The sequence below is a fragment of the Rhipicephalus sanguineus genome, chromosome 5, assembly GCF_013339695.2.
Source record: "Rhipicephalus sanguineus isolate Rsan-2018 chromosome 5, BIME_Rsan_1.4, whole genome shotgun sequence".
NCBI lineage: Eukaryota > Metazoa > Arthropoda > Arachnida > Ixodida > Ixodidae > Rhipicephalus > Rhipicephalus sanguineus.
In genome coordinates, this window is record NC_051180.1 from 31,817,443 (window position 1) to 32,098,451 (window position 281,009).

At 46.3% G+C, this 281,009-nt stretch overlaps 3 protein-coding genes across 11 annotated transcripts in view; all 3 read right to left on the bottom strand.

The window, feature by feature from the left end:
* The window catches only part of LOC119393431 (zinc transporter ZIP10), a 103,735-nt gene extending 63,095 nt beyond the window's left edge, over positions 1-40,640 (bottom strand). The window contains exon 1 of the mRNA XM_037660444.2: positions 40,539-40,640. The gene's annotated coding sequence lies outside the window, so the exon portion shown is untranslated. The remainder of the gene's footprint in view (positions 1-40,538) is intronic.
* A 22,284-nt stretch (positions 40,641-62,924) lies between these two features.
* On the bottom strand, positions 62,925-75,845 carry LOC119393432 (uncharacterized). The gene is made up of 4 exons (XM_037660445.2): positions 75,543-75,845; positions 69,168-69,330; positions 67,852-67,973; positions 62,925-63,094 (listed from the first exon to the last, which is right to left on the bottom strand). The coding sequence occupies exons 1-3, from the start codon at positions 75,828-75,830 to the stop codon at positions 67,876-67,878; spliced, it is 549 nt and encodes a 182-aa protein (XP_037516373.1). The 5' UTR covers positions 75,831-75,845; the 3' UTR covers positions 62,925-63,094; positions 67,852-67,875.
* Positions 75,846-91,116: 15,271 nt separating this feature from the next.
* LOC119393433 (protein couch potato) lies at positions 91,117-238,663 on the bottom strand. Of its 9 annotated transcripts, none has more exons than XM_037660447.2 (12): positions 238,126-238,663; positions 146,096-146,149; positions 117,650-117,727; positions 116,861-116,914; positions 115,115-115,177; positions 112,045-112,186; positions 106,815-106,948; positions 105,101-105,178; positions 104,102-104,337; positions 99,225-99,294; positions 96,278-96,385; positions 91,117-92,399 (listed from the first exon to the last, which is right to left on the bottom strand). In XM_037660447.2, the coding sequence occupies exons 1-12, from the start codon at positions 238,201-238,203 to the stop codon at positions 92,385-92,387; spliced, it is 1,110 nt and encodes a 369-aa protein (XP_037516375.1). In that variant the 5' UTR covers positions 238,204-238,663; the 3' UTR covers positions 91,117-92,384. The 9 variants fall into 9 exon arrangements, 7 of the variants coding, with proteins under 7 accessions (XP_037516375.1, XP_037516374.1, XP_037516378.1 ...); XM_037660446.2 differs by having other exon boundaries at positions 106,815-106,951; positions 238,126-238,661; XR_005183904.2 differs by lacking the exon at positions 99,225-99,294 and having other exon boundaries at positions 106,815-106,951; positions 238,126-238,662.
* Positions 238,664-281,009: the final 42,346 nt, after the last annotated feature.

Consider the following 281,009-nt stretch of genomic DNA (forward strand, 5'->3'; position numbering starts at 1 on the left):
GTAGGTGCACCGGGGTCTGGTGGGTGGAGCTTGTACTAAGTTCTTAGGTTGTCGCCGAGCATAGTATTGGATTGATCTAGTCACATCTGAAGGCATGAACATATCTACAGCCACATACATATTTCCTTATACGCGCGCAGCTTTGCGAAAGTCAATTCGCGGCAACATAACCAAAGGACCAATAAAAAAGCACGCTAAACATACCGATGACTCAGGAAGCAGGCAAAATTGATTGCAGGCGGGCCAGTTGGTACATATCTGAGCCTCATCGCGCGCTTTTTCCTCGCTCAAAGCATGCAAAGCTGCAAGTCGCAGGGAAAATATTGTAAATGGATTTCACGAACCTTCAGCTGAGCACGGCTGATCGGGTGTACTTCGAAGAGGGTCTCGTCCACAGTAGCAGGTGCCAACGGCTCAGTTCTGCTATGACAGACGCGGTATTTGGATTCCTGCTGTGTTGACGTCAGAAACGGAGTAAAATCTCCTTCGTTCCACCCCTTCCGGTCGAAAAGGTGATCGTATTGTCCAAACGGAAGCCAACTAGACCGGCGTCCCAAATTTCACCTGCAATGTGCAAGAAGCAATGTTCGATAGAGCGGCAGCTGGAGCGTCTGTCGCTCCTTCAGAGTTATATCTCAACTGTATAGAGTGTCGCCGAACAGCGGCGGTCGCCAAAAGAAAAAAAGTCACAACGGTGTGAAGAGAAAGAAAGAGAAGGTGGAGGCAAAATCCTATATTTGCTCCCGCTGTCAATAGCCGAAGCCGTGCCACATTATGTCGCAATCGCCGAGCCCTTGTCAAGGGTCTGGTATCAACCTCGTATCAGAGCGAGGATAGATCCGTTTGGCAACGAGCACTATCCTGAAAGAAGAAGTGACCTTTCCCTTTCTGCCCGTGTCCCATCTCTTCTAGCGGCATCAGCAGCAGCAGCTGCAGCATCGAGGCCCTCTGCTCACTTTCTCTGCTCACGCACGAAGCAAAGAAGAGCGTCGTGCCGGTCCGGCATGAGCCCCCCCCCCCCCCCCCCTCAAGCCGGAAAGCGCTTGGTTCCTGATGGAGAGCGCGACACGACAAACCGAAGGCGGTGGAGGCCGGTTTCTTTAAACGTAAACATGGCTCACTCACTATACTCATTCGACGCTGTTGATGAAGCTGAGAAATTTGGCGGGTACTAAATATAGCCTGCGGTGGATATAAGGCGCACGTCTCCAGGCAGCCTTGAAAGAAAAGGCGCCGGCCCGCTCTTCCTCTTCTTCAAGGTGCCTGCTGCTTTCCTGGTCGCTGCCAGAACGATAGACGATCGTGTAAATTATTTCTAGAACTTTCTGTGGCTCTGAAATTGATGTTTTGCAGAAGGCATTCGAGCGTACGTGCTCAAATCGTCAAACAATTATCGAAACTTCACGTTTGCTAGTGCAAGACCAGGTACTGGTTATGGACAAAAGGAACCAAAGATGCTTGGACCGAAGAAAGCTAGCCCAACTACTTACCCCTTCTGCACCGTATTCTTTGAAGCAGTAAATTCTTATTCAACCACTGTTGCACTATGTAAGTAGTACAGGCAGATTAAACGCTTGGCGGATACTGTCTTTCTTTGGTATTCAGCAAGTCCGCCTCGGTGGTACAACGGTTACAGTGCTCGGCTGCTCACCCGAAGGTCGCGAATTCGATCCCTGTCTCGGCGGTCGCATTTGGATGGAGGTGAAATGCTAGAGGCCTGTGTGTCGTGCTATGTCAGCGCACGTTAAAGAACACCGTATGGTAAAAATTTCCGGAGCCCTCCACTACGATGTGCCTCATAATCATCTGGTGTTTTGGCACGTGAAACCCGGATACTATTATTATTGGTATTCAACAAGTTAGCGGCTGCAGCAGGCTGCTATCATCAGGTCGCTATCAGCTTTTGTCGCGCGTGGACCTATAGTTTCACATAGCGCTTTGTCCTTGAAAGGCTTCCATCCCACTGCATGCGTATTTTTTTCCCAATTTCTTGCTTTATGGAGTTCACTGCTATTACCACAATTATTTTTATTGCGATAGCAATTATATGGACAGTCTCGGCTGGATTTTGCCGTCGCCGTCGCCGCCGTCATGCACCGTATATGTATAAGTATGTATATTTATATAAAGGCCCCAAAGAAAAATAACTCAGAAAAATGCTTCCGAAGCGCGGAATCGAACCAGGGACTTCTTGCTCCGCAGCGAGCGGCGCTATCCACTACGCCACGAAACGCAGATCCTCCACGTAGCTAACGGCGAGCGTTATATACACACCATTTAGCGCTGGACAGACTCAGAGACAGAAGGCGATAATAAGCGTTTCTTCATTACCAGCGAGGTGGCGCTATGAGCCCGACGGGCGCATTTAAAAGTCGTCGGCGAGCTCGCTCGCTTCTTCTTATATTTGCGCATGGGAGAAGCTTGTCCTTCCGCTGTCTGCTCGCGCGGTTTTCTCGTGGCGCGGGGTAGAGGAATGTTTCACGCTTTCACCGTGATGTCCGCGCTCATGTTACGGCGCGTACGAATGTCACTCGAGCTCAGGGACGCCGCTAAACGAACAAACAGAAGATGAGCGCGAACTATCAAGTGTCACAGCTCGACACTTGAAGCACGCTAGTTTCCTTCGCTGCTTCGGCCGCCTTTGCAACAGAAGCGCTGTTCAAACTGAGAGTATCCATTGGCGAGCCTCACTTCGTATAGCATTAGTTCCTTGCTATCGCATTCATTGCTTCGCCCTTGCGGCGAAACTGTGACTTTTTTAAGTATCTCGCCAGTTTCACTGCCTAGTTTAGTTGAAAGTATTTCTTCGCGTGCGCTCTTGCTAGGTAACAGATCGCTCGAATGCCGAAAAACTCACGGTGCGTAGGCTTAGATAACTTCACTACAAGGTCAACTGAAGTGTAAACAAATAAAAGTAAACCGTCAAATCTTTAACGACTCAAGAAAGAATGTGTTTTCGCGCTAATTTGTACGTCGTTAAAGCGAAAGCGTTCTACTAGGCAGATATCTTTTGGCAGACGGCGGACACATTAAATGGCCGCTTATTTGTCGATCTGCCGTAGCTGCTTGAAAGTGCGTGCGCCCTTGAAGCTGCTGCAACCATTATAAAAAGGCCGAAGCAATGAATGCGATAGCAAGAAACTAATGCTATATGAAGTGAGGCTCGCCAATGGATACTCTCAGTTTGAATAGCGCTCCTGTTGCAAAGGCGGCCGAAGCAGCGAAGGAAACTAGCGTGCTTCAAGTGTCGAGCTGTGACACTTGATAGTTCGCGCTCATCTTCTGTTTGTTCGTTTAGCGGCGTCCCTTGAGCTCGAGTGGCTTTCGTACGCTCCGTAACATGAGCGCGGACATCACGGTGAAAGCGTGAAACATCCCTCTTCCCCTCAGCACAAGAAAACCGCGCGAGCAGACAGCGGAAGGGCAAAGTTCTCCCCTGCGCAAGTATAAGAAGAAGCGAGCGAGCTCGCCGACGAGTTTTAAATGCGCCTGTCGCGCTCCTAACGCCATCTCGCTGGTAATGAAGAAACGCTTATAAGCGCAGCCGTCTCTGAGTCCGTCCAGCTGTAAACGGTGTGTATATAACGCTCGCCGTTACCTACTTGGAGGATCTGCGTTTCGTGGCGTAGTGGCTAGCGCCGCTCGCTGCGAAGGAAGAGGTCCGTGGTTCGATTCCGCGCTTCGGAAGCATTTTTCTGAATTATTTTTCTTTGCGGCTTTTGTATATATATACATACTTATACATATACGGTGCATGACGGCGGCGACGGCGACGGCAAAATCCAGCCGAGTCTGTCCATATAATTGCTATCGCAATAATAGTATAGACGTACAGGCGATAACGTTATGCGGATGTAAGAAATCTGTCACGGTGTATTCGAAAAAAATATTTGTATTTCAGAATTTGATAAGCTGATAGGCCAACGGAGATCATAATAATTGTTGTGGTTGGTTTCACGTCCCAAAACCACCATATGATTATGAGAGAAAGGCTTATGGTGATTGGGGGGGAGGGGGGCGGGGGGGAGCTGCTCCGACAAATTTAGACCATCCGGGGTTCTTTAACGTGCACGTAAATCCAAGCACACCGGCCTCTATCATTTTGCCTCCATCAAAATGCGGCCGCCGCGGCCGGCATTCGATCCCGCGACCTTCGGGACAACTGTTGAGCACCCTAAGCGCTAGACCACCGTGGCTGGTGTCAACGGAAATAGAGCCGGTGATCATTTTAATGGCAACGCAGCATTGTAATCAGGGTTATTTGTAGAAATCGTGTTATCATATTGAAGTAAATGAAAAAGAATGAGCTGATTTATATTCACATAAGCAGAGAGGTTGTCTTAAGCTCTAGATGAGAAGGTTCCTTAGTGTACTGCAGTACACTACGTGGCATCGGTAACGTAGAGGACAAACACGCGATCTAAGCATGCTTTTTAGAGCCGATAGCGTTGGTAAAGTCGGTCATACGAGCAATGCACGGGAGCACATTCCCCTGAAAGGTGCCGTGCAGCTCACTTGTTTGTCAAAGTCGCTTTGTTCTCTGCGACACAACGATGCCCCGGCGCTTATCCTTTGACTTTGTGCAAGACATACACGCTGCGGTTCGTTTCCCCTGTCCTCCTCACCACATACGCAGCCTAGATTTCGTGACCATTCAGCCGAGCGATCCTGCTACCCACGTATCTGACGCTGGCGCGTGACGCTCGCGCACACCGTCGCACAGTGTCAAGGTTCAGTGAACGCTGAGACCAGCATTGTCGATTGCGTCTCCCGTGCGACGGTACAGAGGTAAGAGTGTCGCCATCGCGACAAGGCGGTACACCGTCTTAGACGGTGACTCACTCGGCGGATGAGCACGCGTATCTTGATTGTCTTCCGATATAAAGATGACAGACACAAGATGTAAACGGGCTGTGCATGAAAAGTCGTATAGGCAGGGATAAGGTATCAAGGCACGTTGCTGAGCTATAGACAAGTACAAGCTCCCTCCACAGCCACCACTGTCCCACCTACAGAGAACTTTCGCAGACGATCCATCCAATCCCATATGCTCATTTTTTGTGACGTCAAGCGCTTTTATCGTGTTTCAGATGGCTTGTGTTCCCATACAGACACATGTTCGTGTCGTTGGTTTTAAGTCGAAAACTTGAACTTCCTGCGAAATTTCAACAAATATTCCGACATCATTGCTTAGCCAAGCGTAATATTTCAATTAAGGAAGACGGACATTTAATCCATAATAAGCGTATAGTGTTTATATTAGCAGCGAAAAATACTTGAAGTTACCACCTAGCACGCCTCTCTTGCACAGATGAATAACAGGCGCACCACAGTTCTGGGGGCGCAGCTTGTATTTATTCTCAGGCTATAACCGACTATAGTTTATTTTTTTTTACTTGAGGACTATAGCTATGGCGCTAAAAGGACGGGGACGAAGCGAAGACGGGAACCGACAAACACGGGCGCTCGTGTGAGCAATGGGTAAGCATTACCAAGCTCAGTCAGATTCACTTGCAAAGGAAACGAAAATGTTCGCAAGTGCGCCTCAAGTACGTGCTTTCCAGTATCCCTTCATTTACTACAATTTGATTTCTACCGTTTCGCTCGCTTCTCCTCCTTCTTCCACCGGCACCAAAAACCTAATCCTAGAAACTCGGTTGTCAGGCGCCAGCCTGGATGAACAGCATAGTCTGATCCACCAGGTTCGGGGAGATGGCTAAGGCACTCGTCTTCCTGGATTGAGGATACACCTTGGGCAAAGACGCTTCACCTGCTTTAATTAAATGTATCTCTCTCTCTCTCTTTCTCGCTTAAGTGGCTGGTCTACTATCGTCTCGTGCATCGTAGCACGCACGCGCCCTCTTCTCGGTCAAACGTACTGCTTAGAGCAGTCGCAAATGATATTAATCAGCGGCACACAATTGATACAAGAAGATCCTTGACTCGAAGTTCTAGTTTAGAGCATAATTTGTTTTCAAGCTGAGCTCCTTCCTGCAAGGAAACTACAAGGAAAGCATTTTTCCTGGTAGTTTGCATGATGGCATGGTTATTATAATCGCTGTTACGACAGTTATGCCGGACACTCAGCGAGTACTGATGGAAAGTCCCTACGGAGTCTAATCGATCTAGAAAACAATAAAAAAAAGAAAAAACCTCTCACACCTACCTCGTTTCTTTGGACACTCGCTATCGAACAGAGAAGTTTGTTTAGCTCAGAATCCGCGAGTGGCGGCCCTGTCCTACATTTCCAACGTTGCCTGCAATCGGCTGCTCAGGCAACCAACCGCTGTGCCACCTTCCCAGGCTTTGGTAAATGAAAGAAGAAATACTTCGATTCGACGAGCTGTAACAGCGGGTTCGGCTGGTTTGTTTCCACTTCAGGTCGTTTGATTACTTTCGCCGTCTTTATTTGCACGGACACTTTGCAAAGGCAGGCACTAGCGAGTGGTGTTTGTCTCTCGCCAATGCGCGCGTGTCTGCGAAAAATTCACTTGGCGGGGGCCGAACACGCGCGTCCTTGACTGCATTTTTGTTGAGCAAGAACGTCCCGCTCCACTGCTGTAAAAACTGGTTCACGTTGTGGAAATCTTAGTGGGTAAACAATCTGGACGTATAACTAGATGGCACAGCTCTTTTTGCTGATTCACCTGTTGTTGCACATTTATTCATTTGCCTAGTTCCTGACATATATATATGACATATATATATATATATATATATATATATATTTATTTATTTATTTATTTATTTATTTATACATACTGTCAATCCCAGAGGGATTATAACAGGTGAATAATCAAAGACAGTGATTTAGTACAGTCAATAAAAAAATAAAAGTAAAAATAATAATAAGAAATTAAAAAAAACAAAAAAAAACATACAAGAACATTTTTTCAAAGTACAAACACATTGGCACTTTACTTAAACAAGAACAAAAAGTTCACGTAACACCATATTAAGTTTGCGAGGCTATCAAGTCGCCTTCTACTAGTTTTGAGAAAGTGGCTAGGATGTGCTACTGGTAATGGAAGGGGACAGGCTATTCCATTCTCTGATCGCAAGCGGGAAGAACGAGAATTTGAAAGCATCTGTGTGATATTTGTAAGGGGCAAGGGTATGAGAGTATTTGTGGCGGGTAGTTCTAGCTGCGGATAGCTTGATGTAGCGGGACTTGTCTATGTTTAGCTGACTGTGTAACAGTTGGTACATTAGCTTTAAGCGTGCCAATGTCGCCCGGTTTTTTATGGTTAGTAGTCCAGCCTTCTTAAGCAGTTCTGTAGGCGAATCTGTTCGATTAAATTTGTTAAAATAACCCTAAGCGCTTTTCGTTGGACACCTTCGAGCTTGCTGGTTAGTTTTTTTGTGTACGGGAACCAGGCAGCGTTTCCGTACTCCAGGATGGGTCGAATAAGTGTATTATACGCCAGTAACTTTGTGTGTGGTGGTGCTTGCTGTAATCGCCTTTTTATAAATAACAGTCTTTTAGCGCAGATGATGTGATGTAGTGAATATGAGCGTCCCATCGTAGGTCATGTGACAGAATGACCCCTAGATACTTATGTTTAGTGACTTTAGAAAGGGTAGCTGAATTGATGACGTAGTTGAATTCGGATGAATGCTTTTTTCTAGTTATAGATAAGAGCGCGGACTTTTTTCGTTAGTGTTCATTTGCCACTGACTGCACCAAGCTGAAACCGCTTCTAAGGCCATATTTAAGGCGATATGGTCCTCGTGTGAGTTTATTTCTTTGTACAGGATGCAGTCATCTGCAAATAACCTGCATCCAACACTAACAGATGAAGGCAGATCGTTTACAAAAAGTAAGAATAATACCGGCGCCAAAACGCTGCCTTGCGGTACGCCAGAGGTCACCGGTACAACTGACGATTGGACGTGGTTTATTTCCACGAACTGCGACCTGTCTGTGAGAAAGTTAGTAATCCAGTCAAGAATTTGGCCCTTGCCCAGAGTAAGTTGGAGTTTCAAGATGAGTTTGCTATGTGACACCCGATCAAATGCTTTCGAGAAATCCAGCAGAATAAGATCAATTTGTTTTTGATGATCGATGCTTAATGAGGCGTCATGGACCATTTCAATGAGTTGTGTTACTGTAGACATGCCCTGACGAAAGCCGTGTTGGGACATATATATATATATATGTCCCAACTATCTTTAGCCAAGGGTTAAACAATACATTAGAGGCAGGCGAGTGGAATCAGTTGCAAATTGCTGACAGCCACCTTGCGCACTTCAGACAATTTTTTGTTTTGTAATTAACTAATTTGTTAATTAGGACGATTTAACTAAATTGCTAAATATTGACTTTAGGCAAGAAATGCTGCTTGCAAAGTTCGAGAGCGTCTTCAGAAACCCCAGTTGCATTATTTGCGATAAAGATAGTCTCACGTATATCATTTTCTCCAAGCTGCAAAGAAAGCCCGCGAAATACAAAAAGAACCACGTGACTAGCGCACTCGCGCGCCGCGAGAATGCTGCCCTCAGCCGTCGTTTGAGCAAACGAAATCAGCTGCGGCCGCGACTCGCCGTCTCCGTTCCAGCGGTAGGCCGATAAGTTAAAGGTGGTTTTAGGGGCGAAGCTCCTTATAGCGGCACCCGTTCGTCCCTCGTAGCGTAGTATGTAACCAGTCTTACGCTTTGACCTGCAAGGTGGTGCGGGATATTTTTCCTGTGCGTTGTTGAACAATAAAAAATTCGCAGCGTTAGCTAAAAGCCGACTTCTTCTGTCTCTCATTCCCATTAGCAGCCATTCTTTACCTCCAAGGTAGTGCCTGGTGAGATTTCTCCTGTGCGTGATTAAACAATAAAAATTTTGTTCAAAACGCCGTTGATTGGTGAAATAAACCAACGAAAGACGCCAGATGTTTTGTAAAAGCAAAACGAAAGAACGCCAGATGTTTCTAAAGCAAAACGAAAAGACGCCAGCTGCTTAACGAAAGACGCCAGATGTTTTCTAAGCAATGGTTTTCTAAACAATGAAAATTCGCAGCGTACATGTAAAATTAAAGTGCGCTGCAAGTCGTCATAACTCATCGAACGTTTAGTATAAACGCGCCCGATCTCACGTCGGTGATGATGTATTGGGCAGAATTCACGGAAGATTCACGGTTTACCGATGAACCTCCGCAGCTTCGCCCACTCATCATCATTCACTCCGTGGATATGCTGTGATTTTCTTGGCCCGCGCTCGCTACAACTTGCACCGTCACGTGCGCCAACTGGCTGGCAACGGCCCAAGAAACCACCGCCCACTTACCGGCCTACCGCTGCAACGGAGCCGGCGAGTCGCGGCCGCAGCTGATTTTGTTTGCTCAAACCACGGCTGAGGGCAGCATTCTCGCGGCGCGCGAGTGCGCCAGTCACGTGGTTCTTTTAGGGGCGAAGCTGCTTAAAGCGGCACCCGTTCGTCCCTCGTAGTGCGTAACCAGTCGTAACGCTAGTACCAGATCTTGACCTCCAAGGTGGTGCCGGTGGGAGGTTTCTCCTGTGCGTTGTTGAGCAATAAAAAATTCGCAGCGTGCACGTTAACTAAAAACCGAATTCTTCTGTCTCTCATTCCCCATTAGCAGCCATTGGCATGTTCCAGCAGGAAACGTTAGTAGAAGTAGAAGATTAAGTGTTAGCTAAAAGCCGACTCATTCCCATTAGCAGCCATTGTTTACCTCCAAGGTAGTGTCTGGTGAGATTTCTCCTGTGCATGATTAAACAATAAAAATTTTGTTCAAAACGCCGTTGATTGATGAAATAAACCAACGAAAGACGCCAGATGTTTTCTAAAAGCAAAACGAAAAGACGCCAGATGTTTCTAAAGCAAAACGAAAAGACGTCAGATGCTTAACAAAAGACGCCAGATGTTTTCTAAAGCAATGGTTTTCTAAACAATGAAAATTCACAGCGTACATGTAAAATTAAAGTGAGCTGCAAGTCGTCATAACTCTCATCGAACCTTTAGTATAAACGCGCCCGATCTCTCGTCGGTGATGATGTACTGGGCAGAATTCACGGAAGATTCACGGTTTACCGATGAACCTGCGCAGCTTCGCCCACTCATCATCATTCACTCCGTGGATATGCTGTGATTTTTTTTTAATTTCGCGGGCTTCCTTTACAGCTTGAAAAAAGTGGTATACGTGAGACTTTCTTTATCGCAAATAATGCAGTTGGAGTTTCTGAAGACGCTCTCGAAATTTGCAAGCAGCATTTCTTGCCTAAAGTCACTATTTAGCAATTTTGTTAAATCGTCCTAATTAACAAATTAGTTAATTACAAAACAAAAAAATTGTCTGTAGTGCGCAAGGTGGCTGTCAGCAATTTGCAACTGATTTCACTCGCCTGCCTCTAATATTGTATTTTTTAACCCTTGGCTAAGGATAGCTGGGACACCCGGTATATGACGGCGGTATTCTGTGTTGATTTTTAAGAATGTTTTTGTCTGATTCTACTTTCTTCTTATGCACTCCAAGTGTCCGTTCTCATATCGATATCTGTGGCGCGACATCGTACGATCCAAAGTCGAGGAACAGGAAAAAGGAGATGAAAAATATTGCAAGCTGCTGACGAAAAGAAGAAAATGGCCGCATGACGTGACTGGTGGCCCAAATAGTTCTCGCAATATATATGTAACTTTCATCGAACTTCATTGCAAGTATATAAATCTCAGGATTTTTTTTATTTACTTAGCTTAAAAACGTGCACATGCTACGTCAGAACTGGCTGCCGACCCAAAGCTCGGATATTTCGTTGTCGTCGTCGTCATTATTGCAGTTGCTAAGCCAAACTTTCTCATCAACCATCTATTCTCAGTGTTCTCGCTGAAACACGCATGATTGGCTAAGTTCGTTACGCCGAATTATCGCACAGAGGACGTTTAACCGACACCAGAAATTTTCTTTCTTACATACACGTAGGGCCGCTACGTGCGTAGATCTTTCCACCGAAAGCCACAAGAATTTTAAGTTCTATGTACTATTCAGCTGTAACGAAAGTGTACTCATTCGTCTTTGTTCAATGAATTAATGAAAACACTTTATAAAGTCCAGCGAAGTTGATTCGGGGCGGGAATCAGCCTTGTATATTTTAGAGTGCAGCTCTTAGGTGCCCGTTCCTGTGTTGAGCGGCGTCGTCGTTGGCGTCAGTGGCATAATCGACAGAGCGAACGAAGACGAAAGACAGTGAACGCGGAGTCTATCGATATCACGTGCCTCTGGCCTCTAACCTCGCTTTCTTCCTCCGTCACGCGCACTAACCCCTCGGTCGGAGCTCGTGCGCGTGCAGGACTGGCACGTGCACCTCGGCTGGCTTCTAGCATAGCGCCGAAACAAACGAGGACAAAGAAGAAATACAGGACGAACACAAGCGCTAGTACAGGACGAACAGAAGTGGCTGCTTCGCTTGTCGTGACGGGGCTGTCGGCGTGTCGCTTGGTTCGCGGCGCCTGCAATGCACAGAGTGGTGTGCGTGTAGCACTCGGACGCTAGCAGTTTCTGTGGCAATACGTAACGAATGTTACATTGCTACAACTGTGGATAGCCAAAACTTCAAACACAGTTGGCGTTGCCCGAACATGAAGCTGCGCTCAGAATTCGCGTTAGGCTATATCGTAATCGTCGGTGAATTTTTTAAATGCGAATCAACTTCCACGCTCTAACAGATACATATTGACAATTTCAAATCCCCCCCTCCTCATCCCACGCCTCGAGTTTGATATGTCCAATACACAGTTGTTTATGACCAAGTTTTTTTTTTTTACTTGAGTGTCGGAAAATGCGTTTCTCGATTTTGGTTTACTTGGCGCGGATAACGCTGTATTAGGATTCGAATGTATTTTCAGTCCTTTGATCGGGCAATTGAACTATGTCTCATAAGCCGGTTTGATAGAAACCAGGCGACGCCTACGAACAATCGAAGCTCGCTTCTCAATGACACGGGCGCGATGATGGCGGGCATTCGAGGAAGTAGTAATAAAACAACCGGAAGTAAGATAGCTACATCACTATACCATGCCTCCGGCGAGGTGACTGCTAATGCGGAAGAAAAGAATTCCGAGTACCGCTGCAGTATTGATGGGTGTGGTCGGGTAGCAAGCACGCTGCTGTGTTTACGATTGATGGAGTCGGACGCGCCGCACGTGGAGACGTTGCCGTCGGAATATATTAATGCAGGAACGCTAGAGGACGCCGCATACGCCCTTCCGGGATGAAGCCCTCCTTCTATAAACCCTCGCACTCAAGGTGCCATGCATGCCGTAATCAAAACCATGCGGTCCCCTCTGTATACGCTTCGGAGAACGAAAGTTTGCGTCATTCACAAGCCTGATGCATTCATCTCCTGATTTCTTATATTTCTCATCGGGCCTGGTTTTACCAGTGCTCCCGTTTTCTTATAATGTCGAGCACGGGTTTCGTAGTAGCGCTGATTGCTGTGCGTGAGTGTAACTATACAAGGACCCACAACGTCATATATTTTTGTGCGACGTCGGTGAATAGCCATTTGTAAAGCACGCGTGTGGTTTAACTGAAAGTGCATGCTTTATTCACATACATACATACATACATACCAGGCCCGTAGCCGGAGGGGGGGGAGCCCGGGGGGCCCGCCCCCCCCCCTCCTTGAGATTTTTATGATACATGGTGTTTTACCGAAAATAAATAATGAAAATAGGCGTTTTTCTCAAATAGTCAAGGCTTTCAGCAAGTGCCCCCCCCCCCCCCGAAAAAAATTCCTGGCTACGGGCCTGATACATACATACATACATACATACATACATACATACATACATACATACATACATACATACATACATACATACATACATACATACATACATACATACATACACATACATACATACATACATACATACATACATACATACATACATACATACATACATACATACATACATACATACATACATACATACATACATACATACATACATACATACATACATACATACATACATACATACATAGTTCACAGAAATAAAGGAGCTCCTGCTAAGATTCCTTGGCTAAAAGCTATTGCAAACAACCTGATTAGGCCGGAGGTTTACACCAAAATGTCCAAGCTTGTCCGGGACTCGAACGCCTGGCCTCGCCTTTCAGCAGCCGCATTCATTCACCGCCGTGCGCGTCCTGCTGTCACATAGCCGAAACTCAATCAAAGGGTCTGGGAGGGGACATCATAATTGTATTCTCCCGATCACACTTGTTCGCGGTGCTGTCCTGAATTTTCTGCCGCACCGACAGTCATGGCCCTGCCCTCGTATAAACAATCGTTCTTTTGAGAAAAGCTGCAGATCAAGCGTCCCTCTGGGCAATGTCCGTGCCAGCGAGGCCACCGTATTCGTGAGCCTTTCCTCTGCGCATATAGCGAAGGCACACGCCCAGTGAGCCCTTCAATGCCGTCTCAAGGCGAGCCGCCTCCACGCTTGGCGGCACACGCTGGAGAGGCAGCGGAAAGCCGCTCTCCGTGCCGAGACAGGTCAGTAACGCGGCCAAGCGAACCATAACAAGTTCAAGGAGTAGTTGGCGCATCGAAACACCCGATGGATTCGAACTGCATAGGAGAACGACAAAGATCGCTTCGACGATTTTGCCGTTCTGGTTTGGCTCCCCTACGCAGTGCATTATTGACGCAACGCCAGTGCATTGAACGAAATTGCTTTAGGAGAGTGTGTGCATTGCTTGCAATGGATTGGTAGATATAAAAACTTCTGTACAAGCACAAAAGCACAAAATATGTAGAAACGACGCCAAATCAAAGCGTAAATCCGAAGGAGACAGATGATGCCTGTCATGCCTTTATTGGAAATTACATTATACGTTTCTTTTATTCTTATTTTTATAGAATGCATAGTTGGCGATGTATATCAATGTCATGTTTCATTTATATTGTTTATGAGATCTTCTGGCTCTTCTTTTTCTTCTTCTTTCTCCTTAAAAATTATAAGCTGCAAATAATTGATTCCGGTACAATCGGTTTTCCCTTAGCTGTATTGAAAGGCAAATTTACCTGTACAATATTTAACTGAAAAAACTAGGTAGCTTAATTAAAATGTTTGAAGAACTGTAATAATTTATCATTCTAGCATTTACCAAGCTAAAGATAGTTCAGATGCGTTATACCCTCGGTATTAAGTTTGCTACGTTTATAAGAACTTATAACTTGAAAGGTTTTAGTAAATGATATCCAGAACGTAAAGAAATTGAATTAGGTTGCATCAGGCGTACAGCGAACGAGCATGTTTTGCTAGTCTAACCTAATATACAGCTAAACATAATATTTAACCGCAGAAGTACAAACTGCAATGCTTTCATGGCTTCTGTCTTGCATATCTGGAGGCTGAAAGCAGCACTTGCTAAAAATGTCTCCCGCTGTGGTTCGATTCGTCATTCCCACAAATGCGTACATTTTTCTCAAAGACACAACAGGTGTTGCGTGCTCTTCATGTACAGAGATTTACCTTAGGGCGGAAAGAAATAACCTGCATCAACGGCTTCTCGTAGAATATTTGCAGGTGCAGTTGCGAACACTTGGGGCAAACCATACGATACAAAAATAATTGTTGGGATTTTACGTCCCAGAACTACGATATGATTTTATAGACTCTGCTCATTCTTTATACACCACAAATCGTATATTGTGACGCCGCAGTTGCCATCGATCGTGACCTTTATTAGGCCCCCAAGGCACGGCAAGACGACCACACCCAGGGCACAGATCACAGTCCAGCTGAGTCCCCACAATAGATGACGAAGAGGAATGCCACATGATGATTAATATGTATGAAGAACGAAGGTGTGCGTAATAAACGCCCACAGTACGTTTGCTTTCCTTTCTTTTTTTTGTTCTTTTAGTTTTCCCTTGTTTTTGTGTGTTTCTTCAATACCGCAGTCATGTTGATGGGATAGGCGGCTCTAACGTAGCCTACCTTTCAATTTTTTTATATATGTATAAATGTAAAACGAGATAGAGACGCCGTATAGTGGAGGTTTCCGGAGATTTCGACCCCTTGGGGTTCTTTAATGTGCCCTGACATCGGACAGTGCACGGGCCTTTAGCATTTTGCGTTCATCGAAATGCGGCCGCCGTGGCCATAAATCATATCAATTTGTTTCGAGTGCCGAAAGAAGCGTTATACTTGAAAGCTTCAGTAGCTGTTGAACATTTCGACCTAGTCCAGCGAACACGCGCAAAGCGTCGGCGAAACGAAAAGGGCAAGCCTGGGTGATGCGAGCCGAACAAGCATCATACGAGCACAGCCTACATACAACTGTACGTCAAAAGCTGTGGAACCATTTACGTGCCGCGTCTTCTTTTGTTCGGTGAAAATGAGAACTTGGCGGTCACGTCGGCAACTGGGAATCATCTTGCGTCTGTTCGCACTGAAGCCAGACCGTAGGGCACATGCCAATAGCTGAGCTACATTCTTCAGCTGCAGCGAACAGCTAGCGGAGCTGCCGGCAAAAAGAACATGTTCGCTCTACAAACGTGACTCAGCTCCTCAAAGGCCTCACGGTGGAAATAGAATAGAAAGACCAGTTTTTGCGCTCTTTTTCCACGTAGATGGGAAGCATACAGTGCCAAAAAGAAAAGCAAGTCGGCTGGAGCTGTCTGCGATGTTTGGGAAGGCCGTTGAGCCAAATGACCCTTAACTCTCTGATTGTTCACAGACGTGCAAACAGTAAGGCATGATCTTTCGTTCCAACGCGTTCTTACGTCCTCACGTAATGACGACTCTTTTTCTTGTTCATGTCAGGAGATAACAAACTGATACTCGCTGACGCACTCAAGCCAGCTCGTTAATAACAAGAAACATTGTAGTTAATGTAACCAGTGCCTACACGAGAATGCGACTCTTTATATAAGGAATGCGTCGGTGAAGTAACTAAAAAAAAAGGAGATTGTCGTGTATTACTGGCCGAGTAACCTGGTCTGACTTGTTGACGCAGAAACAGGGCATTGCCCTGTTCTGAGTGTTTCTTTTTTTTTTTCAGAGTGTTTGCGCCGCATGAGTAAATGGATGCAAATGTCACTTAATGCGCAATCTTCCTTTATATTAAAGCAATTATATGCCTACTCTGGTTAGTAATAAAAGGGTAAATGGCATGTCTATCCGTGCCGCAGAACGATAATAAACATCAACTGAATTGAGGCTATTCCGCCTTTCATATGTTGCAAGCTTTATAACCTCGCGAACCTCGCCTGGTATTGTCACATGGTTTCGAACGGTGGTCATTAACTCCCGAAAAACAGTTATGGGAGTTACCTACTTGAAAGACTGCAGTCACACGCCGAAGCCCAGTGTCGCTGTGTGCCAGTAGCTTTGTGTCATTCACCCGCATTGTCACTTCACAGTCGCCTTTCTACCGTACACAACGCCACGTGTACGGACGACCCACGCCATGACGACATCCGGGCACAGACGTCAGAACTTCCAGTATACGCTTTACACGAAGGCGTCATCGCACTCATTGCACCCATGCATCTACTCAAGGACAATTTCTTTCTTGCGCGGCTCACTCTGCCCGCCCTATCATTGCGACACGGCAAATTAGGTACGCACAGCACCGTGGGCAAAGCCCGCTCGCGCGTGAAAAATCTTCGGACCGAAGGTTCGACGACTGTGCTTGAAAGGCGCAAATCTTCCCGAGCTCCTCGCTTCCCGAGCTCCTCGCTTCGTCAACGTCCATTTCCTACCTGCCGGTCTCGCCGAGGCTAATTTAGATAATGCCTGCAGCTATCGCCTGGCGAGCAACGTCTTCTTTTCGTGCTTTGACCTGCGCGAGAAGCCTACGAATAAATAGTGAAAAGGAAGAAGAAATGAATCGTCGGTGCTAGGCGGGTGAAGCGCCAACTCGCCCTGGTGCCATTATGCAAACCGGATGAGCCAAAGCGCCCTTCGGCTTGCAACATGCGCAGCGACAGCGAGCCAGCCAGCTAGGCGGCCTGCACGGGTACAGAAATGCGTACGCGTGACGGAACGCCGAAACAGCCCCGGGGTGCACTCAACGGCGCGCTTTGCAACCATGTTTCTGCCTCTGAGACGACGTGCCATTCAAATTCGAGTTGCAGCAATACGTTCCGTGACGCTCGCACATCTCGAACATGGCGAGGTTGCGCGCTAGAGGCAATGGCTGATCACGTCATAGGGCGCGGGCGAAAGGTCATTGATTTGTATTACCGGATGCCCCATGGTAAAAACCAATCCCTTGAAGATAAACGGTACTACAACTGCATTTCTTTTCAGCTGATACAGTGCAGAAAAGTCCTGTCAATAAGCGATAACTTCGTGATGGGTCTCCACTCTCCCGATCAGTGTAACAATTTCGCCGAGGAAGGTTGCCAGACCTGACCGTATATAAGACAACTTTGACATAAAAGACAATAAAAATGGTATTGGTGTTTATAAAAGTGCTTGCCGGATTAACTGAACAGGCACGTCGCTTACACCTCGTCACGGTGAACTTGGTAAAGCAATTTTTTTGCAGTTTACTGAAGCTCAATGCTGTCATCCTGTAATTCGTTTAGGGGTTATGCCCTTGCAGACCCAAGAAAGAAACCGCAACAGCTGACAATATATGGTCGTTGAAGCAATATCCATAGACGGGAAACTGCTATTCGCCTATTGACACTGGATGTTCGAAAGTTCGCTTGCCGTGTCAGCGAGGAATTTTGATTACTATAGCCGCGGTAACTGAATACAGGATCGCTGGTGCAACTGTCACATGCAGCTGTAGTCACTTTAAAGGAAACACACTTTCCCATCACCCCCCTCCCCCGCCCCTACTTCCCGCCGAAGCTGAGAATCACGCCAGCCTGTCTATACTTCACTTGGTGCATGTTTATGAGGAGAAAGGACCTTCGTGCAGATTGCCGAACTGGGCACCTAAAGCAGGAAATTTGTTACTTTATCGCGAATACACGCTATCGTACTCGATACTGCGACGTTCGCAGTGTCCAATATATAGAGTCAGCGCAGCATAAGCACGTCAAGTTATTGCGATAAGGTATAAATTCCTAAGGTGCACAGCACTTTTGCCATCGATCATGCCCGTAGTGCTCTGTTCGCGTGACAGGATAAGAAAAAAAGTTTCAGGTTTGTTAACTCACCTAAATGTTCGGGAAAACTGACCCACCTGTGTCCAAACTTCTGAAATTGCACAGCGAATAACAGTAAAAGATTTTTTGAGTGGCGCCATTGGCCTCGAAAATGGGTGCGTTCACTCGCGCGCCGACTTCAGCGTTTGTTTCGAGATATTCCCGGAGAATGTTCAACCGTGTTTCAAGCATGCTGGGATAGTGACACGGTTGCGACAGCGCCATCCCTTCGCCCCTGATGTGCGACGCCTTTTGCGTCACGAAGCGGCGACGGGTGGAGGTTCTGCACTCCGTGACAGCGGTGGGAGAGACTCCGTCGAAAACAAGGGACCAGGGACGACGCTATTGGGCGTCGCGGAGGCAACCGGAATTTCTCTTGTCAACGTTCGTTAAAAGGTTTTGAGCCCGTTCCCCCACCGCAGTGCTCCGAAAAAGAAGCTGCCATCGATACATTGGCCACGAGAACACAGCTTTTAAGGTCATGTTTGGAGAAAAAGTGCCTCCATTTAGAAAATACAACAGATGCGATATTTAGTCTACGAAAAGACAGCTGAATGGCTTTTTTACGCAGTCGGGTGCATTAACAGCAAAACTAAATATAGTAGTAGTCACTGTTGGGAATATATGTTATGAACTAAAACATCAGTTGACGTCATGGCTCATAAAACATTTACGCTTACCGCGTCATTGCGGTGCAATCCTTATCGCTCCCGCCCACAAGCCTTCGGAAACAGTGGCGTCATTCCCTTTAGCGTGTTTGATAATTTCCACGAATCTCTAAGTACTTATTCGTGCATTCCTTATGCTCATATTGTGCTGTAGTTTGAATAAAACTTGTATAGTTACCACAAAATGTACACACGTTGAGAGCTTTACCGCAAGAGCTAACGCGCAACCTTTATTAACCGTGGCACTTGACAACATATTCTGTCGTCGTCATCATAATCTTCATCATCATCAGCAGCAGCAGCAGGCTGTTGTATATGCACTGCAGGGCGAAGGCGTCTTCCAATGATCTCCAATTTACGCTTTCTTACGTGAGCTGATTCCATTTTTTTTTTCTGCGAATTTCTTGTTATAATCACCCTAGCCCGACCCTCTTCCGACCTCGACTGCGTCTCCCCTCTTTGACATAATTTTCAAAAATATCCAAGAGCGCGTGACAAGACTCCGCTCATAGCTTTCCACAGAGATCTTCACGGCATCTGTAACAAAAGATTGCGGTCATGCACCACAAGGTCTTCTAAGGAACAGTCGTCGATGTTATTGTTCCGCTGATGACGCCATGCCATTAAAATTTCCTGATGCGGACTCCACGCAGTGCTTTCGGCTCCCAGTCGACGCCCACAGATGCGCCGCTTCTTTCTTTCCTCTTCAGCTCTCACGTATTAGCTCTCATGTTGCGAAAGAAGCTCTTCCGGTCTGTTTTCATTCTTTGTCCAGCGATTTCGTTTCAGACGCCGAAAGCAAACGTTGGACCGTAAGAGGGGCGACAAGGCTTTCGTCATTATTTGCAGATGCGTCAGCTTGTTCTCTCTCTTACAGCACTAATTATACTTCGTTTCAGAACGAAGAATATATCATTTAGCCAAAAATAAATACATTCTTAGCAAGGCAATGTGTATTGCACAACTGCAAAGTAGGGTTATGCACGCATATTACAGCCTTCACCTTCCAAGCTCGCTTTTTTGTTCGAAAAGCCTCGTTTCCTTCAGCCATATTATCTTCTACTATATTACAACGTATTGCAGGTGATTTCAAGTTGCATTCAATGCTTTTCTCAAATAAAACCACGGAAAACAGACGCCCGCGCTGTTTTTCAATGATATTGGTCCCATACGGGACTGGGCGTTAGGCCGGTGAGTAGAGATGAGCACACGCAGGCAGCCGTCTCTGTTCCTCTCTCTTCCTGAATGCAATACCCCAATGTTTATACGTATATGTACTTCTTGAGGCACGTTGTGCTTGTTGGACTGCATGTACTTCTTACACACCTTATTATTGCGATGCGCCGTCCTAGCTTCCTCGCACGTAACAAACATCAATACGATGCGATTCCTTATTTGTCACATTCATGTCACCGCCGCTGCTGCAACGCCTCTTGCATATACATGGTGTGTATGCGCGTCGAATTGGCCCAGTGTTGTTCTGAGCCATATGCGGCACGTCATGATAAGCTTTCCAACCCATCAAGCTGGGTGAATAACAAAGACTGCTTAATCAACTTTTAAAATAGTAACTGTAGCGAAAGATCTCCAGCCTAAAAGTTGTAGCGCTTGTTCAGAAACGTCGGATTATTTCATCTATGCTGACTGCCTAGTTTTTTTTTTTTCATCTTTCTCTAAAGTGCGCGAAGTTAAAACAAAAAATACTTGGCACAAGTCAGCTGGAACGCCCTGTATAGATAGGAATAAAATTCTCTTTAACACGACAGCCGGTCATCGTAGCGGGGACATGATAACGTGCAAGTCGAAATATTTTCTTGCCGCCTTTTCTTTCTGGGCCCAGTCGACTTTGAGTTATCGGGGTAGGCAATCTTGCGTGAGAACGGCCAGCTTACTCGCGCGTGAGAGCCGCTTCAGCGCGGGGCCGCGACAGCACATGCCGTAACCGGTGGGCGCGCACTCGCGATGCGCTCGGCCGCCGCCGTTGCTGACCGCGTGGTCCGGGTGTAGCAGCGACGGGGCGGCCCACAAAATGCGCGCGCGCGGCCGAAGCAGCCACGGCTGTGCGTCCCACTTTCGCAACCAGAGAAATTACGGCGCGAATGAAAATGAACGGGCTGTCTCGGCGTTGACAGAAGTGTGAGCTTGCGTCAGCGCTTCAAGTATGAAACAATGGAGCGTAACATTTCACCACCCCCTTGGTCCATTTGTTTTGGTAGCGTTCCGAATGACTGGAAGGTGACATTAGCGCTCAAAGGGTCATGAACATAGGTCTGAAAAAAAAGTGAAGTTTACTCAGACTCACTCAATCACTCAGACTCACTGCGCTAAGGGCTCACTCGGACTCAGACTCAATAAAATTTTCCTCAACCAGACTCACGCGTACTCAGACTCAAGGCTCGATCTGAGTCTGAATGAATCTGAGTCGACAGGTGAATGAGTTTTCCGACCTATGGTCATGGATGCCTTAATCTAAAGAGCTGTTACGCTGACTCTCGTGAGTGATACACGTGTCATACTAATGAAGCCGATGATTAGTACCATGCCCGTATAGAAGTCGCCATATGATATCACGTGCGACTATCATTCACTTGACTCGGCCTGTCTCGTCTCTCCGTGCTGCCAGGTTGTGGCCAAGATGAGCTTGTGGCTCGTTCGAGCCTCATGCTGTGTCCTGCACGTGCAAAGGGTATACGCAAGGCTGAAGTCTGACATACAGCTAACATATGTAGCTTTCGACATTGCCTTCACGAAGCCGCGACCCATTTTCCTTTCTTCTGCCTTGTTCATCTGTCTAAATCTGTACGCTGTAGGCAGGTGATCGGCCACTTGGTTCCTCCAAATGAGAACTCCGGAAAACCGAAGCAGTGTCGTAAAAAGCTCTTGTCCGAAATGTGCAGCTTATCGCGAACTCGCTGCAAACCACCTCTAAGCTCGTCTAAAGCGGTCGTCGCTTGGGTTTCAGTTACGACCCGCAAACCCGCTTAACGACCAAACGTGAGCACCCAAAGCCACGCAAGCCTTTCTGTGCTCAATTGTAAGTATACCTAAAGTTTTGTTTCTCTTATATATACATACACACGAAGAGATGAAAACTTCTTGAACACGGGCTGTCGCTGCAGTCAACCTTTCGACAGTCGGATTTGTCTTCGTCCAGGCAGCAACTCAAGCTCTGACGAAGGCTCCCTGTGTTGAAATTTTTTTCGTTTCCTCCAGCTTCCATGTTCCTCTGAACTTCTGCCCTTTCTGGTCTTCCATGCGAAGTTATACGAGATATTAGGTTACTACCTTCAATTCACAATATTTTCTTGTTTTTTTTTTTTAATTGCCCGTCGCTTATGCCGGAATGTGCAGAGAGCGGTTCTGGTAAAGCACCTTTTCTTTTTTTTATTGCTTGTTTGTTTGTTTTAGTTAAGCAGCAGTGGTTAAGGTACCACGAAAAAGGTTTTAACTTATTTATAAACCCCTTTCCGGCAGTGGAAACTAGGGAAGGGCGGGGAAGCAATTCTAAAACGAAGACACGAGGTTCAATCTCAGAGGAGTGCAGATTGGTCTCGTTGGTGCGTCATTGCGGAAGGAAAACACAGCAAACACAAGAACAGCGACGAGGGCAAAGACGACACAGAGATGAAAGCAGTGACTAAGCATCCTCTTTACCTTCGTTCTTGTTCTTTTGCGTGCGTCATTTTCTTTGCGCAAGGTTGAATCCATCCAAGCGTGCGAAAGCGTATTCCACGTTAACGTCAACGGTGGAATATAATACATCATGCTCACCGCTGTCGCCAGGAAGCTTTCTGACGTACTTGTATTTTAGTTAGATACATCTTCCCAAGGAAAATGCCCCGCTGTATGATTTATTTACGTGTGAAAATATGACTACCTGCTTCCGTTTACTCAAATATTCGTGCTAAGAAACCGTGCTGCTTCTCATTATAGTAAGCACCTACAGCGTAATGTATTATATCAGACCGTTTATTTTCCCGCATCCTGCATATAACTACTTATTTTCGGCACACACCACAATCCGAGAGATAAGGGTCTTTTTTTGTTTTTGTTTTTTTGCCCCTTTCATTTGCACAGCAGCTGCACTTTTACGCTTCCTATTCACCCACGGCCGAGAAATGACAGCTCAAATCTATATTGCACGCATTCTCTTTCACATTGTTGCGACACCCATGGTACTTATACAAACGTGTATCCGAGGTTCTCTTGCTTGCATTAATTATATGGCATTCGAATGCTCAAGGGCCACGTCTAATAACTTTCGTTTTTACAAAAGTGACCTCCAATTCCCCAACACCGAAGGGCTGATTGTATACACAACACCAAAGAATGTGCAGCGCTCGGCGAAGGGTCGTCCAGTGCGTCCTAGGCGGTTATGTACTGTTGCAATAAATAACACCCGCGCAGACATGCAGTCCCCACAACTGACGTTATTCCCGTAGAGTAGCGTTCTGGCTCTTTGTCCAGCTGGCTCTGCGCATTCCTGGCGGCATCATTTCGCTTCGCGCCATTTCTCATCCCGTACACACAGAAAGGCTTCGAAAACAACAGGAGGTCATGGCTTCTTTCGCTACGCTACTGTAACCAAAGTCAACAAGAACTTCTTGCGTCAGCACCTATAGCACGTTTCCTCGGGCATATAGAACTGAGGTATGAGTATTTGATGGCAGCATTATGCCAGTAACGATGGAAACGCAGCAGCTATAAGGGTTAGAACGAAGTCATTAGCACGTAATGAAAGATTGCGAGTAAACCAAGCGGGTATAACTAATGCGAAGCCATCAGTGTCATGGCCGTTCTACTGGTTTCTTGCTGCATGGTCCAAATTGAGGCCTCGTATTAGTTTCACTTTGTTGTTGTTGTTGTTGTTGTTGTTGTTGTTGTTGTTGTTGTTGTTGTTGTTGTTGTTGTTGTTGTTGTTGTTGTTGTTGTTGTTGTTGTTGTTGTTGTTGTTGTTGTTGTTGTTGTTGTTGTTGTTGTTGTTGTTGTTGTTGTTGTTGTTGTTTATGGGAAACGTAACGCGGGGCAATAGCTGATGGCAACGAACAGCATTATTTTTTTTCAGCAGTTTGTTGTGCCGAGTTTATCTCCAAGTTTATTTGCTAGCCTGTTTTCCGACATCACAGGTTGTAGCCTGCCACACTGACCATATGGCCTGGCGCATTCTAATCTGCCATGGAGACTAAGTGCAAATAACACCATGTGCTTAGGTTTAGGTACACATTAAAGAAGCACGGGTGTTCTAAATTAATCTGGTGTACCCCACTATAGCGTGCCTCATAATCGTATCGTGGTTTTGGCTTGTGAAACCACAGCAATCATTACTGCATTATAATTGGCTACAGTACAGCCCATCACACAGTAGTAGCACTTCGTAATAATCCCAGCATTTCGCAAGATGTAGTCTCGCTTGGTATTGTGAAGCTTGTGAATGTCGAAACTCAGCTTGGTATGTAAAAAAAATTATTCATAACGAGGTCCGACAATAACGTGTCAATTTTTTTAGGGTTTTTTTTTTTTAATACGCGGCCGCATAACCTTAGCATTCTTTTCGCCGCACAGATTGATAGTCAGTTGTGGCAAACTAACTTGTTACTATCCATGAATGAGTGTTGCTTCATTATGTCACTTGGAGAGGTATCCAGGATGTATGGTGCCAGGAACGTGCTGTCATGCATGCCTACGTCACAGCTGAAATTGCCGAAAGAGCTTCGCCCGATGCGGCCAGGTGTTTACGGACCTTTGCAGGAATATTGGCAGTGATATCATTACCAAATGTGCATCGTTTTCAGATAGGCCACGCACTGCCTTGCGGTGTTCAGCCCGGCTACTGGCTTAAAATAAAACCTCCGTACCCCCAGTAAGCACGGCATGAGCACTTAATTGGGCTTCATATTCGTTCCGACCGAAGAGTAGTTCCGGCAAACGCAAGCGCCGATTATGCGGTCACCGATTTCCTGCGCAATTACCTTGCCATGGCCCCGCGGTTGCCAACTGACGGCGCACTGGAGGAAGTCCGCAACAAAGTTGACGCTATCAGCCACAGTCATTATGTAATTCTGCCACCGCTTGCTGACTATATATAAAGAAGCGTCATGTATACACGTGATTAATGGTTCGCGCTAAGTTAGCTTCAACGCAGGTCTCTACTATACGTCCTTACTTCTCATCACAGCTTTCCGGCTTCCTTAACTATGACATAAGTAACTCCGCACGTTGTTTCTTGTTTCTTTTCCACTAGTAAATTATCAACTAATGCAAAAACGCGTGTACTTAGATTTAGGCACACGTTAAAGAATGCCACGCCGTCAAAATAATTCCGGTGTCCTCCACTACGGCGTGCTTCATAATCTTGTTGTTTTGCCACATATGACACATTGGTACCGCATCCTTCTTTCAATACGCTTTAAACGATGCACAACATTGCCTGTTAGATGGGACATGACACATTTGCCCAGTGAAGCTTTTGTTTGCCTTTCTTTATAAAGAATACTTGGTCAATTTTGTCTAATCGCATTTGTATGTTGTGTCCTAAATATTAGCAGTGCATCTTGGCTCGTAGCTCTCTTTCCCATCCCGCTGTAGCTTTTTGTTATATTTTGTTTTACCCTACACCGTCTTTCCTTCACATCTGCCGCGATCTCTATCAGAGCTTGTAAGTGATTAAAGAGCTGTAAATTAGCATATCCCCCAACTCTCCAAAGAAGTGTAGCATTTGTTACACTGCGCAAGCGCGGAACCAATACTTTGGGGTACTTGTGTGCCACTGGCGTAGCCACGGAGGGGGTTCAAACATCCCCCTGAATTTTTTCAGTTTTGCATCTGTATATATATAGAGTCCAGTTGACCCCCCCCCCCCCCCCCCCCAGGGAAACAACTTCTGGCTACGCCCCTGTTGGGTGCGCGACGGTTAGGGTCCAGCTTGCATTTAGATCGTGATTTGTAAGTCTTCCAATGTGCCGTTAGGCACGTGTCCCGTATTTTAGATAATTCATGTCTTCAAACAGGTAGCTCTAAATTGTCACGAATTGCGGCTCGCCCGCAACAAGGCCATTAAAGAAGGTTGGTAAGCAACGTTGACGTGGGCCTCCCGCTGCTGCCCCCCTGCTGCTCTACGTTCAGTGACCTGAGATCACTGGGGACCGGAAGCGGAGAAAGGGATCAGAGATGTGGGGCGCAGAGGTCGATGAGGCAGGGCGTATGGAAGCAGGTATCGGTTGCCGCTTCGGCTGATAAGGCAGCCGGCTGGAAAGGACGTGTAGTACGCGACTGCGCTGCGTGGCCGATACGGTGCAGTCTGCAGGTCAGGAGAAGCAAAGAGACATAAGGTTGCAACAACGTCGACGACGAAGCGATGCCAACACGGAATATCTGCGGTTCTTGTCAGGCCGCTGCCGCAGCTGGAAGTTCCAAGAAGTCGCCTCCCCGCTATTCGCGATTATCAGCAGACTGCGGGGCAGCTGCTTGTATGCTCGCCACGTAACACTCGCCCACGAGACAGCCTCTAACGGCGCGAGATGTGGTAAAACCTTGAAGAAAGTACAAAATAGACTGTAAAGAGGGTAACTTAGCTCTTACAAGGCGAAAGTGTATAAAACTGTAAATATGGTTTTGTTTTTGTTTTGTTTCCTTCTCAACGCAGATATACCGTCGGGCTCGCAGAATGCGTACCTCTTTGGTTGATTGCAGTTAAGTGCAGCTTTAGTGCCGAAATACACTAAAAAAATTACAATATGAAGAATAGATGCGCTGAAGAATCGATGCTATGGAGTAAGAGAGACAGCGATGAGGGATGAGAGATAAACGAGATGCGAAAGGCAGGAAGGTTAAGTGTAAGGTAAATATACAGTTCGCAGTGTACACACATCGCATGGCCAAATTCCCAGGACTCTGTGGGGAGGCAGAAAAGCCTTGTTATACGGTATGCAATTGGGCGTGTTGGTACGAACCCCTAATGAAACGTCAGCACGAGGAAGTGACACCGGGAAACAGTCAAGAGAGGACATCTTGTCTATTTCGCCGTGTCATTTCCGTGTGCTGAAGTTTCATTATAGAAAAGACTTGAGAAAGCCTTCGCGAGATCTAAATTAGTTAAGCTGGTTTTGACGAAAGCCAGCCATCATTACGTTTATTTATAGTTCGAGCTCATATTCCTTCCATATTTTGAGTCCATGGACAGAACAGCATTGTATGGCAATAATTATTGTAGTGCGTTTAATCGCGAGATTTGATCCGCTTCTTTCTCTACCTTTTTTTTTTATTGCGATAGCAATTATATGGACAGTCTCGGCTGGATTTTGCCGTCGCCGTCGCCGTCGCCGCCGTCATGCACCGTATATGTATAAGTATGTATATATATATATATATATATAAAGGCCCCAAAGAAAAATGACTCAGAAAAATGCTTCCGAAGCGCGGATTCGAACCAGGGACTTCTTGCTCCGCAGCGAGCGGCGCTATCCACTACGCCACGAAACGCAGATCCTCCACGTAGCTAACGGCGAGCGTTATATACACACCATTTAGCGCTGGACGGACTCAGAGACAGAAGGCGATAATAAGCGTTTCTTCATTACCAGCGAGGTGGCGCTAGGAGCCCCACGGGCGCATTTAAAAGTCGTTGGCGAGCTCGCTCGCTTCTTCTTATATTTGCGCATGGGAGAAGCTTGCCCTTCCGCTGTCTGCTCGCGCGGTTTTCTCGTGGCGAAGGGTAGAGGAATGTTTCACGCCTTCACCGTGATGTCCGCGCTCATGTTACGGCGCGTACGAATGTCACTCGAGCTCAGGGACGCCGCTAAACGAACAAACAGAAGATGAGCGCGAACGCGTCGTCGGTTTGCGATGAAAGCTTCAAGCGGACATCTAAATCTTTTCACTCTGACTGCAGCTCTCGTGTTTCTTTTCTTCAGTGGCACTCGTGCGCGCTTATTTGCATAAGTGCACGCCTCGGCGCTTTCCTCCGCGGAACTTTCCTTCACCTTCACTTCGTTCTATGCATCCAGTAGTCGCGGTTTCTGACTCGCAAAACGACTCCTGGCGGTTTACGCGGAAAACGCGAGACGCTTGGCGCTTCGCGCCGTTGGAACCGCACGTAGGTCACTAAACCCTAAAGGCAGACAGCCTATGTCGGAACACATACCGCTGGGGGCAAGAACCTTCGATTAGAGCCGCTAAACGTGTTTAGCCCATTCCGCAGGACGAGTTTTGGGTGATCATTTGAACTTCGCCCCACACGTGGCTAAATTAGAATTCGCGTTTGGCCAACACAAAATTTACCGCCAACACAAAATTTATCACTGGGTTAATCCAGACGTTTCGTTAAAATATTTCTCAATTATCGATTAGGTCTGTCCAGAAAACTGAATTGGCGTTTGCCGCCCCTGCGTTGCAGTCATTTTTAGTCGGCCAGTCGTGAGTAATGGGGCTTGCGCAATTTCTGTGTGCACATACGAGCCATGAGTTTTGGTATACATATGACTAACGAATTTTAGTTTCGCCTAGCAAAATACATCTTCGCTGTAATTTAAGCCCCATTTAGCATGTGTTTCGTATGATATCAGCACGTCAGTCAAAGTAATTTCGCGGCTCTGTGCCGCTGCTCACTTCCTAAAAAAAAAAGAAAGAAAAGAACGCGACTCGTACAATTACCCGTCAAAGTGAGCCAAACTTCTGCCCCCTTCCGCGCAACAGCCCCGGCCTCCGTACAGTATAAAAACGGTTACACCATTTAGAGAGTCTTTTTGCCGTGCAACAGTAATCATCTGGCTTGCTTGCGTGCGTTTCCTTTATTGAAAACCCTGCACTCGCGATATTCATATCGAGAATGCTCCGTCACGAAAACGGCACGCACGCCGTTCGTGACCTGGAAGTGCCAGGCACGCGGCGTTGAATCAAAGGAAGGCACGAAAGATAGATGACAACTATTGTTGTGTAACAAAAGGAGAGGCCCAAAGAGGGCGCAGCTGTTTTTTAGTACACTCAAGCTACAAGCCATTGCGAGTGCCACTATCACGTCGTAGCAGTTGTAGCTGCTCATGTTGTGCCACAAGGAAAGAAATAACTTCCGTACGTGCGTAACATACGTGTTGCCGCTTAGTGCATTCCTACGCATGTTGTCGAAAAATACCCCGTCGTTTATTCCTAACTTCATTCTTCGATCGCGAGATCGCCAAACTGAAAAGAAGCCCCGTAAACACGCCACCGCATTTAAGATTCCATAATCTCGTCAAGAGAATCACATAATATTTACGCGAGTTACAAGACTGCAAACATCCGGCTCCTGCATGTCACAGCACGGGCGTAAGTGGATGTCTCCAGCGCTCGCTTCCCAGTCGGCACGTTTTCTGACGCTACGTTGAATAACAAAAGGGCGAAAGAAAGAATCGCGACTCTTGCCAAGGCGGTCCGTTCAAATCTCATCGCTCGCGTGCCCGATCGCCATTAATATGTACGGCAGAGGCGCGCCGCTCCCTTTCGATTATGCTCGCAACTTGCACGGCAGGTTTACCCTGTTTCTTGATCTTCGATCCTTAAGCGACGCGTACCAAGCGGAGCGAAACTACAGCTCAAACAATCTACTCTCCCCGCCGGTCAATAAAAAGGAGGACTAAATATATAACTTTTACCCACATCTGCTGCGCGCAATCGCCAAAACAAATTCTCAGCCCATCCCATCTAAACAACCTATAAACCAATACAGGCCCGCAGAGTAAGTAAGCTTCCTTCTTCACTGCATGGTCGAGGAACGCTGAAGCAAGAAAAAAAAAACAGAAGGAACAGGCATAGCAAGTCCACAGTAGTTGGGGCACTGGCTTCCGGTAGCAGCCCGAGGCAAACACCCGTTGCGTTTTCGCTGTTTTTGTTTCGTAGGAGTGTACGCACAACGCCCTACTGGCGTGGTAGGGAGTGTGCCGAAAAAGAAAAAAAAAAGATATCAAGACCGAAGCAAAAAACAAAGGAGTAAAGCAATAGATTCCACTCGCTATGCGCTTGAGGAAACGTAGGCGCAGCTGGCCGGACGCCGCGTGTTACGGTGCTTGCTGTCAGCGCGCCGGCTTCGCTTTTTTTTTCAAGAGAAACAGTTTTAGGAAAATGCAGAGGCCGGCGAAGGAGAGTTGCTCGCACTCTCACCGTTTTTCGGCATACCTTTGCTCGTGCGTCCGTTTCCTCTCTCCTCTATTGCGAAAGATAGAAGACGTAGAACGACGTGACCGTTAGTCTTATAGCTATGTTTACTGACGTGGCATTGAAAGGGAAGTTCAATTATGGGGCTCGCTGCTCCTCTCGTATCGCCGGAATTCGTAACCAGTGTACGTGGGTAATAAATATGAGAGAGAAAGAGAGAGAAGTGGAAAGGGGGATGTAGGAAAGGATGGGGTATATATATATTGGTCAGAAAAAAGGCCGGTTTGCTAACCCGCACGGAAGGAAGCGAAAGATATATTTAAAGTGATAAAAGGGAACAAAACCATGAAAAACGAACTGAAAATCAACGCATAACATTCTGAGGTCGTATATCTAAGACTGAAGACTGGACGTGGTGTTACAGCATAGATGAAGTTAGAAAGCGCCACAGTTTGACGGAATACACGGAATAAGTGCACAAAATGGAGAGAGAGAAACTTTTAATGATATTCCAGAAGAGTTGCACAGTGTGTGCTGCTGTGTGTGTCCGCTATAGTGTGTCCCAACACATCTTTGCGCTATCCAACTTCAGTTATGGCCCAACCAGTTGGTGTTCTTGAGGAACACTGGACTAAACCAAAGTTTGTGAACGACTCTTTTGTGTATGTGACTTTATGCGTATGTGACTGTACGTACCATGTGTGTGTATGTGATTCATTGTATATACCATAGTCATCACCCGACACCCGGAGTAGCAAGCCAGGCGACAAATCAGGCTAACCTCTCCGGGATTTTCATTAAAGATTATTATCTCTCTAACCTTTTGTAAAAGCACAGCTTAGACCAGACGAAGGTAAATAACGCTCTAAAGTTGTAACCACAGGCCTATAATTTTTTTTAGTCACAAATGCCGGTCGGACATATCAGCCCAGGTTGCCGCGAGGAGTCAGCAAATCGGGTGCTCAACATTTCCTACTCCGTATCTAACATGCTAGCAGGTACGCAGAAGGACCACAAGGACTCATGCCGTGGGTACGAATGTACCGTTCAACTACACACGAGCATGACTTGGTGAATTAGACACCAAGATGCAGCGGGTACAACCGTACCCTCGTTACACAAGTGAGGCCTTTACTCCCGTACCTCCTTCGGACAGCATTCAATAATTCAATCAATGGCCATTGCATGGCTAATGCATGGACTGATGCATGGATGATGCATGGATGATGGCGAAGACGGCAACAAAGCGCAAAGCCCTGAGATGTACTTGCCATGTCAGATATTCTCTCTAATTACTACAAACTGAAAACATCGTAGGCAAGTATGTGCCTGAAATATGGGCAACGAGTAGAGTGATAGAGATCGTTCCCTTCTTTATGTGCATGAACGGTGCCATGGCCTATCACAATACCAGTTATATTTAACTGGTGATAGTAGATGGATGCAACACCCGTGAGCCAATTTCATATATATCTCTCGGGGCCAAAAGAGGGAGGGAAGGCAGGGCAGACGGGTTTACGAGAGGCAAGTCTCTCCAGTTTCAGGCGCTGAGCCATGTTCCTTAATGGGTTGCACAACATAGCGCCCAGTCCTTCCTGAATAAACGACTTCTCTCCTGTTTGCTGCACCGCTCGCTGATGAGCGACACGCTGGGGTTAAAAATAATGAAGGAGAAGAGATAAAAGCGCTTGCACATATAGCTCTCCGAGCCTGTTGGGCGCCATGAAATAAATAAATAAATAAATAAATAAATAAATAAATAAATAAATAAATAAATAAATAAATAAACCATACTATGCCACACGTATGGAGCGTGCGCGTCATGCCACCGAGCCTAACAGTTTAAAGTGTACGCGCGCAGGTCATACAACGGCGTAACATGTGCGAGCAACAAGCATCGATATCGATTCCGATAGCAGCAGCAGCAGTTGCAGGGTCGCCTGTCGAGGCAATGCAATTCCGAGACAACGTCGTCCATTCGTGGAACCAGGGAGCGCCGCGTGTTCCGGTCTCCCGGAATCGATGGCCCGCTTCCTGGTTGGTCGGTGGCTTCCGGTCGTGCCTTTGTCCGTTCGCACTGACCTCTTTTACCGCGCTGGACGCCGGGAGAAAGCAGTGCGCTGCCGCAGGAGCCCCACTGATTTGCGCCGTCGTGCCTTAAGGCGGCTCGTGCCACCGGCGAGTCGTGCCACGTGAGAGAAAGGCCGCCTAATTTCATCTTGCCGGGGGCTTCATCGTTCCTTAAGCTGCAGTCCGCCGCGCAGCCGTAACCGATGCACGGAAAGCAATGATGCAAGCGGCGAGGAAGCGGTGGAGTTACTTCGATTAAGCCGCCGTGTGAAAACGGAAACTCCGGAAGACGTTCGTGTACATTATAACAAAGAAAAAACGACAGCTGCTTCGTTTCAACTGCGGAAGAGTCATCTTCACAAGTTGAGTTTTCAGTTTCAATTGATTCGTACTGAAGCGGTTATCGTGTTAGACGCACGAACGCCTTCCAAGAAGACAGTTAGGAATGCGCTGGCATGGGTGAACTGCAATACCAACGGGAGTATGAGTATCATGCTAGTATACTATTAAATATTATCCGGCCCGAACTTTGTACTATAAATTGGTGATGCCAAGCGCTTTATACGCCGCACCTTAGCGTCAAGCTTCCCAATAGACGGATGTGGACTAGATAGCTGTTGGTCTCACACCTACTGACACTGGTGGTTTGTGTGACTCCATGCGTGATGTGCAGCAGCCATTCCGTCTGCAAAAAATTAATCAGGCACTCCTCTATTTCAATAGAATGAACTATGGGCTTCCTTCTAGAAAAAATTGTTCTTGCCTTCTCAGTATGCTGAGGACTACCCCCTTCCCTACACGCACACACACACACGCACGCCATCCGTCATCTTCAAAACGCTTGTCAGCTACTTAATGTTAAAAGAGCCGAGCAGAAGGTTGAAGTTGGTCATTTTGTGGCATGTCACGAATAATGTCGGGGTGAATATTACCAAAAATGTTCGAGAGGTCAGTATAGATTTTCTATGTAGCTTTTTGCAACCTAACAAGTAGATGGTGATTTCTCTTTTTCGTGAACTTTTCTCCACCTTACAAGCATTCATGAAACTGATTTGCTATATGTAGGCGGGTTATTCAAATTTCGTTGCAGTGACGCATTTGCACACGTACGTTTCGACGTAGTTTGCGATTAAACTCGCTCGTCTGCAACAGCTTGCTCGAGAACCATAGCAACTAAATATCCGGGTGCAACCCTCTAGCCATGACAGACCTCGCGTGATTATAGAGCACGTCTGGCATATCTCCCAATGCCTCAAGGTCTCGCCAAGTTTCCCTACCTGCTGCCCAAGTTACGCCTTCATTCTGTTTGCTCTTCCGATAGTTGCGCCTATTTGTCCACGTTCTCTGTAGTAGTTGTACGTCCGCGTCGAGCTATTTTTGGTTCGTCTACAACCCTCGAAACGAGGGTTCGATAAGCATCTTTCAGGTGAAGCTTCTTCTATAAAGGAGTAGCTTTCATCGCTTCTATAGGAAATGATCTGCTTGAACGTCGGGCTGCTCACTGGCTTCTCAGTGAGAATTGCGATGTATTGTGACGGAAGCGCATGTATAACGACTCCTGTGCACCCTTTTAACGTCTACGCACACAACATTGCCAAGAGGGTTCCGGTATCCCTCTATAGAACAGCCAGCTAAATTTGGTAGGTAGCAGAAGGGTAGCAAGTCACTATAGCTGGTTAATATTTACATGACTCTCTATCATGAACGTTGCTCCGCAGCCAACAACTACATCGCGAAAAATTTTGTCCAGGCACAACGATATTTTCCTGTGCTTTAACATAATAATAATAATAATAATAATAATAATAATAATAATAATAATAATAATAATAATAATAATAATAATAATAATAATAATAATAATAATAATAATAATATCTGGGGTTTAACGTCCCAAAACCACGATATGATTATGAGAGACGCTGTAGTGGAGGGCTCCGGAAATTTCGACCACCTGGGGTTTTTTAACGTGCACCTAAATCTAAGTACACGGGCCTCAAACATTTTCGCCTCCATCGAAAATAGCAGCCGCCGCGGCCGGGATTCGATCCCGCGACCTTCGGGTCAGCAGTCGAGCGCCATAACCACTAGAGCCACCGTGGCGGGGCCCTGTGCTTTAACATCCAAAGGGCTTATGCCAATAGAGGATTATAGAACGCAATACTGTTTTACTTTCTGAACAACTTTGAGGACCATTTGCACTTGCGACCGCGAGCATGTTTCTTAGCCGCCGCGGTGGTCTAATGGTTATACGGTGCTCGGCTGCTGACCCGAAATACGCGGGTTCGATCCTGGTCGCCGTGGTCGCATTTCGATATAGGCGAAATACTAAAGTCCCTTATACTGTGCGATTTGAGTGCACGTTAAAGATGAAACCCAGGAAGTCTAAGTTATCCGGAGCCCCCCACTACGGCGTTTCCTCGTAGCCAGAGTCGATTTGGGACGTTAAAGCCCACAAACCAGCTAACCAGCACATTGCTACCACATTGTGGAAAAACTACATCGGCTGCCTCCACGGACTGCCTCAAGTCATCCTATATCCGATTTGTACTATATCCGGTGGCAGTTTGCGTGGTGTCAGGTAACTATCCCAGGTACAGGCCAGTCGTGCAGTATAGATGTAACAACATTCCTTTTCGCAGCGCTACGATTTCGGCTGTTTCGGTGACTCGAATTTCAGCAGGTAAGAACTGCGCCGGAGAATGTAGAAATGTAGACACAACAGTGACGTATGTGTTATGTCTGCCTTTTTTTTTTCTGTCTGTCTTTTCGTTCCGCCGTTGACGCTGCCTTAGCTGCTGCGGTAATCTGAAGTGCCTACTTCCCCGTTGCTCGAGAACGCATTTTCCTGGCTCTCTCGCCGTCTCCCTCACGCTCACTTTGTCGCCGCGTTTTGTTTATGAGAAGTTCTCGACGGCATGCTGGCAACCGTTTCCGCGTAGACTAGCTCGGAACAATTTTCCCGTCAACATCCCAGATGGTGATGCAGCTCGAAGACGCACCTCATTGGCTTGCACGTAAAACGCACAATGTCTCTGTACGAGGAAAGACTAAGAAGAGAAAGTGAGCTACGTTGGCTGTTGAAAGAGCCTTGTCAACGTTATATTGCGCCGATCATTTATTGCTACGGAGCAGTCTGTGCCTTCTGAGAAGTTAAGGACGTAAACAACAATAAATTTCTCGTGAGCTGCTAACGAGACTGACTTAGTGTATGTTCGGCAACCGATTTAACGGTACGAAAGCCATGTAATTACTCACTGAAACTATTGAGTGCTGTTGTAATGTTTTCGTCTTCCCAGGATGTTCCTCGTCTTATTGTACGTAGAAGAGTAGCCGGCGCTTCTACGTGTAGCTAACATCTGTCTACATATATTTAAAGAGCGGAGTGCCCGTCTGGGAAAGCAGCTCGGCGACATGCTTTGTCATTGACACATTGGCCTATGTTTAGAGCAATATTGGGTTATTTGCTTGAAACGCGTTATACTTAAATTGAAGGGCATGTTTAGTATCTCTATGAGGAATATGATAGAGCCAAAATTGGTTGTTGTTGCCTGAGCCGTTGAAATAAAAATAAAAGTAGCTGTCTGAATGTGTGATGAGAATACATCGAAATATTTAATAAAAAACAAACGTAATTTTGACAAAATGGTCCTAGGCTGCAAAAGCCAAAGTCGCGTCAGGCAGCATCAAATCCGAAAATTCCATTTGGGAAACTTGACCTTGTCAGCTTAATGAATATCGAGTAAAGTGGGCCGCTCGACCAGCGTTCATTGTCCAACAAGTATCTTGTCCCAGAAGCGATGCGGTGCCCGACACAGCATATATCAAGGGAAATATGTTAAGCGACGTCAGGGTTAATGAAAGAGTGTACGGAAGAGTGACAAGTGAGTCTCGGGATTATTCAAAGTGATTCTTCTCTTGTCATTAGCGAATAACTGATGTAAATGATACTGCATGGATTGATATCAGCTTTACTGCAGTATACACTCGTTATTGTTGTCGCTGTAGCTCATACTTTCATTCAAAGCGTACTTATTTTTATTACATGTCCAGTTGTCTGCTGTTTGATGCCCGGTGACCTTCCTAGGTTCTAGATTTGTCTATGCTTACTCATTCGCCAGTCATACCCTCGATGTCCCTGTCTGTGCGGCTATAGACGATAGCGAAACAGTGTCCATGCACAGGTGAATACAGGCAGGTAACATGCCCTTATTACGTATAGAATTCAATCTCATTGTTTTACTCATGCGCGCATGCGGGATATTTCGAAAAAAATGTTTTCTGGGGGTTGTAATACTCATAGTTCACGGTAGATTCTGTGTCGGAGTGCTGCATTCTTAATGCAAAACTTGGTTGGCCACGGCAAATGAGTATCAGATTTTCACTACCACAAGGCAGAATACAACGAGTAACTGTAAAATAAATATAAACAAGACACGCCAACGTATCATTTTGACAAAGAAAAGACAAACCTTAATTTGTAGTTTTACTGTAATGTCATCACGAAATTTGGGTTGAACAAACTAAATACAGAGCAGTACCAGATCGTCAGAAACCCATCACAGAATGTGAAACTACAATACAATAAATGAAAATAAGAAGCGGAACTAGCTGGCTCTCGATTAAGCACCATATTCCTTATAGTCTAGAAATTACTGTAATGTGTATGGGGAGGTTTTTATATGGCGTACCAATACGTTCGTATGAGCTTATTAGATAGAGCTTGCAAGTACGTTCCCCTCTCTCTTTTTTTGTTTTTTACTGCCATGCAGGTGGCTGGCGTAGTCATATTTGTACACAGACTTCCGGGGCTAATTCTGTCTTGCAATCCTCTTCTTGTGGCTAATGGCTTCATGGATCTTTCCTGGTACATATCTATCAGCAATTTAAGCTCAGAGGTTGGTCAGAAAATGCATATTTACCCGCAACCCCATGACTGCATTGAGGATGTACAAAAATACACATCTTTTTCGCTTAGGAGGCAACAAAACCAGGAGGCAACATTTGAAGTTTGCACTGTACATGAGCCTAACCTACCCTTTCGCGTTAATCAAATCATCATAGGTCGTAGATGCGGCTAGTGCTACGGAATGCCAAAGGAATGTTAGGATTGTCATTACACGCACAAACGACGCGTATTGTAAAACCCGACACTTATGGTAAAACCAACGCACACACTCGAAGAACTTCTAAACCACATCACTGGTCTGGCATTTAAGTTTAATTAGAAAAGCAACGAATAAAATCATGAGAGATCGTGAGGTGCACGCTTCGGTGTGCGCCATTTACGCGTCAGGATATCCCCGGCAGCAAAGCCACGTGACAATAACCCATGTCATCTGAGTCAAACAAAAACATCTAGTTTTGCTGTACGCGTGAATTGCGCACATCTTGCGATTTTCAAATCCTTGCGAGTCCGTATAAAAAGTGTGTTGCTAGTACAGACAAGTGTCTTCTTCTTTTCATGTTCCTTGTGTTTGTGCTCTGGTTTCATTGTAGAGAGGTACCAAATTGTCAATATTAATGTGCTCCTTATATGTAGTTCTGTTTACCCACGCGTACTGTGTGAAGCATTAAGCTCGTTTATTGGTCATAAATTCAAGCCGTCGCCGGTGCTGATAACAACGTCACACCAAAAGATTCAAGATTCATCCGAGGACGATGAGGCTAACGGAGCACTTTCACTCAAGAGCAACCTTTTCTGTTTTTTTTTCCGTTTTTTATATAAATGTATTCCTGTTTCTAACATATGACGTTTGTCGCAGCGAAAACGGCGCGATCTTCTCTGATAAAGAAACCGGTTTCACAATGTCCCAACGGTAATAAATTCTACAATATCATTCATTAGCTTTTTTTTTCTTTAGTTGTAAGAATTAACTTATGCGTTTCAGACCGATAATTATCGCAAGCGAAACTTCGCTCTTGTTGCCAGGAGAGTGTTCTACATGTAGTAAAGATTGCGTCACTAATTCGCGCAAAATTGGCGGTCACTTCCGGTGCCATCGATACGCTTATGCTAATAGAACTCGATTAGAAGACATCGGTTGTCGTCTCGTGTTGTGAAACAACTTTCCATTTTCCGAGAACGCGTTCCTGGGGGGTACAAAGTGGTGTAGGTGTTTTTCGATTGAGCAACCGACAAGCTTTGTCAGTTCGGTTAAGAGATCTACCTGTCTTACCACATCTTTTAGTCTTTGTTTCGCACTGCGTTAGTGCGTAATGCGTTGGATCGGTGCCAAGAAAATTCCACTTGCGGCAGCTAGTCTTATAATGAAATAGACGTGTACCGCAATCTCTGAGTAATCTATGAAGTTTCCGAAGTCGCCTGGCTCCACGTATTGCAGTTTTCTTTCCTCGGAGATAACTCTGTAAGCTATGTGCCCTTGAAAACTTTTTCTTGCTAGGCTTATTACCTTCTCAGTCATGAGCGAAAACAAAACGAGCGCTTCAGAACACTGTAGAAGTAGCTTCACAACGATTAACCTAAGCTGGCCTTGGGGGAATGGTGCGGGAAGACAAATGGGCACTGTTTTGCTAGAACCAAGGAGATAAAGATTACGCGACTGGAAACATTCGAGTACTTCAAGCTTCACTTCTTTATTATTGCTCATCAACCCTCCGAAACGTGGCAGTTTGAGGCGGAAAAATATGAAGCACGTACGTTCGGCAGTATGGGTCTTGCGTGACTTTTACTCAACATCAGTGCGAACTGAGTATGAGAGAACGAAAACGAGAAAAAACAACGAGCAACAAGGCAGTGCCGGCGCCAGACGTAAATTTGTTTATTACGTGACATATGTCCACTGCTTTTATACTCGGTACGAAAACGTCTGTAGTGTCACGCTAACCTCAAGAAAACATCATCAAACAGATACTCGCGGAAACCGCCACTTCTGTCAACATAGACCTTTGGCTTTGCTGTTCCTTGTCAATAGTAACGTATACTAAATCCCGACGAACTTTGATGTTCACACAGCAAGCACGAGGTTCAACACCACAATCACGACTGCACCCTTTCATTTGGCAATGCATCTCACCTCCTGAATAATAGCAGGATCAGGTACGTACCTTTGGTGCGTAATAAAAGCAAGATCGTCTTCCTAACGCAAAGCGTGTTTTAACCATTGGCACAAATTGTACTCTCCAGTCCGTAGCGTAAACCTGATGATAATTTAGTTATCAACGCGATAATGATCACCTTCGGATTAACTTTGTCATCGCACCGAGGACACAAGAAACAGGTACACTGACAGAACACATTAACCAAAATGTAAAAGCTGATTTCATAAACGAAACATCTCTTTCTCTTTCAAGAGCACATACACAAATAAGGCAACAACGAATCACTTAGGCACTCCTTATGTTGTATACTATAGCAGGCAACACGTGTCTTGCGTAAGCGCACGTGTTTGTCAAGGCTAAACTGCACTTGACTCGAAAGTGGGAGTCATCGTCGGTTCATAGCCATGCCGTATTCGCAACATTCCCGCACTCCAAAAAAGAACATGCGTCAAGACATGAATGTTACATGAGGCAGTGACAGCGCCGTCGAGGCTCAACGTATACGAACAAACGTAAGTGCCAAGAACCATCGCATGTCAAGTAGCTCATATAAGGTCCTCGTCAAAACGCCTCGTAAACCGAGTGAATGACGGAAAAGCACGTGGTTTCATTTATTCGCCTCGTTTACGGCGCCGCGATAACCTAACCGGGAGCGCCAGCGCCTCGGCTCCTTTCTAAACGCGTTGGGTAAGAATCTATATGAAGTACGGCGCCCGCAGTCGAGGTCAAAGACACTTTGAAGGCGCACTTCCGCACGTGGTGTAGCAACTAAACTTTCCACCGGTACGTCGCATGCTGCATATTTCACTTTCTCGAACGCACACAGCTTGGTACCACGTTCAGTTTCTCGCTATTCGTCCACGCCGTGTGTATCTAGGGATCGCAATCTAACGCCGGGCGAACGGTACCACTCTTCGTAATACGTGCAAACCGAGAAGATAGGCTGCTTTAGAGCCGGGAATACCAGAAATGATGAGATTAATGCTCAATTATCCAATAACCGGGAAAACGCACAAAACAGAAAGAATCAAAAGTGCAACGCGGTGCGCACAAATTTAATTGCAAGGGTACAAAGAATGAATTCATGGGCAAAGTTCAAAATAAATGAGGTGGTCACCCATAACACCGTGGATACTGTCCGTACAAGTATTTCCAATGGAATTAAAGACAAGAGGGCCATGATATTGGTCCGTCAAACAAACATAGTGTAATCAAGACAAACAGTGCTGTCAGCTATAAGCAGTCCCTAAGGCTTGTGTCCACTAAAAAATTACGTAGAACACTCGCTGCACGTCTCTACTTCTCAGGGCTCACGGAATCAATGGCCTGCTCAGCTGCCACGCCAAGCAAAGAAACACGTGCGAACTTTTCCATACATCTCGCATACTGGACGCACGCACACACACACACACGACACGGGAGCGCCTTCGCAGCAGCAGCGGCATTAGAGTCGCGTACTGCGTGCGGTCCGCTGCAGGGAGCGCGACTCACCGGTGACGGGCGTGTGTATCCGAAACAGCTCGGCCTCCGTCCTTGCGGGGGCAAACGGGGACAGGGCCTTCGGCCGGCTCCACCGGCGCAGCAGCAATGGCACCGCGTGTCTCGCGCGACGCCAGACTCGAGTGGAGAGGGTGAGGCGGGAGAGAGGCGCCGCGAACCGGCTTTGATGTGATGATGCTGGTGGTGGCGAGACGCCGACAGGGGCTGGGCGGGAGTTCCCAGGCTGGACGCGTGGAAAGCCTGGACGCTTGGCCATAGACGCTGGAGCCATCGTCTTGCCGCTAAACAGCATGTTTCAATCGCTCGTTTTCCCCGCATCGTTATCTTTTGCCGCATTATGGTGCCTGAGTGCTGCACTACACACCTACGTAGTCGCGTGTTTTCACGTCCACGCTATAATAAAAAGCAATCGTTCTTGCATTCTTTTTCTTTCTTTCTTTCTTTCTTTCTTTCTTTCTTTTTCTAGTATAGCTCCGCAACATGGGCTTCCTACAGGGTATTGTAGTGGTCGGAGTTACACATAGAGAGAAAGGAGTCAGTCAGTCCTTTGTAATACGCGACGTCACTCACTATTAGTCTATGACCTTCTGTGCAAGTCTGTTGTCTTCATGGATTTTTAAGTCCCTTAAACTCGCCCATCCCTTTACCGATTGTTCTGAACTGGTCAACCTTCCTGCCTTTCCCTCTCTCCTGTTTCTTTTCTTCATTTCTTGCAGTGGTCGAACACGCTCACGTATAGTATAGTACTTCAACCGGCTCGCTCAGCCTGCCAGCAAACAGAAAATGTCGTAGAAATGGTATTTAAATGTGCCACTGTCGTGATAGCAGTGTAAACGGAGGTCCCTGCAGCCTCTAAGTTATGTCGTGAAAAAGCACAACACGTAAAATGTAGGTATCGTTCATTAAACTGCATGATAAACGTCCGCGTCACGCTCTTAAACAAACGTCATAACAAAAAAATCACAAGAAAAAATTTTGTGTGTGTGCGTGGGTGGGTAGGTGGGTAGGTGGGTGGGTGAATGTGGGTGGAAGCGAGGTGGGGGCGAAGGGGGGTTGAGCAGGATCTTGTCGAGTGCTAACTGCGACACGCTTTTTGAAATTATATAGATTTTAGGGAAGAGCGGAAATACGTGCACTCGAGCATTACTAGAAGCTCCAGAAGCTTTTCATATACAAAAAGTGACTCTGTATTACGATTCTGTCTGTTTCAGTTCACAAAAACGAAGTTGATTTTTTTTTAGATTCTGTATGCTGATAGCTGCTCTTTCTTGTGATAACTTTTCTTGACCTCTCAGAGTAGCTTGCTAGCTTTCCTGCGCGTGTGGCGATTGTAATTCTTGTGTGCGTGTATTTTGAGCTCTTACATAGTGGGGGTTTCCTGGAACAAAATTAGACTCGAGTTGGCAGTGGTAATAAGGCCGGGAAAACTCTCCGCACTAAATGTGGATAAGAGTTTCCTATTTTTACAGCAGTGCATTTTATAACCGTGCTTTTTCATTTCCTATAAACTAATTTAAAAACTATTTCCTATAAACCGTTTCCCATTTCCAGATTTTTATGTATTTTATAACCGTGCTGTTTCATTTACTACAAACTTCGTACGCATTCCCGCGAAGCGGGCATGACTTCAATACGTCTCGGCTCACAATTCTCATTTTCAACACGAGTCCCAAACTTGGTCATGAAAAGCCAGATAATTAGGGATTGCTAATCAAGCAACTGAATATCGCAATTTGTTCTGCAAGTAATGCCCGTTTTATCAGGTAATTTACACGAACAGGCGAAACTTTCCCGTACCCCTCCAGGTGCACATCTAAACGTCTCTCGAAACCACGAAACTTTTTACAAACGCTATACGCTTACTACTTCAGCTCTAATTCGTACCATGTGACCTCCCATAGCTTGGGAGCTGCCGTGAGATTGCGGCTGCCGGCTCGTAATTTTTGTTGCGAATTTTCTGTCTCTTTCTCTCGCATTCTTAAGAGCACCCCGTTAATACGCCGGTGTTGCGAGGCGCGCCAATTTGCGCAACGCCCGGGAGGGAGAATGTGTTTCACCGGCATATAATTTTCGTTCCCTCGAGCCTTCACGGTTTGGGTGAAGCTGCGCAGGGTGCCATGCCAATGCGGGCCACGCCTGGGATGGGGCATTTATGTTTGAAGCGGCCCTTGGTAGTTACGAGCTGGTTTCGGGAGGGTCGGGTTTTTACCGCCAGTATATTGACTACAGTGCGCTGTCGCAATGGCAGTGCTAAGCTGTACTCGAAGTATTCCTGCTACACTTCGCTATGTGTATGTCCATGATCCAGGTGAACGAGGAACGATGACACGGAACTACCACTGCAATGCATTAATATTTATGATAATAATAATAATATCTGGGGTTTAACGTCCCAAAACCACGATATGATTATGAGAGACGCCGTAGTGGAGGGCTCCGGAAATTTCGACCACCTGGGGTTCTTTAACGTGCACCTAAATCTATGTACACGGGCCTCAAACATTTTCGCCTCCATCGAAAATGCAGCCGCCGCGGCCGGGATTCGATCCCGCGACCTTCGGGTCAGCAGTCGAGCGCCATAACCACTAGACCACCGTGGCGGGGCGCATTAATATTTATGATGTGCAATGATGGTCTTTTGCTTGTCCTGTCATTATCGGAGGCTCCACTTGAGGCGGCCCTCATATTCTGTCTTCTAAAGGCGATCGGTTCGGTGTGTGTGTGTGTGTGTGTGTGTGTGTGTGTGTGTGTGTGTGTGTGTGTGTGTGTGTGTGTGTGTGTGTGTGTGCAGGCACGTAGGCAAGGGGGGGGGGGCGGGGGGCCCGGCCCCCCCCCCCGAAATTCGTCCAACCTTCTATATTTCCGGGTAACTTTTTTTTCTTTTTGCCATGGAAAGACTTCCTTTCGAACAATTAGGCCTCGGCCCCCCCCCCCCGAAAAAAATTTCTGGCTACGTGCCTGTGTGTGTGTGTGTGTGTGTGTGCGTGTGCGTGTGCGTGCGTGTGTGTGTGTGCGTGTGCGTGTGCGTGCGTGTGTGTGTGTGTGTGTGTGTGTGTGTGTGTGTGTGTGTGTGTGTGTGTGTGTGTGTGTGTGTGTGTGTGTGTGTGTGTGTGTGTGTGTGTGTGTGTGTGTGTGTGCGCGCGCGCTGACAGGTTTTCTTATTTGCTCCCATCTGCTTGCATATACGCTTCCTCCGTCCCTCAGCGCAGAGTGACCAATCGAAGAGATGCTCTGATTAACCAATTCGATTTATTTATTTATTTATTTATTTATTTATTTATTTATTTATTTATTTATTTATTTATTTATTTATTTATTTATTTTCGCCCTCTCATATCTTACCTCTTTGTGTAATCTACCTAGTGTGGTGTTTTCTCTGCTTAGGTACGCATCAATGAACTCATAATTTGTAATCTCAGGGCAAAACGTTTACTTACTTTAAACGCAGCACGCATAGGAAATCATGCCGATGTACGCATGGTCGTCAAGTTTTGTTAACATATCATCAAGATATCCCGCCAGAAAACACCAGAAATATGTTGGCACGAGTCTTATATCGATGCTCAAGTAAATACGAATAGCTGAAATTGCTGCATTGCAGACAAAATTATTTCGTCACGTCTTATTATTCTTGTCATCCAAATTTTACTGCTGTTCAGGTGTGGGGACAACATGGCTCGAATCACTCATTAAAAGGATGACGTTGATGACGATTTATGTAGTTTAAATGATGCAAAGGTCTACAATCGCCAAAGAGCGTCAACCACGTAGAAATAATAGCATTTGATTAAAATCCTTCCAGCATACCGGCCTAGGTTTTTCTCTCAACGTTCTTCCCCTAATGCCACAGAACTATTTTTATTCATTTATGCTAGGATTCATCCACTGGAGCCCACACAACGTGCATGAAGGCACGTGTTACTCCCTCTTCGTTTTGGCTCTATGCTGATATTGTGGATATTGGTATTCCGTCCGCACAGTTCTGTCCCGTTCCTTCTCGACAAAAGCAGACGTGGCACGTGTCGCGGAACCACTGCGTGAAGCGAAGGTGCCTTCGATGCTGGCTGAAAGAGCGACTCTGCCAACTCTTTTTTTTTTTTTTGCTACCTAAACGCGACTACGGTACGAAGCGTATTCATCATTAACTAATAGTGCGAAGAAGATACTTCAAGGTCATGCATTTCCAGCGGAAAGGCAAGACGGCTGCACCGGACCTGATCCTGAAAGCGTGCACTCTCAACAACCTTTTAATTAATTCACACACTGCGCCGTTACCCTAAGGATTGCAAATTAACAAACGACCCTGCATTTCGGTCACATAGGAGGTTATGTTGAGCAGCTGATCAACAACACCGATACTAATCAGCGATGTCGAAGGGTAATTGCCTGCCCTGTTTCCCGTCCTTGCACATTATCCCGTCAGGCTTGTTTCCCCGCGGCACACGGCAATGAAGAGAAAGAGAGAAAAATAGAGGAAAGTTGTGTGAAGTAAGCACTACACGCCTCTTCGTTTTCGATAGTGGAACAACCGGTAGCAGCGTGTGGTTTACCGCTCCCTTCGTTTGGTCGCGTCAGTGCCAGTGTCACTTGCGCGTCGCGCAGGTCCCGGTGTAGCTGCAAACTGGACGTTGCGATCGTGGCCTTTCAGGACTCCCCGAGTGTCGTCTGTCAAGCGAAAGCGAAATCTGTGGCATGCTTCCTTTTTCACACGGCACGCAGCGTGCCGTATCTACCTTTCCCTCGTGCTGCTGTTGTTTTAACACCTGTGAAGAGAATGGTCCGTAAACAATGTCATCCTCTTTGCAAACAAGACAGCTGTTTAGCAGCCACTGTGAGGAGAACGGCGTAAGATCGTGCGTTAAGTTCGTGTAAGTAGGGCGCCAGTACGACGTTGATTTCTCGGCTTTATTTCTTTGGCTGCATCGCACCTGGCACGACATGGTTCGTTGATAACAATGGTTTCACGTTCTCGGCGTCTCGTAGTTTCACTGACCTCTATGCGTACTGGACTACTCGGCCGCGACGCTTTCGCTTGGGCGGACGCAAGTAGTGTGACGGCCAGCGTCTGATATTGTTTTCAGCGTTAATCATGTTGTTGCTGTGGATCTGCTGGCGCCTACACTGTTGTATCCGAGCACATCTTCCTGGAGGTTTTGCATGTACTCTTGCGCGTGCTTTTATAGCATTAGAAATTTGTTCACATTCGACGCACGTGCTGGAATGTATGTGCAGCAGAGATTTCGTAAAGTATGCGTTTTTACTGTTGCATTTTTCTCCTTAGATGGCTTTCCTCTTGTCTTTCAATGGAGATTATCAGCGTTTTAGCACTATTGCAGTACATGCATAACACGACTCTATTATTAAGGCGAAAGCCTTATATGCCTCATCGTTCGGTCGACCTTGAAAAGACCTTCAAAAAAACTCTGTCGACATCGACGCGAATGGTTGAACTTGATGCTGACAGAGTTGTACTGCTCATTTTACTACGTGTGTCGATGTGTTCTATTTATTTATTTATTTATTTATTTATTTATTTATTTATTTATTTATTTATTTATTTATTCTTAACTTTTTGTATCACTTCTGTGCTAAATTTTGTTGCATTTTTTCTTGGGGTACTTTTAGCTCAGTTAAATGCCACTGCTAAGGACCCTCTATGCATCCCATGAATCTCATTCCTTTCTTTCAACACGCCCCGTTAATAAGCTAAAAAAGAAGAAACTAGTCAGTTTTGTATTAGTTAAACGCGGTAGGGGACAAGCGTACGTGCTTACGCCAAGGAAACTTTCATGCACATTCAGCGCACCCGTAGCCCCAGGCCCGAAGCATCCTGCTGAATAATTCATGCACCACACTGTCCACAACAAATGTGCACGTTCTGTTCACGTGTGTCTCCCTATTTGGACCTAAAGGTGACTTCAAACAGGGTTTTTTATCGGGATCTTAATTCTCGTCGCATCCTGTTGCCGCCATTTCTAAGACCTTGCTTCTATCTTTTTACGTCTTTCCGCTATCGCGTAGGAGAAAGCCACGAATGCGCTCCTGTCTGCTCGCGCCGCTTTCACAAATAGTACGATTCGCACGTGATCACGTCCCTTGCACGCATTCGTAGCGTGCCTTCCAGGAAGTAAGAAAATGTGACGGAAAGAAAAGAAAAGCATCAAATCACACTTCAGCTCGTGCCGCACGTCGCTTCAGCGCTGTGATTGTGTCCCGTCACCCTTGACGTAATAAAGATTGCGTCGCATTTTATAGCCGTACTGACTGTCGGTGAATTTTTATTTGAAGTTCATATAAGGGGACAATATTCTTTGAGTTTTGAGGCTTCACATTTGAGTGTTATTCAAACTGTATACTGTATGTGCTGTGTATTTTCATTCTCTGGTGTTACTGAGAGAACGCTCTTTTATATGTAATTTTTGGACCCTTTAGGTTCTATGTTCCGCCCATTAAAGAGCTAAATAGTAGCCGATGCCTTATTTGAATATTTGAGCGCCAACATCTCCTTATATCATGTCGATAAACAAAATACTCGATTCGTGTGGCAATTAGTTTTGTAAGGACCAATTAAAATTGGTTTATCTGAGTAGGCTTGCATTATATTTTTCTAAGACGTCGTGTAAGTATCTCCAAAACAGATAATATCTGGGGTTTAACGTCCCAAAACCACGATTTGATTATGAGAGACGCCGTAGTGGAGGGCTCCGGAAATTTCGACCACCTGGGGTTCTTTAACGTGCACCTAAATCTAAGTTCACGGGCCTCAAACATTTTCGCCTCCATCGAAATGCGGCCGCCGCGGCCGGGATTCGATCCCGCGACCTTTGGGTCAGCAGTCGAGCGCCATAACCACTAGACCACCGCGGCGGGGCATCTCCAAAACAGAAGCCAATTACGAAGCAAAACATGTCAGAAATATTCAGTGTCCAGAAAGCGCAGTTCGCAATTGTCACGTCTGCTGTTATTTTCCTATATCACTGCACGAAAAAAAAAAGTACTAATGCATACTCTGCACGTTCAAAATACTGTCATACTTTTGCAGTCAATGGAATTAAAAAGGTGAAGAGAGTGTAACGACACTTCGAGCAACTTTATCGGTGTAGTTTACAGATATCGTTAAACATTTAACCATTCTACATTGTATTCTTATATGTTTTATGAAAAACTAAATAGCATTGAAACTACAAAAAGGTGTAAAAGGACGATATGCGCGTAAAGAACCTTCGGACATAAGTGTACCGTGTTAGCGAAGCTATCGTGATGGCGCGAACTTCAGAAATTTAAATTTTGACCTTCAGTTTTTATGAACTGATCAGCGCTTCTCCGTGCGATGAACAAGAGGGTATTTTCAAATAGCTCTTTGCAGCCTAGATTAATGTAGTGTTCCTTCTTTGCATCTACATTGTAAAAATCCCCGAAGCATTGAATCCCAGTAGTGACGTGATCGTTGGTTGTTTACTCGTTTTATATTTTTTTATTGAAATTATATAGACCTACAATTTCTGTGTTGAGGGGACTAAAGGCAGATTAACTCTGCCTCGCTAAGGTCCGTCCACCCATACATAAGCTCATGAGCAGTAACAGAGACCATAGCAAAAATAGCAAAAATAATAGTAAATAACAGCAAAAAAAAAGGCAGACAAGCAAAACAATAGCAAAAACAGTGCAAAAGTTGTTCTAAAACAGAGACCATATCGCCAACAGGCTTCTTTATTTTGTCGATCAAACACATCGTAATCCTACGACGATTTTTGAACGGCGGCCGTAGGAATTGGACGCCTTAATAATAATATCTGGGGTTTAACGTCCCAAAACCACGATATGATTATGAGAGACGCCGTAGTGGAGGGCTCCGGAAATTTCGACCACCTGGGTTTCTTTAACGTGCACCTAAATCTAAGTACACGGGCCTCAAACATTTTCGCCTCCATCGAAAATGCAGCCGCCGCGGCCGGGATTCGATCCCGCGACCTTCGGGTAATTGGACGCCTTCTAAGAACCTGTTCTTTCCGCTACAGGTTGGTTTTTCATACAACTATTTTCGCTCATGTTGCGTACTCACCTGCGGCTGCTGCTCATAAGTGTTGCCTTGTGGTTTATTTACTTGCACAACATGCCTACTAACACCGAGCTTGATAAGAAAATTGAGCACCTTGAGTCGCTTCTTCATGCCAAACTAGATCATCTTGTTGATTATCTTGTGTCTAAAATATCCAAAAAGTTAGAAGATCAAGGACTTGGCAATCTTTCTTCACCTGACAGCGTACGTTACATCAGTGACCAATATGATTCAGTGCGCGCGTCTGTAGATGAGCTAGTAAAGTCAAAGAAAGCACTGAGAGCGGAAAATGACCAGCTAACCAAGAAGATTGCAGATATGGAGCAATAAAGCAGGCTCAATAACATCGAAATCAAAGGTGTCCCGTGTACACAAGGTGAGGATTGCGCAGTTGTTTTGAAACCTATTGATTGAATGCCCTATTTCATCGACAGACATCGATGCAGTTCACCGCGTGACCAGCAAAACAGCTGGAAAGGGCATGATCCCACGCTTTTGTTCACGCGAAAAGAAAAATGAATTAATTCGCAAAGCACGTAAGGCGCGCCTGCGTACCTCCCAGATAGGACTATCTGGAAGTAATGATAGTGCAGTTTTTGTCGATGAACATCTTACCATTGCCAACAAGAGGCTGTTTAGTAAAGCGCTTGCCCTCAAAAAGGAAAAGAAATGGCGGTTTCTCTGGACAGAGAATTGTCATGTCACGGCCCGTAAGTCTGATGACAGCAGGGTCTTTTGGATAAATGCGGAATCTGATCTCAGCATATTCACGTGACGCTGATGACTTCAGTTCATTTTTTCCATCCTATAACTTTCGTCTTATATCATGCTGTCATTGATTCCACTCGAGGAAACAAAATCACTGCTTGCCAGTTCTGCTTGTTCTGTGCTGCACATCAGTGCGCGTAGTTTGTCCAAAAACTACAACATTAATGCATTTACTGACTCGCTCTGTTATTCCTTACCATTTCGATGTATTACTGAAACGTGGCTAGGATCTTGTGACGGCAATCTGTATGGATTTCGATCGTACAACTCTGAATAGTGTCACCGCGATTCTGGTCGCTACGGTGGCTCGGCTATATTTATATCATCCGAGATTAAGTACAAACGCAGGTTTAACCTATCTTTAAATGTTTTGAACCGTGAATCCGTGTGGATCGAGGCTGACTTTCCCTCTTCCGGTAATCTGAATAAACTGATCATTGCATGCACTTACCGTTTCCCATCTTCATTTATACCGAATTTTCTACACAATCCAGCTGCAGTGTTCAACATTATCTCTGCTGAAAATAAGAAAGCTGCACTGCTTGGTGACATCGACATTAACTTAATGGATACGGATAATAACAGCACCAGAGCATATAGTGATTTTTTTCTTGGTTTCGGGCTTGAATCTCTAATCTCTTCCCCTACTCAATTTTCACCCAGTAGGACCCTCATTGACCACGTTTAAGGTAATATCACACCAACGCCAAGCGCAGGAGCATTTGCTGTGCTTATCACTGATCATCTTTCCGTATTTGTAACTTTCACCGCAAATATACCTCGCTATAAAACGTGCCATTTCACCACCTCAACCTTCAGTCAGGATAACTTTATCAAGACAATTCATGGCACTGACTGGACTTCCATTGGCAATTTGCGAAATCCTGAAGAAGCACTAGACAATTTCCGCTCCTTATTTCTTAAAGCTGTGTATGGAAATACTAAAACTGTCAAATGCAAGAAAATATTTAAATTTTCCCGTTCTCCCTGGTTAACTCAAGGTTTATTAACTACTATGCGAAAAAAAGATAATTTCTAAAGGAAAACTAAAAAAACAACCATTTAATATAAGTCTGAGACTTCGGTATAAAAGATATAGTAACACGTTGAATAACCTTCCTAAAAAGTCAAAACGACTTTGTTATGAAGAACTCTGTAAGGTGAGAAATGACCCCAAGAAAAGATAGAAACTTTTCAATTACTTTTTTAAACAGACCTCAGGCTAGTGATATAATTTGTGAAATTAAGTATAAGCAGCAAATATGTACTGAGTCATCCGAAAAAGGTGAGTCGTTTAGTGATTACTTCTATGAAATATACAATAGGCCCAAAGTATTGTCGTACTCTCTCACCCGCTGTACTCATTCATTTTTTCTCTTTCCTGTAACCCCTGATGAAGTCTATTCTACAATCCTAAATCTGAGAAACTGTAGCGCCGGACTAGATAATATATCGGCGTTTCATTTAAAGCTTGCTGCTCCATACATTGCAGAAATATTAAGCAATATAATTAATGTCCATTTCGAACGTGGTGCCTTTCCTAGCTCACTTAAAAAAGCTAAGTTATTCCAAATGCACAAAAAAGGCAATACGAAAGATGTCCTTAACTATCGCCCTATTTCTATTTTGTCTTCCATTAGTAAAATTATTGAAAAATTATTTCTCAAACGTATTAACCAATACCTCAACAAATTTAACTAGCTAACGCCTTGCCAATTCGGTTTTCGTGCAGGGAGTTCCACGAATTTAGCATTACTCTCATTAACCGATTTCTTAAAGTATTCCATCGACAGCGGTAATTTTGTCGGTTCTGTATTTCTTGATTTCACCAAAGTCTTTGACACCGTTAGTCATAATGTTTTATTTACCAAATTAAAATCTTTGGCTATCACTGGTCCATCCTTAACCTTCATCAAAAATTATCTACTTGATTGCGAACAATCAGTCTGCATAAGGGGCGCTCATTCTAATGTTAAGGTCATTAATCAAGGGGTACCACAGGGTTCTATGCATGGGCTCTTACTGTTTTGTATCTACATTAATGATTTACCTAATTGCCTTAATGATTCTAAAGTTATCCTATACGCTGACGATACGACGATTTCCATGTCACATAAGTCATTATCTGAACAACGAACTGACAAATGTTGTTAAATGGTATCACTTAAACAATTTAATTTTAAACCCACCTAAAACTCAATTCATGGTTTTCAAAACTTCTCAAAGAGTGCTCCCTTTTATGCCACAAGTGTCCATTGACCATCATTTCATTCCTGCAGCTGTCTGTGTATGTTATCTTGGCATAAAATTACACTCATTTGAAGTTTACAAATCATATTGCTTACGTTAACAGAAAACTGCCTTTGATATAACAGCCCTCATTAAATCACGTCCATTTTTCTGACTTGATGCCTTGTTGTCTTTGTATTTTGCCTTCATACATAGTCACATCACCTATGGTATTACTTCATGGGGAAATACATATAACACTCATCTTTCACCCATAAAGCACGTTCAGAATCAGGCCATTCGCATTATTACCAACACTTCTTTTTATTCGAATGCTACTCCACTCCTTCAGGTTAACTACGTTCTACCTGTGTCTGGCTTGTTTAATTTTCACTTAATCATAACTTTATTTACCAGCTTAACAAAGCTTGTGTGTGAATTAATCGATTCTAGATTGCTCATAAACTCCAACAGCGCTAGGTTTGCCCATAATCACCACTTCCTTTTACCTAAATGTAACACAAACTATGGCAAAATGACATCCTCCTTCGCAGCGATTAACTTGTGGAATAACGTACCCTACACACTAAAATCATCATCACTGCATGCATTTAAACATGAACTTCAACTTTTCATCTTGTATAATTAGGTTTATATTTTATGGTGTGCTCATTTACTTGTATAACTCGTTCTTATGTAATCTTTATATTGCATTGAATGTGTGTCTTCACTAGTATGTTCACTATTCACTCACGTTTGTATTGTATAATTTTAACATTCTGTAATGATTAATCATTTCAACGTTATTGTTAACCGAGGGTCCCACTGCAGTGACTTGAGTTTGGGACCCTCGTCTGCATACTACTAACCATGTACCTTTGTACTTGAAAGAAATAATAAACCGAAAAAAAAAACTCAGAAAAATAACCCACAACAACAAGTCATTAAGTCAGTTTCGTACTAGTCGCACCAAGCTTGAAGGAACTGCGGAGATGTCCGGCCTGCCTTGTTTCTCTTTCTTTCCCTTCTTCTCTTTCTCTCTTTTTTTCTATATATTTTCTGACTCTATTTTTATTTCTCTCTTTCTCTTTTTCGCTCTTTCTATCTTTCTTTCTTTTTCGTCCCTTTCTCTCTCTCTCTATTTTCCGCTTCCCATTTATTTCGATCTCTTTCTCTCTTTCTATTCATCTCGCTCTCTTTGTTTCTCTTTCTCTCTCGCTCTCTCTTCTTTTGTCTGTTTCTTTCGATATCTTCCTCTCTCTGTCTATCTCTTTCTCTGTCTTTCTTGCCTTTATTTCTCTCTCTATCTCTCTGTCTCTACTCGTTCTCTCGCTCATCAGAGTTATTGCGTCCCACGGCGGACAAATCATCGCGCACGTGTTCTGGTAGCGAAGCAGAAGATGAAGAGGAGGAAGAGAGCCCGTACCGGTTCATGATGATGGCGGTTATATATATATATATATATATATATATATATATATATATATATATATATATATATATATATATATATATATATATATATATATATATATATATATATATATATGAATTGTCGCTGTTGCTTCCTTTGTTATTTCTCTCTTTTTTTTCTTCTTTTCTTTCTTTTTTTGTTTTTTTGGAATGGTCGTTTGGCCCCCAAACTGGGTGGGTAGCCCTTGTGCTGCGGGTTGGACTATGTTATTTCAATTACATCCTACGAAGAAGGCTAGACCGGCAACCGAAACTGTCAGGATAAATAAATATTTGTTTTGTTCCCTGTAGTGTAGTACGAAAATTTTAACTATATATATATATATATATATATATATATATATATATATATATATATATATATATATATATACCGGATAATGCAGGTGCTATACAGAGTATAACGAACCATTCGTAAGGATCACTGAACTCAAAATTTATTTAGGGCTCAGTACCAGGGAGTAAGCCCATTGTAACTTTTCTTTTTTGAAACTCACCACATTGTTCAATAAGTTCTTGTGCATGACTGTTGTTATACAGACTATGTTATGTCTTTGTACCGAAATCCATGATTGTGTTATGGTTTTCGGTGCAAAAACTGTTTCGATTGTTACAAATAGTGATTTATAGCACTTCGCTAGAAGACCATGGGGCGTCAGTTGTGATCGCGACAGCCTGAAAGCTGGCATGCGTTCACGTGGCGGCATTTTGCAGGTTCGGAGTCTGGTGCCGCCTTCAGGTGGACGTGGAGTGAAACACCGGTGAGTATCGTTTGCAGATTTGCCGTTGGATGGCGGGCTCCGTCCTGTCAGTAAAGGCTTCCACCTGAGCACGGCACGGCTCCCCCTTCCCTACTCTTCTATATAGTTTATTTCCTCCGCGTCCTTCGAAGTGGTAGGAAGATTTGAATCAAAATTCAGCTTTATCCGCCAAAGCGACAATGCTGAACTTCACAGTTCGGCTGTCGAGTGCACTCGCTGAGGCACTGTGTAAGCTGGGCAGAGTTGAACGTCTTCTCGAGATTTTCGCATTGCGTAAGAGCACGCGCAAAATTCAAAATAATGTTTGTACGAATCGCAGATTGTCACTAAAGGCGTGTGGAACGGGTCATACGCGTTAACTTTATGATGAGCGAGACTAGACGCTCAAAAATTTTGATGAGGTCTGTATACCTTAACGCAGGATTTCTACGCATTTGGCAAGCAGCAAAATCCATCGAGACGTTATTCTCCTCGAAATTGAGCAGCCGTAACCTTAGATAATGTGATGCTTATCGTTCTTGTGTTTCTCGTATAACCCCTGCAATGTCATATATTTTCTGCGGGGACGCAGTAAATTAGACTACTGTGCGACATTTTCTACCCGTCTTCTACTTAATAAATGTCAAGCATTTCTTAGAGAAACCAAGGCGCTTTGAGCGTTTCTATCTGTCTGTCTATCTATCTATCTATCTATCTATCTATCTATCTATCTATCTATCTATCTATCTATCTATCTATCTATCTATCTATCTATCTATCTATCTATCTATCTATCTATCTATCTATCTATCTATCTATCTAGCCGCCTGCGCCTGGGTATTCTAGTGATCGCCTCCTTAGCTTGGTGCAGATCAAAATGGGCAGGGGAAGGTAACAGGGTTTGACGAATATGACTCTCTGGTCATCACATGAATAACGGGAAAATCTTGTCGCGTACGTCGTCAGGCCCTTTCCTCCAGACACGTGTGGCACATATCCGTATACCACGGGCCTCGATAAGCGTGTATGCGCCACAGGTCAGATAAGGTCAATTAACTTTATTGATTGCCCTGCGAATTGGTGTGATGGGCCTGAATCCCGCCTGGGCTTCGACCAAAGGTTGCTGGCCCTTGTCGGCTTCCTCGGCTCGCTGGACGGCTCAGAGTTGGTGCTCCAGGTCCGAGCTGAGCAACGCAGACTCCCAGCGCGCGCGGAGGCTGTCGCTTTTTAAGGCTGCCTCACGTCTATTGTTTATTATATCTGGACAATCCCATAATATATGCTCTAGGAGGCTCTAGAGTGATTGACAGTTTATATCTTCCCAGCTACGGCGAGAATAGACGGTGGTAATTTAAATGCGAGAGCATAAAGGAAAACCGATATCGGCAGCGTTGACCTGACGAAAGCAAACATTAAAAATCAGGATCCGAGCAGGAATCGAACCCAAGCTTCCTGCATGGCATTCAGGCATTCTACCCCAGAGGCGTGCCACGTGTTGTAAATGTTTTGGAAAAAGACCCTACGCATTGCAGGTGTAATGTTTGTGCAGCGTCAGTTGTCGCTGCGGTGCTGGCTATCTAATTTAATAACAAAGCAATAAACATTACATACGTACTCCTATGATACAGGCGTCATGCCGGGTTAACGTCAATTGTGGTTCCAGTGTTGCCTCCACTTTTATAGAAGCCTACTAAACAGTACATTTGTATTCCTATGATTCAGCAAGCTATATTCAAGCGTTGCTCGACCCCGCAGGAATACGTTAACGAAAGTAACGTATGATATTCACATAATCGCATCGTAAAGTGCACTTCGTTTCGATAATACTGATGTCTGTGCTCTAAAGTGAGTGCTGACTTTGCGTCAGACCATAAGTTACCCTTTAAACGCCAGGGTAGTCGACGTGCCTGGTAAAGCCACGATGTGCTCACAACTACTACGTTTACAAAAACACGTTGATCCAACTTGTAACTCTTGGCTCAAAGCCAAAAACGCCAGGCCTGCGCTGAAACCGCAGCACAGTCACAGCGAAAGCTGGAAGAGCGGCGTTTCTAGTGCCCGTTAAGCTCTCTTGGTGGTATACAATACAAGTACATTAGAAAGGTACCCACTACGCCATAAATCACAATTTATGTGAAGTTGGGAAGCACCTACTAAGCCATTATTCGTCATTCTGCGGAGAAGCGAGGCACCAGCTACAGATCTGTAAGGCATTATGTGCACTTTGTTGACGCGACGACTGATGACGATGAAGAATTATGGCTGAGCCCTTTGTAATGGGTTGGAATCTTTAAACGGCCCACCAGTTATGTAATTTCCATTGGGTGACGCCCGGGCACTATTTCCCTCTCCCGTCATGCTGTATAACATACGTTGACGTGGGAGAGAGACGGGCCGGGGGGCGAAGAACTTTACTGAGACCCCGAGGAAATGGATCATGCGCTTATGGGCTTCCTTGGCAACCAATACAAGTGCACTTGCGAGGAACCCACTACGCTATAAATCAGTGTAATTTTACTGAGACCCCGAGGAAGTAGATCATGCGCCTATGGGCTTCCTTGGCAACCAATACAAGTGCACTTGTGAGGAACCCACTACGCTATGTATCATTGTAATTTTTGAGAAGTAGGGCAGCAGGCACTGTGCCATTTTTCGTCATTCTACGGAGAGCGTTGGTACCTGCTATACGCATGCAGGCATTATGCGCACTTTGTTGATGCTGTGCCTGGTGAAGATGAAGAATTATGGCAGAGTCCTTTGTAATGGGTTGGAAGCATTCAACAACGTACTCGTTGCGCAATTCGCATTGTGTGACGCCTGGTTACAGAATTCGCGTTGTGCGACGCTTGGTGCTTATTTTACTCTTCTACCACGCTAGATTGCATAGGCTAATGTGGTTTCTTCCCGACATGAAGCCTGTATAGGACCTTTTTGCGGAGCAGTTTCAAGCACCGGCATGGCTCAGAGGTTGAATACTGGGCTCCCACGCAGAGGGCTCAGGTTCGAACCTCGTTCCATCCTGGAATTTTTTTCTTATTTCGTTTTTTTTTTCTTATTTCGAGTGATACTGGTTACGGACACCGGCGGCGGCGGCGGCGGCGGACAACTACGGCGCCAAAAACGGCCGGTGAAATGATCTCATAACAGCTTTCGCTGTAAAAAAAAATGAAGCATAGAACTACTCGCTGACTGCTTCGTATGAAACCGATTCCCACAAGGCGTGGGATCTACCGCATATTTTTAGCTTGTTAAATGCTAAAATGATAAGTTATTACAGTTTTGCCGAACATTTTTATCAAGCTGCTTAATTTTTTTAATTCTATATTTCGTCTGCTGAGCACAAGGAGCAGTCGGTGCCGTCATGAAGGCGTCAACCTCTCCTATTCAGCATTTTAATAAAGGAATTCAAAAACAGCTAATTAATTCTCGTCTGCAATTCTATGCACATGACTGCGATTCAGGTGGTTGGTGCACTTTTATGCTATGCCGTTTGATATTTGTGGCTTACCGTTTCTATTTCTCTTCGTTGTTTGTTGGTTGGCTTGTTCGTTTGTTGCAGTAAGTGCTCGAACCTGCCTTAAATATCTAAGAAAGGGCAGGGGCGAGTCTTGGATGGTCCCAGAAAGATCCATATGATACCTTTTTTAACGCACCGCTTTCAGTTTCACCCGTGCGAAGCTGGATACGTCATGTCTTCAAGACACATGGTCCTGCTCTATCTCTACGGTCATTACGTCCAAAGTGTTAGATAGACTTGACAATCGTCCATTGTCGGAGGAAAAGCTCTTAGGACACTGGCCGAAACCGTCCTCGGCACGGAAAGCTTTGAGAGCGTTGTTGCGCTTTTTGCGCACAACTAGTCCCAGAGAGAGAGACTCTAAGCAGTGTCGTTTATCTTATTATTGTTCTTTTTTATCTTTTTTTAACATCTCTTTTCTATTATCTTTCATTTTCCTGACCCCTTTCCCCATCACAGGGTAGCCAGCCGGTCTGAGAACTGGCTAACCTCCCTGTCCTTCCGTTTTTCTTTTCCTCCTCCTCCTACGGTTTTCACACGTGATCACTGTGGTTTCCAGCGCTCGAGCTGCCCTCTTGGCCTGAAGCAATGAATAAATTATTGAGGCAATAACAACAGCTGTGTGCTTTCTTTACAGTGTAGTTTGACCAGTGCCAATCAGTCACTGACGATTAAGTGCTCCCCGTAACGTGTGCCAAGGAATCCGGTGCGGAATAGGTCCCAGGTTGTTAGAATGGGCTCTCGTTTTTCGTACCAGGACCTTGCACCATATTCAAGGGCGAAATAGACGTGGACGAACGAAGCAGTCGGCTTGTTAAAGACTAAACCTTTTATTTCGGCGAACCTGTGCTCGATAAATGAGAAGTCAAACTACAAGCAATACACGCTTGCACTAATAGCGGCGAACAGGGCGTCGGTCGTCGATAATCTGATCTCTGGTAAGGCGCGTCGGCATTTATACATGCGGCATCAAACATTCGAGCATTATCGCTGGTGGCCGCGATAGCTCCAGAATAATCTCAACTGTTCGCGTTTGCGCGCTCAAGCCTATAAGAAGATTCTATAATTATCTGGAAGGTTCCCAGGCATTAGGGCGCGGCATGCACAAGGCAGCGGCTGCGCTTGCATTGCCCCCCTCTAAGAAAGCATCGTCCCGATGCTTGTAACAGAACATGGGAGGGGGAAAAAAGTGATGAAACGTCTGTAATGGGTGCACAGACCGAGAAATCGACGCACGGCCTTCTCGTCAGCGGATGGCGGGAATGCAGCGATGGCGGCTGTCTTCTGCGGGTCGGGGCGTATTCCGGACTTGCGTGGCCCAAGAACAAGAGCTCCTCCTATGCAAAGCGGCGCTTTTCTGGCTTCAGGGTGAGTCCGGAGCTCTTGATTGCTTGAAGTACAGCTTCAAGGCGCCGGAGGTGTTCGTCGAAGTTTGAGGCAAACACAACGACGTCGTCTAAGTACACGAGGCAAGTCTGTCACTTCAAGCTAGCCGGTACTGTATCCATGACAAGTTGGCGATGATGTGAATATCATACGTAACTCTTTCGTTAACGTATTCCTCCGGGGTCGAGCAACGCTTCAGTATAGCTTGCTGAATCATAGGAACACAAATGTAATGTTTATTAGACTGCTATAAAAGCGGAGCCAACACTGGAACCACAGACGTTAATCTGATATGACGTCGGTATCGTAGGAGTATCATGTAGTGTTTATTGCTTTCTTGCAAAATTAGATAGCCAGCACCATAACCACAATTGACGTTGCAACGAAATTACGCCTGCATAGGCCGTTTTTCCAAACCAGTTTATAGACCTGGCATGGCTCCGTGGTAGAATACCTGATTGCCACGCAGAATGCTTGGGTTCGATTCCTGCTGGGATCCTAATTTTCATTTTTTCCATTCGTCCGGCCAACGCTGCTGACGTCGGTTTTTCTTAACGCTCTCGCATTTAGGTTACCAAGGTCTGTTCTTGCCGTTCCTGGGTAGATATAAACTGTCAATCACCTGTGGCGCATACCCGTACACCGCGGCCCGTGGTAAACGGGTATGTGCCACACGTGTCTGGAGAAAGGGGTTTGACGACGTACGCGACAGGACTTTCAAGTTATTCATGTCATGACCCGACAGTCATATTCGTCAAATTCTCTTGCCCTCCCATGCCAGTTTTGGTCAACACCAACTTAAGGAGGCGATCATGAGAGCACCCAGATGTAGGCGGATAGATAGATAGATAGATAGATAGATAGAAACGCTCAAAGTGCCAAAGCTTCGCTAAGAAATGCTTCGCATTTAATATCTAAGAGCGTCTGATTCTCCATTGTCGACACGCAGTCTTGGCCAATCCCCCAGAGTGGGTATGTGCCATAATTTTGAGGAAACAAACAAGCAAACAAACAAACATTGTCGACGCCTGCAGTGCATTGCTCAAGCCCAAAGACGTAACAACTGCGACAGTTGTTAGTTCACGCTTGCCCTGTGCATGCCTGTGCGTTCATTTCGGGCGTCCTTCTTTGTGCTTCAGCGGCGCGCTGCAAGTATCGAGCTGCTTTTCGTTCGAGGGGCAAATCGCCCCTCGAACTCGCCTCATACCGCCCAATTGCACTAGCCAGCTGCGTAGGAAAGATGATGGAAAGAATGATCCTTGGCCGCCTTGAGTGGTATCTTGAACACTACAAGATTTACCCGAATTCCATGGCTGGTTTCCGACGTGACCGCTCTTCCATCGACAATGTAGTTGATCTCGTTTCGTATGTTCAGCACGAAAAGTCCCGTAAGCGACTATCTGCAGCTTTGTTCCTAGATGTGAAAGGTGCATACGATAACGTATTACATGAGGCCATTCTCGATGCACTTGCGGCGGTTGGCCTCGGTGGTCGAAGTTTTTCGTGGATTGCAAGTTACCCGGCTGCAAGGTCATTCTTTGTGTTAACAGACGATGGCCCAACTACACGACGCTATACCTCCAGGGGCGTTCCTCAAGGCGGAGTTCTCAGCCCGACGCTATTCAACCTCGCACTTATTGGGCTTGCTGACTACTTGCCAACTACCATCAAGGTTTCAATATACGCAGACGACATCTGTGTCTGGACTTCGGCAGTCACACGTCCTCAGATGCGTGCGCGGCTTCAAAGAGCAGCAACTTTGACAGCTAGCTACTTGTGTAAACAAGGTCTCAGCATATCACCAGAAAAATGCGCACTGGTGGCATTCACTCGGAAACTAATGAAACCTTATGTCATCTCAATCAACGGGCGGCCCATTCCTTATGCCAGAACTCACAGGTTTCTTGGCGTAATCATCGACAGGGACCTATGTTGGAGCCCGCACGTGGCCTACCTGAAGCAGCGCCTGACAGCAATTTCCCAGTTATTCAAGTTCTTGGCAGGAAAGACGTGGGGGATGTCAGTAGACGCAATGCTGGAACTTTACAGAGCGCCCTTTCTCGGTTTTCTTAGATATAGCCTGCCCGTGCTGAGTAATACTTGTAAGACCAATATTCGTGTTCTGCAGGCAGTACAAGCTCAAGCACTCAGAGCGTGCCTTGGTTTGCCCAGATGTACGTCAATAGAGGCAACTATTGCGATTGCTCGTGACCATCCAATGCAAACTCACATTACGGTGGAAGTCCTGAGAACGCACATCAGACATTTTGCACGTGCTCCCTGTCATCACCTTGCAACACTGCCATCAGAGAGGCGCCACGCATCATTTTCTAAAACTATCGTCAAGTACAACGACAAACTTCCCTCGGGCTTCACCACTGCATCTAAACCACCGATGCCCCCTTGGTGTTTTATTCGACCCACAGTTCAACTCAGTGTACCAGGGATCCGGAAAAAATCTGAGCTGTCGTCACCTGTGTTGAAACAACTGTCTCTGCTTCTTTTGTACGAGAAGTATGCGGACAGTGTACATATATATACAGATGGTTCCACAAACATCCAGTGTTCGTCCGGTGCGGTGGTTGTCCCAGCAAGAGCTATTACCATCAGCTTTAGGACCGACCACTCCACGACGTCGACAGCTGCGGAACTAGCTGCTCTGCGCGCTGCACTTTGTTTGGTTAATCGGGAACCACCTCAACATTGGTCTATCTTCAGCGACTCAAAGGCAGCCCTACAATCTGTGCTATCTGCTCTGCGTCGCGGGCCATATGAACAGCTCGTATTTGAAATTCGAGGTCTTCTCCACACTTCATATGAGAAAGGGCACCACGTGACGTTTCAGTGGCTGCCAAGTCACTGCGGCGTCATAGGGAACGAACAGGCCGATAATGCCGCTCGGACAGCTCATGAAAGCACACAGGAAGATACCATCCCACTTTCAAGGTCTGACGCTGCCAGCAGTCTTCGAGGCCTTGCACAGGAGATCACGCTCGCTCTATGGTGCCAACCAAGCAGCCAAACCAACCGGACTAATCGTCAACGCCACCTGTCCTCTTCGATGCATATCTGTATGCCAACTGGACTCCGCCGAAGGGAGGCCACACTGCTTTATCGCTTGTGGCTAGGGGTGGCATTTACGAAATCCTATTCCTTTCGAATTGGAATGGCCGACAACGCTCTCTGCGATGCCTGTCGATGCGAGGAGACGCTACACCACGTCCTGTGGGACTGTCCGGTATATAATGCTCAGAGACAGTCATTGGCGTCCGTTCTAGCGCGCCTTGATAGTAGACCAATGTCTGTTCAAACAATACTTGCATGTTGTCAACAGAAGACATCACAACTGAAGGCGACGAAGGCACTGCTGAGGTTTTTGAGAGCGACGAACTTGGCCAAGCGCCTGTGACAGAAATGTCGCGTACCACGCAGAAGTGACCAACTACCACGCAAGAGTGACCGACTGTTTCTATGTGTGCTATGCTACCACGCAAGAGTGACCGACTGATTCTATGTGTGCTGTGTCATGTGCTATCTTTCTATCTTTCTCTCTCTCTCTCTCTTTCCTCTCCATCTTGAAATCTCCCCCACGCTGTCCCCATGTGTAGGGTAGCAAACCGGTTGTCCTATACTGGTTAACCTCCCTGCCTTTCCTTCTCTACTATTTCTTCTCTCTCTCTTTTCGTTCTTCATGTGAAATTCCAATCTGCTTCGCCCTTACGGCAAAACTTCTGACTTCTTTTTACGCCTACAAGGTAATATTCAGTACGTTAAAGGTACCATTATAAGTAAGTGCATGTACGGCCCACACCATAGCTATTTTATACTTCATGCAAAAGACTGACCTGCGCAATCATGCGTGACGTGTTCGGGAGCCGTAGTGCAATCTAACGCAATAAACAAAAAAAGAAAGAAAACGTGACACGTGTGCAGCCCCAGGGCAATATCGATTCTAACCTTTCCCAAAGAGCAGGTCTCGGATGAAAAACTTTGCCTTTATTGGTGTCCCTCGCGTTTCCTGAAGTTCACTTCAAAAACTTCCTAGATTTTCTCTGCATCGTGTCCTACGCAGCTTTCTTTTGTTTTCGCTATTGTTTCGTTGTTTCTTTGGAGAAATAACCGTGTCTTCCTCGTCTACAAGAGCAAACCTTATACGTGGAGTTGCAGTCGAGCTCGAAATTAAGGATATCCAAATACCGTGACGCTGCTTCAACAAATCATGCGTTTATTTCATTCTACTCTACAATGCGCAGGCGACCTGACGCACATTGTGCGGTGATGGCTGCAAATCTTTTACATCAGATTGTCGGAGGTTTCTTCGGTTCTGGATGGAGGTATTGGCTTCGAGTTCTCCGTTGTCAAGAAACACGTCCAGCTGCAACAGAGCAAAAAGTGTCTCAGTCACAGAGTGCGCACCTGTCCCATTCAAATAGTTCGGTAGGCTTTGTAACAAATAAAACAATCGGTACGAAATTGAGCTTGTATACTGTGCGCAAACTACAGAAGAATAGGTATGTGCGGATCAAACGGGATTTTATTGGTGAAATGACCCGAAAAGCCGAAACGCGCCAAAATGTTTTGTTTCTGTACAAAACGCGACATGCCTTTTATTCATTATTCGTTCATTGAAAACTTCAATTGCGTAAAGGGTTGGCTGTCTTGGAAGGCTTAAAGCGAAACATAACAAAACAAGAACACAAAAAAAAACTTGAGAAATCAAATCCATGGATCAAGAAAAACGGAGAGATAAAAGAAGACGGCTTGGGGAGTAGAAATAACAGCGCGTGTGAGCAAACAAAAAACAACACAAACGTTACAGTTCGCAAGGAGTTCATCAAGTTGCCGGCCCCCGAGAAAATCCTGCCTAGCTTTTTCAAAGTCAATCCCTGTTTGCAGAAGTGAAACCAGTAGCCGAAAATTTTCAGCACGCGTGAAGAAAGTCTGACAGTAAAGCACTGAGACGCCTTCAAAGAATCCCTCGCTGGAAGTCTTCCTCTGCGTATTCAATAAGACAGTGCTCCACAAATGCTTCCGTGGTCCCATATATTTCGTGCACTCAGATGTCGGTTTTGCAGCGGGATGCAAGAAGCAGGCCGTGTAAGCGGGGTAGCATTGTGTCAAGTGCTGTATCGATTTTTCAGGTGGATAGCGGGCGAACGAAGCAGCGCGTCAATGCTATAAAACAGGGTAGCCTTCTTTCATTAAAATCTCATCGGCCGGCAAACTTGTACTGCAGGTGTCGGACTTGCACTGTAGATTTTAATGTATAAGCACCACCAGTCTACTTCGTTTTACGGCCATGTTAAGGAATACCAGATTGTCAGAACTGCTCAGAACACCACCCCCCCCCTCCTGCGCGCATCATACGTCTAAAAGAGGGGTCTTGTGCACATAAAATACCAGAATTTAGTACTAATATTTAATTACTTGGTCGTGCATTATACTTCTTCTGTGTACGAGCGCTTGTCGGCTCAATCTCTTACATAATGTGACCAACTGTACAGTTTTTTCTCGAATTGAAGGCCCCCTATCCGCATCTGCTTTCTATACTTACGTTGCCTATATTTTTTAGTTGTTTTTTTACAATTACCAGTTTCTGCTACATTGTCTACATCATGGTTCCGTAGCTTCCGTACAAATACTGTTCTCATTTACTAGCTCTAGGCTGCAATTCCCTCCATCATCTATATGAGTTGTAAAAAAAAATAGTAACGTTCATGTACATTATTTGTGATTTTTCCTAAGCAATAACCGGTAATTACAACACCGAACACGAAAAGTTCAGGGTTACTGTAGTCGATGTGAGACACGGCTGTAACCCGTACCAAGAACTATGTGCTCATTTCGACGTATTTACGGTGTTACACATTAGCACAAACTGGGCTGAGATCAAAGAGCTGCAATCACGCTGACGTGGCGCCCTGTCGCACGTGTTTTCTCTTTACGTTTGTCTCTTTTTTTTCTTTCATTCTTTGTTTCCTTACTTCTTCCTGCTGATGTCCCGGGAATACCTCAGTAAAGGCTCTTCCTGCTTTACCTCTTCGAACGTCATCGCGATGGCGTGTTTCTTTACTCGTGACGTCGTTTGCCCGAGTGCAAGCCTTCTTCCGATGGGCGTACTGTATCTCTGATGATTACCAAGAAGGCTTCGACAGAGAGTGCATAAGTACGCAGCTCGGAGAGTATTTCCGATAGGCACGTTTTCTCAACCAGACGTGGAAATGAGCCCAAAAATAGTAACGTAATCATAAAACTCAAAGATTGAGTGAAAATGAGTGAAAAGACGAGCTCGAGTGTTTTCCTGACATATTTTGCACAACGTCTCCTTTCGCTTAGGCTTTTGTGGTGCGGACAGGCTGTTCCGGGCTTTCCTGTATATTTGCAAGTTCATCGATTGGTTAAGACGAAAAGAGTGTAGATAGGTCTGGTTCGGGAGCTACCGGAAAAATTTCCGCCCTAAAAGAAAACCTCAGACAGTCAGAATTTCCGGAGATCTTACGCATTCTTCTTGATGGAATGTTTCTGTGCACCCTATGCACCTATTTCGATGTACGTTTGATGTTTAGAAAAACATTTGATCAATTTGCTAACCACAAATGTTTCTCTATTACCGGTTCGCACAACGTAGTTTTGGAAAGTATGTATGTGCTATTGCTTTGCTGCATGAAAAAAAATTTAATATTTTGACTGCGCTTCAGAAGCTGCCAAAGTAATGCTGGAAAGGTTCAAATTAAAACATTTTGATTAGGTTGCCTCGTTATATGGTACAAAGGGGATAATGACACAGATTAAAGATAATTAAAGGTTGAAATTAAGCATATTAAATACTATTAAATGTGGAAACGTAAACAAAGTAACTATAAGAACAGTCACAATAGAAATGTTTTTAAAATGCAGCTGTCAACTACATGCATGGTAATGTACACGTAAAAACTACAAATAATTTTTTTTTTCGCCATAAAGCGTGGGTTAGGAGCACTCTATGTTCTTGGTCCTTCGTCACTTTATGACGGGCACAAACGATTACTAACACTGCGCTCCCAGATAACAACTAATTCACGCTCTTCAAGGAATCGACAACACTGGCGGGAGGCAGCGCTGTTTTCAGAGTGGCCTTTTCAAATGCCTATTCGTTTATTATTGGAATGGCTGAGAGCCCGTCTTGTGAAGTCTGCGGGTGCAGCGAAACAGTCGCGCACCTTCTCTGTGAGTGCACCCGCTTCAACTCCGAAAGAGCGGCCCTCTCAGCCGCACTAGGCCAGCTGGACAACCGCCCTCTCACGGAGAACAAAATCCTAGGGCCCTGGCCTACACCGTCTTCAACCCTAGCCGCTCTGAGGGTGTTGTGGCGGTTTCTTCAAGCAACCGGACTCAATGACAAACTGTGACTGCTCCCAGAAAATGTTGCTGTGTAGTGCTTGGACTACGGTCATGACTTTGTTTTTTGTTGTATTTTTTTTGTCGCGTGATGTCGACACAAACTCTTCTTCTTCTCTTTCATTCTTTTACATCCCATTTCCCCTTCCCACGTGAAGGGTAGTAAACCGGAGACTTCATCTGGTTAACCTCCCTGTCTTTCCTCCGTCTCCCTCTCTTCAAAGTGAGCTTACAGATTCTGCACTAAACTCAATCTCCACGCGCGTGCTGTCGCTAAAATCGCTATTTCACTTTCATACTAAGACATCGGGAGAAAAATATGCAAAATGTAAAACCGTCGGTATAAACGGAAGCTCAATTTACGCGTACAGTTTATCTGTGCGCCATACTGACAGCTGCCGCTCCCGCTGCTGCTGTTCAGTCAAACGTTGCGTGGCTTCACTGAACATCACACCGTGATAAAAGACAGAGGGAAAGAGCAGAAATCCGTTTATAGATATGGGACACATGGAGAGGTGGAAGGAAGAGGGGTTCAGCTCAGTACGCCATATTATAGGCGTCATGCATGCAAACGCACACAGCGTGACAATAACCTATTTCAGATTTAAGACGGCGTCGCGGCGTGTCGTGATGTGGACAGTCTATGAGAAGGAGACATACGTCTTCATCTATAAATCCACATTAGCGTTAACACGTTTCTTACAAGACAGCGGCATTGCTGACAAGTACTAAGAAATAACGAACTTTCATTTGTATAACACATGTCGTACTTATTATGCGCAGTCTCATATGACACCCATCATATGTGTGTGCTGAAGTGAATAACGTATCGACTGTTATGTACACACGAGCGAATACATCTTCTTAAAGACCAGACGTGTGCTCTGCTGTTCTCTTGCTGGTCGGACCAAATATTAACGACGGACATTATCAGAGACTTCTTTCGCTGACTTTGGAGCATTTCTTTATCATTTTGTTGTGATATGTGCCTATAAGTGCGTTTTTGCATATGTGTGCCCGAGTGTTCTATTTTCCATGATCTGCCTTGTATGTTTTACTTTAAGATATGTGTTCAAGTTTCACTCAAGGGCTAAGGAGTAGCCGGCGTCATAATTGTGCGCGAACATCTCCTTATATATCATATCAATAAAAAAAAAACCTATTTCAGACATACTTCACTGCAATACAAAGCTATGGCAGTGAAGCCCGATTTCAAGGCAAAGTATGCATATATTTTCAAGTCCTTCACGTGATGCACTTTTCGTTTTACCAGTGGAGCTGTTTAGGCCAGCTGGGAAAACTTTGATGTACGCAACCGAAAACTCTGCTCGGCGAAGTAGAGCACGTAAAACACGTGATGGAGAGATAGATAGAAAGAAAAAGAAATAGAGAAAGAGAGAGAAAAATAGATAGAAATAAAGCGAATAAAGACTTAAAAAGATAGAAAGACAAAGAAATAGAAAGAGTAAGAAAGAAATAGAAAGAAAAAAAAGAAAGCAACAGACACAAAAACGAGATACAGGAAACAAAGAGAAAGAAAGAGAAAAAAGGCAGAAAAAAAAATAAAGGGAAACAAGGAAGGCCACCCAGCGCCGCTCTTCCTTCAGGCTTGGTACCGCCAGTGCGACTTTTTTTATTTTCAGTATACAATGTAGGTTTGCCTTTAAAAAGCACCGTATTTACTAAGTTCATAAAATTTGATTTAATCTAGTTCATTCAATAATGAGATCAGCGTGGATAAACTTTCCATCTCACCTGGCTTTTGGGGCGAAGGTCGTCCTACTGTGTTCCATCCTGAGGAAGCGGAAACCACTGCGTGCAGGTGTCCCAGACAGCTTCACACATGGCATACTTTATGTCCGCGTTGTTCAGGTCCCCTGGGTGCACGAAAGAAGAAGCTTCATTTTATACAAAAAAGAAATAGAATAACGGGCAATACCGCGCAGCTTCCGGCAATGGTCACCGTGAATGCGCGAAGACATCCATTGATTCTGATTAATGGAAAAATATGCGCCATCATGGTTACGATCTGTAATCATATTCCGGCAAAAGGAAATGTCACAACTGCGGAAAAATGCATCGTGTACGGGTTTTCTTTCCGTTGTAACGGCCGCGTAATCATTTTTATATTCGCGTACTTTCTGCACTCGATTCGAAGGTTGTTCTGGGAGGAGAGTATAAAAGAGCGCTGCTTCGTTCATTGCGCACTGTGAAAAGTGATTTAATCAGCCGCTTTCTTCGTTGGTCGCATAGTTTCGTGAAGCACTACTAGCAACTATACTGACTCTTCGTCTGGTGCATGCTGCGACAACGATAGCAAGGGCCAGAACTACTGTGACCGCAGTAAATCCATTCGTGCACGGAAACATTTTGACTCTGATTAGCTAGATGTGGCGTGCAGCACACGTTTTGGTTGCGCGCGGTTAAACAAACACATTGCTCTTGCGCTAAAGAGCCACAACGACAGGCGTACCCGTACGCCTAATAGTGTACAGGCTCGCTCTGTCATGTCTTTCTTCTTTTTTTTTGTGTGGTTGTGCAGCATATTACTAATTCAGTGCCACCGGAGCTACGGTAACTGTAATGCAAGACTTCATTCTGAAGCTCCATCTCGGCGTTGTTTGGTGTTTTCCAGCGCGTTTGGCTGCCTAGGGCATTTGGTACGCCTCGCACATTTCTTTGAACATAATTTTGGCCTATACGGCTGCCCACCATTTATCGAAGGCAAACACGACACTTTGTCATCGAGATTTTAGCGCTTCGCTTTATTGCTCCAACAAATAATGAAGAATTGTTCAGTATCGTTTCTTAAGAGCTTTCCGTGCGTCTGATCAGATACGCCGAACAGCCACGTCAGGGTGCAGCTAAATGGGCGATTGCCTCTAATAAGCGCGCAACGCTTCCCGCTGGAGACAATCACGGATACTGATTAGGCAATTTATTTAATTGTCTTTCTTTTATCTTGCATAAGGCTTAGAAGCGGGCCTCTCGTGATACAAGTAACTATTTTCACATTTTTCAATATCATGTCACACAGCTGAACAACAAGAAAGAAAGTTGGCCCAGCTGACCTCTGGACCGCTTTCCGAAGATGCTGCCGTTGAAAGGCGGCTTGCGGTAGGCGGCGCATGCCATGTTAGCCATCACCGCCAGCAACAAAAGCGTGCCCAGCACTAGGAAGGCTCTCCAAGACTGCATGGTGGCTCGCCTGGACGTGCTTTGAGGTACACTGCACTGGAACCAAGAGCACAAGCATTTCTCACGTACACGTTTAACGAGTCAATGAATGCCCACTGTGCGTCGCCTCTCAATGGCCAATGGTCAAGGACCACGCAGAGCCGCATTTTCTGATGCATGAATCGCCTGACATAAGCGCATGCCGTGGCGCCTGCCGTACGTACGAGGCAACAGAGTCACGTACAAAGATTGTTAGACAGAGAAATGCATTAAAGACCAGCTGTTCTTTGACGTCTACACCATCATGTTTTCGTGCTACCTGACACTGTTATATGTACCTTTAACTGAGAGATTAAGCGCAGATCAAAACATTTTCTTTCTGCTTCTTCATTCTCTTTCAGATTATACTTATAAATTAAACGTCTAACTAAAGAAGTCCGTAGAGTGGCTAATATTCTTTAGGTTTAAGTTCAGGCTTCCTATAAGATACTCAATAATAAATAAAAGATTGCGGGCGGATGGTCATACAACCTTAAACTAAAAACGCAAAAAATAAATACGGTTCACAAACATCCAAGAGTATGGCACAATCAGCCGGACTTCAGAACGTTAAGAGGCCGCACTTAGGGGAGTAAATTACTTCGCATGCTCAGTACCGAAAGCTGTCTTACAAAATCATATTTCCTTTCTTTATCAACCAACTGATGAGCTATAGAAGACGCGAGCCTTTTGTAGAAGCAAACCTAATGTTGTATATGATATAATATCTGGGGTTTAACGTCCCAAAACCACGATATGATTATGAGAGACGCCTTAGTGGAGGGCTCCGGAAATTTCGACCACCTGGGGTTCTTTAACGTGCACCTAAATCTTAGTACATGGGCCTCAGACATTTTCGCCTCCATCGAAAATGCAGCCGCCGCGAATGTTGTATATGAAAGAAGATGAGGATGGTCACGTGGGGACATGAAATAAAGAAGATTTACGCGGCGTGATATCCGTGTCGCCGTGACAGACTATTTGGGTGTCTACCGCTGCACACCTCATGCCACAACGGGAGTTGCACCCGCTGTTTTGCTGCACGGACGACTGCCACGAACACGCTTAAGCATTGTTGGATTACCGGATTCTTCATTTCAAGAAAATCCAGCACGGGCGATGAAATGGCTGCGTCAGCGTGTCGGACAAAACCAAGCTTCTTCCAAACTTTACACAGACTGCCGTCGCGGAGCCCGGACAAGACACTTTGCCGTCGGCGACTACGTCCACGTGAGAAAGTCGTCAGTTCACGGGAAAATATCTTCGCGCTTTTCGGTAACCGAAGAAGATTATTGAGCAACGAGGGCCAGCTTTATTTCTTTTGGATGACGGGCGAGTGTGGAACGCCTCCAAATTTCAAGCGATACACCCAAAAGCTGCGGAGAAGTGCACAGGCAATCGACCTGGTATTCTAGAGGAGAGACTACCGCTTCCTGACGAGTCTCTTCAAGGTGGTGCATTTCCTGCGAGTGAACAACATGCTGACTGTCCATCTACGTCACGGCAAGAAATAGCAGCACAAGCCAGCAGTGAATCAAGCACTCAGCCGTCTTCACTGCAGGACAAAATGACCAGCCAACCACCACGGAAGAGCGCACGAGTTCAAAAAAACTCCGTTGAAGCTCAGGGACTATGCGTTACGCAAGCGATAGTTTTTTGTTTTTGTTTTTTATCAACCGGGGAAATGTTGTATATGAAAGAAGATGAGGATGGTCGCGTGGGGACATGAAATAAAGAAGATCATGTTCGGGCATCGGATGCATCGTTTCTCTCTGTTCTAAATACAACACCTGTCTTCTGCCGAACAGCGATATCGTGAAGTCCCATTTCTTTTTACTTTCCCGACCTCCTTTTTATCTGCCTCTTTCTCCCTCACTTAGTCAAACACTAAAGGCACCGTCACCTACTGATCCATTATGGGAGATATGACGTAATTCTGTGGTTGATAAGAGTACAGAGCAGAATTCCAGCGCGTTAGCAAATGCTGTAACGGTGCGAAGATCTCGCAGCAGTTCAGCGCAGTGTTCATTCTTCATTTTCCCGTAACACTAGCGTAGTCAATTAACAGGATGATATTCGCGGCAACCCGGCATGATGAAGACTGAAACCAGTGCAAGCGTATGGGCCTTCCGTCAGAAATGAGCCGCCAGTGGCTTATCCTCTTTGCGTCACTGCTCTTTGTGGTAAATTGCGAGGATTGCGCCGCTTGTGTATGGGGATCAATGTAATCTCAAGTTGAGAATATCCCAGTATTAGCATTGCCTTAACAGTCAGTAACTCAAAAGTCGGCCACGTACGTAACGGTAAGTTGTTATTTTTATCATAATTTCTATTTAGAAAAAGACATCGCTAGCACACTAAAGCGAAAAATGGACTTGCAAAACCTCAAGAAAAGGACATAGCGATGAGGGCTCCCAGGTCGAAACAACTGAAATAGCCAAGAAATCAAGAAAACTAGCCGAGACGTAGCCGACTTGAGCCATGGGCAGTCAAAGTAGCCAAAAGTAGCCACGTGTGTGCGAAAAAAACTGCGACTCTGCTATTGAAGTGACTAAATTGAAAACCATTTTGATGGAAATGTAAATAAGTACAGCAAGAACTCTTCAAGATCGTAATTTCTGAGAATAAAGCATAAATTGTTGACTTTAGCGATTATTTCGTGCAGGATGAAGAAGTTTCTTGCGCTGTTGCAGAAATGACATTCTCTTCTCGCGCCCTGCGTGACATTTCTTAAAAGGACTAGCAGCACCAGCGACAATAAAAATGTGTACTGCATGAGTGTGCTTAAAATCACAGTTTCTGGGATTGGAGCATAATTTGTAGTCACTTTCGCAATCGTTTCTCGCGTAATGACGAGGTCCAAGCAATTCATATTATCGAGTCGCACTCCATACCTAACCCTAAGAAACGACACTAGCAGTTCGTCAGATATCCGACTTCCAATGTCAATGAGTGCAGATCGTCCTGGATGCGGAGCGCTTTCGGTTGTCCTGTTCACTTTGAATTAGTGTTTAAAGTCCCCTTCAGCAATAGTTGGTCTGCGAAATGAAGCGCCATGCAAAAGGTTCCCCCAAGTCCCAGCCACTTAGCCAAAAGTCTTTCCTTTTGTGTTCTGACGCCGCATGCTCGAACGCCAGCGGCGTCACATGATATTAATCATCATCATCACCATCATCATCGTCGGCTTGTCTACGCCCACTGCAGGGCAAAGGCCTCTCCCATGTTCCGCCAATCAACCCGGTCCTGTGCTTTCTGCTGCCACGTTATACCTACAAACTTCTTAATCTCATCTACCCACCTAATTTTCTGTCTCCCCCTCACGCGTTTGCCATCTCCTGGAATCCAGTCAGTTACCCTTAATGACCACCGGTTATCCTGCCGACGTGCTACGTGCCCGGCCCATATATTGATAACTTGGTTCAAATCAAAGCAACAAGAGACTAGCCCAAAAGTAAACAAGTAGCCAAGGGGTTTTTTTTTCTGCCGCCACCGGCCTAAAAGAGTAACCAAATTGGTGCGAAGTAGCCAAACCTGGCAACCCTGAATTCACGATTACCACATTGATGGTAATTTCGATATGAACCTATTCGATATGAACCAGGTCGTCCACAAAAAGTACGTCATCCAAGAAACCTGATGGACATCTCATTTTCCTCTGCTTGAAAAGCTTTCCGAATGAAACAACAGTTAGGCCTTCGCCGCAGACAGATTGCGAAGCTTCTCTGAGTGTCCAATTCTGTGCGCGAATCTTCAATTGCTTTGAGATGACTAACCAAGATTGTTATTTTAACAAACTATCAAACAACCATTGACATTTATTACGCTTTCCGGCGTCCATATATGTTGAATAACGGTGATGCTCGTTAACGTTATCATACCTAGGACTGTAAGTGAATCCGTAAACAATGCCGGTGCGATTAAAAGCCTTTGAAATCTAACACGAAGTGCCGACAAGTGTCAAAAAGGCCTAGCCACCAGTTTCAAAGTGGCGTCAACTATCTGTGAATTATTTGTGTACAGTTAGCGGTGCATAAGAAGTGAATATTTGCTCGTCTGGAACCACAAGATGTGATCATGGACCAACCAACCAGCGAAACACTGCTCTAGAAGCCTGTGGCTTTTATGTAGAAGGGCACTAAAAAATGCATTATCTTTCTATGCACAAGTCTCATGCAAGATGCAGAAATGTGTACTTCTTACATTACCGTTAGTGAGAAGATAAGCTTCTGTTGCTTAATCGGAATGATCCTTTGAGAGCGCGGCAACGAATACCCAGTCAAAGGAGTCGCCTAATGGGTTATGTGACGATTGCAAAAGAGACCATGCGAACGTTGTCTGCAGGCCTAACGGAGTATATAAATAGGGGCAAGCAACGTACATAATGAACAGATAGTGCACACTCGCTGTCATGCATGATTCATTCGTATGGCATTAGAAAACTTGTTAGGTAAGGACCACCTCATATAAATATTCTTAGTGTATACATGTGACGGCCAGCTATGCTGTATCAGGAAAGTCCTTCGCACAATAATTTCTATCATTCTTCTCATCGAACATTTCTACGGGAATAGTAGTAGCAGCACATATATATAGCTGTTAACTCATTCTTATGGTTCTAGAGAGACCGCATGCATATTCATGCTATAGCTTCGACATCACCTATTGAGTAGTTCAGCAGCCGCTGTTGTAATTACATCTGCTTTAGCTTAAGCTCATATGAGCAGATGTCTGAAATCGCAAGAGATAACAATTGTACCATGGAAAATAGGCACGATATTATCTTTCAGTTGTTTTCAGGTCATCGTTGCATTACCGGTAACGACAAGGCTATCCAGATCTGCTCACAGAGCAGCAGGAAAACTATCTCAATGCAACTGGCGCGGACAGACGCTGCAAGTACTTGCTTGCTCGCACAATGGAAAACGCTCTGTGGAGCTCTTCAAATGCTTCTAGTTGCCTGCAGCTATCTATTCAGAAGATTCCTTATGAGCCACAAATGTCAACTAGGATATCCAGAGATAATGCCACACTCCTCTACTGGCTAAAAGCTTGGTGTTGTATTAAGACTCCATATTATTTCAGTCTTGTAATTACCGACACACCAATGTGCGACGCGTGCCCTCTCTGTTCAAACTATCAAGCCTAGGTTTCGCATCAGTCTCGATACGACATCAAGTTCATCTCTCTGCAGACCGCGCCAAGCCGACTGCTAGTAGAACATTTTTAAAATGAAATTTCTTGGACACTCGATACACTCGTACATGAAACGGAAAGCTATTCCCAAGCTACTGCAGTTCTTGAGCTATTACCATACCCGTTGTAGTACTCCTGTGCGGCCTACTATGCGCATGCAATGTTCATTCTCTCCCTTTTCCATTTTATATTCCATAATTACTTGTCCCCAGAGCTGCCCGGATGCTCCTCTGGTTATTCGCCTCTTCGCATTTGCTTTCCTTCCTTTGGCTCTCTCTCTTTGAAAGAAGCCGCGGTAGACTTCGTCAATCTGATGCTGATCAACACATCGGCGGCATGAGATCTACATCTCTGCACAACTTTTGTGTGAAAAAGAAATATTTTCAGAAAAACTAGTTTACCGCTGGCATAGCAGAGTTATATGACTTCACGGCAGAGGCCGGCACAAATTGACCTGTTATGCACGTGCTTGTCGAAGGACATTTCCTCAAAAAAATACGGTTACCTTAGATTACCACAATATTTTCGGAGACATTCCAAGAATTTGGACCGCACATCAATACACACCATAAAAGATAGATGGCTTCATTTAAACGTGAGCGTTACCTTCTACAGCTGGCATATTAAGTACGTAATCTTTTCTTTTTTTCTTCTCTCTCTTGAAACATGTACTTCTAACACTTCATGGCTGTAATTTCGACAACCGACTCCATGCCAGCGGTGGGCTTTCTTTTCTTCGCAAGCCCTTGCCGAAGGACAAGGGCTTTTTCATTTTTGCATCGCAGACACAGGCCCTGACCATAAACAGTTGATGTTAAACTACACATCGTGATTACTCATCGTGTTGATTACTCATACGTTGTTGGAATACTCTAAACCCATTACCACAGGTATGCCACACTAAATCGCCCAAACGCGCGCAATGCTCTTAAAGTGCTTATTAAAAGTCGAAATCATGCCGTTCACTGCCTCCTAAGCACATGTCAGTGCATGGCGGGAACACTTCCCGTTCTCCAGGAGCAGCCACGAACACTCACCGGACTCGGTGGGCCCTTGTCTTCCGGGGAACTCTGAGGCAAACCAAAGTGTCCGGACCCGTTGCGTCCGCCGGCTCTTATAGGGTGCGCGTGGGTGCCATCGTGGGGGAGGAGTCGGCGCCGGTGGGGGAAGCACAGCCCGGAGGCCCGCGAATTAGGGAAGCCGGCCAGCGCGCCGGGCCACTCGGGACGGCCGGCGACAATTTGCGATGCAGCGGCAGCGGATTGAGCGGCGGCGTGGCCGGCAGCAAACAGCGTGCCAGGGCTCAAGGAGGGCTGCCCGTTCATTAGGCGCGCGCTGCCTCAAGACCGCCCTCGGTCCGGCAATGAAGTGGCGCTCGACGCCTTTTCTCCGAAGCTCCATCCTTGTGGCACAGACGCACACACACTTCACCCCTGGGGGGCCACCGTGGGAATTCGGAAACTGATTTGTCGGTCCGAGCACGCGCTCGCTTGCCAACAGGGAAAGTGTCTAGCCACGCGGCCGGCCGACTACAAATAAGGACGCGGCCAATCCAATAGAGCAGCCGGCAGCCGGAATAAAGAAGGATCTTCATCGGATTAAGGCCCACAATTACGTGACACTTAGCCCACGCTACAGTGGACGCGCCTCTGTAGTCTTTCGCTCGGTCGAGTTGCGTGGCGACGTTTCCTGACGCCGTGGACGTGACTTCCCGAGCGTTCGGCCCATTTCGTATGGCGGCAAGAGATGGCACTTTTGTTACGAGCAACAACTATGGCCACCCCCACCGCGTGCAAGATCCGCCGCGTCGGCCTGTGTTACGTCAACGCGGCTTACTGCCTTCCTTGAACGACGGGATATGCGCTGGACTTTGGCGCGGAAGTGATTTGCAAGAAGCTATTGCGATTACGGAGCTCCAAGGTAAGCGGCTCAGGCTGTAAGAAGCATCGCAGTGCCAGTTGGATACCAATTGCGCATCCGAGAAAACACATCCGGAATGGCCCTGCGTCCCAGCTCTAATCTACTGAATGCGTAGGCGTGAAAAGACAGAGTGATTGCTTAGTTTCCATCATGGCCCTTGCACTGTTGCTGCCGATGTTGAGAGAGCAAGCCTTAATGCAGTGCACTTGCCACTATGTAACCATAATTAAAAACAATGAATAGCACTTGACTAAGTTTGTTTTGCTATTCCTGTCAATTTTTATTGTTTCTTCTTCGATTCAATGCACAGACACAATGCTGGAGCCCTTAGTTGAAGACAGGCTGGCTTCAAGTCTTCATCAGCGAAACATAAGGGAACACACAGTGCCGGTCCCGTGCTCTCCCATGTGTCTTTCTATGCGCGGTTTATTCAATGAAAGATTCGTACCAACCATCTACGGTCTGTACCCTTCTGAGACACAAAGATAACGTTGCCAAAATAAGAACTATAGCAGACGCTATTACTTTTACAGGTCAAGTCAGGTGCACGAAATGTAAAAAAAGAAGTGTTTTCGCAATGGAAGAAAGGAAAATCAAACATATGATCCAGAGCTATTGTTCATCTGGACGTGCTCTTTGGTAACCTACTCTTACGAACGAAAAGTTTTCGGTCTTTGATTTGGAATGTCTGGACCCTTCACACAATTCTCGATTTGCGTATATCTTTATGTTTGGTTACCTCACCGTTCTTCATCAGTGTTCCCTGCACGACTGTCCTTGTAGCATCGTGTTCTAAACGCAGCTTCTTTCTAGGCATGTCTTGTAAGGCACTACTCGTAAGTGATTATTTCATTGGCTTGAATTTTTATTAAATCTTTTTTTTTGCAGTTTCCAAGTCAACAAATGTTGTCGAATGTTCTCGCAATCTCTTTGAAGGCTTTAGGTAAGCATAAGTAGTCGTAGTTCGACAGTCGTGTCCCCCTGACTACCTCACCATTGCGCTTTGCGTTACACCATAGCAACTTTCTGTTTTGTATTGTTTTGCTTCACTTATTTTTTAGCTTAATTTTGCAAGCACTGATCTTACCTTAATGTTGAAGTGTTCGCTTTACAGAACGCTTCTGACTACCGATCCGCTAGTTTCTTAATATTTCTGCCTTCACCGCTGGATATCCGCCGATGTAACTGTAGACGTCCCCGGTCCCTGTTGGGGATGGCGGCGACAGCGGCGGCGGTCTCCAGGAAGCGCACTGGGCTCCATAGTGCTACGGACAGCGACGAGACCAGTGTGTCTACTCGCTCAGCAGTGAGGACTGGTCCGATGACGACTTTCAACTCGTACGGCGCCGTAAGGCGAAGCGAAGAAACACCGGATCCCCCCTGTCTTCAGGCAAGTCTAAAATCTATTCAGAAGACCGCAGTCAGTACGATTATTTTCGTACCAGACCTCGCTACCGACAACCTCAGACAACTCGACAGTCGCTCTCGGTGCTTCTCGAAGCGGCGGTGCCAAATTAAGTAAGGGGCGTGAGAGTCAACACACGAAAAAATGTTATGGCTGTCGACGTTGCACATGAGACTGCACTGAGCACGTTGAGAAAAATTACGGAACTTGATGGCATAAAAGTTCGCTCGTACATCTCACTGGCCAGTGGTACCACTACTGGTGTCATCTACGATGTGGACGTCTCTGTTTCCAGCACAGACTTGCCCAGTCTAGTGAAGCCAACAGTAGATGGAATCTCTATAATACACATGTCGCGCATGGGCACATCTCGCTGTATAAAACTAACATTCAAGGGTGAATCTCTGCCCTCGCATGTCAAGGCAGGCCACTTTCGGCATCCTGTACGACCGTTCATTCCAAGGCCACTCCAATGCCGCAAATGTATGAGGTTTGGACACGTGAGCGCCGTGTGTCAGAGCACGATTATTTGCTCGCGCTGCGTCGAACCACACGCTGCAGACTCCTGTGATGCCACGGTCCTCAAGTGCCGCAATTGCCTCGGGTCCCATGACGCTTCGTCAAATGAGTGCCCCAAGAAACAGAAGGAAAACGAGATCCTAAAGCAGATGGTACGAGACCGCTCGTCTCGTCGGGAAGCTGTTGCTGTCGTCAAAAAGCGACGCTCCCGACGCCGTAGAGGTTCAAGGAACTCTGTGAAGCGCAGTTCACAGGTGACACCTCATCCTCTGCTTCGTATACTAGACACGCCCGAGTCGATTTCTGAGGACAAGACCGCACCAGAGCACATGGACACTGAAGCATGGCCGGCATTGCCAAAGCTACAGCCAGAGCCACAGCCAGAGCCACAGCCAGAACCACAGCCACAGCCAAAGCCACAGCACCATACACAGCGACTCCAATGGTCGCAGCAGACACAGACCGAGTCAACGACAGCGCTGGTTTCCCACGACTTGCCGCAGAAAGGCAAGGACATTGCTGCAATGCTTCGCTCTCTTCTGTACACCATATTCATGCTTTTGAATAAGCTAAACACTCCGACAGCCCGAACTGCCCTGCAACTGCTGGAGGTTCTCGATCCAGTGTTTTCAGCGCTGCAGTAATCACAACGGCTCGCCCACGGCCCTCTCAAAGGCAGCGATTCCCCAATCGAATGTCAGAGCGCTGATGTCATGTAGGTCAGAGAAGCTCGAGCCTCAGTGACTGATTGTACCCCTTTGCACGTGCAGTGCTCTCCTTCTCTCTCTTTTCCTCTTTCTGTTCCCCGTTCCCTTATCCCCGGTGCAGGATAGCAAACCGGACGTTCGTCTGGTTAACCTCCCTGCCTTTCCTCTTGTCGCTCTCCCTCTCTCTCTCTCTCTCTCTCTCTTTACCTTAATGTTTTACTAGTTCTATAGAATACGTGAGACTGTTGTCTATGGCAATTCATTTTGCAAATGCAGTCGTTACTTCTCTTTTTAAAATATAGCTCTTGAGATTTCAGGCGATATATCTGCATGAATGAGGCCTGTGTATTTGCAGAGAGTATAGGTGTTGCACAAAGCAGATTTTGTGTTATCGTTGTTTAAGCTTTCTAAAAAAGGATCATGTACTGAACAAGCCTTCTCACTTGTCAATGTACCAACTAGCTCGGACCCAGCCTCTTATTCGGAGACTTCACTCGTATCGAGCATCGAATTTGCCAACAGAGCGGGAGTCTCTTCATCACTCTGACGGACTATTTTCATCACAGTACCGGTCTCTTTTCGGAGCCAGGTTGTCAGTACTCCGACGATACGCACGTGCATTTATATCTCCCGTCTTTCCCGTCTTTCCCGCAGCCTTCCCCGGGTAAACTTTTAACATAGGAGGGTTCGGGCTATGGTGGCCCTTATACATGGGGCCACCTGCACATGGAGATCTGCGGGTAACGGCGCTATCTATAGCATTCCCTGAATTCCGAGGCCCTGTGTCTATATATTCATCCCCATATGTGGTTGTGCAGTGGCACTAAGGATATTAGATACAGGCTGCTGAGGAAGGCGAACTAATAACCGAATGTTTCCCATGACGTCGCCTTTTGCATCAGAAACAACAAATTCGCTTATTCATTGCTACAGTGCCGGCGTCAAACAGGGTTATGTGTACTTATTTGACGCCATATTCTTTGTTTATTTTTTTACATATTCGTCACAGCAGCTCCCTCGTTCAAAAGAAGTAATTTTATTTAAAAAACGCTCCTTTCACGGAAGGAGGTAAAATTGGCTTCGGAACATAAGCTAAGCTGTGTCCTGCTGTGCCATGCGATGGAGATGCTGTGAAAGGGTGATTCTCATAGAAAACGACACAGACAACTGTTGCGTCTAAGCTGAAACTTTCACTGTCAACTTCTTTCTGAACTTCATATCTCCGTCCTGAAATTCGGTAAACCTGCGCCATCGCTTATAGTGACAAAATAAAATGACAACTTAATGAATCTGCGCATGCATCGCTATGTCAATGAATGAAATTCTAGTACGTGTCTATTACAAGACCAGATACATCATGCGGTTCATTAAGACTCTATGCATCAAAATAAGGTCTTTCTCATGTATCCTCATTGAAAATGCTGAGCGTGTAAGACAACAAGGGCAACGCCTACAGCACAGGACTATAACATCGTGCGACGTCAAGAAAAAAGCATGATCAGCTCCGGGGTGCCGGAATGAAGAAGCATGTGCCGCATTCCAAGCGGGCGCCTCGGGCTTGGAGCGCACAAAAGACGGCGCTACCAATCAGGCACCTCGTCCCAGCGGGCGTTCTGTGGACGTCAATGCTGGCCACGCCATAACCGAGGACTAGCGTAGCTCCTACACGGAGGCTATCCCGGTATGTAACAGAAAATGTAACGCGAAGACCAACCGCGCAGTAGCGCTCTTTTCTGTGTGCGTCCGGCTCTGTCCAATTGACTTCGCCACTTTGTTGGAAAGCCCCCCACCCCCTTGTGGCCACGAGGCTTGACAAGATTTAGCCCACACCCTTTCATTGTCTTTTCATGAAATGCTGCATTGTCGCACAGGGTTGGCTAACTTCGGCGAACTACTCGTGAACAAATGAGTTGGATTTACGACTTGCAACTGAATGACTTCGTTAGCCATAGCCTATATCCGTCTTGCGACAGGGCTAAGGGGAAAAAAAGAGCGTAATAGTGGTCTGTATAACACCTAGGCGACATGCCGTTTAAGGCTCTTGTAATTTTATGCTACTTCTACCACTTTCTAGTCTTCCTTGGGATCATTAGTGATAAAGCAGATGAACAGCATCTTGTGACCTCCTCTGTGAGTGACCCCGTTTCTACAACTTGGAGGCCTATAGCCCGGCTTTCATATAATTCCGTTTCAGTTCTTGTTACACTGCCCGTGTATTTGAACGTACCTCACTTTCCTTCTCTTTTTGTTCTCCGGCGCGCTCGATGTAGTGTCATTATTAACAGCGAAGCAGTTATAGCCTGCCGTAAAATGTCCAAGGTCACCAGAAAACTATCATCATTAGCAGATATGTGCCACAGAAATTGGGCAAATCCCACTACTCACCAATGGTCCACTAAAAATGAAGAAGGCACCAGTTAGCTCCCGAAATGGCTGCGAAGCGACGGCGGCGAGCCATAAATGCTTAAGAAGATAAAAAGACTGAAAAACATAGACAGAGAAAGAAAGAAAAAGAGTTAGAGAAACGAAGCGATAGAAAGAGACAGAGAAAAATAGGCAGAAATAAAGGGAATAAAGACATAAATACATAAAAAGACAGAGAAAGACGTAGAAAGACAAAGAAAGAGAGAAATAAGGAGAAACAAAGAAAGAGAGAAAAGAAGTGGAGAGAGAGAAAGAAGGGGAAGAAAGAAAATAAATATAGAAAGGGTGAGAGAGAGAAATAGATAGAGAGGGAAAGAAAGAAGTAGGAAGAAACAGGTACAACAAATAAATAAAAGAAACAGAGAGACAGAGAAAGAAAAAAGAAGGAAGATGGAAATAAAAACTAAATAGAAGCAAGGAAGGCCACCCAGCTGCGCTTGGCACCGCTAGTACGAAGCTGTTCCTTTCTTTCCTTATTTTCTTTTTTTTTTTTTTTTTTTGAACCAATGCGATCATCGGAGTCATGGATGTCTGCATGCCTACTGCTTACCTGCATGTAGTCGCTGAGGACGCGCCGTGACGCTGCCATTGGTCGGCTGTATATGCACGAATGATTACTCCAGAAGCTTTTAGTTAGGTTTTGTTTTATTTTTTTCTTACATGTCAATCACGTCAACAGTTCAAGCAGAAAGCACACACACGCACACACACATCCCTTCAAAAACACAGTTTTTTCTAGCAAGACAGTACGAGCGCGTCAGTCTTTTGATGTCTCAGAATATCAATATGGAAAGGTTGAAGCAAATATTAACTTCATAAGGCAAAATACAGACGATGACACTTCGAACGAGAGCTTAAACAAAGTACTCCAGAAGTAAAAATTTAGTTATCGTATCGTAGAAACAAATATCGTCCACTTGGACGCTTTCGAGAGGGGAGAATTTGGTGAAAGTGGGAAAAACTGAGAATTCTGAATGCTGTAGGAAAGTTTGAAGCAACCTGTAAAGTTAGCTGGGCTTTTCGGCGCCCTCAATACGACGAAGCTACATCGACAAAGCGTTTGGGGATGATGGGCAACATTTTTTTTTCCTCACTCGAGCCAACAGGAAGGCCAAGGCATTGCCGCATGCAGTCTTCCTGCGAGGACAGTTCAAAAACTCTGCCTTCACATCACCACTATTCTAGGAATTCTTACAACCACAAGAAACTACAACAAACGGAAGCGATTGGAGCCATCGTTTTTTAAAACAGGTTTCAAGAAGGGATAGTATATCGCACTAGTTTTTTTTTTTTTTTTTCTGCATAAGTCTAAATATGCAACAAACGTGTATTCACAAACATGCACGAGTACATTGCTTATTGTAAGTAATAGGCTTCACCGACATTTCCTCTTTCATTTTCATAGAATATGGTTAGTAGATTACGGGGTACAAACTTACTACCAGGAAACATTACAGGGCATACACGAACACGTAATACAGCACAGAGGCATCGAACTGGCTCAACGCAAAAAAGTTGGAAGCCAGGCTGGACGGAATCATTGCTGATGATGCGCACGCTTTGCAAAAATTCACTGCTATATGATGTCGCACATGCAACGCTTATAAGGCGAACACATTGCCATAGTCATAGACGCATAAAAATTGAAGAAATGCGACTCACAAGTCAAACTTACTATTACAACAACGCAACATTCTAAGACACGTGTATATTGCAGTGATGCCGTCGGCGCGCTCAATGCTCACGGTGTGGAGGATGTGTCCACGTTTCTGGCGAGTTTGGTCTTGTTTGGAGGGGCGTCGAAACGCTTCTCACTCCAGTAGAAGTGCTGACAGTATTTTTCTTTTTCATTTGAATGAGTGTTAGAAAAGCGGCACTGCTACTCTCCTTGGTTAGCGAAAACCCGAGAGCTACATGTACGGCGCCCTTTTGTTTCGAGCATCCCTCGTATTAGTCAGTAGCCCTTCCGGCGCTCACCACGACTCGTAGAAATTCAGAAAAAGCTGCTGCGCTTTTGTTCTTGTACCGAGACAAGGAGCTTTCTCGAAAAAACGGTTGGGCGTATTGCCGTTATAAGACATTTGCAAGATGAACACTAAGAAGGGAGTCTAAGGCGCTGTATGGTCCTCTCGGTGTTTCAGAAGGCACAGCAGGCGAGGCTGGCTCGATCGGCTTCTCAGGCCATTGGCTAAAACCGTAAATGCACGGCTGCCGTATTGAGTTCACTGTGACGTGCTATAAGATGTGCCGATTCATTTTCGACAGCTATCTAATCTAGGTAGCTAACCGAGGCGACTAGCGTTTCCTCTTTTGTAGCAGTAGCACAGATTGCAAGCAGTTCCCAATGACTTGATACATGAAGGTTGTATGGCTGGCCCACCTATGTGCCGATCAGCACACACAGTCATCATGAGGCTGCAGATTTTTGTTGTTGTTGTTGTTGTTGTTATTGACGTTGCTGTCCTTGAGATAGTGTTAGGATACTACAACTTACTACTAAACTGCGTCTATAAAGCATTAATTTAGCATGTACGTACTTGTAGCTTAATATAAGAACTACCAAAGCAAACTGTTAGTTGCCTTCGAGTTCAGGAAGTGGTTGAGCAAGAAAGTCTCCAACAAAATACACGCGGCCGGGTGTTCAATTTTTGAAAACGTATAACCTTTCCGCTGCCGCCCTAGATTTAATGTTGCTTTCTTAATAAACTCGCAGTTTAGGCGTACTGCTAAATGTAAAATTAATGCGCTTGAGCCTTTCTCAATATCGGTCAAGGTAAATAGACCTAAATATTTTTTCGCGTATATGTAGCTAAATGTAGTTAACTGAAGGTATCGTTAGGTTAACAACGCTTCACGAGCTCACGAAGCGTTGTTTCGAGCCCAATATGCGGGTCTTGCGCGTATTTTCAATGTTAAGTCTAGTTCGAGCCGCGACTCACCTGCTTCGTGAACTTCATGTAAAGGGGGTCCGGGTTCGGGAATATCAAATTTTAACTTGACTTTTTTCCAGCGTTTTTCACTGAGAAAGAGGCATCGTAATAAAATTATCAAGCTTCGTGGGAAGGTGTGGGAAACAACAGTCCGGTTAACTGAAACGGCGAACATGAACTGCAGAAGGGAGACAACACTTACGTAAGTATCGCTTGCATTTCTGGTGTTGGGAAGGGCACAAACGGCGTCGAAATATATATCTTGCAAATGGTCCAATCTCAACGCTACACGCTACGCGTCTGGTTTGTACAATGCAGACTTGATGCCACTACATATGGTCCTCGGACATCTCCAGCGTTTATCACTGTTGCCCGACTTGCGCCTTACAGCTCTAAAAGACAACCAGTGTCGCGTGTTGCAGTACGCGAAAAGCTTGAAGCTCCGCGAGCGATTTTTTTTATTCTTCACAACGGCTGATGTAGTTAGCGTCTACGTGCCACCTGGTACATCTTCAGTTTCGTAAATTAAGGTTAGGTAAATTATTTTTAGAGTTAGAAACTTACGGCAGAGGCACTCGTTATGACATTTCACGTTGCGCGTGCAGTTTTGTTTTACTGTACAGAGCGCTTTCCACGCTTGAATCTGCTGTGCATTGGGTGCGTTTACTTTCCGTCTAAAAGTGCCATGCAGTTAGGTGTTGCTGAGACGTCGGAAGTGAGACTCGTATTTGTTCGTATCATTTTAAAATAACTATTTGTCAGCACAAGAATCCAAACTCTAGAAAGAGTGTCCTTGTAACAGGTGCGAAACACGTGGATTTCAACGCCACCGTTTTGATGCTTTTTTTTTTTTTTTTGCCGACACACTTCCCCGTCGAAATGAGGAGACTGCGTTTCTACTACAGCGAAACTCTTTAGAAAAATGCAAATGTTTTTATCTCTCTCAAGGCATCGGTTAGGTGAAGGATAGGACAAAAACGTGTGAACAGACAGACACGACAGCATGCGGAGGCTACGAGACGAATCGTGCAAGAGGCCTACCAATTTGTTTCATGATATGTTTCATTCTTTAAGCGTTCGGACGCTTAACGTTTTCCTGCTCTATACAGCGCTGTGAGTATGTCATTGTCTTCAGGAACGCCAACACCAACTAAGCGTACACATTTGTGAAAGCTACAGGGACTACTACTCTAATGTATTATTTTCATCCTGCAAGCCGAAGTAATATTGGTGTTCTTAGGACACGAGTACGGTTAACAAGCGGAACTCCATTCCTCACAAGACATTTTTTTTTTGCACACTGTACAAAATATTCGCTTTGCATCAATATTTGCATCATTAGACAGTTTCCGCGTCACCATCAGACTAGACACCAAGCACGGCACATCTAGGCACACTAAATTTGAACATGAATATTGGTTGTCTCTAAACACAGAAAAAAAAGGGTACACACATCGCTCCTATATTTTAATCTTGGCTTGAATTGCCGTCCAACATATAATGCATCTCGCACATCAGCGGATTAATCTGGCGTATCATGCTTATATCTGTAACATGTTTATGAGCGAGCACTACTAACACTAGAGATAAGAAAGCTTGACGTCGTCGGTTGATTGTACGACTGCCACGGGCCCTACCATAGAAGCAACAGAACAACGCTTATGCATATGCAGTAGCCTTGGCCACCATTCCTGCAACGTGTCTATCCAGTTGATACAATATAACTTCATCGCATTTGATCACCAATATAATAGCCCCACAATAGTGCAACTTATGGACATCCCTATTCAATAGCTCACGTTGGCAGCGCAGCTGAATAGCAATTGCTTTAAAGGGACGCTAAATTGAAGCGTTAAATCAATTTAAGAAGATAATTTATTCTTACAGGAGTCTATTGTCATTAATTTCACCATCGTAGGTCAAATACTGAAAGAGGAAATGAACAACCGACTTTCGTGTTTGAATTTCGCGGCGAAACTTCAGCACGTAAACGTCAGTATGACCTCGCGAATTTCAGTCATCTTGCGTATTTTGGCCACATTGGTTCGATAAAATTTTCTGAAACTTGCAATGTTAAGGCTTTGTGCCCCTCAAAACACACTGTAAATAACTTTTTAACTACAAACTATTTCGTATAGGCCCTTGCAGACGCCATCAAAATCTGTGAAGTCACGGCGAGCTGGTGCGAGAACTTCCTGGTGGCGTCGCCACCTGTATTTTATTTTTGTGCGTCGTCTCGCGTTAAGTGTCTGGCTTTCGGTATTACCATATGGTAATTTACAGATAGAATTTTCTCTTTAAGTGTCCCTTGAAGTCCACGTACATTTTCCACGTAGCAGTGGAGTAGAAGTAGAACTTGACCTTTCTATCTCTTTCTCCCTACATCATATAGAAAACAAGACGTTGGTAAACGATGGTAAATGTTACTGACAAATATAAAAGACATGTATAAAAATAGGCCAGGAAGTTAGTCATTTGCTTTTATCTGTGGGTACATTCAATTGTGTACTGACACCGCTTATTAGACAATTACTTCCATCTTTAGACGACTTCAACGTACTTTTTCTGTATGTAAAATACGGAAGTAACCAAACACGTTATAGTTACGGAGTACATTGCTGCAAGAAAACGTTAATATGACACAAGCCAACGCTGCGCTATTGGAATTAACAGAATAAGTGAAAGAAAACTTCATGTGCATTTTACAGCTACTCCTAATTATGCTTCATGTCTAAATATAAACTTCCAGGGGACTTATTTTGTTTTGTTTTGTTTTTTTATTACGAAAGTGAACAAACCTAAACTACGATGAAAAATCGTAAGAACAAACATGAAATAACTTGTGTCATCATTAACTAAGATTATGAAACAGCGAAATGATTGTCTCCTGTATTCTGTAACGTACAAAGATTCAGCATTTTCATCAATATTGGCGGTTCCTTGAGGAGGCTAGTCTTGAGATGGGCCTGAACGCAGAAAAAAATTGGCTGCATATAGCAATTTATGATCGATTTTTCAGGGCTATGTAAAAGTTGTAATCGAAGTCATGGTTTTCATATTACCCATGGATAGCGTCGCAACATTTAAAGCGAACCGTGGATTTTTTTTTCTGCATATCGTAAGGTGAGAAAATTCGGGGCCTGGAAGAGCAAATGTTTCGAAAGATGATGAAATCGTGTTTGGGTTAGGGTTAAAACGCTATGTGTTGTTAGTTTATTCATAGCCAATGTAGTTCATCACTATACAAGTGTTTTCCAGAGGCTCGATTCAACTTTCACAAGAAGAGTGATCATTATATCCATTGGGCACCTCGTGTTCTCCACAGAATACTTGCTTCGCCCGCTGTTTGTTCTTGCAAAACTGAAACGTTGAAATGTAATAATGGCGCACGTACTGAAGAAAGCGAAACCATCCTCTAACTTTAGGCAGTATATGGTAACTAGGGGGTCGATAAGTTTGCTGCTTTTTCTACGAGAAGATTACGTTAGCATTTTAATAATGTGGTCCCATCAAACCTGCTGTGCACTGCTTCGCGTACTTGCATAATGATATGTTCACATCGACCGAAAAAAATTCGCTGCGGACACATACCTCTACGCACCAACGGCTATAAAAAAATCTGAGCTTCTTGCTCTCGCGTTTTTTAGATGCGCTGGGGTTGTTCCAAAGTATGCCTCGATTTTACGTTGACGAGTCACTGACGTCACTTTCTACCGGCTTCGGGTCGCGAAAGTTGAAACTGCATAATTTTCTGCAGTCGCGTAACTTCGGTGTCAGTTCTTGGCCAGTGTCTCCATCGGTTCGCCTTTTCTTAACAGAATAATTCCAGAATGACAGAACAAATCCACGAAACAACTTCCTTCTTATAGTCATGGAAACGCCAGTGCCTAAGAGGAAAACACCTTTAACGAGCTTCACAAAAAAATTCCACTCAGGCTGCCTTGTTTTTCAAATTATGGCTACTGGGTAATCGACGCCATCAATTAAGCCACTCATAAAGTAGGCGAATATTACCCTATCATATCTTTCCTTTATTGCCGTGCCAATTATATCTGAAAGAACAGTACTTTCGGATATTTATCAGTGCCATTATTACATTATTTTTATCGCTAAAATGTTACGCAAACATCCATTCATCAGCCTGACCTTTACGCAACAGACAATGAGCAAATGGTAAACGGTAATTTCATGGATCACGTGAGCGCAAATGCTTTCTTGGTACCGAAAATTATAAGTAAAAGAAATTCACTCGAATACAGCTGTCATTACAGTATTAAATATATCTAGTTTGTGCTAAAACGTATTTTATTTCATGTTTTTTTTTTAATAACAGGTTACATAAATGTAGTTTTCTGTTACGGATGTACCGGAGCATACACTCAAAAGGTCTGCGTTCCAAACAAAGATTTCTTCACTCTAGTTGTCATATCATGGAGCTTGTGTCCTAGGTCACTAGATAATGATATCGTACGGCGAACTGTCAGCATCAGCTGACATTTTAGTGTTTTTTTTTTTTTAAGGCTGTAGTTCGAAACAGTGGCTGTAGTTCGAATCTGTACATGTATGTGACAACTAACCGTAGCCGTTACCAAGAATAAGATAAACTGCATATTGTGTAGGGAAACTTCACGCCAGTTTCTTGTTTGTTTATTCCTTTTATATAATCATTACATAACACGTTGAGCTATCCTGTACACAGGCCATGCTGAACTTCGATATCGAACCCGGCAGCGTTTAAATTTTTCGAACAGTAAGTAGGCGCCATTATAAAACTGCTTATACCATATCAATAAAAAACTGAAGAGTAGGTAGCGCTCAGTATTTGTATTGAGGACGCAGTGGCGGTCAGCGTTCTGCGTCAGATAGGACCCTCAAACAAAATTTGCTACAACTGGAGCATTAAACTATTACAGGGCAGGCTTGCTGCATAACCCCTAAGGAAACGAGACGATCTGCCACGTTGTACTTCTAAGCCCCTACGGTACGTATGAAAGCCACACCTCATGCCTGCGAGAGTACCCACCGAACTGACCTTATGGGTGAGTGCTACATAGTCCTCGCCGCTTGAGCTGTGTACCAGGAAACGTTTTAGAACAAAAATGAAGAACAGGGTGCCTACATGAATGGACAAAAGCAGGCAAGTGATGGTACCAGCGGCGCAAGCAGCAAGTTATTCAAGACAACCATTTAATAGGACGATGGCGGTGCTATTCCCAGAGTGTACTCGCGGGGACATGAAGACGGTTTCTCCGCGATGCATAGATGCCTTGTTAAAGAGACGTGACTACATGATTTCCAAATAAAGGCGCAAGGAGGCATGTCGATAAGAGAAAGCCTGCCGAAAGATAAAGAAATTATTTCGTAGCCCGTGCCCGCACAGATATGCTTAAGCAGCAGCTGCTTTTTCTAATGGGCTGCGCGAACACTACAGCACTTAAGCTTCGAGAATCGAAGCCATTCATAAACTACGCCTGACCACGACAAAAAATAGTGCCATGAGCTTTCCTCCAGGAGCGTTTTTATAACCATCATTGTGTAAAAGCTACATACTCAAATAATGTATCTTTTTGCCGTACTGCTCCTACGTCAACTGCTCCAAAAATCTTTCAGCGAAAATTTCCTTTTAGTGTACGATTAATCAGCGTCTTTATACACCAGTCACAACTCCTCCCGCGTAAACGCACGTTCATTTATTACGAATACTCAAATGACAAAAAAAAGGATACTTCTTGTATTCTACCTCAGTCGTATCTGATCTTGTGTCCTACATGAAAAAAAAAATGGAAAGAGATGAGTTTTTTTTTTCATAAAGTATGCCCCCGGAACCTGTCTCTCCTCTGTTCAAGCTTTCATATGATATAGGAAGTAAGGATGGTAATTTTTGTGAAGCACTTGCCTAAGAACGAAACACCGATGGTCCCTTGGTCTTCTTGAGGCACAAGCTTTGTTCTCTCAACCCACTCCTCCAGCAGTGGTGTTACTTTTCTGTGTTTCTACAACCTACGACACTAAACATAGGTGCCAAGTGCAGTTCTCAGTTACTTCGAACTATAGTATCAGGACGTGAATTTTCGCAGTGACTTGGGAATGCCGATAAAAGTGAACTCTTGTGATCCCTGACTGGGTGCAGGTGAAGGTGCCGCGCATCAGTTGTGCTTTTGTACGACCAAATTTGAGAAGGCTCGTATACCACGCGTTCAGCTAGCGTTAACAATGTGCTAACATGGCCGTTAATAATGTTCTCTTTGAGCGCTGAACGCATGGCGATAAGGCATCGTTCTTAGGTCATTTCTTTTGTGAGAAAGTGCCAGTTCAAAATGTGCGCGTCGTATATAGATCACCTTGAGCAAGATTTGACGTAAATGCAATCGCCAGGTCAGCCTGACGTCGTAGCAAATTATCTTTGTGGCTCAATTTTCTACGGTCATGATGACTTGTCACTCTTCACGCCTGTATTGTTGGTATAGTATGATATCGTAAGGTGTCTAGGTGTATTCACTGGCTTATTATTTCTTGCACTTTTGATTTGAGTGCACCTCACAACTTGGCCTCAGATACATCACGATCTTCTTCCAGAGCCCAAGTGATGACGAATGGTAGCACATTCACTCACACGTCCCACATTTCTCCCGACTTCAAAACAAACAAACAAAATATTCGTTTTGAAGGTCACGGTGTCGAATTTCAAAACAAGGAAGACTCAAAATCAAGGTTTTGTAATTAAATAGCTTTAGTAACAAAAAATACAATACAGAATAATCATGCAAAAAATGGTCCAAACAAGCGGTAACATATTCAGTGGTTATGAATGAAAAAAAAAGTAGCGCTTGTAAATTACATAACAAAACAAAACATATCGGCACGACCCAAAAATAATGAAAAGCAAATGATTATTGATAGAGAAAGGGCGTTAGTAATGAGTTCAAAAAAATACACAAGGCCAGTTGGATTCAGAGGTCACTGGGAATGTTTCTGCCTCACAAAAATACATCTTTGAAGCAAAGTATGGTATTGAAATCTATAATGTTAAGTTTTCCCTGTCCACAGTACTATCTTTAAACAGAGTCAGCATCCTCTTTCGGGTGCTCGCACAATAAAACTTCACACTATTATTTAAATAAATTAAGCTGTAAATTTAGGATATATCTTAATGACACACACGATAAAAATCGCCTTTCTATAAATATAGTGATTACAGTTTTTCTTTGTACACTGTGACTAGTACAACATTGTGAACCCAATTTCCTTGTTTTCTGTTTATTTCGGTTCAGACAGCTGTCTCTTTGGTGTCAACATGTACTCGCGATAGCTGTGTTAGCTGGCTGTACTTTGGGGTATACTGCAGAGTTCACAAATATCCGTTCTCCGCAGTTTTTTTTTTTTCCGCGAAGGGCGATCCAACTCATGGCACAACCGCCGCGAAGGTAAGCACAAAAACGTCTGGATGCGCTGTATCAGAAAGGACAGCTTCCAGACTTTTTTAAGACATAAGAACGCGATAAAGAAACACTAAGCGCGCACACGTACATCCTGAACAACGACATTTTTAAAGCGTATAGCGGGCATTCTGATGCCAGCCAACCCAGCGGTCCGCGCAAAAGACTTATCTAATCTATAATAGACTCATCTATCACGCCGATACAGTATCGTCATCTCACACGGATAGAAGCAACGCTGTGCCGATACGCCGAAGCACAATAAGGGTAGCAACATAACCAGACAGTCGCGTTATACAAAGAAAATCAGAAAAAAAACAATGTCATTCACTAAACACCCATCGCTTGCCTAAATAACTTTTTTTTTTCATCACAAACTAGTTGGCGTCTCCCGCGGAAAACGCAATTAATGCAGTGTACTGAAAATATCGTCCGAGCCTTTGGTTGCTTGCATTGCAGCAGGCTGTGTACACCTCTCGAGCACACACCGAGATTCACCTAAGGAAACTTGAAGCGTTTTCTCGACTGTTCCAGTTCATCATTCACGGGATACCTGCGGCGAGAGCAAACAAGAAGCATGGAAACTGTAACGGCAATACCATCGAAACTTATGGCTATAACATATGAATGATCATGAACAATGGTGTGCACTCTTTGTAACATATCCCACCCAATGTGAACGTATGAGCTGATATGTTTGAACAATTATTTGCTTATTTAGACCACTTGTGCCCGGCTTAGACGAAAAATACTTAGTAAACATCCGGATTCCTCCTTACGGCGTGGAAATGAGACCTGTTTGGCGCAAGTACTTATTTAGTTTTAGGAATAGTTAAACTTAGTAAACTTAATCCAATATATGTTTATACAATCGAGCATTATTTGTAAACAGAAACCACAGCATATCAGTGGCCAAGAATGAATTCACTAAGATTGAAGGCTGAAGGCACCTCATGGGGCAAAGACTGCAAATTTTTCGGTCAGCTTTGCAATTTTCCGCATAGTATGAGCGTTTCCGCTCCATATCAACCGCCAATACATCTATGACAATATGACAATGAAGCATAATTGTGAAAGCTTCCGCAAAACCTATACAATAGTTCCTTTTAGCTTCCACTTTTACTTACTGTTAGGTTATTGAATGTTTTGTGAAGCTTCTTTGCGTCATTTGTACCTCCGATATTTGTATTTCCACAGGCTACTTTTTTTCTGGTTTGTACCACCTTCTCGAAAGCCTCCTGTGTGCTTGATGCATAATCACGTGAAAACGAACAGCGAGGAAAACGGAAAATAACGCCAAAATGAGCGTACTGAATTCTTGAGGTATCATCCCACATTCGCAGAGTACATGCTCAATGACGTAGCAACATCTCTGCAGAAACTTCAGCAAGGCATGTAGTACCATCGCCTTGCTAACGCAGTTTCATCACCATGAGCGTGAAGCGGCGATCGGCGAGCAAGCATAAGTCAACGACACACACCGTGCGCTAGAGAAACCTGACTTCGCTATTTGCCGTTTTAGTATTTTCTCCTGCAGGTCTCTAGCAGCCTATGGAGTAATAACATTGATCTCAAAGAACTACCTCTTCTGTATTGCAATCACTTGTGTATTAACCATTTTTCAGGGCGCTATAAATTATACACCAGACGAGAAATCTCTTTTACGCGGATAATCGTTTTTGTTCGTTATTGCTTTCCCTGGATATAGTGGTACGACTACAATATTCTGTCGGCACAATTTCTTAGGTCTTCTGTAGTGTTTTTCCTTGCTACCGCCGTGTGGTTAAGCAGAATACGACTGTACGTGAGACACTGAATTCAAAGGCAGGTCAAGAAAAGCAAAATGATATTTACTTCCAGGTGAGATTGTATTAAGGCATCGATATTGCCAAACAGATGTGGCGACACGACTGGCGCCCTAAAGGACACTGTTGCTAAAGACAAACGTTTTTTTTTTTCAAGTTGGTGCATCAGACGAACATCAGTGATTACAGATGCAATCAATATCTTAAATTACAAAGTTTTGCACGTGGTCTCGCACATACTCTTGCTATCAGGAAGTAATGTTCTCTGCATTACAAAACATAGCGAGCATTCACCGAAAAAGTATATTGTACAATATATCTTGCTGTGTCACAAAGCACGTTATCGTTTTTCTAGCAAGTCAACTAGAAAAATTATTCTGGTTCACTGAAAGAGCACGACACCTGAAAAGCAACTTATGTTCTCCGAAAGAAATTAGGGACCCTGATATCTCAACTGAAGCACATGCTTATCTTGAAAGCTTGTGGAATTCGAGCTGAGTGTTCCGACGGGAGAGTGCGCGAGACACCCGTGTGTGTGGCGCGGCCCACTTTTGAGCAGTTCCAACTAAAATATGAAGGAGCCAACTAGACCAACAACACATTTTGAGCAGTTTTAAATCATAATTCATCGTTGTTATCATCAGCCTAGTTATGTCCATTGCATGACGAATGGACTTTCCCAGCCATATCTAGTTGCTCCCGTTTCTCACCAGCTAGCTTTATCTCATACCAACGAATTGTCTCAATTCATTACGCCACCTAATTATCTACCATCCTCGACTGTGATTCCTTGCCTTGACATACCCTTCCCTAAACGCATACGACAGTCATTACCAAATCATGACCGGAAGCTCACCGCCGTATTTGAGGAGTAAAGTGAGCTATCACTGCGTTCTCCCAGTATTAGCATGTGGGACAGAAACGTGCAAATCAACACAGAAACTTGAGAATCAGTTCAGGACTGTGCAACGAGAGAAGGAGTGAAAAACGCCAGGCGTAAGGGTGAAGAGGCTGCAAGAAAGCGGTGTGGAACGAAGGCAACACAAGGACAGGAGCAACAAAAGCAGTCGCCATCAAATAGTAGGTCTGTCCGTGCTGTTGTGTCCGTGTAATGTGTCCGTGTTGTTCTGTTCTTGTTGTGTCCGTGCACCGTGAACCTACTAACATGCACAGCGCTTTGTCGTTCTAAACTTCTCTCTATGTTGGTCTCGCTGAACCAACCCTTGTTCACTCTACGTGCCCTGTAGAATTGTGAAGCCTACACTGAAACCAAGTATTACCCTAATCACAAAGGCAGGCTATCGCGGTACGTTCGCAGGGCCAGCCGGAACATATTGTGCTAAAGTAGTAAATGGATAGTTTGTACTTCATGCTGAGGAACTATATTCGAGTGATTCTAATAGGAATTTAACCGAGTTTTTGCGAAGATCAGCTTATGTCTGGCGTAAGTCCTAGAAGTAGAAACTCTCAACGCATCAACCTGTGTTTACCCTTGAAAAAAAATTAAGCAAGAATCAGTAGCAAACATCACTGCAATGTCTAGCGAGTCATGAGACTTCTTCTTTCCACTTCTTTCTTCTTTTTTTCAGGTCGTGTAGACATACCACTTTACGAAACTGTTGCACCAAGACCGACGTTTATATGCAGACTCGTTAATCGTCACTTACGGGATGATTAACCTCCGGAAATCATAACAAAACACGTCTGTACTCGTACGTCGCAATCCAAAACAAAGAGCAACGTTCAATGTGATTGCTGCAAAAGATTTAACACATAATACTGATGTGCTACGCTTGCTTGCGTAGTTCAGAGACAGCCGAGGCTGCAATGACCAAAGCTCGTCTGCGCTTATAAAATGTCCGCCGTTATAATTTCGTCCCCTTTGTTGCGCAACCGACGCTGTTTCTGCCATGATGAGCATTGCTGCACACCATCTTTTATTTGTGATGTTGTGAAATCCTTTTACAAGCAGCCGCAAATCACTTAGGTAGGTGCACAATATAGACAAGCGTTCAGAGCATGCCGACTGAGAAGCAAAGTGCAGCATATCCGTGCAGATATAGAGGTAGTCAAGCTGAAGCCAAGCTTACAAAGCCGAGAAGCAACACCTGGAGTCCTTCTATCCACTTAAATTTTGCCACCTTTAAATGACATCCCTGTACGTGAGCACATGCTTTATATTTGTTGAATATCCCGCGCCGAACGCCTAATTGAGTGTTGTTATGTTGTGTAGGCTGTACTTTATCGTACTGTAATACATTTCGTTGGTGCCGTCACGTGCAATAATATATAGCGGCTTGTCAAATGTGTCACATGCTTTCTTTTTATCTGCCCCGCTCAACCTTTGTTTTGTCTGGCATCTCATGCGAGGGACCCGCTTAACATCGGGAACGAGGGAACGTTTGGGAGAGGAGCTTTGTGAGATGGGCAGGCAGTCATGGATAAGTGAAGAGACGTCGACCATAGCACAGATGCTCACAGGCACACTTCCTGCGTACGAAGGTGTTTTTGGGGTTACATTTGAGGCCTTTCCAACAGATAAAGCTTCTCGGGAACATCTTTACTATGGTCTGCGTCCGGTCTTCCATCACCTTGACGTGTTCCTTCGTAGATATTGTATTCTCACCTCTCCCATCTTGTTTTTGGCGAATTCAATGCGGACTCCACCTCGATCTGAGGAGAACAGTACACAGCCCTGCAAGGCATTCATAGCATGTGTTGCAAGGCGGACGTCCTGCAAATAAGCAAAGAGAGATCCTCACGTTAAGCCGCAACTCAGGTTTCAAGCTAGCTCGTATGCAGGCACACTGGTTATTTAAACCGATAATTAGAGCAACGCTGTCAAGTTGACCAATGAGACCTTGAGTTAAATTTTACAGTAATTGTACGAGACGAAAGGCTTTTTGTGTTCTTTGTGTACTGCGCCACCAGTGTAAGTTATGATTCCAGTAATACATTATGATCATCCCGACTTTTCGTTTGACATCTGCTAACTCTTTGCTATCTCTATATAACACTTCTGTTCGCATGTTTTATCAACTGCGTGCGCCACGTTTATGATAAGTCTCCTGGTTGCGGATAGTTAATAGAATGTTTGTATGCTGAGTGACTGCGTGATGCTTTTATTAGCAGTTTTATTGTTTAATCAAGACAGCGTTGCTCACCAAGGTATCTGTATGTGTTTTGGGAGAGCGAATTTCTTATTTCGTCTGATAATGTTCCATCAAATATATATATATCTTGGTTGTCATCTATAGAATTGTTTTTATATTTATTTTTATTATGTGGCTCCAATGCAACCATTTGAATTTAAGATATATTGTAGCATTACAACGTGGACTTGTACTGTTTGCTCAAACTATGATGGTAAAACCACCTCAGGGGTCATACTAGTTCAAGGCACTCGATTTGAGCCTGTTCTTCTTTTAAAATTTCATTTCTAGGCGTACGCATACATTTGTCAGCAAAGAAAAATAAGGTGCACCAAAAAATATTCCTACTACCGAAGCACCTGTGATTGTTTTCGTACCTTACGAAAAAGCAGCGTATAAAACAATAGGTGTGCGAAAGCAAATATCATGCATGAAAATAACGAAAACTGCGCAAGGTAAGCATACGCGACAGTAAAACTAAAAATGTGGCAGCAGGATTCCATTTTCAGCTATGTCTCTTCTAACAAATCTGGTGAATGCAAAATAATTGTGAAGCTTCTGTATACAGATCATGCCGACGCTAGCTGTAGAGAAATTGCATGACTCGAGCAGAAAGAATCATATCGGGAAAATTGGTCGATTTAGTCATAGCCGAGCATCCGTCATGTCGAAAAAGACGCCTAGATAACGCTGTGGTTAATATACGTTGCAGTTTGCTGGTGTTTTTTAGCTTTTATATTGTATAATGCATGTACCACGTATTTATAACAACCTGATGTTACTGTGAGAACATTGTCTGACACGTAATTTTGAAGGATCTCCGTTGTATGCTCGACACACTCGAAAGCTAGAGAGCAGCCGGCGCCTTATTTGTGTGCCAACCTCTTCTTATATCATTTCAATAAAATACGCCGTTTCACGTCACTGCAGCTATGTTTGTAGTCAAAACAGTAATTTCATTTTGAGAGGGAGAAATATACGGCACAAAATAGCGAAAACCCAGCCTATTTGTCTACCGCCGCAATTTAACACACTTTATGTCAGAGTTTCTATTCTATCCTCGTTAAGCTGTGAACTAATCTACATACGAAGTTCCTGTGCCCCTTCTCGTGGCGGCCTCTTCAATGCTCATGGCGTCGAAACATCATAAATCGGTGCTGTAAAGCAAGCTGGACTAGTCTAAAAGCTTGACATTCCGCTCTCAAAAGTAATTTTTCACCCATGTGAACTAAAATGATTCTGTGCGTGTGGTGGAAAGCGTAAGAATATCCATGCACTCCACTAAAGAATCCAAATAAATTATCATCCTGCGCTTGCTCAGCTCGTGACTACAAAGCATGCAATATCTGGCTCTAACAAAGTTGTTGACCCCTTTCTGGCTATTACGCAAATTGTAAGCTCAAGGCTAGCTAGGGCATAGTCTCTTCGCGATACTAATGGTGAAAGCATTAGGCACAGTCTGTATCAGTCACTTCACTAATCCGATCAATACTGCACCTCCACATTTGTCAATTGCTCATCTCGAGAAAACATGAGGACTGCTTTGTTTTCTTCGTGTAAGTTTTCCTTCAGTAATATTGGCAGACCAGGCATGTTCAGCTCTACTTCTGACGCTGTCTAAAATCAGGTGGAGGTCTACGAAAATTTGATAAATGCCAGTTAGTAGGCGCTAGCTCCATTGTGGTCACCTGAGACTTCCTTCTTAACGCCGTTTCTCTGAGACTTCATACTTACCTTTGCATAAAGAAACAGTCTATACCAGACGCTGCCAGGAACACAATGTGTTCCATATAAAGAAGAGCCATGTGGTTTTCTAGGCATCGTGCAAACATATCTTCTTCAAGTTATATTTCGCTTTGGAATGCGTTGCTGTGGCGGCGTTTCAATTTACACGTGTGCACAAAATTGAGATCATTGATGCTTTAACATACTTAAAACCGCTAATGTGTTTTGACGGTTATGTGTGGTAAACAAAATCGCGGGTGTACTTGTCAGCAAAACCTAAAAGCATGCTAAATAACAGCGCAAGATGGGCTCCTTACGCAGCCATATCAGTCAGAGTCAAGTCTGGCCGTTTTCCTGATGCTGCCCAAAAGACCGAGACTTCGTCCAAATTTATGGAACCTAGATCCCGTGTTTGGCTGTTTGCATAGCGGCAGCAAGTGCAAGCAGGGAAGCAGGCAAAAAATGCAGGTTACATGCAGCACACAACAAAGAAGGCGTTCGTTGCAAGGGGAAAAGGCTGCTACAAAAAGAAGCGAGCGCACGTACGACAAATGATGCGGCAAACACGGAACCGAGGTTCTCATTTCAACGTTATTTTCCCCTGAATGTATTTATCGGCGAGGCTCTTGAACCTCGATTTCTGCGATTATGTGTACGACTCGTATTCTCCAAGATGTGTACAGATGCAGTACTTACTTGATATTCGACAAAAGCTACGGGAGCGCCACCTTTATTGTGCATACGCAAGCGGCAAAAACCCGGGAAACTGAAATTAGAAAATAATGGTCCCCGTGAGTGCAGTCGCCCTTACGAAATCTGTTTTTTAACATAACCCTCGACCCACTAGCAGCAAAACATCTACCACGGAAGCTTGGCCCCGGTAACGACCGTAAAGCACTCTTTATAGTGCCAGTCACAGTACTAACGAACAAATTGATTGGTCTTCCTCGCGCGAAGGAATGAATAATTTTGTATCGGATCAGTAAACAACTGACGTGCCTTAAAGGGCCCCTCACCAGGCCCTACTGCGAATTTTTAATGTGTACTGAAAGTTCTGAGGCGCTGTAGAGGGAACGCGTTAATAAAACAATTTTTAAGGCGGCCCTGTTTTTTATCACATGAAGAAATTGAACTTTTCCTTAACCCTGCCTGCAGTAGGTGAGCTTCTCTCCCCAACGCAGAATCTCATTTCATGTTTGAAAAAAGCGCCAAAAAACCACAATACGCAGGCACGAAGGAGACAGGACGACGCGCCTGTGCGTCGTGGTTCTTTCGCGATTTATTCAAACATGAATTTGCACCAACTCACCCAACTGTCCCTGCTAATCTCTTCATTCGCTCGAGCTTCCAGCGGCAAGCAGCGTCCTTTCCTTACCTTCTCCCGTACTGAAGCCGAAGGGTCACGTCGCCTCCACGTGACACTCAGGTGACGAGCCCCGTATTCTCCTTCTTTTCCTTGCTATTTAACTACGTGTCGGCATAACGCGCTCCCTACGCGAAGCTTAGCATGACGTCATAGGCGTGCGCAGGGTTCCCCATTAGGGGGGGCGAAGGTTCATCGCAGCGCCCCCCCTACCCTACTAAGTCAATGTATGGGGCAGATTTTGCGCCCCCCCCCCCTTTTAGGTGACTAGAAGGGTCAATGTACAAGGCAGATTTTGCGCCCCCCTCTTGGATGATTAGGGGGGGCGGCCGCCCCCCTGCCCCCCCTGTGCGCACGCCTATGCATGACGTCACACGCCACGGTCACTCAGTGACGTTTCAAGCAATGCGTCTTACGTAAGGCGTTTGTGCGTGTGACCTTGACTCTTGCTGGAAGTGCGGACCGCTCGAAAGGAGAGCGACCGGCCGCCAGTTTAAAATTTCGACCGTTTCCGTGTCGCGTAGCCGCTCCATACTTTGTAGACACGATCGTCACTACGTGATCTTCGTGCCGAACTTGGTTGTTTGCTATGCCCAAAACAGGTGAGGGGCCCCTTAAAGCAGAAGCGTGATCCCGCAGCACTGTGCCTTCTTAAGCATAATGCTGTGCGCAATCACAGTGACATGTAAGGCAAGCTTTTATATCTCAATGTGTGAACACTCGTTAATTTTGTGATAAATTTCGGTGTTGTCATTTCTCTTAAGAAGTGTCTGCTGCGTTGTTCCCAACCGTCCCAAAGTAGTGTCCGTGACACCGTATATGCTATGGCCACGTTACTTGAGTATGCCGGTAAAGGCTTCTAAGCCAATGCAATTTGTTCGCCATGAGTAGCCTTCTGCCACACTATCCACACACTGTCTAAAGTAGCAGCTGTAAGCAAGCGTCCAAGAGAAGGATATCTCATGCGTACTAGCACAATGTATACAGGCATGCACACAGGGTACATAACGTGTGAGTCACAACAAGCGCCAAGAATAGTCTAGTTCACGATCTCGACGTGCAGTCCGACGAGTGCTTCACTACAGTTAGTCAAGAGCGGAGAGAAGAACGTCAGAAAGGGCGTGTAAAGAGCAAAAGTGACGTTACAGGTGTCTTGTCGCAGCACAATGCACAACACGGCATGGAAAGCGTCGTAGCTGGCAAAAGGTGTTATTCGAACATTGCGAAACCGAACGTCGTTGGCAGAAGATGACGTGCCATTTCAGAAATCGTCGTAGTACATGCCATAATACAGCAAACTGCGCAGCCTTTGGTGGTCTTGTCAGCGCCTTTCTCGCCAAACTGCTCATGCCCGCTACAACGCTTTCGATGTATGTACAACACCGACACGAGAACACCGAGGAGCGAAACTGACACAAAGAAACTGTAACGAATAAAATATGACGCCCTCAATCTCGCCTTCCAAAAACTTAAAAATATCATCCACGAAATGTGACCAAAGGGAAAAGAGACAACTGGGGTGCATGATCAATCAGTGTAACGTGCGAAAACATCACATTTATATGCTTTTCGAGAACATACTGTCTTCGGGAAACGCGACTGATGGTGTACATAAGCTGTCGGTGCATCTCACAGGCACGGTAACGACTTCAGTTGTTCTATTTCGCTAATGGAAAGAAGTGGTTGTCAAAACACCTGTCTGAATTATGGAAGGGCGCTCCTTTAGATACAGAGCTTCTGTAGAAACGATGTTCTGACAAACTCAGCCAATGGCATTATGCTGTGCAGTAATTGCGGAGGCTCACTAAACCTTCGTCCAGTGACACAGACAATTTTTCAATGCTTTCGAGGCAAGCGCAAGGCTGGCTTATACCAAATTACATTTACAAGCGTATTTCGTCGCTGTTATCATCACCGACAGCCTACTTAATTAAATTCAAAGCAGGTCTAAATTGCCTCCCAAGATATCTTCAATTTATTGTTCCTGTTCAGATATGCCTGCAGATTTCTGTAGTATCGGATTCTCACCGAATCCTCCACCACCCGCGACTATATTTACTGCTAACATACCGATGCTTGCCATTTTGAACAAAGTAACTCTCTCAAGTCGTATACTGTACAAAAGTTCTACCTCTAATCTATGCTCACAACTTCGCAGGCGTGATAATGAGTCTTCGGAAGTACAATGTACTTAGTACATAATCTCACATGTACTTTTACGTTGGTGCTGAGTATGTAGCAAGCTCTCTCACAACAGTAAAGACATCGAAAGAAAAGTTCTTGCAATTGTCTGTTATTTTCAAGTGTCACCATGATGACATAAGCAAGAAGTCTTCTCTTTGACTTCCTCTTTTGGTGGTTTCAGAAATTCCTGCTTTCTACTGTATTAACCCCACTGAAAGGCTAAAAGGGTATGTAACAACGATCACAAATGAAACGCCTAATAACTTGTGTTGTCATATATAAGGATCCGATATCCTTATTCCTATCCGGGCCTTCACTGTACAGAACTTACGGAAAACTCCCTATGTAATTTTTTTAACCTTCCAGTACAGCTCTGGATAGACGTGCTCGCAGCCGATTTTCGATACTATTACTTGCAATGCTTACAAGTGTAGGGCACCACACCCTCATGTAGCATGCCACACCTAAGAGTGTGGCATGAAACATATGAAATCCTTGTGAGCACCATGTGAGCCAAATATATCTCGGCAATCTTTCACTAAAGCGGCTTCTCCAAACACAATGAGGGAAATAAACGTTCATTTGTACAGCGTGCTTGCTGTCACTCGTTCTGTTGCAATTTTTTGGTGCTCGGTGTAGTCACAAGAGCTCTCCATACTTCCCAAACCCAAGCATGACGACGACCACTGCTCTAGCACTCTCAAGAGCAGCCTTCTTTACCACTGCTCCACGCCGCAACACTCTCAAGAGAACTCTCAAGAGCAGTGTCATCGATGTGAAAAAACGTTGCTCTGAGTCGCTGCCAATGTGATCAGCCACGATTTAACAGACTTGTAGTAGTAGCTGTGGTAGCCATGGTAGCTGCACAGGCAATAACAAACCTATTCACTGTCGTGCATAAAAGCGCCCGCTCCCGGGGATAAATGTCATGGACCAGTTGGATCTATTTATCATATACAAACAAGATACTCATCGCGTTCTCATTATACAAGTGAAGCGTAATTCAAAGCCAATCTGTGCGCCCTTTGTTATCGTACTTGCGTGTGGCTAAGTGCAGGAGTATTCGCGTCTGCAAGACCTGTTATACCACATGTTTAGGCGGACGAGCTCCCATTTTATATATTTACACACATTTACTGCGCTCATTTCGCGCATGAACAAGATTTCTGATTTGCCTACGTAACAGTGCTTACGTAACAATGTTTTTTCTTCTTTTCTTTTCTTTTTTTTTCATTGAAGGAAGCTTCAGAACGCATATTCAGCATCTTCGTTATAATTGTTACAGTTAGCCGGACAATCGCTATGAGAGCAGAACAAGGTAGCACGGCTATTTTTGAAGCGGTTTAAACTTTTGGTTTAATTCAGCTTGGAATAAGCAGTTATTGCGCTCCCGGCTGCAATAGAAGTATTTGCGACGTCCACAATGCTGCTTTGGCACGCCGTTAGTCGAGAAATAAAGTTTTTGTATTGAACGGGAGCAATCCTTTCATAATCACTGGAAATCATGGGCTGACATTGTAACAAGCCTTTGGGCACTGTCCTCGCAGTCTAAAGGCTCTATTTGTATTTCTGTTCCGGCAATTCGCGTAGGCTGCAAGACATTGTACTCGCGAACCACGACAAGGACAGGATAGGAAGGGACACACTGGCGTTGTGTGTGTCTTCCTATTTTGTCCGTGTGTTCGTTTGCCAGTACAATGTTTCACAGTATTCACCAAAACCAATTAGCCCAGATGTCAACGTTTAGCAATACACGTAGATTAAGACCATTCGAACTTACTGTTGAATCAGTGCCGAACGTATAGCAGCGTTGATCAAGCGAAACGACTGGTACAGTACGTTATGTACGGGCATTGTTCGCCTGACTGTTCCTATCAGAAATGAAAATGACGGAGCTTGAGAGTTTCGTCACTCGCTCATGGCAGGATTTAAGGGAACGTAAACGCCAATTAGCATGCATGTTGTAGGCCTTTCGAGCCTATATGCCGAACGTGCGAAGAATGGCCATGGGGTGCGTCATACGCACCTTCCGAAGAGGTCCTTGAGCTCCTGTTCGGAGACGAACTGTCCCAAGTTTGCCACAAACAGCGTGGAGCAGGGTGGCGTTCCCGCTGCTGCAGCAGCCGAAGACGAGGTGGAGCCGACAGGTGACGCGAGCGCCGGGCTGGCGACCAAGTGCGGGGGCGGCATGGTTGCGTGAATCGCAGCCGCGCTACCAGCCAGCGCCGCGTGTGACAGGGGGTGCGGCACCGTCAACGGAGGCTGCATAGGAGTTCACGGCAAAATGCTGTGTCAATTCACTGTCTCGAAGCTGCAGCGCTTGCCGCACAGCCAGAGATCCAAGAAAGAATAATGCCATACCGGGGGCTTCGAGCTGACCAACGCTGTCCTGAAACAACATTAAAATGGCGAGCTAGGCAAGTGAGCCTGACATCAAGGTCGCGGAATTGAATCCCGGCCGCAGCGGCCGCATTTAGATGAGGCACAATGCTAGAAGTCCGTGTGCTTAGACGTAGGTGCAGGTTAAGGAACCCCAGACGGTCGACATTTCCGGAGACCTCCACTACGGCGCTTCTCATGATCGTATCGTGGTTTTGGGGCGTAAAACTCCAACAATTACTATTATGATGCGAGTCAGCGTTCATTTTACGTGAAGTGCGGGCAAAGACTAACAAAGTGCTCATTATGTTTTCTTATGCTGTCTTCATTTACTCGCGCTTTACGTAAAATGATCAAATAGCACGTTACCGAAGACACCGTAATAGCTTCACTACATTACAGTGCGCGCTCACTCACTGATTTTGCCTCGTTACAACTTGATCACAAACGGTAGACTGTTTCCGGACAGTGTTGGTCAACTTCTTACCACATTTAATAGCGTTGGTTACCAGGAGGTAGACATGAACCTTAAATACACGTTTCAGTCACGTGACAAGATGCTAGTTTAATTTGAGAATAAACGTCTCGAAACTGCACAGTGGCTTGTGAGGGGCGCCGCAGTGGATAGCACCGGATTAATATTTACCCCCTGGAGGTGTTCAGGGTGCGCCGCAGTATGCCATATCCAGTGAGCCACTGTGGCAGGTGTGACTAAGTGGTTGTCCTGCGTAATGTAATGCACCAATCCGTCACGTTACATTGACTTCCTGGTGACCCAGCACACGGTTATCTGTTCTTAAGGGATAGTTGTTACGCCCGAGATTTTTGTTTTTTTCAGCTCAAACTTATACGCAGGCTTTGAAAGAAACCTAAGTTAGCAGTTTATGCTGCTGTTCACGTGCAGTAGTGACATTTAAATCGTCTTGCACCTGAACGCAGCTCGACCAGACCAGGTTGCGTACAGGATAAGTGTTATAAAATATGCTTATAAACGAAAAACCTTGCCTATGCGATTTGTCACATGCCATCGCTGCTGTCCTTTACGGGGGAAAGTTTCTTCTTGGCGCTTAAAAGAGAGTTAAACTAAAGCTGCAAAAATTGCCGCAAATTGCGTTTGTTTGGGCAGAATCGCACACATGATGCATGCAACTGTGGTCCTGAGTTGGAATTGTAGATATTGATTTTCTTTTTGTTAATTACATCTAACAGATTTCGCAGCAGCAGTGCGCTGCTTGGTTGCGCATATTTCGAGTTGAAGCTTCTACACAAACATTTGAGCACTAACACCAACGTTAGAGCTGCCAAAGCAATACAAACCAAAGGAACTCTCGCATTTTTTCACATTATGCGTGATAAGTAAACGTATACATAGTATTGACCTTTAATAACATAACACAAATAGACTAACTACTAGGGCGCGTCACCAGCCCCTAGCGCTCCGAGGTTTTCTCTATGTCAAGCAAATACTATGTAGCTTTATACTCACGCCACGACTTCCAGACCTGTCATAGTGCCAGGTCTGGGAATACTACCCAGCACCGTTGCCTTTTAGAGGCACTCGCTCTATCAAATGCACTAAGCTGAAAGGCAGATGCCGCTGGAAAGTAGTTATTCTTTCAGTGGTAAAATGACTACTATAGCAAAAATTCTTGACTTAGGTGTCTTGCAGTGGCACACGTACCTCGGCGTTCGTGTGCACTGGTGTGTTCCCTACGTTAACTTTGCGTATCTTCGCAATGACGCAGCGGATCTCAGAGGCCACGTAGAAATAAGCGCGTGGTTGATATCTTCACCGCCAGGTGCCGCAACGACCCCAGCTGCTCACAAGAAGACCGCCTGCTCTTTCCATGAACTGACTCAGCTAATTTTGATTGACTATAGTGACACTTGATTGGCCTTTATCTTGAGTAAACTTATGCTCCAATATCGCATGCATCCAACATAACCCGAACCATTGATTGCGCACCACTTTTATTCCTTTTCTGAATATTCGGAAAACCGAAAGTAAGTGATCGACCGGAAATGCTTGGAAGAGTGTCACCCTTGCTCGTGTCACTAAAATGCCCCTGATGCGTAGGTTAAACACCAAAAGCATTATCATATTCTAAACTACCAAGCTTTCCTTTCTGAGGAACCTTTAAAGGCGGCGTGCCACCTCCGGGTGGCTGATTAGCTTTGATATGGTAGTGTTCTTCCACCTTGCTGATTCGGCTGCCTGTCATACAGGCCAACGCGGTTGTACTTGAACCAAGTGTGCACGAAATGTCCGTTAGGCGCCGTATAGTCTAGACGTACGCGTTCGGGAGCTGCCAAGTGGCGCTCCCCACGGGTGCCTGCTGAACCAGCCGGCGAGCACTCACGGGCAGCTGCGCATGGAGGGCCGGGTGCATGAGAGCCGCAGTGTGCAGGGTAGTGGTGACGGGCACTTCAGCGTAGGAGAGAGGGTGGTGTGGCCAGCCGTCGTGGGTCCCCGGCAGCAGGGCAGCGCTGATTTCTTCTGTGCATTACAGTGCATACATTCGCAACGCAAGACAAGAACTAGAGCAGGCACTCATTACCGACGAAGCGATCGTTAACCCCGCAAAAGAGTTATTTTGACAACTCAGCGAAGTGTCTACAGATCAGTAAGGCTTGCAAGTTTGCACACAAGTGTGTCTGGTCTTCCCGTTTTGTGTCATGTGTAACAGTATAGCGCAGCAAAAGAGCAATGACTACAGATGTTTATTTATGAAGCCTTCCAAACTAGCTTTTCGCGTCCAATGTCTTCTATACACTTTTTGCAAACTACACGTTTAGATGCTTATGGTAGACCGAAAGTAGACCGAAATAAAGGCTTCGTAGCAATTTCGGTTCATTGGAAAGTCTGTATGGTTCTTGTAGACTAAAGAACAAGTAAATTGGGATATGTCACATATTTAATGTTACTAGATCATATGTCCACTGACCAAATCAGCTTTTCTAAATTTAGCATGTCGGCACGGTTTATAAGGGCAACGTGAAGAGCACCCGAACTACAGGACCCAACGACGAGGTTTGGTCTTACTGTAGACATACTTTAAAAATTTAAGCGCAATTACCGACGTGGACAGACGCAAGAGCCATATTGTTCGCTTGTGTATTTCCACTTGCTTGTCCATGTTTGTCACTGTGCTCATACTTAAATAACCCAAAATTCGCCCACATGACAGCATGAAAGCAGCGAACGTAAGCAGTCATGTCCCACAGCTGCATATTATCTGGCTTAAACCAACAAATAACGACGCCAAGGCAACATAGCATACGTTATTTGTAGTTTTTAATTGAAATTTGGAAGTGTTAAGCTAATTGGAAATAAAAATGGACGAAGTGACAACTTGCACCCATTGACGGCCGAACCCACAACTTCACCATTAAACGTGTGTTGCACTACCAATTGTGCTATGGCGGTGGCGGCGTTTCTCACGTCCCCGTTCTTGGGCATGTATATTTGTTTACAAGGTTTGGCCCATGCAGTGTTAGCCAGGGCTATTCATAACATCCTTTTGCCCAATGCCGTCCCGTCCCGCAGTAAGCGAACATAAAAAGCAGGAAGCTGACAATAAACCTTCGAAGGCACCCTCGGTTACCCTTCTTTTTAATATTTCTTATCAGTGTCATGTGACCTGTGTTCGAAGACAGCATTGTAATGTCAATGTAATAACATCATAACATTCCCGCTGTATGTCACCGTTATACGTCCCTGTAGTATTAGGAATCTTTTTTTTTTTTTCAAAAAGTTTGATAATTCCATGCATAGTTTTGCAATCTCTCCTCTTCATCAAAATACCGCAATATTCTTTCCTCGATCTAGTATGCCACAAATTTCCGCATTTTCATCTGCCTGGTCTTGCCTTGTTCTTCTTCAGCTTACTGGGAGCACCAATGCTTAGTTCAGAATATGTATGAAGCCTCCGTGACAGAAATGTAATCATGTTTATGTACCATTCGCAAATGAAACAACACCTGTAATACAGCTTCATTGCAAATGTGAGTTCGTTGCAAAGTTTATTAAGCATACACTATAAGAACTGTGACTCTCTTTTTGTACATTTGAGAGTCATGTGTAGCACTCCTTCTGGAGAGGCACGTTGACTCTCTTTAGGAGAGTCGTGGAACGCACGACTTTCCAAAAGAGAGTCAATGCACGACTCTCCTAAAGAGTGTCAACTTGCCTCTCTAAAGGGAGTGCTACACATGTGACTCTTACATGTATAAAAAGGGAGTCAAAGTACACCTTTTTCTTAGTGTAGCGAAATGACTGCCTCATTTTATCCTCGAAATTGACGTTACTTCGAAGTTATCTACGGCATTTTGTTGCTATTCTCTCTGCATTTCTTAATATTATTATTTTTCGCAAATCAATCTACCAGTATGCACAGTTGTCCGGATAATTTGGCTTCCACGTTAAATTCAGGGCTGCTTGTAATATTCTCGTAATGTTTATCAATAGTACGTGTCTCAACTGTTGAACTGTGCTGGCCGTACGGGTTTAATTTTCTTAATTTTTAATAGTAACTTCACATCACTGTACTTGTAAATGTGCTTTCAATTCATATTTTTTTTTCACCATAGAGGCATGATGTATTCGAATGGTCTGTAATATTCCTTTACAAGCGAATTTGCGTAGTGTGCTTTCAACGTCTTCTAATACATTTCTCATTGCATAATAATAATTTTTGAAATGCTGTACAGCGGAAACAAAACTGACCCTTTTTAAACTCTTTGAATGCAGCAGAAGCTTTCTTGTATTCACTATCAAATACGTCGTTGTCACTATCAAGACAAAATTTATGCCACTGAATAACTTTTTGAAAATCGAATGTAAGGCAAATTTTATACTAAGGTAGAATTTTCATGCCCGGGAGGGAGAAACGGCTGTTAATAGACCCACGTGTTGCTTACTTTTTCTGCAGCTGCAATCTGAGAGACAGAAATGAAATTGATAGCACACAACAACAGACGAAACCTCGCATGTCACACAAAAGGGTGAAGGTGCAGCTGCATTGTTCTTCATGCAGCTTGAGTGTTCAGAGCAAAATGTGGTACCAGACACAATGAAGAGAACAGCGCAATGACAAGGCACGCGCAGTTTCAGTGAACAGATGTGCTGGTGCTGAAGAAATTTAGAGCTTGCTCGGTCCTCCAACGTTTCTGCAAGGACCCGAAAGGTTACGAAACTACTGTAGTGATAAATAAACCCCACAAAAGTTTCTTCAGAAAGCTTATTGTTATTGTTATTTCTTGTTATCGTTAGTTGAAAAACCCCACGCCAGTTCTTTGAACCCCTCAGTACAGGAAAATAAAACGGTCCGTTTCTTTTTTCGATTTGATAGCACAGTCGTGTAGCCCTGGGTTGCAGAAACCTTGGAGGGTTCGTACTGCCACTCAGCAATTGCCAACCGTGAGCGAACCGTTCCCAAGTTTCCGATAATGTGTTCCAAACATCAATTGCAAGGTGAGTGAAGAGACGAAGGTTTTGATTTTTTTTTCTTAAGGAAGTGAGAATGACGGACTGCCTGCAAAGGTTGGTTTCTGTGCACATTGTGTGCCATTCCTGCATGTGCAAAAAAACACACTGATGTAAGAAAAACAGCGGCCACGTGTGGAGCGACTGTGGGCAAAGTTCTTTCCCGAGACAAACACAATTAGCACACTGTTGCCAGACAGCCTGGAGTAGAAGAAAGACAGAGATAGACTGTGAAACAGGACATTGCCGTTGTGCGCTGGCTTTCTGAACAACACGAAACTGCCGTAGTTTACTGATGAACGGTCCACATCTTTCTGTGACTGTTACGCTATGATCATACAGAAAGGTGAGGCTGTGAAAAACAGTAATGTGGACTTTTGTACCTACAGCTCAGGTCACAGTTCGTAGAATTTTAACAATTATTGTGCTTAACTCATTAACAGCCTCTGGAAGCCAGGTGACCGGCAGGATGGAAGAAAGGCGCTCCATATGAACGATTGCCATATTACACTTTAAGCGACATCGTACTTTAAGTGACGTCATATCGTTCACCAGAAGTTCGTTAAAGCTTAAGAATCATTCTGGTGTTTGCATTGTTCAGAAGGTCAGCGCACAGTTCATACCACAGAAGAGACAGGTGTAAGTGCAATAGCCAGCAGCGACAAGACGGACGGTCATGAGTACCGTGCACCTATAGATTTCACTGTGTCTTCGTTGTCAGCATTGACCCACTGATTTCCTCCCATTTTTCTTTGATTTATCAGTTTGCATTGTTTTTGTTACTGTTGTTTAAATTGCAGGCACACGGAAGGCATAAAAGGCTATGATTACTTCCTTCCATATTCGTTCACTACGCGTCGACACAAATTTGTGCCGATGCTTGTGAGAATTATTAGACAGTCTCAGTAGAATCTGTAACGACTGCCGCTAACTATTCATTCCCAGAAAATGTCAATTAAACAGGTTGATCGCGTAACTCCGTAAGCTGCACTGAACCGCCCAAATCTGTAGCCTGTCTCAATTTTAAAAATGCCTATCCTATAGAACGAACGGCGGTTTACACTTCAGGCCTCTCCCTTCATCCAGGCTTAACAAACTCAATTTTCGTCTTTTCTCTTCGCAACAGTGCAATTGCAGCGTCTGCAACCGTAGATGCCGGTTAAACGAAGTGAGCTCTTCTCCCACGTCAAAGGCTACATCTTGCACAGAGGGACCGCTTCTACTACGGTCTTTTTTCGTATACACGCCGCTTTCGTAACCTGATCCTCCGTCACGACTTTCACAGTGAAACGGCATGAGGACAATGAAAATGAGAGCATAAAACGCAGCTCTGATTAGCAAACGAAAATTGCGAGCTAAATGAGATACGAATGCTCCACACCTAAGCAGCACTGTATTCAACAGCCGATCAACTTCAGCTAACAGTGCCAGCATTACGCGATTAAATGCGCATGCTTCACACTAACTCACTTACTCTTTCCTTTTTCTTTCATTTCACCCCTCCTAATGCTAACGCGTCAAAGTATTTGAATGGATATTTAAATCTTGAACATACACAAAAAATCTTCTGGGCCCGCATTCACAAAAATCATCTTACGCTAAAATTTTTCGTAAGAGAATGTTTCAGCCGATCACGATGTGGGACATCTCATTAGCGAAGCCTGCTGACTGGTGGGAAAACGCACTTACGAAAGAGCAGATGTGTTAATGAAGCCCCTGACCTTTTGTTCAGACGTAACCTCAATGCGTTGCCTAAGCTTCTGGACCAGGGACATAGCCAGGGGGGGGGGGGAGTTGGGGGGTTCAACCCCCCCCCGAAATTTTTCAGTTTTGCTTGCGTATATATACACGCGCACATACAAACGCACGCACGAACATACACAAAGTATGGTTGAACCCCCTCCCCCCCACCCCGAAAAAAATTTCTGGCTACGCCCCTGTTCTGGACAGTATGCTGCGCCGTAAAAAGAGGCCATCAGTGGCTGTTCCCACTAAGTTCTGGTGTTGACCGTCCGGCTGGTCGCTACGTGGCCCTCGGTTCTCCAGAGAGGAGGAGCGGGAAGGAGAGAAAGAGAGTCGGTGTGCCGGTGCTTTCGGCTACTTACGTCCCGTGATAGGGTGCAGGAGTGTCGGGTGCGTGGCCGCGGCGGGAGGAGACTGCTGTTTCGGTTTGCTAACCTTTGTGTTGCTCTTGGCGAACTCGAGCCGGATGGTCTGGGGAAGGTCGGGGTCGAACCGCACGCCCTGCTGCACGCGCCCCCCACAAAGGGCGAGAAAAAGACACACACAGTGCGTCACGGTTAGGGCTCCGCTTCAAAGGCTGCCCAGCCTCGGCTTAGTATCGAGCAGGCAGCAAAATCAGTGCCACCCAAGATCATGGTGGCCACTTTTTGTGCACGTGATGATATGTACACTGTGCTCTGGCATGCAGGTAAGCATGTAGCCTACGTCTTCACGCAGCACCTGAGTTACGATTGGTCAACCCTGCGCACCAGACTTGTGCACGCTACAGGAAAAGTATAACCGACTGCAATTACATTTACTGCATTCAAAAACGTAACTGATTACAGTGGCCAATTAGGGCTCTATGAATGTACCTGAGCAATTACTGACAAACAATCTTTTACTTCACGTTACTTTCCTCGTACCTGTTATGATCACTGCACAAAGGCTGCAAATGTAACGAGCTTCCCGGATATTTCACTCCTCTACAACCCTTCACACATTGCTCATGTTCACTAACAATTTATTGCTTTTAAACATGTTTGCCTGTCATCTTCCCTCGTTTCTTCGTAAAGAGCGGTACTGAAACCTTCCTCGATGTGCACGCTGGAGGGAAAGGTGATTTCGTAACGTACGAACATTCTGTGCACAACATTGTGGTTACGGTGCCCTCATGCTCGAGCTTGGGCTTTCTGCGAAGCGCGGCGTTTTGCAGCTGCTGGTGCTCAGGCAAAGTGCTTCCGATAGGGCCACTAAAAATGAGAAAGACCTTGGCTATCAAGCCATAGAAGCGCCAGTGGCATGAGTGGCAGTGGTAGTAGCTTTATTGCCACCGAAGCCCCGAAGCCATTGATTACAAGTAATCAATTACATGTAGTTCATCACGTGCAAGCCTGCAGCGAATCCCTCATCGACAATAGTCCGGGAACTGAATGAGGAATTTCTATTGGTCATCATGACGTTCTGACCGCTATTCTAAGCCATTCATTTCCATTGTCTGAATTTCTTAGTCATTGATCGTTTACTGGAATGCTGGTATATCTGGTCGTTTGCTGTGCCGTCATCGCGGACAGTGCTCACTGTCCGCGATGCGGACAGGGAGTCGCCTGCTGTCCGCATCGCCTGCTGCGTTCTCTCGAGAGTCTCGAGAGAACGCAGCAGGCGATATTTTAAACTTCGACGAAAGATTTCGATGCCTCAGCAAAACGAGGGCCTGTCATATCTCTTTCAAAACACCAAGCCTTTCAGCCGAGTGTTGTAATTGTTGCAGTCACTCGCTAAGTCCTCTATGTGTTTTCCGCAACGATGACTACTAAAACATTCAGCCTCTTAGTTTTTTCACTTACTATCATTTTTTTCTACGTCACTTATCTCTGCTAACGTTGGCAAGCGTCTTATTGCTACAGCAGGGTGGCGGCTGTCAGCTATCTTGTCCTATCTCACCTTTGTGGTTGTTGCTTTGCGTACACAAATCTGACTATTGCCATGCCCGAAATGTAACTACAAAATTCACTTATCAATCATTTTACGGCCTTGTCAGACAAGTTCGCTTTTCGTTCAAAGCTATCATAGTGTTAAAGTGCGTGCGAAAGTTGTTTGCTAAATTGTGGGAAGAAATCAACGTCTCTCCGATAGCAGTCTGACAGGACGGTTGTTCTTCCATTGCCAGCCGATTGAAATCCCAGGTCCATTGTCCATTACTGATATGCGCCAACTGGAGCATAGATAAAGCACCACCGCAGCTGCCATCCATGCTTGGTCAGCTATCGCGAGGAGACGCCGCTGGCATTCTGAAAAAACAAGCTGTAGCTGTTCGAGTGACTAGCTCAGCGATCACGCGGGGGCCGACAAGGCTTTGCGGGCCGTCAAGCATATCGGAGGGCAGACATCAGTATACCCGCTTCATTAGAGGCTCGAGTGCGCCTAACCTCGCTCGAATAATCGCCACCCTCCCTGCCTTGCTCATTCGCCATGCGGCGGCGTCAGCGCCGCGAATCCTTCGCGCGGAAAGCCTAATGAAGACCGCCAACTCGCTCGCTGCAACACGGCGGCCTGAGGGCCAGATAACAAAGTTGCCGCTGCACTGTGCCGACGGCCCAGCGTTCAACGCGCCGTCCGCGGCCGCTCCTTGACTCCCGGTGAGGCGAGAACATCTTCGCGGAGAGAATGAATAATAGCCGCTGCCAAATTTGAGCACATCACTCGAGTCGGACACAGTTTAGCAGCTGTATACTCCGGCAACCGTTCTCTAAACTCGACGGGCACTTGCGTTTGCTTTGCCGTCTGTGTGTTTACCTTGACTGCTTCACCTTTCTCAGCTCTCATTCACTCTATGTGCGCTGGCCCGTGCTGCACGCTGCCAACTTCTAACACGGCTGTCTTAAATTCTGAAGCAGAATTTGTGAGGCTGAATTGCGGGGAGAGCTGCGTTTATGTTCGGCTCAGTGCGAAGTTTCGCACATGTATCCACGGGTTATCAAGCAAATATTTATGAAGCCCTAGCTTCGTGAGTACGAATGGATGCAGTCGAATAGTTACATTTGAAACAGTTGTCTCAATGTGCACGCCGCAGTTGTTTAGGTTTTTATGTTTCAGGCCAACTCCGTACTGAAATCGCCTACGGGTGCCCTTTTTTCTTTATCTTAACTATTTGTCTTACAGCGTGTTCAATGCTGGCGCTTGGAAATACAGAAACAATGGTTCAGACCTGAGCAGATCAAGTTCGAATACCTTGCGCTGTAACAATCGAGAACTATAGCACTTCTCATACGCCTCGTTAAACGAGCCCTTGCGACTGATTATTATGCAGTGTTTAGCATCACCTGCATACGCATGGAAAACAAGAATGATTTGCGTACGTTCGTCGTAATCAAATCATCGCTACACGATAAAGGACTGGTGGGATACGTTTGCAGCGTTCACGAACAAGGATGCATGTGCTCTTTGCCTTACCTGAAGCTCCTGCTTGGCAGCTTCTGCTCCAGCTCTTGAGGAAAACGTTACGAAACCTACTGGCTGCAAATGAAAAAAGAACACAATGAGAATTTCACATTTTGCCACTGAGTACCATATATGTCTTTTTATTGCTTACAGCAAGAAAATACAAGTAGCAACAGACGACCGTGTTATAGATTTCTGATCTTCTATAACAAATCATTTGGCGTAAATTAAGCTTCAGAAAAAAAATTAGGATCTAATTCCCCACATACGTTTCTGTATTTTCGCATGTGTTGAGAATAACGTAAACATGACATCTTCAGCTTAAGGATATATCTTTGCTACACTGACAAAGCGCACTGTTCTTCAAATTGTGCCGATTGGCAAACTTCAACATCCACTCCAGGGTAGCGTGCATTCTTCGTCGGAGCCGCTACGGCGCTACACTGGTTAAGGTGCTCGGCTGCTGACCCGAAGGCCGAGGGTTCGATCCCGGCTGCGGGGGTTCATTTTCGATGGATTCGAAAACGCTGGAGGCCCGTCTGCTAAGATTTAGGTGCACGTTAAAAACCCCAGGTGGCTGAAATTTCCGGATCCCTCCACTACGGCGTGCCTCATAATAATATCTTCCGTTTGACTCATAAAACTACAGCAATTATTAATATTACATTCTTCGTCTAGTGTTGTGGCAGGAGCCAATGTTTTGAATTGTAAAGTAGCTCAGAGAAACGTGTACCCCCGAACGACTTCGGGGCGAGTCGAGTAATGAGTCCTCGTTACGCAGTTCACAAGAGCTTCTCATCATAGTGCGCTGGTTGTTGACCGCCCCAGCCAAGACGAAAAGCGAATTGGTCATGCTAGAGCTCTCACGTTCCACGTAATTTCACCAATTTCACCCCAAATGTTCCGTCTATGTGATCTATCCCTGCAAGTTAATAACTTCACTCATACCCGCTGACCTTAGAAAACTAAAAGGTAAAAAAAAAATGTGTCGTAATCTAGAAGAAATAAATGCTGGGCTAGTTGATCGTGCATAACTGGCTGATATATATTAAACACTTCGTCTTGGTCTTCTTTGTTGCGTTTGTCGTTTTACTCTTTGCGCTAATATATCTCAGCCAGTTGTGCCGTAATCGTTTTTTCACAGTAAAGTTTGGTAAACCGTTAGGAAGGGGTATTGTTTCTAGTTCCCGGTTACAGTTTTCCGATTACATGCGCAAGTGTCGATGCACGTTTGCAGCTGAAAGCACAAGGTGCAAGGAAACTCGACTCTCAGTTGTGTCCACATGTGCGTAGTTCAAGGTCCAACAGCCGTGCGTACGAGCATAACATGTGCGCAATTAAAACACGCTTCCCGTCTATCTATATACGGTCCCAATATATAGGTCCTTGTTCGTTGAAAATGATCAGTGGTAATACAGCTTGTTCCTGCTATACTGGCGCTCTAAAGCTTTCGTGCACCACGATATTGTGTTTTCTTTACCCTGTTCGTTTAAAAATGTGAAACGTCTCAGCCTGTCGAAGGCAATAGGTATGCACACAAGTGTAGAACAAATGAATGTACGTACGTTAACATACGTATACATTTCTGCCTGAAGCTTTCTTCCTATCCAAATGTAAGCTGGCGAGCCTTCCAGCACACACTGTGGCGTACAGTACTAACTTGCAATATAGATGGTTACCTCGCTCCAAAACATGAGCGGTGTATGTAAATGTTTACATATATAAAATGGGCGCAAGCAACCAGAAGAATCGGCTTACCGAAGATGTCTTTCCATTCTTTTGTGTTACTTTCAGAAGAGATCCTTCGTATCCCTGGAAATGTAAAACCAGTGTTAGTCTAAGACGCGCCCATCGCATATATGCCGTTACCACAACATATGGCCATCTCTTCTTGCATTACAAGCCAGAAGTCTGGCCTTTTTGGACTTTGTGTAACTCTATTGTTGGTCTTCCTTTTATATGGCTGCAGCTGATAACAAATTTTATTCTTCACGCTCACGCATTGCGTAATTTTAAATCGTCGTGTTCAATATGCGACAAACCCAGCTCGCTTTTCTCGAGAGCAACAAGAAACTCGTATTCCAGGCTTCTGTATGCCTGTTAGATGACACATGACACAGGAAGAACTTAGTAACTTCCCTGCCTATATTGCATAGGCCTAGGCTGCACGATCCTCCACTACCGAGGCTCAAATCGCGGGGCTATTGTCAAGTGATTTCCCGTGAAATCATCCGAGAACGCTCATGACAGATGCCGTATATTCAAGTAAGGAGCCGCGTTTTGCAAATTTCACTTGCTCGCGTTATTGGCGTTGCTGTGCTCTGCTGTTCCAGGTAAATACAGAGCAGCGGAAGGTGGCATGGACACACGTGTATGCGAAGCATTAAGGAGCAAGTCGACAGGAAGACGACATCCTCGTGCAATGCACTATATACATGAAGTTTGTGCATCAAATATGTGCAGTTGTTATGACGCTACATGTGAATAATGGACGTCTGGACAAAAACACAGTACTTAACCGTCCTATCAGTGAACGTTAAGACCCACCTTATAGGCACGGAATAGTAGGTAGAGTTCCCTGGGCTTTGCGTCCATGGGAAGGCCACTCACGAAGAGGGTTCGCACCTGCGAAGAACGAAATACTTACCAATAAATACTTGAACCACAAGTTCTCGAAAAGCTCTCATAATAGCGAAAAAGAACCCTCCAGAAGCACAAATATTGATTCCTTGTTCCGGGCTCCCAAAGCTCAGTGTTACGGCATGGTCAATTTGCCGATTAATAAGTGGTATCACACGTCTGTACATTTTTATCACGTTTTAATTCAATTATAGGAAAAACATTAACATCACCAACAAAAAGAGTGTCGCTGTCGAGAACACTCGTGTTTTTAGTCGGCAATGAATTTTACGCAGTTTTGTGTCCCTGAAAAAGCATGTTGGTAATCCAGTAATCCATAGCGCACCAAAGGAACAGGACCCAGAGGGGAGACGCGAACCCATCTGATTGTATGCTTGTCGCTTGACAGCCTATAATACCTAAGTTTTTCATGTGCCCACCACCTCCCACCACCTCCCCCCACTTGCCATTATAGCTTCATTTATCAAAATACTGCACACGAGTACAAGCACTGAAGAGGTGAAGACAAACGCTAACTGTCAACGCGTGCTGGTTTTGTGCCATCCTTTGGGCATAACCAAAGAAGTTGGTTCAGTAACATGTCCCGTCGTGCTAAATGATCCGTGGCACCGACAAAGAAACCCACGTACAAAGAAAAAGCTGATTAATCGAAAGACCCGCTAATGGCTATTGCGTATCAGAAAGTGTGGCAGTCGTATTTTTACTTGGTGCAAGCTCGGCTGCGGAGAGTCATCCAAGAGCGCGATGGTAACCCCGTATGCGGAGTGAGTTAAGAGGAACTTTTTTTTTCTTCCCTCAAATGCAATCTATAAATGAGGAAAAAGAAAAGTTTTTCACATCTGGCAAGTGCTTCTGTAACACAAAAACAAGAAACAGTCGTGAACACGCACTAATCGTTCGTCGCTGTTACGGGCGTGGCACGAAACCCGCCTATTCTCAGACCATCAAGTTCGCTCTGTACCATTAACAGCAATATGTACATGCATCTCTGTTTGCTTGAGAGAAGTATGCGCACCTTAATCTTCACTACGTACCCGCAGCTACGTATCTCTACTGTCGCTTTATTTACCTGTTTCTGTCTCAGGTCAGTCAAACGAAGTGAAATGTGTCAGCTGCTCTCAATTAAAAGAAATCCGGCAGATCCCACGCGTTATGGGAATAGGCTGCATGCGAAGCTGTCAGCGAGTAGCTGCCTACGCAGCTACTCGCTGACACTCGGCTTTGAGCCGAGTGTTACGAGGTGAATCGGCCTGAGCTTCAGACACGGCTGACCGTAGGCGGTACAGATGCATATATAAAAAATTTGCATTCACTGTAACCAACTGCGGCTGCAATTTTCAAACACTCAACCAATCGATCAGTCAGTCAATGAATCAGGCAGTCAAGTTTTGATCGCCTTAAATTTGATGACCTCATTCTGTTCACCCTATATGGCCCCATAATCTAGCAGATATGTTATGCGTTTACATTAGTGATGTTTTTTATGTTGCCTCCGTGTTCAATATCTCTGACCTCCATCCTCAGAACATGTTCTTCTAAAATTACCTTAATACAGTGTTCCTAACACTAGAAGACTATGTCTCCTTTCAGTATGTGGCCCGTGGCGTAGGGAGAGTTTTCGCCAAACACCTCTTTTTGTTTCTTTTCCTAGTTAGCACACATTTTGTATATATATGTACTTGTTATTGTCACTAAACTCAAGTTATCTTTACTAGTCGAAAGGCATCGCTCTCACGTAACATAAATTGAGACTAATTACTACTGGCGGCAACTTACTTGTTCCGTGAATTTTGAGGTGAACTTAACCATAGCCTGAGATAGAGAATTAGCTTAACAAAAAGGCTGACACACCAAAACAATGACAAATGAAGGCAACCTTATCCACCTTTTTGTTGCGCTGCATCTCCCACATAAGCTATGCAAGCCCAGTATCCTTTCCTTTTTTTTCATTCCGAACTTAAACTGTGTAATTATTTACAGGTTCCTGGCGGCTGTGCATGTTAGCCATTCCCAGGATTTGGGGACATCTGTACGTGGTGCCATCTCTCGGCGGCAGCACCATAACTGAATGGGAAATAGGCGGGAAAAAATAAATATCTCTGGAAAAAAATTTACCTAGTTGTCAAAAACGACTCCGGGTTCTATGCAGCAGAGACCTACTTGAACATTTTGATAAAATTGCAGTATCGCACTACAAAGCGTGTGGCATCCCAGGACAGTTGAACACCGCCCATTAGAAACATACGGGGCCCCATTGTAAAATATCAAACATCCTGGAAAGCCACGCAGTTTGTAGTGCGACATTGTAATTTTAACAGATTGTTCAAATAAGCATCTGCTGTATAGACCCCGAAGTCGTCCTTGATAACTATCTTTTTTCATCAGATACGATTTTTTCCCCTATTTCTCATTCAGTTACGGTGTGCACCGCTGTCCCCGACGAGAGATGGCGCTACGTGCACATGTCCCCCAAATCCTGGTCATGTCTACGCCAGTGGATTTCTCGTATTATATTGATACTAAGTGAACACATATACTTTCAGTGTGACAAAGCTAACGGGCTTTTTTTTTTTTTTTACAAAGAACGAGTTTCTCGAACCCAGCGATGAGCACGAGTGTGCAGAATTTCGGGATTTGGGACTCAAAATAGATAAGCCTTTTTATTCATAGCCCACCAAGCACGCTATTCGCTCAGTTTTCGAATTACAAAAACTTGTAGACTTTTTTTTTTTTTTGTTCACTTGCGCAAGATAACGTTCTTGCCTTCCTACGAAGGGAAAAGCCGTTTCCTGTGAACCACTTATAACGTTATAAATCACAAAGCGAAAATTCCGTCCACATTGCCGACGTACACACAAACCAAGTTTGCGGCAATGTTTCAAAGCGATTTTTCAAAAGAAAAAAAAAGCGTGTGTGCGTCGTCGCAACGAGTCATAAATATCGTACCCTTTCTCTAGATAAATATCAATCTGTTGCGTAAATTTTCACGGAATATTTCTGTTTCAACTGTACTCTGTATTCGCGTACTTTTCGGCGGCCCGAATCACATCAAAGGAAACGCGCGCCAGAGCGAATTCTTCCAAGTCGTCTTAAAAGGCTCCGTTCTACCGTTAAGTCGCCTTTTTTCCACTCACTGTTCCCGCTGCATTTGCGAAGCCCGGATTTCCACACACGAAACAAAATCTTGCCCAGCGTGCCACCTAGTAAGGCCGCTGGATATGCTCGGGGCTTTCTTTACAGCCTTCGTCTTCCCTCTCTTTTTTTTTTCTTACCTTTTTTTTTTTGAAGAAAGGATGTACAAAGACTTCAACGCGTACGCCCTTCCGTTTATGAAATGAAACAAAAACGATGAGTCTGTTCACAAATGCAACTGCAGCATGACAAAGCACTTTATAGTAGCGATATTCTTTCATATTATTCTCGGGTTTCTGAGTGCATTTGTCAATGACGACATAATTTCGTTTTTCCTGGCGTTCACTACAATGTGAGCGCACGTCCACGTCTCTAAAAAAAAAACGCCGTATATATCCAAAAGACATTTCGACATCTGCAGCGTTAGTAGAGGTGACTAGACATATAAGAATGTTCACGTATACTGTCTGCAATGGCGTGGTAGGCGACTTTCATCCTCGTATCCCATCAAAGGGGCCCTCTCATGCAAACGTGACAAGACGAGAGATTGGCGAGAGGAGAGGAGGGCTGTCCTTTCGAATTCACAGCATCTTATAACTTTCAGACGCCCCTAATCTCTCGTGCGTCTCAAACTTACGTCTCATGCGGCTACAGTTTCCGTTTGACGATAAACGCGCGCCACAAATTCGCTGCGCTAGTGGATGTGCCTTTCGCAGAGCCACTGAGAGTTAGGTAGAGCGAGTTTATTATAAGGCAGAGAGGTCGGCCTGAGCTTGAGCGCTCTAGCCTGCTACTCTGCACAGGGGAAAAGGGGAAGGGGGAAAAAGAGTAATGAAGGTAATGATGGGGACAGGAAGAGGTGATGCGTATGTACAATAACCACGTAACACAGTGGACTTCTTAAAGTCTACTGTCAAGTCTTGTACTCTTGAGAAAATCTATAAATGCCCTTGAGGCAGTCGTTGATGCTGTCTGGTCGGACATTGCAGACAATAGATTAGTTTCACTGAGAGTGTTCACACCAATTCCGGCCATCGTTGAAGCCAGCGTCTTCTGTTGGGACACGTACAGAGGGCAGTCACACAATATATGGGTTAAAGTTTCATCTACTTGGCAGCGCTCACAGTTCGGGCTGTCCGCACGGCCGATAAGGTGCGCGTAGTGTCGAGTGAAGGCGACGCCTATAGTCGAATGCGGTGCAACAGACTGGTGTGGCGTCGCTTTCTTTAGGCCGGGAGTCGTAAGGTCATGTGAGGGTTTGTTTCCCGCAGACGCCTATGCCGATGGTCTGGGTTAGACCAGTAAGTTGTCGTGAACTATCGCATAAGCGATCTTAAGAAAGAGTTCACATCGCTTCGCGAATACGGAATTTTTACGAGAGCGGCACTGTTATCCACCGCGGCTTTTGCCGTAGCATCAGCTAGCAGCTGTTCGCTTTAAGATATTGGTGCCGTAGCAATCCGAACCGATTCCTTGGTGCAAGAAACACATTCTTTGGTATCGCAACTCTGAATTGAAATAGACTTTTTTTCTTTCATTATATGCGGGTTATATGGCCATATATTAAATTTCATAGTGCACGTTATTGTATCACTCAGCTTACGCAACCTTTTCTTCATCACCTCGGAGTTGCGTGACATTTGCTGACTTTTCGGAGAGGAACGCCGCGAGTAATCACGCGTCTTGCGTATTTCTCAGCATATTCCGTCCGCGAACAGCCGCCACATAGTCGCTACTACACCAGACATAACGAAAAAAAAGTGCAATGTTCGCTTCCAAAACGGCTGCAAGCAGTTCTTGTATCCCGTGATCATTCTAACACAACCCCCCCCCCCCCCCCCGCGCACACACACACACATACCCACGCACACAAAAATGGGGCAAGACGCCATATACGAATATTGCCTCAGCGCCAACTTTTTTTCTAAGTTGTCCCGGCTTTCTCCGCCGAAGAGGAGGCAATTTGCATGTCTGGGCCTTCCGTCTAAGCTCCCAGACTAGGCCGACAGGCAAACTGTAGTGCGCGTCGAAGAATAAAAGATCAAGGGGTCTTCGCCAATGCTCGTCGTCGTAGGCGAGACGCTAATCCTCTTCACACGTCAGCCTGGAGACCCGATTGATCTATTGAAAAGCACGAAAGCCTGCACGCGTCGGGAAATATTCAACAATAGTGGCGTTGACGCAAGTGTCTAACAACATAAAAGAAAAGTCAGAAGTCGGCCGCATTCCAAGTGACGCTGCACTTTTCGTTCCTACACGCGAAACATCTTGGTTTGAAAACTATTAATTTCGATATACCTATTTCTTTATAACGCATTCCTAAAAAATGACCATAAAAAAAAAGATTGTGAAACAGCCTTTAAGCTCAAGTATCTTACTGGCCTGGATGGTACCGGTAGGTTAAAGGAAAGACTAGTAGTAACTGAAAAACCTAGCTATGGCTCCGTCCTTCAGTATAAGCTATAAAATCCGTCTTTAAATCCCTTATTTTGTTGCGGTTTTTAGGACAAAAATATTTTCCATGAGTCGTGTCCGCACACAGGAAGAAACATATTCTCGATCTTAAACTTCCTTTATTATCGTTTTTCTTTTGCTACACTTTCGCTTTGCACGCAGCACCTTCCATGTGCTGTTATTATCCAGCCTTGGCCTAGGCTAATCGATCATTTTGATCAAAACTTTCAAATACATTCACAATTATATACATCGCTTCTTTTTCAGAAGGCATGTCATCCGCTCAACGGCATCAGAATTAATTTTTTTTTTTGTATCGTTTCATAATAAATTGGTTTCTGTGTCACGGCAGACGTCGAAAAAATATCGTCTACCTCATTCGTCTCCATTCTGCCGTGAAGTTAAGTAAACAAACAAAACATTATTAGCGACATTACGTTATAGGTAAACCCGTCGCGACATGCCGTTCGATCAACATCGAACAGCTGCCCACGTAGATACTGAACTCCAGCATACCATTTGGATTTTTTATCCTTTAGTGAAGCAGCCCTCCAAGTAATTTCACGTGTATGAGAAGTTCAAAACACATCTCAAATCTACTTCATTTCATGGTGTAGAACACAAGAAAGCACCAATCCTCTTACTAAAATTGGGAAAATATGAGGGCACTACACCTTACGCACTTAATTGTTATACTATGCTATACCGCATATTTTGCTATACCACGCTAACACATTCATAGTACACAAGAGCTTTTGAGAATATGTGTAACACATGAAAACTTTTATATGCGAAAAACTATGAGGCGACTAGTGTTGAAATAAAATGTATAACTATAAAAAGCCACAGTTTCGCCCCAAGGGCGAATAAATTAATGCGATAGCAACTAATTGGAGAACTTGCGAAGTAAGGCTAGCAGATTTAGCATCCAAGCCGGCGTAACTCAACGAAACGCTGGCGTAAGGAAACGCGGTCGCTACATCGAGCGAAGCGGCCTTCTTGCTGTCTATCGCTGCAACTCAAGCTGGGAGGCGAGAATGCAGCACGTACAAAGGTATGAGCCGTCTGCTGATCCCTGTCAATATAGGGTGCGCGCGACCGCACCCGGCCGTTCAAAGTACGCAGTTGCCGTGGGAGCGACGCAGCCCCCCCCCCCCAAGCACCCCCCCCCCCCCTAATACAGGATCCCCATTGAGGCTTTTCGCGCAGGAAGGCGGTCGGCGCTCTTCCTCTCCGCTTGAGCCGCGGTCGACGACTGCTCTCGCGCGCTTTCAGTCTCACGTATAACATACGACGCGCAGGGCAATGTTATCACCCTTGGACTTTATACGGAACCTCACGGTGATGGCGACGGCAAAAATGCCCCTGGAGTTTCCACGTAATTGCTATCGCAGTAATATCAACGCTGTCAACATCTCCTCATTTTGCTCTTGTTAAGAAAGAGTTAACTGTGGAGTGACAGTGGTGGTCATGTGTTTAGAGCGTCCGCCTCCAATGCTGGAGGCACTCCATCGCATCATTTCCCAGTGTTGCCGCCCACCCACCGGTTCTATAATGGGTTGATAGACAGGTGTAACCCTTAGAGGGGTGGCGAAGGGAGGGGGAGGGGGGTTCAACGTCCCCCCTCCCGAAATATTTCAGTTTTGCATGTGTATATATACACGCACACATACAAACACACTCAGAACATGCATAAGTGGTAGGTGACCCCTCCCCCCCCCCCTCGCTTTCGCGAAAAATATTTCTGGCTACGCTCCTGGATTGATGTATAACTCTGCTTGGCGTTCACTGTAGTGGGTACTCATATCTCGATAAGCAGGCCTCTCCTTTCCGCTCTCTTCTTTCACTTCGTGTCCCCTTTCCCGCAATGACGCTGCTCTCTTGTGGGTTGCACAAATAAGCGTCTTTCCCAACCTCAATATCACTATCACTCTGACAGGCAGCGCTGTCGCATGTGCGCTCTTCACCGCACGATGAAACTATGCCGGCAAAATTCCAATTATCCCTCCCTGTATTGCGCTATGATTACATATATGCATATATATCATATGCATGCAGAGCCGTACTAAGGCGAAAGAAAGGGCACCGGAGCTGGGCTCGAATTGCACATGCGCACAGCTACCTGCCTGGGCGTCGGCAACCACGTGGGTTCTATCATATGCGCCGCAAAGAGGAGGGTGCACATGGATACCCCAAACAAATGGCGCAGGAAAACGGCTTGTGTTTGAACCCTTATAATGCTGGTTCCGTTCAAAGGTACATTGCCGTCTTCGCCAACAGGAGACCAACAGAAAGCCGAGAACGCGAAACGACTTTGTTATCCTGCGAAACGAAGCTTTAAAGTATGTATATTTCAACGATACACGCTGTATCTGCTGCCATTTTGTTCGGCGTAGTACGTATTCGTGTCTTTATGTAGTCATGTTTGCTGCACCAACTTAGAGCGCATGCTCTTTCCGAATTCAAATCATAAGCACAAGAACCTACGCCGCGCTTGCCAAGAGGTCCGCTCTCCAATCGATCATAAAAATGCATGTCTCGACGTCTTGCCGATCGAACGCAGGGCATGTGTCGGCTAAATAGATACGCGTGCCCCAAAGTTTTGAGCGCGGTACCATGCCGTCAATAGCGGCATGATGTCAAGTTGCGTTCTATCTCCTGGTATCTTTTTTTTTTTTTTTGGCTCCGCAGTGAAGTTTTCGATTATTCTACGTACTGAAACGTGAATTGCTTTTTTCGTTGCCGCCAGGTCGCATATATAAGGCAGCTTGCCCGCCAGCGTGACTTTGTCGTACGGACTATAAGCAAACACGTCAAGCTCTCAGACGTAGTACGTGTACAGGAAAGCAGCAAAGTCAATATGAGGCACCGACAGCGCTCGCCAAGCCGTAAACAGGACCCACATATATACGCATGCGCTAACCTCGTGTTTCCACCGGCGGGCTGCCCGCATACGGCAATACGCTATATCGGTAGTGGGCGATGAAAAATGGATGATGGACAAACGTCGAAACCATAGCTGCATAGGTGGACCATCGCTTCAATCGTTCGTCGTCGATGGCAGGGCCATGTCATTCGTTTTCGTGCCGGCGGAAATGATAAGCGCCATGCGCGAGTTTAAACAATCGATCCCCATGGGCAGCGCGTGCAGGGGAACCTTTAAAAACAAGGCTGCTACGACGGCTACTAGCGGAGTTAGCGGACAGTACACAGAGGGGACGAGGGAACGGGTATGTGTGTGTGTGTTGGAGGGGGGAAAGGGAGGTGCACTGGACAGAGGGAGCAGACAGCAGGATTCCAAGTGACGCGCGCACACACACACACACACGCGGGTCGATGTCAGCGGCAACAGTAGCGATGAGCCTCTTGTTTCCCACACGGGACAGCTGTGTTGTACCGGCCGGTCCCCATGACGACGCGTGCGCGCGCGCGCCAGCGGGTACCACGCGACTGCTAACGCACGAGGACGGAAGTCGGCGCCATCTGAGATCTATAAACCGATCGGCGTCGGCGGCGTGCAGTCTCTGTACGACGGGCCGCTTTCATTATGACGGGGGCACCGCAAATAGAGAAAGGACCTCGTTTCCCAGAGCAACAGGTAAACGCTGGCTCAAAAGTCTCGAATGACGTGACAAATAGCCTTCCGCCGAGCAGTCAGCCAATCCTGGCGCGGGTACAGGACCGAATGCCCGCTTTTCTGAGGGCCAATAGCAATCACGCGCGCTCCGAATCGTTTGACCAATTGCACGTGACGAAGAAAAACCGTACCGGCAGTGGGCTGGACCCCCTTTGTGTTTCCTTGGTCCTTGCACAGCACGCGACAAAGGAAGTGCGGAAGGGTATTGCTTGAAGCCCTTTAGAGCGATCACGTGATGCTTCCCGCGAAAGAAAAGGCCTAAGACTTTCGTCTTTGTTATTCGCGGCAGTCAATACATTCGTTGTTGCAGATTTCGTTTATCTACCTCTACCCTTCACTAAGGTAGAGGTGCAATGGTGAAATTGAAAGTCATCGTGAAAGTTCTTTCGTTAGCAAAGTGAGCTTAAGACTTAGTATAGAGACAGGAATACTTTTTGAGAGGACAAATGAGTCCGTGTTCACAAAATGATCTTGTTCTAGAATTGTTCGTAAGATCAAATTTTAACCAATTCTCAATCTGCACATATCATTCACGGTAACCAGCCAATTGCAAAAAACACGAAAGAGAAACTTCGTGAATTCCACCCCTGCAGTCTGACACGCCGAGCTCTACGCTGTTAAATATTTTACTTGCCGCTTTCTATCTCTACGTGTCCTCTGGGCTCAGACTCGCCATAGAAACGTACTCAATTTAACTCGGTTAAAGTTTACAAGCAAAATAATCACTTTATTAGAAACTTTTTTTTAAGCTACAAGAGCACCTATTTCCTTCGACAAGCGCCTTACGTACTGCCGGCTGCAGTTCAATATAGACAGCTAGGGCATGCACAACCTCAAGAGACCGGTAGTTTCTTGCGAAGTTTACTCGAAGCTTCTTTTTTTTCCCCACAACGCACCACTGGTTCAGGAACTTCGGCTTCCCAAATGAGCCTCGAACCAAATCATTCGTTCCTCAAAGGCCTCGTGGGAGTCGCTCTACGAAGACGGGCCGCGCCTGTATAAGCTGAACATGCATCAGCGCTGATGACTCGGCGAGGGCCATAAGCGTAATCACTTGGCTGTTCCCACAAATGTGCGCTTTCCCCTCGTCGCAAAGCAGCTCGAAAGCATTCGCTGTTGCGCCGCCCGCTGGACTTAAGACTCGTGTTGGAGCGAACGGTTACGAGCAGAGAAACAGCCGCGCAGCCTATATATTCCTTAATAAACTTGCGCCTCCTAGCGGTGCTGCCCATCAACCTGCAATCGCTGCTGCGGTGGATGTGATCTTCACTGCAGCTAGAGAATGAGAACGCGGTTGAGAGAGAGAGAGAGACTCGGACGGCTGTTTGCGTTGCATACTAATTCGGCCCTACAAGATAATCAGGGCTCACACTTGTGAGCTCGTTTGGAACGTGAGAAAGTTTCATGAGAGCGTACAACAGCCAATATGCGTCTGTAAATCAGGGCCGAAGCACGGTGCTCGCGCGCCTTTAACATGAATGCGAGGTTTTTTTTGCACGTGAAGCGCATGGCTAATGTAAGGGCCTTCGATTTGTTTAACCCTTTGTACTTATTTTGGAAAGTCCTCTTCACAGCTGCTGCCGTTCAGAGCCATATAATCGAGTTTAATAAACGGCTGCCTAATTAATCGAACGCGTTATCCACTTGGTTAACGCGAAAAGGTACTGCATCATAAGAGCGCAGCGCAAGGATGGACGTTAAATCGTGGTTTGCGTTCTTGTATTCGTCAAGCTTCTTTTATGCCGACGTTTTTTGCGAGCAGCTGTTCTTTTGGAAAGGAAATCGAGTTTGAAATGCAGGTGAACGTTTCTTGAAGAATGGTGCTAGTAGATCAGCCGACGGTGTGCTTTTATGCACGGACGGTACAACTATCTTGATGATAACGAAGTAAGGTATACATTGCTTGATAAGACTAAAACCAAGCTGATAAACACAACAAAAGTGTTGTGCGTGCGGCTTCGTTTCACAAGACACGTGCCAAATGCTGCAACAAGCAGTCATACGTTATTCAGTAGAGAGATGAGCGACGTACGCAATATTTCAGAGATTGCACAATGTTCCCCTGTCAGAACGGAATGGTCTACAACTTTCATGCACTACCCAGCGCTTAAGGGAAATATAAAATGAACATGCAGATACGAAAATACAATGGGACAATAAGGGCGTAGCGTTATTACTGTTCCTTTGTCTTTCCCTATCCGCGTATTTTTTTTAAATGCGAAGCATTTCTTAGCAAACGTCAGGTACTTTGGCCGTTTCCATCTATCTATCTATCTATCTATCTATCTATCTATCTATCTATCTATCTATCTATCTATCTATCTATCTATCTATCTATCTACCTATCTATCTATCTATCTATCTATCCGTCTACATCTGGGTGCTTCCCTGTTCGTCTCAATAACTTGTAACATACCCAACTTGACATAGCAGGGTATCAGTGCATGACGAACACGATTCACTGGTCGCTACATGAATAACGCAAAACGCCTGTCGCGTACGTCATGAAACCCTTTCCATCAGTCACGTGTGGCACATACCCGCATACCAGAGTTCATGTTGTGCGGGTATGTGCCACAGGTGATGGAGTCTCAACCAACACAGTAACCGCGAACATGCACATTGAAACGCAAGGCAAGTGAGGGAGCTGAAAGCAGAACTCGCCTGGAGTACGCTCGACTGTCATGCACTCGACCACGTGGTCCGCCAGAATGACGCAGTGTTCTCTTCATTTCTTTGAGGCAAGCGATGGCCTCATGCTGACCGAGTATGACGTCAGATTGATTGAGAGCCGCTTTGTGGCACGCGAAGAAGCCGCCGCTAAGTGCCCTGGTGGCTATACTACAGCAATGCGGACGTCGACAGCCATAACGCACGTTGCCTCGAAGCTGCGGACAACGTGTTATGTCATGCCGCATACAATAACGTAACTGACTATAAAATCGAGCAGGTACACAGCGATGCCCTGACCAAGGTTGCCAAGATGAACGCAAGCGACATGGGTAGCCTGCCGGCCTCAATTTGCCTGAGCATCGGCAAGCCGTACATGATCACGGCCAACATCGACGTAAGCGACGGCCTCGTTAATGCAAACATGGGCGCCTTGTGGTACATCAAGCGTGACGTACACGGCAACCTCGTGCGACTGTGGCTTGATTTTCCAACGTCCACGGTAGGCATAGTCGTCCCAGCCAGGACGAAGCACATCACTACCTCACCCCCTCAATAGAACTGAAATAAGTGCCCGTGGTAATGCGAACCACCACAGCCACAATATACGCCAGAAAAATATCTCGTGTAAGAGGACACAGTTTCCCCTTGCGCAAGCAAACGCCATAACTATATGTAAGTCAAAAAAGGCCACATACGCCCAGGTAGTCAACGGATACGATAAGCGTCAACCAGTGAAGTTGGTCCGCGTAGCACTTTCCAGGGCTACCAGCCTCGACGGTTTATACCTCACCAACGCAGAAGGTGACTTCAGGTTCCGACATGTCGCCGGCTCTATCGACAGAATGTCTGTCGACGACATGCCCCGGCGAACAAACAGGCCTCTAGGCATTGTCTTGGACCGGGCTAGCACCTTCATTCGATGCCACAACAATCACCTCATGCTCGCCGCTCTCAACGTACAGCCTGTGCACGCGCACGTGCACGACCTCTAAAAAGACGCTCTGCTCACAGAAAGTGGCGCCTTAGCACTTTCTGAAACCTGGAGGGATGAGCCCACTGTGTCGTCCACAGCAAGCGGCAGGGGCGTAGCCAAGAGGGGGGGGGGGGTGGAGGGGTTCAAACCCCCCCCCGAAAATTTTCAATTTCGCTTGCGTATATATACACGCACACATACAAACGCACGCACGAACATACAAAAAGTATGGTTGAATTCCCCCCCCCCCCCCCCCCGAAAAAAATTTCTGGCTACGCCCCTGGCAAGCGGCTAGATTGCAGGTGCAGAAGCGTGGGCACATATAAGAACACAGCGATGCGCAACTTCAACGTAGGCCGCATCCCACTCCGCCGGCCGTCAGACACCAAAAACACACAGACAAGCAGCGGAATCGGCGAAGTCTCCGTTGCGCACATCAATTACAAAAGAAAGACATTGTGCTCGTCGCCATCTACTTGAGAACTATCGACAACCTCTTCCACGCATGCACACTGATTCGTGAAACGTGCCTTCGTACTCCATCATAGCGGACAATTATAAGCACTACATATCAGCTTACCGTGTCTTGTGGTGTTAATACCCATGTTGCTGTTGGCATCGTTACGCAACTGTAAACGACTGGTTATATAACACATGTGCGCCTTTTCAACATATGTGCGTGCATATACAATTTCCACATATCTTTAAGTGTCATTTCGTAACGCTTCTCTCAATGTAAAAGATTGCGCCACAGTCCCCTTCCCGCCGCATGCTTCGCACGACAGCGATTCCCACGGTACGTGGGATCTGCTGTCGTGCGAATTTTTTTTTTTTAAGTTCGCTTAAAATTTTTTTTTAAGTTCGCTTAAGCGCTAGGAACGCATCAAAGGTCAGTATTCCAACTAGCCCAACTAACCACGTTAAGCAAGGAATCTTCTAGTCCAGTGCCGCAGAAGGAACTTAGTGGCCCAGAAGGCTTTAGATAAACCTGCGCTGCTAGAATTCCCGATACATCCACTCCTCAATAACGACGTGTACACATGACCATATATACACCACTGGGCTCGTGCACGTGGTTTGATTCGTTTTCGCTCGTCTCTCTCTGTCAGTTAATCCTCATACTCTCCTTACTTCGCGCAGAATAATAACCAACGACAACAACCGCTGTTAAGCACACTTGACGTTTTGTGCGCTATTTTCTATACTAAACCTATGTTTCTATTCAGTACGACAGAAACAAAAGAAATTCAGAACTATGCAGGACATCTAACTTAATTTTGATGCAATCTAGTACGACATGTGAAATTAAGTTCCTAGGAGTAACTGAACAACAAATACCGCATGCAAAGCAAAGATCAGCCTTAATTGTACAAAACTGTTCCTAAACCATGTAAATACAATACATTATACCCTTCCTGTAAGCGTTCGCATAACGCTACGCGCACAGTATAGTGCTTTACCATCTCCCGGAATTCTGACTGTGCGTGAAGGGCTGTTAATCACACCGGGACTCGCCACTGACTATCCTTGTATACGTGAAAGGCTGTTTATCACGTCAGGACTGCCCACTAACTACCCTTCCTCGGTTACAGTAATTTACAGGGCTCTGTACGCCCACGGTGGTGTGTAGCTGTTGATATATGACCTCCCGAGTTAGTCTGTTTCATTTTCATTCGTGGTCGGAACATCTGCGTACCTGTGGAATCAAGGTACGAAAAATGCATGTATGCTTACACATGCAGGCACGTTAAAGAGCAACAGGTCCTTCAGATTATTCGCTAATATTTAACTGCATATTCCCTTATAGCACACAGAGTAGCTTCGGCGCACTTACCGCGCATTTGCTGCAGTTTACATGGCTCTGTGTCCCGAAGCTACATCCGGTATACATAGACAACTCGTGTGCAGTAGACAGGTCTCGGGCAGCACCGTGCATACGTTAGGAGCCGCCACAGTCGCGCGCTGCCTCCAGCGCCAAAGCGGCCACGGCAGCAGATTTGGCGGGATGGGGGGGGGGGGGGGGGGGGGGGGGGGGGCAGACCACACAGGCGGCGGCCAGCCACTGCGCCGTGTTTTAGTGCTTCGCTTGAAGCGTTCTCTTTCTCGTTCGCTTCCAAAAGACGTCAAATTGTTATCAGCTGTCAGAGAACGTAGCGTTGCGCATGTGCTTCTTTTCGCCAGACCTCGTGTATCCTCAGGCGAACGCGGCAACATAAAATGCATTAACTGGGGGAAGACAACGGAGGTGACGAGCCCGCTGAGCGAAACTGCGCACGTGTAACGCGGGCCGTCTCACTCACTAAACAATCACAGCTTATCACCCTCGAGCTAACGCGGCAGCTTGAAACCGGCAACACCAGCAATTGCACTGTCACGGCCGCTGAATGAAAAAAAAAAAAAAAAACGCTTTCCATCGAACGGCCATGGCACTGCATTCGCTGCGCCGACTTATTCAGTGCAGCCGAGTTCGTCGTCGCTGCTCGTGTTTTGCTGCCATGGCACTGCAAAGCGTGCCAATTATTATTACGTTTGGATTCAGAGAGCTACGTGATACAGATAGTTTCTTCCAAGGAGCTAACCTGAAGAAGGGTAGGGAACTCCTCGAAGCAGGTCACGTTCACGGCGTCGTGGAAGAGGTGTTGCTCGGCAGATCAACAATCTTGGATCCCGCGACCTTGAGCACCGTCGCAGAAGGCCATAGACGCTGGGCTGCCGCAGCGGATTGCGCCGTTCTATTGTGATCGCGAATGAGGACGCAGCGAAGGTTGCGACCAATGATAAACAGTCCTTGACAATGACAAACCGATGCACAATGACACTAGCACATCCTGCCGTACACGGATGCAGATCATACGGTCATTGGTTGTCGTATCACGGAACAAGTAGCGCTCATATGGTACATTCACTGTAGTGTATCTGTAGCGATGTGTTTAAAGGTGCGGTGCATCTGTAAGCTATGCAGCTTCATGGCATGACCTCGTACTTCGCTACACGACCTTATTCTTCACCGCATTACCTCGTATCTATAGGTCATGCAGCTTCACTGCATGACCTAAGTAGATAAGAGGCACACGAATCCGCGAAACGAACACAGTTTTGCTGCTTCACTGCATAAGCAAGCTTCTATGCAGAGCAGCCTCACAAAGAAGTCAGGTAGTTCGTTAGCATTAGAAGGTACACTCCGACAAACAGTGTATAACTTGCATGGGGGAAATGGCTTGTGTGAAGCCTACCATATAGTTACTCGCTTGCTGCATTCACTCGCTAACGCTGGCTAAGTGTTAGCTAATTTTGGCTTTCAAAGTAACAAAAGGTAATTAGAGGTAATGACTCATTTTTCTCGCGTTTACTGTTTCATCACACAGAATCTTTTTCTCTCCTTCTTGTTTTCTACTTTCTTTCCTTCCTTTGTTTCTTTTTCTTTTTTTCTTTTTTCTTTTTTTTGACGGGGGAGCGGGGTGGAGGTGGGGGTACGTGGGGTGGTCTTTTTGCTTATGATCTACGCGGGTGTCACCACGCGCTCCGCCTCATGCCTTTCTCATCATTCATGAATACTTTGCTATAAATACGAAAAAAAAGGTTGCGCGCGACAGTATAGTCCGACATTCATTCTGACGTTTTAACTCGAGGCGTCTGCTGAGGTCGTCCCGCATAGACTTGGTGACGACTATTTCCCCGCCGAGGAATGAACTCTTCTCGCCGCCGGTATCCTCGAGGCGCGCTGCCGGAGCACTTAGGAGGAAACAATAACAACGTGTATTCTCGCCAGGTGGCGGCCCGATCGCGAAATGGGGGGAGAAACAAAAGGGCACCCCATGGGCCTTGCCACGAGCGTCGGACAATCCATCATGGCGTCGGGCTCGATTAATCACACCGAGATGGAGAAACTTAGGGGCAATCTGAGGCAATTAACGGGGCCTCGCTAGATTTTCTTGAGCCTTCTTTATCTCTTTCGCTCTTAGTCTTCTGTTTTCTTTAATCTTCGGGAGCTCCCGACAAAAATGCTCATATAACTGCGGCTAGCCGCAGCAAGCGCGAGCTGCGCGTGCTTCTTTTAGCGAAGTAACGCCGCGGAAAGCGTCGGGAATTGAGAGTGAAAGCGAATAGAAACAAGAGAAATTTGAAATAACATTTTTGGGGAGAGCATTATTATTGGGCTGGTCCGGCAAGGAAGGCGCAGAAACGAGACGGTTGCCTCGGAGGAACGCGCCGGAGTTTCTCGTTCGTTCGTCGGACTGCGGCGGCGCGCGCCTCTGGTATTACGAGATGGCCGCATTGCTTTTGGAGCGCGCACAGCGCGTGGATGGCAGCCATCAGCAAGAACGGCCTTCTCTTCCCAGAAAGCGTGGCCTCCCCGCGAGCGTGCGAGCGCCTCGAGAACGATTTAGCCTTTTTCTCCCTTAGTCTTCTTTGTTCCTCTCTCATCATCTTCTTCTTTTTCTCCAGAAATGAAAGCGCCGTTGTTCCAAGCATCTCTACGTATGAGAACGCTTGCTGGTAGCCGCCCGATTGCGGGTGTAGCAAGACCGTGCCGTTTTCCGTGAGATGATGCGCCGGTTTATCCCCGCTCCGCCTATGTACTGTAACGCGGCTGATATCAAAATTCATGACCGCATTTATTCATTTTATTTTCTTTAAGTTTAGAAAAAGGTTTTAAGATGACGAAACAAAGGGAAGCGAAGCGAAAAGTGATGATATACTGGATGCACAACGACGCTATCATGTAGCGGACTCGTAGTGCTTCAACGGTTTCTGTTCCAAGTTGTATACAGCGTTTTTTTTTTTTGTTTGTTTGTATGTTTTGTTTGTTTTTTCTCTTTCTATGCATATCTACCACTTGTCCGATGGCTGCCTTACATGCAAGTCTGTATGAACGCTCAGGAAACAAGGTTTTGACGCTGGTGGAAATGTGTGCTTTTTTTTTAGCGGTGCCGGTAATACCGTATACCGTTTAGCTACGGTATTATACTGTTCCGTGTTAAGTGCACCACGATTCGAAAACCTTTCAGCTGCTCGAGCTGCCCGGTGCGTACGATAAAGGGATGAGATAATGATGGTTGCTGATCTAGGTCTGGCAGGCTGATATAGCTGCTCGCCGACGGTGTGGTTTTTCCGTACGATAAACCAGCACTGCTAAAGTGCACTGCTAAAGGAACAAGTGCTCTCAGCTTTTTTTTTTCTTTTTTTTAAGCTTACTGCATAGGTTATTTCTACGGCCTTTGTACGGAAGTGTTGATATAGACTATTTTACGAACGTGTTCCAGTGCCGTCATCTTGTGCTTCGAAGGCCGCATCTTCAGGTCATCAAATCAGAAAAGAAATCGAGATACAAATAGGCGAATGAGAGAGAAGAAGAGACACTGCCATCGAATGCTTTGCTACGAAAGCTATGTTATAAGGAACTTCGCCGGCAACGTTATCATTCAGTAACCATGATGCGAAGTTTCAGGGTGCTTTATTCGTCACCGAAATTTCATTAAGCCTTGCTCGGTCATGGTGTGCAGTTCGTTACAAACATAAAAGGAAATAGCGAGGGAGGGGGGGGGGGGTATTACGAGTATGGTAGATGGACTATTCTAACCTCCGTGTTTGTTCTTTCCGCTTAGTCGTCTAAACTTCCAAGGAGAATATCAAGAAACGTGCGAAGGCAGTATATTTCTGCGCAGTCTCATAATCACTGCGACACGGTGCATTTATAGCTCAGTATTTTACTTTTGTTTCGCCTTTTTCTGCTCAAGATATAATTTTGTTTCACGCCAGTAGGCCAATTTAATGCACTAACCTTCATTCACGTGCTGATAGAACAGCCATGTCTGCAGCATGCCATGAACACTAGCACCAGAGCTCTCTGTAGGGATTTTTTGTAGGAAACTCGAAGGCTTCATTCGTCTCCCTACTCCGTCTACGTCATTGGCTCCAGCACTCGCCAGCGTGATAGAGCAGGCTAGAGTCGCAGCACTTAAGCCGACCTATTCGCGTTCCTTCATTAAGCTTCCCCTCGCTATCTCCTTTTATGTTTGTAACGAACTGCACGCCATGACCGAGCAAGTCTTAATGAAATTTCGGTGGCGAATAAAGCACCCTGAAACTTCGCATCATTCAACGTTCTCGTCGGTATTGTGTCGACTAAGATACGGCCGAGTTCGTAAGTACCTTGGCACTTTATTTTCGTTCACAAGTAATGCAGCTGATCGGCGTACACGATGCGATGGCCCTACGACCAGATGTCAAGTCGTAGTAGGTCTAGTCATCAGAACTTATTTTAACCGCCTGTATGTTTTCAGGCCACTTTATAACTCAACGGCGGTTCACAAATACCAGGACGAGTAAGTCATTTCATGCTTCATATGCACACTTTTATTTTTCATTATATAATCATCTTTTCTGTAACACTTTCTGCATAGCCTTATATGTTGAAGTTGAACTTTATTTCAAGCAAAAACAAAGTACTATTCATTCATTCATAATACCTCAAAGGTCCCACATGGGACATTACATGAGGGGTGGGCGAACGAAAAAACTGGCGGGTCAGGTTAGGTTTCATGTCTTGAAAGATGGTCTTCAATGGCAGCTTTGAATTGAGCAATGTCGGTAATGAGGGCGATATCGGATGGAAGGGCATTCCATTCTCCGGCAGTATGCAGGAAAAATGAACGTTGGTAGGTGGTCGTATGTGCACGTGGTAGATATACAGCATTTTGGTGCGAGTGGCAAGAGGAACGATGTGCAGGAATGATGATTTGGTTTCCTGGAGGCAGCGAATGGAAAAACCTAAAAAATAATATTAGACGAGCAGTCTTGCGGCGAGAAGAAAGTGAGGGGAGGCAGAGCTGGGCGGATACACTTGATCTGTAGGAATAATCGGAAAGAATGAACCTGGCAGCGCGGTTCTGGACTGATTCAAGGGAATTGTTTATATTAACTTGGTGATTGTCATAAATAGCAGAGGCATATTCTAGTTTGGATCGAATCAACGTTTTATATGCAAGTAGTTTGACTGCAGGGGATGCTGATGATAGGTTACGGCGTAGATAACCTAATAGGCGATTGCAGGAATTAGTTAGTTGGAGAATATGATGGGCCCAGGACAGATCACTAGATATATGTACTCCTAGGTATTTAAATGTCTTGCATTGGGTTAATGTGTTGTTGTTGAGAGAGTAAGAAGGAGCTACATAGTTACGGCGACGAATGAAAGGACACGTGGGAGCACTTGCTGACGTTGAGGGACATGTACCATTGGTTGCACCACGCCTGGATTGCCTAGAGGACAGACGAAAAGGCAAAAGGAAAAGAAAGAGAGAACCTGACAAGGCGCTTGCCTCTTGTAAACCCAAAAATGCCGACAATATGACAATATGACACAATGCTCAGTGTTATAATTAAGACTGCAACATATGTATAAAAAATAAGCGTAAACGGGAGTTATTGCATGTATTACTCGTCACCTCCAAGGTCCTATTGTGCTTCTTTCTAAAGGCGACTGGGCTTTAGAAACGCTTGCAGAATGTTAGCGTGTATTCTGTGTTCACGTTAAGAGCCTCGTTAACTGCCTCATTGTTTCTTCTTTTCTTTCCCATCTATTATTCCTTTCCCCACGTATGCGGCAGCCAAGCGGGCATGTCAGTGGTTAACTTTCCCGTGTAATTCCCTTGGTATCTCTCTCTCTCTTTTTTCTCTCTGTCTCTCTCCTTTGTCGTGTACTTCAGGCTAATTGCTCACAGAGCGCAGGAAACTAAACTAAGTCAAACTCGTGGTTGAGGGCTCAAAATATGCGACACGGTTGCCCTACGGCGTAGACGCGCTTGAAGTAACGGTAAGCACGCACGACAGGCGCAGCACGACAGCGCGTCCGTGCCAGCAGGAAACCGGAGAGGAGGAGCCGGCTCCCGGCACAAAATTAAAGCTCTAATTACGTCCACGCTGAAGCGCATACGCTGACAGCGGGCTCGCGCTGGGGCTAATATCGTGATCCTGTATAAGAGGCTGGCCGTTGGCACCAAGCTGTTCCGTGACGTCCTCCTCCAAGAGCTTCGCGAGGTTGCTGTCGCTTTGAGTGCAGGTTCTTGCGATTTCGACATGCTTCTTTTAGGGATGTCTTCGAAGCGGTACTCTTCTCAAAAATCGTTGTCCCGCGGAATCAGCGCAAGCTTTCGAAAACGGGTCACGCATGCGATCATGGCGCGGGTCTGTATCTTTCGTCCAATGTCCCACCAGTATGTAGAGACCCTGGTGAACGCACTGAAAAGAAGCACCGCCGCGATCGGTGGATCACGAATCACGGCGCTCCACGAGGTGAAGTGACTGTCCTTTTTTTTCTCGGTATAGCGGTATATATGTCCCACCTACGGCTGCGGGTGTAAGAAGAAAGGCCGCTCTTATCTCTTCAGGAGAAAGACCGGAAGGTATATGAGCAGAGAAGACAAAAGACTGCAGACCATACAAAAGATCGCAGCAACGCACGTTTTTTTTTTTTACATTGTTTAGGCGATCGTGCCGGCGAGGGAGAGACATCTCCCGAACTGGGGAGATGGCCTCCCTAAGGGAAAGGGCAAACGGCGCGGTTTCCACAGAGGACCGTTGTCGGTGTGTCGCCATATAGTCTGCGTATACGTGGACGTCGTCTCTACGCCGGACTGTTCCCAGGTAAGGGAAAAAATAGGGAGGAGACATTGGGGAAAGGGTGATGGTGGGAGCCTGCTGCGCCCGGGCGATGGCGCGAGTCACGCGAGCGCGCGTGACGAGCGGAGACGGCGGCGGCGGCGGCCGCGAAACGCACCCGCGTGTGCGGTTCTTCTGCTCGTCGATCGATGGCACCGAGCTCAGAGTCCAGAAATCGCTACCAGAATAAGAAGCAGAAGAAGCACGGAAGGGGTGGTGGAAAAAAGTGAGTGGCCAGTGTGCGCAACCGATGCGACGACGACCAGAACTTTTGCAGCGTGAGGAACTCGGGCCCATGGCGTTCGTTGCGAGTAATCGAAGATCTGGCCGGCGTTAGGCACTCTGCGATTTGGAGAACGGCGCCCACCCACGGCACGACTCACGATGGCGACGATACGCCTTCCAGTGGCTCAATGAAGAAGAAGAGATATATAAGTCTGCTTCTTCTTCTCTTCTTCGTAGAAAGCGCTTCCTGTCAGGCAGAAGTTTTTAATGCGAGGAGTAAAGACAGAATTAAGAAAGAGAAAGGAAAGAAAGATAAAAGATCGAAACCGACGGTTCCTCGAAAGCCTACCCTGACGTGTGTGGTAGAGATATTGCGAAATAATTTATGCGCCTGCTCGGGGTTTCAGTTACGTAAATTTGGGTAAACGCGGCTGCTATTCTGCGAAACGCGCGCTGATATATGGCCTATGCGACAGGCTAAACTCAAAAGTGCTGCTTTTTTTTTTACTGCGGTATTTCTGTTTACGAATCTCGCAATCAACCTTATCGCGGGTACACGTTCAGGCATTTACTTACTCAGAAGAGTTAGCAATTTTTCGAGGAGTCCGCCGGTAAGGCCGATGTTGGCTCTGACTTACCGTTGCTTGCTAACGCCGCTTAACATTGATTGTACAGCGGTTATTTAGCATTGGTTAAGATGAATTCGTCCCGATGCCATCTTCCTTCTTAGTGACCTTTCGTAGTCACTGGCTCGTTTGACGTCTTCGCGTGAGCGTGCACGTGAGTGTATCAGCGTAACAATAAACGGAAAGGTATACGCCGAAATTTAATCTAACAAAATTGAAGAACACTTTGTAAATTCCAAAGTCTGTTCGGCGAAAGCGTGTGGCCATTCGACTGAATATGCCATGGTATCGGGGGAATCCACATTCTTGGGGCGCTTCTCCGAACCGCTTGCCGTGGACTCGACCGGACGCGGCGGCGGCGAAGGAGGACGCCGCCGCCTTTGGGGGGAGCAGCGCGCAACTGTTGTGCGTTGGCGGACGGACGCTGCTGACGGACGCCGCCGCCGGACGCCGCCATAGAGTTTCCTACAATACTTACTAGAGGGAACTCTGGCGCTAGTGTCTATGGGAGCTGCAATGCATCGCGCTTAAGCCAGCATGGGAATCATGGGTAGTACACGGATTTACGCCGCCGCGTTGCGCAACAGTTGCACAACGAAGGAGCAACGCGCAACTGTTGATATGCGCCGCTGTGCCATCACGTGATTGCTAAGAGAGTGTGAGGGGGAGAGGCCACAGCTGGCACCGTGCCAGGGAACAGACGGACGGCGGACGGACACCGCGAGTATGAGACATCAAAGGCTTTCGCCTTAAAAATCCCCGCCCAAGCACTCCGTGTACGAATGGTTACCTGAGCGAAGCAGGAACGGGCGACCCCGGTTTTTGTCGCGAGTTAGGAACTGTCAGTGTCTTCTGTTGTAGCTTTTGATTTCTCTATCACCAAATTTAAGAGATGCCTGCTTGAAACTTTTCGTTTGGTGACGTTAGCTCAAAAAATATTAAGAACACCTAAATGATTTTATGGGTAGCTGTCTATATATGCTGACAAAAATTGAAGAAATATGCCAGCGCGGAGACTCTTCGAGGTAGCATATGCTATAGCGTTGCTTCTTCATTATAATTTCTGAGCACTCGCGAACTCACAGGCCGCCCCATTTTCCCACCTCCTACCCATATATACTGCTTCGCTGTAAAGGAAAAAAAAGTGCGCTTCCGTATACTCAAGCTACAGAGTTGGTAATAAAAAACGCTGCAGTTGAGAGAACGTGCTTAATTTCAACCGATCGGGATTCTTAAACGTCCACGTAAATCTAAGGTCGGGAGTAGAGGTGTGCACGGGCTCCGGGTAGCCCGAAAGCCCGAGCCCGACCCGGCCCGCGGGCCGGGCTCGGGCGGGCCGACGTATTTTCACCTCGGGCCCGGGCCGGGCTCGGGCTACTTGGAGTTTTATCGGGCCGGGCTCGGGCCCGGCGCAAAGCCCGATTCAAGCCCGAAACATAGAGAATGAGCGGGAATTGTTTTCCAGCACGCATACAGCGTCTTTTCCGCTTTTCCTTTCCATTGCGGTTGTTCAGCGAGTGGAGCGACAGTGGTGAGAATGTAGCAGTTAAAAAAGATGAGCTCTCCGATTATCTCTCTATGGAATCGCCGTCCTGTCCATCTGAAGTTTTAGTCTTCTGGAAAAAAACAAGCAGCAGAGATATGCCAAGCTTGCCAGGCTGGCAAAAAGATATTAGCAATTCCAGTGACGAGTGCAAGCAGCGCACGTAACTTCAGTTCGGCGGGCTATACATAATGCAAAAGCGCCGCACATCGTTGAAGCCGCAATCGGTGGACTGCTTGCTGTTTTTGCACGACAATTTGTAATCTGTGCAATAGAGACTGTTCGTCGTGTGTGGTTTGATCATATTTTATATGCTCAATAAAATGCCAAATTACCGGAAAACGATGTTTTGTTTTCACAGCGGAACTTCAAAAAGCCGGGCCGGGCCGGGCGGGCTCGCAGCCCTTTGCCGTCGGGCTCGGGCGGGCCTTCGACAAAGTCAGCGGGCCCGGGCCAGGCTCGGGCTCGAAAATACGGCCCGTGCACAGATCTAGTCGTGAGCCATCTTCTTTATTTATTTAGTTAGCTCCCGTATAGGTATGAGGCCACATGCTCAGTGGCATCATGCCTATACGGGAGTGGCCGCATCCCTATATATACAGCCTACAAGAGGTCGGGATCCGTGCGTAAATTTTTATCATAGGTGCATAATTGCACGGGCACTTGCGCAATTTTTCGGGACAGTCGCGTGGTTCTGAAGTGGCTCAGACATTTTTCGTTAAGAGCTCGGCCTTCCTCCTGAGAATTTAGTCTCTCCAGGATGCCGCTACGCAGATTAGCGAAGCCGCAACATTTCAGAGGAGCTTATCTTTCATTCTTAAGGTATAACGCAGCTTGCTTTTTCGTTTCCATTTTTCCCTGTCTTCTTTTTTCTTTTTTTGCAGGCTCGTCAAAGAAAAAAAAATAAAAGACGTTTAATGCTTAAGTAGCTACCAAGAGTTAAATATTCAGAGATAGCAGCACAGGGCGACTCATCTCTTGATTGCGATGGCGTCAAACGGAGCGCGAAGCTCGTTTGCATGCTTTTAAGGAAAAATAGCGGCTGCCTTTCATTATTATCATTTAGTTCTACAGCAGATTAATCTTCTCTTCCTAACGAGCCCTTTCTTTTATTTTACTGTTTGTCTGCAGCCGTGTCACTACCACGTGCAGAGGCACGCATGATTGGGCCCTACTTTGTACGGAAGGAGAGGCAGGATGGGGGAGATTAATGCTAATAGCATTGACGCAGCTCGTTAAAGATGTAAGAGGAAATAGTAAAGCACACTGTACTTTTAAGGCATTCTTTTGAATTTACCTTAACTTGCAATAAAATGTAAACAGGACATCCCTTATCAACGAAAAAATGTACAACTAGAAGTCGTTATATAAGTTATCCCCACGTATTTGCCTGAGCAACAGCCCTTGCATTGTAGCACGTTACTGGTTCTCCGGGCGCTCCAAGATTATTAATGATGATATCTGGGGTTTAACGTGCCAAAACAACGACATGATTATGAGGCATGCCGTAGTTGAGGGCTGGCGTGGCTCTGTGCATTGGCGTGGCTCTGTGGTAAAGCACCTGCCTGCCATGCGAAAGACCGGCGTTCGAACTCCACTCGAGCCGAAGATTTTTGTATTCTTTATCGATTTGCACCTGTCTTGATACTTCGCTCACAGTCAACGCCTATTTTTTCACTCATTACCAATGACGCCGACGCCGGGAATTCTGCGACACGGGTTCATCAACGCTGTCGTGTTTAAAAGGCGGGAAGGAAGCAAGGAGCATGGCCAACATAACGAAACTTCCCAAACCAATATTCGCTGTAACCTGATTAAAGGGGCGAGCTGGGCGTGCTAGTACATCTTTTCAAAATACTGCAGCGCAATAAGCAGACAAGGACGAAACAAAACGACAAGGACGAGCACTGGACTTCCGACAACGCGTATTTGGATAGAGGAAAATAGGGAGAAAAGGCAGGCATGTAACCAGTTTATATTAACCGGTATGCTGCCCTGCACAGGGAAAAGGGATTGGGGCGATTGAAAGAGGAGTAAAGAAAGAGAGAAAGAGAGGGGGAGCACACACGCGCACAACTTCACAGAGCGGCGGTCTTGTGGGTTATACGGGATCATTATCAGTCGAGAGCCGCTCGTGCAAGTCTGTTGTCCTCAGAAATTTTAACAATGCCATCGTTGCTTTATTTTCGAGGACTCTTTGGGATGACATTCGAGGATAGTTGCCAGCGACATCGGTGTGTGGTCAAGGCAAGCGAGAGCGATTGCGAGTGGTCGTCTCTGCACAGCGTAGCGAGGACAGTCGCAGAATATGTGCTGCAAAGTCTCTTCGATACCCCAGACGTCGCAAAAAGCGTTGTCGGCCATCCCTATATGAAACGAAGACTTTGTGAAAGCCACTCTTAGCCATAACCGGCATAGCAAAGAGGCCTATCTTCGGAAGAGTCCAGTTGGTATTTGAAACTGTAGCGCACATATATGTATATGTGCTGTCCGGTACAATACATCATCCTCAGCGCATGCGTAAAAACGTCAGCTCTTTATCAGAAAGCGTTGTGGAGGCAACGCTAACGCAACCCTCCCCAAGGTTCTATAGATGCGCTCGGCTTCAACTGTAACCTCGCTTTTACGCGTGTTTGGAGCACTTTTCTCTTTGGGAAAGGGACGCAATGGAGGAGCCTTCCGCGCTACTCTACAAATCCGGTAGGGAGCACATGGAAGGACGCATTATGCCACGTCCTTGCAGAGCTATAGTATGGAAAGATAACTGCCTCCGCGGCCTCACTCGCAATGCACTGGTCTTGCGCGATCTAGAACGACACACGACCCAACGACACCTCTGGACCCCCGCCGTCAAGGAGTGGCCCGGAAGTTTTGACAAAGAGGGCTTCCTCTTTACGGCTTGCAGATCACGCACCGATACGGTTTTAACGCGATAGCGTTAAAGAGCTCGTATCGCAGAAATTGCGCTGTCGGCGTCGGGGCCGTTGGTTGTGAGCGAAAAATCATCATCATGTCCGTGACCGAAAAATCGAAAAAGCTGCAAATAAAATAAATAATAAAAATGTTGGGTCCGAATGAGAATCGAACCCAGGCCGTCCGCGTTGCAAGCAGGTGTTCTACCACACAGCCACGCCTCTGCTTGGAGCTGCACTGAAAGTAACTTTCATGCTTCCCAAAAATACGCGTCCTGTATACAGGTATCACAGTACGAGATGTAATATCGCAGTAGTATTGCGTGGTACAAGTGTACATTGCCCATAGGGCGTAACACCATGCTAATATCATAACGACTTCGTGGTTTAAAGACAGCCACCCATTACAAAAGGCGCACACATTAGTACGCGTATTCCCTTAAGACCACGTAGTGGGTGCATCGCCACTTCGAAGAAGTTTCTCGCGCATAATTGCTCCTGGTTTAAAGCATGCTACCCATTACATAAGGCACACGCCTTAGTGGGCGCATGCTGTTAAACCCTCGTAGTGTTCGAACTGCGCAGTAGGAACAGAATATCGCTATCGCGTTCAGCTCTTAAAGGCGAAGCTTAAGCGTCCCCCAATTTTTTTTTTTCTTTATTGCTTCTTTTCATGTTGTGTGCGGGATGTTATACTTATGTGTTCACTATGCGAATTTTATTGTCCCGTAAAGTTATCGGGCTGCCATTTCCGTCGTGAAACTTTCCAGCTCCATCGTCACTTTTATTTCATTTTATTTTTATTCTTTTCGTCAGCACATGCATATGCCGTCTTACTAGAAATGCATTGTTTTATTCATGTATACCATATTATTTGTGATTAAGCAGTCGTCATTCTTTTCGTTGTTTGTTTTTTTTGTTTGTTTGTTTGTTTGTTTGTTTGTTTGTTTGTTTGTTTGTTTGTTTGTTTGTTTGTTTGTTTGTTTGTTTGTTTGTTTGTTTGTTTGTTTGTACAATATTATTATTCATGCTGTCTCAGTGGGCCCCCAGTCCTGGTTTTCATTGTCCCATTTTTTTTATATACACTGTTTTCATTGCAGATACTTTTGCAAGATTTGATCGCCCAAGTCGTGAACTCGACGCGCAATAAATCTCAAGCCGAAACAAATCTCAGCTGTTGAAAGAAAACGAACGAGAGATTTATTTACAGAAAGTCAGATAGATCGGCCTCGGCGATAGTTCGCTTTGGCCGGCTACTGCACACCGGGATACCGCTCAAGGTACCACACAAGTTTAGGTTGGGGCCCTCATCGCACCGACAACGGGTCTCCCCGGTGAATTATCCTGCAAGAAAACGATAAGCTACAGGGCAACACGAACTTATGATACCCTTTCTTTACTCTTCATATTGAGCTATCTCATCTGCGTACTATGAAATTTTCTTCAAGTGCATCTCTGACGATGAATCGCTGTTTCAGTGACCGCGCGTGTCTGGGTCTCGTCTGTGTACGGCTTACCGAATGAAGGCCGCACGGTTCCAGTGAGCAAGAACAACAGCGTGGGACACTCACCTGCAAAAGAAACAAAGACACGAGTTAAGTGAATGGTGAAGAAAAACAAAAACAAACACAAGCTAAGTAAGATGCAGTGTGCGAGAAACCGCAAAGTAGCATAACAGCTTTGATGTAGCGCGAAAGGACACACGGACACGAGAAGCGCTGTATGCTGTACTTCTCCTTCTCCAAGCTTTGCGAGAAGCGATTATTTCTCGCTCCACAGAACGCTCGCCCTCAACCTTTTCGCATAGTTTCGTCTCTGAGCTCCAGTCGCAAGGGCGTGCGATGGCTAATTGCAGCGCGTAGAGAGCGAGAATGGCCGCTTAACGCCATGGCACCCCTGCAGGATACAGTGTGTACTGGACGGACTGGCAGGGCCGCGCAGATATATAGCAGGCACTGCTCACTAGTTACAGCGATTGTTTATGCATCTCGTGGGAAAAAAAAAAGAACAGAGATACAAAATGTAAAAAAAAGACAAAGAAAAGGTAGTATTAAGAATTGGGTTTCACGAGAACAGGAACCATCGTAGGAGCAAATTTTGATTAATCGTGGAAATGTTGGAGATCCTTTAACGCGCAGTTTGTTCCTGAGAAAACTGCTGCTCTTGAGTGTACGCAGCTTATCCCTAGGTTCTCGCGGGTTCTAGTCCTGTCGTGGCTTTTCTCTACCGTAATCGACGAGGGTTGCGATGTGGGCTTGTTGGTGAATCGTTTGAACAGCTTTGATGAAGCGCGAAAGGACACACCGACACGAGAAGCGCTGTGTGGTGTCCTTATGTGTATTCTCGTGTCCGTGTGTCCTTTCGCGCTACATAAAAACTGTTCATACCATCTACCGTAACATAATTTCTTACTGGATTCTTTGGTCATCGCTAGCGGCGATGTACAGACGCACGTCTGAGCTTAGTTAGTTAGTTAGTTAGTTAGTTAGTTAGTTAGTTAGTTAGTTAGTTAGTTAGTTAGTTAGTTAGTTAGTTAGTTAGTTAGTTAGTTAGTTAGTTAGTTAGTTAGTTAGTTAGTTAGTTAGTTAGTTAGTTAGTTAGTTAGTTAGTTAGTTAGTTAGTTAGTTAGTTAGTTAGACTGCTAACACGTTCCACCGTGCTCCGAGAACGCTACAATGGTGCCAAACGGCACCAGAAAAACTCGTTAGTTAAGAACCATTCGTTTACATTGGTTTTGTTGTTAGCAGGGTCCCTTTAGCCCGCCTAACGTCTAATTCTGAAATAACGCTCCTTATTATAGAACACGTGCTCAAAATCATCAACTAGAAGCCGAAAAGCGAAGCATTATGCACAACTGCGCGAGCTTTAATACGCCATCGCTCTAGATAGCGAAAGGAGACACGCGTATAACAACAGCAAGTTCTCGAGGCGACTCGGGTTGATGCAGCGCTCCGTGGCGCCAACTGAGATCCCCCATTCTACACACAGGTGGCAACGACGGCTGCCTCCCCTTCCTCATCTTATAAGTGGGAGAGAGTGTGACAGATCGGAACACGGCTGCCGCCCGCGGCACGAGCCTCTCAGGTGGGCACCGGACCGAAGAAGCCAGCAGCTGCTGTCTGTGGCAGGTAGCCTTGCTCGGAGCACACTATGCAAGACGCCAGTAGTCCGTTGCTCTTCGATTTTATTCACTTTTCTCGCCCGGCTTGCTTCCTTCCCGGGCATTTGCCTGGTACTCTATGCACACGTACCCAGCTGGAAGTCCCCGTCACCCCAGCACCACCTCTAGGACTTTCTTTTTTCTTTCTTTATTGCGCTGTCATTTCCATGCAATATTCACGCCTCGAGGGGTGAAAGATAACACTGTTGTAGCGGGAGCACTAGCTTCGCCATTAGATACGCGTCCATGCCACGCGTACATGTTTTAGCCTGAAAGCACCTCTCCCCCACACAAACATTTTCCTATTAACACGTGCTCGGTCGCGAGTCCCTCTGGCAAACGAATCAGCTTTGGGCAACCTAACCTAACTATAACACCCATGTTTATCGCTCCCATTCACACTTTAGATTCTTAGGCAGATCAAATCTTTACCGACATCTTCGAAGGTATGTCATAACCTTCCTGAGTACCATGTGCTGTCAATTAAGCTAGCGGCTGTATGTGCACACTCGGAGCGCGACTTAAGACGAACACAGGGGACACAGATAGACAAAGACGGCGCTCGTCTGCACTTATCTGTGTCTCCTGTCTTCGTCTAAGTCACGCTGCAGTTCTCCGAGTACGTACCAACTCGCTCAGGTCAAGGTATTATTATATGTGCAAAACAGCGCATACAGAAATATATATGCCAATAAATACACCGTCCTCGACGTCTAGAGCGTATGATACTCGCTCATTTAGGTGAAACGTGGTCGCAAAATACTTTTGAAGAGGGTGTGTCCCAGCCTTCCAAAAGAAAACACAATATTGTGCGTTTGATTCTGCAAACGTATTCTCCGTGCGCCTATTTTACACGCATTTTTTTAAACACGAAAGTGTTTTATGCCGGTGTCCACCAAGACTATCATTACTTATTTCCGTCACGGAAATACGTCAGCAAAATTCACGCCATCAGATGACAACGAAAAAAAAATTGAAGAAAAACTTCCAATGACGGAAATCGAACCCGCGACCTCGCGGTCCACGAGGGCAGCTGGCGGGCGCCCCTGCGCTACCGTTAAACTTTTTTTTCTTTATTGCCTACGTACACACATACAACAGCGCTACCGTTAAATACATGAAGGAGACGACGGCCACGACCCAGTGAATCAAGATAACTGCGAGAGGATGGTGTGAGAGATAAAACGCGCGTTCGTGTAGCCTCCTTCGTTAAACACATGAAGGAGGCTACACGAACGCGCCTTTTATCTCTCACACTTTCCTCTCGCAGTGACCTTGATGCGCTGGGTGGTGGCCGTCGGGAAGCGTTAGAGTGAAGCAATGCGTGTCCTCCGAGATTATCTGCGGCAAAGCGCCAGTGCTACGGCTGCACCATTCGGCGCGTTTACGAAAGAAGTCTAATTTTGTCAACGCCTTAAAGGGACACTAAAGGCAAATATTAAGTCGACGTTGATTGTTGAAATAGCGGTCCAGAAACCTCGTAGTGCTGCTTTTGTGCCAAGGAAGTGCTTATTTTGAAATAAAATCACGTTTTAGTGGTCCGCATCGCGTTAGCGCGCTTCAAATCTCCCGCCTGAAAATACGACTCTCATACGTCACTGCTGCCGTGCCCAACGTTGCCCGCTTTTTCTGCGCGGCCGCCGACACTAGTAGCAGCCGAGCGGAAGTAGCGGGACCCACAGTAGCAACAACGGCGCTGCGGCAAAGACTTGCTCGGATGGGCACATTCAGAGCCGTCACCAAGTTGCGGTTGGTCTCGTAATCCTCAGTACGAAAGTGCAGCGAGCACACACGCAGAGGTTTTGACTGTTTAGCACACTGGCACAATGGCATGACACTAAGCCACTTCGAGCGTACGGGTTCATTCCGCGGCACCCAGTGAAAAGACACACCGGTTTCCTTGCTGCAGCACTGGCGTTGTGCACCATTCGGGCATCCGGAAATATCACACGCATGCGGCATTTTGTCGGACTTTCTGTCAGAGCGACTTTCACGAGCGCGCAAAACACGCACGGCAGTACGCGATCCCGAAACTACCACTGAGACGGGCGAGGCACAGCTCGGCGAAAACGGAACCTTTGAACCACGCGCGCCGTTCCCCATGGCAACGCCACGGAGGTTTTGTTTTCCATGAATCAAGCGGAAACGAACAAACAGCATTTTATTACGTCTTTTGTTGCTCGGAATGTTCTTTTTTTACTGCTGCTAGTTTGATTACTAGTGATTTATTGTAGGCCGACTTCCCTACGTCATCGGGATCACTTCGAAAATGTCCCACTCGTGGCGCTCATCATGTGATACATTTAGCTTAATTTCTCGGTAAGTAGGGCACTGCTGTTGATAATATTGCCGTTTTAGAAGTTGTCATACATTGGGCTTTCACTCTGACATAAATTGTTATTTGCCTTTAGTGTCCCTTTAACACATCACGAGGTGGCGGCTTTAGCCCAAGCCTCGCTTATAGCATCCATACATGTTAAACAATAGCTCTCCGACGTTCGCGCTGTCACACCTCGTTCCCCGCTCGCCCTGTGAGAAATCACGGCCAGGCTAGAGGGGAGACATGACGCGCGTCACGTTTTCCTTCGCGTTTCTGGTCCGGCCGTGGTGTGAGTCTTCTTGTTAACTCTTTAACATTCCGCGGGATGGCGACCTTTGCCCAAGCTCAGCGTCCAATCTGCGACGCTCTTCTGGCTGTCACAAAGTTTTCCTTGAATACTTTCCCCCTGCAAATGGAAACGGCCGGGGCTACACTAGCAACGGCGCGTTGCAGGAGCCAATCTCGGAGGCCATGAGTAGTGAATCATGACAATAACGAGCGCCGACTGCGAGCGTTTCCCGTAGGCTTTCACTGCAATATTGCAGAAACTATATGGTCAGTGAAACGCGGCGTGCGCGGTGATTCGATTTGGTGACGACGCAGTTACGGGCCTCGACTTTCGCGTCAGCGCGTGACGCCTCCTCGCCAGCGTAGGGCAGCTTCCAAATGGACCAACGGTGTTTCTCGGCCGCCTACGCCTTCGAGGGCACTGGCACCGACTAATAAAACGGCTGCAATAAGCGCCGCAGAAAGGCAACGACGTCGACGGGCGAATGTCGTGCAAGTGGGTGCTTTGACTCAGAGAGAGACACGCCAGCGGGAAGTGGAACGCCTTCGCGCGTTCACGGCTCGAGCTACGAAATTTGCCTCTCGCGTTCCTGAAGCCCTGTGGTAATGTACGCATGAACACAGGAGCAGGTTATCCTATTACTAGGGAGCGCACACCTTGCCGTTTCTCTCACAAAATGACGCCTTGAAAGAGTACATACCGAGTACTGGGGTTAATAGACCTTTTTCAAGCACACGAGCGCCACCAACGGGCGCGCAAGCGCTCATGGGAAATGTGTGTACGCCGCAGCAGCCGCCGCGACGAGCGCGCGGGCCTCGCGTTGTAGCTTTCCGCTTGTGCCGCGCCAGGACTTCTTAGGCACAGTGAATTTGGCAAGGTGCAACATGTTACTGCGCAATTCAATCACGAACTTCAGTGTTTAGCTGCGACGGCCTCTCGACGATTTCTATCTGTCCCACTGTTGGACCAGTTGAGCAGCTCAGAAGCGTCACCTTTTATTTATTTTCTTTTTTGCGCCAGCGCGCCGTACGGCATAAATGAAAAAGAAAATACAACTCGGTTGCCTATGAAGTGCAGGAGCGGTCTATGATTTGCGGATGCATTTGGAATCAACGTCCATCGACACTGTCGACGAGTATACAGTGTGAGGTTCTGATGTTTAAAGAGTACACTAGAAAGTGTAGTCGGCATTTGGGGAAATGAGATACATTCACTGGGTCGCTCGCAACCTGTATGTAACGAACGATAAGTGCCTACCAAGCTTCATTGGTGCTCTAACTACAGGTTGGAATAATACTTAGAGCGAAAAAAGAAAGGAGCAGTACAAGGAAGGAAATGCACAAACCGGCGCTCACACACAACTGAAAGTTTATTGCACGCGTGAAAAAAAGCATATATACAAAAATGAGAGTGCGTCACGCGTGTCATAAATAGGCACAAAAAGTCAAACAACCAAGGCGTGTGCTTACATGCGAATAATAAAGCTGAATTCCTTGTCTTGCAACGACTGAGCATGGTGACTGACACAAAGTGTAGCGCTATTTGTGACATGATATGCCTCCGAAATTTCTCGCGTTGTCCGATTAGGTTGATGGTACAAAATTACTGTGCATTCGAAAAAGGGATTACATTTTCATGACTGACATAGCGATCCGAGATGAGACGGCTCCATTCAATGAATTTCGATGCTCGCTGAGGCGCGTATTAATACATCGACCAATCTGGCCGATGTATGTATACATGTGGACACAAGAAAGAGGAATTTTCGGTTAACTACTACACAATCTACAAAACAACTGGCATGCCTCTGGCCGCATTTTTCGGTGCCCACGGCCGACCCATGCGACCTTAATGCGACTAAGCTTATTTGGGGCGGCAAACACAACCTTCACCCCCAGATCGCTTCCCTACGTTCTTCAGGCCATGCGACTTCTTATACATATGTGGAATGACTGCAATATTTCTAGTTTCTTCATTATTTACGGATGGAGCACGTCCGTGTTAATCTTTCTTTGCCATGCGAACAGATTTTCGCAAACCGATACAGCGATACGCAGGATATCCCGCCTCTTTGATCACTTTGCAGCTGGAAACTACTGCTCATCTTATGTGCGCAAGTTATTTTTCCAATGCTGCGCGTAATCATGAAATCACAGTTCCTCGTTTAACAATATTCGAATTCGCCGACGCGAAATAAAACACCCATTTCGCTGAACGCGGGCTATACTGCCCGCAAACAAACTGAAAAGAATGTATCAAGAAACTGCAAATTATCAGAGAAAGGCATCTCGCAAGTGAATTCTAGTCCCATCCCTTTTTCTTTAAACACGTTTAGTATGTGCTCACTTCTTTGTACAGCGCGTGACTTGTCAATTAAAATCAAATAATCATCTGTACACCTGAACACTGTAACACCTACAGTTCGGTTAAACCCGATCACGACCTGCTATGGCATTAAATGCCATTGCGGCTTGTGAACAAGTAATCGTTGAATAAATACGAATTCGGTGTTCCAGCTCACATTGCTCACGATAGCACGTCTTGACTGCATGTATGGGCACGTGATAACTCGCACGCCGCTTAACTGCTACATCCCGTATACATCCGCTCGGGAATACCTACACTGACTGCATCATTCCTTTCGCATTTCATGCGTAGAGATACACGCAGATGCGTTCAGACATGTGTAGTATTTAGGATTTATTAATAGTCAACCAGCCGCGACGCGTTTTTTTTTTTTTTTCGTTTGGTGCTCCCGCGGCGCCAACGAGCAGCGAGCGACGGAACAGCAGGCGGGCTCGCCGTACACACTTTTCCCATAGTGCTTCGCGCGCCCACGGGGGGTTCTGGGATCGCTTGAAAAAGGTCTATTATGTGCATGTTGACGCCATCTTTGCGGGGGATTCACCATATGCTGTATCCAGATCTATGTTAACTAACAGAGATACCACAAAGGTTTAATCATGATCATGGACGTCAGTCGTAGGGATGGAGATGTGCCACCAGGCGTCAACACGGGTGAGTCCACCATCAAGCCGTGCTATATCTGCCAAACACCAATAGACATTGTGCAAACTCTCGTACATCGTGCTGCAATAAACATTCAACTACTTCTGTGAGGACACATTTCACTTTCGTGTCATACCGATTCCTATGACGGCGTCACGAACCGTGTTTCCTTTTTCTTTCTTTTTCATTTCCCCCTCCCCCACATTTTACCTATACATAAGTGTAGAAGACTGAAGCAGATAATGCTGTCTTTGGGATTTGTATAGAAGCCAGTACCACTGCCGTCTGATATTATATCGCAATGCTTGGTCTGAGTAACAAAAGAAGAAAGAAAAAATATGCTCTATACAGTGTCGCGTTCAATCTCCGCTGACGCATGTTTTTTTTTCGTCTTCAACCTAACTCAAACGCCTTTTTGAAAATAGTTTGGAGATATATTTCAAAAGACGATTTCTTCAGCCTAACGGCCTCCTCCTGTGCTAAAAGAAAAAGAGGGCGAAAACACATAAAAGGTGGAATAGACGTACACTGGAAGAATGCAAGTTTCTTTGTGTCCATTTCGTTCAGCGTACGATCACCAATAGGCCTCGTGTTTTGCAAGCCAGTACACACAGCAATGAAAAGGAAGTCGTCCAAACAAAAGCGGATCCAGAATGGCGAGCGCGGTTCGCACCAAAAACGTGCACTGTTTGCTTTCAAAAGGCGGCGCGCGCGAGGGACGACTGGGATGCGGCGGTGGTAGCAGACTCCGAACCGGAAATTATTCATGCGACACCTCGCGGCGGAAAGCAAGAGACCGCCGCCAGCACTGAAAAGTCAGCGAGTGTGACGGCGCGGGAAACCACCAAGGAGACGCCAAAGCTAGCTCTGAAAGCAAGACGCCCGTTTGGATTCAATTTCCTCGGCAACGCGACGGTCGCGGCGCTTTGCTCCCCGCTACCCTCACCCCCTTTTTTTTATTATTTTTTGTTTTTACGCACTTGCTCTTCAAAGCTCCGTTCGTTCTCTCTTTTTCCTTCGCCATTTTATCTATCCGGTACATTTAATCTCCTAAGCGGCCCACCACATGCTTTAATTGAGTCCCTTCTCTCTTTTTTGTTTGTTCTTGCTGTCGGTTTCTTTCGGCTGCATTCAATAAGCCTTCTTTATTTGGGCCGCTTATACGTTTTGTATGTATATAAGGGGCTTTTCTTTTATGCTGCTCCTTGATCAGGGCAAATAAGGATGGCCAATGGACGGCCCTTTCAGTAGAGTTGAGTCGCTACACTGGAACTAAGACCAAAGTCAAACACGATGGTCGAAAGAGGACGGAGACTAGCGCCGCTTCGGTCTCTACGCTTCGTTCTTTACGTGAATTTTGTTTTTAATCCTACTTGCTCGTCTAGACTTGGTAATGGTCGTATACATCTTAGAAAGAGAGCGACTGCCAATGCCCGATGATTTCATCGAACTTTTTTTTTTTCACGTTCTAATACGTATATAACGCCATTTTTAGTCTGTCTCCATGCGGAGTCACGAGAATCCGGTAGGTGTCTTAGAAGTATCTGAAAGGCCAGTGGCGTAGCCAGAATTTTGTTTCGGGTAGCAGAGGGGGGATAGGGGGGGGGGGGGGTTAACCATACTTTATGTATGTTCACGCATGGAAAATTGAAAAATTTCGGTTGGGGGGGAGTTGGGGGGTTTCAAGCCCCCCCCCCCCCCCCCCACCCCCCCCTGGCTACGCCAGTGTAAAAGGCCCTAAGATTGCGTCCGAGAAAGAACAGGTAAGAAACTGCCGGAGCGGATGTATAGTTCGGGAGGAAGCAGCATCCCTGCATGACCAAACCCACACTGCATGCGACGGTGTTTGAAAACTTCTGCAGTGCTCTGTGTGTACGCGTGGCTTGGTTTAGCCGGAAGCGTTTCCGTTTCCGGTGGCGCGAGTAGGTCGAGAATGAAGGGGAGGGGAGATGACGCGAACTACCGGACCTATTGCGCTTTTTTGGCAACTGTTCTCCGTCCCGCTTGGTGACGCTGACAGTGAACCACTTCACCGACCCTCTGATTTCATTTTTTTTTTTTTTCAGTCTCTTCGGCGAGCTGTGTTCACGACTCCTGCGGGGACGTGATGCGGAGTACTGGGTGGGAGGGAGGGAAAGAGGCGCGGGAGTTTTGGGACGACGTGGAGAGGGTTTTCTCAAGGACCCAATTAGGCTGCCGTGTAGCTCAAGGGCCGGGACTCCGCCGTAACCCACACCGGCTGCCGCCGCGGGCATGCTAATTACATGTCCCGAGCAAAGCAACCCTGGGAGAGAGCGCACCTGAAACCACTTGCCTGGAGACACGGTAGCATTTTGGCCTCACTGCGCTTGCCCCGTTTTTTCTTTCTTTGTTTCTTTTTTTTTTATCGCTTGTGTAGAACACACTCATTGATCGTCTCACAATGAAGCCGCGCCGAGTTTGCTTATGGCGGTCGCGCGGATAATAACTTAGCGGTGCCCATTTTCTGGAGCCGTTACAACGTTCCTATGTAGCGTCCGCGCCATAAGAAACAGATCGTCTATCGATGTGTGCCTGTTACTGCCATTACCTATACCACCACGTTATTATGCGCAGTGTTCCACTTGTGAGCAATGTTAAAGCGGTTATAATATCCCTCTTTTCTTCTAATTAATCAACTGAAAAGGTTCGACTACGCTATCGTAATTGTCTTTGACGTCGAAGTGGACGAAGTACCAATGATGAAAGACGGTATGTATGATGAAAGACGGCATGCAAACACGAACACAAGAGGGAAGTCTAGACAACACAAACGCCAACAACACAACGACGCTTGTGTTGTCCTGGCTTCTCTCATGTGTCCGTGTTTGCACGCCCATAACTGCCTTTTATCATGAATTCCTACCAGCTGGCTCAGCTTTCTGCCGTTCTGAAATGAACTAAGTATTATTCATAAACGCCGCGGTGTTGTTTGTTACAAGATTGATAGAAGTAAATTAAGCTCTTCGTGCATGTGCCTTATTTGTTTCCGCGAGCGTGACTGTTGCAATTAAGATGCGACAATTAAAGGACAATTTGCAAGCGCCTAATATCTCCTGTGGGAATATCTCGGTGAGCTCTTGTATCGTGTGCGTAAATTTCGGTTATGTGGACACTTATGTCGCGTAAACTCTTGTGCTGCTCCAACGTTAATATTGCTTCTAAAAAGACAGGGCGTGCAAACACGACAGACTTAGGATCTGTCTATAGCAAAATGCTAAATTGGTTTGAGCCTAAAGTGTGTTGCACTTAGACAAAACAAACTTAACGGTTGACACAGTGATTCGATTTGAACCTGTTCCTCTAATTCTAATGATGTACATGCAAAAGTTAAATAACCTAAACCTATCGCATTAGATTTCCATACGCAGGATACGCAGTACGCGGTAGTTTCGAAGCATGTACGGCTACTAAACTAACGTATTTAATCATATTTTCGAACCAGAGAAGGTTATTTCTTCACAAATAAAATAGGAAGAGCGTGCGAACGTTTTAATGAAGCAGATTTTAAAGCACACCTTAATATTACGCACATTTCTTTTTTTTTTTTTCTTGCGTGGCGATACGAAGCAGTCGCATTCTCCATAACCTTTTCGACTCTTCATCGCTAGAGATACGTAGGGACTGAATGGCAGACTTCAGGCAGTAAATCCCGTTAGCACGAATTCCTCGCGGAAGTATTTCTTCGAAAACTATTTTGTGGCGAATCTGAAGGCGGTAAACAGAATTTCCACCTAAATTGCGATTGAATAGTCCGGTATGCATTCGCGAGGGCTATTCTATACATTACGGTATATCATTCAATTCACGCACGAAAGAATCGTGCTTTGAGCGACCTGTCAGTGATACATCTTGATGAACTATATAGCGGCAACCATGTCGGATAGAGTAAAGATACGAGATAAAAAATGGTGAGGACTTGTAAAGGATGCGGCACTCTCACTTGATATCTTCTTCAGCTGTTAAGGAGCTCCACTCCTTCTACGTTGCCTTATTTTTTTATTTCCTTATGGTTAATCTGTCGCCACAAACGTGAGAATGGCGCAAGCCGCAGTCTCGTGAACTTCGTGAATCTCTCCATCACGAACAGATTAAGTCTTTCAGAGATGGAAAATTGCGTTGATAGCTCCAGTAACGTCCAATCTACATTTAACGAATGGTCGCGAACTAGTGATGCAGAACTATCGATGGCACTATCGATGCTATCGATAGCTGAGTCACTATCGAACTATCGATGATAAAAAATACTATCGATAGCGCTATCGATAGTAAAACCGATGGTACTATCGGCAGTATAAAATCAGGAGCGCGAAATCATTGCAGCATAAATTTGTTTCCCCACGCGCGTGGTACATAGTGCAGTCGGAGGAGCTGACTGAACGGAAAGAAAGTTGACATGATTGTGTTCTTCACCAGTGTGTTTTGTTGACACATGATCATAAAGTCAAGCTGTTCAGTTGTGGCGGAAAGGACGCCGTTACATGTGGTGGAACTGCGCCGCTTCAAATTTGTATTGCATTTTATGATTTCAAAATAAAAAAAATATCAAGAACTAAGTTTGTTAATTGTAAGGTGTAACTGGTTGCTTTTCAATATGAATTTATTGTGGAATATATACCACCATTTTCACTGCCAAAATAATTTACTTCTCTCGCCAAAAATTCCTCATAAATTAAGCGAAGCTGATAGTAGGCTGATCACAAATATTTTGGCAATATGGCCGGCCAGCAACAGCGCCATTATTCACACCATAATCGATGGTATTTTCACGTGGTTGTGACGCTGAAGAATGCTGCAGCAAGACTGGGTAATACGGAGCTCTTTATTTGGGCGAACTTGTGCCCAGAAAATGAAAACTCAAGATGCAAGTGATACACTCTGCGCACTGATAGCGGCGAGAAGAGTCATCGGCCGTCGAGCAATCTGCCAAGCGGTAAAGCGCGTCAGCTTTTATACATGCGCTATCGAAGATTCCAGCCTTATGGCTAGTGGCCGCGTAAGCTGTCGAATAAACTGGAGTCATTCTCGTTCGGCTCGTGATCTTAATAGAATGATCTCAATCACAAAGCTTCTCAAACATTGCGGCGCGGTCTGGGTCAAACGTTGCTAACAGTTTTTGTGGGTTAAACCCGAATACATCAAAACAAAGCAATAAACACGCGTGGCAGTAATATCGCTAGTAATATTACCGATAGTACTACCGATTTCAGTATCGATAGTGCATCCATAGTACTATGGATAGTTTGTTTGCACTATCGATAGTTTCAAAGAAACTATAGATGCAATTGATAGTCCATTTACCGACAGTTCTGCATCACTACCATGAACCCATTGCACATTATTGGATCCGTGCTTTTGAGTAACATACATACATACATACATACATACATACATACATACATACATACATACATACATACATACATACATACATACATACATACATACATACATACATACATACATACATACATACATACATACATACATACATACATACATACATAAAATTGAGCCATTCTGCGGCATTCCATAGTTGAACATAAGCCCGACTATTAAACGCTGTAGTCAGTGTCAAACATCAAAAAAAGGTCAACCGTCGTGGTGCGAAGTAGTAAGGTATCCGACACACTCATCTGACAAATCGATATATAAAAACCTGGCAAATAGTATGCCAAGACATTTTTTTTTTTTTTCAAATTCACAAGTCGTGCTTCGTTCTCAGAGATGATAACATTTCAGTTACTCGTCGAACACGGAGCCTTTCTTATCGCTCCCCCCCCCCCCCCTTCTTTTTTTCTAACGGTGTATCTGTTCTATCCCGGGGGGGAATCCCCTGCACGAGTTGTCGAAGTATCGGGCAAAGAAAACTTGGCCAGAACGCGCGCGCCCCGCGCTTGATCGCGGTCTCGGCGGCCTGCCGCTAATCCTATACTCCGCTGTGGCTTACGAACCCGTTATTAATTAGCTTTCACCGGCAGCCCGCTAATCAGAGGTACCCATTCATTTTCCCAGAGCGCGGCGGTGGCAATTACTCCGAGCCCGCCGAAGGTAGCGCGTAGTGGAACACGAGCAAGCTTACAGCGGCAACTCTTGCCGGTTTGCGCGCGAATTCGCGTGCGGACGCAGCAATCGCCAACGGCGTTCGATAAGGCCGCGTACACCTCGCTAACGCTGCCATCTCCAGATAAACAAGCCGCTCCCTCGCTTTCTCTTAATGCGGAAGGGAGAATGATGGTGGTGCTGTCTCGCGTAATACAGAAGCGCCGGCAGTATGGACAAAACTTTCCTACCGCATTGAGAGATGCAACGGCGATTAGGTGTTTCACTGTGAAGGCGTTGCACGGTCGGCGACGCAGTATTAGCTGAAGTTACGTTTCAGCTTCTCTACGCGGTAGTTTTCTTGGTGCGTAACAGCCAAGAATTAGCTCAAGGAACAACGTGTGCGCAAGACTAGGCGCTGAAATGCAGGCACGTGGTCACGAGGACGTGACCGCGACGTGCGGCTAATTGAAGCCACTTATTAGCACATTATGTTCACGCCCTTTCTTTCGCTCACTTCCTTGACGAGCCTCAAGACTGCGAGAGAGAGCGCCTCCTCTGTATACGTAGTTCTGAGTGAGTGAGTGAGTGAGTGAGTGAGTGAGTGAGTGAGTGAGTGAGTGAGTGAGTGAGTGAGTGAGTGAGTGAGTGAGTGAGTGAGTGAGTGAGTGAGTGAGTGAGTGAGTGAGTGAGTGAGTGAGTGAGTGAGTGAGTGAGGTGAGTGAGTGAGTGAGTGAGTGAGTGAGTGAGTGAGTGAGTGAGTGAGTGAGTGAGTGAGTGAGTGAGTGAGTGAGTGAGTGAGTGAGTGAGTGAGTGAGTGAGTGAGTGAGTGAGTGAGTGAGTGAGTGAGTGAGTGAGTGAGTGAGTGAGTGAGTGAGTGAGTGAGTGAGTGAGTGAGTGAGTGAGTGAGTGAGTGAGTGAGTGAGTCTCGCCAGGCACCTTAGTAAGTTTCCTCAGAAGGCTGCCTTCTTCAGAATGACGTTACTAGATTCAAACGCCGCAGTTACCGTCAGTGAACCCTTCTTTCTAAACCGTGTATGCAGAGAACAGCATGCTTCCATCCGCCTTCAAGACGCCACTGCCGGAGAGTGAATTCACCAGAAGAGGCTTGCTGACTCCTTCAGTGCACGATCCAACGGAGGGTGCTTCAGGGGCGAATCTAGCGCCGCTGGACGAACTAACTCGCTTCCTTTCGCCGGCGGTTCGCAAACTGGTCGCGCGCTGTTTGCTCGCGCTAATGGGATTTGCCGCCAGTGCGCGAGCTCCCGCTCCAGGGCCTCGCTACAACGCTTTTGCAGACTGAACACGCAAAGGAGGAGAACGGAGTTTCAAAAATAAAGGGATACACAAGTGAGCGAAAGGTTTCTGCTCACGCAACACCTTCACCAAGTCACAGAGTCAGCTCCTTTGAGGCCCCACTGTCGAGTCGAAGAGAACGCTTCAATTTTAAAGCGGTGTAATGAGTGTTCAGAGCCGCTAGCGCCTTGTTTGGAAGGCGAATGCAAAGCGGCTGATTACGAAGCCCACTCTCGTGGCAAGCGAGGCGTCGAGGGTGGTTCGTGTGAGCATTGTTTATACACCACCTTGTCGCGCGTTGAGATGCGCACATTTCGAAGGCGATCTTTGTCCTCTCGTAATATGTCTGCACCCCCTTGCGCTGGCCTCGAGAGAACGAAGAGCGCGGGAGTACCCAGCATGCATCGGTTCCCTCCCCCTCGCTGTTCGTAGAATGTGGCCAAACGACGCTGCAAAGTGCGAATGCTATAGGTAACACGTGGTGTTTTTCATCGCTTTATATTTGTAATCGACGCAAAATAAAGCTTAGTTGCGAGTGCGCCTCTTTGCTGCCATCATCTTTCTTACAATTTTCGTACGCGGCGCTACACCCAAACCTCCAAACCTGCGTATGCATCTACATGAATGTTTTTTTTCTGTTGTTATTATTATTATTACTGTTGTTGTTGTTGTTGTTGTTGTTGTTGTTGTTGTTGTTGTTGTTGTTGTTGTTGTTGTTGTTGTTGTTGTTGTTGTTGTTGTTGTTGTTGTTGTTGTTGTTGTTGTTGTTGTTGTTGTTGTTGTTGTTGTTGTTGTTGTATCGAATATGTTTCTTTGTATGTATTCGTCGTTTTTGAGAGGTCCATGTTGAAAGCTATTTTTAAAAAAGTAATGAGTAGCCGCCGCCCGAGTTTTGTCAAGAATTGGTTGGTGAATGCCATGCAGAATAAATGACTCAAGAAAAAAAAAAGAAGAAATATGGATGAGACGATGCAGTTATCCTGACAGCAGACTAGCGACGCCAGCGCAAGTACTATCTGCCTTCGTTTCTTCTACGACTGCTCACAGTGCAAGCAGCATCAGCGGTGTGCAAGAACACCCAAAGTTTTCTCGTCATTAAGTGATATTTCTCGTAACATCACAACCTGAGCCAGCAACAAGCCATGCGTACAAAACATTGCATAGTCAGGTTAACACTGTGCGCAGTGCTATACAACGGCAATTTTATGTAACTCCGGCACTAAAGAACGTGCATTTGCCGCCAGTTGTAATCGTGTATGTATTGAGATTAAGCGCCCAGTGCGAATTACTCGGTAGCGACAAAGATTGAGCACGCTTCAGGTAAGATGCTGAGATTAAGTTAGATTATGCTCTCCTGAAAGTATCAGTTTGAAAAGGTTAGAAGCACGCTTTCGGGAAATCTGGTACAAAAAATGCGAAACGCTATATACTAAGTGTGGCGTGACTTCATTAGTATCAATTTCACCGAGCTTACCCCACAGTTTAGTTCTTCCTCTTTAGCGTTCGTAAAACAACAATGCTTAATTATTCAATCCGCTAATCAGGGCACGGAACAGCGTCGTATACGAGCAAGAAGGGCTCTGTAAAATTAATCACTAGTGAGCAAATCACTACAGTGATCTCGCCGGAAAATATGGTGTTCTCGTAAAAGTTGTGCACGTTGTTCTGCATGATACACCATAGCGTAAAAAAAAGATACATAGAAGTCAACTGAAGCGCGAGAGAATTTCGGTACTTAAGTACGTGTAAGCCTAAAATCTTTTTCATCGCATACAACGGTCTGCGTATATTCAGTGAAAGGAAAGCGAAATACCGAGGCAGTTTTTTTTTTTCAGACGAAGTAATGATATAATACTCTGCTGTCGTAAATTCTCGCGCGACAGTTGTGTCGCTGTAGTGAACGTAGCCGCTGCTCCTTTTTTTTTGCGTTCTGAGAAACTCTTGAATAGCTGCCACATCGCGGTTTCTTCCGTATGCAAGTTCTCGCTCTGAAGCGTTTCCTACTCGCAAAACAGATGTCTGACGCCACAGCTGCCTGAAAATTATATATAACCCTGTCCCCTTGCATTTAGATTGCCTCACTTTGAAGGCGGTCTTCAATGGAAAAGCTTTGACCAACGGGACGCTATCTGGATAGCTCGGCAATACATGGACGCGAGTAGAAACCAAGACGAGACAAGCTCCAACCTTCAGCAGTGAAAGTTAGAGCTTGTCTTCGTTTCTCTTTGTGTCCATGTTTCAAAGCGCTATCCAGATATACATTCCAGCTATAGCTGACCAACAAGCCCAGTGTTGCGATCCTCGGCTACAGACCATTGAAAACTAATACGTCTCACATTCAGCGCAAGAGTTCAAAACGGAGCAATGAGAGACCTGGCTCGCCAGCGAGGGAAAATAAGCCCGAGTGGAGCTCCTCGACCAGCCACGGCGTGCTGCTGAGGCCAGTGGAGCCCTGGACTAGGGGACCCACCCTCCAGTTTCTCAAAACCCTTTCTTTTCAATACACGTTTCTTTTTTTTTTAATCAATCTACGGGACGCGTTCGCTAGAGAAATGTTTGAATTCTTCCATTTGACTTTATTCAAGGCAGCTTTAAGCACGACACTGCTGTTGACGATGGTTTTCTGCCAGTGTATTTTTCGTCACACTTTTTTTTTTAGTCTTCTTCTATTGATATGGGCGCATGTGGGTTAGTAAAGAAACTTCGAATCGGGAGCGAGCAGCTACATGACTCGAAAGCGAAATAAGTACTTGAAGAGCAATAAATAAATGGACAACGAGAGGCTTGGACAGACAGGCCCTAATAAAGTTTTTCAACCAACCAACCAACCGACCGACCAACTACGTAATGTACGAAGAATTTAGTACAAAATTGGTGCGGAAGATGTGGACGACAATGCCAGCAAAGACGCTTTGAGTGACTAGAAACCACCACTTGCCATCATGTGCCTGATTGCGTTTAACATCATTCCTCCATTCCTTTTTCTTTCTTTTTTTTTAAGAATGTGCTTCAAGGTCGTAAGGCAATGCACCAGTGTTGTCTTTATTTTATCTATCCTCCATCGCATGCAAGTGTTCGACAGAGAGAGAGAGCGCGCCTCATTTCTTTCTTTCTTTCCTTCTTTCTTTCTTTCTTTCTTTCTTTCTTTCTTTCTTTCTTTTCTTTCTTCTTTCTTTCTGTTTCTTCCTTTCTTTCTTCTTTCTCTCTCGTTTGCCCTCGCTCATTTCCTTGCAACTTCGAGAACGCTATCGACATTCTTCGTCTTGTGCATTCGGCTGGTTCTTCGCATATCGATATGCAAAATTTTATACGCTTACCACGCGAACACTGAGCCCATTATACAACGAAAGAAGAGAAACATTAGTGAGGAATGGATTACATTCAACGATGGGATTTCCCGCGCTATGCTTGAAACAAAACGTCGTACCCCTCTACTGCATGTGCTGTTCTCTTTTATTTTCTGAAATTGTTCGGATTTCATTTTCGGGCTCCCTGATGCAGATATAAACGGCATATGTGGTGAAACACTGAAGCTATGCCATTTATTAGCGTTTAAATGCCGGTTTATAAGATTCTTCAATATTAAATCACACGGTTTCGCCTGCAGTAGATCGACCGCGATGTTTCTTTGCATATGTCACGATCGCAAGCGTATATATAGGCACGCAAAACTGCAATTCGAGATGTTGCATTCTCTCGAGATTGCCAAACTGCAAATGTGTCTTTGAACATCAGTGATTGAAAAGCCGGTCGAGAGTTGTAGATATTTGTAAAAGGTGTGCAAATAGTGAGCTTTGAAATTAAATCGAATACGAATCGAATAGTGCTTGAAGCGAATGGAATAAAATGCCTTTCTGATAGTTTTTGAGTGTTGAGCAAAGATTTTAAAATAGAATAGAAACGATGTTTACGTCTAAGTATCCTACCACGGCATTCTACCACGGAAAGCACACATGGAGCACCAGGCAGAAGTAACGCCACACTTTTCCCATGCACGTAACTGTTAAAGCGAGTGCGAATGATCACTGTATAGCCAGTAAAGTCAGTTTGCTAGACCGACGTGTCTGCTTCAGTGTGAGCTGTCACGTTTTAGCGCTATATATATATTCCCGCGAGAATTAACGTTATCGCGCTATTTTGTTGTATTCTGCGCTTATTTGGATGCAGCTGACTTTTCAAAATATTCGTAAACTATACCAACAATATCTTAATTTACGAATAGGAGCAACTTTAGTCAAAGACCGAATCGAATAGGACACTATTACATTCGACAACATTCGTTAACCCCTGGATGCTCACCATAGACAAACAGGGCACTTGGTGTCGTGCGCGAGATCGAAAACAGCCCTCTATTTCTCTTCTGTGAGTGTGTTAATACATGTTCGCTAACGACATGCTCATGTTCCTAATGCACTGAACCATGACGGTTGCCCTCTCTAGAGGAGGGCCCCGGCACTGGGGGAAAGCATCATGCAGTTAGCATGGCGGTAGGAAACCCTCCTTCGTCACACTTCTTTTTGCTTTTCATCTTCGTCATTCGGTCCGCGCCGTTTGAGTTGTGCCGCGCCCCCCTGCGCAGTTCACTCCCGGTGCTGGAAGCGTATAGCGTAGCCGGCCGCCATCGGTGGGTGACCGTCGTCATGGCGACGGGTGCGGAAGTGACGCAGCGGAACACCGGCGTGCGCGGCCTTGGCCGCGTGGCCCGCCACGGCACGAGCCTCGGTGCTGGACGTGAGGGTGTGCCCGTGTCCCCGAATCCGGCCCCTTCGCCAAATTAAAAGGATGTGGCTGTTATTGTTGTTGTTTATACGATACTCAATGTTCCATTTCTCTTTTATATCGATGTACTTGCTGCTTATGGACTATAATGTTGACCGAAATCACCGTCGCAGGCAGTGATTCCTGCAGCACTGTTTTCCATGTGCATAAATTTCCATAGTCATGTGTAGTGCTGGTATCGCTTGTACTAGAGAAAGCAAAGGGAGCAGTTCAGCAGTGTGTGAGCCTTATCAGTCAACCTTGTTTGAATTCACGTACAATAGTTTCATGTACTGTCGGTTTGTATTGCGTTGTACATCAGGTGATCTACTCTGTGCCGTATTCTGTAACGTTTTTCTTTTTCCTTTTTGTAGCGTTATTTTGTCTGAGCTAAGCAACAAAAAATAGCTGGTTTTATCCTATTCGTCATTGCACTAAAAACATTTAACCGTCACGAGAGAGCTACAACATGTTGTGCGCGGTTGTGCATACATAAGTAGGTCTCAATAATTCGGGCTACAGAGTCTGGTTAGCTCTACTGTCACAGCTTAGGACATTGGAGGAAACAGTAAATATTTATTGCGTGCAGCACGAAATTTTGGCCTGCTTTGGCGACTTATTTTTCTGCAGACAATCCGCCATAACAATAACGGTACCGCTCAACACATGACGCAGGTCCGCTCGCTGCACACGTTACGCATGGACATTTTGCACGGAACCTTTTCACACCTCATAGCTTGACGGCACGTAGAGTGCTCTGGAATACAACTTCAGAGATAGCAGCCGAGCAGTCTCAAATTCTGAAGGGCTAAGACTTGTTTTAGATTGCACTTTTTAAGTTATCACTTGTTTTATAATAATGACCCGTTTAAGTCTACAAAATTAATTCTATTTTGCTGGAAAGTGTGAGGAAATGTGGCACTCTAACATCTAAACGTTCTGGAGATATCAGCCGAGGTACGCGACGCAATTGCCTCTCCGCATCAAACAGCTGGGGAAGGTGCACAATAATGTCAGTCAATATCTTGCACACGTTGTCTGCTTGGCTCAACATACAGTGACGAGTGATGCGCCCAACACAAGCTTTAGAAGAAGGAAACAAAGGACACTAGGAATAAAATGCAAAAAGAAAACGCAAGATGTTTCGTACGCTTCGTAAAGGACGGTACACTTTCGAAGCAGCTGCACGCTAGCGAGAAAGCGCCAACATTTTCGTATAGTTGAAAGCGCACGATAGTTTCGCCAATTGTGACGAAAGTACTCTGGTATTGTTCTCGCTGTCGAGTGCACGGCACAGCTGCAGGACGTGACGTTTTCAGCATTTTCTATCCCGCTTCGCCATGTGCGGTGGTCAAACGAAGAACTGAAGTGCGTTCACACTGCAGTCGCTGCGAACGTCGACTGGACACTGCCTACTCTGACTAAGGCATAACTGTTGAAGTCGTATTAACTGAGCGAAGTTACCGGATACTTATGACGCAGTACGAGGGGATGAGAACAAAGCGTGGGGGGCGGGGGGGGCAGACGTGCGGTGAGCCGTCCACACTCGTGAAGTTCGGAATCTTTTTAACAAAAGCTTATGTACAACAAAAATTAACAATACAGTTCTACTGCAAATGGCAAAATGGCCCAGAGCAAATGCCTCTGGTTCAAAGTTCAAGCAGACGGCCAGGTATTTGTACCCTGAAATGTTATCTTCAAGGTTAACCGCAAAGAAAGAAAGAAAGAAAGAAAGAAAGAAAGAAAGAAAGAAAGAAAGAAAGAAAGAAAGAAAGAAAGAAAGAAAGAAAGAAAGAAAGAAAGAAAGAAAGAAAGAAAGAAAGAAAGAAAGAAAGAAAGAAAGAAAGAAAGAAAGAAAGAAAGAAAGAAAGAAAGAAATCTCGATCTCGGCGGTAACAGTCAGACGGCCTCGCGTGCTAGCCCTTCGAGAAGGGCAGATGCCAGTCAAAAATGAAGCAAGTCTCAACGCACAAGATGATTATTTCCCACAGAAAATACACTTTTTTTTTTTTGCTGATAAAAAGTCTGTCATCGCCTAGACGCCTTCGCTTAGCCGCCCTCACGATTAGCTGGTGCTTGTTCTTGGAAGCGCTGTAACGCGCTAACTGCAACGCGAATGCAGTCCTTGACTCGGCACTCGTTAACGAAGCCACAGAAGCGAGCTTCGCCCACCTCACTTAAACCTTAAGCCCGAACCATATAGAGCGTTTTTGCCGGCGTTTCCTGGCGTTGCGTCCCTCGGCGTCGTCGCATCAACGTCGTCAGAGAGGGCGGCAAACCATATGAAGAGCGTTAGCTCAGCGTCACACAGTGTGACCAGAGGGAATGAACCTGACACCTCGTAAAGCAGTGTACAGTTTCCGTCAATGGACCAACAAGATATATTCCTGATTATAGCTTTTATGTCTCATTAGCAGTTCTGTGGTGCAGAAAACGAGTCACAGTGACACAACGCCACCGAAAAGTCTTTTTTTGTTGTTTGACTTGTAGCGCCAGCCATTGGCATTAAGAAGAAGCACAAACTTGTAATATATGGCCTCTGAGCTTGAAGCTGCCGTACATCTTTGAGGCCACGTATTCGACCAATACACTCATTCCTGCTAAGCCTACCGATGAACTTGAGTACGGCACTCGGAAAGACTTCAAAGATATCACGATCGCTTTGCAGTCGAAGCTTCTAGGGAACAAGCTAAGTCAAAAACAAGCATCAGTTGAGAACTTAAGGGCCACACAGTGCACGGCGACGACTTATTAGATCCGAGGCGGGCGGCAGCCATTTTGGCAGCAGCGACGACGCCGTTACGTAGCGGAAGTCGCTGCCAGCCGCACGCTGATTGGTTCTGCGTCCATCGAACTGCATCCGGCGTCGACGCTGCCGCCCGTGATGTCTGGACCGTCCAGAGGTGGACGTTTCGGCCACCGTCACCGGTAGCGTCGACGTCGAGGGACGCCGGCGTACGAAACGCCGGGAAAACGCCGGCAAAAACGCTCTATATGGTTCGGCCTTTACTGTAAATGATGTGTCGTCCCTCCTGTATCCGTTGTTCTGCGCCACCACTGCAACGAAAAGTTTTCAAGTGAACTTAATAACAGCAGATGGCACATGTTAGTAACCCGGTGCATACCGAGTACCGACTCTCCGCTGCTTGAAATTTTTATTCGAGCGGCTAATGTCGTCCCATAGTCTCGCGTTAGCCCATCCTACGGCCCCCTTCTTCGTTTCCTCTTTCCTCCGACGCCTTTTGTCCGCTCAAATCCAATAAGACCACCCCTCAGGTCACCGTTCCGGCTCTTATATATTTTTTTGCGACTGCACCCTCTATTCTCAGGTGATTCATTTTGTTTTATATATATTTAACTTTATTTTACGCCTTTATGTTTCAGAAGGTGCCCTCCACTTCCGACAGGGCGGCGCACTTCCGGCCTTCTCGTACCCTCACTTCCGCCGAAGTTTTGGGTTCGTACGGGAAGTACATTATCTAGGCTGCTTTCCTCTTTCCCTCTGCACCCTCTCCCTTTTCTATGCAAGCTCCACCGTGGCCCCTGATTCCGTGTACGCGGTCCTCGAGTGTTCAGCAAGAGCTTCCATAGATGCCCAGGTCAACGATCTTGCATCTTCAAGCCTTTTTCTTTCTTCTTTTATTTCGTCCTCCGATTCACTGTCATCCCGATACAATCACAATCTTTTGAAACTTCACAGGTGTGGCGTCTGTAAGAGTGAGGTAAACATTGTTTTCTTTAGGATACGGCGCCTGAGACCAGGCTTGGCCCACCCTCTTGTAAAGGTTCGGTTCTCGAAGTAACCCCCAATGGGAGCTGGTTGAAAATGAAGATGATCTAGGCGAAATTTCACGCCACCTGAAGATGATTCACAACCAGCATGTTCACGGAAGAGAACATGAGACCCGCGGAAACTTCCTTAATATGCCCAGCGGAAACAATGCCAGCTCCTGTAACAGCACGGCTCTCCTTTTCTGAAGAACAGTTTAGGAATGGCAAAGGCGCAATCCTATCTAGACCTATTCCCGAGTTCAAAGACACTCTAATACGAGATTGATGACGTACAGACATACAAAAAATACGTAGCAAGAATTTGAGTGAATAAGTCGGATTATAAGGAGTACTAGCTCCCGGTGCAGATGTGGCCCGTGCAACCATCATGCATTTCAAAATTACAAATCAGGGCAGCCTATATGAAGAATGTTTACTAACCTGACGGCGTTTAACGTGCGTAGGTTGGACTGTCAAGCTCACCAATCTTTATGCTAGGGGTATCATCCTTAATATGTTCTGATTCCTTCGCAGAGGTCATATGTCCCTACATCTCCTTCCCGAGTGTAGGGTAGCTAACCAGCAGCAAATGTGGTTAACGTCTTCTCTCTCTCTCTCTCTCTCTCTCTCTCTCTCTCTCTCTCTCTCTCTCTCTCTCTCTCTCTCTCTCTCTCTCTCTATCTCTCTCTCTCTCTTTCACTCACACACACACACACACACACACACACACACACACAACCTATATTAACATCCGTAAACTTCAACGAAATACGAGTCAGCAAATGCCGCTCAGTTTGAACCCTTAATTGTGAAAATTCTAAGGCCTCGAATTTGGAACCAAGCCGCCTAAGTCGAATTCGTCATCCCTGTACCTGCTGAAACCAGTGGATTATCTCCCACAACAAGGTCTCCCTCCCGATAAATACCTCGCGTCGCAACACGCGCCCTCATTAAGCACACAGAGGTAAGGACGACTTCTGTCGATGAGAGGGGGGTATACGTCGAACTGGGAGACGCGCTGCTGGAACTAATGGTTGCCTGCCACATAAATGCTTCGTCATAGCGCTGGGCGCGGCCTCCTTCGGTCGCCGGTAGACATCCGTGTCGCCGCGTCGTTTCTTCCAAGTGAGTCGGGCGATTTCGTCATAGCGGGGCAGCGGCATCGGAAAGCAGCATGTGTATACGTGGCTGAAACAAGGCTCCCTTACCTGAAGCACTCGTTAAAAGTTTTCCGACACCAAATTTATGTCCCGGTGCAAATATTCAGTACGCGTCTAAGTTTCGTGTTTACCTTTCGCATCTTGGTAACTTAATCGTGTAGATGGCATTTCTGATGAAATTACGGAAAGTTCACATAAACCACGAACCTTTTCACGTTGCAAACTATATTGAGCTAGCGCGCGTTGTGACCATGACCGGCAGTAATCATGTAACTCTCTCTCTCTCTCTCTCTCTCTCTCTCTCTCTCTCTCTCTCTCTCTCTCTCTCTCTCTCTTTACTTGTCCACATTACCTCTAGATGTTCACATTTTCCAAGTTTACGGTAGCAAACCAAATTTTTAAGTTCGGTCTACCTCTCTGCCTTTCTCCCTTCTTCCGTATTTCTCATTGTTCAAAAAAAGTTTTAGTCTTGATTGGCAGCGTTCTTTTTTAGCGTCACGAGCAACGAGTGACACTCTTGTTTCTCTACCGAGCACTTCCGGTCGAGCACTTCCGGTTTTCTGAATACTCAGAAGGTTTGTTCTAAAAAATAAAACTGGTACGAAATCGATGGTTCTTGATCAATTTAGGAATTATATTGGATACATATGATATCAGAGCATAAGCTTACTGAAGATAAGGGACAATTAACTCTGGCGTTAATTATTTTAAAAATACTAAAATAATTCGTTAAAAGAGCATACGCTTTTCTTGTGAGCTGCTGAGATCGTTCTGGCCCCTGGCGGAGCAGATCTCAACCACGTGCTTCTTTGTACGTGGCCCCTGAGATCCGCTTCGTCAGCGCGCGAAGCACAGACTTAACCCAAGGAATACACCAGGGCACACGAACGCCGACGTGCGAGTACCAGACACCGAACTCAAGGATTAGGGTGCCCTCCAGATTTTTCTTCTCTGCAATTTTTAGTTAAGAGTTATATCCCGTAACAAAGTGTACTCCGAGTGTATTTTGTCTCACGCAAATTCTGTTTTAATGTTGTAAACGCTACGTATCGCGACACTGTCTCTCATTTCGGCATGCCTGCGTGATTTGTGCTGCGTACACACGCTTGCCTAATCGTTGTGGAACCAGAAGCTTCCTGTTCAACCTTTAGCTTCCGCTTTTCGCTCTTTGACCTTTAACGACCGAGAGAGTGGTGTTAAAGTCGCGCCTAAAGAAAACCTATGCCAAAAAAGAATAGAATAAAACTCTACAAATTCAGCTTTTCTAATCACACTTTAGATTTAAGATTTTTTTTCTCAGATTATGTGCATGTTTACTGTGCCTGGAGGGAATTTCTGTGATTAATAGAATAGCATTTTTTTTTTGCCGAGGAAGAATTAGCGGCCATTTGTTAACGCTACGTGGCGGAAGACCGAGAGAAAAAGCGATCCGACCCCATGAAAACATGCGAAGGCATTTCCACTCAGTCTTACATTATCTAGTAGGATAGCGCGGGATCACTGTGAATTATACGCGTTTCCTGCAAAAGAATTCGTTTACGAATTCAGGTGCGCTGCACGGCAAGTACTTGCTTCCTTCGCAAAACAAAACACGAACTCTAGGCGCTCTCAAACCTAATTTGGTGGCTGTCTGAATTAACGAAATCAGGGAACAAACATCGCGCGCCAAATTTCGCATTCATTTTTCATGGGTCGCCACGCTGCCTCACGCTATTATTTGATTGGATTAGCTCGGAATATTTGTGTTCGTGAACTGTACTGAACAGAAAAAGCACGTGTGCGACTGTATACATACATCCCGCTCATGCAGGGAGAATAGTGTAGCCGCTTATTAACTAAAAGGGTGCCATATTTTGGGTTGGCTCTGAGAACTCCTGGGAAATGGACATGTAGAGCAGTAGATCTACACAGAACGCTGCTTCGCAGTTATGCATATGCCACGCATACGTAATTGCGCGTTAAGAATTCATACTGTCGGCCAAACGAAAACGACGCCCCGTCTTCCCTGATTGTTCGCTCCATTGTTCTCAGGATTCATAAAGAAATCTTCTCCTTGCGTTAGTTTGCTTTTGTTTGGTGATCACCTAAATCAGCTCTGGACGCGCCGTGTAAAGTGTTTAATATAAAAACACAGAGCGCCGTTTCACCTTCAAAGTTTTGCTGGTGCATGCGTGGCCTCTGGTAGTTCAGTGCATTTTCTCACGAGGCCCGTGTGTCTTGTTATTTACTTGCGAGCTTCAACTACCCCTACCTATTTTCTCCTTCCCAAAGAGTAGGCAGGCACATCTCGGTGGCAGTTGTCAGCCTGTTCCCTCCCTATTTTATCTTTGTTCTTCGTAAATGTGTGCATGCTTTCACGAAAAATAACTATTATTATCCTTAACGCAACCAACGATAAACGTAAATCAATGTACCGGTTACTCTCCCTTCGTTGCATCCTCGGTGGAATTATCCGGGATATTGGATGCGGAAGCAAAATCAAATTCTTGATTCCGCCAAGGATTGAAAAAAAAAACTTACGCGAAGTTATTCTGCAGCCACGCAGAACTCTTCCAATATGCTGCAGTCTGGAAAGTTGATAGTAAACGAGGATATGCCTGTTCCATCACGTTTGTTTTCTTTCTCGTGTTCTCAGGGGGGAGGGGGCGGATGGGGGGGGGGGCGGAGGGGGGCGGAGGGGGGGGGGTGGAGGGGGTGACTTCTGTATCTGACAAGCGCGAGTTACAACTCTGAGGCGCCACTGGCACGCTTCTTCCCAGCCAGAGCTAAGGCAGTGGCGGGTGACATCAGCATGGAACGCGTCGCCTCTTTCCGATGGCGCGTGCATCCCCCGAGGAAACACCCGCGGAGGCTTGAGGAGGGAGGGGGGGGGAGGGAGGTCGTACGAGAAGAGTAATCCAATTACTGCGCCACTCGCCCTTCCTGCTGCAACAGTAGCAACACCCTTTCTTCCTTCTCACTCTGTTTTTACTCCTTGCTTTTACTCCTCGGCGAGCGCGAATCGACTCTGGGCGTTATTTCTCCTTCGCACCGGTGTAGACTTCTTCGAATACGGAGTGTCTTTTTTTTTCTAGTCGTCTTGCTTTTTAGGGCGGTTTCTCGGACTTCTTCCGAAAAGGCGGGAAACGCTGCGCGCCGATCGGAACAGCATTATCGTGATTGCTCTGTCCCCTTTCCGTTTCCACTCCCTTTCGTAAGGCTACGACGTTTGCTGTTTGTTTTGCGGGACGCGCCGTTATTTGTTGCTCGTTTCCTGAGCGAGGCATCCCGGGTTATTGCTTCTTTTCGCGCCCTGCCCCGTTCTCTTCCAGCAGCGTGCCTTCTTTTCCTACACAGAGGCTCCTCGAGGCTGCTCTTCACCACACGGAGCACCCTCGTGCGTGCCGCTTCGCCTTGGGTCATTTTTGCTTTGCGGGGCAGCAACGTTTAAAGGGTCACAGCGCGGTTGCAACATCATTGAGTGCAGTTGACCGAGTGTGTTCCCGAGCTACGAGGAAGAAAAGTAGACGAAGACGGAATACTCGAGTCTGGGTCAACTCTAGTGCCGCTGTGGTCACCAGCGTTACTATAGAGAAGTTAGTGATGCTTGGTTCACGCACTGTTTTTCCGAAATGGTGGAATATGGCAGCGCACGTCGAAGACAATGATGGTACACATAGGAAACAAGTACAGGCGCTGTGCTCATTTCTTAGGCCAAAAGGCACGCTAGTGCACTTATATGGAAGCGCGCGGTAAATAGTACAATCTGTATTCAAGAAATATTGTACACCCTGTGCTGGAGCATTTCTCACAATAAGCCTCTTTCTTTCGAATGCGCATCACTTGGCCATCATTTTCAGAAGGTCGGCAGAAATCCCAGTGGTAAGCATCTAGACCCGGAACGGATATATTTTGTATCATTTACTCACCGTGTAATTTACGTCAGCAAGCGTACACCTATACTGAGTATCTCACCGCGCAAGTTTCAAGGATTTCATTTTGCGTGTGACTGGTTCCTAACTTCTTGGTGCCGTTGATGTCACGTGTGACGTGTCTAATGCCCTCAAGTCAAGCTATGGCGCTTGCGTTTGACGAAGATTTCTCGAGGGTGATCATTTTGTGACTGGAACTCAGCGTTGGGTTAGGTACGCCTGTGCCTGAAAATTAATATGCAGAAAACTAAGGTAATGTGCAACAGTCACGGAAGACAACCGCGCTTTGCGATAGGTAGCGAGGCACTGGAATTTGTAAAGGAATACGTCTACTTAGGACAGGTAATAACCGCGTAGCCGAACCATCCGACTGAGGTAACTAGGAAAATAAGGATGGGATGTGATGGGATGAGGCACATTCGGCAAGCACTCTCAAATCATGAATGGCAGTTTACCACTATCAGCTTAAGAGGAAGGTATATAACAGCTGCATCTTACCGGTACTAACCTACGGAGCAGAAACCTAAAGGCTTACAAAGAGGGTTCAAATTAAACTGAGGACTACGCTGCGAGCAATGGAAAGGAAAATGATAGGTGTAACCTTAAGGGACATGAAAAGAGCAGAGCGGGTCAGGGAACAAACGGGTGTTGAGGTCATCTTAGTCGAAATCAAGAAGAAGAAATGGACATGGGCAGGGCACATAGTGCGTAGGCAAGATACCCATGGCCATTAAGAGTAAATGAATGGATTCCAAGAGAAGGCAAACGCGCGAAGGGGAGACAGAAAGTTAGGTCGGCAGATGAGATGAAGTTTGCGGGAATAACGTGGCAGCAGCAAGCACAGGACCAGGTTGATTGGCGGAACATGGGAGAGGACTTTGTCCTGCAATGGGCGTAGTCAGACAGATGTAGGTGACGACGACGACGACGACGACGATGATGATGATGATGATGATGAGTCTGGCTGGGCTGCGGGTAGTGTTTAGGCTAGGCTAGCGGGTTACCGTGCTACCTACAGTCGACATTTACAGCTGCAGGATTGTCTGCTGTGTATGTGCGGGGGGGTGGGAGGGGGGGGGGTAGGGGGGAGGGGGCTTTGAGGATGCGTGCATGTGACGAAATTTTACGCTTAGTTTACACTTGATGAATACGTTGCAAAACAGCTCCCTTCTCTCTCTCTCTCTCTCTCTCTCTCTCTCTCTCTCTCTCTCTCTCTCTCTCTCTCTCTCTCTCTCTCTCTCTCTCGCTGTAGCCTCATTGCTTACGTAGCTACTCTACCTCTCTCCTCATATCACTGCCACCTGTTGACTACGATATCGTTGAGCAGCCGTGATTCCGCGTGCCATATTGGTCCTGGCTGTTCGGAGCGCATGTCCCTAACGATGCGAGATCATCTGACCAGCGTACGAGGAGACGTATACATACGTCCCGCCGTTTCGCAGCGGTTTGACAGAATTGGAGTGACGCCTGTCGCAATTAGCGCCGCGACCCCGACGATGCAAGCTGTGCGTGACAGCTGCCACGATGAATCAGATGTCTGTACGGAAAAGGATACACGCCCACCCTGGGCAACATTAGTGAAACGATTACCATCCTTCTCTGCGAAAATCATGATTTTACCATCAGGTTCTCTGAATTACGAGACGATGTTCTGATCACTATTGCCGGTGGTTTGCTTGCGCTATGAATATTAATTTTGTTGACGTTGTAAAGTTACGAAATGACGTTCATGAATATAGTTGTAGACTTACTGTATCCACAGTCCATCGTCTAATGCGTTAGTTTGGCACTGAGTTGAGATGGGATCAGCCTCTCGAAAATACTGCCCATTTATTCTTCGCTCACTTAACCATGTACTCGCATATCAAGTATACGCATAAGTTTCCCTGACTTTGCACAAGAAAAATTCAAAAATACCGTTGGCAAAGGTGACATCTTCTTCGAACGCTGCAGTGTAATTCTTCTGGAAATAGCTGCTCTGTACACTTTTATGAAGTACACCTGTGACAGGGTGAGGACAGTACACACGGTATACCATGTGCACGTCTTAGCAAATGAGTAGCACGTTTTGTGGTCACCCCTCCCCCTTCTCCTTCCCCCTCCCTCGCTTAATCCATTTCCCAAAGGAGAGGTTCCGTACTCTTTTGCACGAAAAGGACGAAGAGAAAGTTGGGAAGCGCGAATGAGGCGAACCTGAGAAGGACGGGAACGCTCTATTGAGACGTCATCGATTCCCTGTCCGACAGAATAAAAGCCCCGAGAGCCCGGCGCATCAAAAGGGTTAGACAGGGCCGCTATGCGAGGCTCGGCCAAAGTCGCGCCATCGTCGCCGGGTCGATCCTTCTTCACAAAACGGTCCTGAAGGCTGGAAACGCAGGATGCGACTGGACACGGCATTCCGAGCTGCGCCGGTGTAACGAAGCAGCGCGAACGAACGCCCCGGGGCCGTGTTGGGATGACCGCAGGCGAGGTTCGTGTGGTCGATGGCTGAAGATCCGGATCGAAATCCCGCGAGCCCGTACGGGGAGTGGAAAGAGGAGAAAAGTAAAGCAAGAGCACCGTGCGGCCAGGAATTTTTGCCGGGAAACGCAGCGATCATGTATGCATAAGCAGCCGGTGACAGGCATCTGCGGTGGCCGCAATCGATGCGCTTGTGTCTCGCTGCGGTCAGTGCGTCTGTACGAGCGGGTGAGAGGTGAAAGAGTGTGTGCGCGCTCGTGTATGGGGAGAGGCACGCCTGGACGGCTTGAAATTGTTGCTGCATTTGGCACCGGCTGCTTACGGCGGCCGGGTTAAGAACACCCCAAAAAGAGCTTTCCAGCTTGCCATAGCTGAAGTTCTCGTTACAGTGCTGCCCGTCCCTTAGCATTCGCTATGGTATATTGCAGCAAAATTTTGCTCATTTGCGCACGGTTCCGGCAAAGCCGACGCCATCGGTCATGGAAGCGACGCCGCTAAAGCCTTCCATCACTTTAAGGGTGGCAGGGAAGCACTTAGCGATATGAATAATACTCGTATCTATGATGACGCAGCCTCGGAAACTTAGGAAAATTCCGGTAATTACATCCGTTAGAGTTCTAATATCGCTTATTCAATACTGGTGCGATGCGGGAACGCTAACGTCGCCGATCTCCTATTCACGAACACGTCCGTGGTTGCAAATGACAATGTTTACTTTCACTTGTGCCCATGTCTATTTTTCTAACTTTCTTCTATTACTACGTTGGTGTTATTGAGCTTTCGGCGACTAACTTTGCGTGAGTGTCCTTGTATGTGTATTGAATTTGCACGGATGGATATGCACGGATGGATATCTATTGAACAGTAAGTGCTACAGCACGTGATACCGTTGAGCGATGAGAAGACGACTTAGTGTACGAGAAATCTTAGACCTGTTCCGGTATTTAGATACAGAGAAAGAACTGCGTGATAGTAGAGGTGATTTTAGACGCAGTAGTAGGCAGGGGCGTAGCCAGAAATTTTTTTCGGGGGGGGTTCAACCATACTTTATGTATGTTCGTGCGTGTGTTTGTATGTGCGCGTGTATGTATACGCAAGCAAAACTGAAAAATTTCGGGGGGGGGGGGGTTGAACCCCCCCAACCCCCCCCCCCCCCCCACCGGCTACGCCCCTGGTAGTAGGACCAGTTTTCAATTATTGTAACACGCTGATCTCCACAGACTGCAGAACAGAGTAGAAGGCGACAGGAATTAAGGCTTAGGTAGTGGGGACATTAAATTGGCTTATAATGAATGAGTTCGATTCGCACGTAGCAAGAACTTATTGAAGACCTCTGAGTGACACAGAGAGAGTTCCGCCGTGTAAAGCGTGTCTTAAATAGTGGCGTAATAATTTATTATGACCACAGTTATTGTGACCTAGATGAAGACCAATCTGATTCGGTGACCTCAGATAGATTTGTTTCGCGAGCTTTTCCAAACTATAGAACTAGGCCCGTATTCACAAAAACGTCTTACGATAAAAATTTTTCTAACAGAATAATTCAACCGATCACGATGTGGGACATATCATTAGCGGAGCCGGCTGACCAATGGGGAAACGCACCTACGAAACAGAAGTCTTGCGAATTCGGCCCCTGGTCGTGAGGCGCTCACGAGTTACCTAAAATAACCCTCCGCACCGCTTACGAAACAATTACTTACTCTCTTCTACTCTTGCGTAAGCTTAGTGCCGCTCCGCCATACGCAAGTGTCGCAAGAATTGTCTGCCAGAAACATATTTCACGCGTAGTCTATAGAAGGACGCATTCAGCAACAATATACTCGCGTTTATTTAGTGCTACGGGGCTGATAGGCTCCCACGTGTGTCTTTTGAAATAGCAAATTGATCTCAAACACATTGCAAGTGACACCAAAACCCAGTCAGCACTCGAGGCGAACTCCAACAGAGACACACAGAAACACATCCGAAAAGTGGTTCAATAAGCGTAAGCCCCGTAGACAATACAAGCTTCGGAAAGTCAAAAAAAAAAAAAAGGTTGTGTGAAGAAATAAAGCTTGAATGGGTGCGCGCACTCGACGGCACCGGAAGAAGAGAGCCGCGCACAGCAATTTCTATTGCTCTTTTCTTTTTTTTTTTCATATCTCTCTTTTCAATTTTCCTCGGGTATATGCGCGCGCCTATTGTAGCCGAGCAGCCCGAAGCGACGGCCTCTGGCGGCGGGCCGCCGTGATTATGAAAGCGAGAAGCCCACCAAAAAAAAGAAGAAGGGATTCTCTATTTTTCCCGCCGTATACGGAGCACCGCCGGCGAAGCACATGCGAAAGCATAAGCCCCGTAGGCAACGGCAGACATCGTGCCGCACGCACGACGCGCTGGGAAGGGCGCAGCGCTCCGATTGATTCCCGTGGATGTCGCGAAGAGCTTCGAACCCACCCAACCTTCTCATACCTGGTTCTCCCATTTCTTCCTTGTTTTTTACTCTGGTCTCCGTTTGCGCGCGCGCGCGCGCTTTTGCATTACCTGGAAATACGTACATTTTGTCTCCTTGGGAGTGTGTCTCCAGGTTTCTTTCCCCGCCACTCCCCAATCTGTATTTTTTTCTTTACCCTCTTTTTCAGTCGGGAAACCCTCGAGAAAAGGGGAATATGATGAGGCGCGCAGAAATTGCCTCCAGCATGAGAACAAGGCGGGCGGCAAGAGGGAAAACGAAACTCGTTGTGGAAGAAGAGGAGAGGGCGGGTGGTTTCGAAGGGAAAGGGGGGCGCTCGTTGGCTCAGTGGCATGCATCATCGGAAGGGAGAAGGGGAAGCGTAGGTCGGGCGCCTGGCGCGCCTTCTTTTTTACCCATGGGAAACGCTTGCAGCAGCAGCGCTGTGGTGGGAAATCACGTGGGGAACGGGACGTACCAACTTCCCTTCCTTCCCAACGTTCCCTACGCCAGCGGAGCCGCCGCCAGGCTGGCGCCGGCGCGCGCCCCTGCCGTCGGCGCCGGCGTTGCGACGAGCACGAGAGTCGTGTCGCCACAACCTTCATGACGCTGGACACAGGTGTGCGCGCGGGATTTCCCACGTGAACCCCGCGTAAGCTATTACTTCGTTCCATGAGTGTGGCCTTTAGGCAGCGGACGAGTGCGGCCGGCTAAATGGGAGGGAAGGAAGAGAGGAGGGAACGCTAGGAGGTTTGCCAAAGTACGTATCGGCTGTCTGCACTGTGCTATGGAGAAGGAAAGAGGAAATAAAAAGTGATAGAAGGAGAGAATGAGTAAAGAAAGCGGAGAGAAAACGTGCACACTAACACGGTGTAATACAAAGTTGCACACTGTCGCTTTGAACGTACAAACACACAGAGAAAAGAACTAGTACTATAGTAAAGTTAAACCGCTAAAGAAGCGTTGCCATGAGCGAGACAACACCATTTATACTAGGAGCGCATTGCCATTAACTTAGTTTGTTGCTTTTCAGGAGGAGACCAGATGGTACTTTAGGCGGACCAGGACGAATTTTTCGGCAGCTAGGAAGCTTTCTTTCTGATAAATCCGTAGGGATTTCCTTTTGGCTTCGTGCTACAAACGGGTGGTTGTAAATTATCCTTTCTTATTGGATTTGAATAGATGCCTTATATAAAAGCCAGCGACCTCCGTGGAAACTTTGGTAACGAGCGCTGACCGTCGAAACGGCAAACAACACATGCCTGGCACTTACGTTTGCGCCTGTGTTCTCAGTACTTATACAAATCAAATTCAAAGACAACGTCTATTACTGACACTGAAGCAACCTCCTATGCCCTCGCGCAAAACCGGCTTCCGTTCCTTCGTCTCGCGACTAACACTGCACCACCTGAGGCTCGTCGTTGGCACGTGAGAACTTGCGGTCAGGTGGGCCACTTATTATCATCATAGGAATGAAGGGCAATTGTCCTATGCTCGGCTTTCCGGTTTCTACGTAGAAGCGGCCCGCTGCTTGTTGAGACACATAAGTAAAGCTGCTATGGGGGCTAGTTATCATGTGAGTTATGAGTTATGGTGTGAGTTATGAGTTATGAACTTATATATGATGCCTTGCAAGTGTTTTTGTGGATGGTGACGCCTTCACTCATGCACATGTGCTTTTTGTTTTGTCTTTTCGTTTTTTTTTCACTATCTGTGTGGATTACTTTCTTTTCTTTTCCTGGGGCGTACATAAGGAAGCGTGTGGCACAAAAATAAACAGTTGTTAGTACGCGCTTTAGTACGTGTCTTTTTCTGTGTCAATTCGTCCATTTCCCTGGCAGCGCGAACAAGCCATACATGTTGCTGAGACACGCTCTGTGGTTCCTCAATAAAGTTTTTCATGGTCATTGCTCAAATTCTTGCAGACAACAGATCTGCACCGACGGCTATAGACCAACGGCGATATTGTGACTTTGAGGAGTGTTGCTATGTGCGTGCGTGTTCCCCCCCCTTTTTTTTCTCTCTCTAACTATGTCTCTAAAAGCTAACCTACGCCAGTGTAGGGTAGCATACCAGATTTTTTAGACCGGTTAACATCACTGTCTTTCCTATCTCTCCTGTTCCTTTCTTCTTCATATGACACCATACGCACACATCCTTGTGGGCTAGGGGCAATCTGAACCCACATTAGAAAGCCACCTCCCTATAAAAAGTTCGTTGTCAGTTAGCGCCTTTTTCTTGCATGTCTTTCTTCCTCTGTGTTTGTTGTTTCAGTTTCGAGCGTACGCTGTACGAAAAGAACACTTATTGCTTTCTGGTTTTTTTTTAGTAAAACTTTTGTTTCTCGTGTTATCGTTCAAGTACCTTCGCTTTAGAACAACCCTCCGATCTCTCACAGATATTGTTTTCATTCAACAGATCCACTAAGAAATGCGGCATCCTTAACGACTATACATCAAAAAAGAGTCAAGGAAGGAAGGAAGAAACAAGCGGAAAGACAGGGAGGTTAGCCAGTTCTTAGAGCGGCTGGCTACCATGTGCTGGGGGAAGGGTTAAGGGGGATAAAAGATGATAGAAGAGAGATGTTACAAAAAAAGGAGAGCAAGAAAAGGAAAAAGAAAAAGAGAGGCAAAGTGCTCGACGTCTGAACCAATGTGAAATGTCACGGGCTTCTGAATTGGTATGAAGTGACAAATTCATTGTGATAAATCTAAAATGTTGCCGAAAAATTGTTCATATAATGTGAAATTAGTGTGTGAGTACCTTTAGTCACTCGCTTGATGATCATCAGTGCAGGCAGTCGAGTCTCTTTTTTTTTTAATTCTTATTGAAATAAAAAAAATGAAGGTGGTGTTGTCGCCATTTCTTGGCGACGAAAAACGTTTACACTTGGGTATTAGGATAAAAATAAAATTGAAAAGGAGAAATATATGTATAGTCGCGCGTTCGGTGAGTTCAAAAGCTATCCTTTTAGCACAGCCCGTTTGACTGCGTCCTATAGGTCTCTATAGTGACAAAAGACATAATTTATCTGGGAATGTATCTGGGAACGGGAGCCAATGTTTCAATAAGCGCACTTGTCGAAACGTTGGCTACAGCAATATTCCCAGTTCATCGACTTTTTCATCAGTTCAAGCTTCCACCTTCGGCTAAACTTCTGTCTTATAAGCCTCTATATTTATGTACACTTGTACGTTCAGTCAAATAAGAAATATGCAATGTGCCCGGACTTGCTTCAAGGAATTAGGTAGACCTGATAATCAATTTTTCAGCTACATTTGTTTTTGACTATCTATCTATCTATCTATCTATCTATCTATCTATCTATCTATCTATCTATCTATCTATCTATCTATCTATCTATCTATCTATCTATCTATCTATCTATCTATCTATCTCACAGACACAGGGTACATCAGGGGCGTAGCCAGAAATTTTTTTCGGGGGGTGGGGGGGTCATCCATACTTTAGGTATGTTCGTGCGTGCCTTTGTATGTGTGCATGTACATACGCAAGCAAAATTGAAAAATTTCGGGGGGTTTGAACCCCCCCAACACCCCCTCCCCCTTGGCTACGCCCCTGGGGCACATCCGTATGTATTTATAGTCGAGCTGCGTATCAGATTTAAAGTAAAGAATGAGGGCTCGCCCATATCTTGGTAACCCCTATGAATATGCGCTTTTAAAAAGATCTCTCGATGGTGACACTTCATATTGTTATAATTCCGAGGATCTTGCGACTCGGCGGTAAAAAGGCGGTTAATTCGATATACGTGGTCGTTCGCCGCAGATGGCGACGGCCAGGCGAGTGAGTGCGCGCGTACCCTCCACACCCGCCGACGAGAGCGGCCGCCCCTTCGTAGAACGAAGGAACTCGGGGCCTGAATGAGCCGCCACGCACGCTGCCAGCTTGGCTGCCAAGCTCGTGAATAAGTGAGCAGATCCGGGACCCAGCGGCGGCGCCGAGGCGCAGACCTGGAGCGAGAGCGCCGCGCTCTTTGCCGAGCAGCCGTGCCCCTCGACGCCATGCTGCTTTGGTCTGCCGAGCGCCTTTCTTCTTGGGGAGCATCGCCGACTGTCGAAGCGTACGGGAGGGAGGTAGGGAGGAAGACTCGTCCTTTTTCATTAGGACAGTATCGGACAATGGCTGCACAGAGGGGTCGTGTGCTGTTGTAGTGCAGTGAATCTGCGAATAACCTCGAATAACTTGGCGTCGGGAGCGGGTGTGGCCCCGGAGGCGTTGAGAAAAAGAGCGATGCGGTGGTGTAAGCGCCTTTTCGTTCGGCCGCTCTTCCTTCTGTCTTGGCCCCTTTCGCGACGCTGTCGAGATGGACAAGCGTGATGGCCAGTAGCCTTATTTACTTTCTTGTCCGCCCATTATTTGTGAGGTCCCGTGTGTTTCAGCTGCTTTGTAACGGCCTCGAAACGCCAAACGGCCCACCCACGCTTGCTTTTCTCCTCTCTACACGTCTCGAAGGCGACAATGGTTTTCTGGACACTCGGTGCAGCCTCCGTGTAAGAATGGATATATTCGCCTCTCATACGTTGCAACGGATGTTTCTGGGGTTCTGCGAACAAAGGCACTCGAATGACTCCCTCACTTTTATGGCAAACGTGTACTTTGCGTGACAACGGACAGTAAAAGAAAGAAGAGAAAATATACGCACCGCCTCTGTTTATTGTGCGACCAAGTCATGCACAATTGAAAGGTCACCACCTAAACGGTCATACCTAAACCGTTAACAAGGCGAGTATCGCTCAGAGAATGCTCGCGAAGATGCAACCGCTGTATGTGGCTCCCTATGGCCCAACTGACAGATTTCGGCGTCGTACGCAAAGAAAAAGAAAAAAAAAACGACGCCCACGAGCTCAAAGAAATGCGGCCCCCGAAGGTGCGCCGGCGACAGGCGCCTTTGTATGCGCTGTTTTCCCATAACTGATGCTCCCTCGATCGTGGGCTTGTGGGCGATCAGCCTTTTCTGATAGGGCAGTGCGATATCTTATCGAGGTTACTCGTGATTTCATGTTGCCTCGTTTTGTTGTATCCTGGATATGAACGCATAACCGTCTTTGTTGCCTGTAGTAATTGAAGTGTTGTGCTGCTAAGCACGTGCATTAAGGTCCCATTCCCGACATGAACGAAGGAAAAGTTAGGAGGGAGCATTGCGCTATGAGATAGATAGATAGATAGATAGATAGATAGATAGATAGATAGATAGATAGATAGATAGATAGATAGATAGATAGATAGATAGATAGATAGATAGATAGATAGATAGATAGATAGATAGATAGATAGATAGATAGATAGATAGATAGATAGATAGATAGATAGATAGATAGATAGATAGATAGATAGATAGATAGATAGATAGATAGATAGATAGATAGATAGATAGATAGATATAAACGTAGTTCGTCAGGCCCACGCACGCCGCGCTTCGCTTGCCCCCATTTTCCCGATGGGGGAAGAGCTCCCGAATTTTTCGTTCGTAAGTGGTCTTTGCCGTTCGACAGGGTCAGCGATGTGTCAAAGGTTAGAATTTCCTTAAATTTTCTCCTGCAAACGATTCTAGAGTTAGATGTTTTCTATGAGCACGGGCACAGCCCACAATTTACAACAGAGAGGTCTCCTTGACTAAGCAGCGAGACCGAAGCCGCCACGGAGGCTGTAGTGCATCACTCGACAGTCAACTCGGCAACACGCCGTCGCTGTACAAACCTGTGCGCGCGCTAACGCAGCAGTATTTATCGCGCCACTTCGCGTCTCCTCCGGCGCACCTTAACGCGAACAACGCGCAGCTCGTAATTCGTGTAGCTCGTGTGCAGCCGCGGTTGCTATCGGCGTTAGGCGCGCACGCCGGAAATGGCAGCGTGGGACCATCGCGTGTGTGCTGCATGGAGCCGATTTTGGGGGCTCTAGCATTTCGCTATACAACGTCGCCAGACACAGCCGGAATGGCGAGGCGCGGGTCTCGAAGGTGAAGTAAATGTTGCCATTAGGGGACCTGCAGCCCTCCGAGCGCATATTCGTTACGACCGAGTTCACGCGTGCGTAAGAGAAAGAGGTCTCCTAATGTCTGTTCCTTCCATATGTGTGTCGTTTTACTCTTTCATTTTTTTTTTTTTTGCATCAATGTTGCTATCAGCGGAGTGCTGTTTGCCCAACCGCAAAACGAAAATGAGAAGCGGACTGCTATCCCTTAAGGCTTGTCGACGTTTAAATCTCCGCGGAGGAAGAAATTTTATTTTTGTAAAGTTAGCCGGAATTCTGGTGCTTTAAAGTGTACCAGAAGTTAGTGCGGCACTTGCGGCGCGTCGACCCGTTCTTTCCTCTCAATTAACTGGCAGTGTGGGGATCGGAGAAGGTGCTAGTCGCTATCTCTATCGCCTCCCGAACACGTTACAGAAGAACTGATAGTTTTCCCACTGTCCAATTTGGTAAACTCATTTAATATATAGGTCTGGTAGGCCAGGTAGAGAACCATCTTCGTGAAGAAGTTGAACACGGGGCAGAATTTTTCGTGCTGGAAGCCCGTTCTAGTTTTCGTTCGTTCGAAGGCTCATTTTTTCCCCATTATTATTTTAACAACAGTGGAAGACATACAACCAAATGTACATATACTCGTGATCTTTTATTTTTATTTTTTGAGGAGCTGGGACAGCGAGTGAATAAATACACGTATGGTCCGACAACGGATGATCACACAACAGCATTAATTTCCGATGGAAATATGAAGTCAATTTGGAATACCTTCATTAAATATTTCACCAAGACATTTCGCCCTTATACCGGAACCAGTGGTCATGACCTAGTTATTTAGAAATCTTGCGACTACAAAATGCAGAAAACTTCACTTCGGTATGACTGACTTCAAATATTTCACCGTGAATAGCCCGACAATGTTCGTGGACCCGGCCTATAGTGCGCGAATGTCGACCACGATGACCTTTCCCGCTCACCTCGGCTATTTCATTTCTTTTTTTTTCATCCCCAGGAAGTAGCACGCTGCATCATAATTGCTTTGTTTCGTCTTCCGTGCACCTGCGCATAACCGTTCACGCCCGCAAGTCGTGTCACCAACCAACGGGCTCTCCACACTAACTGAATGTAGCCGGCAGTTGGGAATCGTGAGATATCTGCTCGCCCCGTGGGCCAACGTCCCGCGCCCTTGTTTTTCCTCGCTGGACGCCGCAGCCGATGAGGTCCCAGCTAAGACGATTCCCTTCCTATATATACGACGGGGCACGCGCGTGCCAAAGTGAACGAGGCGACGCAAATGAGATCACGGGGGAGAGCCAGCGGAGGCTTCCGCGGCGGCGGCGACCTCGCGGAGTCGTTCCGCCTCGTGAAGTCGCCCGCGAAGTCCCTAAACAGAGCGGCGGCATCCAGCTCACGCCGAGTGGAAGACACTTGCGAGCCGGCGCCCCACGTCGCGGCCCGGCGCGGCGGATCAGCGTTTGGTGCGGCGGCCAGCGAGCGCTGCAATAGGGCAGACCGGCGGCGTCCGGCCATTGTGGGGCGCACCTGTCGCGCACCTGCCGGGCGTCACGACTCGCCACGCGTGAGCCTCCATTCGGCCTCGCCGCTGCACGAGCAGCGCGTGGAGATGCACGATTGTTTTCTTCCTCCGATAGGCCTAACCTCGCGCTCAAGGCAGCGATGCTATGCGGCTGCTGCTATGGAAAGATAGGCCCCCACGGAGGCCAGGGGTGCCGCGATACACAGCGGCTCGACCGTGTGTCTTTTTTTCCGCGAGTGGCGTGTAGCGCCGATTCAAGTTTAAATTGTCGAGCCATTACGTGTGGGCGGAGAAAGCGTGCGTGTGTTCTACGGGAAAGCTAGAGTCACGACTGTGTGAATGAGTCTCACTGCCTGCGAGAGGCCCTCGTGGCCTCGAGGTTCTGGGTTTTGCAATCACGAGCGTGTTTCACGTTCGTCTAGATCAGTTCGCATACATTATATGAGCGCCATCTTGCGGGCTAATTGCGTGTGTTGTTTTAGATCTGGTAGCTGCCCGCTGCGTTTTCGCGTTAACGAACGGTAAACGCGAATACGTGGCTTCACCATGCCGTTTCACGGGGTGTCACTTGAGCGGCAGAATCTTCAGAACGAACGTGCACCGCGATACGATTTTCATTGCATGCTTTCGATTTTCATTGCATGCTTTCGATTACCAGCTTTAACGAAAGGTGTGTCCTGAATGAGCATAACACGCACCACGTCTCATAAAGTGTCAGTCTTTTAAGACATCGGGAACCGAATGGACAAAACTTCCCTTTCGTAGGTGCGTCTTCACGTTGGTCAACAGGCTTCGTTAATGATATGTCCCACACTGTGATTGGCTGAAATATTCGCTTACGAAAATTTTTCACGTAAGACGTTTTTTGTGAATACGGACCCAGGATCCCACATTCGCAGGAAGTTCTTAAGCTAAAACTGTTCGTAAGAGAAAACTTCAGCCAATCCCGATGTTCGACATGTTATTGCGGAACGTAACCATCCAATAGCAAAGTGCACTTATGGAACGAAATAATAAGTTCGGGAACTCGGCCGCTGAGTTTTCATGCAATATCACGATAGCATATGCGTTCGCATAAACGTGCTTAGGATTGTCAAATGACTACCAGCAGTGGGTGACAGATTGCGAGATGCGAAACAGTGCGTGTTTACTGCAGTGCCAACGACGTCCTCAACAATTATTCAAAACGTCGCACAACTGCACGCCTCGCGGAAACTTCTGAGCAGGCGTGCTTAGAAGGATAACTCGTGCCCGCGACTTCATATATTTCCCGCGCAAAGCGAGCAGCTACCGTTTCATCAAGGCTGAAGGAAAACATATGTATACGACGAAGAGGAAACACACACTACCCCTCTCCGCCAGGATAAAGTATCTCGATGTCTTTTCGACGCTCCAACTGCCACGAATGATTATATGGACGTCCTGTTTCCGAACTGATGTGGCCTTTCCTCGGAGTAAAGGGTTCTCCACCTCGGTATCATTATACATTGCGTGAAGGTACCTGCGCCGTCTCGGCTCGATGCGGGTGGCTAGCCCTCCGAATGTTTCGCGCGTACACCCGCCCTCCCCGGCACGCCGCTGCCCTCGCACGTGACCTCTGTACACCGCAGTATAATGCAAGGGCAGGTGCGTCCTCTATACACACCGTAGTGCTTCTGCACTCGAAGTATACCCGGCATTCGCGGCCGAGAAGTGCTCCACGAGAAAACATTTTGGCGCCAGGTCTCTGTTTGCCAGGTCGGTCCTGACCCTTGCGTCTGAGAACCGCGCCGTATGTAGGGTGTCTGACCGCGCCTCTTCACTCAAGGAGAAGCGTAGCGCAATCGCCTCCGTTCTTGTCACGCGAGGGAAAGGATGCGGGACGGCGGAGGTCGCGCTAACTGATGGGATGCGTGCGCTTCCAAGGCATGTGATGAGGATGCGAGTCAAGGACATTTCGCAAGTTCGTAGCGTGCGTTGAAGACCAGGAGGTGTGTGCCGCAATTTATGCGAGCTAATTGGTGAAACCGCTGCCCCCGATTTTCGCTTGGACCAGTTGGCGACGCGCAGTGAAGTTTGCCGATTGTACAGAGAGTAATACGTATGTCTTCTTGGTATTCTTGCATGTCTCGCACGAAATATTACTCCTATTTTTTAACCGCGTTAGCTGGAGCATCCTTTGCGCCAGGACATTTCCGTTCTTCTAAGCGTGCTGCTAGTTTTTCTTTTTTGCTTGTATAACTTTGCAATCCATATCACTGACACCGGCACCTACTATCGTCAGAATGACGTACGAAGCGAGAAGTTCATCGAAACTGGAAATGTGCTCGTTTCGCCACCGTCTGTGCTTCTACAAAGATGACAAAGAACATTCTGCTGTCATTAACTACGTGTTGCAAGGGGGGTAAGGGAGAGAAAAGTGTCAAGGCACGGAGTTCCACCTAGTAACTCCTGGTTTTCTACCCTACATTAAGGAGGGAACAGTAGCAAGAAAAAAGAAAACGGAAAGTGACGAAGATGAAGTGACGCAGCGAGACATTCCGTTACGATCAGAGAGGCCAAAACGCGCGCATTCGTGCCAACTTAAGACGGTTAAGCCTTCAGCCGCGCAGATAATGACAGATAATGCTGTCCTATATATAAGTTATAGTGCACGTGCGTGTTTTTACCTCTCCCGTTTCCATCACCTTCCCCCTCCACTCCTTGAACGCGCACGTATTTGTGTTTCCAACATTAAACGCCCATGTTGGTAGTCAGCGTCTTTCCTGTATATCTCCCTTGTGTCGTCTTTTCACGCTCGACATTGCCTACACGAAATACTTCAAGCACAAGATCATGCAGTCGGACTCACCCACGTGCACCACATGTAACACTCGGGAAGACCTAAAGCACGTACTCTGCGACTGTTCTCATTACGACGCCGAACGACAGATTCTGAAGGCAGCACTTCATTTGCAACGCGGCTCGAGCTTGGAGCTACGGCACCTTCTCGGCCCGTGGCAAGACAGCAGTTGTGCGATGCGCAGCACAAAAGCGCTATTGGCGTTCTTGAGGAACACTCAGCTTAACCAAAGCTTGTGAAGGACTCTTTTTATGTATATACGTGTGTTTGTGACTGTATCTACTATTTGTGTGTATATGGTGTATATGTGATCATTGTATATGCCATAATCACCCGACACCTGGAGTAGCAAGCCAGGCGACAAACCAGGCTAACCTCTCCGGGCATTTCATTAAAGAATTTTATCTCTCTCTCTCTCTCTTCACGCTGTTTTCCGCAATTAATTATATCTTGGTTTTGGCACATAAAGCCCCAGAATGTATTTCAATTTCTAATTAACAATATCGGGGTTTCAAGTGCCAGAACCACGACATAATTATGAAGCACGCCGTAGTAGAAGGCTCCGTAAATTTCGACCACCATACGTGCACCTAAACCTAGTACACGGTCCTAGCTCTATAGCATTTCGCCTCCATCGAAATGCGACCGCCGCGGCCGCGATCGAACCCGCGACTTTCGGGTCAGCAGCCTTCGAGCACCGTATCCAATATGCCACGCGGAAGCAATATTTCAATTTCAATTTCTAACGTACGGAAGCGGCCACGAACCTCGTACGAAAAGCAGCACCACCGCTCGCTCGCGCTGCGAGCGCGCCGAACAAGCTGCTGCCCTCCCGCAGCAAAACTTCGCAATTTCTTCGCTACGGCACAATTCGGTTGACGGCACAGCCAGCCGGCAGTATTAGCAAGGCGTATACGTATGCTTTATATTCGCTGTGTCGGGCGTCGCATAGTTCCGCGCGTGCGTCCTCGCTGCGCTATTCAACGAGTGCCTTTGCGAGTCATCCTGCGTCGTCGTTCGGTGCCGCCGTGAATGAGCGGCATTCCGCGGTGTTGCTCTCGCGACGGAAGCCACGCGCCAACGGCCCGTGCCTACATGACAGAGCGCGCGGCAGCAGCGCTCGCCTCGCTCGATCAGCGAGCGAACCTCAGTGGGTAGAGCTTCGTATACAAAAATTACTAGACAGAATTATGGCGCTGTTTGTTTACGGGACCTGGAAATATGGCAGCACGGGAATGCTTTTGAAGATGCGTGGATTTTACTCAACTTTCTATTCTCATGGTTTCAAGCATGCTTTGCGACTTTAAAGATTCATCGTAATATAATAATCGTTGTGGTTTTACATCCTGGTGCCACGATATGATTATGAGGGGCGCCATAGTGGAGGGCTCCGGAAATTTCGGCCACCTGTGGTTCTTTAACGCGCTCCTGAATGTAAGTACACGAGCCTCTATAGCATTTCGCGCCCATCAAAATGCGGCCACCATAGCCGGGATTCGATCTCGCGACCTTCGGGTCAGCAATGCAGCACCTTAACCACTAGACCACCGGTTACTACATAGGCGGAATAATGGCGCCATTTGTTCATGGGACCTAGAAATATGGCAGCACGGAAATGGTTTTAAAGATACGTGGATTTTGTCAGGGAGAGAGAGAGAGAGATAATAAAACGAGGAAAGGCAGGGAGGTTAACCAGAATTGTAGCATCCGGTTTGCTACCCTACACTAAGGGGAGGGGGAAAGGGAAAGAAAGATGGAAAGGACAGCGGAGAGAAGAGCAGGCAGCGCGATAAAATAAATATAAACAAAAGGAAGCTGTAGAGCGTGAGTACTAACGCCTATGGCCACTGGCACGCAAAAAGTTCAGTAAGGCCTTAAATGATTTTCGCTGTGCAGACAGTTCGGGTCGGCATTCCAGCACTGACTGTTCCGACAGGGGTCTGTCGTCAAGGCGGGCCAACACAGAGGCTATAGCGACAGTCTGTGCGAGCTGTAGCGAGGGCAGCGACAAAGAACATGGTCTGTCGTTTCTTCGCTGTCACAGTGGCTGCAAGCAGCACTCTCTGCCATGCCGATTCGGAAGGCAAAGTATTTGGTGAAAGCAACACCAAGCCACAGTCGACAAATCACCGTTGCCTCGAGTCGAGAGAGTCCGGACGGAGGCCGAAGTCGACGACACGGGTGCGACGACACGGGCCGGGATCGACACACGATCCCGGCCACGGCAGTCGTATTTCGATGGAGGCCAAATGCTAGAGGCCCGTGTACTGTGCGATGACAGCGTACGTTAAAGGACATCAGTTGGTCTAAATTTCCGGAGCCCTGCACTACGACGTGCTTCATAATCACATCGTGGTTCTGGCACGTAATACCCCACAAATTATTATTACTTTGAAGATTGATCACTGTTTGTCGGATATGGCGTTACACTTGCAAAAATCAGCAATACGCGCATACGTAAAATTGCTGCCTCGTTCCGTGCTTACAAAACTACAACATTCAGTTTAACTGACTGCGGCAAAATGTGTATGTTACCAATGGACAGCTATGCTCATTTCTCGGATGCACTGAGCCACGCGAACATTTAACTACAAGCTTGCTGTACCCTTGGGAGAATTTGTGGAAATACTTTTAAAAAGATATGACGTGATGCGACAGGGCGCTAGCTTATAGGGACCGAACTTTTACATTTTTCTTTCATTCGACTGTTAACCGTTGTGGTCATCACGTAAAGGTAATGACCTTTCATGTCTCCCGGCCTACATTTTCTTCAGCTGCGATTATACGCTAACAACCCTGGCCTATGTATATATATATATATATATGTTTTTTATTCTGTTATCTTAACAACTATGTGGAAAGGGGTAGCCGTCACCAAGCAATGGTGACAACAACTCCTTCATTTATTTTCTATTTCAAAAAAAAAAAAAACCCTGGCCTAAACAGCAGAGATAGCAAACACGGCAGCAAACGCAGGAAAAGAAAGTTAATCAAAAGGTGCAAAAAAGGAGAGATAAGGAGAGGGCAGTATGGAAACTACTACCTAAGGCTAACTTGCTCGAATTTGGTAACAAATAATCGCAAATGAACGTCGAACCAATCACTGCCAAATTATAGCAATAATAACTGCGAACGCGGCACACTCTGTCTTGTGCCTTCTTTCTTTCTTTCTTTCTTTCTTTCTTTCTTTCTTTCTTTCTTTCTTTCTTTAAGAATGCGATGCTCCCAGTGACGCGGCGTAAGATGAAGGAAAATTGGAGGCTGCACTTTATGGTAGACGTAACCATTCCAAGCATGCATCTAACTACTACACGGGACACCTTCCTTTTCAGTCGTGAAGGCTATTAGATGCTCTATCCCGGTAAGCATGCAGTTCCGTTGAGTGCGCAATACTTAAGCTCTCGTGAAGACGCGCAGTGCTTTAGGTTATCTTTGGAGGCGAAAGCGTAATCGTATGAATGCGTTTCTATAACGTTGCACTTAACGACAGCGCTCACGGCTAAGATGCCGCTTCTGCAGAGTATAATGATCTTCAAGATAGCAGTGAAAACGTACCTATATAGGCCGGAATGGTACGTATATAACAAGAATGTGTTGAACATTTGTTGTGGCTAAGAAAATGTTGCCGGTACATGTAGACATCCATTAACTTTCCCTATCATAAAAGAATGCACTGACGAGCTGGTGGTCTCGAATTAGTAGCAGGTTTTTGCGTGAAGAGGACGACATAAAAAAAGGTCTCCATTGTTACCCTGTATGCGATATAAGGTTATTACGAATTCATTTAGCAGGTCACAGCACAAGTGAAAAATAAGAAATATTGATACATTTTGTACAACTTCATCACAGGTTCGCGGTTATGTTTGCATTCGCGGATCAGACATCTATCGGCGGACGTGCAGCGTTGCATTACCTCGCGAACAACGGCATCAGCGTCTCCACAAACACAGTCAATAAAATGAGGCCCGATTACTGAAGCTTGCTTCTGAACGCGACCGATATCGGAGTCCCCTGTATGTGTTAGGCTATAGCACATGCTCAGTGACTCTCGGTTACTGTTTTTACGTTGTGCACACAGTAATCCGTGGTAGCGTTGTCGATTGCAGTTCAGCATACCGTACGGCGCGTACCGTGCAAACAAGGCAAACACTAATCTTGTTAGTAGCATGTTTATGGTCATGTCATAAGGAACAGCGGGATGGAGGTATGTACTGGTGTCTCCAGTCAATTTGTACGTCTTACAATAGCAAAAAAAAGTGCGCGCACACCGGAACAGTCGCATAAACTGAAGCAAGATGTAAGTACGGGCTAGTTGGTATTCCATTTCAAATTGCCGGTTACAGCGCAGGGGAAGACACGAGGCAAGGAACTTGCTTTCTTGCACCCCCACATGCGCCCTTGTTCTTCTTGACAGGGTTGTTCCTGCTTTGTTGCTTTAGAGTGCTTGCTCATGTTGGCTTCGTGTTTCGGAGGGCATTTATCGCATGCGTTTTTTTTATCGCATGTGTTGTTTTTCATAAATATGCTTGTTCTTCCCAACAAAATTTTAGTTGGAAGTCAGCGCTCGCCTTCGTCGGTCCCTGTCTCGTTTCTTCCCCTGCGCTGTAACCGCAATTTGAAATTCGCATAAAGATACCCAATCTGATGCACCACGACTGCTTAATGTCAAGCCAGTGGATATAGCATGTCCTTTGATCCATTCATCACGTATAAAAACAATGCGAAAATAATAAAAGCTAAAAGATAGACCTTTCTTTTTTCCTCCGCTGTCTTCCCCGTGCCCATGTGTCCACCAATCGTACGTCGTTTTCAGTATCGCGGACTATACCGGTTAAAGACCATCTTGATTCACTTCATTCGATATTTAGACCGGTGGTTCAGTTGGCTCTGTTCCAGTACTTCGCCAGTGAGGACTTCGATCTTTATGATTCCTGAGACTGAAGTTGACGAAAAGGTAACAGCACAAAATATGTTACTCGTTTACCAACACGGCTTTTTGAACACAAAAGCTATTAAAAGAGGGCTGGCGTCGGCAGGTTCGCTTCGTTTAGCATCCGTGACTGCCGCCAATCAAGCGGCTAAACAACGTTATTCGTATTTACTACGTTAACCAGTTATATGGGGAAATTATCGCTGTATCGAGCTAGCCCTGTTAATCACCCGTGTCTTTCCAGACCAGAGACTTTTGAATTCACGGCCATTTATGGAACAGACAAGCGAACGTCACCAAAATGGCGATGCGTACAGCAGTCAGCAGAAAGCGAAACCCAAGTCTGAAGTTCAAAGAAAACGTGGCCAGAGATTGCGAATCTCTCAACCTTTTCAAAGCACGCAGTTTATGACGTAAAATATAACGACAGACGAGCGAGTGTTCGTACCAGAGAGAGAGATAGAGAAGAAAGAGAGGCGAGATTTAACTCGAGAAGGGTAGGAAAATCAACCAGGCTGAGTCCGTTCATCATCTCTATCCTAAGGAAGCGGAGAAAGAGGACAATAAAGTTGAGGGGACGAAAACATGGAAGAAATGAAAAAAAGTGCGAATTATGGGGCAAAGCATACGAAACTTGCCAAAACGGCTAGTGATTCAGTGGAGGAATGAGACACAGCTAGCTTCAGAGGGAGTAAGCTTCCCACTACCTCACCACAAGAATGCTGTAATCACTTTCGCAACAACGCAGTTCGCACGTTCGAGAAGCCGCGCGGCGCGACCGCGAGCTCGTTTAGAAATCCCCGCGTAACCATCCGGCGCTGCAGCAGGTATCTCGCTACACGCTGACAGCCAACGAGCGCGCGCGCGCCCGTCCGGTCAGAGAGCGGTCATTGTGGCAGAGCAGCCATTCCGCGAACGAACGCGGTCGTCGCCTGTATCCGAGGCGAGCCCAGGTAGGACAAAAAACTCGTACGCAACCGTTTAGCGCGGCGCCCTCCGACCCCCCGCACCAATTTGACGGTGTCCCCCCTCTCTCTCTCTTTCGTACGCAAGGGAGAGAGAGAAAGAGGGGAAAGACCGGAAGTGGCGCCCCACTGCTTTCGGCGGCGGCCAGCGGCGGGTCGGCGGCCATTCAGCGCTCGGTCGGCGGGAAACACCTGGTGCGTATCAGCTGCCGCGGCCTCATTGCCCCCAGGACACGCACACGGAGGCCGGCAGGGGCTACTACTATACACTCTACTACGTACTACGGCTTCCTCCGCTGGGAGGGAGGCGGGCAGGATGCGCACATGACCGCGGGGCGATCTCACGCCGAATCGAGGAGCGGCCGCCCCGAAGGAAGCCGCTTTCTCAAAGGGAACAGACCGCCAGTATCGCCTTTCGAAAGTGAACGAGATAGGTTATTCTCTTAGTGATTCGTAACCCGCTCCGTCGCTTTCCGTGGTAAACGATATTCTGTTTACAAGTGACCGTACTGAAAGAAGCCCATGTGAAAGGGCTGACTCCGCGTGTCCATTGGAAAAGTAGAAGCGATCCTTCATCCTTGAGAGAGAAAGCGAGCTCAGCATTACTTGGCAGCAAGAGGAAGTAGAAATTAGGAGTGAAATTACGGTGTAACGTAATGGGTGTCATTACCTCACCAAACCAAACCTAACCTAATTCAGGCTTGATTATATGGCGAGACGAGATCATGAAATTAGGATGCATGGAATGCAATTCGCGCGCGCATGGCGTAAGGGGAGGCCGCGTGGATGGTCACAACCGCTTTCACAATGAGAAAAGTGAATTGCGCCGTCTAATTTAAAAGCTTGTTAGACAGGCTTTGTCAGTCGCATTAAGGTGTGTTGCCAGATCCTCGCCAGTGAACAAAATCCATTTGCCATCAGCATGGCCGACCTAACGCTGCAGTATATGCATTGTAGGCCTTGTTATAGGCGCCGAATATGCCGCACACTCGGCATCAGCGCTTCAGGCGAAGCGTCACTTACGTATGACCTGTAAATGTTAGCTCTTTCAGCTGTCGCGTCACGTTAGTCGTCATGGCAACAATCGGCACGACAAGCTCACGCGATGACGAGCCGTACGCACGCTATTGCCCTCAACGGTCAAGGCTTTTGAGTTGCTCTGGAGTTTTTGGTTGCCACGGCAACCTTCAGGCAGACATTACAGACACTTCCCCCGCTAGAGCTCTGAAAGCGTTCTCACATAAACACAACCACTGATAAAAAAAAAAATTCAGCGCACCCAAAGCAAACGCGTAACGGACGTTAGCAACGGCACCACGCAGTGAAGGACGCCCGAGCGAAATATATGGCTTTTTGTTGATCATAATGACTAAAAGGTTTATATTGTTCTTATCCGCTGCACCATCGACCGCCGGTCAACTTTTCGTGCTTGCGAATAGAGAATGGTTCAAGGACACGTCAGCTTAACCTAGGAATTCAACAGCGTTCAACGTCAACTAACAAAGCTCCTCGAAATTAACTACTCATCCTCTTTATCTTGGTCCCAGTGGCCGCAGTTGTTGTAGCCGCGCGGTCACTTCGCTGCTGACCTACCTTCGACAGGTGAGGATACATAGATGTCGCGAACAGCGTAACCTCAAGTTTAACAGCTCATTTCCATATCTGTCTCGTTAAGCCGCGTGGTGCCCCGGTTAATCCGAGACGGTTTATGATTCGACCTTATGTCCTTTGTAATTTCAGGGAAGGCCGTCGAGACGTCGGTGGCGCTGCATGCGCATCGTTTCGCGCCGCTTTCTTACGCGCCAAGCGAGATCGACGACTCTCTACGATTAGTTTTCGTGGAAGGTTGTGCGGACACTGTCTCTTCGCAAAACAGGCGGGTCAGGGACAGCCGTGTAAGCGCTTTGTTCGCTCACGGCGACGCATTGTCCGCTCCCGCAGCTGGCATGTCTTTTCTTTCTTTTTTTTTTCGTTCCTGAGGTTTCGACGACTACATACGTGGCCGCAGCTTCGGACTCGCCGGTGCACCGTAGGTTCGTTTTGTTTCATTTTTTCATCGTCGGAGAAATAAAGTACACGTACGCTGTCCTTTGCGAGTGGCCTTCGCGCAGGACGTAAGATGGAGGCGTTCGAAATAGTCTCAGTTCAAGAACTACTGAAGCGACAATTTTGCATCTATCTATCTATCTATCTATCTATCTATCTATCTATCTATCTATCTATCTATCTATCTATCTATCTATCTATCTATCTATCTATCTATCTATCTATCTATCTATCTATCTATCTATCTATCTATCTATCTATCTATCTATCTATCTATCTATCTATCTATCTATCTATCTATATGACACACACATACGCACGCTTTAAGAGTCGTCATTTGAAAATGCAATAATATCAGTAATAATTGTTGTGGTTTAACGTCCCAAAACCACGACATGATCATGAAAGACGCCGTAGTGGAGGACTCCGGAAATTTCAACCACCTGGAGTTTTTAACGTGCACCTAAATCTAAGTACACGGACCTCTAGCATTTTCGCCTCCATCGAAAATGCGGCCGGAAAATGCAGGCCAAGCGTCCTTCATAATGTACTGTAATACTGGTCGTTTGCGAGCCAGTTACCGTACGCCAGAGGCGATTGCGTTATGACGTCACGAGACGTCATAACGCAATCGCTAAGGCTTCCACTCGAGCTGCGAAGCCAGAACAAAAGCTCCGGAACGCGCTCGTGGAGCTCCCGCTTGATATTTATTATTATTATTATTATTATTATTATTATTATTATTATTATTATTATTATTATTATTATTATTATTATTATTATTATTATTATTATTATTATTATTATTAGCGTCAGCAGGAGCGCCATCATACCAAGCCATATCGTATAGCATAACGTCGGAAGACATTGCCCTCTGTCGTGACGTAGTCATTGTAGATGACGCCAGGTGCGACGTTTCGCGAATAAGTTTATAGCGCGAAATTAAATACCTTGCGTTTGCCATCCCTTAGGCTAGTATAGGTGGCATCCCTTTATTCGGAAAATGTGCGGTATAGGAATTTCACTACTTCAAAAAATACGAGTCGCTGCACCGTTAAGCCCGCGTCAGAAACGTTCCACTTAAGGTCGGCGAGAAAGCCAACTTTAGGAAATAAATTGTTAAAGGGTTAATAGTGTCGCTGTGGCGAGCAGTGTATTCTATTACACTCAAAACACTTTACACTAACGTGAAATGGGGAACAACTTTTAAAAAAAATTGAACCCCGTCTCATAAAGTGCGCGTCTCGTAAATCCCTTGTTGTGCGTTTACTCCGTCGAGTAACCAGTAGGTGATGGCGCCTTATTCGGCAGTTTGTTGGATAATAATTTGGGGAGTTCTAAGCGCCAAAATAACGATATGATTATGAGGCACGCCATGGAGCAGGGCAGTGGAAATTTAGGCCAACTGGTGTTCTTTAATGTACACGGACATCGCGCAGTACAAGCGCCTCTATAGCGTTTGGCCTCCATCGAAATGCGACTGCCGCGGCCGGAACCGAACCCGCGACTTTCGGGTCACCAGCCTAGCGCCGGAACCACTATAGTTTTATTGGATAGCCAGCCCTTCAGTAGTATACATCCTTCAGGCTCGCTTCATTTAATAAACAACAACCAAACAACCTCTTTAAAACAATAAACAACAACTAAACAGCAATCAGCGTTTTCCCTTACCGATTCTGAAAAGTAATTAGTACGGCTGCGGAATATGCTTTTTCCGTCTTCGCTTTGATTTCGCCGTTTCAAACTCGTAATTAGAATCTAGGACGTGAGGAGTAACGAGAACTGACTAAGGAAATCGCAAGTCGCAGAGTTTCACCGGTAACTAATACGCGCGAAAAAGTAACAGCAGCTCAGGTAATGTGAGCGCGCTCTTAGACTGATGTTGCAACCGTTTATATTTCGTTATTTCTTTAACGCAACTGTCAGGCCTTCGTATCACGTTCGGAAGACGTTTGCTCTGCACAAATCTCATTCCGTCCTCATCGCATCCTGCTATCAAGATACCATTTTCCTGTAACGCTCGCTAATTACTCCTAGGTAGTTGCGCGTGAAACAGGTAATTCGAGACTTTTTTGGTATAGATTAAGTAAAACAAAGTATAGCCCTCGTCTCCATTGGCTTTTTTCCTAACAGCTCCTTTATAATTTCACGTTTTCTGTTTGTTTGTTTGTTTGTTTGTTTTTTTGTTTGTTTGTTTGTTTGTTTGTTTGTTTGTTTGTTTTCGCCATCCTGTGCTTACTGATATCGTCTCCTCTTTCTTCTCTAGTTGTTTAGCTCTCATAAAGCCCTCCGCTTCAGCGTAACACATTTCTCACAGTTATACAGCGAGGTCCACACTTTCAATCTACGCGTTCTCGTGTCCCTCTGCACTCATGCTCTCTTTAGCCGCCGTTCCTTTATGCAAATCGTGCTAGCTCACTTCGCTCCGTACCAAGGAGTCAGTTAGGCCGTTCTCCCTAGTGAAAGCGTTCAAATTGAAAGTCGAACTAGACCTCCTCTTTATAGAAGGAGCGATGGGGGCGCACGTAACAGGCGCCTATACAACGTCTAATGGTGTAGGACGCCCTCTCATTCAACCCCAAACCCTTTATCCTTACTCTCCGTCCCCGCATGCTGCCCGCGTAAGGCCGTTCTAGCGAAAGCGCCCGGCAGCTACCCGGTGATGCGGTACTACATAGCGACCACTAATGGGCGGCCCAGTGAAAACGCGCTCACTCCCTAGCGGCGGTAATCGCGATGCCCGATCACCAGGCTTTCATGCAAATCGCCCGCACGCGGTGTTCTGCATGCTGCCTTGCTCAGCATTCACGCGTCGCGATGGCAGAGAGGCGCAGTTTTAGCCTGTAGCGTTCTCTCTCTCTCTGTACCAGACGAATCTGTATAGCGGTGACGGGCGTATAAGCAATGATGTTATCGTAATCGGAGGCCAGCATTGCGTTGACTTGAGTTCGGGTCGAATAGCCCAAAGCGCTCGTTGACGAAGCGATATGAGCAAAACTAAGAGTCGCATGTCGTAGTGATTTGCATCTCGGGTTGCGAGCCCCTGATTTTCGTGTACACGCGGCGACCCGGAAGTCAATTTCCAAATTAGATATCCAATACCGCATCACGATATATATGAAACCAGTGTTTACGTTATGGCATTACTAATTGAATTTTTTTTTTCTTTTTACACTCGCCGACACCAGCTTTCACATTGACAGCGAGGTTATGCTCAAGTTACCGCGAATGCGAATGTTTCTACGTACAACACGCGGGTGACTTTCGGGTCAGAGATGTAAAAGATAGTGTTTGGTACCACCACATTCAACCACGGCGGGGTTTGTCAGGAGTGTAATATTTGGCTGAAGCCCCTTCCCTATATATATATATATATATATATATATATATATATATATATATATATATATATATATAATATATATATATATATATATATATATATATATATATATATATATATATATATATATATATATATATATATATATATATATATATATATACATACAACGCTCCATCTTGCTTTAAAGCGAGTGTCGTGCATTTGTAAATGTCCATATTTATATGAATATATATATCGGCGGGCTTCTGTCGTTACGGCCTTTCACGTGCCTGAGCTCTAGATAGATTTTTTTTTTTTTCACAGCCCTGCGTGATTGCACGAGTACGCGTCCTTGGCTACACGGCTCACCCTTAGGAGGCAAGAATGAAACGAAAAATAAATATCTTCCTGTCGTCACGGTATACGTAGCTCGACATATAGCCACGTCATTCGCAGCGTAGATGTGAAATATGACGGAGACAGCAACACGCATGCCGCATCCCTGACCTCGAAGACGCGCACCTTCGTAAGCTTTTTGCATTACAGCCCGGAACCAGCTATGTGTCATGGCTCGTGGGAATATCACCGATACGTCATCACACCACTGACACCACTATCTATCTATCTATCTATCTATCTATCTATCTATCTATCTATCTATCTATCTATCTATCTATCTATCTATCTATCTATCTATCTATCTATCTATCTATCTATCTATCTATCTATCTATCTACGTCGTGATGGCGTCGTGATCGTTTCATTTACTGGGTACTACTACAATTCGCATGACATGACATCATGCATCAAAAAGGTGAATGCCATGTCATGGCACGAATGAAGTGACATGCATATCATCATTACCATTAGCACGTATGGTACACAATGGCGTTAGCCGTCGTCGTATACTTGGTATCTATTACGCATGCGCATGATGTGCACATATGACATCAGTGGCATTTCACGACATCAGTAGTATGAAATATACGTCGTGTATGGCACGACATGGCTGGCATATATGACTAAGTGTCGTGCTCGTTTTGCTAACTCATATATCAGAATATCCTTGACACGTAGTTTCGCTTGATAACGATATCGCGAACGTTGGCACCGGAAAATCGTACGAGACGGGAACGTATCAGCGAGGTTACTCTTACATGCAATGTCATACATGTACCGTGCTTACTCACATAATACTAGCACTGGCTGTTGTTGACAAACTGTAGACTTATGTTGGCTGAATGTGACTGCCTTTCTTTTTCCGGGGGGGGGGATTTTGATTCAGCCCACCCGTGACTTTGAGCTCAGCATCAGCGAAAACATTAGAACGTGCCCTAACTACTTAGCCAGATTCGAGCCGCGCTTCTACTGAATGAGGCAGCCCTCGGCGGTTAGCCATGGAGAGTGACCTCCGCGCCATAATGAGTATTACGTGTCAGTGCGAACGTCCGTTTCCGAGTCTGACGTGTATTCCGCTCTCCTCTCGCCAGCAGCAGTATCGCTGTCCGGCTGCTTCGCTGGACACGCATCACATGACTCCGTTGGCAGCGAGGCGGCCCACTTCCGCAGTAGAGTCTCTAGTATTCCGGACAGAGACCGCGCGCGGGCGACACAACTACACAACGCCGCCACCAGGTTATAGCCAGGCTGTGAAGCAGCAGCAGCACAACGCCCATCGGAGCGCGCGACTTGGCAGATGGGCTCCGATCTGGAGCCAGGTGGCTGCCGGCCCCAGATGGAGCCTGCGACGGTGTAGCCGCGGCAGCTGGACTGGGAACCCGCCGCAGCAGCCGGCGATATGCAACGCGCGACACCGCGTTTGCCTGCGGGCCGGCTGTCCACTTTGAGAAGGTTTCCCTTGCTTGCTCACTGGCTATGAGAGAACACAGGGTTTCTTTATGCCTCTATCTCTGTCTTTTTTTTTTTTGCGTGACATTCAACTGAACTAATTGGTTCGTGTCTAAAGCGAAGTTGACAACCGGGCACAGGCCGGGAACCTGAGTATTAAGCATGCACTGCGGGATGCGTCGTCGGTCAATCACTCGGACGAAGGAAAAAAAGATATGAGACAACGATGGCTCTGAAACATCCGATCAATTTTCTTTTTTTTTTTTCACGCAGATGATAGAAAAGAAATAAAATCTAGTGCAATTAACCTTGCGATATGAAGCCCCCTCTGCGTAATTCCTAATGTAATTCATCAGGTATAGAGTTAAGAACTTTGGCATGTCCATCCTAAAATCGAACATGCTGTTACCTAATAGCAGCTCTTGCGAACGAAATGCTTCGAAATTGGGGTATTCTTTATAGTGCACGCCTTCCAATTATATTTAAGCCAATGCCCTCAGACTGTGTTCATGTGATAGTTGAACGGCTTCCTTGTTGTGTCTGTAGCGCTCGAGTTTGTTAAGCTAGCTTGAGGATTATTTATACTTTAGTTTATTTCTTTAGTTTTGCTTTTCTGTCCTCGTACACATGCGGCACGGGTGGGCCGCGTACAGAAAAACAAGCCTGATCGGGGAGAGTGACCTCCTCACCTTATTCCAGTAACATTGCCCTTTCCATACACAGCGCTCATTTTATCAAGGATGCAGAGCGCGCAGACCCTCGCTGTAACACCTGGACCAAATGACATCCTTTGGGCGAGGGCCCGCTGCAGAGTAAATTTTCGGCCGGCCACTGCACCTTTTTGAGTGCTACAGTATAATAATAATACGTGCACGAGAGGCATTTATTTCTTATTTTGTTTTTATATGCTACCAGAGCTTGAAATCTGGCTCCATCAAAGGAGGTCCTCTAGTCATTCAAGCAAAGGTGGAGAGGGAAATGAAGAGGGAGAGAGAAAAAGGTGCTGGTAGCTTGTTTTACACGTCGTTTTATACAAACGAGGGAAATGTTTTTTAAAGGTGTTTTTCTTTTTCCTGTATTTATGACGCAGACCTGAAAGGAACAATCCCCATGCTCTGTCAGAGTGCTCGGCGGTATTTGACGAGAAATAGATCACAGTGAAACAAAGTGTTGGCACTTGTAACGTACGTAATATGTTCTGCGCTTACTTTCTTATTACACGAGGCATGACGCACAGGCGAGATCGTAGATGACAGGATGTTGTACACAGATCTATATCACCGAAGGGGAAAAATAAATAAAACACCATTTTATACACCATTTTATAGTAATGATGATATCAAGGACAAAGGTGCCGTTTCTGAACGATCTCGATAGTATGGTGTGACGGAGACTTTGTAAAACTAAGTAAATGTAAATAAAATTCTTGGAAATAAATGTGCTCTATTTGCTGTTTATACAAAAAATACAATTAACTAGCGTGGACAGACATATATATGACATCGGTCCAAAGCGCACTTGGCTGCTTGTAGTAGATTAATTGAAATTTATATTTTGCCAACACACACCCTTACTCTAGAAAGAGGGGTCTCAGGACCTTCGTCAAAAAGGGAGGGATGGGGGGAGGGGGGGGGGGGCTGAGACTCCCCGAGACCCTGCTGAATTTAAGCACTGCCACGTTTCACGATCATTGAAACTTGCTCTCCACGGCGACAATCAGAAAAGCCGACCAGAGTGGTTAATTTATAATTTGTTTAATTTCTTTTTTGCAACATGGACCCCTTATTAAAGGAATGACGCTGACCACCTGTATAGTGCATGTTATAAGCGCAAGGAGTCGTCCGAACCCGGGAGAACAGACAATCTAAATCATGCCCACTTTTCAATTGAACTGCTGTGCACTTTAAATTTGCATACCTCTTTTTTTTTTCTCTCTCTCTCTCTCGTACTTTGTCAGTTATTATTCTTCTTACTCATACAACTTTCTTTTCTCATAGAGGCTAGTAAATGACTTGAAATATTCTCTGGAATGTGAGTGCGAGGATTATGTCTTTGGATACAGAGCGTTCGCATTATCTCAATGTGGAAATTAAGGAAGCGCTGAACCGATGGGCCCCTAAAGAACCGAGGCGATAATGTGCTCGTTATTTCTCTGATCCATACAGGGAAATGAATTTCGCAGGATTTGTGGTGCGTTGCGCTGAGAATGTTGCGTCGGTGGGAAGGTGGCTCCACGTCTGCATGCACTGCAAAGCACTCCACTATGCTCGACGACCGAAGTCGTAACTTAAAGGAAACGCCGTTTGCGATGTCGTAGATTGCGAGCCTGACCTTTAAGAACGCAAGTAACGAATGCACAACGCATCGAATAATCGAAGGAAATTCGAATGGTATGAACGGCCGAAGTGCCTCTGACACACTGCACGTCGAACATGTTTCGCGCTGCAACCTTCGTTCCAACGACTCACAATTATCGTGACGTATAACCATAGTCATAATGTAAGGCCCTCGAAGTTCATATTCTATTTTTATGGTTGTTGTAAGCGAATTAACCATTGCTGTTTATGGACACATTTTCGCTAAGAAAACGCCTTGCCGCAACACCGTCACTTTCTAGGTAATGCAGATATGCATTATACGGATATAAGAGTAAACAAGTTGTCTTGTTGATTGCACGTGCTTATATCGTAAAGAAAAATTTACGCCGATCCCATTATTGCGGGAATCTATGTTAATGCAAAACAGAAGCCGCGAGGCGAATGTGATAAAATGCTTTATTGAAAATGGGCCACAAAAGTGCCGAAAAATATGTGAGAAAGATTTACCGTTGGTCGGAAAGGAAGGACGACAGTCGCGCAATCTGTCATATTCTGAAAAGGCTATTTGAGGCTACAATTCTGAAGAGACTACACGTTCCGAAAAGACTACCGCGCCGTGTCGTGTTTTCCTTCCTTTGTCCGTGTCAAAAAAAGAAAATGCGCGGTTACCCTCAGTACGATGAATCAAAACCAACTCGCCCACCTTGCTGTCTTGCTCCTACATAAGGACCTACAATTTTACCACGAAATGATTTTGCTAAAACGCTGGTTGCACATAGTCAGTACACAGCTAATGGATGAAAACCTGCCGCAATTCCATGTAAGGTAACGCTCCAGTAACTCGCGAAACCTCTTTGAATCTGTCCGAGGTTTAATGACCTTCAGGGAACTCACCACCCATATTGCGTCTAATTTTGTCAACCTAAGCCAGCTACTTCTAGTCACCGACTGACTGAAATGACCGACGACACACGCATGCACGCGATATTCAAATGTACAAACGCAGAAACAGTGTGAAGTTCGTTGATTCACCGTTTAATAATTACATGTAATAAGCGGATACTATTCTATAGACTTAGAGAAATGAATATACAAAGCGGCTGCGGCTTCGAAACGTCTCCGTCAGCAGATGGTCGTTCGATCGTCTACAGCCAAAAATAAAATTCACGTCGTTGTCCTATCAAAGAATCATCACATAGCCAGCGCATAAAAAAAAAGATGTCGATGGAACAACAAACGGCCTCCCAACGTGTGCGAAGCTGCATTTGTGGACAGATATAATAAATGCACGGGGCGAATTCCCCACGGTATGACAGAAATGGGATTCCAGCACGCCGTCGGCCCTTCCGCAGCTGAAACCCTTGTAAAAAAATGGTGAGGAGGGGGAAGCATCACGATCAGGGGCGTCATCCGGTCGACGGGAACGGCTGAATAAACTGCCGACATCTCGCGAATGCCCGGGGTGAGCTCGCACTCAGTTTAATCAGGCGACAGATGGCTGAGCGAAGGACTGCCGAGCCCACGATCTCCGTGCGAGTTTCGCGCGGGCGACCGACGATCCAAAATGGCGCCCGAAATGAAGGAACGTTCTAGGAACGTTGCTCCCTGAGCGCGAGCATCTCACCGTTTGTTCTTTGGAAGCCCGCTGTTTCTTCATACTTTTTTTTTTCTTCTACGCATCGCCGCGGAGTCCGCGGCGTTAGCGCGGTGGCCGCGCCTTAAAGAGCCCCCAACAGAGTCATGTGAACAGCGCCGGGGTTCGCGTTCCCACGCACGCAGAGCCGATCCCGGGTCGTGAAAGAAAACGCGCTCTCCGTACACAAAGGGGAGCATCGGGCGGGTTAACGCGCGCGCGCAGAAAAGAAAGAGGAACGCGTAAGTAGGCGAGGAGCTGCCGCTATTTGCCGCGGGCCGCAGCCTACTCCGTTGTTCCCCGAGAATCCTCTGTCCGCCGCCCTGTAGCCGTCGCGTCGCCCGTTCGCTCAAAGCGGGGTTGCGCAACAAACGGGATAGGTAGTGGGGGGCAGCGATGCCGAGACAAGCAGGCAGCAGCATGCTGGGACACGTATACGTTTCGGAGCTTGGTTGCGGCGCGTCAGAAGGTCGGAACGTCGCGAAGAAAATCGGTGGCCGGCGGCCGCAGCCAAATCCTGGGTGGTTCCTATACAATAAGTCACGGTCTGGGATGATTACCTAAACACGTGCGTCCGAGTTCAGAGATGTTTTCGCGAAACCGCAGCGGATGACATCACGAAGATGCGGGGGCGCTGCTGTCACATTCCGTGGGCGAAACAGCCTTTTTTTTTTTTTTGCGTGCTCTATACATACGTCGGCTTATGCTTTTCTCGGCAGGCAAACTTAGCAGACGTATACCGATCCGGTGATAAAAAGATAACTTGCAAAGATTGCTCTTGGAAGCAGCCTTCAGCAAGATGGTGACATAGCCTCCTCGGCCTTTATTCACAAGGTCTTGCGCTACTTCACTTTAAAAGAATTGTTCGGGTTTTACGTCCCAAAACGACGATTTGATCATGAGAGACGCCGTAGTGGCGGGAAGGGAAATTTTGACCACCTGAGGTTATTTAACGTGCGCTATATCTAAGCAAACGGGAATCTAGTATTTCGCCTCCATCGAAATGCGCCCGCCGCGGCAGGGATTCGATCCCGCGACCTTCGTGTCTAACGCTACTTCACGAACATCGGGGAAACGGAAGACAGGTACAAAGACGACGAGGACCAAGCGTCCTTCCGCGCGTTTCGTGAAGAGTCTGTATAAACCAGAGACCTATATATGTTTACAACATATATACTGTCTTACGCTGACATGTTTCGTAAAAGAATATTCAAGCTAATTGATACGCTGGACAGAGCGGAGGCGGTCGACTAATCGCAAACAGCGCTTACGAAGGAAAAGCTTTAGTGAATTCGGATTGCAATCTTTTCACCTGTTCTGCGCTTACTTTCTTATTACACGAGGCATGACGCACTGGCGAGATCGTAGATGACAGGATGTTGTACACAGATCTATATCACCGAAGGGGATAAATAAATAAAACTTATATAAATTTAAGGGAAGTCCCGCAATACATCTAGTCACTGGGCTGATATGCGAGATCATACACTAGCACTTGATCAACGGTTCTACGTGTTCCCCTTTTCTTTCTTTTTTTAGAAACATCGGTTTCATATATTGTCCTTGCTTTCTTCGTGTTTGGTCTTCGTTTACATATATGTAAAAAGAAACTCGTACCATCTCAACCGGCGATACCATCGTTACGGTGGGAAAACATTTTTCGGGTATTCCATCGCTTCACGTTTCACACATAAGCGCCCCTTCAGCTGCCGAACCGCTTGCGTGGTTTCGGGTGACAAAAGAAAAGCTTCTCGAAACCTGGCTCACGCAGCCTTTGTGGCGAACAATAGAGCGCGGGAACTTTTTGCGGAGGAACCTGTCGTCATCAGCGCCACTGGGAGAATTCAATAAAGGTAGCCTGCTATACTTTTAACTGGTTGTCTCCGTGAAACGCGCTTTAATTGTGTGCAGTGCGTACGCTGATCACCGGTCAACCGTTCCAGCGCACTAGCGTAGGATCACTGATCGCGTGTTCACGTGACCGTGTGTGAGCGCCTAACAAAAAAAAAATTATTGTGGACCATCAGGTGATTTCCCGATACAAACTCGGGCATCACCAGCCTATAATTTTATATCTAAAGACAAAGACTAGATTGATTGATTGATTGATTGATTGATTGATTGATTGATTGATTGATTGATTGATTGATTGATTGATTGATTGATTGATTGATTGATTGATTGAGCGAGCGAGCGAGCGAGCGAGTGAGTGAGTGAGTGAGTGAGTGAGTGAGTGAGTGAGTGGTACAAGACAATCACACGAATGATCATGCACACGAACGCTGAACCATCCACCCATGTTGTCCCAAGGCTCTGAGATATGATTGACGCGTTTTTCTTGCTCTTTCTGCGATTCCGACGTGTGCGCGCTGGTTCTATCCATAAGACGTACACACACAGTTCGCTAGCGTTTTAAATGTACAGACACAAAGGAAAGAACGACATGGCATGACGGCGCCTGCTTTTCTTCCTGTACACTCCCGCAAGCTATCTGCAAGACACGCAATGCGCGGCCGATTCTTTTGTTTCCCAGTGACTACCTTATTTTTTCTTCAATCTGCGAGGACGCTGCTCTCCAAGGACACAGTGGCGCTTGCGGGCTCCGAGTGAGTGCCCGCCCGTTGTGTTTGGTCAGTGCGCAGGCAAAGGTAGTCAATGATAACGTTTGGCGCTTCGTACGGTCGCGGCTGTGGAGACGTGCAGTGTAGACCCTAAATGAAATACGATGTTCAGAAACCGTTGCCGCGGACTTATCTCTTGTGGGCAGTACTACTTATCTTGCCGAGCGGCGGTACCTTGCCTACCCGATTTAAGCATAGCTGTGTCGCGTTTGATCATTACCATAAGATGTAAGGGGTGAGTCGCCGTACATTTCATAATGGCTGCCACGGAAGATACGCACACAAGAAAACAATGGTCGAAAAGTGACATATCTTTGAATTTAGCTCCAGAAGCCTGTGCTGCCCAGCTCTTCTCCTGTCCAACCTAATCGCCAAACACATACGCACGCATAGTGCACTATGCGGCCGTACCTACGAACCATAGCCGAGGTTTGCGAAAGAACAGCACGTTTTTCTTTCACAAACCTCAGCTATGGTTCGCAGATCTCCGTCGGTGACGTAGTAGGAACTCCACCCAAAAGTTCTTGCAGTAGAGTATGCGAATCCACCTAGCAATATTTGCCGATTTTTTCGGGAATGTCAATGAAGTGACCTCAAGTGATTAAATATTACCGAAAGAGTCGCACTCCTACAGGAGCGTCGACACTCGTGATATTCTATCAGTCAGGATAGGCAAAACATGTAAGTCTTAAAGGCCGAAAATATGCGAGCTTAAATGCATGTTGAGCGAGCCTTATTGGACAGCGACCTCTGTGCAGTGCCTGTTTTCTTTATCTGACATTTTCACTTCTTTCCTCTGATTATGTTCGCACATCTGTATACAGCTTAAACTCTCGGCGAAATGCAAAAACACTCGTGCGCTTGTATTCACCTTAAGATATTCCAAATTATTCCGGAGTCCTTTGCAAATGTGTACTTCACAATGATTTCCGTGCTTTTGACGCACAATACCCCAGAATTCAATCAATCAAGTCTTACAATACGCATATTTGCTTTCTCTGTACACGCTGCTTATCTAGGTTAACGTTTTCCTTTAGTATTCCGTTATGAAGGGGGGGAAATGCAAGGCAATAGCTATAAGTTCGTGGAAATGAGTCTCAAAGCTGCATGGTTTCTCGCTCCATGCACACGCCGTTGGGATGTGAGAAAATTGGCGTACAAGGGCATTTGTGCCCCTCTCGCTTGCCTCTCGGGAGGCCAAAGGTCAGCAGAGAAGGTCGCATGACTTGCACCGAATGCGTAGGCATACAGGCTGGACGGGGAGGGTCGCACGCGCCGACCTCGGCGTGAGTTCCCGCTTAATTGAATGAACGCCGAGGCTTTGGTGCACGTATAAAAAAAAGGCGTGTGTGGTGCGAGCGCGCGAACTTTCGGGTTTACGAGCAACAGCGTGCTCCCGCGTGTCAGGCAAACATTCGCTGTACAGAAAAGCGCTTGCCGAACAAAGCCTAATCTTTCCTCGCTTATACAGGAAAGGCCAGTAAGGCTATAGCTACACTACTCAGTGTGCTCTTCTTTCTTTTTCGTGGTGCAAAGTACTCGCAACGTCTGCACGCCCTCCCGCTCACGCTTTTCACTGCATTGGCGCTGCCATCTGTGCACATACAAAAACGCATTTTACCGTTTCTGGTCAAGGCGACTTTGTCGTTAGAACGAACCCAGGGAACGCGAGGACTATAACTGTCCTCTTTATCAGCGCCCATTGAATCAAACCAAAGGACATTGGGTTAGCGTCAGAGCAGCGTCAGAGTGGAATCAAGCTCAGGCTCGTGTTATACACCGCTTGGAAATCAAATAATCCCAAATGTTGTCAGTTATGAGTGTTTCTGGTAAAACGTGATAGCACACAACCGGTGCCAGCGATAATATTCAGCAGCATCAGTCGCGGAGTCGCGATTCGTGATTGAGAAAGCCGCGTTACTTGATGGAATTCAACAAAGTACGAAACGCAGACGTAAATGCGTCGTTGCGACGATGAACTTGTTGTAATATTGAAACTAATCTATAGGCGATCAAACATATAAGGTGTCTACAATGAGGCAGCCGTCACAGCCCACGTGTTGATATGGAGTCTAGAACAACTTATTTATGTCGCCGCAACAATGATGGAGCTTCATCAGTCGAAAGGAGAAGCAACCGAGCTACTTTAGGCAATCGGCGCCCCAATCGTTCATTGCAAAAGAACCATTCAATGGAAGGCTTTGTATGCTAATTTTAGCTCCGAGAATATGCGCTGACGCGTCTCTAACGCATACAAACCCGAAGGGTGTGCGTCTTCCTGTTTTAACATCTCCCCAAGCATTGTAGGGGTGAGAAATCGTCAATAAGGAAATATCGCTGGAGCCGACATCTCGACAAGTGGACTGGCGTTCGTCAGGGCGACGAAGCCAAGTCCTCTCGTCGAAATGATGGTTCCATCGACGGTTCAATGATTTCTCTTCAATTCAAGCCTAAATCTTCCCCATGAACTTCTTCACAATTGTTCCGGCATCACTGTGCGGTTCACCGGACGCAACAGTCCTTACCAAGCTTTTTCTTTGTTTTTATCATATTTCCCAACATGTTTTCACCGTCTCTATAGTTGTACGAGTGAGCGATACCGCCCGGTATGCTGTTTAACCGCCGTCTCGACACTGTGAACGAGCTTGACTGGCCTCAATTTTCCCTCGTATATATGGGACGCTTTATTTCTCGTTCCTCCTATCAGCGTGAAATATCCATTGCATATCCCTTTTCCGCTGGCCTCCCAGAGTGAACAGTATCAACGCCTGTGGCGAACATGACGCTAAGCGCTTCTTTATGAGAGCGTGTTTGTGCACATCTCTTCAGTCCCTTTCCCCAGTGGCAGAGTAGCCAACTAGGCTCAGCCTGTTTAACCTCCCTACGTTTCCCCTATCTATCTATCTATCTATCTATCTATCTATCTATCTATCTATCTATCTATCTATCTATCTATCTATCTATCTATCTATCTATCTATCTATCTATCTATCTATCTATCTATCTATCTATCTATCTCAAGAGGAACGAAGGCGGTGATTATTATTATTATTATTATTATTATTATTATTATTATTATTATTATTATTATATTATTATTATTATTATTATTATTATTATTATTATTAGCATCCCTTTCAAAACATAACAAGGCAGCCACCGTCATTTAGACACGCTTCAGCTAACCCCGTATTACATACAAGCATCGCAGTCTAGCATTCTGCCTCTCTCCTTAATTATCAGTATTTTCCTTGCTTTTATTTTCCCTCCGAACTCTAAACGTCTCTTACGTTATGTCGACAGCTGATAGATTAATGCTTCTATTCGTGTTGAATCTCAGCGCTTCCGTAAAGCGGGCGTTTCCTTCGGGCACTGACAGAAGAAGAATGTCTTGTCATTCCATTACACGATGAGCTGAGGGCTTCCCGGACTTGTGCATCAGCGCCACGAGTGTTTTCTTGTTTTGTCTTTTTGCTACTCCGGTATGTTTTCTTGCCCTCGGGGCTAGAGCAGCTCGAAAAGCAAGACACTGTCATTTGCGTTACCGTACAGGCTTTTCCCTTCCTGTTTTTCCTTTCTTGTCGTGTTTGCAAACCTCCGCAGCCTCTCTTTCGTCGCTACGGCCAGAGCCACCACCTGGCGACAAGCGCCCGCGGCGCTGACTAGGTCTCGGTCGGCCGCGTCGCGAAATCCAGTGGAGGGGAGCCACTCGTTTCGGCGCGTGTGCAAGGGCTGTATACAGTGCCAATATGTATGCAAATAAGTGGATTAGCTCTTGGCGAGAGGATTAGTATGTCGCCGCAACTTTGACCGGAGCCGCTGACAGCCGCCGCCATTGCACTATCTGGCTCGGACTATGCTGTGCTTTATAGTACCGGGGAAATTAAGGTGGCTTTCTCTTTCGGCGCACGCACCTTGCATACCACCGTCGCCAGCCGCTAGATTCCGGATCTGTTTACAGGTTCGCGCAGATGCGAAAGTGAAACGGTCATCGAAACGAGGTCACTGGCTTCCGCGGTACAGTTTCGCCACGTAGCACCGCATATTTTCAAGCGACAGCTTCGCTAATTGAACTTGTTACAGTTTGAAACACACTCTGGAAGAAGAAAACATTTATGAAGGCAACGGCCGCGCTGAATGGCTGTACCAGAACAAGAGCTAGGTATGTCGGCCAATGTTCTTGACAGCGATTTTGTCAAATGATTCAATTAAACCGGCTTACAGAAGAAAGCTATATCCTGCAGTCAAAACCATCTAGTATTTAGTTTCGACCACGCTGGCTGTTTAAAATCTGCTCGCACCCTGTCTGTCGCGAACGAACACTAAGCATCGGGAGAACATCGAAAGCTAGAGGACTGTTAACTTACTATACATCTTCATAACACTGTTAGCCCGATGAGGTGTCAAGTGGTCAAAATGAATCCGGATTCGTCCATTACGGTTTCTCTCAGAGGCCCATTGTTGGACGCTGTTATGCTTGTGTGCATATCACTTGTTCACAATTCCTTTCTCCCTTTCCTTTTCTTGTGTCTTTCTCTCCGCTTCCCCCTCCCCCAGTGTAAGGTAGCAAACCAGATTCGACGTGGTTAACCTTCCTTTAGCCTATCCTCTGCCTCTCTAGATCATTCAGATCATTTTGGCACATCATGTTCAACATGTCAAACAGTCAATCAATAGCACGAACTACTGGTACGTGAGTGGAGTATACGTTCAAGAACAGTGAATTCTCGTTATCCTGCACATGACGCTATATTTACATAGTATAAAGCAAAACCAATGTGTCCACCAATGTCGTGGCCAGAATTCTTTATTTTTGTTTGGAAGGAGGGGGGGGGGGCTACACCGCCTTTTTTGTGTGTTTTTGCGTGTGTTTGTATGTGTGCTCGTATATAAACACATGCAAAATTGAAAAATTTCGAGTGGTTTGAACCCCCCTACTCAACCACCCCGTTACGCCAGCGGTGTCCTCAGCAGCACCACGCAGAGACGCAGGCTGCAACAGCCGATGCGAGCTGTACGGAACCTCGCAAAGGCTAGACTATGCCGTCTTTAGATTGCTTTTGTTTCCGTTTCAGGCTTTGCATCGTCCCCTCCTTCCTCTTTCGCTCTCCTTTCTACTGTCGGCGTCGCCCACAAATGCCTCTGCTCGCTGGCCCCGCAGGCATTGTCATCTGACAGACAGGAAAGCAAACAAAACCTGTGCATGCGTGTCACCTCAGAGTTTTGCGTCTCATGGGGGCAGCAGAGCTTTAGCCGCGCGCGCTGAGAGCTCGGCTCTCTTGTATAAAGACCTCTTTTCCAAGGCCGATGTCCCGCGGACAACGCCGGCTTTCGAGCCATGCAGTGTCTCGGCCGCGTGCACTTCAGGTGGTCATAAAGCGAAAAACGATGCCCGCCTGGCCGCGTGTGTCTCGCGCATGCGCGGCTTGTCTCCACCAGGAGCGCAGGTGCAACATAAGCATGCCCTGACAACGGAGAACACGCCAAAAGCAGCGCGAGGATCCGCCTACGAATGTTTCTTTTTGTATATATGTGTGCTGCTTTTGAGTGAGCCGTTTCTTGGTAGACGACGGCTCGATCTAGAGCGAGGGCGCGGGTTCGATTCCCGGCCTCGGCGGCCGCATTTTGGTCGGGCGAAATGAAAATAACACGCGTGTGCTTAGATTTAGGCGCTAGTTAAATAACCCAAGGTTATCGAAATTGAACCGAACAGGGGCGTAGCCGGAAATATTTTTCAGGGGAGGGGGGGAGGAGTTCACTCATACTTTATGTATGTTCGCGCGCGCGTTTGTATTTGTTCGTGTGTATATATATATATATATATATATATATATATATATATATATATATATATATATATATATATATATATATATATATATATATATATATATATATATATATATATATATATACGCATGCAAAACAAATTTTTCGTTTCATACGGCGTGCCTCATAATATATTGGTTTTGGCATGTACCCCACTCTCCAGCTCAATCTGTACAGCTTAAACCGGAACGAACGCAGAGCCTCGTTTCATCATCAATGTCATCATCATCGCCAGCAGCAGTAACTTAGGTCGTTAGTGCATAAACGGTCGGCGCCCTTTATTTAGCCGTCCTGTCATTCAAGCGGATAACCTGCTCGCTTCCAGGAGACGGCATGCGCTGCGTGCAGCGCTGCGCAGAAATGTCTGCCGTATATAAGCTATACTTCGCGTCGATTTTGGCATGTACAACACTTTATGAATTAAAACCTTCATGGAGGGCCCGTCCTACGTCTGGGTTGTCCGTCTCGCTTTTTGCAAGTTACAGCGCGGTTCGTTTGGTTTGTAAATGGTTCGAGTTTAAGCGTAGTCGAGAGAGAAACACCTGGATTGTGGGAGACACCACTTTCACCAGCTGGTGCCCTTTAACGCGTGTGTGAATCGAAGCACACAAGCATTAATCCTTGCATTTTGATACCGTCGGCACAGTTGGCGCATCCGGAAATGAAGCGAATAACTACGCGTTAATCTGCATGGCACCGTAATCAGCATTCCACCACAGCCGGCAAAAGCAAATTTTCAAGAATTCGGCGAACATCACACGCACCTCCCAAAAAAGGGGAAGTGTATGTATGTATGTATGTATGTATGTATGTATGTATGTATGTATGTATGTATGTATGTATGTATGTATGTATGTATGTATGTATGTATGTATGTATGTATGTATGTATGTATGTATGTATGTATGTATGTATGTATGTATGTATGTATGTATGTATGTATGTATGTATGTATGTATGCTTTCTCGTTTAGATGATATAACATTAATTCATTTTGCAATCCTCCACGCGAGACGACGCTCGGGACGAGCTAATCTATTAGTCACTGGTGCGTTCGAAGATGGTGTTGGTTTATAGTGAGTGCGGCTTTCCTTGATGAATGCGTGTGGAGCGTTTGCGTCATTAGCTGCACGTTAGCTTAACATTAACATTTAGCATAAGCGCGGGAGTGCAAGAAAAAAATTCGCTTAATCTGGATCCCCAAGTAAGCGTGCGTGGATTCCGCTGACTTTATATAGATATATATATATATATATATATATATATAATATATATATATATATATATATATATATATATATATCTTGAAAATGGGCGAAAGAGATGCTGCAACTAGAAAATTGCGAAGGTGGCGGTCGTATAACAAGTGCGGCTGTGAATGCTCTGCGAGCTGTTTTCTGCCATGTATATGGACACAAATAGACTTATGACGTGAAGGCCCAGAATGCGAAATCAAACAAAGCCTGTCTCCCACAGTAGATGTCTCGAAAGAGACTAGTGGTCTGAAAATGACGTACTGAAAGCTTTGCCGTGGAAGCCACAGCATAATTGTCTAAGCGATCGGTCATTCGTACGTTTAGTTAGTTAGTTAGTTAGTTAGTTAGTTAGTTAGTTAGTTAGTTAGTTAGTTAGTTAGTTAGTTAGTTAGTTAGTTAGTTAGTTAGTTAGTTAGTTAGTTAGTTAGTTAGTTAGTTAGTTAGTTAGTTAGTTAGTTAGTTAGTTAGTTAGTTAGTTAGTTAGTTAGTTAGTTAGTTAGTTAGTTAGTTCTACTGAACACAGAGATAACCCGCCTCGGTGATCTAGTGGTTATGGTGATTGTGTGTTGTTGACCCGTAGGTCACGGGATCAAATCCTGGCGGCGCGGGCCGCTTTCAGATGGAGGCGAAATTCCAGAGGCCGGTGTGCTTAGATTTAGGGGCACTATGAAGATCCCGAGGTGGTCGAAATTTCCGGAGCCCTCCACTACGGCGTCTCTCATAATCGTATGGTGGTTTTGGGACGTACAACTCCAACAATAATTATTAACTCAAGGATAAAATAAGCACTCGTGCCTGAATGTGCAATCTATAATATTGTTCCACAGAGCTCCAAAAACGTACATGCTGTAATGAAGAGGAATACCCGGCACCTCCACCAAAGTATAATGCTAACACTGGGCTGAGAGCGGTGGTTGCGTCGTAATACATACATACATACATACATACATACATACATACATACATACATACATACATACATACATACATACATACATACATACATACATACATACATACATACATACATACATACATACATACATACATACATACACTTTTCCAACCACCGTACCTATACGCACTGCACAGAATCTGCGCGTGTCCCGATGCACGCGATTAATGTGAGTCATCCCGTCGGCTCGTCGGAGTTCCAGACACCACCGGTCACGTGCTTCGTGCGTGCACCGCGGTCAGCGGCGCGGCGACTTTCCTTTTTACCTGGGCCCAAGCCCGCCGAACGGAGGCGCTCGCGTCATTCTGCCGGCCACAGGCTCGATTATCGACCGGCGACCAGGCCGCACGACCGACGGCGAGCTCCGCGCCGTTAGTACGACGATGCCTCCCTGCTGTGTACACTGTCGCTTATTTGTTTTTTACCGGCTCACTTATCAGCCGAGAGCGAATAAACTCTCCTCTCAAGTCGTGTCATATCCTGTGCCGCGCCGGCGTAATGAGTTTCAAGCTGTGCCTGGGCGGCCGAGACCGCGTAGCATTTAACTCGCTAATATTATTTTCTTGACCGCCGCTTGATCCAGATTTTCCGGCGCTGTCGGCTTAAATTGCCGACAGAAAAAAAAAAAAATACGCCGCTCCGTTTACCTCTGAAACGACCGCCCGTGTCGACATGAACAAAAAAAAAATAAGCATAATAACGCGTCCTTTGCTGCTAATAAAAATGTGTCTCTTGTGGAGGAGCCTAATTGAAAAGGCATTGATATCGCGTGCCTCAAGCGATTATACATAGAGTTGTGTGCGCAAGAAATTAGCATACGTCTATAATTGGACGAGATTCATCTCTCTCTTCTTATAGTGAAACATGAATCTCTCCAGTCGCCCATTTTAGAGCTTCTCGTATCAGCCGACGAATTCGTTTCGATCAAGTATTCTATTCGTCAATATCCATCCCCTTTCCCGCGGTTGTACAAATACATGTTCGGAGGTCTCCAGTCTTCTCTTTCCAAGCGCAGCGTCATTCGAACAAGAATTATGGCTGTCCGCAATTTCTTAACTTCGATCCCCTCCATGTAGATTATCTGCCATGTTCTACTTCTACTGTCTTCCCCAATATTATATCATTAGGCCGGGATGAGTATGTGGGCGTCTCTCTCTCTCTCTCTCGCTCCTACTTTTACTAGGATGAACCGTCAAGCATCTTTGCAGCGACATAACCTATCATATGCCTCACTGAACTACACTGCACCTGTGTTTTTATTTCAGCAAATTTAAAAGATTGTTTAGCGCATACCACTACTACTGCATTCTAAAAACAGACGGGCCGCTGCATTAACCAGATATTATTGGAACACAAGAGATCGCTAACCGGAGGCTCACCTTCGAATCTATCTTTACATTGTCCAGAGTGTAAGTGCACGGCAAAATTTGATGAATGCGCAGTGTTCTACCGGCATAGAAACGAAGAAACGCGCCTGATGGTTCAGGCATGGCATATCTAGAATAGTGGTGGCGCATGCGTGAGCCAACCGTCGATTAACTTGCATAAATATGAAATCAAATGCCTTAACAGTTGTCTTCCACGTAGACCCCCATGCGTGCCTGATTGATAGGTTCGCCTATCGCATGGGTATGCGCAGATAAGTTTTCGTGCCTTCTTTCGTTTCCGCCGTTGTGCGTCTCTTCAGTTGTTAGTCGGCATTTGTGGTGTCCTGACTTCTTTCTGGTATCCGTGTTTGCGCGCCCTGTCTTTTTAGAATGAATACTTACCAACTAGCTCAGCTCTCTCTTATTCTAACCATTACTGCGTTTGCGGTCACATTATTGGTCACATTAAGAGCATTGGTGATGCTACTCTTCATATACAAATAGTCTACATGCTAAACTCGGTATTTCGCTGCTACCTTAGCGTTAATATATGTTAGGTCATTTTCAGCACACATGACGTTTATGTTTACACAGTCGAAAGATTCTTCAGATTCGTAGCCCGAGATAGTTTAAACTCTCTCCCGACTTTCACTGTCACGAAGTTCCATAGTAGGAGTGCGATGTAGTCTTCGTTTCTGCGACATATAATCGTAGGCTAGGAGTGAATTTCGTTGTTTTCTCCATACGGTGTTTTCTTCATACGAGGAGGAAGGGATAGTTGTCTTTATGCCACGGAAGCGCCCCGTAATGGTGCAGGTGCAAAGCGAAAGTACTCGCGTTGCCTCGGCCTAAACTGGCGGCCGAGGTGAAGTCTATCCATTTAATCGAAGTTATTCTGCGTAAATACGCAGGACGCATTTCCTCCTGAGCGATTCCGTTGTCAACCGTCGTAATGAGCCTGTATGTACGTCGCCTTCTTTCGAAATCCTGCCCGCATGTCACCCGAGTCGGTGTTCTTCGCGACAAGCGCCTCATATTCATTCAAATGTGATTCCACACTGTAAACGAAAATGGACCCAGCTGGGAGGTCTTGGGGGATGATGCGCCCGCCTAACTCCGGTGACCTCTCCCCAACTCGAACACGTCGGAATTTGCCGGAGTATATACGTTCATTCACCGCCGTTCTCCTCCCGCGGCCGATGGAGGGAGGAAAAGGGCGCCCTTTCCCTGAATATACTCCGGTGCACGTGCCGCAAATACGTCCGCGGCATCGCTCAGCGACGTTCATTGGCTGCTGGAGGAGTGACGTAGGCAGCCTCGCCGGCCGACCGGTTTCCACCAACACCTCCTAGACAGGTTTTCAGGCCTGCGAGCAAGAATTTGACGACAAGCCGCCGGCCGCCCAACCCGTCCGACGAGTTCGCTTGCCTTGCATTCCAATCCCCTGTCTCCCTAGTGACCCAGCCTGAAGCGCGTGTGTCCGCGTCATAGTGCAGCGAGGATTGTCCGAAGCCTTCGGCCGCGTTCGGAAAAAGGAAATCGTTCCATGCACCTTGCGGACATTACAAGCGACTACAAGCGTCAACGAAGGTTGTCATCTCATCGACAGCAGCAAGTTGCGGGACCTTAATCGTGTGATGGTGCCGTGCAGCAAACAACACATTGTGATCTCGCGAGTGGCGAACAAGCGGACGGTCGCGGGTGCGGCGCAAACCTGGTGAGTGAGCTCTTGTTGAATTATCCGCGTCATTTTTCTCGAAAAGTGCTAAAATTGGGTACTGTTATGTTGATAACCAAAGAGATTACGAAGACTAGGTTGGCATTACAGGATGGCAGTAAAAAAATCCAGCGGAAATTTAGAAAACGGGTTGTTTGGACCAGGTGTTCTTTTTTTTTTTTAATATGAATAACTGCGGTAACTTAAACACAGCACTGTAATATTCGGAGCGCGGAGTGACCCTAGCGATATGCATTCATGGAAAACATCATAGTTGTGGGTTAATTCAATAAAGAGTTATTAAGTGATAAGTAAATCTAATTGGTAAAGAGATATTGTTGGCCTGGTTAGTATAAATAAAAGGTAATTTTTGTCCGCTTTCGATATTAATATACGCCAGGTCGGGGTCTGTCATTAAGTGTTAATATTCTTGATGTTTCATATAAACGGGGACATGAAAAACTGAAACCAGTATTAATTTTTTATATATTTAGCGAATTGAGCTAGAGAAATGTGTTTGGTACAGATTTTTAGAACGCATATACGTGCTCATTTTGGCGAAAAAAATTATTTCATATGATTAGTGGCATCCGAAATATCAATGTAGGAATGTAATTGACACTTCGGAGAATGTGGTCCGTCCATAAAAGAAAGGGAGAGAGGGCTGTCGAGACCAGTTTGTGGGTGACGGGGAATGCGAAAGGAAGGCAGGGGTCGCTTGGCACAGAAACGGGTTGGGGGTGGAGGCGCGGACTAAAGGCATGTGAGTGCCAGAAAGGAGCAGGCGCTAGCTGCGGGGACGCGGTGCTGGATGTTGGCTGCGCTTCATTGTGCTCTCGTCGCTTGTGTCCTGCGCTGCCGAAAGGCCCCGGGAACCAAGCCCGAGCAGACAGGCTGAACTGCAGGCTGCACAGACAGCTATGCAAATAGGGATAAAGCTGGGGAGTAGATCCAGTTCCATCGGTTCCCGTCTGCAATCGCCGTCGCCGACGGCCTTGTTCGCGCACCGGCCGCCAACGACGGCCCTCGTTGCATCAAGCTACATGAAATACATAGACTGAAGATAGCTGTTGAAATACTAGAATCCGCGACGCATCGAAAAGAAAATGAAAGCAAAACGGGAACAGGAGTTTGCACGATGTACACCGGAGGAACAACATGTGCGATCGGCGAAGCATTGCGTAAAGAAAGCCGAAGATCGAATAAGAGACGTATGGTATCCTTTTCAAATGTTGGGGAGACAATGTTAACATGTAGACAGAATAACAAGGTATTAATATTCGGCAGATCTCACGCCTTGTGGGAATCGGTTTCATGCGAAGCAGTGAGCGAGGCTGCCTTTTTTTTGTGTGTTGGGCCAAGCGTTACGAGGTGGATCGACATGTTTTTCCAAGTGCAGTAGTTGTGTACACATCGTCGTCTTACCAGGCAAAATGTCCGTTACGAAAAGTTTCATGACAGGGCGGGCGCAGCAAATTAAAAAAGAAAGGTACAACGCCAACTTGCCTCGAAGCCTGTTAGAATAGAGGAACGCTTTTCTTATGGAGCGGTCGTAAGCATAAAAACTGGAAGCGCCTAATATGCGGGAAGTAGGACGAAATGAACAGATTGAAATTCAACTGTAATAACCACTTATGATATTTTATAAAATTAGCAAGTTAATCGGGAGAGGCATTCGTAATACTTTCGTCGAGAGTACTGAAATTCGCTCATTTTAGTGAAAAAGAACGTTTTGAAAGACTGAGCAGAAGTAGAGGTATCGATTTATAATTGCATGGAAAAGTTTCGCGCGTTTTGCACTTTGTTCGCGGCGCGGAGGTGTGTTTTTATCATAGAGCGGCTGGCTGACACCAGAGTACGTGGGATGTGCTTCTTTATATTGACTTCTTTGTGATATTGTGTACTTTGTGTGGTCCGTTTAATTAGTGCTGCTCTTTCAAACTTTGTCGTTAATTTTAGTATTGACTATGCTGTAAGAACCTGGGTGTTCTCATGGACTGCTACCCTGTATGTAATTTAATGAGTATCTGTGGCTTCAGTATCCTCAGTTTTCGTGTTTGTGGCATGACTTAGTTCTCATGTACTACTTTTTTGCTAAATTATGCAGGAAGAAATCAGCTGAATCCTTGCGTCGTCAATGAATCTGATGGATGGTCCGTCGTGGATGGTTTCCGGCGACTACGCTTCCTTCGTTTGTTATGCATTCTTTTGCAGCATTCTGGGCTTCATTTCGACACGCTGTGCTTAAAACTTGAGCGCTGTTGGTTTCACGTGATCTGACTTCTGCTTTGTTTTTTGGTGGCCTTTTGCATATTTGTTTCTTGTATTGCTTTCCCAAATGCTGGCTCATGAGCAGAAAACTGCAGCTTATTGTGAATAAATGAAATAATAAGAACTCACGTGTTCTCTTGACTTTCATCTGCTAGAGGTCTGTGGATAAAAGTACACAGTGACTGCAGTGTTTTGATGAGAATTTCCTTATGTAACCAACGCGTGACACGATCAGCATAGAGTGAAGAAACTGTAGCAGCGAAGCAAAAAGAATACTCCCGATGCATCTCACTGAAATTCCGTCCGGACGGAGTAAGGAGATTCGTAAAATACTCCGGAGGTGACACGAAAAAACTCCGGATAGCCGGAGTGAAACAACGGCGAAAAATACTCCGAAGGTGCCACGCAGTCACTCCGGCCAGCCGGAGTGAAAGAACGGCAAAAATATTCCGGAGGTGCCGCGCAAAAACTCCGGCCAGCCGGAGTAAAGGAACAGTGAAAAATACTCCGAAGATGCCACGCAATAACTCCGGCCAGCCGGAGTGAAGGAGCGGCAGAAACACTCCGGAGGCGCCACGCAATAACTCCGGCCAGCCGGAGTAAATGCTTTACTCCGGAAGTCCGGAGTATAAAAAACTCCGAATGGGGGGGTCGCTAGAGGACAAGCATTTTACTCCCACCTGGGAGTAATTTTTTTTTACAGTGCAGTAGGGCTTCCGGAGCGTTTGCGACAGCGGGGCTAGGGATTCGCATACGTTCAATTATGATCTATCTATCTATCTATCTATCTATCTATCTATCTATCTATCTATCTATCTATCTATCTATCTATCTATCTCATACCATAATTGAGGTTCAACACTTTAAAGCTGACAAGCATTCAAGCATTCGGAAGCAAACCTTGTATAAAAAGAACAGCGTGACGGAGATAACGTTTATTGAGGAAAGGCTTGTTAATGAAGTTGGAAAAAAAAATAATAGGATACCTAAGGCAGAATAAAAGATAAAATCAGGATATCAAAAATACTGAAAATTATACGCTATTGTAACAATAGAGTGGTCAGGACAAGAATGCGTTCCGTATAAAATTCGGAACGTCATTGAAACGAGAAGGAACAGTGAAATGGGGGGAAAACTACCGTAACAATCTCTTTTATATCCTGTGGGAAGCTGAGTATTGGCCTCGAGGAGTTACGGAGTCGCCCTCTATCGGACGCGCCTCGACTGTGTGCTAGGCAGGATACCGCCGGCGCTCTCCCCATAGGTTTTGCTGTCAGCGCTCTACAAAAACACCTCGCGGAAGCCCTCCAGGGCATTTCTGTAAGTACTTTCAAAATGAACTGTGTTCTTTAATGTCAAAATAATCATTTTCGACGAACTGAAAGCACGAGATAGTCTACAGTCGCTGTCTCTTTGCAGAAAACCGAGCACCCGCTTCACGCTGTCACCGCGTTGCAGACCCCTGAACCGGCTTCTTGCGTGAAAGGTAGTCACTCGCTGAGTGCAAACTATGTGAAATATCTCGTTAGAGTAGACTGCCTGTATAACCAAACGGAGCATAACAGAAAGAAGCCCCAAGCCAGCGATCGCACGGGTTCGCGACGACTGACGGTGCCTCTGCATGTATGACCGTCTGCATGTATGTTCGTACTGATGGTTTCGCTTTTGCTACGAGCGCATTTTGGCACCGCGCTGTGAACTTTAGGCCGCAAAATATGAGAATTTGTGAGTAAACAAACAACTACTGTTGCGCGGACGCTATCAGAGCAGTTCAAAACAATTTCCTTACAACTGCGGCTTCGGCGCGCATGGCAACTTGTGATCTGCCGTCCGGACGATTCAGTGTTTCTTTTTTTTTCTTTTTTGGTCCAAATTCGGGTACGTTTCAATGTCATTTGATAAGTTGTCTCGCTCTCGCACTATGTATTGATCGGTCTTCTCAGCGGGCAAATGCCGCTGCATGCTTATGTTTCTTTCCGCGCATTCGTTTCGTTTGGTGCTCACACAAAACGTGAGCAAATGCGACGCCTTTTTTTTTAATGCTCCTTAATTATCGTTCCGTTTGCATTCCAGTGAACTTGCCACTCTCTGTCATCAACAAATTCATAGACCAAAGCTTCACCACTTCGAGATTGCTGGTGGAAGAAGAACCAGTCTACGAGACCGAGCATGTAGTAGCATGCGACGCCTAGGAAAAGAAAGAAAATACAGTAACGTTAGCGGACTTGTTCTGCAAACGTCGGCTGTGAACTAGGACCCACATGAACTTGAAATAACGGTGAATAAAATAGAAGTTATTGCAGCAACCAACAGCCGCAAAACAGGATAGTAATTATTTGGCATGTACCCCAGCAATTTTGGCAGCAGTGTCGTGTCTAACGCCAACAGGGTGGCATCTTTCCCACGTAAATAAATGAGGCTCCAAGAAAATACATGGGGTTGGCCGGTGGGCCGATCACGGAGGCAATGCAAAATTTATGTAGCTTATGAAGCAATGCATGCCTCATCAAATGGGAAGGTTGCCCGTCGGCGTTGCGCGTCGGCGGCGTCAACACGAGTGATGCAAAAAATAATCGTCACGTGATGGTGTCACCATATGACGTCATCATGACGTCACAGATCGCCAAAATATGTAGCGTCATTATGACGTCACATGATGACGTATTCACACGTCATGGTCGCTTTGCATTGCCTCCGTGATCGGTCACGGAGGCCGTGCAAAACCACGTTAGGCGCAGAACGCTTTTGGAGGGGGGCGCGGGAGAATCAGTACATCGACTGACAAGAAGAAGATGGCTTTCGCCTTCTAGTCATCTTTAACGAATGCATAAGGGACCCTGTGCGTTTTTTAAGTTAACGTATCTAAACAATGACTTGCGCATCTGCAGCCGATTTTGTTGACGCTGAGCACGGGGCCGACGATCAAGAGGTCGCATTGGAGGTTTCTGAGATGGCATCGCACGTGGCAAACGGTAGCGCTTTTACCATCCTGTGGCAGATAAGCATCATTTGCCGGCGGGAAGCGCGCGCGAGCCATCGTCTCAGTGCGCGCTGTCTGCTACTCACCGAACATCGCAGGCCCGAAGCAGTAACAAAAGTCTTCGTCGCGGAAGTGCTTGTTGCACACAAGACTCGTAGCGGATGGCTACTTGCCGGTTCTTAGCTTTACAACCCATGCTTCACGCTGTTTCTTGTCCCGCGGTTACCAGTGCAGGCTGACACTGGGCTCCTTTGCGTAAGCGCGGCACTGCGGCACCGAGCGGTAGAGCCCCATGTTCGTCGCCTTCGGAGGCAGCCACTCTATTACAATGGTTCCAATTGAGTAGAAAATGAAAGAAAACTTCCGAATTTGAACAGACAGCAGCGCATGTGGGACTTGAAACTCGTTTTCAAAGCACGCGGCAGTGCGCCACAAGCAGCCGACGCGGCCGCTGAGACCACGTGATCCTGCCAAGCACGTCACGCCGACGGTGGCGCCGGCGTTTCCAGTGGTGGGCCTCGAGGCCAATATTTTAAGAGGCACACCTGTGGCTAACTAAGACTGGCGATACCCCGATGTATACAGCACGAAAATAGACATTCGAGCCGCCTTTCTCTCTGTACCCAGTCAATAGGATAAGTCTCACTGAATAAATGGCTCATAGAATGGATCGTTCGACCAGACCTTTGTAAATTCAGTCATGCCATTCGATAACACGAAAGTGTCGATTCCTTCTCTCGCGGGCTTACAACAGGCTGCTCCTTCTTTTTTTCTTTTTTGCCATCCTTTGCGTTGTTGGCGGGTCATCTCTGGTTAACGAAGAATCTTCCCATGTGTTTTAACTGCACGGACTGTTCGGCGTGCTCGCTTGTTTTTCATCAGCCACCTCTTCAATTAAGCCATGCCTGCCAGAAACGACAATATCGAGGCTCCACGCCGCAACTCGCAGAGATGAACATACGCGCTGACAGGGGCCTCTCATTGAAGCAACGATCGCGTCTGTTGAGGGGCACGTGATGAAATTTCGAAGCGCGCACGCCACAAGACCGACGTCGTCCTGGCAACGGTGGTAAATAGTATAGTGGCACAAGCGTCGCTTGGCACGTCGACGTATACCGTCGCACATCGGGGAACTGTACCACCCCGGCGACTGTAGCGTGCTCGGCGCCACAGGAGCAGCCGTCGCGCTGAGGCCGTCAGCGATGCGTCACTTCCGAATGTTGCTGAAAAGAGGGGGAGGCGGGGGAGAGTCGAGCTGCGGCCTACCGCGCAACCAGGAACCGTCTCTGTCCCGCCAAGTCCTGGCGTTCTCGGCTATCTGTATATATGCACGCACGGCCAGTGGACAATGTCGACCAGGGGCGAAGGACTGCGCCTCGGTAGAAGGGTAGGCGTCGGCGGCGACGCTGTGTGTACTCGAAGCTCGCTTGGCTGCGCCGACGACGCCACGGAGAGTGGTCCCGTGAGCACGGGGACGACTCCTGGGACGACGTAGCTGTGCGAACCGTCAGTGCGCGTCGACCCAAGTAGGGAGGGCTGCAGGGAAGGCCTAGAGACGGGGAGGGTGGGGTTGTACTGTACTCTCGCCCTATACCTCCCTCCACCAGGCCCCTGCGTGGCGGCGCGCATTCTAATATCTACGACGCATTGTGGGGGCCGCGGAACAAAGATGCCACGGGGTGTCACGCAGCCGCGAAACCGGCGCTCCGAAACGGCTGGCCGCTCGCGCAGAGGACAAATAAATAACGATGCCGCCGCTGACGAGCGAATAAATGCAGGAACGGCAGGGGCGGGAGTGCAGCATGCGGGAAAAAAATAATAATATCGAATAAAGGACACGAGCAAAAGGCCGCCGGTGACACAAAGGGGAGTCCGGAAATTGCAGCGATGCAGCCTTTTGTTTGCCGCTTTGGGACACGAGCGGAGCAGCCGTGCCGCTGCTGCTGCTGCTGTATACGGCCTTTCGGTGCGCGCCTACCCGGCCCGAGTCCCGAGGCTGCCGCCAAGGTTTCCGATCGGATGGGCCACATAGGTCTCCGAAACTGCCTTGCTAATATGGGGCGCACATTGGTACGCTACACTTCGCAGTGATCAGTGAGTGCGATCACTTATCGCCTACTTTCGATAGCGCCGACGACACCTGGGGGGCGGCTGTTCGTGGACAGGAAGGCTGACTGTGGATGTTGATCCGATAGCTCGGGCTATGCAGCAGCGCAATAAAAAGAAACGGGAAAAAATGAAAGGTGAAGGTGAAATAACGACGCTTCTGAGAGGTATAGGGTGAACGAGTGCGTATGAGACGTGTCGGCAAGAACTACAGCGCTGTTCTCAATTCAGTTACTTCCAGGCTCATTTCCTTTTTGCCACTAGTTTCCAACTTATTGTCTTAGAGTACTCTCTCTATAGTGTTTTGCCATTTTGCATTGCCTAACTAAACATAAATAGAGGGACTGCTGGCAACTGGCTTTTAGCCGGATCCCTGTTTGTAGTGTAATTTAGAGGAACAATAAGAAGCGTCAGTCACGATTTATACCAGTAATTTATTCTTTCAAAATGCTGTATTTCATCACATGGCGCGAAAATTATGCTTATTACTGGACAAAACGAAGGCCTAACCGTTACTGAACTTCGCGCCTAGTGTGACGTCACTGATATTTCAACGCAGTACCCTGTATTAGAGCCGCTCACTTAATCTTCTCAAAAGTTGGAGGACTCTTGAGCTTCGCCTTCAAGAGTAGGACGCGATAGCGCAATCGGGCCCCGTTCGCATCGCCTTCTCAATCGGTAGCTTCGCTTCCTTCTAGGTGGACACCTCAACCATGCCGCGAGGAAAGCAATGCCTTTACGACTAAAACTATCCTAGAATGCCTACTTCAAGTGCAGTTGCGCAGTACCCACTACGCCATCATTCTTCCTTTCGCGAATCAGCGAAGTATACCCATTACGCGTCCGTAAGGCAACACGCGAACCTACGCAGCTGCTCACTTTGTTGATGCTTTTGCTGCTGATGATGATTAAATATGTGTGAGCGCTTTGTAATGGGTGGGCCTTTAAAACCCTCACTCGTTGCGCAATTCACGTCTGGACGCCTGGCGCGTTTCTACGCTTCTGCCACGCAACATTACATGCGTTAAGGAGACTCCGCGCATTACATGGCACTGTTATAGGTTTTTGGGGGGTTTTTTTGTATTTTTCGGAAGCAGTTCCAAGCAGTATGGCGTGGCTCTGCGGTAGAACACATGCTTGCCACGCAGAAGGCCATTGGTTCGATTCCCACTCGGAACCGAAGTTTTCTATTACCTATTTATTTGCATCTATCGCGAATTCTCGCTCACTGACAACCCTGATTTTTCGCTCACAACCAACGATGGCAGACCGACGCCGACACCAGAATTTCTGCGAAACGAGCTCTTAAACGCTATCGCGTTAAAATTTTCTAAGCTCATTCCTTGTATGCTTTGGCGTGCAAATGTCGTCCTTGTTACCGATAAAAAATTTAGCTAGGCCCAAGAAGACCGTGTCAAAACTCACGTCGTCACATCGAGCTGGCACGGGAACTTTAGTATAGGCGTTGTCACATGTCTTTCATTACTTTTCCATTTCTAATTAATTGAACCCGATATAGCGCAAGAGTGGTGTTTTTTAGTTTTGTATTGGAGGGTAGTTAACTACTACACACTCAAGGTATTCAGTTTTCTTTAGTGGGACTATAGCATGGAGTTCAATGTATAAAGACCTCATGCTCTTCGCTCCAGACCAAATAAATGTCTTTTCTATATCTCTCTCACTCTAATTTGTTGCCATGCCATGCAATACCACAGTGTGCTTCTCTAATATCAGGATGTCATCCACATTCTATCGCTCACAAAATGACCACCAAGGCGTCGACTTAAGGGAAGTCTTCAGAGAAATAGATATAAAACTTCTGAAGGTCGAGATAATGTTAATTTTGCTTAGGTTGAAACCATTTCTTAAATTGCGCGAGGTCATGCACACACACACACACACACGCACACGCACACACACACACACACGCACACACACACACACACACACACACACGCGCGCACACACACACACACACACACACAAACGAGTGTTAGCAACCCTGTGTCAATAGTCCTTGTTAGCAATTCTGTGGCGGTAAATGCTGTCCCGACATCTGACTCGTTTTTTTTTTTAGTCTTTTCTACTAACTTATAAAGTACATTAATTTCGCTCAGGTAGAACTAAAATCAACGTACATCACAGAGGCACGCAAGGACTCTTGAAAACGCAGTTAAGATAAGTACTGGCAACTGGCTCTCTTTGTTCATAGAGAGCGCTTCATATTTAGTTTCGTTAATAGATTGGTGCTAACCTGGACAGACTGGGATAAAACGGACGCGTAAGATTTTTCGTTTGCCATGCGTCCATCTTTGTCCCTGTCCCATCCAGCGCTGCGTGGTCTCGGGATAACAACGAGAGTAGGAATACTCCGGCCACGTGTCACGCTTCTGTTATCTTCACGAGCGACTCGGCGGGGCACGAGAAGCCTCGAGTTATAGCTCGAGCCGTTGCCCGAGTGACGCAGCTGTCGCGCAGCGAACGCGATTGTCAGCGTGCTCACTTTCTCCGCCACGCGTCCTCGCGGACCACCAGCTGCTCTCAACAACCACTGCGTCCCCCCTCACCCTCCCTCCCTCACTCATTCGTGATTTCTACCGAGCGAACACCCCCTGAAGCCCTCGTCCCGCTTCCTCTCTCACTTTCTTCCTCTAAGAAGAGGTGCTATTCAATTCGTACGTACCCAAGAACTATGTGTATTTGACAATGCGCTATTCTTCTCAACCAACGACAAAGGCCGCTATTCGATGTTTCGCGCGACCCTCAAGCAGCACTTCCGCGTTCGACGCGAAGCACCGAGCGGGTAGAAAACCATTCGACCAGCAGCATGTCCAAACGATCCTCGACAATCGTCCAACAAGTTTCGAGCGCGTTTCAGTAGCTTCCAACAGACTCAGATGCCATCTCTCTGACGTTCCTGGAGTGGCTTTGACCTTCTGACGCACCGGAAGTGGCTCTTCCAGGCGCATAAGGAGTGGATTTCACGTGCAAGCGCTTGCATGCATGCGGTATATAATTTCGCGCCCGGTATTCCGTATGCGATTCGGCTTACTAACGACCGTATCACGCAGGTTCCACCTGGTTCCAGCAGATTCCTACCGTCGCGTAGCAGCGATCACACCTTCTGTGAGACGACAGCGCTTTGATGCGAGTTCCTGGACAAGGGTGTCAATGCAGGCTAGTTGGTATTTCATTACCGCACTATCTCGATGATTAGTGCGATAGGCCATTTTATCTGGTTTTATCTGGTTTTACTATGTGGCAGTGTTAGAGGTAACACGTGGTGCTTTTCATAGCTTTATATTTGCAATCGACGCAAAATAAAGTTCAGTTGCGAGTGCGCCTCTTTCCTGTCATCTTCTTTCTTACCAATTCGTACGCGGCGCTACACCCAAAAACCTGCAATGCGAGTTCCATATGTACAGGTGAAGCGCCCGTGTGTGGTGATCTCCGGCTACCATACATAGCATCTTCTATGGTCCATTATTTAATATGTAATGTACGCGATTGGGACAGACCAACTCATTCCTTCAGGCGCACTATGCAGTTCTGGGAATAAATCAAGTCTACGGTGATCAGGCGAAGCTGCATAGCATGCAGACGTATAAAGCGCATACGCCTATACTCCTCGGATGCCGTTGCAAGAAGCAATTTTCACTACTGGCTCGTCCACTTCACTTGTGTATGAGGCATGAACCACCACGCCCAAATGAAATGTGGAAACGGGAAAGAAAACCACAAGGTGTATTTTCCTTTTCGCATTCGCAGGTTTGTTTGGCATTGGCGGGATTCCATCATAGGTCGCCGGAGATGATGCTATTGATAGCATCTGGCACCTGAGCCACTCAGAGTTATGGAAGATAAGATTGAAGTTTCTGATAACGGAGTACCAGTCCTCGAATTTCAATAGCGCAGCTGATGAGGAGATTGCGATGGAGACGCAAGAGCAACGGCATTTATATATGTTACTTATGCCAAAGGACAAACACAACGAAGAACGAAAGTTCAGGTGAAAAAATAAGTTGAACGGAAAACCCTTGGCAAAGGAGAGCGTTGGTTCAGCCAATATATATGCGTGATTCCGCAGATAACAACAGCAGTCACGCCCAACCCGCTACAGTTGTCTAGTGGTTATGGTGTTCGAGTGCTGACCTGAAGGTCGTGGGATCGAATCCCGGTCGCGGCGGCCGCATTTTCAATGGAGACGAAAATGCTTGAGGCCCGTATACTTATATTTAGGTGCACGTTAAAGAACCCCATGTGGTCGAAATTTCCGGAGCCCTCCACTACGGCGTCGCTCATAATCCTATCGTGGTTTTGGGACATTAAACCACAACAATTACTAACGTTACTACTTTACATGCCCAGTCTATTAACATGACCCTGAAGCAATTGCTGCCGAGCAAAAAACAAATGTAACGGTTAGTTAGAAAGCGCAGTGTTGCCAGTGCCGGCAGCTTCTTTCTCTACGCAGATTCCGCTACTGCATTTCCTCCTCTGGGAGTCAAGCAGCCCGAAATGAGGGAAAATTTATTCGCACAGCGGTTGCGGCCACGCATGCGTGACAGCTCTACTTATCTTGAAACCAGACCCCATTTGCACTAACAGTTCACTTTCCGGCGCAACGGCCGTTCGTTAGACCCCAGTCGCCGACAACGCGCTCTTCCAAAGGAGGAAGATTCTGCAAATATTAATATTAATGAAGTTCCTCTCTCAGTACTTTTTCCTGGATGTGCATAATCCTATGGCCAGGTCAGGCAGTAATTGATTTCGATTACATGGAGATATCCTGTCTAATAACTTGATTCACTAGGCCGCACAGAATATAGCACTGTGTCTCTGTATACTTCCAATCGCTGAGCCAAGCTGTTACCGGTGTCACACGGGCACTTCTCATCACGACCAGGGCCGATCCGGATTAGGCTTTATCATGTGCTGCTAGACGGTCACTTCTAATCGCGATCAGGCCCCATCACGATCAAGACGATCGCAATTAGAGCATGGCGATGTGGCTCTCAGAATTCGATTTAGCTGATCTGGATCTCCGGTTACGTCAGCGCCAAACTCGATCCGGGTTAGTTTGGACCGTGTAGCAGCGACCATTGATTATCGCGATCAAGAAATCTGTTCAGGATTGGCCCTGATTGCGGTCAAAAGTGCCCGCGTGACACCGGTATTGCACAGATGCAAAGCTCCCTCCAAATTATTTGGCCATATTTATTCTTGGTGCACCGAATGTAAGTTCAAAGCTATTGTGGACTTGTCGGTTGCTACAACGCAATTTATTTCAAGACGTGATGCAGCAGAACGTCACACTGAAACAGCCTACATAAGTGTATGGCACTTCATCACGTATATATAAATGAAGTTCCTTCTTGTTCTTATTATTTATGCTCAAAAATGTAGAATACCCTTAAAATTTGTAGGGATGGAGTGCTGTACAGTGATAAGCTCCACTTGTCCGTGTAACTTCGTGGAATTGTCACTGTCGCTGCAGCTATACCAATAAAAACCGTTGATGTACCGGACAATCGGAAACTCTGTGAGTCCGTGGGTTTGTGCGCTAACCTAATTGCATTCGCCAAAGCTTATGATGCTACATGTGTTCTAAAGCTCCAAACAGGCTCTCATTTTGAGTTGAAAGCGATCTAATCTGCGCTGTTGGTATACAAAAAATGTCGCAGCACTTGGCGCCAGTGTCATTTAGAGCGAATCTAGACTGTACACGTTGTGAAACAGCCAGAGGTACGCATCCCGCTTCGAAAAACAAAATTCTTTTGTTCGAAATGTAACGATGTCAATCAAAAGACTAACACGTGGCTAGGATTCAATCTAAAATTGGCCACCCGCTGTGCGAGACAAATCAGAGCGTCGCGCTGTTTTTTTTTTTTCCTTTCTTTCTTGTTTTGCGCGCGTGACAGAGAAGCATGACATCCACCATCGATGAGGAACGAGAGAAGCGTGACAGGCAATTACGCTGGGCTTCAATCGGACGAGTACGTTGCAGTGATAAGATATATATACATTGTGATCTATAAGGCTGCAAATTATCGAGATCTGTCTATCTCAGTGACGTGTGCTTTTAAAACATTTGCCGCACTTTTATCGCTGACTGACCCTTACATGTGTCTATAACTGATGCGAAGTATAAGATTGACAGTGAACTCATCGTTCCAGAGAACAATTTCGGTACCGACCAGACGTCCTCTTTCAGAGTACAAGAACATTCACACAAGTGTCGCACACATACTGTGACAATTTGTTTCGAGTTTTACATAAAGCGGTTGTTGCAATTATGTCAAGTCCTGGGACTGTACGTGTGCCGAAACAACATGATTATCAGCTGCGAATTAATTTTGATCACTTGAGATTCCTTAATGTGCGCCTAAATCTAAGTGCACAGATGTATATGCATTTCGTTTCTACTCCGAACGCATGACGTATCAGGAAATGTCACACACCCTTGCTTTATAACTTGCCAGGGTTAATTTAACGGCACATAGAACTTGATCTGCAGATCAAGTTCTATGTCAAGTACCATGGTCAAGTGCCGATAAGTTGATCTACTCTCTTTGTGTTTGCTTTGTACGTCAGCTAAGACTATTAGACGCACCCTCGACCATCAACAAAGGGATCAATAAACTGCGTTAATCCCGTAAACAGAAGCCACTAACGTGACGAGTCGCGATCACTTTCCCGCGGAAATGCGTCGGTCCTCCTCAAACAATCAAAACTGACCTTCCAGTGAGCTTAATCCTGGAAGGAAAACAACCTTTGAAGCAAGATGTTTACTTGATTACTTTGTTTTCTTTAGTGCCACAATTCATGAGTCCGCTTTGAGCAAGGCATGTATGCATGCATACAGTTATGGTGACAGTGGCCGGAGGTCCATCCCTTCCCCGCTAGCCTCCTCCCCTTACGCAGCAAACGTGCCCGACCTAATACTTTTCTTTCTATGGCATTGCGCTATGTTTCCTCCTAACTGCTTCCTTCTTTAATGCCGAGAATCGGACCTTCATCCGCGTGCTTAGCAGCGCAACACTTCAGTTGTTCCAGGCAACAACGACGAATATGCGTTCATAACCAGGCAAAAATGAAATATAGCAACGTCAAATGACAATCACCTCGATAAAAGATCAGGTTGCCAGATCAGAGACGGCTAATCGCCGACAAGCCAGCGATCGTGAGGGCGTCAATTATTGGACAAATACGCTTGCGACCGGCGAACTTTCAAGGGCCACACTTCTGTACACTCGCCGTCGCCATTGAAATCTGTAACTCATTATAAGCTTTGCTTCAAAATGCATCCTCAGGTACTAACTGCCTCATCGCTACACTCTTCAGGCGTGCAAAGCTAAGATGGCAACGCACAGGAAGCCAATTTCGACCAGCCTTCAGTCAGTGTTGCTTAGATGGATTCGCAAGTTGTTATTCGGGAACCGATGGACGTCAAATATGGCGTTCCTTCTCATAAAACTGGGGGAGCGCAGCACAAAGCAACAAGTACAGCCGCAGCCCTGCATGCTGGGAACGCATAAATAACTCACGTCTATCAACCTGGAATGCCGAGTGAGCGAACGAAGCGAATGTATCGAGGTTGCTAGCCGGCACTCGCGAGCTTTAATTCTGGGGCATTATGTGCCGTAACTACGATGCACGCCACAGAGTAGTACTCCAGATTTGTGTTGACAACCTTGGACGTTCTTGTAGTACGCCTAAATTTAAAGGGATACGAAAGTGAAACACTGAACCAGTTTATATTGGTAAATTATCCTTTTAGGACTCATTTGCCGTTAATTTCCCAAATGTGCGTAAAGTTCTGCAAGAGAAAATGAAGATCAAAATGTTTTGTCTTGAATTTCGTGCAAAAATTTCAGCGCCTGAATTTAAATGTGACTTCACGAATTTCGAAGGCCTTTTTATCGTATCTTTATTGACTCAACAAAGTTCCCTTAAACTTGCCATGTTGAGTGTCTGACTCCCGCAACAAAAACCATTGTTACCGATAAAGAATTATGAAGGCCCCGTAGGAGGCACTGTCAAAATATCTGTCGTGAAGGTGAGTTTGCTTGGCAACGAACCTCAAGGCGGCGCTGCTGCCCGTGTTTTCTTTTTCCTCGTTTTTTCTTTAACCAAGTGTCTTCTCGTGGAAGAGTGGTGCCTTTGGTATCGTGAAACAATGACTTACTAATACGAAAAGAAAATGTTCCTTTTTTTCTTCTTTATTGGCCCTTGATCTATGCACAGTTTAAGAAAGGATTTCTGGATTGCCGCCATAATCCCCTTTGGGCTGTTGTAAATGACCGAGACAGCATAACGTCAGCCCTTGTACCCCCGTGCAACAGTCCAGAAAGGAGGTGCTCCCTCTCTCCAATGCAAAGGTCTCTAAATAAGCGTTTTCTGGGTCGAGATGCGGCAACCGCGACCAGGAATCGAATCCGCGACCACCAGTTTCGTAACTCCACGCCATAGCCCCACATATAAGCTACCACGGTGGATTCCGGCCTTCGCAAACTCTGCACAATACGCAAAACGTTCGCCACGCACCCTCCTGGTGGAAGAACGTGCATTACCATTGGTGTATAGAGAAGTCCTAGCACTATCATTGATACTTTGATACTATCGGCAGATCCCACGTATACCGTGGGAGTCGATGTTATGCGAAGCATGCGGCGGGAAGGTGACTGTGGTGTAATTTTTTTTACTGGGCGAAACGTTCTTTGATACTATCATTGAACTTTGCTCCGTGCTTCTAAGAGGCGCTAGTAAAATACTCTTGCATGCCTTTCGTTGTTGTTGTTGTTGTTGTTGTTTTTTCAGTCAAACAGGCTATCATGTGAGAAGGCGTGAGCTCGTTATGAGGAAGGTTTTGATGTGTAAGAGCTTGATTTTTTTTTTTTTTTTCCTATAGCGGCCGAGTGCCTGAGAAGTTTCTTGAGCCCTGGCGCTGGACCGGCTGGACATATCTTCAACTCGATACTGCGTGCAGCAATTTCGGAGAGCCGCGGTTGCGTCGTACAAGTGATATAACATCAAAAAGTTCATTGAAAATGTCGATTCACCTAGAGCATATGCCACCGGAGACAAAGGACGTGGTCTCACACCTGCCTTTGTAGTCCCTTGTGGTCCTGAGCCAAACATACGAAGCAGTGACCATGAACTGCACACGAGCCTTGCTGCAAATCCTTGCTTATATATCATGCATTGTGTCTCTTGCTTATCTTCTCGGTGCTGTCAGTTTAAAAGCTGCAACACATTGTCTGGTAACTCGGTGGACAGAGACGAACTGGAATGCAACGGTGATGGCCTAAACCTCACTGCATCTGTATTGTATGAGAACAGCATAGTAGTACGAAAATGGACATCTTGATGAAGCTGTAAAATTCACTTCGTTTCCATGAGGTTGCTCCAGGCATCGGGACAACGTGGAGAGCTTGACATTTCCTAAGCCAGGGGGAGTTCATGAAGTTCTCTGGAACTGTCAACCACGTCCCAACGATTGTGCCAGAAACGCTGTAGAGCAGACAACTTAGGAAACCTATATATCAGGCGGTGCGTTTACGTCCCAAACGCGGCTACGGACTTTGACCGTAAGCAACCGCAAGCTCCCCGAGCAGGTCCAGGTAAAGCGTTCAAGAAGTATCGCCAAGTATACCATAGATGTCTGTGTGTCTAGCGTTCTCTATGGATCTCCAGATAACTGTGTTCAAAAGGACTATACGCGGTTTACATTGATGTGTATGTCGGCTTTTGACACGGAAGCTCTGTCATCCAACTTGCCCGTGCACTGACTTAAGGCAGGGCTGTTGCAATCCCTGCGAACTTATACACCCCCTGAAAAGGCGACGAAGAGATATCAGCGACCATCAAATGAAAAGCAGGACCGCGACAGAGGCTGGGTGGTGACCTTATAAAAGCGAGGAACTTTGTCGCCCATTTCTGACAAGCGTCGCGTAGCTTGAAGTATATTGAAAATATTACTATGTATTCTCGTGGACGTGTCTGTATTCTCATGCAGAACCACGCATAGAGAGAACCAAGACTCGGCGTGTTGCCAAGTTCGCCTGCCAAATAGCTTCTACAAACCAGTCAGCGTAAGCACACGCGTAATCATTAAGCGATAAATCCGTACGCGAAACCTTTGCGACATGAACGTCGCCGGCAAAGCATAGGGCAACTATGGCAACGGCGCTCTCAGACAGACGGCAGATGTTGGCTTGCATAAATATATATACCCTCCGACAACAGCTGACATAGAGAAAGGTGAAACAAAAAGAAAAGCAAGCTGCGTCTGCTCTGCACGATCGCTGGTGGCGCCATTGTCAGGCCTTTCTGAAGAGGAGCACGCGGCTCGTGCGTGCATGCGTGCGTGCAAAGCGCGCGTGCCGGACAAGATCGCGTGCGCGACTCACCTCTTCTTCGGCGACCGTGTTGACGGAATCCATGCTCTGGCTCAGAGTCATCGAGCTCTCGGTGTTGGCCACGGACATGGGGGACGACGTGGTGCGCCGCTTTGCTCGCCTCTCGTAATCCGGCCCCGTGCGTGTGTCGTCGTGGTGATCGTCTCGTGCGGCGGCGTTCTTCTAGCTAGGCCTAACTGCGCGCATGGGGGGACGCGCCTCGGTAGGCAGCAGCAACGACGGCGGCAGCACAGCGTCGTGGGCGCGAGCGCGCGCGCGCGTCGGCTCAAGGGCCGGGGTCTGCTTGTCGGTGGAGGCGCGCACACCTGCGGCTGACGCGCCTTGCGCTTTCACGAGTCCGCCCGCGCCGACGGCAACTCTCCTCAGATGCTCTCCTCGCAACAACTGCTGGCCGCCGGCTTCTCGCTCGCCGCCCATGTGCCCAGCGCCGCTGCTCGCTGGGCCGTGGCTTGCGCCTTTCGTAATATTTTTTGTTGTTTCTTATTGTTGCCTCATTCTTCGCCTTCTTTAATTCACGTCCCCCCCCCTCCAAAATCCCCCACCTCAGCTTAACCCTCCCTCCAAGGGCGCACCTTTTGTGGTGCGCCCCACCTGACGTCACCGGGCCGAGCGGGCCAATGGCGTCGCGCCAGGAGAGGAGGCCGCGCACACCTGGACGGAGGTAGGGGCAGGTATAGGGGCGCCGCCGCAGAGAGGGGGGGAGGTGTGTGCGTGCGCTCGGGACAGACGGCCGAACCTCCCCTCCGCTATTGATTCCCGCCAGTCGACCACCTGCCCTGCTTCGCTGCTGCCGCGTGCGGCTCCTCGCTTTGCGAACGCGTGTCCCTTCTTCGCAAGCCGTGGTCGCAGTATTTCGCCATCAATGCTGCCTTCCCCCCATGTCACCGCCGCGGCTGGCCCCCCTCCTCGGAGCCGCCGAACTCGCGACGTGGCCGAAGGCTTTGGTCCCCGACCACAAGGCCGATATCCTACACGACGGCACGCGCGCGCGCGTGCCCAAATGACTGCGGAAAACGAGAGACGCGCCCGTACACCGGCGTCTGCCGCGTACAGAACATACGTACGACGACAAAACGACGCCGTCTCATCGGGAACGACCGGCGACAAACGAGGTGGAACGGACTGCGTCATGCGCGGCGTGCTTGCGTTACTCGAAGAACGCTTGAAAAAAACCTCTGAACTGACGTAAGCAGCAGTCGGTATCACTTCTAACTGATGGTGATACAGGCCGAAAAATCGAAAAAACACGTTTACTTCCACGACACACCTCTTACATCACCAAGCCCACACGTCATGTAGAGAAGTGCTGCGGGTCAATGATATAAAGTGCGACTGGGCAGTTGATGACCTTGTGGCAGGCCTATATATAGCTAACCAGCAAGCGCACGGAAAACACCAATTTTGTCGTTCGATTCCTGCCTTTACAGCCGAGCGCTAAAGTTTCCTGCCGAGTCCCTTCTCGACACCCCGGAAAAGATTAGTCGTGTTACTTAGGCGGTATCTCTTCTCATCTATTTTTTCTCTTTTGTTTATTGAAAGAAGGACCATGTCAGGACATTGTTCCTCCCGCGCCGTGATGAGCACCATGGAGCAGTTTAGTGTATGTACACAATGCTAAACTTTCATTCACACAAAAGTTATATATGCGATATTGCCATTTTTGTTGCTAGAATATATGCTACGACAGATTAGCTTACGAACGCCAGTGAGGTCTGTTCAACAAAAGTTGTTAAATGCGTGAACATTTCTATCCCCACTCAACCAGAATATTGTGTACTCTCCGTCACGCAAGACGAATCGCTATAAATAAATAAGTATGAAACAATATAAATGCTTCGGCGGTACTAGGTTTCGAATATACGGCCCTACGCATAGATGCCGGGTCTTAACGGGTTACAGAACGCCTACAGAACACGAATATATCTAAACCACATGAATGTTTCGTACTGGCTATACGAAACAAATGTAGAAGGAGCATAGGTCGGCAAACTCGCTCATGAGTCGACTCACTCAGACTCCCTCAGGCTCAGATTGGGCCGTGAGTCTGAGTGAGTCCGGATGAGTAATAACTTGGTTAGTTTGAGTCCTAGCGAGTCCGACTGAGGAAAATTTTGGAGTCTGAGTCCGAGTGAGCTCTAACCGCAAGATATATTTCTGAGAGCGTCTGAGTGAGCTCCACCTTCTATTGCTGACCTATGGTCCTATGTACTCATCTTCAGCATTACTATCAGCCTTATATTGGCTTACGTTTATATTCAAGTCTATTCACACATATCTCAACTCACTAGCCTTCATGCGTCACCTCAATACTTATTGATCAGAGGCATAGGAAAGGGGGGGGGGGAGGCGCCATGACCTCCCCCCGCAAACTCTTTCACGCGCAATTCTTCATAAACATATCTCGTATGAGTAGCGTATTTCATAAAAATGCCCTTACTGAATTGAAACCACTGATAACACGTATTTGATGCTACAAGATCAAAAGGCGTATCGTAGAGCACGGATTATGTGAGATACTGGCGTTAAAAGGCCTTGACGCCATGATCCAAAAAGCTAATTTTACGCTAACGGACTCATGAGTCGACTCACTCAGACTCATGTCAAGCCGTGAGTCTGAGTGAGTCCGGCTGAGAAAAATTGTAGCGACTCTTAGTCCGAGTGAGTCCGGTTGAGTAAAATTTTGGTGAGTCTGAGTGAGCCATAAGCACAATATATATTTTTTTAGTGAGTCTGAGTGAGCTCCACATTTTTTGCCGACCTACAAAAAGAAGAACACTCTCAAAGGAGTTTTTATTGGAATATTTCGTGATAGTTGAATAAAAAAAAAAACCCTCCCTAGCAGGTAAAGTCGACATGGAGCATTTTAAACATGAGGAAAATTCCTACTTTGCGAAAATTCGTTGCCAAACACGCGGTTCGATGACCGCAAAATGCGCCTTGCTTTGGGCCGTTCCCGAAGCTGATGGAAGCTGCAAAGGTGAAAGACGCAATGCTGATGTTGCCAGACAAGAACGTTCCAGGGAAGGCCACAGCCGTGTAGTTTCCTAATAAAACTGTACGCTTACGCATCACTTAGACAACTGCCGAAGGAGATTCTGTGTGGATATTTTTTATTGAGTACAAAGTATGGTGCAGAACAAATTAACTGTGACAAGAAACAACACCGACACGACGTTCCTTTAGCTTTGTCTTTTTAAATCAATTCTGTAGTTCTTGTGTGGAACATGGAGAAAATAGAAGACAATGTATCTCCTGCTTCAATCACTCCACAGCGAGATCTTTATGACAGACAAGGCATCTATGTCACAATATAACTACGAAACAAAAAAAAATATGTTCTGCCTTGCGGGCTGCCAAGAGCAATCTGCCCATTTTACATATTTATCAAAGCGTAACCAGCGTTAATCTTATTTGAATAAAACATTATTTTTTTATTTTCTTGTTCTTTTATTCTTCCTAATTTTCCTGGCTTTGTGTATTTCTTCAATACTACTATCATGATGATGGGATAGCCGGCTTTAACGTAGCCTACCTTCCCATTTTTTTTTTTTCATATATAAATTTTTAAAGAAACGTTACAACACGGTCTTGCGGTTGACATTTCGGTACTGAAATGGCTGGTAATGCGCTTAATGTCACTCATTAAAGGCGTTTTGTATGCATTTGGTATGACATTCTTAGAACGTCTACGCACCATGGATGTGCACATATAGACGCGAGCAAGAAAACTTTTCTGAGCACATTGCAATGCCAGAAAAAAAAAAGTATGGCTAATGAATAAGCAAGGAATTTTGTAGTACTCATGGGTATAAGCTGAGCGCAGCTGTGAGTTCCTTTCTTGTCATTGTAAGCAAATATGAAGTTTCATTTCTAAAGTCCCTACCTCGAAAGAAACGACAAAGAAGCATTTGATATTACTTCTGCACTACACTTAATAGGCGCCTGTGGCTGATAATGAAGGGTGCAGATTTTTTTTAAAGTTTAGAATCATTCAAATCAGCAAAACTGGCACATCACTGACAAAAACATATTTCGTGCCAACTCATGATAGCCCTCAGCAAATCAGTGTTCAAGAATTTTCCCGATTGCACGTCTGTCTAGTACGCTCAATGTTGTTGTTTTGTTGTTGTTGTTGTTTCCGCTTTTTTTTCTCTTAGTTCTAACCATACCATTTTTTTTATTGTGTTGGTTGAAAATCACTGCCGCACTAATCTAACATGTTGATTTACAGCTTACTTGAACTAATTACGTTATTTACAAAGAGTATGCGATAGTTCTGCTCAAATATTAATTATACATACCAAAGCAAAATGCAATGTATCAGTTTTAAATGCGAAGCATTTCTTAGCGAACTTCTGCGACTTTGAGCGTATCTATCTATCTATCTATCTATCTATCTATCTATCTATCTATCTATCTATCTATCTATCTATCTATCTATCTATCTATCTATCTATCTATCTATCTATCTATCTATCTATCTATCTATCTATCTATCTATCTATCTATCTATCTAGCCGCCTACGACTTTGTTCTCTCCTGGTCGCTTGGTTAATCGAATGTACACCAAAGTTGGTATGGTGTAACATGACTGTATGACGAACATAAATGACAAGTCATAACATGAAAATCATGACACGCATGTCATGTACAGCATGATTTACATGCCACGCTCATGGTGCGCTGGCGGCCGTTTCGCTAGCTTGATATACACCAAAATTGGTGTCTTGCGATGTGACTGTGTAACGAACATAAATAACACGAGTTAACGTGAAAATCATGACACGCATGTCATGTACAGCATGACTTACGTGCCACGCTCATGGGGCGCTGGCGGTCGTTTCGCTAGCTTGATCTACCCCGAAATTGGTATTGCGCGACGTGACCGTGTGACCTCCCGAAATTGGTATTGCGCGACGTGACCGTGTGACGAACATAAAAACACGAGTTAACATGAATATCATGACACGCATGTCATGTACAGCATGACTTACGTGCCACGCTCATGGGGCGCTGGTGGTCGTTTCGCTAGCTTGATCTACCCCGAAATTGGTATTGCGCGACGTGACTGTGTGACGAACATAAATAACACGAGTTAACACGAAAATCATGACACGCATGTCATGTACAGTATGACACGTGCCACGCTCATGGTGCGCTGGCGGCCGTTTCGCTAGCTGGATATACACCGAAATTGGTATCTTGCGACGTGACTGTGTGACGAACATAAATAACACGAGTTAACATGAAAATCATGACACGCATGTCATGTAAAGCATGACACGGGCCACGCTCACGGTGCGCTGGCGGCCGTTTCGCTATCTCGATATACACCGAAATTGGTATCTTGCAACGTGACTGTGTGACGAACATAAATAACACGAGTTAACACGAAAGTCATGACACACATGTCATGTACAGCATGACTTACGTGCCAGGCTCATGGTGCGCTGGCGGCCGTTTCGCTAGCTTGATCTAGCCCGAAGTTGATATTGCGCGACGTTACTGTGTGACGAACCTAAATATTAGGAGTTAACATGAAAACCATGACACGCATTTTGCTTAACGACATACAAGACGATGTATGCAGGTCTTTGCTGGCTGCTTCGCATTACATCGATTCCCACAATGCGTGGGATCTGCCGGCTTTTTTTCCGCTTTGGATGTGCTTTTTGTTACAGCTTACGGAACTGTGATATCTCATTTCAATACTGAGTTTAGATGTTTGTCCTTGAATTTCGTTTGTTTGTTTATTTTTAGTTTACAACAGTCTTTATGAAATATTGTCGACCTCAGTCAAAAGTTTGTTTCCCAGGCTTACTAGATTCTAACTTTTTTTTTATCCAACAAACCTGATTAAGTATGATGTAGGGGTTGCTGACGAAAATATTTTTTATACTTCCGCAATTAGACAGGAGCCCCCTCGTTAAATAATCATGTCGCCATTTCCATAACATTGGGACCACCTAGGCATGTTCGTTCTGTCCCTTAGGATTCTGTTCTGTTCTGACTGTCTTGCTGTAGAGAGGTCGAGGTGTACATCACCTCGTCTATTCCCTTTCTATTAATTCTACACCGCAAAAGGAAAGGTTCCCGAATAACAAAAATGAACAAGTAAAAAATACGCATAGAAAACTGAAACAGGTAAAGAAATCAACGTGGCAATGTACAATTCACTTGCTGGAGTTCACTTCGCAATACAATGTTTGCACTCACACATTTATGTACAGGTTCTACCCAGAGTTTACGTACTGACACATCACTTCGTATGACTGCACATAGCTTCTCATCACAAAGCTTATCTTGATTCATCTGACACCAATAAACTTCTGTTTACTGACTCTGAAGATAAAAAATGGCTGAAAATTACAGCGAGCTGCAGAGAGTTCAATATCTTACACTTAGTGTTACAGCATCCGAGTTCATGCAGACATTTGGAGTTACGTACACATGCCCGCACAGGTCAAGTATGTCGCGACGCGGTTGATGGCTCTGAATGGAAAGGGCGGTGAGTGAGAGTGGAACTCTTTTGTTGTGACTATTCAGCAAAGAGGTTAGCAGTCTGCGTTTGTCCAGCAGCATGCCGAGACATGCCCGCCGGACATAGAGGCTCACCGTCCGGCACCATTTATGTAAATGCGGACAACGCACCACCTGTCCAACAGTCGATCAAAAAGAATGTCGTTCTTCATTTCATTTTATTTACCCTCAAGACCTGAAGTATTACAGCGGGGAGTGGTTAACAATATATACAAAAGTAAAACAAAACAAAGCAGCAAAAGTGGCTAAATTGGTCAGTTAAAGGAGTACTGACATGAATTTTAAATTTTTTCGGGTTGTTGCTCTAAATGAAAGCACGGGTGTCGAGAACCCTAAAAAGAGTGTCGTGGTGCCTGGGGATGCATTGCATATATTTTTAATACCGCTTCTTTCAACCAGCAGTTTCGGTTTCGGTTTCGAGAGGGCGGCTTCATAGTGACGTGTCAAGTCTGCCCGTGACGTCACTGGCAGACTGCAACCCACGAAATGTGCACCTGCTGTCCTTTGCTGTCAGTCGAACGTGGTTCATGATGAGTGAACTGTCGTCCAGTGCCTCCGACAGCAATTTCTGTGATTTAGGCTGCATGCAGAACCCAGATTTCGCAAACCAAGTGAGCTGACTTGAAACGTCATATGGCTCTCCATGCGGTGAAGCTGCCTTGCAGATGCTGGGAGATGAAAACTTTAAAATCAAACTTAAATATTTATACGTGTTTCCCGGATGCGGTGTGGGGAGAGCGTTAACACTACATATGCCAAGGAAACCAAAAACGGCCGTTTTGCTGCACTTCAAAATCGTGTCAGTACTCCTTTAAATCCGGGAGTGATGATGTCCGAAATGGCCGAGCGAAACTTTGAGTGCCAACGCTCCGACTCTATATTTCAAAGTTTGAGGAGCTCAGAGATAAATAATTAGGTATACGCAGTTTCATTTGACACCATAATTGCACAGTTTCAGAGAAAATCGTTAAGCCCATCTTAAACGATTGCTCTACTCAATCTTAAAGTCCATCGGCATCTGGTAAGAAATTTATTATTTTAAGCTAGCGAAACTTCTACTTTCTTGAAGGGGTACTGACATCAATTTTCGAAGGTGAGTTTTCTCTGCCGTACAAATCTCCTGCACTCTGAGCAAGTGTGAAGCTCAGTAAGTGCTAAGAAGATATATTATTTTGACATTAAAGTCCATAATCGCATGGCGCACCTACTGTGATCAACACTATCGTGACGTCAGGCTGCAGTGTCAGTTTTGGTGACTTCACGCTCCAGTATGGCTATTTGTGATGACGTCAGGCACCAAAACATTCCATATGTCCGCTTGCGCGTCACCAACGGAGCTACGGAGTGGAGCGGCCGTGCAAAAGGCCACGATATCTATAGCGCGAGCCCGTTACAAGAAGCACATACCGTGTTGTGACGTCAGGGCATGGTAGGAACCGAAGCTAGCTTTTAAACACATACTGCAATGACTTTTTCAGGGTGCACTCACGCTTACCAGTGCAAATTTCCCTGTGCTCTTGGAGGCTTGGCCTTTCATTTGACACAAAAAAAAAACGATAACTGAAAATTTACGTGCCACTCCCCTTTGATCCTTCTTTTTATATAGTTAATGTTGTAATGTTTAGTGTCATAAGAACGTGAGCTCCGCAGGTGCAAACGACAGCTTTAGAAAACTGATACGAGGGTTTTCCAAGCCTTCTTCTTGAGTCTGTCGTGTCGAGTCTGTGTTGAGCGCTCGTGTTTCGTGGAGTCTGTCGTCCTTCCTGAGCTCCAAATTTGTTACAGAAAGTGCGATACCAAGTGGCCCTCCTATTTACATGTATCGTATTAAATGTGCTTTTCTAATAAACGGCTTTTTTGTAATATTGCGCGCGTTTATTAGGCACATCATTGTTCTTCATACATGTTCACCATGTTGTGGTGTTCTTCTTCGTCATCGCTTGTGGCGACTCGGCTTCACTGTGATGTGTGCCTCGGGTGTGGTCGCTTCGCCGTGTCTTCGGGGCCTCAGGGGCGTATCCAGGGAAGGGGGGGGGGGGGTAGAGGGGGTTCAAAACTCCTCGAAATTTTTCAATTTTACTTGCGCGTACAGAAACGCACACATACAAACGCACGAACGAACATAATATGCAGTATGGTCGAATCCCCCGCCCCCGAAAACAAATTACGCCTACACCCCTGCGGCGCCTAATAACGGTCGCGTTAACTGCTGCGTCACAATATGTCTTCTCAGAAGCATATGTATACGAGTGATGCAAAAATTGGTCCTGTAGTGCTAGGTGTTATTTAAAATGTACCATATTTCACTCGGATAACCTCGGCGCTTGCCTACTGAAGGCCCTTTGCCGGCTCATACGTATAACGTTAAAAATGTTTTGACGTATAAAATGTTTTATTAAGCTTTATTATCTAGCAGCCAAATCTGACTTTAAATATATTTGAAGTATACATGTAAAATATAAACCAAGCATACATTCGGGACAAAATAGAGCCTTCAAGCGATAAAAAGTCGTTCTACAAGGAATGTCCCCGGAGTCAGCGATATCCCTTATTCAACGACTTCTCACCAGATTTAAAATGTAGAAATATGTACTTTCTTCAGATAATCGCCAGTGTACCGCCGGGAAACCTGAAGCTGCTAACATTCACACACGTCACTAATCACAGTTGGTGCACTTTCTTTTTTCATGTGAAGCATTTCTTAACGAACCTTTGGCACTTTGAGCGTTTCTACCTACGTATCTATATCTATCTAGCCACCTACGTCTGGGTGCTCTCATGGTCGCCTCCTTAACTTGGTGTAGACCAAAATTGGCATGGGAGAGTAAGAGGATTTGACGAATACGACTTTCGGGTCATGACATGAATAACCTCAAAATCCTGTCGCGTACGTCGTCAAAACCTTTCCTCCAGACACGTGTGACACATGCCCGTTTACCACGGGCCGCGTTGTACGGGTATGCGCCACAGGTGATTGGCAGTTTATATCTACCCAGGAACGGCGAGAAAAGACATTGGTAATTTAAATGCGAGAGCGTTAAGAAAAAAATCGCAGCATATCCACGAAGTGAATGATCACGAGTGGGCGAAACTCCGGGGGATCATTAACCGTGAATACCCCCGAACATTGCTCACTAGATCATGCAAAGGCGTGACAACACGTGTGTACAGTATATACAAAGTTGTTCATTAATCACACTGCTTATATGGTGGGGGATCATGAACCGTGAATCCTGAAGGAAGTGCGGAGCTGAGCAGCCTTCTCTGTTCCTCTTCCGTTTTCTCTTTCTTTCCTCCTCTTTTTTCTCTTTTCGCTTTTTTCTCTTTATTTATCTTTACTTCTATTCGTGTCCCTATTTTTTATTTCTGTCTCTCTATTTCTCGCTTGCTTCCTCTTTTTCAATTTTTATATGCGGTTTTATATGTGCCTATGATCATCATCAAGGCGCTCGAAGAACAAGAGGAAGAAGATTTCTCTTTGGCGCGAGCGCGACAGCGAGCGCTTCCAGTACTAGCGTGGCTACAACGGACAACGGACAAGCCTCGACCCTAAGGAGCTTCGCCCCTAAAACCGGCATCGGCAGTGTTGACCCGACGAATGGAAATAATTAAAATTAGGATCCCAGCAAGAATCGAACCCAAGCATTCTGTGTGGCATTCAGGTATTCGGCCGCAGAGCCACGCCACTTTTAAAAACTGCTTTGGAAAAACAGCCTATGCAGGCGTAATGTCAGTGCAACGTCAATTGTGGTTGTGGTGCAGGCCATCTAATTTTACAAGAAAGCACTAAACACTACATACGTACGTACTCCTACGATACAGGCGTCGTATCAGATTGACGTCTGTGCATGGTTCCAGTGTTGGCTCCGCTTTTGTAGCAGTCTAATAGACATCACATATGTATTCCTATAATTCAGCAAGCTATACTGAAGCATTGCTCGATCCCGGAGGATTACATTAACGAAAGTTACGTATGATATTCACATGATTGCATCCGTAAAGTGCACTTCGTTTCGATAATACTGACGTATGTACTCTAACGTGAGGGCTGACGTTACGTAGCACCATAAGTTACCCTTTAAACACCAGTGTTGTCGACGTGCCTAGTAAGCCCACGATGTGCACACAGCTACTACACTTACAAAAACACGTCGATCCACCTCGTAACGCTTGGCTAAAACCCATAAAATACAGCATAGAAGTACTCGCTGACTGCTTCGCATGAAACGGATTCCCACAACGCGTGGGATCTACTAGGATTTGTTGAGAAGCAACGTCCTTGCAACTTTTTTATTGCTATTATTTGCTTTTTTCATTTTGTTCAGTTGTTTTTCCCGCTAATTTCACATTTACTTAGAATAGATACGCTTTTTACCATCAAAGATTTTTTTTCTTTTAATTCACGCCGTTTTCATCTTGTTGTTTTTCACTGAGATTGAGTTTTGAGTTTATTGACCACATACCAGTTGGGACTGCATAAAGAAGCTGCACTAAGCTGCTCGACAAATGCCCCACGTCCCCAGGTTCACTGTGACAGCAAGATGGCAAAAGCGAAATAAATTTCAGGAGAATACAAACGAACAATATACATGCTATGCGTTGAAAAAAAAGTTATACAGTGAGATAAATATTACTAGACACATTTAACAAAGCGTATTCAAAATAGAAGTATTAGAGAGTGTGCGCCTTTTTTCAAAAGTAATTTTGAAATTATTTTGTGTATTTGGCAAGCAGTAACCCAACACCACAAAACCATAGTTAGTGCGCGGCCTCAGAACATACCAATGTTCAGAGTGTCTGTTTAGGCGCTTAGAAGGATTTAGTTGTAGGTTCGCTAAACTGAGCATATAAACGCGACTTTTTACGGTATATCAGATCTAAAAGATATTAAGGAGTCATCTGTAAAATTCGCTTGTCATTGTAGTCGTTGTTGTTTTACTTGCTATACGCTCAATCTTTACCACCTTATTCAAAAAGGAATGCGTTAGCTTTATGCGCGTCTATATTCACTCTCAAGTATTTTGACGACATGCACCACGGCGCACTATTTCAGACACGTTAACTCTAATCGAAAACAAGAAGGGTAACCAGAATGTTGTCTTTATCATTGTATGGTTAGGAAAATATATTGTTGTAGCCAATGATTACGAACTCGTTACGCTCATCGAATTCTTTAGACTGCCTCTAGATCTTAGACTTTTATGAATTCTTTGGAACTTATAGCTATGTTTCTATGACGTTTCTTCCTATCTAATCTATTTCGCGCTCAAAACAACTAGAAAGAAAGAAAGAAAGAAAGAAAGATAGAAAGAAAGAAAGAAAGAAAGAAAGAAAGAAAGAAAGAAAGAAAGAAAGAAAGAAAGAAAGAAAGAAAGAAAGAAAGAAAGAAAGAAAGAAAAAAAGAAAGAAAGAAAGAATAGAGTGTGCGAACTGTATAATTCATTTAGACATTTTTAACTTCTACAAACATCAATCCATTCAGCTGTCAATCCTTTGTTGAAAATGTGTGTTTCAAGAACGCATTGTTGCGGCGCAGCCACGATTAATTATTGGCTCCCCGTGGTTTCAAGTCCAATTGACGTATGAGAATTGCGTTGTACGCGTACACGACGGACGCGCCGCCACAGCAAGTGATCACGTGGTGAATCCCCTGCGTCACTTTACAGACGCGTCGAGCGATATTTGTTCTCGCACATGCTGAAGCGTTTTCAACGTGCGCGAAGGTCGACATTGCGTCAACGTTTAACTTGACTTTTCTTGCTTAATCACGACTTCAAATGGCTTGCAACGGCTCGTAATTTTTTAGTGGCACGAGCAAGGAGTGGCACTGCTGCTTCTCTTCCAAGCACTTCCGGTCGAGAACTTACTTTCGGTTTTCCAAATATTCAGAACTGGTACAAAATGGATGGTTCTGGTTCACGTTAAGAGTTATATTGGACGCATACGACATCGGAGCGTGAGTTTACTTGAATGGACACTAAAGAGCAAAACGATTTTTCTCATGTACTCTTTCACGATACCAAAAACAGCACGCTTGCTACGAGAAGACGCTTAGTAAGCGAGAAAACGCGCAAAAACAAAATGTAAGTGGCGACGCCACCTTGAAGTTTCCGCACCATTCGCCGTGACGTCACATGTTTTGACGGTGCCTACTAGAGACCACGTAGTTCCTAATCGGTAAAAATGAAGTACATTGTCCTCTGAGGGGACTTAACATACCAAGTTCGGGGCAATTTTGTTGAGCCAATGGCGCCAAAATACGATAAATACACTTTGAAATCAGTGACGTCACGCGGGAGGTTTCGGTGCGAAATTTAAAAATGAAACTCTGAACTTGATTTTCTCCTCTAATAATAAACCTATTATGGCGAAATTAATCGACGTTACCGTTCTCAGAGCACAATTTATCGATCTAAACCGATTCATTGTTTCTCTTTAGTGTCCCTTTAAAACAAGGGCCAATTAACTGTCAGGATAATTAATGAAAATTAATTGAGTGAGTTCACTGAAAGAGCAGACGGTTTTCTTGTGCGCAGCTGGGTCGTTGCGGCACCTGGCGGAGCAGATCTCAACCACGCGCCTCTTTTTGCGTGGCCTCTGAGATCTGCTTCGGCAATTCGACGAAGCACAAAGTTAACTCAAGGAATACACCAGGGCACAGGAACACCGAGGTGGGCGTGCCACTACCAGACACCTAAGTCAAGAATTAGGGTCGCCTCCAATTTCTCTCTTAAAACGCGTTCCCACAGGTCAGCCACGTGCATATAGGAACGATGATTTTTTTTTCTTTGTTATTTGACTTCTCGCTTTGTAAACTGTCTCATCCGACTTATGACGATATTAATGGGAGCGAACATGTCGCCGCGACTTGAAATCGGAACTCAGACTGCGGCCGATCAGGTCACTTGTTTCAGAAATTAGAAAGGGTGTATTGCCAGTACATTAGCCGTCTTCCTTATGATGTCACCTCTATCAGATTGCACAATACAGTGAAACCTTGGTGATACGATCACAGCTCATACGAATTTCGGGGTGATACGAATTTTTCGTTGGTCCCGGCCAAAGCCCATTGGCCTGCAATGTAATGTATTACGGTTATTGCGAACCGATTTTCACCCAGCGACGTTTGATACGAACGTACGCTACCGCCCAGGTACGAAGAGGTGCTGTCCGCGCTGTCGCGGGAGGCGCGCCAAGCACGTGCGAGCGCGGGAACGCAAGCGTGGGCATGCGCGCCGCACCGCCAAATCGTCAGAATCACGGTGTAAGAAAAACACTTTTCTTACGGTCAGAATAAGCCTTCAGAGACGCGTCACGGCCTCCGAGATTTTGTGCGCGAATCCTTGAGGCTCTTATGTGCCTCCGTGTGCCTTCGCGTTTTGTATTACAGAGAACATAAGCGCCATGCTTTTTTTTCTAACATGTCGACGCGGGCTGCTGTCGTTGTACTATGTCTACACGTGCCTGCCTCGATCATCAGTTATCCTATGAAAGGTGGACGAGGACCGAAAGAAGACGAGGACGGTCTTGGCGAAGGAGTCAGGCCTCACAACGTCAACATGCGCGACCGTTGAGGTCGCACTTGGGCGGGCACGGTCGTAAATCTCCCAAAAAACATCCCCAACACTTCCGAAATAAGAAAATCATAACACAGGACCGTGGTTTAGTAATTTTCTGGCTTTGATCCATCGCGTCAAGGGGCGTCTTTTGCTACTTTCGATGCAGTACTCCGGTGTCATGCAGAAAAGCATACTAAAATTTTGAAGGGGCTACTGCTGTCGCTGGTCACAGGCACCTGGTTCATTAATTAAATACGCGCGTACGGGCCATATATTTATGAGTGCTGGTATGATTGCCGACATCTAAAAACTTAACTGACAATCATTCAGGGTTCTTGCGGACGTTGCTGCGGCCCTGAAAAACAATGAATGAAAATGTACGCCAGCTTTCTTTTGTCGCATGCTAATTTTCCATGCTTTCTGGTGATAGGAATTTCGGATGATACGAATATTTTTGGTGGCCCCGTGAGATTCGTATCACCGAGGTTTCACTGTATAAAGAGGCAATGTGAGACAATCGGAAGTGAGATTATTCACAGTGTGGTGCGTATCGATTCATTTTTTGTCTGTTTAGCGGCTAACAGAGCTCCGGCCGTCATCGGATCGGGCGTTATCGAAATGTACGTCACCGTCTCCTCCGTGCGCGCTGTCCACACTTGCTTCTATGCGGCGCCAATGATTACAGCCTTACGTGCTATGCTTTTTGGTGGACTGTGATAACCAGGCACCATTTCATTATGTCGAGCACACGCGCACGTGCGTGATTCCAGTAACAACGGAGGGAAGCTATTATGAGAGGCTGGTTATTGATGCGTCTTAACTATATATGTTTTATTGCGATAGCAATTATATGGACAGTCTCGGCTGGATTTTGCCGTCGCCGTCGCCGTCATGCACCGTATATGTATAAGTATGTATATATATATAAAAGCCCCAAAGAAAAATAATTCAGAAAAATGCTTCCGAAGCGCGGAATCGAACCAGGGACCTCTTGTTCCGCAGCGAGTGGCGCTATCCACTACGCCACGAAACGCAGATCCTCCACGTAGCTAACGGCGAGCGTTATATACATACCCTTTACCGCTGGACGGACTCACAGACGGCAGGCGATAATAAGCTTTCTTCATTACCAGCGAGAGGGCGCTAGCAGCGCGACGGGCGCATTTAAAAGTCGTCGTCGAGCTCGCTCGCTTCTTATATTTGCGCAGCGAGAACCTTGCCCTTCCGTTGTCTGCTCGCGCGGTTTTCTCGCGGTGAGGGGAAGAGGAATGTTTCACGCTTTCACCGTGATGTCCGCGCTCATGTTACCGAGCGTACGAAAGTCACTCGAGCTGAAGGGACGCCGCTAAACGAACAAACAGAAGATGAGCGCGAACTATCAAGTGTCACTGCTCGACAGTTGAAGCACGCTAGTTTCCTTCGCTGCTTCGGCCGCCTTTGCAACAGGAACGCTGTTCAAACTGAGAGTATCCATTGGCGAGCCTCACTTCGTATAGCATTAATTTCTTGCTATCGCATTCATTGCTTCGCCCTTGCGGCGAAACTGTGACTTTTTAATGTATTTGTCGATTATTCTTAATACACTAGTCTAACATAGTGGTTACTCATTGGACTGGGTATATGATGTATCCACAACAAAAACGCTGGTGTCGACATCTTGCGACGCTTGCGTCACCCAAACGAAGCTGGAGAAGTTGCGTGTTTCGTAGTGCAACAGAGGGAGTGTTGCAACACACCACGATCTTATTGTGTTGTAGGAGTTCTCGATCGCACCAGAGTGTCCCAACAATTATCATGAGGAGGGCGTGTGTGTCGAAAGCGCCATCATGGTCATCATTATCAGCCTGGCTACACCCACTGCAGGGCAAAGGCCTCTCCCTTGTTCCGTTAATCAACCCGGTTCTGTGCTTTCCGCTGCTACGTTATACCCGCAAACTTCTCAATCCCGTCTGCCCACCTAACTTTGTGTCTCCCTCACGCGCGTTTACCGCGTGTGTCGTAAACAAAGGGCCCGCAAAAGAATGGAAATGAACGTGCTAAAAGCCCGCCACTGTGGTCTAATGGTTGTGGTGCTCGACTGCTGACCCGAAGGTCGCGGGATCGAACACCGACCGCGGCGGACGCATTTCGACGGAAGCAATATGCTAGAGGCCCGTGTGCTTAGATTTAGGTGCACGTTAAGGAACCCCAGGTGGTCGAAATTTCCGTGGCCCTCCACTACGGCGCCTCTCATAATCATATCGTGGTTTTGGGAAGTAAAACCTGACCAACTAAGTAACATGCTAAAAGCCTTCACCACACGCATCTGTTTTCGGTTACCTGGGAATTCGACATGACTGTAGCAGGTATATAGAGGGCGAAGAAAACGCATGGGCGATGTTGTGTTTCAACTTCCTGACCGTGATGATGTGCAAATTCGGCAATTAAATATATGTGTAGCTGTTGTACTTAGAATGTTGATATTAGCCTGGACTGACCGCAGAGTTCAAATTACTTAATGTAGTAGTACTACGCAAAGTTCAAATTACTTAATGTAGTAGTATTACGACACGCGTACAAAACAAGATACGGCTGGCCTTTCACCCGTTGTAAGCCCTACCGTCTCGCCTTTTCGGCGTCTCCAGTTGTCTCTTCAATTCGTTCGGAATCTCCATTTTAAAACATGTTAAAAACTCAGTGCTCAGCGACTTAGAAATAGTTTCTCGCTTGTAACTAGTGATATAGCATTTTGTAAAGCTTTCTACGGACAAAACATTTTTTTTCTATAACACTAGCTGTGAAGGTAGCTCAGCTCATTATCATATAGCACGGCTGTTATATTTCGACGTACAACATTGCTGACGACACGTGCCGCGTGAGAGCGCGAGCATGACAGCAGATAGAATCAATTTCCTCGCACGAAGACCCGGTGAACATAGTCTTATCCACTCTTTCTTTTTGTCTATAGCAGGCAACTGCAGCCGAATGCGTGTTCACTTCACGCAAAGCTTCCGAGCGTAACTACTAAGCCCGCTTCGCGAACGCTGGGAAACCTACACGAAAGCTTAGGTTAAGGTTAGTGTTGTCTGTGAAGTGAAAATTGTTTTGCCTTATATTAACCTCATATATATATATATATATATATATATATATATATATATATATATAGGAATGAATGAAGAAAGAGACTACGACTTTCGTTAGTTTGACACTGTAAATATACAGTGCCAAACCAACGAAAGTCGTAGTCTCTTTCTTCATTCCTTATTCTATCGGGGTCCGCGTGATCCTTTTCCCACTACTACATATATATATATAAAATAAAATCGGTGGCTTCCGTCCAACACAGGCAATCGCAAAAAATTTCGTTGGACCTGCAAACTCGCGCGATTTTACTTTGATATTTTTTTCATCACGCTGATTACTCTTATTTGAGACACGGTATATATATATATATATATATATATAACGAAAATTTTAGCGATTGTCTGGGTTGGGCGGAGGCATCCGATCCTATTCTAAATGTTTGCAACAGATGTCCCGATTCCCGCGCCGCCGCCTCGCTGCTTTAATAACCGGCATGATCGCTTAATCCGCGCTCGCATTAACGCAGCAAACATGCAGGTAACACCAAAGGCGACGCGCATCGTTCGTATATGCAGTGCATGGTTTCAGAAATAAATCAAAATTGCTCGTAATGTAAACGTTTGCGTTCGAAAGCTTCTCATTTTATTTGTTCATCTATATATACTTGCAGTACATGTGCGTCCAAAATATATTAGTAAAAAAAGTATCAGTATTGCGCAATTTACGCCTGACAACGTTATGTACGACAAAAAACAAAACGCTGATTTGCAACTATAAGCTCTGTGCATGTTTTCGTATATTTCAAGTAGTTCTTTCGTGGATAGAAAAGGTGAATATAAAAGTGAACAGTTCGGGGATAGAATAAGTGGATAAAAAAAAAAATTGGCCGCCATCCCGCCCTGCGAACGTGAATGTTCAGCGAAGCTGTATCAAACACTAGACATGCTCATGGGGAGGTATGTTTTATTATTACTTCAAAGTAATGGTAGTGATAATTGCTTTGTGGTTGTTGTGGTAGACCGTGATTGGTTCCGCGACAATTTTCAGCAAGACGAATTTGTTGCTTTCGTACAGCATTGTGTTCACGCTGTTTTTCTGGTGTCCATAACTTCCGTGGTCTACCTATGGCAGGAATGAACTGAATGAGTTGGTATACGGGTCTTCCTTTTATATATGAAAGCGGGAAACACACGCGGGGAGAAGGAAGGGTCGTTTGGCGTCATTCGAAGCTCTCGTGTGAAGTGCAAAGCAGCTACAACCTAATCTTTACCGGGAACGCACGGGAGGGTGTTCCCATTGCTCACAGGCGCTTTATCATCCATCACGCAGTTTTCATGCTTGTTTTGTGGTTTTCTTCATTGAAACGAATACTGAGCTCTATGCTGCATGCCTGACGGCAAAGAAAGATATGCCGTTTGTCTTCAATTGTTAAAGGGCCCCTAAACCACCCAGAGGTCGAAATTTAGTTGAGGCGTTGCAGTTGTGCACGAGTCTACAGCGAACGCGTTCGTCGGCTCGTCTGTCCACCTCTCCGAAAGCCCTTCCTCAGCGTCCGAGGTGAAAACGCAAGGAACGCGCGCATCTGCTAGCAGAAGAGCACGTGAGCGTCTGTTGGTGGTTTAGGGGGCTGGCGTTTTGTTTTTAGTCCACGGAGATGAAACCGTTCTGGGGTAGAGGTGTACAGCTTCGCTGTAAAAACGTGACCGCCTTAAAGGTTTTTAGATGCCTAGCAGCTTCTGCGCTGGGCTTTGTCCGTAGTTCCATTGGCGACCGTCCGCTTTCTGCCACCTAGCATAGCCATCTGTAACATATTGAGCGCGCGCTCGCGCCAAGGAGAAGTCTTCTTGTTCTTCGACCGCCTTGATGATGATACGTGCACAGCACTTTAGGGGCCCGGGCTGCCGTATGCTACCCTAGCTAGGCGTAACGCAGACAAAACCATGTGTGCTGGCACGCGCTAGCGCGTTCGGGCAATGCCACCTAGAAAAAACGCTGGTTCGGGCCTGTGTAAGGGGCTGGGTAAGACGCTGTGGCCTCTCCCCCTTACACTCTCTCAGCAATCACGTGATGGCGTCGGGGAACGAGATTCTGCAGACACGCGATGAACCCGCGTGGCGTGCTCCACCAAGAGTTCAGGACGAGTAACAGCAAGAGCAACTACACTGAATTCATGGTGTGCTCCTCTTGCAAGGACGCGTTAACATCGGGCAAGGTGCCCGTGATGAACAGAATTTTAAGTCGACCCATGCGCTGCTTCGCATCCCCACATGGTTCCCTTTAGTGGGAGATGGTGTAATTTTTTCAGCAGCGAACAACACGTCCGACTCTTGGCCTGACACTTTAGGGGTCCTTCACTGCACGGAGTGGGCTTTGTGAAGCCCGTTTTCAAGTGCCACTACCAGACACCTAAGTCAAGGGTTAGGGACGTCACTCCCAGTTCTAAGTGCTGAGAACTTTAGGGGCCCGGGCTGTCATATGCCGTCGTATGCTGTCACCTCATGCAGCTTGGCGTCACGATGGCAAAACCATGCTTAGCATAGCCATGAGTAGAATAGTATAGCAAGGGGGCAAGAAAAAAGTGAGGGTGAGGAGGAGGGAAATGAGGAGGGGGAGGGCAATGCATAACATAGCCATGTATGGCGTCACGCAGTCAAAACCATGTATAGCATAGCTATGTGTAGTATAGCGTAGCAAGGGCTGGAAACCGGAATTGAGGGTGAGGAGGAGAGATGTGAGGATGAGAGAAAGGAGGAGGGGAGGGTAAAGGATAGCATAGCCATGTGTAACAAATATATTAATGGGGTGGGAAAGGGAAGTGAGGGTGAGGAGGAGTGACGCGAGGGGGAGGAGGATGGCTCAGGGCGCCACTGCATCACAAATTAAAGGGGTGGTGCCATCAAATTTCGAGGCTATAATAAACCTGTTGTGGGTTTCCTCTGTATGCAAGGACACTCCACACGAAGTGTCGGACACAGCAAACGTTTAGAATATATTTTTAATTCACTTCCAAAGTGTACCTAAATGCCCATTCTCCCGAGCGAAACCCATCGCTAGCGCGCCAACACTGACGTAGATCTGTAGGATGGGCAACGAAAGTTGTAGTGACGTCACACCAAATCTACTGTAGTAAAGTGAGTAACCTCCGGACCTCCGCCACTTCCGCAACGTACGTACCGGCTGTAGTGAACTAGAATATATTCTAGTTCACTATAGTAGCTGCAAAGCATCGGTTGCTACATCACTCGCAGAGTTTCGATCGCTTCTTGGCTAGTGCGTCACAGCCTTGTGTGGACATGTGACTGCGGCTCCTAGACTTCTACGTCACTGCCCAACCTCGGCGCCCAGAAACCAAAACCGAAAGTTGTCAACATCAAAAGGCGATATTAAATTATTTAGCTAGAATACATGAATCTTGGTGCGTGCATTATGCTTCCTGGAGCTATAGGAAACGCTTACAGCAAAGAACGCGCAAGCCGCAAATTTGGTGGCACCACCCCTTTAAGCTTTCATTTCCCGCCATGGACGCCGAGCAGAGTGCACGTTTGGAACGCTAGCGGGCGCTTGCCCGTGAACGCGAGCGTCGCTCAAGGGCAGGCGAATCGCTGCTCCCACGCATCCTACAGCTTTCACGTCGAGTGCAAAGCAAATGCATACATTTATTTTTATGTTGTTTCTAGAGACGAGGTGTGGTAGGATAGAGCAGACCAGTCACGCCGAAGGCTTTCCGAGCTACGCTGCGTAGATATGTGTAGTTAAACAACCCGCAAACAATATTGTTCTACAGTTCACGCAAACTAGTGCTCGTGTTCGACTGAAGTTCCCTGCATTTGCTTCCAATCCTGCACAACGAGATTTTGCATGGGCCATACAAAAGTCACAGCAAGGTCTCCGAAGCGGAGTTATTTGCTGAGGTATTTGTAACGCTAGTGAATCAAAAAAGTTTATGCTCAGTATGCCCGAGATGGCTTTGGAAAGACAGCAGGCACGCCATGTTCATGCACGGAAGTCATGATTTTCAACTTGTAAACGCCACCGGGTGCGTGCGAAGGAGATTAATCTCCACGGCCAGCGCGGGCCGCCGCATTTGGCCCGCTCGAGCCACGTCTGACCACGCGCGGCGCGCACGCCCGGAAACAGTTTTCACTCGTAACATTCCTGGAAGTTTGCTGAGAACCGGACCATCTGTTCTGAGGGCCCAGCACGCCAATGGTTCGGTTTTTCCACTGGCGTGCGCCGCTTTCTCGCAGGCTTAGTTTAGGCCGGCTTCCCACTTCTTCGCCATGGTGTTCCACCAGAAAATCGAGTTCTACTAGATTGAAGCTTATTTCCTCAGATGCGGGGCGACACAGATTCGAGTGAGGATACGCGGCTTGAGCATGTGAGCGAATGCAGTGGAAAACGTGGTTATGCTATGTTGTGCCTCCTCCCGAACGGAAATGACACAGACAGTATGTTTTCCGTGAACGTTTGTAAGCTCTAGACAATGCTCTGGTACAAATATGAGTTATCGAAAATCACTTCTGCTCAAGTCCGCAAGGTTAATGAAGGCTCACTAAAGGCAAAAAAAGGTCGTCTACCCATCCGTAACACAAATTTACAAGGGTGGACTAAATTTTTTTATCTTTTCATGATCCTTCATTCCCCTTGTGGGCTTGCGTAGAACTGCTTAGCCATATTCAGTGTCCGTGTACTTCGAGTTGCCGATCTTTACAAACCTTCTAGACAGCTTAGATGGTTGCACGACCGTCCCGGAAAAACGATGGTCCCGGGTTCGAACCTCGAACCAGGACGCATTTTTCGTTCACTGGGAAGCCCTCTTTCTTGAAGATTCGTGTGGTTTTTCCTTGTGCCCTGGAGCTAAAAGGAAGAAATAGCAGAGAAGGAAAGGCATGGAGGTTAACAAGTTTAGGAAAACCGGTTTGCTACCCTACACATGGAAACAGGGTGGGGGAAAATTAAAGATGGAGAGGAAAGAGAGAGAGAGAAAGATAGCACATGACACAGCACACACAGACTCAGTCACAGTCGGTCATTCCTGCGTGGTACGCGACATTACTGTCACGGCCGCTTGTCCAAGTCCGTCTCTCTTAAAAACCTCAGCAGCGCCTTCGTCGCCTTCAGCTGCGATGTCTTCTGTTGACAACGTTAAAGAAATTTCCAACAGACACTTGTCTACTGTCAAGGTGCGCTAGAACGGACGCCAGTGACTATCTCTGAACATTATATACCGGAAAGTCGCACAGGATGTGGTGTCGCGTCTCCTCGCAACGACAGGCATCGCAGAGAGCGTTGTTGGCCATTCCAATGCGAAAGGAATAGCAGCAACACCAACCGGACCAATCGTCAACGCCACTTGTCCCCTTTGATACATATTTGTATGCCAACCGGACTCCGCCGAAGAGAGGCCACACTGCTTTATCGCTGATTGCTAGGGGTGGCATTTACGAAATCCTGGAGCTAAAAAAGAGTGGATAGCAGCATTTCCCTTTCGTGAGCTGTAAGCTATGAGCACGGATGCACCAAATGCATTTGCATGGTCCAGTAGCATTGCCAACTGTCCAGAGGAATTCACAAATCTTTCCTTTCGTAAGAGTTGTTTGCTATTGGTTGGCCGCATCCGCTCATATGTCCAGCGCCATAATTGGCTCGCCATTTATATGTTATCAATAGTTCTAGCAGTGGTAACTGTTTTGCATGTGCGCAAACGTGGACAAAGTTGTCTTTCATGCGCAGCTCCTAATAAATACGGACAACGCTCGCCGGGCAGGCAGTCCATATAGCAGGCTGTGTTCCTACAGTGATCACTGTTATGAGCACTTTCACACCGCATTCGCGCCGTCGCTGTTGTCAAGGTAATGTTTAACAATATACACATCTAACTGATCTTTGAACACAACATAAACTGCAGGTGCAAAGGGTTGTAATTACAATCACGAGGCCAACTACAGCGGCCCCCTGAGAGGGCGCTGCTGGGAGTATCACACCAGATGGGAGAACCACACCCCCTCCCGCCCGTGAAAAAAAAAAGAAAGAAAAAAGCTTCCGTCTCTCATAAGATACTTAGCGTAGAACGACGCAAGACGACACCCGCCTACCCTACCCACACTGCCCAGATAGGGGGGCGTCTCCCCTCCGAAAAAAAAAAAAAACTCCTGGCTACGCCACTGCCTCCTAAACAGATTGAGTAGGGCAACGATTCAACTTGATACAAGAACTAGGACAATCTTTTCATCTACAAGACATCTACGAATAAAATCACAAGGTTTTTCTTCGCAATATTATTCCGAGGCCGTGCGCACGTTAAAATTTAATTTCGTGCTTGTCCGCACGAAAAAAAATGAACTGTGATGCAGCAGAAACTTATATATTTTTCGTATTCTGGTTTTTCCGTTGTTCGGCAAGAGCAGAAATGGAAAGCGTTCAATAATACTTTAAAAATGTTTTTGCGAAATAGTAAAAAAATTATGACAATGTACTGCGAAAACGGCGGAATAAGCTAAAGACAGAAAGGAAGGTAAACAAATAAAATATGTCGCTAAACCCGCCATACATTTGTCGTATTATTTATTTCACAGCAATCTGTTATTTTTGTTATTTTAGTGTCATTGAGGACAATGGGAGATAAAAGAAAATATTAATGTCCCGCAGCAGCAATGGACACTAGAATGCGAGCACCCGCTCGTATGTAGTAAAATATGAAAGATAACATTTCGGGCAGGTCTCAGTTTTCAGCCACATTGGCGAAGAGTGCAGTTCCAGATGACCACATCAATGCCGCAATGAATTTCGCCGGGGATAGCCCTGCTTTGAAAAGCCTTTTCTTCATTGTTCAATTCCCGATACGGTGAGCCGATGCAGTATTAATCAAAAAAGTTCAGCCCTGCTGACAGCTACCGAGAGGAGGAAAAAACCGCAGTATGCGTTTACGATTTTATTTTTTTTCTGATATACTGATGTACTGTACACCTTCACGAGAACACCGACATCCCATTGAAACGGCAGGTTCGTTCTTTGCAACAAAGATCCGTGGCAATTCGAACAAATTCTGTGTGCGTGTGTGTGTATTGCGACAGAAACAGATCTCTTGCGTTTGTTTGTTAACGGACGGCCTTTGCTTATTTCTGTTGTTATATGAACCGCCCTTTTAGATGAACTCGAATGACACCGTAATGCTAAAACAGGTTTCTGCCATTGCTCTCTTTTTGTGTGTGTATGTGTGATCCTATCACAAAGAGGAGTAACAAAGAAACAACTGAACCGAGTGCAAAATCAGGCTACTTTTCCAATCCATTCTTTGGGCGAAAAATATTGAACCAGCCAGTTTTCTGGCTTGATGCGTCCCTGTCTGTTCGTATGTTTCTCACTTTTTTTTTTCAGCTGTTTGTAACCATTATCACGCATTATTTTTAACCAATACAACGTGTGTTCTATCTAGAAATAAGTTAGTGGCTCACGTTGGCAACAAATGAGTTCTTCTTTTCTGCCTTCTTATCGTATTTCTTATCTGTTACACTGTTAATGCGTAACCATCGATAACACTGTATCTGTACAGTCTCCCCACTTTCATTCCCGACTTTGACGCAACAAGCACCTCCAGCACATCAAGTTATTTCACGGTGGGTGCATGTGTATATGTGTGTGCGCTTTCGCGACAGACCACACATCGGAGATGATAAGCATAAGGTGAACCATACAGACTATGCTATCAAAGAAATCGCTCCGCTGCATAACCCTCTCCCAACATCGTTAGGGTACAGAAACGCCTCAAATCATTCGGAAGCAAAGGTACAGTCTCAACGGGAAAAGATTGGCACAAGTGACCGCGGCTGCCGGAGCGACAAGATTGCGAGACGCGGCGATGTTTTTCCCGAGCACGCCGATATCGAGAGTGCCAAGCCCATTCCATTTTCCAAAGCAGGGGAGGCCGGCGGAAAACACATCCGACAGAAAACTTTTTTGGGGCAACTGCGGTAAAGATACGGTTGCTCGCAACTCCAGCGAAAAAAAGAAATAGACATCAACAGCAAGATAGGCTGCTTTCCGCCGGTCCGCCGGCCACCCCTGCTTTGGAAAATGGAACGTGCTTGGCAGTCCCGCTATCGGCGTGCTCGTGAGCAACAGCGCCGCGTGTCGCGATTTCGCGGCTCCGGCCACCGGCTAATCTTTTTCCGTCGAGACTGTACTTAATACTGCGAGCACGAATGCGACAGCCGGTACGTAGGAGGGCCAAGATGTATGTGTCCTTCGTTCAATTTCGATTCACAGTTCACGGATAAGTACATGCGCGCTCAAGATAAAGCCGGTACTCGGTATTCCCCCGGCATTCAGTCATGGTCAGGTTACAACGTAACACGGAAACGAAATGCATGAGGAAAGGCTTGAAGGTGGAGCTCCCTAACAGTCGCGATGACGAAGACACGTTCTTCCCACGGGCGGGATAAATTATGGATTGAAAATTTCTGGAGCCAGCTACCTCGTGGCAGACGCCTGCGTGCGCCGCCGAGTATTGAAAACCCGCAGCAAATTTCACCGGCTGTCGACTTTGTACTTAACAAACATATCGAAGGGAGTAACGAAAACGAGAGAATCGTACCTTTTGCTTCCGAGTCGTTTTTTTTTTCTTACTTTCCCAAATTACGCATGTCGAAATCACCAGCGAACCAAAAAAGAAAAAAAAGATTTCGAATAGAGTGCTGAAGTCGAGACGTTTGGAAGATGGTAGAAAGGAAGGGGGGTGGGAAAAGCGAACTTTCTGTTTTCGCTGATGACTACACGGAGGGATAAGCTCGCCGATGAGTATCGAGACGTATCGAGGGAGAGGGTTCAATCCGAAGTAGTGCACGCTTCGTTTCAGTTTCGCGAGGGTGGCGGGGAGAGTGATTAATATCGCCGAGGGGCTCTCCCATTTGGTAAACCACCTGAGACTCGAGGAAAATTACTTGCCAGTCGCGCGGTCGCGAAAGTCTTTCTTGCGCCCGGATCAAAGCACGGCACCACGGCGATAAAAGCGTGGGGGAAGCGCAACGGAAACGAAGCGACACCGCGTCGCTCTTTGCTTATACGGTGTGCGCGTTTTCCTTTCTTTCCTTGTTGTTGTTATTATTACTGCGGTCATCATTACTACAACGATTCTGCGGGGCTGACGTGCAAGCGCGGCAAAGCGGGCACACTCTCGAGCCCAATTACACCGAGACGTCTGATTGGTGCGTTCGAGGTGTAACTGCGCAATTACGAGATGATGATGAAGTATGAAAGAAGCAGAAGAAAAAGGAAGAATGATAGGGAGAGACGCGGTGTGGATAAGAAGCTGCCCGGATTGCTTGTGAACGGCAAAATCGGTTGCGATACCGCTGAAGAAATCGAGACAATGCTGTTTTATGTGTCTTCTTTTCTTTTCTTTTTCTAGTTATTATTTTTCTTCCAGAGTTATGGTAAAGCACCGCCTGAAACTGAACGTTAAACATTCCCGGTGAAAAAAAAAAAAAAAGAAGTGAGAACCTGCCACGAGCAAGTACGCCGATATCTTTCCCCTGACCACGAAGAACTTCATAATAACGCCGCTTCCAACGTTTAATCTTTTTTTTAGTGTGACTGATTCGACCGTTATCACGTACATGAAACTAAGCGCGAATCGGCACAGGCACGTGTACCCGAAAGCTTTGTCCTTTACACAAAGCCACGTCTTAATCTTCACGGCGCGACTAATCACAGGCACCTCATATATCTTTTCTTGGTTCTCAATCTACTTTCTCCGAGCTCCCCGCGGCCTTACTGGAACAAGTCCCCCGTGGAGTGTCTATATTATATTATCGCCGGGGGTTCTGGCACTCGGCTTAAGCCGAAGCAATATTCGTATAGCATCTAATTTTCTGCTACAAACACAACGATTACGCGGATACTTCCTTGCACCTCTATCACTATATTACTTTATTTCCTTACACGTGCCGATTACTTAATCTTACTTTATTCATTATTTCTCTGATAGCTTAGAATCACTTGCGCTGGATAAGTTGTGAATTATTCTTTTTTTTTTAATTGTCTTTCTGCACTTATGTTTTCATTTCTTAGAGTAGCCTATATCCGCTGTCTTATACGTTTCCTCCTGCCGCCTTATCCGCCACTGTGGATATATCGTCACCGTCATCAACATTATCCTCACTTTCTTCGTTCCAGTGCTGGCATACCTTTAGTACAGATATTCTTCTCAAGTTGTTGCTCTCTATGCAGTCGTTGTTGTTGTAGTAGTGGCAGTAGTTGTAGCTGTTGTTCAATTTGCTTTCTTATCTTAGCTGTCACCGTAATCAGCGGGGATGCACGTTCCCTAATCCCGTCTGAGCTGCAGCTTTCTATATATACTGTGTTCCCTCCCGTTCCCGCACGGCGTCCACTATACCTACCTACACCCATCTGTTATCTAATCCATGCATACCTCTTTTAAGGATGTCTATCTCGTATTATACCTTCCTTCCTTCTGTCGCTCATTGCGATGTTTTTAGCTTCTTCGCAAACTTCTTCACTGTCACGTTTCATCCCATTATGTTAGAACTGATATACCGTACCAGTTTCGTGAAAATTCGCCAAAGCGGCTGTTGAAGCTCTGTGCTATTCGTTCCATCTCGGTTCCGCCTTGTCGTCCGTCCTGTCGTCGCGACCAGCTCAGCTTATACTGATCTACGCTGGTGAGCCCTAAGACACCCGCTCGTACGTCTCATGACGCACCACGGCACATGATGTCAACACTAACCTGCTTAAAACTAACAAGCCAAGCATGACAAGGAGCCTTTGGCAAAGATATAATATCGAAACCTCGGCCAGCCATGTCTGAGGAACTTCCTCCTGCTCGTTCAGCCTATCCGCACTATGTGTTTCCACCTGTCGGCTGCCACCTTGAATTTCTCATTTTCATGACGCGCTTCAACTTCAATACAGTCAGGTCCGAACAACTGCGTTTCATTTCAACGAGATATAGATGCGCACATCGCACCCGCATCACTCAGTGTATACGCGAGCTATTAACGACGGAGGACGCTCGTGTCAAGAAAATGCACAATGCTTCGGAGAGCATCTTTATCAGCTGATGATGAGAAGGAAGCAGCGGGAAAGGAGGCTAGTGCGGCACACGTTAGAACACTCGTTAGCAAGTGTCGCTTGCCGCGAGCGCTCTTGATCGTGGGCTCGGATAGCTCGCCAGCAAACGCCAGTAATTAGCGGGCAAAGCGGCAGCGCTCGGGCCCGCGGTGTGTAAGCGGTCTGTCGAGGACTGATTTTTCTCGGCGACGCTACCTGAGCCGGTTAATGCTGATGGACTAAACGCGTTGCGCGCCTAACGACGCCGCAACCGCGCTAGCGCCTCCAGTCGTTCGGTGCAGGTGCGTTAATCAGCGCCAACGGCGGCTGCACATGATCGTGCGGCTGCGCATGCGTCCCTGCGTGGTGGCAGCGCGCAACAGGTCACACCGCGCTCACGCACACCAACGCACACACACGGCATGTGGCGGGATCCCAATTTTGGCGAACGAGCCTGTTGCTGAAGGGTGCTTTGCAGCTATTCCTTCCTCCGTGTAATTCTCGCCGTTGGGCTTAATGGGGTGAAACTGAAGGCCCCTCCTACTCCTACGTCACACATACCATCACTCCTCGGGTGTGCGCATGCGGCCTGTATACCTCTGCTTTCAAGGATGCTTCTCATTCTAGGTTGAATTAGCAAAACCAAAGGAATGCCACAGTGCAGGTGTAATCTGTGCCTGTGATCCTTGCAAGCCTACCGTGATTGCGGTGTCCTATGCAGCGCTCCTACGCAATCCTATGCGATTCTATGCAACCGTGGGAGAGAAACGCTGTGCTAATGGGTCAATTCACAAGCAGACATCAGCGCATTGCAAATGATCGTGTTTTGGGGGGAGATGAAAATAGGAGGCACCGTTCGTTTGACCTTCTCACCTGCGATGACTGTTTTTCGTATAAGCGTGAATTAACGGCGCTTCGTTCGGCTATTTAGGGATGTCTTCGTTCCCGAAGTTAGACTTCACCTATGGCCGTACGTGGGACCCGCAATTTGGTGCGAGGCCTGCGCTTGTGGCCCTTATAGTTCTATACTCCGAAGCCATAATCTTGATGCCATAGCGAAAGTCCGCGAATTCTTTTTGATTACGCGGTTTTCTTTAGCAACACATCTAGAGCACCGTTACACCAGCATTTTTGCAGTCTGTTCCAATCAAAACATGGCAGACGCCGGCGAAAAGAAGTCGCGATCAAAAACGGACCACAGAGCCACAGGGCGTATCACACGTTGCGTTGTGCAGCTCCGTGTTATACTTGTAGCGTGTGAGAAATTTGCCTTTTAGGAAGCCTTTCACCGGGAGGGTTTGCGAGAGGAAACACGCGCCTGCAACTGCAACAATTGTGTTTTCGTAGGGATCCATTATTGCCTTCGGGGAAGCTTCCCGTATTCTTGCTGCTGTCCCACCCATAAGAGATACTGGTTTGTTGGACATGCAATAACAAGCAATATTTCAACGCCCACTAAGGAGAAACAATCTCCAGCCTCGATCACCAGGCTAAACCTGATGGCTGCATGCAAACCATCACTACACCACGGAAACTTACTGGTTAACGCATAAGTCGCGGGATAGAATCCCGCGCGGCGGCTGCATTTTCGATGGAGGCGAAAATGTTTGAGACCCGTGTACTTAGATTTAGGTGCACGTTAAGAAACCCCAGGTGATCGAAATTTCCGGAGCCCTCCACTACGGTGTCCCTCATAATCATATCGTGGTTTTGGGACGTTAAACCCCAGATATTATTATGGTTAACGTTATTATGGTTCATTTCATTACGCACTTGCGTTGAGCATAGCGCCACTCGTGCCACGTGTATCTCAAATAAGAAACTATAGATCGTGGGACGAAAAAAATATATCCAGTCGCATAAGTCCTGTCAAAATAAGGAAAATGGTAATGCATGACTGAAGAGCCTATGTTCATCCACGAGCGAACGCTGCCGTTACGAATGCGCCTGCGCGCAATTACCAGTCCGCGTAAGACTCGACCAGGGAAATTCGTGCGGGTGAGCAAGCGGGACTGAGCGCGCCAAAGCTGGAGTAAATGAGACGTTTGCCATTTCCGAGCCTCTTGACTTTCTCCGCAATAATTGAGGGAGGAGGTAAGTGTAGAGGGAAAGGGAAGCAAGGTGCCCGCAGAGCCGCATAATTTCAAAGCACAGAGCAAAGTGGTGGCTGGGATGGGTTGTAAGAGGGAAAAGAAGGGAGAGGGGGCAGTCTGGTAGCGTGCATTTTGAATATTAAATGACCCCAAGGTAGCCAGCCCACGATTTAGAATCACTTCTCGGCCTCGGGCTTCTTTTCTTTTCTTTTTTTTTCTTGCATTTCTAGTCGCGCACATAACGTACAGAGCCGCAGATATCCGGAGCGAACAAAGTAAACGTGAAAACAAATTCGAGAAATCCAGACACCTGTCACAGCGAGAAGAAAAGAAGTTAATCTGAAATGTACGCCTTTTGGCGCGACAAGCTTCGAAGCGCCCCCGGGGCTGGCTTGGCGTAATCGTATCGGAAGAAACGGTGCACGAAGGGAGTGAAAACGGAGCTAAAAAACATAAAAGAAATGAGTTAAATAAAAAACTCTCGCGGAAGCCAGGGGAACGAGGGAAGGCGACCCAGTGGCCTCGGGCGGGTTCCGAGAGATTAAAATGTCGGCGCTCGTTCTCCCAAGAGAGAAGAGACCGCGCGGATAGAAAAGAGCGTCGCGCCACCCGCCACCAACAGTTGACGCCGCAGGCCCGCACGCGTCGTCCAGGCATCCGTGGACCCCGGCTGTACGTGGCTGTCAAGCCGACTGCCTTTTTTTAATATTCTTACCAAACGGTACGCGCGCAAAAACAGATTCGATATAGACAAACCGCGACGCACGGTTCTAAGCCTCGTCCTATCTGCGGTGTCATCTCTTTCACTTTCTCTACGTCTGATTTGTCTATGCTTTCAGTCAGGCCGCGCCTGTGTACGAAATGTCGACAGGAACACCTGCAGTGGTTTCGTTTGACTGAAGACGAAGCGCTACACGACGCCTCCAACCACCCGAAACTACCTCTATAGCTAATCTTTGTATAGCGGTGGTTTAGGGTTAAACCATGCCGGGACTTGTGAAAGCGGTCGGCGCAAAGTACAGGAGAAAGAAACGATGTGAGGGAGAACGCGGCTCCTATTACCGACTAAAAGGCGACTTCTGTTCTCTCTCTCTCTATATATATATTTTTTTTGTTAGCCGAAGAATATGGGAATCGGCCAAGAGATGGGCGGGATTATTTGAGCTAGAATCAAGCTTTTAGTATTCGTTTGTACGCTAAGTGTGTTGAGAGGTGAAGTTACAGGTTACCGTGAAAGAAAATAATGATAGAAATTATAATAATCGTCAGTTCAACAGTACAAAAGAAAGAAAGAAAGAAAGAAAGAAAGAAAGAAAGAAAGAAAGAAAGAAAGAAGAAGAAGAAAGAAAGAAAGAAAGAAAGAAAGAAAGAAAGGAAAGAAAGAAAGAAAGAAAGAAAGAAAGAAAGAAAGAAAGAAAGAAAGAAAGAAAGAAAGAAAGAAAGAAAGAAAGAAAGAAAGAAAGAAAGAAAGAGAACTTAACAGGGCATTCGTTTGGCCTTCGTAGAGGGAATTCTTCAAGAGCTTAGCCAACATCGCTGTGGCGGAATCACAAAGATGAACAGTTTCTGTTAAAGGGGCCCCGCAACACTTTTTCTGGTAATCGTCGAATTGCCATGCTTAAACAGTTTATTGCCTCCCGATTCGCCGCCAAAAAAATTTTCCGATGGACCTTCTCCGTCGGCGCCGCCGCCGCTGGAAGGAGGCCCTCACAAGCTCGGAGCTGAACGCGCAGCTTTGGGTCGTCGGGCAGGCCGAAGATGCCGCCTGAGTCCAGGGACTCCGAGCCGCCACCTAAGGCCACCAAGACCATACTGCCGGTCCATTCCGTACAATAAAGTCTGTTTCTTCTTCGTCAAGTACGAGTAGAGTTACAAGGATTTGTCGCACGCTTTAAGCCAGGGGTCTCAAGCTCACCTCAGTTAACGGATTGCAGTCATGAAAATTTACTCCCGCAAGGGCCAGGACAGGGACGAAGGTATACGAGTGGGGGGAGGAGGGAGGGAGGGAGGGGGAATAGGCTGTACAAAATTTCAGCTAACGTTGCCATTTGAAAGACCTTTCCCATATATATGAGCATAAGCGTGCGCAGAGTTACCCTTCAGGGGGGGGGGGGGGGGGGGCAAGGTTCGTTGTGGCGCCCCCCCTCCATTTTAAGTCGATGTATGGGGTACACTTTGCGCCCCCCTCATCTTAGTCAACTAGGGAGGCGGCCGCCCCCTCCCCCCCCCCCTCCTGTGCGCACGCCTGCGTATGAGTCAATTATGAAGGGCAGCTGGCGCCAGCGCACTTGATGCCAGGATTCCAACAACATCAATATATCGATACCTAACTCCAAAATGACTGAAATCTGGACGCCGATTCCGAAATATATAGAGTTTTGTTTCACGGTTCTGTATCAACACATGATGACTGGCCCGCGGGCCGCATGTTTGAGACCCCTGCTTTAAGCGCTTTTTCTCTCATTTCTTCCCGCCACGGTTGTCTAGTGGTTATGGCGCTCGACTTCTGACCCGAAGGTCGCGGGATCGAATCCCGGCCGCGGCGGCCGCATTTTCGATGGGGGCGAAAATGTTTGAAGGCCCGTGTACTTAGATATAGGTGCACATTAAAAACCCCAGGTGGTCGAAATGTCCGGAGCCTTCCACTACGGCGTCCCTCATAATCATATCGTGGTTTTGGATGTTAAACTCCAGATATTATGATTATTATTATTTCTCTCGATTCGTCCCGACGAGCGCGCTGACAGCCACAGAGAAGGGAGATGACAAATGGGCAAGAATCTGTATCAGCGCGTCATGGTCTTGAGCATTGCCTTCGTTTATGTTTCGACCACCTCGGCTGACTTCCGGTGGGATCACGAGCACACTAGTGTCGCTACTGTGGGTACGTTGGCGGCATCCAACGGCGGCCGCGGTAACTACGCAGCACAAGAATGCTCCAATCAGCCATTGGCCATGTCGTCTCCTCCGTTGACACAGTTCCGGTCAAGGACGCGGCTATAGGCACAGAGGGCCTCCCCAGCAGCCATGTCGTCGTCGTGACATCCGGAAAGAGCGTACGCTCTTTGCTCCCTGTCGGCCCGACGCAGCTTGCTTGGTATATACCGGAGATAGGTGTTCACGCTTTGTATACAGTTGTGACAAACCGCCCGAACGCGACGACAGTTCACAACAGCCACAGGGTTGGCAATCACCAGCGTTTTTCCCGCTAAGTTGTCCACTTGGTAAGCCGCGCGTCGTCCGTACGTAACAAAACAACTGACAGTTGGGCGAGTTGATAGTGATTCATCATTCACTGGGCAACACTGGACAAGGACTACGAAGAGATCGAAACAACACGAGTGCGAACTCACAGCTGGTTTATTAGAAAGAAGAATCGTCGCAAGCAGCCAGGGCTCTATCTCGTTATCAGACAAATAATTTGACTTCTTGCGCAACACGTGTCGCTAAGGCTTTATGACACTGATGTTCGCTTTCCATACAAATGTACATTGATAGCGGATCACAGCGTTTCAGTATGACCACGTGTTTTAGGTTACCACCGGGTATGCTTGCGACGATGAAGTATAGGTTTCATGTCGTTCTTGTTTCTAATGAACAAGCTGCGAGTTTGCATGTTGTTTCGGTCTCTTCTTCGTCCTATACGTTGCGCAGTGAATGATGAGTCTGTACGTGTCCTTAGTTTGGGTCGAGCTGCGTTTCGTTTGTCTGCATTCTTTGCGTGTCTGCGACAGCTTGTTCGGCCGATATGCGAAGCATTCCGCTTCTTGTACTTCAACGAGCGAGTTGGAAGTAGGTGACGCCGCGCGTTTTAATCGCGCACGCCGCATACAATGCGATCCGGTAATCATGCGTCTTTGCAGGGCGTCAAAATTACATCGCCCGGCCAGACGACGTATATCCGCAATGTGCTCGCGCACGGTCTCACTTTTATTCTGTACCCGCATGAGCAATGAAGAACATGTAGCCATCCAATAATTCATTGACGTTTGCCGCGTACTAGTATATAGAGTCGCAAATTCTTGACAGTGACGTCATTCCGAGCTCGTTCCCGGGCGTTGGATGGCATTGTATAGCGCCTCGACAGCGTTGTAGGGATACCGAGGTCAGGAGCAAGGACTCGTGGCTTTGCCGAGTCGGTAATGGCATGACCTTCAATATACGCCTCCAGTCGATCCTGCTGATTCCTGCTGACTCCAGTCGATACTGCATGTTCTGTATCGATGAAAAAATTCGTGAACACGGGGTTTCGACAAGCGGATTTGTCTTCTTCAAGGCTGCAACTGCTTTCGTTGGTGAGTGTGTGTATATGCTTCGGGTACTCTCCTCCAACCCAAACAAAAAGAGAAGAAAATGGTTCCTTGTCGAAACGTCGGCTCCAGCGACACCCCGTGTTCACGAATTTTTCATCTCTTCAAGCTTCCGTCTTCCCCTGAACTTCTGCCTTTTTTGGTGGCTCTGTATCGAACATGTATCGAACATGTACCGAACCACATACCAAGTACAATCTTGCCTGTGACGTCACCAGACAATATGGTCTATGCATGTGTGCTGCTTACCACAATGCCGTGCCTTACTGCACAGCAGTCGTATGGCAGATTCAGTCCCGGAATGTCTAACGAGTTTGAATGTCCACAGTTGTACATTCCGTCTCGTTGGACATTCAAGCTACCCTAAAAGGGGGCTTGGGAAGCCAGGGAAGATGTAAGAGCGGTGTACAACTGAGGCCCCCTTTTCCCCCACCCCCCGCACACACACTTGACACTAAAACTCAGTACGACGTCACAAATTTTGATAGGGCATTCTCGAGCTTAGTTAAGTGCTTATCGGTAAATGAGGACCACATTGCGTCATAAGAAACAATGATTTTAACAAGGTTCGGGTACTTTTCCTGCGACAGAACGAGCAGCCCAAAAGCCCCAGAAGACAATCTGAAACACGCTGGCGTCATCTTGAAGTTCCAAAGCTGATATGTTTTGGCACAAAGTTGATGATGAGGAAGTCCGGCTTTCGCTTTCTTCGGTGACAATCAGTCTCTTTGTGGACGAATGAATGAAACTGCTACGTTGATGGAACACTTCACAGGTACAAACTGATTGAGTGGCTGTTCTTTGGTGTCCTTTTAAACATGCCGCGCAGGGGTGCAACAGCCGAAATAGGATTTGGAGCAATTTCTGGAGCAGCAAAACGTTGCTTTTGGAGCACGAAAATCCAAATTTGGAGCAGGTTACGGGGAAAAAAAACTCCATTTTTTAGCATGAAATCCCAAATTTGAAGCAGTATAACAAATAAGGCTTACTTTAGAAAACAAAAATATATTACAAACTAACATCAGCTAACTCGTGCACAGTGCACGTGAGCACTGCTATTTCAATAAAAGCAGTCTATTGAACCACCCCACAGTGCAAACACTGCAACGCCTGTCAAACCATTTGACGGGCGCTGCGTATAAGGACCTGCCAATTTGGCGACCTCGAAGTTCGGGAGATTCGTAAAGCAGGAGTGAGTGGGGGTGGCGAAAAAAGAAAACTGCCGTATGTTTTTGCTCATTGTTTCTCAAGGCCGCAGAAACGTCATACGCATATCTGAATGATCACCAGTAATTTTTTTTAGACGCCAGCGATCATATTAGAACTCATTATCAGGTACGTGCACGCATGAGTAATTAAAGAACGAGATGTGCTGTGACCCGCGGCAGCTAGTATTAATAGCCCCTTCTAAATCTTAGTATGCTTTTCCATGACACTGGTGTACTCCGCATGGCACTGGTGTACAGCGGCGAAAGTGGCTTAAAAAGCGCTCTGCACGCGACGGAATAAGACCAGGGAATTTTAGAACCACTGTCCTTTTTTTTGTGTGTGTGTGTGTGCGGCGTGATTAGGGTACGTTGAACTAGTGGTTATGGTTATGGTCTGCGCATCTGGATTGAATTGAATGACGATGCAAAAACTGCAAGTGACCAAGGCAATCTCCATTTCTTGCTAAAATTACCACAACTGAGAAAATTTTGAGGCTGGTCGGGTGTTTTGGCGCAGCGTGGCGCAATTTCAACAAACGTCGTGGTTTTGGCTCAGCTTGGCGCAAAAATAAGGAATTGTATCAAATTGGTGCAGATGGCGCAGCTGTTGCACCCCTGCATGCACAGTGGAACGGACGCTTACGCGGTGGCGCGCAGTAGCTGGACACCAGCTTTGGGTCGCGTCTGTCGAGCAGACTCACTAGCTGTCTTTTCCTCTTTTTTCTTTTTTTCACGCTAAGCTATGCAATATTAACAAGCACTGAACCTCATAAACTTTGCTTCCTCGAAACAAGCGATGCGCTTATATGTAGAGAACGAACGGTCGAAGCAAGTGCGTGCGGTTATTTATTTATTTTATTTTTTTCAGCGCTTCCTTCCTGATCTTGCCGCAAGCGCGCGGATCCAATATTCCTGGCGAGCTTATCGGGAATGTTGCCCAGGAGCTTGGCATGGCGTTTCAGGAATTCCTTCCCCGTAATCAGGTTTCTCTCTCTTTTCTTTCTTCCTTTCTTTCTCTTCCCTGTGAACTTTTGCCTGCGTTTGAGTCTTGTTTGAAAAATTGTTCGCGCACTTGTACTTCCTCGACCTGCTTCTGCCGAGTAATTCAGTCGATAAAGCGAAGCACGCTGCTGAACCGAGTCGTGCTTGTGCTTTCGTAAACGTTTAGAGAGCCCGAATAGGGACTGGCGCGGAAGAAAAGGAAGAAAGAAGGCTGGTACGTTATATAATTTCAAAAAGCGAATGCTTTCTTTCTTCCTGTCTCTCTCCCGTAAAGTTAACTCAGCGGTTGTGTAACGCCCATAGCAAGAAAGATAACGTACGTATGCCAACGCCACGTTTTCTTCTTATTTCATTTTCGCCCGCTTAGCGGCCGATATCGTTCCGCTCAGTAGTAGAGAAAGCGGGAAAATTCCTTCCTTCAAAAGAAGTGTTAGAAGAGCCGACGTGTGTTTCCTTGTTCTTTCTTTCTCACTGGTTTAGGGTAGAACTGTGAGGGACGAAGTTATTCAGGAGCGAACACCACACAGGCTACTAAAAAGTGTGTTTCGAAGTATTGCCCTAAGAAAAACGCAATGAAATAGTCAGTGCGGTATATAGCGTTGCACCTGAACACCTTGAACTGTGTTCTGTGTGTACACTCTAAAAACAGCTGCGTCCTTTAGGGCGTCCCACAACAGTAATCGTAATCTAGCGTGCATTTGCTTCCGCCGGGTGTAACTGCAGGTCACGAACGGCGTGCGCATTATCAGCGTGACGTAGCATTCTTGATAGGAAAGTGGCGAGCGCCTATAGTTTTCAAGTAAGGAAACGCAAGCTAGCCAGATGGCGATTATCGTCGTGGAGTAAAAAAAATGGCTTCGCAAAAGGTGAAGCCGCTTTATTGCTATAGCAATTATATGGACACTCCAGGCGCATTTTTGCCGTTACCACATGTTCCGTATAAAATCCAAATCGATAACATCACCCTGCGCGTCGTATGTTCTATGTACGAGCGAAAGCTTAAGACCCGAACACATGTACGCGTTTCAGCGCGTCAACGCGTACGTGTGTTCGGGCCTTTAGGCTGCGGTCGGCCGGGCGCAGCTAAAGCAGAGATGAAAAGCGCCGGGCGAAGGAGCAAGAAGGGGGGGGGGGGTGAAGCGTTGCTCGGGCAGCAACTGCGAAATTTGATCAAAAGGGTGGGGTCGCGCGCGCTATCTCGACTGAGATTAGTTGACAGCTGATACTCTGGTACGTGATGTGCTATCACCGCCTACTTCGCACTGAAGCGACGGACAACACTAAAACCGCTTCGCTCTCTGGGAGCGGCCGTATTCCGTTATGCCAACGTTTTGTAGAGTTGCACCACATCAGATCCTAATCTAGCTGCTAGCCTTACTTTGTATAGCATTCCAGTTAGTTGCTATCACATTCGTTGTTTCACCCTTGAAGCGAAACTGGGACTTTTTTTGGTAGGATATCCGGTTCTAGAGAGTACGCATTAACCGAGGCAAATAATCCTGAGCAGAGGCAACAGCACTCTATTCGCTGTAGACGCCAGGTGTCTCACACAAGGTTTGAAGTCAGGGGGGGCGGGGGCAAGGGGGGCCCGGCCTCTCTCTACTTTTTGAAGGAAGGGCCCGGCCCCCCTTCGGAAGGTCAGCTCTAGCTCTGCAGCACCCATTTAATAAGCGCTGGAGCTTACTTTTTTTACCAGTAGTAATTTGTGCGGGGAAATGATAAATCCCCAATTTTCCGAACAATGATTTAATCGCGATTATTCGATTCACGTAGCGTCAGCAAAACACAAAAAAAGACGTATTGTCGTAGAGCTGAATGCAGTTCCCCGAGACACTGCACACCACAGGTTACCACCCTGTGCGAATAAGCTCCTTGGCACAGCATACTGTTTCACGAGGCACCTGAGCGTGGAGCTACCTCATCGTGAATCAGTGAAGGTTGACCTTAGTCTCAGTAGGTTACCAGTCAATTTTCATTCCTTTAGTTGTGCATTACGAGCCTGGTATAATGCCAAGAACTCATGCATTTTGCCTACTTTTTTATGCAAGTAGGTGTGAAAGAAATATAGCGTTGTCGTGCCTGGTGTTCTCAATGCAATGAGTCAACTAATGTATGTTCTGCGTTGCAGCTGGAGTTATGAGCTGTCAGCTCATATATCTTTAAGGTGTGAGGCCAAGTATCGGAAAAAAATTTTAAAAAGCGATAAACACTACAGACCATAGGTCGGCAAAAAATATTGGAATTCACTCAGACTCACTCAAGAAATATATTTTGCTCTGAGAGCTCACTCGCACTCAGACTCACTAAACTTTTACTCAACCGGACTCACTTGAACTCAGACTCACTATAATTTTTCTCAACCGGACTCACTCGGGCTCAAACTCACCAACATATTATTCAGCTGGACTCACTCAGACTCAGACTCACAGCTTGACCTAGCTGAGTCTGAGTGAGCCTGAGTGAGTTGACTCATGAGTCCGCTGGTGTAAAATTAGCTTTTCCGATCATAGTGCAAGTGCTCTTTAAGGCCAATAGCTCACATAATCGGTGACCTACAATACGCCTTGTGATCTCGTACCTTCAAATACGTGTTATCAGTGGTTGCAATCCAGTAAGGACGTTTTGATGGAATATGCGACTCACACGAGATATTTTTATCAAGAGCGTCCCACGAAAGAGTTTGCAGGGGATGTCATGGCACCCCCCCTCCCCCCTCCAACTCACGCCTCTTATGAATAAACATCAGGGACGTAGCCAAGGGGGGGTTGGGGGGGTTCAACCCCCCCCCCCCCGAAATTTTTCAGTTTTGCTTGCGTATATAGGCACGCACACATAGAAACGCACGCACGAACATACATAAAGTATGGTTGAACCCCCCCCCCCCCCCGAAAAAAATTTCTGGCTACGCCCCTGATAAACATTGTGGTTGAACATGAACGCTAGTGCGTTGAGGCATGTGTGAATAGATTTGAGTGTACGTAAGCCGATATAAGGCTGACAGTAAAGCCGATAGGTGAGTACATAGGGCCATTGGTCGGCAATAAAAGGTGGAGCTCACTCAGACTCACTCAATAAATATATTTTGCGCTTAGGGCTCACTCGGACTCAGGCTCACCAATATTTTCCTCAACCGGACTCACTCGGACTCCAACTCGCTAAAATTTTCCTCAACCGGAATCACTCGGACTGAAACTCGCCAACATATTGCTCAGCCGGACTCACTCAGACTTACGGAGACTTACGGCTCGATCTGAGTCTGAGTGAGTCGACTCATGAGTGAGTTCGCGGACCTACGCTACAGACTATCAGTCTACATTATTAAGCACACCTTCTGAGCACATATGAGCATGATAAAGCAAGTTCCATTTTTTGTTAATTTTTCGTAATTGAAAATTTCATTAAAAATGGGCCTTACGCGAACACTCCTAACTCAAATTCCTCTCAATAAAAAACCTAATTTTTTGTAGGGACATAAAAGAAGCTTTGTTGAGTGCGATAAACCAGAACAAATGAGATCAGATGAATATCAAATACATAATCACTAAATAACCAAAAAATTATGCACTAACACTAGGGGCACCTTCGTGAAACAGGCAGCAATATTAAATCTTGTGGCACGATTTTGCTTATTAAAGTTCATTGTACACACCTACTGATGTGATAAGGAAGTGTGCTATGTTTCAATGGAAAATCCTTTTTAGCAAAAAAGTTATGACTGTTCGCGCGCAGAAAAATGCCAAAAATATAACTTCTGAGAAAATCAACACAAAAAGATTTGAAACAGGTGCAGCGCTTACACAAGGTGATCAGGAGCGCTAGAATTCTCCATATTTGTTGTGTAAAGACGTTTATTGGCGGGCACGGGGCGACGATGCACGACAAGCTGCAAAGAAAGCCCTAGAAATACAAAAAAGAACACGTGACCAGCGCATATATATATACATATATATATATATATATATTGTAGCGGTGAAAGAGCGAGGCATTCACCAGTGGGATCATCTCTTGGTGCAAAGGCGCGAGCTGTGGTTGCAGAGCCTGCTTGTTTCTCGCTGGACTTGCGGTCTGCCTGCTACCAGACGTCGTCAATAAACCCCCTTGCAAAGTGGTGGAGGAGCTGGGTAGTTAAATCTGGAACTTCGAAGCCGGAAGCTGCCCACTGCGCCAACGCGATCCTCCCTTCTTCAACGGCACCGAGGACCAAGATGTGGAAGATTGGCTGCTGTTATTTGAAAAGGTGAGCGCCGCCAACAAGTGGGACGACCCCTCGAAATTGGAGCATGTCCCATTCTACCTCAAAGACGTCGCCAGCCTGTGGTTCCACAATCACAATTCGGAATTTTCCACGTGGGCCGCTTTCAAGACCATCTTGGCAGCTGTGTTTGGTCGCCCCGCAGTACGCAAGCTCCGCGCCGAGCAGCGCCTACGCGGACGTGCGCAAAAGCAGGGCGAAAACTTCACCAGCTACATCGAAGATGTCATCGATCTATGCAAGCGCCTGAACCCTGAGATGACTGAACAAGACAAGATCCGACATATATTGAAAGGCATCGACGATGATGCTTTTCAAATGTTGCTGGCGAAGGACCCACGTACCGTGTCCGAGCTTGTGACCTTGTGCCAGAGCTTCGAAGAACTTCGTAAGCAACGCGTCTCAGTTCGGAGGTCTATGACAGCAGACGACTCCCTCGCCGCCTTGACCGTCGGTGGTGATAACACCCTGTTGGCGCAGATAAAAGAATATGTACGCGAAGAGGTGGCTCGACAGCTCTCGTGCCTGTCGTATTTGCCGACCACCGAAGTGCCCACGAACTGCCTATCGCCGACTATCAGACAGGCTATTCAAGAGCAGGTCTCCGAGGCGTTGCCGTTGCCGTCCGCCTCTCCACCGACACCTGTCGCCGCACCACTGACTTATGCAGCTGCCGCAACAAGGCCGCCGCGTCGTCTGCCGGTATCGCCCCCACAACCTGTGCGACCGTCCACCATGCCATTTTCTGCTACACCGCAGCACTACGGAAATCCCTGGCGCACTGCTGACAACCGGCCCATCTGCTACGCTTGCGGGATTCCAGGCCACGTTGCACGCCTATGTCGTCGGCGCTTCGCGGTGAACCCGGAGGCATCAAGATATCACGACTACTCGTTTCGGCCGCCATACCGCGCGCCTCACACGCCACCTGAAGTTTACGAACGCGACGTGCAAGCTGCTCCCGATACCCAAACCTTTACTTCTCGACGCTCTGCTTCCCCTTCACCACGTCGTCGTTCTGTGTCCCCTATGCGTCGACGACCCACCCCCACTGAGACGGAAAACTGACTGCCGCAGCTCCGGAGGCACGAGCTGCGTCATCGTATATTCGTGTAAGTCCTCGCCTGTCCCCCGCCAATCTTATTGATGTAACTGTCGAAGGTGTACGAGCACTTGCGCTCATCGATAATGTTGCCGCAATATCCGTGATCAGTCAAAGACTCTGCCGCTCTATTCGTAAAGTAACGACGCTTTCTCCCGTGGTTTCCCTCAGCACTGCGAGCGCACAAAAAATTGAGCCCGTTGCGGCATTTACAGCCAAAGTGGTAATTCGGGACGTGTTGTACACCATTGAGATTTCTCGTGCTGGCTTCATGTTCCCACGATACATTCTAGGATGGGATTTCTTATCACGCCATCACGCCGTTTGTCGACTTGCGCTCGGGCCGAAGTGGAACTATCTGCGTTTTGTGAAGCGCCTTCTGTCGATGTGACCGTATCTGCTGTGACCAACCTTGTCGTCGCGACGGAACATTGACCTCCCTCCTTTCAGCGCCGTATTTGTTCATGGCCTACTGCGCTTCCCTTTCTGACGTTACTGTTTTGTTCACGCCATCTGACATCTTCGGTAGCCGCGACCACACGTCGCTGCCATTCGCCGTTCTGGCGCTTCGTCAAGACACCACCGGGATATTTATTTCTAATCCCAACTCGTGTCCTCTCAATTTGCGCCGCAACGAGACGCTCGGCCACATTCAGCCTATCGATGAAGGCGTTAT

Bases quoted from the DNA above. Each gene is read 5' to 3' on its own strand.
- LOC119393432 (XM_037660445.2), bottom strand. From the start codon at position 75,830: ATGAACGGGCAGCCCTCCTTGAGCCCTGGCACGCTGTTTGCTGCCGGC. The intron at 69,331-75,542 runs GTGAGTGTTCGT...TCTTGGTTCCAG, and splicing joins ACAAGGGCCCACCGAGTCCG to TGCAGTGTACCTCAAAGCAC. The intron at 67,974-69,167 runs GTCAGCTGGGCC...TCGTGCACCCAG, and splicing joins CTTCGGAAAGCGGTCCAGAG to GGGACCTGAACAACGCGGAC.
- LOC119393433 (XM_037660446.2), bottom strand. From the start codon at position 238,203: ATGTCCGTGGCCAACACCGAGAGCTCGATGACTCTGAGCCAGAGCATG. The intron at 106,952-112,044 runs GTAAGTAGCCGA...TGTAATGCACAG, and splicing joins CCTGCACCCTATCACGGGAC to AAGAAATCAGCGCTGCCCTG. The intron at 104,338-105,100 runs GTAAATATTAAT...ACTCCTATGCAG, and splicing joins ACCCTGAACACCTCCAGGGG to CCTCCGTTGACGGTGCCGCA.